Source organism: Carassius carassius, chromosome 38 (assembly GCF_963082965.1).
Source record: "Carassius carassius chromosome 38, fCarCar2.1, whole genome shotgun sequence".
NCBI lineage: Eukaryota > Metazoa > Chordata > Actinopteri > Cypriniformes > Cyprinidae > Carassius > Carassius carassius.
The window spans coordinates 20,922,056-21,182,913 of record NC_081792.1 but is presented as its reverse complement, the minus strand read 5'-3'; the positions used below and the strand labels follow the sequence as shown (position 1 = coordinate 21,182,913).

The following is a 260,858-nucleotide window of genomic DNA, read 5'->3' as shown; positions in this document are numbered from 1 at the left end:
TACAGACAAAATATCTAACAACACCTATGAGTCAGTATGAGGTAGACACTTACAGTTCTAGTATACAAGCAACAGTTCCCCCAAAAATTACATTTTGTCATCAATTACTCACTTTCATGTTGTTCCAAACCTTTCTAATTTCTGCAGAACACAAAAGAAGAAAAATAATCTCTTTAAACAAACCCATGAATAAACGAACTTATAAAAAAGAAATGAAGGCTTAGGATGAGCTCATCTTATGTCTTAAAGCCTAAACACAAGCTAAAAAGTGAGAAGGTGAAAATAAGGGATTTTGAGGGGACAACATTTGGAACAATTTGCGGCTACAATTCTCAATCAACAATTTGCAATGGATTCAATTCTCAGGGAATGCGGTGACTGATAAAATATAATTTAATGTATTTTAAGTCACTTTGGGTCAAAGCATTGTCAAATGCATAAACGTAATGCTTTGTGACCATACACCATGGTACATCCTGGGTTTACTGGTAGAGCTGCACAGACGATAATCAGACATGATGGTACTGTAGGGCTTCTCATCCTGTCAGATAATTAAATAGGGAAGTGACAAATAGACTCCAATAACCAGAATTTGCCCAATCACCGCTTAGACAGTATTCTATGAAAAGTCACTGAAGCTACAAAGTGTTCATTTAATTGGTTTAAAGATAAATAATGTTATAGAATGGAGCCTTTGAGAAGTCATGATGTCATGCATTAAAGGATATTGGACTTGTTTGGACTTTTTAAAAACAGAAACTCCATCAGATATTGACCTATTAAGCCAAAATGATGTTTGAACAACAGTTCAAAAGAAACTAAATGAAGTAAATGGCACGATGATTGAGTGTATTTTGAAACTCCCCTTAATTCAACTGACAGCACAATGGTTTCCTAACACTGCTGTAATCTTTTGGCTGTTGCTTTTTATCGGAATCAAATATAAATCTACACATGTCGGGGTGGAGCATCTGGCTCCTTTAACGAGTGCAATATTTCTGAATTTACTGCACTTAAAACGATACAAGGAAATGACTTTTGGAAAGTGTACAAATGTGTATCAAAGCAAGGACCTGTAAACTAAGAAAGAGCCCTTAAAAGAGACCTACAAGGGCCTCAGCTCTTGGCAGCTCATGCCTCCATCCATGCCTCCGAGTTGTCATGGTTTGAGTGATGAGAACTGAAGATGAAGACAGGCATGTCATTTGCTGAAGCAATGCAATACCCGCTGCATGACCCCTTTCCCCTGGCTGCCACTGCCAGGCTGGGATGAGCGTACTTGGGCTGAGGCTCACTGGAATGAAGTCTTGGAATTCACACATCTGGCTTATATCTGTGGCTTACGGTCATTTGATTTTTCCAGTAGTTCCACAAAGGCTGGATTGTTCTGAAGAATCAGGGCTTTTCTTCTCCACTCAGAGCTGGCGCCGGTGACCACAGCTGGGGCTGCTTTTTGCAGACGTAGCCTCAGTTCCACAAGGACTGGAGACAGGGAAGAGATGAGCACAACCCACTCAATGGGGACACCAAGCTCCTATAGACCCTTCCAGCAGTTACTGTCAAAAAAGACAGTAACATCAAGTTGTTTTCTGGACATCCACCCCACTTTGATTTATGATGGTTGTGATGTTTCAATAATTTAACAGATTTCATGGAGAGCAACTGTTGTGAGGGGTTAGACCAAGTACCATTGGTCTGGTACATTCAACCTTTCAGTCCCATCCTCCTGTTTTTCTACAGTGCATTGCAGGGCTGACAATTGGGTTCAACTCCAGGTCAAGCTCTTAGCTTGACAATGGGCCAGCCAGTCTTGAATCGGAGGTTAACAGGAAGTTTTCCCATAGGGTCCTCACACACTCTCGGGGGGCACCTAGCTTAGTGGCCTTTCCTGTTTCAGCTTCTCATACCAATGCAGATCTCAGCATTCCTTCTGTCTGTAGACCTTTGCAGGCTCCACTCGGCTGTGCTCTTTCTTAACAGCATTTAATATATATATATATATATATATATATATATATATATATATATATATTAACACTTTTATTCAATAAAGGTGCATAAAATTTATCAAACATTTATCAAAAGTGGTAGCAAACATATTTACACTGTTACAAAAGAACTTTCTATTCATCAAAGAATCCTGACATTTTTTTTATCACTGTTTCCACAAAAATGTTAAGCAGCACAACTGATTTTAACACTGATATATTTTTTTTTCTAAATCAACATTATATATAATAATAAATACATGTAAAAATTGGGTAACACTTTATTTTAAAGTCAGACTCTCACTAACAACTAGCTGTTTATTAGCATGCATATTATAAAGCACATATTAATGCCTTATTCTGCATGACCATACTTTAGATCCCTTAATCCACCCCATACCTAAACTTAACTGCCTTTCTATTAATAAGCAGCAAATTAAGAGTTTATAGAGGGGGAAAAATAATTAATAGTGAATAATGTTATATAATATATATATATATTATTATATATAATAATAATTATATAATTATAATAATTCCCTATTCTAAAGTGTTACCAAAAATTGTTTATTGAGCACCAAATTAGCAGTAGTAACAAAGAAAATGGTTATTTTAAATTGTAGTACTATTTCACAATATTAATGTTTTACTGTATTTTTAATCAGACAACTTTTTTCAGGAAAAAAGTGAAGAGTTTGACAGTTCTTACATATAGTAATACAGGTTGACAGTAAAAAATAAATAAATAAGAAACTTTGTTTTATAAATGGTTTGATGACATGGCTGTAGGTATTTGAATGACAGAATGTGCTGGTGCAGCCAGCAAAGGACATGGATCCTACACATTTTGTGTGTGAACTCTAGATGAACTCCTGGGTTACGGTTTCAGGCACGCTCTGACAGCCTCACCCCAATGACCCGGCTCGCGACTATGCAGTTCACCAAGAGGTCCCCTGTTCATGCACACCAGTCCGTTCAACCCCCAGCACTACCCCTTCATTATACCTTACTCTACCCTCTGCCCTGCTCTTCAGTTCCACGTCTCCCCCTTCTGTTCCCCACAGTCAAGGAGATGGAAATCTGTCTTTGTTGAGTCTTTTAAATATGGACACACATGTAAAACAATTTGTTTTGCATACCAGAAATGCTGGTAACACAAACTTGCTGGGAAAAACTGAGTTCAACAAAAGTTTAGATGTCAGTTGAAGTGCAACATTTGCATACACATTACACTTTTAGCCCAGGATGTAATTGTACAATACTGTCAACAGATTTCAAAGGCTTGTCTTGCTTTGAATGGACAGCAAAAAGAATGCTGGAATATGAATATGGGTCACCAAAAAAAGAAGCTGAACTTTTAGTACAACAGTAAATTAAGAGAGGCATTACAGCATCTGTGATTAAGAGAGGCACCACAGTTTAAATCTTTTAAAGTTAGCTTTCAGTTTTATGTGCGTATTACGTCACTCAGGTCAAATCTTGCTTTAAATCTGCAAAGGTTAAAGTATTGAATGGGATTACAATGCTGGCAATAGAAAATTTTAGAAATTAAGACAAACTCACTGTCCTATATGCATAAATGAAAATCTAGATGAAGTGAGACCCCTTTCAGCTCAACCGGTGAAGATAGAACTCCATGTAACACATAAATCGACTACAATGCCACTGCACATCTGGCTTCTACAACACTAATGGCAAATAAAACAGCAAGAAAGCTAAACCTAACCACCCACATCTTTATTGATGTCTTGTGAGTTTACACTTTATAACATCAGTACAATCTGTCTTCCACAAACACTTAACTTAAACCACAAATTAATGAATGAATTAATTAATAAATAAAAATGAATAAAAAAAAATACTAAAATTAAATTAACAAAAATTATATGAAAATTCCATCACAAATTATATTATAATCCTATAAAAAATGTCTTAATCTAACTGAAGAGCTCAAGATAACAGATACTGTAATCAAATTTCACTGTTCATCTGAAAACTTGTTTTTCTTTTTTTCAAAATATATGTTAAAAAAGACAATGGCAACTTCTACTTTAGGGTGGTGCCGAGAAAACCAGGTCTGAAAAGTCCCCCACACCTCATAAAATGTCTTTTACACTCTCTTTAATCGCAGACATCCAGTCCTAAGCCCTGGGGTTCAGTCTTTGTCAACTAACCCCTGCTCACATCAGAAACATGAGTTTCATTCGCAGTGTCACTACATTAACTCACTTCTCTGTGTAAGCCAACTCCTCATCTCATTATCTCCCAGCCAACACCCTCCATTACTGTTCTGGGCATGACATAATGGTATGGTCTACTTATTCAATCAAAAGACTCCTGTTGGGGCTGTCTGTACAAAGTGCCAGTGAAGTAAGGCCACCCCTGACTCCTGAAGCATCCAGTGACTGTGTGTCTCGTGTGTCTCCATCACCATATGGTCAAACAGACTCTGACCTGGAATCAACAACCTTTTAATATCATGTCACAGACGGTGCTTTAATGATGTGCCATAAGAAGCTGCTCGGTTCATTTGTTCTCTTTTGAGGTGAGACGGTTGGTCATTCATCTATCTAGGGATTCACTAATATTAAAATTAATTTAACATTACTGATAAATAAATAATTCTATGCAATTTCATCGAAATAAATTAAAGATAACATTTAGGCCTAAATCAAAGTTTATATATTTATTAAATATATTTATTATTTTTTGTAAATTACGCAGTGTCAACAAACAAACTATTAAACTTTATGTAATGCATATTTGTCTGTCATAAATGAAATTTATTCATGCATTCCTAAAATGCATTAATACAAATCATGGAATAGATTATTATAAATTATTTGCATCTATTAATTTTAATTTACATAATCATATTTTCAAAATGCATTTATTAAAATTGTTTGTTATCTGTTCATTGTGAAAACAAAGTGATTAAGCCCAATCAGTTTAAAATGGCACTAATGAATTCATTTCAAACATCACAATATGATGTAAAAAAATATATATAATAATAATAATAAAAAGATTTGCTAAATATAAAATTTCTCATTGTTATTAAGTCATTTGGGTTCTTGGTGATTAACTTTTTTGAACATGTAATGATGCATAATATAATCATGCACAAAAGGGAGAAATTAAAATGCGCAATTAAAATAACCAACAAATTCAAACAAAATAATATCAGCCTAAGGGGCTGTTTACACAACAACGTTTTCAGCCAAAAATGGGAAACTTTGTGTTTTGCCTGTGTTTTGGGCACTGAAAACGGGTTTTAAAGTGCAAGCTTTTGAAAATGCCACCATTATCCTTTCCGTGTAAATACCCAAAATGGGAATCTTTGAAACCGGTGAAGTCATGTGCATGCATAGTACATGCTAGGTATGTAGACATGCGCAGTATGTGACGATTTTAAAGGCAAGCGTGAACAAACGTACACAAAACAGTGGCGGAGTACATGGTGTTGCTGCTGCTCAAAAGTTTGCTAACACTTTCTTCAGCAAAGTGTGGATTTACTTCACCAATATTACAATCAACAACAGAGACACTTCATATACAACATATTATCATCACTTTATAAAGGTACTGTTTACTAAAATTACAAATGACTTGCTTCTTGTGTCAGATCAATGCTGCATCTCACTGCTAGTTTTACTTGATCTTAGTGCTGCAGGTAGCTACAGGTACAAGCTACAGGTAGTCCAAAATGCAGCAGCTAGAGTCCTTTCCAGGTCAAGAGAATATGATCATATTACCCCAATTTTACAGTCTCTGCACTCGCTACCTATTAAGTTCCGTATCAGTTACAAATTATCATTACTCACCTATAAGGCCCTTAATGGTTTAGCTCCTGCATACCTAACTAGTCTTCTACCACGTTACAATCCATCACGTTCCCTAAGGTCTCAAAACACATTTGGCTCCCAAACTCTGGAATAGCCTTCCTGATAATGTTTGGGGTTCAGACACACTCTCTCTGTTTAAATCTAGATTAAAAACACATCTCTTTCGCCAAGCATTCAAATAATGCATCTCTTAAATTGTGACTGCAGTTGCATCTGATCAAATGCGCATTCTTATTCTTTATCTTGAGTTAAACTAATTAATTTTACTTTGTTGGAACAGCAGTTATGCTAATGAAGTCTATTTGTTTCTCTGTTTTGCCACGGGATTTACATCCATAACTAGGATATACACAAGCTCCAGTCTGGATCCAGAACACCTGAGAAGAGATGATGCCAACCCCTCAGAGGACCCCAGATGATGCTAACCCTGAATCAACAAACAGAACTAACAAATATTGCTGCAAGTGTGTGTTACGGATCACTCGGGAAGCTGAGGAGTAACACAATGAAGATGTTTATTGTACACAGACACAAGCAGAGGAGCAGGTAGTGATGAGTGACAATGAGGATGGATCCATGAAGGTAGGGTGAAGACTTCTTGGAGGGACGGTGAGCCACACACACGCACACTTGGGGAACTGGGTCTTCAGAGAGAATCGCTGGAGAGAGTAGAAGAGGAGTTAGTCCTTATAGTAAGCATACAGGAATGATCTTGTCGCGAACGTGACCGGACAATGTTTGAGTGCGTGTGTGTGGCTTTTATGGTGCTGCGGTGATAGGCTGGTGATAAAGATCAGGTGGATGTGATTTAGAACTCCGGTGAGGGTGTGCATTGTGATTGTGTGGAGGTGGAACCTGGCGTGTTTGTAACAGTGTGATTGTATCATATAATAATTGCTGTTAATAATTTTCATCGTCTGGCTGACTACGTCTTGCATAAATTTTTCTGAAAAATCCTGTCATATGCACACAAACTGACAGTCACTTATAAGCTACTACTAAATATTGTAGAAACGTAACTTTCTGTAAAGTTGCTTTTTAATGATTTTTATCATAAAAAGCGCTATACAAATAAACTTGAATTGAATTGAATTGAATTGAATTGAACTAACAAGGTGACAGCGCCAACTACTGGCCTGGCATACGTAATTCAGCGTTTTTGGCCATTTTCACAGATATGTATAAACGCAACTCATTTTGAAAACGTTGTCGTGTATACGTAAAAAATTTTAAAAACACAAGAGAAAAACTTTTGCATTTTTGACTACATTGTTGTCATGCAAACGTAGCCTAAAAAGCTTCTTAAGTAGCTTTCCCAGCATTCTCTATCCAGAAGTTCTACCATTAGATTTTTACAGGGCCCTGGGGGTCTCACTTTCTAGGTCTCAAGGCCTTCACAAGCAGCCTCTTCTGCCATGCGTCGTTCCTCCCATTAGCCAGGGAAAGACCTGAACTTGAGATGACCCTGCTGAGCGAAGTCCCTTTTGGGTTCATCTACAGGCCACTGCACCGTTCCAACCTCCCGTCCTTCCCTCACTATCATTCCTTTGAATTTGCTATTTCCTTTGGTCTTGGAGTTGCATTCAATGGACATCTGCATAGAGAACAGCCCCCTCCACCCCACCACTATCACTCCAACCCCCACCAATCTAAACACTGTCACCCAATTTGCAGCCACTCCGTCTGACAGGAGGATGAGATTTAACGTGTTTACCACACCCCCATGACACCACCGATCCTCTTCCCTGACTGCAGGTCTCCAGTATTGACACATGTACACAATAGTGTTTGTTACTGTCAGTGCAGGCATGTGTGCATACAGTATATGCACATCTCACAGCAAAAAACAGTCAGTGCTGTGCATGAAAGCAAGCGTTTGCACTTCTTTAAAAGAAGGGCAATGGAAAACCAAGAATAAACTGAGAGGAACTTCTCTCTTTCAGCATTCTCTACATGTGGTTCAAGTTACCATTTTCCAAAGGTTTTTTAATCATAAAGAGAGACATCAGAGGGTTTACTCAAATAAGAACTATAAAATATTTCTCAGAAAGAAATTAGCAGGAAATGGATTCTTAAAATAATGCTTTGGGTTCATGTCTCATAACATTCATTCATATTTTAATTCTAAATAGTATTTTAATTATTCTAATGCAATTATTCAAATAATTATTGAAATCAAATACAGCAAAAACAGTAACACTGTAAAATAGTTACATTCCTAAAAAAAATTTTTTTTTGTTAAAAATGTATTTTCTGTCATTTTTAAACAAAATCAATGCATCCATGCTGAATACACCCAAAAGTCCATTATGTTGTGTTCATGACACAAGGCTTGAAAAAATATTCTGTAGTAAATTATATTATGCTAAAAATGCTGTCGATGCTATTTAACTTCTTTTGAACCAATGGACATTCCTTTAAGCATCAATTGGTGCACTCTTAATCATCTGCACGTGTCTTAAAAGAAACACTTTCTTTACTCTCTTTTAAATCGATATGAGAAATCTGTGGCAAATCATTTTGAAAGTCAACAGTATGAATCCACAACAGAGAATCCATTAGCGGAGGATGCTGCAGTAAGGGAAATCACAGCCACATTCTGCATTTATCTTGCTCAGATGAAGGTGTGTGCTGTGATGATTAAAGACAAAGACCTGGGACCTGAGACCTGGGTATGCCATTTAGAGTGCCAAGCATAATGCTAGACTTTTCCAATTAGCTCATAAATGACCATTTACAAAGCAAGGCCAGTTAGAAACAGTCCCAGAGAATGGACTTTCACAGTGGCGCAAAAAGTGGGTATGCGCCATATGCGGCGCATAGGGGCGCCGCTCCATGGGGGGCGCCAAAGCAATGGTTATTTATATATATATATATATATATATATATATATATATATATATACATATATATATATATATATATATATATATATATATATATATATATACATATATATATATACATATATATATATATATATATATATATATATTAATATATTTAAAGTTATATATATAAAAATATATATATATAAATATTAGAGGACTAACAGGCGCCTGTGCCCTCATAATATTCCATCATAGAATTTAGACCTAGAACCTCGCGAGTGGGTGGGGCGCCGTGAGCGCTGAGTAAGCAGCAGTAACGTTAGAGCGTTGTTGTTGAAACTCGAAAAAGATGAAAAAAAAAAAAAAAAAGCTCTCGGGGGCTAAAAATAGAAAATGAAAGAGGGAAAAGGAGATGGCATGTCAAGGGATGCGACAGCAGCTAAATAAGTGAATGGTGAAAGGCAACAGGTAGGATTTAAAATGTGACGTCTATGCTCGGAGAATATGTAAAATTGGAATATGAGCTGTCATTTATTCCGTCATCACCCGGATGCTGATGGCGCGCGCGCACAGATGAGACCTAAACAGCACACGTTGATATCTGTGTTTAAACTAAACTAATTTAAGCTTTGTCAGTTTAAACATTTAAGAGGCAGAGGACGCAAGCTCGCGCGCGCAGTGAGAAGATTTATGCATGCGCTCATCCGAAGCTCGCAAACCCGCGCCTCAGAACAGTCTATGCTCAGAACGCGCGCAAATATAAGCTCTCTCTGAAGCATGGGCGCCAGTGTTGCCAGATTGGAAATGTTCAAGGATCGTACCAGAAGTTCAAAATTATCGTATTTGGAAGAAAATTATCGTACATGAGTCAAAAGAGTTATTTATCTATTCTAAACCAACAACATTTTGACACGACCTACAAATTACCATAATAGATAACAAGGCTTATTGTTGGACGTAAGCAGTGAGACAAAATACTATCCCTTTATTTTCAGTAACTGTCTGTGACGCGGCGCATATTAAAACATATTAAAATGATTTTTAACACTTGCTTTGTCGTGTCCAGTGAAGAAGGAATTTAGCTGTTGCGGCGTGGTGCAGTTAACTCCACATCTGAGCCGCTGTCATTGGAATCCTGCGTGTTGCCAAATGTTGAAGGGGTTCTTGCTGTCTTGGACCGCAACAGTGCTCGTTGGCTTTAAAGAAGGGCACGCTCCTGCATTCTTAACACACCCTCAGGTGCACACGAATGCATTTAGAGTGTCTGTAATGAGCCGATTTCGTGTATGAGAAAATAAGTCCTATGACTGCAACTACCATCATTTAAATTTTCATAAAATTCTTAGATTATCGTACATTACGGGATTTTTTTCATTATTGATCGTACAGAGGTAAAAAATTATCGTACAAATACGATAATTATCGTACGTCTGGCAACACTGATGGGCGCCGTATAGGGGGGAAAAGTTAGGACAATTCCAGGGGCCCCAACAAATAGGTAAAAACTAATTTAAAAATGTTTATTATATTATACACTATAAACCATCATCATTGAATATATTTCAAATAATAATAAAATGAATGATGTCTTTGATTTTACTTATTTTGGCAATAAAAGTTAAATATCACCACTGACCAAAACATAAAACATCCATATTGACCGACCACCCCCCTGTATCTGCATGAAATGGTTTGGTCCTGTCTTAGCCCACTCATCAGTGTTTAGTTAATTGCAGTTAATCAATGCACGGCGCGCTAGAAATACAGAGACCATAGTGTTGAGTAGTAAAATAAAATCTGGTTTTCAGAAAAGGAAAGAGAGGAAAGACAAAAGAAAGTTCTATATCCCAGTTTTTCACCAAGAAAGGTGGGTAACGTTAGCCTTTAGTCTTTGAGTGGTATTAACCATAGTGAGTCCATAGTGAGATAAGCTAGCTAGCTGCAGGCTAGTGTTAGCCTACATTTCATCAACATTTAATCAGTGCAGGGTAACGTTTAGCAAGATATTCCTATTAAATCATTGCCCATGCCCCTTTTAGCAGACTTAACAACAGATGAGTCAGCAGCACCCCAGTCTCCCCATAACTGCACCCCTCCCTGTCCCAGTGAAGAAGGTGAGCAAGCAGCAATGTGTTAATGACTTAGCATCATTCCAGGGAGTTGTGTGGGGTTCTCTGTCTCTCTTGCTTTTTTTTTTTTTACCATAACAGAAAAGAAAATGAAATAGGGAAGAAGTGTGGAAGGAAAGGTAGAAGGAAAAGAAAGTTACAGTGATGATGAGAATGAGAGATGCAGGGTGGAAGAAGGCAGAAGTCATAGGCATGATGTTGACCCAGGTTTGTGGCCAGCAGATTTGACTAACAGGGACAGGGAGGCTCTTGTGAGGGCACTGTCTACCAGAGATGATGATGATGTCCTACTGCCACAGGATTCTGAGGGAAAACCATTCCCAGACTACTTATTGTACAACAAGGCAGACTTGATGAACCACTGAAATGATTTTGGAAACATTATTTTAAGGTAAAAAACTTTACATAGCGTTGCTTTAAGGACATGTTTATTGTGGCTTTTAATCATGCATCAAATAGTGAACTGCAGACTTGCATTTACAAATCACCAGCAGTAAATATTGTGCTAGTACTAGTATTGAAATACAAGAAGCAAGACAGTTGCAAGCCTTTGAGATTAGAGTTATGTAAAGCTTTTGATGGGACAGTTAGGTCCTAGAGATGTGGTGACAACAGCAGCGCAGAGGGGGCCCAATTAGATTTTTTTGTCATGGGGCCCAAAATTCCTGGCGGCGCTCCTGCTCTGAAGTATTTTACATAAATGGCCAAACTCACAAAAAAATTATGTCAAAATGCCCATCTTGGTAAGTATCCTATAGCAGACATGGCATGTCAATGGTCTTTATATTAATCGAACAGCAACAACAAAGAAATCACTCACTGCTCTTTATTAAAAAGCTTTTGTAACAGATTGTTCAGTTTCTCCTAATGTTGGCTCGAAAGGCTATAATGGTCAAATGGGTTGGTAGTGATGCCCCCTCTACTCAGATGTGGAAATCTATGATATCTGAAGTTGTAACTGAAGTTGAAAGATTGAGGTATTGTCGCAATGGTAAATCGCACCTGTTTAAAAAATGGGAGAATATTTTTAAGTGTCTAGAGATTAAACGGTCATAAACAAAAACTGGATAAAATTTAGGTACAATCATATGATGAAATGCTGTATGTAAATTGTCCACGTTCATGAATATGTTAATTATTTCCTGTGCTGTGTTTTTGTTTTAATATGTTTTTGTTTGTAATAATTAAAATGTTTAATAAAAATAATATATATAAAAATAATAATAATAAAATAAAAAAAGCTTTTGTAACTTTAATAAAGAACAATCTTTAATTTATAGTCAAATATGCAATGTTGTTTTACATTTGATTACTTTATTCAATTTCTGTACCTAAAAACTAATACTAGACCTCTTTACTCTATTGTATTTATTTTTGCTGTTACTCGTAGTTAGATTTTTTTTTTAATTATAGTTTCTCCATAAACAGCACATACCGAACTGTACTGAAATGTGACTCTTGAACCGTGTAACAAATCGAACTGTGAAAATTTGAACTGTGCCACCCCAATAATAATAATAGTAATAATATATAAATTAATATATATAAATATATATATTACACTGGATAGTTGCGCCCCTGGACTTTCATTGTGAAGAAAGAACATTCTCCAAGAGTACTTCAAAATCCGAACCCCTCGGAGAGAAGAATATAGGCAAGGAAAATTTAATTTTAGTAAACTTCAACCAGACTAAAGCAGTGTAGAGTGAATTAATACATCTTAAAATGGCCCTTATGAAAATTGGATTTCCATTAAGTACTAAAGCAAGGAATTTTAACAAGGTAAAGGCTTGTGTCTTGGCAGCAAATATGTGCTTTTCCTGCCATTAGAAATGTCTAGTGCCCATAATAGGTGCAAATTAGAGTGTTTTCACAAAATTAACCTTATGACTGTTGTTAATTTAAAGCAGATAAAATGTTGCTATTGAACATCACAGTAATGGAAAACAGTAATTACTTTTCATAGTAACACAGATTTTAAGTAACACATATGCTTAAAAAGCAGATGCTCTAACTTGTCTCATTATATGATTGCATATTTCCTAAATGAGAACTAGTGAGAACAATATGAAAAAACTGTGTGGCCAACGTTTGGGGCTTACTCGTGTAACTACAACTAAAAATGTGTCAGCTTATTTTTGACCACTTTTAACCAAAATAGTGCTCCTAAAAGAGGTTTTAAGACCGATTTAACAAAAATATAGCATATAAATAATGGAATTCAAGTGGAATTAGTTTACTTCATTAGTAATAATACTAATGTATTTATTTTATTATTTTTACATCCACTCTTTCAGCTGCTCCCGTTGGATGTCGCCCATTAATAATAATAATAAACTACAGATTTCCAAATAAAGTAAACTAGGGTGCTGCATCAGCCGAGCTAAGTGAAATTTATGAATATGCACACCAAGGAGTTCTAAAAGCTCACGGATAACTTGCTTTCTAACTTACAGTCGAGTTCTTCTGCTCATGCAGGTCACGAACCGTCTCTCGTGCACTGCTGCCACCTTGTGGTGACACTTTCGCATTCTTGCCACCCGACACTAAGCTGAATCGACGATTCGTAGAACAACAAGCGGCAACATTCTGATCTGAAAAATGAAGCCTACCCGGAAGTGCGAAAAACTGCAATACATCGAAAATCCGCCAGGGCAAGGTCCCAAAAGGGAGCAAATGTCCATAGCCCCCATGTTAAAATGTCCGTTTTCACAGCATAAATTCATGTTTTTACAAGTTGGTCCCATGGACTTTTATTGTATTTTTCGATAGCTTCCGAGTGCCTGACAACTGTGAGGGGGGTGAATTTGTTTCTAACTCGTTAGTTTAGATCGTATTTAGATATAAAATATATGACAATAAGGGTGTGGTTAACTTTGAGTGACAGCTTGATTGACAGCTGACAAGGCAGCGCCACGGAGAATGACAACAAGAAGTGCCATTTTTTTAATACAGTTGACATATAATACTACTGTTTCTGTATCATGAATTGTAGTTTTAAGAGGTTTCCAGGCGAGAATGTAGTTGTTTAGAGCTCAAATCTGTGGTTTATTTAAAGATTTATGAAAATTTTATCCAGTTGATCCAGCGATGACCGGGTGCTCGGCGTTCATGTACACCGTCTGAAGCAGTCTTTCCTCGGCTAGACCTTCTAAAGTTTGCCGCCAATGCCGCGGACTCTGGCGTCTCTGTAGTGGTTAAACATGAGATATAATTTATCTTGTGTATATCTAATGGGCGATTTTTGGTCTCGTAAATCTATAATTTTTTCCCTGGGCAATCGTTTTGGCTGAGGGGAAGTTTCATAACTTTATAAGCTTTACCGATGTATGCTTAGACTAGAGCGCTGACTTTGTATGTTTAACTGAATTGTTTGCTTTATTTGTATAGCTTCTTATACCTTTTACTTATACTTTTAATATGGCTAATATTGATAAAACTTAAATTTAACTAAAAGAGACTGGGTTGAGTTTTGTAATTTTAAATTTTAATACAACGAAGATGATCTGTAATGTTGTTTACTGCAAAATCTGTTGTTTAGTACAAATGCACATATTGCCTGGACCATAAAATGTTTAATATTTTTATATTATATTTAAAATGAAAAGAGGCAGGTTTGTGTTTTATATTTTGTTTTTTCATAAATAGGCAAACGTTATATGTAGTTGAATATAATCAATATGCGTTGCCTGAACCACATTTGTGTGGCTATAATGTTTAAGATTTCTTTTAATGAAAACGAAAATAGTTAGTATGGTGTTTTATAACATATTTCGTTGCCTAAAATATACACAGAGAGCTGAGTGAAGCGCGCTGCGTCAGAAGGTGGGCGGGGTTAGGATTTCCCAAGGTTTTCCAAGATGACGCTGCCCGTACCCCCCATAAAAGGCTTCAAACCCGTTCTTCAGAAAGTCTGTGGGTGACGTCACAGACGCTTTGTCCATATTTTTTACAGTCTATGTAGAACAATCAGAAATGTTGTCCTGTCAGCTTAAGCACCAAAGCAAGGTGATCCCACTAGCTGATAACTGTTAACTAATATTCAACTTATCTATCGATGTAAAACCAGAGATTGGAAGACGACGGACAACTGAAGTGAATGTTTTAAAATGGTTTTGGTCTTTAAACCCTGTAACGTTAACTGTTCTGACTTCACGTGCACCTGTTACACATTGGGATTCAATGTACCTTTGTGATAATTGCATAGTATTTAAAATAAGAATGGAATCACGACCTGGCAGTATTAATAAATTAAGGACAAAGAAAAAACAAGCAAAACTTACGGATCCGACGTGATGACGTAATTTTGGAGGGCTTCGTACACAGCGTGATTTATATGCAGAAACTTTTATTTATTTATTATTATTTGACCGTTTTAAAGTTTTTAACTAATTGTTTTTATGTTTAGATATGTACTATAGATTTTAATCTTTTCCCCCGTTAATATTTATGTGGCTAAACAGAAATAAATAAAAATAAATAATAATAATAATAATAATTGAATATATATGTGTTGTTGCAAACAATTTCTTTACATAATTTTAAAGTGAGCGCGTGATTGTTCACATTTGTAATATTGTATATTGCAGGTTCACGCTCACGGTGTCTGCCACAAGGTGTCATCATATGACTTCAGATAATTTGGCGCATCACACCACGAGGGGGCAGCTCAACATAAAACAATCCATTCCTGCTAATTTCACGACTAAATAATTAAATAATAATGTTAATGCACAAATGTATGAAAGAATTTTGCTGGTTGATAAAAACAAGTTAGTGCTAAAATCCCATTATTTGGACATCATAAACTAAAATCTGAAATATGTTTGAGATATTACTGTAGAGATGCACACTTTCATTCATGCTCATTCCTCACAGAATCCTCGGTTAAACCTTTAGTCTCTAAATACATTTTCTCAGAACAAGGCCGGTGTGCTGATTTCATATTGCTTCTTGCATGGCTTTTGGTGTAAGTGGATGTGATTTTTTACAAAGGCTGAGATTGCTGTGGGTTTTGAAAGACCTCAGGCTTGCTATAATAGTGTGCTCTGGCAGATGTGATTAAGCTCTCTGACATTGTCTGACTAAGCATACGTCTCTTTCTTGCACTTACACACATTCTCATTTACACCTCTGTATGCAGTGTTTTGGAATGGATTACACTTGTTTATTTGATCTCTGTATATGCTGTGCTAGCACTTATAAGTGTTGCAGGGTATATTTCAGGGGAAATTGGCCTCCTAAAAATGACATGAGAAAATAATGGGAAATAAAACATATAAAATACTACAAAATATGACATTAAACAATGTGAATGGGCTAGTTTTTAGTGACCACTCAGTTTGGATAAATTAAAGGTGCATTTCCCAGGTTTAATGAGGTGCCTGTGACCTTCATTACAGCCAAGTATTTTATTAATGATCAAATGAAGGTAGCTATTAATAATGACCAAATGTCCAGATCAGATCTGGGCCAGAGTATTTTCACTATTAAAGAAATAGTTAATTCACAAATGAAAATTTAAATACATTTTCAGGTCAGACAACATTCCAATCAAAATAAATAAAATCAAAACAATATTAAACATGTAGAAAAAATCTTTGCACTCTTAATAGCTATTCTAGTTAAAGTGTAACCCAAGTCCTACTTTGCAGCTCAACCTATTCCTGTCTCTTCCTATACTTTTCTTACACACTCATAGATACACTCAGAGGGGACATGCGACTTTGCATCATGTGCTAATTAGCTCAGACAGGCCTCTGAAGGGAGCCAGAGAATGCTGAGTGAGACAGGAGCACAGCCAAAGCCAGGCCACTCACCAATGTGGTTTTTCGCTTTTTTTGAGCAGCTTAATGGTTTTGCTGCATCATGATATCATTTAAATATTTTCACATTTACTGTAAATGAATGCATCTTTTCACATATAGTGTTAGCATTTAAAAATACCAGGAAGCCATAATTAAACTCACTTGTTTTTAGAAACATCTTTGCACATTGTCATATTCAGAACTAAATAAAAGTAAGGTGTGAGTGAATCTTGTTATGTGAGAACTAAATGTTTATTTCCTTCATCAAATAAGAGCACCTCGTTCCCGGGGCAGCTAACAGAGACCAAAGGTTGCATCCACTGAAAATCTCATCAAAGTTGCAAATTAGTCCTAATATATCCATTTGTACAGTATATATTTATTTGGTTTGTAGCCTAAGGGCTTCCAGACACGGCACATTACCTGCCATGAAGTTATTTAATTCTCGGTTAATTTGCCTGAGTTTGTTCTCCTCTTGCTCTGATGTGTGTTTGCGCCGCCCGCCCATTGTTTGTTATTATTTATATTTATTATGCATTTCGACATTATTCCTTTCCCTTGCTCCGGGGAAAAGAAGCGAGTAGCAAAGTCCTAATTACATCAAACAAAATCAAAGTTGACCTTTTGAGGTATATGCACCTCTTAACATGCTTTGTAACTTATTGTAAGGCTCAGGGGAAGAGAGTAAAGAGGAGTAGATGATATTAGATCTTCAATAGAGCAGCAAGTACTTTGTTGGGATGTCTGTCTGCACCCATTGTGAAAGCAGTTACATCTAGACACTACATTTACGGTGTAAAATATTCCTGCTGAAAAAACCAGCTGGTCTAGATCAGCCTGACCTGTAATAATATGCTTAGTATCAGATTAATGTATTTATATACTTTATGGTTTTGAAAAAAGCTGGAGTCATGTGGATTAGTTGTGGATTATTGTGATGTTTTTATAAGCAGTTTGAACTCCCATTCAGCAGCCATTCGCTTCAGAGGATCCACTGGTGAGCAAGTGATGTAATAATACCAAATCTGTTCTGATAAACAAACAAATATATCTATATTTTGGATGGCCTGAGGGTGAGTAGACTTCCTGTAAATGTTCTTTTTTGAATGAACTATTCCTTTAATAATTTTTTTTATTAGTTTGTGATCAGACCTCCTGCTGAAGACCCTTGCTGTATTATTTTAGTATTGTAATATCAACATCTGTCTTCATTATGCAGTAACTCTGTTTAATTTCTTATGACAACCTCTGTAAATGTATATACACTTATTTAAGTCTTTAATAGCACATAATTATAGTGCTGAATGATTAAATCTCAGATTACTGTAACACATTAACATGTATAGTGGTGATTAGTCTCATAGCTCATAGAGTGAGGGTAATTTCTGAAAGAAAGTCATAAGACAGAACGTAAGAACAAGAGGTTCTGACCAATTCGCAATGTTCCATTTACCTGTACTTTACTGCAGACTCAACACTTCTTCACTGAGTTTAAATAGGCCATATGGATCCATGCTCCATTTTTCAAAAGCTTTGGGAATCAAAGTTGTGTATTGCACACACTTACAAGTTTGCTTGTACTTGATAGTGTGCACACATACATAACAATGCAGAAGTGATCTGTGAGTAAGCTATGTGTATGCTGATTTTCTGAAAATAAAATTTTCTGTTTGTTTGAGCAGACCAGCTGACAACAGCAATACTGGCTCAACACCAATGGTGTGAGTTCGGGACTGGACTATCTGTTGGTTCTGACCAATAGCAGACGAGTGGAGTTTTCAGATGTAGCACTTGAGAAAAAATCACATTTTCAAAAGTCACCCCAGCTGATCTGAATCCAACGGCCGTAGCATCCTTTTATTCAATATGCTCTCTGTGACTGAGCAGAAGGCTTGTTAAAGGACATGCTTTTGATGAATGCCTAATAGATCGTCCACATTAAGAATGACAACACTCCTTGTGAAATGTGGTTTGTCTCCCTCTCTCTCTCTTCCTGTCTGTCTCCCTCCCAGTTTTCCTCCGTCCAATCAGTTTTGCCACGCTGAATTAATCTGAGAAAGACGAGCATGAGCAGACATCAATCACATTAGAGGGATGTGGCCTCGGAGGAATATCCCATTTAAGCTCATTCATTGTACAAGGCCACATCCACCATTCCCAAGCCAGACACAATATTGTCAAGCTTTGATGGATGATTACAGCAAAAACCAGACGCGGAAATTAAAATCTGACGATTACCCACAATCTGTCCATTGTTGTTTGTACAAGCTTTGCTTCCTAAACACGTGTAATATATGCACTGATTGATTCTTTCTTTTCATCCCTTCAAATGCCAGGTTTGTCAGGGGTCAAATGGCCAGGTTGTTGAAAGGTACGTGCCAAATTCTGCCCACACGCATAATTCAGGTCACATGTGGCATCATAATAAAGCTGTCGATACGCCCTCAATCTGCCAGGAGCTGCTAGACATCTGCAATCCATTTTCTCCATGCAAATGTGAGAATATCATACAATGAATGTTATGAAAGTAGACTTTAGGTCATTGTTCCCAAGGAGTCACTTTATATGTAATTCCACTGTCTTGGTTGTCAGTATGTGTGATATGTGCACAGATGGCGACTTTGGAGAGCATGTGCTCATGCATACTGCATATATTAGCCTGTCTGTCTTCATTTTCTTTTTTTTTTGCTTTTTTTTTTCTCACCAGCAGTTTCCAATTTCTGTGATATCTAATGAAAGACCCTTAAGCCTAATGTACTGGTGAGAGTTCATGATCAATATTTATTAATTCATAGCATTCCTCTACAATATTTACTTTTGAGGAGCTGTAATCTATACTTTTCTTTTTCATTTTTGTGTTTTAAAGGAACATACGCGACCATTCAAAAGTTTGGGTTGGTAAGATAAATCCAAGCCAGGGACTGTATTTGTCTGATAAATAATATACAAAACAGTAATATTTGTGAAATATTATTACAATTTAAAATATCTGTTCTCTAAGTGAATATATTTTAATATCTAATTATTCCTGTGATGTCAAAGCTGAATTTTCAGCAGCCATTCAATCCATTGTCATATGATTCTTCAGAAATCATTCTAATATGCTGATTTGGTGCTCAAGAAACATTTGATATTATTAATCTTGAAAACAGTGCTGCTTGATATTGTTGTGGAAACTGTGAAGCATTTTTTCAGGATTCTTTAATGAATAGAAAGTTCAAAAGAACCGCATTTATGTGAAATAGAAATCCTTTGTAACAAATTAATGCATCCTTGTGGAACAAAAGTATTATTCTCTTTAAAAAAAAAATCTTACTAACCCCAAACTTTTTACACGGTATGAAAAAATATTACCCTCTTCAAGCATGCTGTACTGTAAATGAGGATGGAGGTACAAGTTTAGCCCCCAGAGGCTGCAGTACAGTAACCTGAGAAACCTACTTTACCTCAAGTTTAAACTAAGATCAGCGAGACTTTGCACAGAGATGTCCATTTCTTTCTTCAGCATTCCTTGCCATTTCTCTCTCAGGGGTTTCTAGGTCATCTTGTGTTTAATTAACTTTACAATGTTTGCTGAGGGAAAACAGTTGTGCAGATATATACATACAGTACGGACCAAAAGTTTGGAAACATTACTATTTTTAATGTTTTTGTAATAACATTTTAATGTTTTTGTAGTAACACTTTTTGTTTTGACTTCAGTGTCAAAGTCAAAGTCAAAGTCATCTTTATTTATATAGCGCTTTAAACAAAATACATTGCGTCAAAGCAACTGAACAACATTCATTAGGAAAACAGTGTCAATAATGAAAAAATGATAGTTAAAGGCAGTTCATTATTGAATTCAGTTATGTCATCTCTGTTCAATTAAATAGTGTCTGTGCATTTATTTGCAATCAAGTCAACGATATCGCTGTAGATGAAGTGTCCCCAACTAAGCAAGCCAGAGGCGACAGCGGCAAGGAACCGAAACTCCATCGGTGACAGAATGGAGAAAAAAACCTTGGGAGAAACCAGGCTCAGTTGGGGGGCCAGTCCTCCTCTGACCAGACGAAACCAGTAGTTCAATTCCAGGCTGCAGCTAAGTCAGATTGTGCAGAAGAATCATCTGTTTCCTGTGGTCTTGTCCTGGTGCTCCTTTGAGACAAGGTCTTTACAGGGGATCTGTATCTGGGGCTCTAGTTGTCCTGGTCTCCGCTGTCTTTCAGGGATGTAGAGGTCCTTTCTAGGTGCTGATCCAGCATCTGGTCTGGATACATACTGGATCCGGGTGACTGCAGTGACCCTCTGATCTGGACACAGACTGGATCTGGTGGCCACGGTGACCTCGGAACAAAAGAGAAACAGACTAATATTAGCGTAGATGCCATTCTTCTAATGATGTAGCAAGTACATAGGGTGTTATGGGAAGTGTTTCCGGTTCCGGTTTACCTAATTAATGCAGCCTAAAAATCCTTTAACGGATTTGGATAATAAAAGCATATTAGTATGTTATGTGTATGCCAGGTTAAAGAGATGGGTCTTTAATCTAGATTTAAACTGCAAGAGTGTGTCTACCTCCTGAACAATGTTAGGTAGGTTATTCCAGAGTTTAGGCGCCAAATAGGAAAAGGATCTGCCGCCCGCAGTTGATTTTGATATTCTAGGGATTATCAAATTGCCTGAGTTTTGAGAACGTAGCGGACGTAGAGGATTATAATGTAAAAGGAGCTCATTCAAATATGTGATAGAACATGTGACATGTAACATGTCACATGTAACATCCAGTCTATCACATGATCATTTAGAAATCATTCTAATATTCTGATTTATTATGAGTGTTGGAAACAGTTCTGCTGTCTAATATATTTGATCAATAAAAGGTTAAAAAGAACTGCATTTATTCAAAATAAAAAAAAATTCTAATAATATATATTCTAATAATATATTTTCTTTACTATCACTTTTTATCAATTTAACACATCCTTGCTGAATAGAAGTATTTTAAAAAAAGAAAGAAAAAAAAAATTACTGACCCCAAATTACTGACCAGTAGTGTATATTGTTATTACAAAATATTTATATTTTAAAAACATAGCTTCTTTTTTTTTTTTTTACTTTTTATTCATCAAAGTATCCTAAAAAAGTATCACATGTTCTGAAGAAAATATTAAGCAGCAGAACACTTTCCAACTTTGATAATGAATCGTAATATTAGAATGATTTCTGAAGGATCATGTGATAATGATCCTAAAAATTCAGCTTTGCATCACAGAAATAAATGATCATTTAAAGTATAATACATTTAAAAACAATTATTTTAAATTGTAATAATATATCACAATATTAAATTGTTTTCTGTATTTTTTGATCAAATAAATGCAGGCTTGATGAGCAGAAGAAACTTCTTTCAAAAACATTAAAAATAGTAATGTTTCCAAACTTTTGGTCTGTACTGTACACACACACACACGATAACGGCCCACCACTAATATATATATATATATATATATATATATATATATATATATATATATTAGTGGTGGGCCGTTATCGGCGTTAACGTGCTGCGTTAATGTGAGACTCTTATCGGGCGATAAAAAAAATATCGCCGTTAATATATTCTCGAAGTTGGGTTGGGAGCTGGGTCTATAAGCAAGCTATGATGACTTTCACCTTGATATTTTATATAACCGACTGGCTGAGGTCAGCCTAAAAAGATGCTCAGGACAGTTGACGGGCCACTGCTGCGCATCGTCACGAAAGCTTATCTTTTTCATTTGTTTTTAAGCCTTTAAACATTAAAGCATCCAAACACAAGATGCGGAAAAGCTGAACAGAGTAGCTGGTTACTCGCGCGCTGTGTTCGGTGTGTCCGGACTGTGTTCGGACAGTGACACTGAACCGAGCTCTCTTCTGCAAAGTTCTCCTCGAAGTCCCTCCTGCACCTGAACGAACAAATACAAATCGCAGTTTGAACAAACAAAAAGATGTGAAAGAGCCCAATTCAGTACTCGTTCAGGGCTCAAGCAGAGAAAGGCGTCTCAAAACACTTGAACATCGAATTTGCTTATTTTTGTTCTTGTGCCGACAAATACATACAAAATATGTCAAAATATCCACCTCGGAAATTATGCTCGAAAAAACTGTCAGTTATTTATTAAGTGAAAGTAAACAGTTTAGGAAAAAAATGGGATGTGTTTTATATTAGATGCATTCATCGTCTCTTAAAGTGACCGCGCCTAATTTAGCTACTGGCTGCTGTAATGTTAATCCAAGAAAATGAAAATGAAAATCACTCACTGAATTAATTTGTAGTTTTAACAGTCAAACCAAAAATTATTCAGACACCAGATATAATTTTTGATATATATAGCAAAACTGTAATAATGTGAGAAATGTTGAAGGTGTCTGAATAAATGTAGGTTTGATTTCATTTTTACATTGAAGACTATCCAGTGCTATTTTACATTTAATTATTTGGTTTCTGTACCTTGACACCTACAAACTTGAAAAAACTTAAACATTGTGTAAATGGTACAAATTAATAAAAATAAGCGAACATACAAATTAATTTCAAACAGGGCCCACTGGTACAACCTTCACCGGGTCCCCGCTGACCCCAGCTACGGCCCTGCTCACGCCTGTTTCACACATACTCCGTCTGCAGTGCGTATGCAGTCCGTGTGCGTTACGTATGTGGTGCAGCACGGACTCGATGTGCTTTCACACAGGACGCGTTTGCAGTTCGCTACTCGGTACGTAAACGATCGCTGCGCTGCTGCTGACGCAATGATCCTGGAACGCAACTAGAATCCGTTAACATGGGTGCGTAAAAAAATATGCAACGCATACGCACTGCAGACGGAGTATGTGTGAAACAGGCGTAAGATTGTTTGCACCTTGTGCAATGTGGAATTAGTTTACAGCTTTTTCAAGCACTTTGTGATGCATTTTGGAAACAGGAGATGAGCCCCTTTTCTAATGCACCACCTAGCTTGATAAACCCCTTCTCAAAGACTTACTGTTTGTCAATTTTATTTGTGTAACACACATATTCTGAATGCCTTCGGCAAAATTCGAATGAGCCATTTTAATCTAGATTAATTTCAAGATCACAGTGAGATTAATCTACATTAAAAAAATTAATCTATTCCCACCACTAATATATATATATATATAGTGAACAGACAGTAAAATCCCTCCAAAAGGTTTAGTTTATTAATTGTTATGAAAAAAATGCTTGCTGTGCCACTGTATACAGAGAGGACCGGATTCAATCTGCGTCTCGTGTCTCTGGCTACTCTTGCACATAAAATTCTGGGAGCATTAGGCCTACATTGGTGTGAGTTTAAGCGTCAGTGTGCATTTCGGAATAATAGATGTCAGCACCATTTTAATCCGAAGAGACTTCTCTGGCATTATGTGAACCACAGCTAATGAGAGGAGACTGAGCTCCAAGCTGAAAGTGACCCTGTGAAACCCCTACCTGCTCTTTAGCACTGAATTTAGAATCAGGAGACAGGACCCGATGACACAGTCAGACACGGATTGCCCGAAAATGGCACTTCCTCTTAGTGTGAGCAGGACGGACGAGGAAGCAAGTGCAAAAGGCTGTGACTGTTCCCGCCTCTCTCTCCTAGCTCACGCTTTGGCATCCCACTGCGCAAGCCTCTGGCCCTGTAGCCATGGTAACCAAATGAAGTAAATGCTTGCAGGAGGGTTCCCTTTTCCACCCGTTCTCACCATATATTTATTTTGACAGCAAGTTTATGGAGAATGGCATTAGTGTTTCCTTTGAAAGGGTAATCACACTTGCGTCACTGTCCATTCATTACGTTTCTGTGGTTTTTGGAGTCATTAAATAGTTGTGTGGATAAAATACAAACGACTGCTTTATTATAAAACAGCTATGTGGGCAAACACGTAGGTCATATGAACTGGATGGCATTTACTCTCCACAGCTGTAATCTGTATCAAAATGCACCATTTGTGAATGCAAATACTGAAAAATGTAAGTAAGACGTTAATTCATTTGTGCATGAAAACTTTCAAGAAAAGTGTTTAAGAACTGGCTAATCAATCTTTATGTGGAAAAGTAACACTCAAACACATCTGTTTTACAGAGCTATCTATAGGAATGGTAATAAAAATTAAAAATCAAAAGAAATAAAAGCTCAAAAATAGCTTAGCGTTTAATATGATGTTGTATTTCATCAACAGTGCACTGCCATATGGAGAAGAAAAAACAAAGTACTTGATGATGTCGCCACTGGGTCATGCAAGAAAATCCCTCATTTAAATGTTTTCCCCTCATTCTTTGTACTGAAACTACATAGTAGTTGGTTTTCTAGGTAAATGTGGTGTTCAGTTCAGACGGAGAACAAATATACTCCATGTTATGATGCAACACAAATCTTTACTACATTGCTCAGTGTGACAGTTGACTCCGGAAGCTCTGGGTTCTTTTTAAACAACACATACTGAATTCAGAAACAGACAGTACAGCAATGAACCCGCTATCTTTTACTTGTTATTGTAGACAATGAAGGAAAGTACTGATTATTGAAATCGGATGCATTTTATCATTGCAAATGCCATTATTCTGCAAAATCTCACACCAAATCCATGTAAAATCAACTATTGTTCTGTTACAGGTCATTCAGTTCCCTCAGGAATTTCAAATACGTTAGCAGTTTTCGATTTATGATTTAACAATTTAAAATATAAGTTCAAATAAGATACTTAATTTATAACTGATTCTCCTTATATAGCAACTTTGCAGCTTACAGTATTTAAGCTTTAAAACACATCTTTCTTTTTGTTGCAAATTTCGCATTTGAGGTTTGACTGTGTATAATGTATGTTGTAGAATAAACATAAATGTCTAATTCATATAATTTACTCTCATCCTTATTATTACTTTTGCTATTCAAATAACCCATTCGAAATTCCAACAGGAAACCATGAGTTCTGCCTACAAATTGATGTCATGATTAAACAGCTCTATTGTCATGGCATAGTAAGTGTATACAGCATTTGTTTATAATTTAAATTTTCAACAATACCACCTCATTTTGTTTGCATGTACATATTCATAGACGTTTTGTCTTTTTTTTCTGGTTGGTTGAACAGCTATGAATAGTTGAGTACGGTATATATATGGAAAAAAATTCATAAAAAAAATGAAATCATTCAATATGACAATATTATAGCTGCAGGTTTGATTTCTGCTGATGAAACCATGCTACAGTCTAGCTTTGAAAGATTGTGCATAGGTGTCCTGACACCAGAACATTTATATGGATCTGTGCTTCCTACATCCAACACAATATGATTTCTGAGGTTGTGTGAGCAGAATAGAATTAGTTTAAAATAAGATGGTCTTTGAATCACAATGATTTCTTTTTCCATCCCCAATATTTCTGAAGGCTAGCACACTGTGTGCTTCATTTCACAGATCCAATTAATTATTCATCCACTGCAAAAATTATGCTGTGATACCTGTCTGGGAAAAAGAGCTATATTCTCGAAATAGTACATCCAGAGCATCTGTTTATGGACAGCAACCGTGGAACAGAGGATGGCGATAGACATTAGGATATTAATGAAAGTTATTCTTGAACTTGTGCAAAATACATTATCCTAATTCTGATAGAACTATTCGTAAAGGAAAACACAAACAATCAAATCTCTTTTTCTGACATTCGAAAACAGATTCCCCCACACAGTCTACTGACAAAATCATTTTTTTGGAATTGGTGGAATTGACATAATGAACAGAAATGTATGCCATTAGTTATACACTGGATTATTATAAGTTGACACAGCAATCTGAAGACAGGTGAATGTACAGTGGCCTCAAAAAACACAGACACTTAAGACACACTTAAAACGTGAACGTCATTTTGTTAGAAAAAAAAAAGTGACATCAGCAAACAAAGAGTGTGGAACCTTTTTTAGTACAAATTTCACATTTCTGAGACTTTTGTGTTGCTTTTCACCATATGGCCTCAAGGTCATTTTTCCGATTTTTAAACATCATTTAATTTAATTACTTGATTGAATTTAATTTTTTGATTATATCATATAATGAATTTTTTTTCTTTTTTTTTTTTTAACCAAACAGGCATCTATTTTTGACATGTTGTGCTTTGCTTGGTTAAGATATTTTGTTACAACATATAAGTCTGACTTTAATGCTCAAATACATTTCTGGGCCCTTTATATGCCTTTTCAAATATATTCTTTTAAGACATGAGTACCTAAATAATACAATGACATTTGTAGCATGTACTTATCTCCATCTCATAGATATTTTCTTTAGTCACATTAAGGATATTATGTATCATTATATGTGAGTAGTACCATAATTACGCTAAATAAATGTAATCTTGCTAAGATCATAAGCTTTCTTTAAAGAAAAATAAATCTATATTTTAAACACAAAACCTCAGTCCCTCAGTCAAAGCGTTCTTTGGCAGATCTGGGATGAACCAGTGCACCTGGTAGTTTGAGGGCCATTTTAAAGTGCGGTATTTGACACAACTATTCACATTAAGCTCTAGTCTAAACTTTCAGTTTCAGGTAATGCTTTCTGAAATCCCTCTAAGCTCTTCAAGTTATTGTTTCCTATCCTTATCCTATATCACATATTCTTGGCTGTATAAAGTTGCAACATTTGTCTTCTGCTTCGACTTGCGTGACTTACATAGCGATTATTCCTCATCATCGATTCTCAGTGCTTGTCTGAACCATTGCTGTCGACCTGTGTTGATTTGGCACAATCAAGAAGTAGCACAGTTATATTTTGCTAACTTTATAACGACTACATGAAGGGAAACCCTACAGACACGAGTATTCAACGACACTGAAATCTCTACTGCTGGACAAGATCTCAAAGAATTTCCTTAAACAACTTAATCCCTGGAAGTCTGTGTACTAAGGCTTGCTTTCAGACCAAATATCCTTTGATTTTGATGGTTCTGTGTCCATACTGGTCACTTTGTTAGTGACCAGGTAATTTCTGCCAAGTTCTACCTGGTGTCTGTTCAGTCATGCTGTTTGTTTGAACTCTTGTCAGGAGCTGGCAGCTCTGAATCATACTGAAGGTCATTCAGCTCTAACCTCCATCCTCATTCTTCGCTCTCCTCTTCGTCTCCTTTAGTGCCCTTGCTCCAGCGCTGAAAACAGTGGACGGTGGACGCCAGGAAGAAGCTGGCCATGATGGCGGCCACTGAGACGGAGATGCCCGAGAAAATGATGATGAAGAAATCGGTGAGGGTGAGGGTCATCTGGCACTCCCGAAAACTGTCCTGGGAGAGCTGGCTGAGAGGCACACGCCGTCCATCAGTGGGCAAAGAGCACTCCATACCCTCTATACCTGTATAAGCAGCACAAAAACAGTATAACATAACACAGTTTTTAGGTATATGGCACTATGGCATTTTTCTTTTTAAAGTAAAAAAACAGTAAAAAATCTAAAAATCTTTGCGGTCTTCTTCTGACTATACATTTTACTGCATGAGCTTTTGGGTAATAGTTTGCATTAGAGTGTGGGGCGGCAAATGGGCACACTAAGCTTCAAAATGTGGCCCTTCTGATTCATAAAATGATAAAAAGGGACAGCATATGGTTTCCAGGGTTGTGTGTTGTGATTGCCTTTTAAATTTTAATTTAGGTATAACTAAAATTCAAATAAATGTATACAAACTTTGAATTAGAAAAGCAAAAGTTTAAATGTGGCTTAATAGTCTAGTTTAAAAGCCTTAAAAATATTAATACTTTTATTCAACAAATACGTATTAAATTTATCAAAAGTGACGGTAAAGATATTTATAATGTAACAAAAGATTTATATTTTGAATAAAGGCTGTTCCTTTCTACTCAAGGACAAATCCTGAAAAAAAAATCACATCACAGTTTCCACAAAATATTAAGCAGCACAACTGTTCTAATAATGATAAAAAAAGTTTCTTGAGCAACAAATCAGCATATTAGAATGATTTCTGAAGGATCATGTGACACTGAAGACTGGAGTAATGGCTGCTGAAAATAATAATCACAGTAATAAATTAAATTAAATATATATATATATATATATATATATATATATATATATATATATATATATATATATATATATATATATATATATATATATATAATTATTATTATTTTTTTTAATTACAATTCAGGTAATTCTTTTTTTTCTGTCATTTCTATTTCCTGTGGGGTTTAACAATTGAATTCTAACTCACACTCACTGAACTGAAAGGGAGCCCATTCTTAAACTCTAAATTTTGTACAACCCTGATATAGACATGCATATCGTCTGAGTATCTCATACTAAATACACATCCGAAAAAATAATGTTATGACATTAATAGTACAGCTTTATTAGTTTACATCCAAGGACTGGACAATTGTACTGTATGACTATTCAGATCAGATTCATCTGACACAAATTGAATCCCTGGACTTGTTTCAAGAACTTTTTTAAAATTTCATATGGAAACGGAATGGCAGGGGGCTTATGAGATGGCCTAAAATAGCTCTCATGTTTATGTCACTATTTGACCAGGACAGGAGTCAGATTGTCAGCGCTCTCCCATTTAAAACAACACACACACACACACACACACACACACACACACACACATACGCTCTCAGTATGGCCCCGCTGATTCACTGCTGCGTGTTAATGAGACTGAATCAAGGGCACATAAGACTTGGGCACATCGACTGCACATAATCATGAAATCCACAGAGAGGAACATCTGACAACAGCTTTCAGCTGCACAGAGAAATATAATCAACTCTCATTATATAAATGTAAATTATATATTTGTGTATGTGAGTAGATGTTAATAAGAGTGTGATTAGAGTTTACATGGAGGAATCTAACAGATTAAAAAAAAAGCATCTTCATCGAATGAGCCGAAAATAAAAAGAAATAAGAAAGACAAGTAAATGAGTTCTGAAGATGATATCAAGACAGGCTTGTTTTCTTCTATGGCTGATTGCTTAGACGCAAGAAATAAAACAGCAGGGGCATGTCATAAGATTCAAAGATGATAAAACAAGCAATGGGCTTTTCACTCGTTTCCCTCTTGCGCAGTCGGAACGTGCAGTCTCATAGAAGAATGGGAGTGATGACATGTTCGCTCTCATCTCCTTTAACAGCCAGGTCATCTGATGCACTGGAGCGTGAGGCTCTGTGTGGGAGATGTAACTAAATCCAGAGCAAACTCACAGTTTGTGTGGGATATCTGCACAACGGCAGAACTGTGAATCTAGCTTCTCTCATTTTCCTTGCTCTGTACTAAAAATCACTGCAAACATTTTATATGGATTAACTAATATTTTACAGTAAATGACTATATTCAAAATTTTACTATGAAATCAGTGCACACAAGGTTATATTCACTCATAACATATTACAATAGGGGAATAACATAAGCCCTTGCATTTAACTTCTAAAATGATGTATATGTAATGTAAAACATTTAATAAACAATGATAGATTAACTATAATATTTAACAGAAACATACTATATTCAGAAATTTACATTGAAATCAGTTCAACAATTTGGTGGAATATACAATGTGACCGTAAGACCCTGCGCTTTACACTTTATTTTAAAATTGAATGAATCAACTGCAAGCTCTTATATAAATGCTTCCATATATGTGATCCTACACTAAAAAAAAATGTTGGTGAAAATTTTCACTCAGAAATTAATAGTGGTTCTATAATGAATAAACAATGCTGATCTAACCTTGATACTTTACAATAAAATGCTATATTCATACTTTTACAGCAAAATGCATGCTAGGTAATTTTCACTCATAACAAAACATAAAAAATGAAATAGCACGATATATAGCATGTATAGCATGGTGGGATTCCACAATGTTCAACAGTTTTGTTTTTATTTACTTTTAACCCACATTTAACCATATGGGCCAAATTAATTGAGTTGCTGACTGTCAAAAATTATTTTTGTAATTTACCATATTACTGAAATTAATTCCATTTAAATGAGATACTGTGGTTTTACAAAATATAACAGTATGATAAGTAGTAGCCAGTAATATGCGGTCACATTCACAGTAAGATGTTTTACAGTGTGAATTAAACTGATGTGTAATTTCATTTATAAAGATTTGATGTAACCATTAAAGCCTATGAAGACGTTTTAATTAAGGGCTGCCTCAGTCTCAGTCCTGACACCAGCCAGCCTTGTCCTTTTATTAAACTCATGTTTGTTTCTGGCAACTCAGTCCAGAGGAAATGTTCACAAATTACCAGTTAAAAAAAGAGGCATGTTGGCTGGTAATCATGGACAGTAAACTGATAAACTCTGCAGACCTTGAGGTTGTCAGGATGTTATTCACAGAACAATATATGTCTGATATCTGCTCTGGTGGCATTAGTCATCAGTCCTCCAGCCACGACTATTCCTGACCTGTCTCTCTCACAATCATGATGCCTGACGTGTCATCAGTCCTTTACGATAGAGCACCATCATCACAGGTCATGAGATTAACAACTTTTGCGAAGCTGTTGACAGATATTCAGCAGGGAACATTACAATGTTATTATTTCCACAGAAACTGGAGTGTATTTTTGTGTAAAATGACTAGCTTCCAAGATAAACACATTTAGAGGAATACATTTCCTGCAGGCATCAGGCATAAAATGTTGATATGATTAACTCGCAGGTGGAAGTACCGGGGGAAGCCTAGCTCAGAGCAGGTGGGTGGATGTTACTGGAGCCAAATGTAATGGAAAACCTCAAACTCTGGAGTGCTGCGTGGTTAATGTTTTAGCTTATTAAAATGCAATACACAAAACGTGCATAGTTCTACAACTAAATATAAACATAAATGTTTTCTTAATTTTATCCAAGTAATCACCTTTATCTATATATATATCATCAAATTGGTTATTAAACTATACATAATGTACAAAATATAGGCCTACATAGGTTCTACATCTAAACATTTCAGTTTTCTTCTTACTTTTCATCAGGTAATTGACTTAAATTATTAAAATAAATACATGTAATACACATATTATGTATAGTTTCTATGTCTAAATATATCTCTTAATTTTTTAAGACACCAGTAATCATCAAATGTATTATTTGAAAATAATGGTCCAAATGTATCTACATCATTTCTGTACATAAGATCTACATAATTTCAACATTTAAAATTTTTTATTCGTTTAAAATAAATAAATATTTATTTATTTATTTATGTGCCTTAGTTTTTGTCAGGTAATAATTTTACATTGATTATTAATATATACATAATATAAAAAATAGTTTCTACATCTAAATATTTTGTCTAAACATTTTGAGTAATAATTTCTAAATTATAAAAAATTATTATTTGGCAGTCTTATTTTTAAATTTTTTTTGTTTTTCTTAATTTTCTTCATATTATTAAAGTGTTTTTTTTGTGTGCGTGTGTTTATTTCCAGTTTTATTAGGGATAAAAGAAGGAAGAGGATGTGATGCAAGCCTGACTCAAACTCATATCACTTGCTTGAGTACAATGTTTGAAGTGCTGCAACATAGCACTGACTGTAAATAGTTTTACTTTGTAATTTCCCCAGTGTTCTTAAAGCATTTACCTATGAATTTTTCTCCCATTTCTAAGTATTAGTCTGTATCGGTGCATTGATTTTCATGTCAGATTTGAGAGCAAGTCTGAAATGTGAGCTTGGAGAGTCCATGTGTGTCTTAATGTCAGGATAACTCGCTGGAGGATGAAGGAGATAAATAGCCTGTATTTCGTCACACACTCATCGCTCTGCTAACTTAAGACAGTGGCCTCTGGCACTTTAAGAGGCTATTCTCTCTGATCATGTGACCCCCACCTGTCTCTTCAAGTTAATTAATGTTGCTTAAGACTTCACATATACCTGCTTTTTTCTTCTATTTTCACCCTTAGGAGATGAGTGAGAGACTTTAGGAGATTCAGAGAGAGAGAGAGAAATTAATCAATACTCAGTGTGGCAAGAAATATTCTTGACCTCAGCGCATTGTGACCTTGTAACGGTTACTAAATGATTTATTTCTGTTACAGGTTACTGTACTCAAACGGGTGGCCTGGGCAGCATGCTATATTTCGTGGAAATTAGGTTTCTGAAATTTCAATCATATTTATGTGTCCTTGGGTGCACTACATGTGCAACAGTTCAAGGAGATTTAAACACTGTTTGAGATTTATATATTGTGTTGAAAAACCTGGCAAAAGCATCATGTCCCGAAGAGCCTGTGCAAATGTCCAATGTTTGTTTTCTGAATACAAAGTAAAATTTCAAGTTTATTTAAAGGAACTGCTCTACTAAGGATACTCTGATTGATAGTGAGGTGTCAGTATGTTCCCCTACCATAAAAAAGTAAGCTGAAAAGGAACAGTGGAGCAGCTAATATTATTCAGAGCTCTTAAGGGAGAGTGTTTGATTTTTATAACATTTAAAGACTAAGACTGAGTCAGAATATTTTAAAGGCAAAGTGATTAAAATGTAAAATACTACATGTTGGTTGTTACAGAATTAGATCAAATATAAATAAATAATAGGTTTATGAATTTTATAATAATATTATAAAAAAAAAATTTTTTTAAATTGCAGTATCTTTAATATAATTTTCTTTAAATAAATGTCCGCTTAGCTTGTTGACAGTCACAAAACTGGGAAAAATGTTCAATGAAAAATGTTTTATTTATATTTATAATACATACTGTGAACTACTAATCTAAGATTTGGGTTGTAATGTTATTAAAGGGACAATAAGTAACTTTTTAGGTATTTTATTATCTAAAATCAATATTTTTATTCATAAATATGCCCTCAATGGTGTACAAATACCTATGCCAATGTTTAAACTAATCCTCGTAAATGAAGAATTTGTTATCTTTATATACATGGGACGGGTAGGTCGACGGAGGCTTCCATGTAGTCCCGCCATCTTGCAAAACTATAATAGCAGAGAGGGACAAAAAGTACCACAACGCGTTTTCGGTCAGAGCCAGAAACGCAGGTGCAGAGCAGTGAGAGGCGCTTGAAACTGCACCGGCAAGTTTAAAAGTCTGGATTGCATTCTTATTATGGACCATACATATGCCGCGCCACAGGAGAAGAAAACATCGTCGCCAAAACAAAGTGCTATTAGAAGACATCCTGTCAAAGCTTTTTGGTACATAGCGCCTACCGTAGATGCAACGCACATTTGAAAAAGCGAGGCGCTGGAGAGCAAAATTAGTTTGAATGCAAAATACAATTTCACCATTAGATGGGAGTAATTCCTACTTACAGTCCCTTTAAAAGAGACTCTATTTACCAAGACTGCATTTATTTGATAATACAGTAAAAGTGTCACATAATCCTTTAGAAATCATTTTAATATGCTTATTTTCTGCTCAAGAAGCTGGTTTTATTTTTTATCAATGTTGTGCTGTTTAATATTTTTGTGTATTATTTGATGAATCGAAAATTCTAAATGTTAGGTAAAAAAAAAGAAACAAAACCTACACTGTGTTACACATGAGGTGTTCAAAACAAAGCTCACGACGAAGTGTTCTTTTAATAATCCACAGGAGAGAATTGGCACAACCAAACACAAATCCAAACTATAGCAGACAAAAGGAACATAAGGGAACACAGACTTAAGTAATAAAAATTTAATTGGGAGAACTGAAAGGTGTGGAGCTAATTAAATCAAAAACCATGGAAAAAAAAAACAAGGCAGGAGAACGGAAACACAGAAAACTAAACCAAAACGGATCATAACCATTACAGTTTGCCCCCTCCCGGAACGACACGTCCTCGTACCGACAACAGTCCTGAGGAGGAAGGGTGGGGGTTCAGGAGGCGGGTTTGGGACAGGCAATGGAATGGGAGCATAGTCCACAGGAATAGGGTGGAGTGGATGGAAGGAAGAGCCAGGGAAGAACCTGGAGCAGGATAGCGGCCCATGGTGGAGTCAACGGCAGAAGGAGCCATGGTGGAGATATGGCTGACCCCACCAAGGGGCTGACTGATGGAGAGTGATGGAAGAGGAGCCCATGATGGAGCCGAGCAGATGGAGAGCCAGGGTGACACTGAGGATCCGGAGGGCCAAGGCAGAGCTTAAGGCTCAGGTGACCAAAGTAGAGGCGTGACTCCGGAAAACGTTGCGGAGCGACCGAGGATGGAGGCGGAGATGGAGGGAAGGAGGAGCCTGACAGAGCCAGAGGGATGGCGTGGCGAGGCAAAGCTAGAGGAGTGAGGTCCCGAGGCGGCAGATGGTCAACGACTGACCAAGGCAGAGCTGGAGGGATGAGAGAGCCCAAGGTGGAGCCGATGGGTCGGAGGACAGAGATGGAGGGAACCAGCGGAGATACAGGAGAACTGGGTAATAGTCCAAGCCAGTCTATGAAGTCCACTTTCAAACAGTCCACAAGTTCCTCATAATGTGGTCCAGTGACCAGTTGCAGCTCACCCTCAGCGGTGAGAGTGTGGGTGGGGTTTCCCTCCAAGCCCTCGATCTCCACCAAAACTCCCCCGGGAACGGACGATGTTGCTGGCTCACGCACTTGATCAAACGATGCTAGAGGTTTCGGCTCCATGGGGATGAGCGGCTCAGTCGTGGATGAGCTCAGGCTCTCAGTCTGCAGTGGGCTCAGGCAGTAACTCCATGCAGCGAGATGATGGCTGACTGGTCTCTGGTTCGTGTGTGGGGCTGGAGAAGTCTTCCTCGATGGGGCAGATGGAGAAATAAAGTCCTTTTCTCTCTAGCACCCACTCCACAAAAGCGGCGAAATCCTCCTACATGGGACCGTTCACTGGCAGGCATGCCTTACACTGTTCACTCAGGCTGGTAATGTAGAATACGCCGAGTAAGCGATGTGGGAAGTGTGTAAGGCTCGCCAGATCTAAAAAGTCCCTGGTATGGTAAAGGAATTGTTCTCCAGTGAACGGTCCTCTTGCTCAAGGCAAGCTGGGATTGCCATTCCGGAAGGAGGGGGTAAATTAAGGAATTATATCTAATTAATTATTCAATAAATCAATGTTATTGCGAATATTAATGTACTTGTTCATCCCTGTGTCAGTGTTTTATTCGCAAGAACAACAAAGTGATGAAACATGCTTTGTAGAGCAGTTTGTCTGTTTAAGGCTACTGTACAAACATGGTGGTGGCGACTTAAGGGGAACTGTGTTGTATGTAGATAGAAATTGTTCATTGTTCAAGGTAATAAAAACATAATGTTTCATTAAGTAAGGTCTTTATACACCTTTGAAAACATAGTTATGTATATTATATTGCATTTCTGTCAGTAGATCCTCCTAAATATTACACATTACACTTTTAAGTAATAGAAACTTAATTGGAAGAACTGAAACAGGTGTGGAGCTAATTAAATAAAAACCCATGGAAACAAACAAGGCAGGAGAATGGAAACACAGAAAACTAAACCAAAACTGATCATAACCATAACACACTGACCCCAAACTTTATTACAGAAGCTTATATTAAATTATTACAGCAAGTACTACACAAGTGAAAGCAACTAGTAAGATGACTTCAATACCACGACTTAGGTGCCCTTGAGCAAGGCATTGAACCCCCAACTGCTCCCCGGGCGCCGCAGCATAAATGGCTGCCCACTGCTCCGGGTGTGTGCTCACAGTGTGTGTGTGTGTTCACTGCTCTGTGTGTGTGCACTTCGGATGGGTTAAATGCAGAGCACAAATTCTGAGTATGGGTCACCATACTTGGCCGAATGTCACTTCACCTTCACCTTCACATTATTTATCCACACATTTTTTTTATGATAAAAAAGGTGAAATTTAATATTTTCACATATTTAAAAAATATTGAGAATACTATATAAAACATGCAAAATGGAATCTTTTCTTTGTTTATCCTGCCACAGATTAGTGGCTTATTAGAGGAGCTATAAAACATATAAATATGTGGATATTTAAGCTGAATGACATTTGTTATAAAATTTTACTTCAGGAACACGTTAACACTGCAAACTGTGTAAAATGGACTAGGTCTTTTCACACAATGGGCTGTGAAAGCAGAGCTGTGAACACTCAAACTGGTCAGATTCCCAGATAGCACCAAGAGGCCCAGAGGAAAACACTCGCTCGCTTTTAATGAGAAAATCTGAGACAAGCTGTGCCTAGACGGTGTCAGGCTCTCTCTTGTGAGTGTCAAAAGACACCCAACACTGTTCTGTCTAACATGCGTTCGGGATAGCTGAGATTAATCAAGCAGATTTTCTCTGACCTTTCCACCTAAATAAGTTTTTGCTACAGGGAGTAAGCCTGATTCTGTCAGTTTTAACATTTAATATGACCCTGTTATACACCTGAGCGATGCTGCTTCAAATATGATAATGCGCCACATTCAATTGTTAGTACAGCAGGCTTTAATGAGCCCACATAGAAGATCACACTGTTATTCTTTCTAAAGGACTTCTGGAGGGCCAAAATAGTTTCTTTCTTATTTTATCCGTATTTTACACTCCAAATCCATGTCTTATTGTCAATCGTGAATTGGAGGATGAACGTCACCTTCTCTGAAGCTTGAAAAATAAAAATAAAAAGTAGACTGCTACTTTGTTGTAGGCTGGTTGATTTCCAATAACATAATACACTTCCGTTAAATAGTTTGGAAAGAAATTTATATTTTTATTTAGTAAGGACACGTTAAATTATTTGAAAGTGACAGTAAAAACATTTATAATATTACAAAAGACTTCCACTTCAAAAAAATTTATTTATCAAAGTATCCTGAACATAAATATATGTATCATAGTTTCCAAAAAAAAAAAAAAAAGTATATATATATATATATATTAAACAACACAACTGTTTTCAACATTGAAAATAAATATTTCTTGAGCAACAAATCAGCGCACTACAATGATTTCTGAAGGATCGTGTGACACTAAAGAGTGAAGACAGCTTGACCATCACATTTTAACATCACATCACTTTCTATTGTAATATTTCTAATATTATTATGCATTTTCAATTAAATGAATGCAGTCTTTGTGTCCGTAAGAGACTTTTGTGATGCTAATCACACCACCTCAATGTATTACTGTTGTTTTTAATTTTAAAAATATATATATCTGGCCTGTATATCCACACTGAAATTCCTGAATTTATTGTAATTTACTTCTCCCCATCTAGGGAACTATAGTATGCAACATTCAGTATATGTTTGGAATAGTGACGAGTGAGCGATTCGAATCAGCCCAGGTATCGTCAAGGTGATGTTGGCACTTGATGGATTACATTCAAAATTAGCATCTGGTAAGAGGAATGAAGGCTGCAGTGTAACACACTGTCTTGCCAGTGATTGATTTACCTGGCCGACGTGAGCCTGATATTGGAGTTTGGCATCGTCCCCATCTCTAACTCCTTTCAGGCCATTGACTGTAGACGCATGAATAGCCAGTGTGCATTTCAGCATATTGACAACCTTGCCTGACCTCAGCTTAACTCTAGCTTTACTCTCTACCTTGTAATACACCGCACAGATATTCAAGGGCTCTCTTTGAGGGTACAAGTATGTGCTATTGATTGAGCGCATATTTGCATTTAAATACAAAATCAGTGTAAAATATGGAGCTCACAGAGAGGTCAAGGGGAGGTAGAGAATTAGCAAGCGAGAGACTCATATTATAGTAAAGAAGCTCTTGGTCCTGTGTAAGCAGGAGCCGTGTGTGACTCATTCTAATCAGGAGGGGTTTCCCTCATACGGTATCGCTCTCAACAGTGCGCTTAGACATACTTTGGATGCCATTTGCAGACCATACGGTAGATTATTTTAAGCTTACAAAAAATAGACGCTATCGCACTTACAGAAACATGCCAGCAGCTACACAGCAGACAGGAGTAGGATCAGAACATTTTTCATCCATTTGAAAACACAACTAAGTGCTGAGAATTTATTTAATCTCTATTATATAATAGGATATATGCAGAAAATACAGCATGCCAGTCATTATACATGCTTGGACATGTCAGATGGTGAGAAATTAATTCCATTAGCATGTCTTTAGGTTTGTTTGTTTGATGGTTGGCCTATTTATGTCCACCTATTTAGTTGTGTCAAATTTTGATCTTGATGTGATAAATGTCTAGACAGTTATAGTATAGACTAGACCTGATAGAAAGCTGACAAAAATAAAAGTCATGAGTCTTTTATTCAAGATGTTTGTTATACACATTGAGTGTGAACCAATAAGCCTTGGGTCATTGATTCAACCAGGGAACATACTAATATAATGTTTACCTTGACTTAAAGGTAAAATACATACATACGCTCAAAAGACATATTTAGGTTGAATGACATGTTCATCTCAAGTTAAGGTTAGTTCATAAGGTTTTGGTTAACACATCTTGGGTGGAAAGAGCTGCTTGTAAATCAGTTAAACCGAGTCCCTTCAGGCTCCTGTTACATTGGTCAGGGCAGTCTGAGGTCACAGGTGATGTTAATTATAGATGTGCTTTGTTCTGTCTTAACCATGAGCAGTGATGACAGTGGTGGATCATGTTTACACTTGTTCCCCTCGTAAAAGATTTATAGTAGAAGCTGCCTCTAGACTGCAAATATCCACTGAACACATCCTCCCCTGAGGACACTTTGTGAGCAAAGTCAATCTATTTTCTTAAAATTCTACTCATGTTTCAGAAAATTTTCCCAGGGAATTCATAAAGGGCGAAACTTAACAGGGAACTCATGTTCTTACAACCAATAAAAGCAAACAAAAGTATTTTGAGATGGGGGGGAGAATGTGGTAAATTATGACACTTTTTCCATCTAGTCAAGGAGAAATTTGAAGAAATGTTGAGGTATATGTGAATAATTATATAGTTACATGATATTAATGATAAGGAATATAATAATAAATACAATTATTATAATTATCATTATTATTATTTTATGCCTGTCGTCTATGATTGAGATTCATGTGATATGCATTTTAATCAGAGACAACAGATACTGTACATATCTGGATATTTACTTATGCTGAAAATTAATTTTGACGTACAAAAAAAATAAATAAATGCAGAGTTGGAGAGAATGGAGGGGTGGACAACACTTCTTACCCAACTATTTCACTTCACTGATCATTACTTGATTTTCATGTTGATTTTATACATATAGTTAAAAAATAAAGTTGAAGGTCAGTGTATAACACCTGCTCGCTTTTTGAACTATCTGGTAAGGCCATCCTTAAAAATATTTTGGTTTGCAGTAACAGGATTAAAAAAAAAAAAAAAGGGTCGGTAGGTCGGTCTATATTTTATTTTTTCAAGTTTCAATGTAAAAAAAAAATTTTGTGATGGTGATGACGTTGGTATGAATTTAAACAAATTAGCATATCGTGACGTCACTGACTGGGTCTTCAACCCGTGCCTTCGGGCGCATCATTGCAAACCTCATTTTGATGCAGGCTATATAGACCACAAACAAATTTAAATCTTTGTCAAAAACATGTTTATTGCATGAATTTCAGGTGAGAAAAAAATTAGGTACTGTTTTACTTGCATCCACTGCTACGTATCAATGCAACCTACAAATGAGAGAACGTTTACTTTGCTTTCTTGGGTTGTCACTTTTGTGAAAAAAATCCTGTTTGATTTGAGTGACGAGTGTTCATTGAATCAATTGTAAAATCGATTTTGCATGTCTAAAGTTTTATACAGCAAATAACACCAAATATAGGTAAATCCACGGACAACAGGCAGGAGGAATGTAAAGATTCAATATATTGGTAAAGAACAATATTTCTGATGATTTATTGGCGTATGGAAGCACATGGGTACGATATTCAATTTGGAATGTAATATGCAATATGACAATGCAATATGTAAAATGACAATGCATTACTGTATTTACATTTTCATTTTCCAATACATTTGTGCAACGTTTGATGCAAAATGAAAATGAAAATTAAATTACATAATTTTAATTTGCCATTTCATACACCAGTTTTAATATGTAAAATGAAAACTAATTTTAACGCTTTATAAGTTGCAAAATTAAAATGAAAATGTATTACAGAAATGATTAGATATGTATAACATGTTCAAGCAAAAACTGTGGCAAAATTATCATTTAAATGCTATTTTTCTTAAATGCATTAACACTCACAATCAAGACACTTACGATTGCATTTTCATTCAGTGTCCTGCAATGAATGTAGCAAAATTCAATGTGCACATTGAAAATGCATTCCGAGCTGATCACGTGTCCGCCCCCTCGCGCCATGTCAATCACTGCGTGAACAAGGCCGGGCCTTGCAGAAAGTCTGAGACTCAAATCTCAAGAAGAGGATTCAAGTGAGAGAACATGGACAAGACCGAACGCTGCTTTCATCTGATTGGTCGAATCGCTCAACCTTCAACTCTGTCTTTTCATTCTTTCAGGCAGAATTAGAAGCACCGCTCACTGTTAATTAGCATAATATTTGAATCAGATGTAGCTGGGCACATAATTCGTGCTGCTGAGAACTGCAAATTATTTCTAGGTTGTAGTATAGATACAGTCGGCATCTAGTCATAGCTGGGGGCGTGGCGAGGGCGGAGTCGGCGTGGGGGAAAACACAGCGAACATCGTGTATCTGAATGACAAAAATGCACATATTGAGCACTCATTCCCAGACACACGTAGAACAATTGTAGTCTCTTTTAACTTTAATATTCATATACACTAGTCCATATCGATATTTGATTCATTTTAGAGCCCAAATGTAGATGTATTCATTCAAAAATAGCCAAATTCCGTGACGTTCTGCTTTATACAGCAAGTTCTATTTTTGACTGGATTCCGCGATTCAATCGTTTCGCAAACACAGACGGGGTGAATTTATGAATGAAAGTGTAAAAATGCTGACACAAAACTAAGTTGTTACGTGTCCACACGCTTTTTTAAGTGGGTTTATGTTCGACATTAGGCTAACGTTACATAGTTTTGCTTCAGGTAGAATGATAAGGCTTATTATATATGCATGCCACTTACTGAAACAACCTTACACAGTTTTGATAACGTTAATAATGAACACAATGTTAACGTAGCCTGCCTGTGATGAAATGCCGACTGCACACATACACATGCTTAGTCTTGGGATTCCACAACTTCCCTTGATCATCCTCACAACTTATTGCTTGTAGCCGTTTTGTCATCCTTTCCGGTTCTGTATGTTTATTAGGAAGGATGTAGAACTTCAATTCATAATTTGTTAGTTTATTGGAGGTACAGAAAACGACACAGCAGCTCTTCGGCATGATTGCATAGCATGATTGTCCCGTGTATTTCAATTGGCGCCAAGGCAATGTTTTCATTGACATACGTCATGACGTATTTTTGGACTGATGCAACTTATAACAAAAAATACGGGTAACATTATTATTATTATTTATTATGAGAGTAACTGACACAGACTAGAACTTTAATGTTTCACCAAATTCAGCTCAGATCTTCAGACTCGTCTGACTCGTGTTGCTGTATAACTGGCCAGACTTACCTTCCCAAAAATCCTATTTAAATTTCATAAATTTAACTATATTTATTTCCACTTCACTGTTATCCAAGGAGACAGAACTATTTGCACAGTTTTTATCAGTGGGACAAAATTTATACAATACTATAACCTAGAAATAATTTAACGGGGTCTCTTGCAAGTCACAGCAGCACGAATTATGTGGCCAGCAGCATCTGATTCAAATATTATTCTAATTAACACTGGTTTCAGACATTACAGTGCTTCACTCGCACTGACTTTTAAGACCCTTTCACACCGGATGCGTAACGAAAAAGTGAATAGTTCGCGTGCGAATATTTCGCGTCAAAACCATTCACATCAGCCGTGACGCGAATTTGCGATGTCTGTGACGTTCAGAGTGCTTCAACATTCCAAAACTTTCACGCCGACAGTTGAGAAAATGGACACTTCAACATCATCATCCAGTGAAGACGAGCTTTTCATTTTCTTTAAAAGACAGAAAAGAAGGTTTTGGGTGCACCCAGTCCTAAAGAACAGAGAGTCTGAAGTGGAGTATGCCAATCTTGTACAGGAGCTAAAACTTTATCATGGCCGGTTCCGCACTTACTTTCGGATGTCTGTGGGACAATTCGAGGAGCTCCTTCAGATAGTGGCACCGCATCTGACGAGACAAACCACAAACTTCAGGGAACCAATTGATCCGGAGCAGCGTCTGGCAGTCTTTTTTGCTGTGACGTCACCTTTGTTTTCTTGTATGTGATTGGCTGAAGCCTTTTTTGTCGCCTCAAAAGTAAAATAAAATCGACATCGAAGCGAAAAAAATAAAAGTCGTTTTTTCGCCTCAGCACATTCGCGTTCGGTGTGAAAGCACTCATTACACAAACAGCTGATCAAAAAATAAAACCATCGCGCGAATTATTCGCGCGTCAAAATCGCATCCAGTGTGAAAGGACCTTTATTCTGCCTGAAAGAATGGAAAGACCGAGTTGAAGGTTGAGCGATTCGACCAATCAGATGAAAGCAGCGTTTCAGCGCCGCCCACAAGTGCGAATGTAATATTGAAGCCATAAACCGAAATGATCAAAGCGTACACAGACCAACGGTCTTGTCCATGTTCTCTCACTTGAATCCTCTTCTTGAGATTTGAGTCTCAGACTTTCTGCAAGGCCCGGCCTTGTTCACGCAGTGATTGACATGGCGCGAGGGGGCGGACACGTGATCGGCTCAGAATGCATTTTCAATGTGCACATTGAATTTTGCTACATTCATTGCGGGACACTGAATGAAAATGCAATCGTAAGTGTCTTGACTGTGAGTGTTAATGCATTTAAGAAAAATAGAATTTAAATGATAATTTTGCCACAGTTTTTGCTTGAACATGTTATACATATCTAATCATTTCTGTAATACATTTTAATTTTAATTTTGCAACTTATAAAGCGTTAAAATTAGAATTCATTTTACATATTAAAACTGGTGTATGAAATGGCAAATGAAAATTATGTAAATTTAATTTTCATTTTCAATTTGCACCAAACGTTGCACAAATGTATTGGAAAATGTAAATGTAAATACAGAAATGCATTGCCATTTTACATATTGCATTGTCATATTGCATATTACATTGCAAATTGAATATCGCTACCCATGTGCTTCCATATTGGCGTGAAGTTACGTGCAAAATGACAAACAGGAGTGCAACATTTTCGAAAAACAATAAGCAGAGTGGACTGCCATTATGCAAAACATTTACTGCAGTCTTCAACATGGCTGTTTACACGATTAAATTTCAACAACAACAAAAAAAAATCGCATAGGCGATTTTCTTAGGCTATCAAAAAAAAAATGTTTTCGAATATTCGTCGAATTTAAAATAAAAATCCACATTCGAATGCGCATATGAATTTTAGGTTAAGGAAGCTGCCTTATGAGCCCCGGTACGTGTTCCATTCCATCTCGCCGCGCGCACAGCTGTGTCTACACAACTTTCAAAGGCGGACGAGCTCGACACGCAGTATCTGCTTTCTCATCTTTCACCTCGTGTACGCGCACGAGATGCGATGACAATATATGTGTCATTGCATTATAAGGTTATGTTAGCCTATCCAGTTGAAGCCACTTAAAAAAAAAAAAAAAAAAAAAAACAATGTGGAGAAGATCTTGTTTACATCAAAACTGAAACCAAGCCGTTCACACAGAACGCATATTTCGCGTATCTCATGTTTTTAAATGAAAAAATGTATCCTGTGTGACTGGTTTTCCGCCCTTTTTATTTATTTAACAATGCATGCATACATGATGCTGTTTTGTTTATAGTTCTTTAAGCAACTTAATTAATAATAATTGGTTCATAAACATTATTTTAAATTTTTTTAATTATTTTTCACAGTCATGTATTCTAATGCTTTGAATAAACATGCAGTAATATTTTGCTCGATGCGCTATCTTGAGCCTCAGAAGAGAAGCAAAAAGCTTTTCTTCTCCCTTACTGAAATTATGCATTTAAAATTCGAATACAATTCAAATTTTGATCATATTTAAGTAAAAAATTCTAATTTAGTTTTTTCAGCTATTTTGACAGCCCTAGGCGATTCAAGCCCGATACTGTATGATACTTAATACCGGCTGAATTCACATTTCTGTTGTAAAAAGAGAAACATTGTGCAGAAGTATTATTTGCTGTTATGCGTGTTTGTCCGAAGCTGCAGTTGCTGTGTGACCCCTGTTCAAAAAAACAAACAAAAAAAACCTGGACGCGCTCCGAGAAAAGGTCGTTAAAATCATTTTCTTATTTTCGTTTTCAAAACTTGTGTTGGTTGATTCGTGCTTGATTCTCGAACATAAAGTGACAGTCGACACGGTCATGGTTTTAGACTAGAGAGGAGAAGGGATGGGAAAAGATCTGGGCACCGTTTTTCCAGAACTTTGTGCCAAGTTAAAGCGGTGTCGAGCTGTTTTAATGAATTTTTTTAGATGTATTATGGTGCCCGAACCCGTATGACTTTGAACAGTGACCGCGAACATTTAGTATACTGCAGCCATCATTACCAAGCGTGAACCGTGGACTCTGACAGTGAGTGAGAGAATGAGACGAACGCACAGGCCACAGTGTGACATCCGTGTAAACACAGATGACGTCAAGGGGTTTTTTTAATTAAAGAAGATAGCCTTCATTTGTATGTAGGCCAATGCAATTTATATATTTACAATACTTACTTTAATATAATTAATAGTAATTTTTAGCGTTTGTATTAGTTGTTTGAAGAGTAAAAAAATAATTGGTCTGTCTTAACGCAAATTTACAATCGGCAAGTCGGTCGGACTAAAAGCAAAAAAAAAAAAAAAAGAAATTGAGTCGGTGCTAATTTGACAGGGTCGGTCGGGTTACGGCAAACAAGAATATTTTTAAGGATGGCCTAAAAGACACCCCAAGTGACTAGCTCTTTGCTTTCATCCACCAGACACAGTTCAAAGGTCACAAAGAAAAGGGCTTATCCATCCATCCATTATATCATTACATCAGCCATTATCCAGTGCAGCCCCCTCTGCCAGGCTGCCTAGTCTGTGCTCAGGGTGTATGATCACATGGGCACATGGGAAATCAAAATGTGTGAAAGCAAGCACCAGCACAAACAAGCACACAGCAAGTCTGTACTGGCTACACACCAGCCACGATAAATGCAGCATAAATGACTTCAATAATAGCAAAATCATCCATCTATCTCTATCTGTGTCTCTATCTATTAAGATGATAATATATATATATTTTTATATAATGCAATATATATATATATATATATATATATATATATATATATATATATATGGGCTGTCATATGTGCATTCATTTAATTAATTAGTCACAGAAAAATAAAATGATTAATATATATATATATATATATATATATTAATTTTCATGATTTTTGCAATCAAAATTAAGATTTTGTGGTGATTTCCAAAAATTTATTATGATAGCACATTTACCATATATTTTGCATTATACTACATGCACAATAGTCATGCATGACACAAAGAACACACAAAATGCATGAAGCTTGTTTATTTTGCAAAAATAAATAAATAAAAACAAATAAGTACCCCATAAAGATACAGATAAATAGAGTGCTTAATTTATGAACTTTTTATTTTTGCTGCTGTTGCGGTTTCATTAATATTAAGGTCGCTATAGACCTACAGTAATGTGCGGATCTAGTACTGACACACATCCCAAACTGTATTTCCCCAAACAGTTTATTCACTTAAGACATAACTTAATGTGTTTAGAGTGGTCATTTTACGTGATTTCAAGTTTAATAACTTTAATTAAATTAAGAATAATCCAGTCAGTAATTATAATTTATTTTACGTTTTTTGTGAGACCTTAATTTTTGTGATTTAAAAGGGCGAATTATGCAGAAATACAAAAAAGATGTATTATTTTCTTCTTCTTTTTTTGCGTTGGATTCAGTGATTGCAGAATCGCGGAAAAACTGGAGGGACTGTCTAACATTTCATACAGTTTACTGTTGACAAACATGATGCAGCACAACAACTCACTACGAGATAGCATGTGAAATGCAGTTAGGCTATATGTCTTTAAAGTGGAAGTGAAGCAATCAGTCAAATTTACATTATTAGTTAAATTATTTTCATTTTAATTAAAGAATATATAACAAACACAAACAGCATTTCTTAACTTTATAAACACACAGATGGTATTTTACCACACAAATATTTTAATTTTCACCATAATTTGGATGAATTTTCCAAGTCAAACTGTTTATATCTTGAAGTTTTGATCGTGGTGTCCGAAATATCATTTTCATAGCGCGAGGCGCAATGTAAACAAGCTATATCGTTCATGTGGCATCTTTATTGTTATGTCAGACCTTTCAGACATATTTGCATTACACTGGCTTGTAACCATTAGTGGTATGTAACATATTTTATGTTCACCTGCTAGTACAATTAGCTTACCTGCTGTTACCAGGACGTTAAAACTGCTTCCTCAAGAAAGTTTATTATTCTCAAGGGTTTTAAGTCTCGTCAGTTTAAACATTCATGTGTTTTAAGCAATTCAAGCAAGCGCAAGACAGCGCTATTTCAATGTAGTGCTTGAAGACTTTGAAAGACCAGTTATGTGTGCACCATTGCATGCAAAAAGCTGCAGCTGGGGCAGCATTTGCGAGTACCAAACTGAGTTAGATTTTTTGTCATCTTGAGCAAATGCACAAAATATTACTTTTACACAATTTAACTGCTCGTCCCCATAGGCGTCGATTTCGGGGGGGACGTGTCCCCCCCAGATTTCGTCATGAGTCATTTTGTACCCACCACTTTTTTTTTTTTTTAAACCTCGAGTTCTGCTGCTGCGCTGGCTACACGCTTTTCTGTTCATTAAAACTGCAACAACTGTAACATTGGGATACGTTCTAGGTTGGGGGAGGGGGAGTCATCGTGTCACTGTTATTATTTTCTCTATAGACGGTTTCAACGGCAACAACATAAACAAACGTTACTGCGCATGCGCGCTTTTGCGGACCTAACTTAACTTCCGGTAGACTTAATATAATTCCAAATAGAATCAATAACATCAGCCAAGTCCCTCTAGAGTAGATATTTTTTGATAACAAACAAAATATGTTTGCTGCATGGATCAGGCGGACTTAATGAGAATGCAAATCCATTCTTTGCCAATAGGAGATGTTTTAAAGCATAGACATAAAGCGCGAGAAATGGAGGTTTCCCCAGTAACGCTGCTTTATCAGGCATATAACATGCAAGTCTTCCTTCAGAAAAACAGCGATATAAAAAACACCTGTGCCTCGTTTTGATATTTAAACATATAAATGTAAGGGATTATTATTATTAAACGTGCAGTACATAACGTTACTCATGTTTATTCAGCGAAGCCTTTTTGAAAATCGATCAGTTTTAAAATTGTGGTGAGTTTCCAAAAATAAATAAATGTATGGGAAACACATCCCGCAGCACAACCACCTGAGCCCTCAGTCTACTCATCGCCTTGACTTTAACCGCGTTTGTAGAAGGCACTGCAGCCAGACCGATATACACAACACAGACCGGAAGTTAACTTAGGTCCAGGCGCATGCGCCCGATGAAACCGTCTATATGACTATCGCGCTTCTTTTTTTTAAAGAATGTTTTTCAAATGAGTTGACAGTTTGGAATGGACAGTGAACGAGCGGGAACGAGGCTACCTAGTCTTTGCTGGGATTGGCCAGAATTTCTGGCGAATGTATCATAGACGAGCAAGTCATTTAGCCTTCATACAATATCACAAGGTTGCATCCTAGTGCCATGGACTATAACATATCAAAGTGATAACTTGTAGAACAAATGGATGTTGTTGTACACAAAGCAAGGGTCTGCAGACCATTGACACAAAGGTAAGACGTGATAACTTATGTTTATTAAGATTTGCTGGTATTATGGCTAGGTCTTGTGCATTTGCACACAAGGGATCGGCTGTTTTAATTCTTCTCTTGCAATTAATGTTACGTTAGACTTCCTTAGCCACCAACTTAATTAGCTAGTTACGGTTTGCGTTCATACAGCAAGTGTTGGGGAATATGATTGTTGAGTAGTCAGTATCTTGTTTAATTATTGCTTGAATCTATTGCTGAATTCTGAAATAGTTGTGATGATGATGATGATGATGATGAGGAATGGATCAAGTTTTAGTCAAAATGCCTGATGTAGATTGGATGGATGCATGTTGTTGTGAATTGAGAGCAGTCAGATCATGGTGTGATAGTCAATAGTGTTCATGTGCTACACGTATTTTTGCTTTTTCAATCTTGATAACATTTGTAGTGCTTAAGTTGTGTTGTGTGTAGATATGGTAAATTGTACTGGGAATTAAATCAAATTATTACATGGCTTGGTTGAATTCCACTGTAGAATGAAGTCTGTTATTTCTTGATAATAACACCGTTGCCATGAAAAACAGAGCGTTGCTATGGACGCGGCAGGATTCTAATCGTAGAGACGGAACTATTTTCTTTAGCGGAAGCAATACAATCGTGTTTAAATCAATAAACTCTTTTTTAAATCAATATTTTGTGTCAAATTATTGATTTATTTGGTGAGTAGCCATGTAATAAGCGGGATAATGTAGAGCGAGGCCCGATTTTGGGTTAGATTTTTTTCCCCGTTTTCAGTGGTTATAACAAAGCAACATGAAAGAGAAATTTGGTAATCATTGTTTAGGTACATTAAACCACGTCATGGCCATGTCATATTGTCAACATGGTACTTATATGATGATATGAAGCAGATTAGTGGGTCATATATCATATGTCTAATGCTTTGTACGGCTTTCTTCTTCATAAAACGAGTCACACATCATCACATTTTTGTATACATTTTTATTTATTTACATTAATAAGATACAGGACGTCTTTCAAAACATGACCTGCGCGAAAGAGAAAAAAAATGCATCATTGTACCCACCACTTCTGAAAATGCACTTCTGAATGCGTCTCTGTCCCCACCACATTTCAAACCAAACTGACGCCCATGCTCGTCCCCTTGCGGTATTGGCTCAAATGCATTAGCAATTGCACTTATTATGGGCTCAACAGACCTTTCAAGTTTGTCTTCCTCCATTTCAAAACAAAGATGGACAATATGACAGGAATGTCCTGACACACGCGTATAAATCTTGCCTATAATGTACTTAACAGTGGCAATTGTAAATAAATGCAACTACTTGAAGACCCACCTGACACATAACATGGGCCTTCACTGTTCCCTCTCTCTACAATTGCAATAATGGCAATGGAAAAAAGTGAGACAACACATACGGTTTTCTTTATGTTTAGTCTCTGGTCGTTAGTTAACTTGTTCCCCAATTTCTGATTAGGTGGGCATGCATGAGAAATCTTTAGACTTGTAAACAAACCATAATCCATACCCACAAAAGACAATAGTTTATTTAACCTTAACAAATAAACCGCCCAGGTTCTTCTGTCCATTGTGTGAGGAGGATTCCAACGATTGACTAGCAACTTTTTTTGCTGCAGTGAGAGCAGCTAACAGTAAACATCTTTGTTGGACAGACAAGGTGAGGTCCCAAAAGTCATTCATGAAAAAATGATGTGGAGACAAAGATGTTAGAATTATTCTCTTTTATGTTCCATTTGTTTAAGTTAGGCCGTTGTAGCCTAAATGTCTATGTGTAATACATTTTATGTTGAATAAAAGCTTTTATATTATCTGTAATATTTGCTTGATTTTTCACAATAATGGCTTTTAATTATCTTTTGGAGTTATTTTCATAGGAAAATTTGATTTGCGATAGTCTTATGCTCAAAGATAATACAATAAATCAAACAATATATTGACCTCTAAAGTTAATTTTGTCTTTTCACGCTTATATTAATCTGCCACTAACAATTACTTTGAATTACCAATAAAATGATTAACAATTTGGAAACATTTCTCAACAAATATTGAAATGTGGATTTAATCAAAGGGTTAGTTCACCCAAGTATGAAAATTCTGTCATTCATTAGTTTCAAACCCGTAAAACCTTCGTTCATCTTCGGAACACAAATTAAGATTTTTTTTAATGGAATCTGAGAGCTGTCTGACCCTGCATAGACAGCAACGCAAATGAAATGTTCCCAAGTCCAGAAACATAGCACACAGATCTGTGAATTAATCCATGGGACATCAGTGGTTCATCTGCAATTATATGAAGCTAAGAGAATGCTTTTTGTATGAAAAAAAAAAATAACAGGGTGATGCGGAGGAGAAAAACTGTTAAATAAATTTTTTCAAGATGCTGATTAGACAGCATGTTTATTGCACAGGTGTGCCTTAGGCTGGCCACAATAAAAGGCCACTCTAAAATGTGCAGTTTTATGACACCGCACAATGCCACAGATGTCGCAAATTTTGAGGGAGTGTGCAATTGGCACTAATGTCCACCAGAGCTGTTGCCCATGAATTGAATGTTCATTTATCTACCATAAGCCGTCTCCAAAGGCATTTCAGAAAATTTGAATCTGCGTGAGGCAAATGGTGGTCACATCAGATACGGACTGGTTTTCGGAGGTATTAGAACTTTTGAGATCAGCTCAAAGATAGGGGCAAAAAAAAAGTGTTGCGTTTATAATTTTTTTCAGTGTAATTTAATTACAATCTTTTGAATGTTTGCCAGTAAGAAATGAAGTAGAAATGACCCTTACTTAGTTATTGTACTATCATAATCCAAACAAGCAGATGACTTAAGAATAATGCTATAGGGAATAACTCAATTTAGTTATTTTAGCAACATCAGATAAAAACGTGAATTGCAGGATCTAACATACTGTAGCCTAGAGGAACGGTGAGAGAATAATCTACAGTAATATTTTCAGTTTCTAATCCAACAGTTTCTATCCCTTATTATTTTTCTCTTGCCACTAGAAATAGAAGAACTGATAGTTCCTGCTACTAGAAAATCCATCTTCTAATTAAGGGGATAATCCACGGTGAGCTCTGATGCTGCAGATAGGCATTCGCGTATTGCGTCTCTGACCAACACAAAGAATCTTGGGTGAGATCAGAGGTTCAGCTGAACAGTTCAAGAGGGTATTTAACCATTACTCTGATATGAGAAGAGAAGCTAATGTTTACTTGTTTTAAAACTCTGTTTTCCTAAACCTTGAGGCAGAACATACGGTTTCTCTAGAAGCTCCTATCTTTCCCTGAAGAAAATCATATCTTAGACTAGAAATGCAACTCACCAAGTATTATTTGCTGTATTCAAATCAATAACTGCAGTGGTAGCTGATTAGATCACAACACATCAGTCACTAAATCTGAATGAATTAGTGTGATACTCTCATTCATCATATCAAAGTAAGTGAAGCCCATCTCTAGACAGATAAATAGCCTGCTAGTACCTTCTGTCCATGCACAGTCCAGTCATCTGTTTATGTCCAGTCCAAAGGTCATTCTAGGCTGTTTGTAGTTATAACCAGCTGCCTCTCTGACTTCTTCGAGTCATTAGAGACCAGTGATGCAGAAATAAGTGGAAAACATGAGGTGAGGTGTGCACTCTTAACTGAATTTCAGAGTGCATCTATGGCGGGCCTGTTGGTGGGTACGCCGGAGGCTTGGCTTTGCTTTTGGCTTCAGCATCTGCTGTTGATGCTTGGCTCCCTTCTCTCGTTCAATTCATTATGACCCTCTAATGACTGCTTTGAAAGCCCATGATAAATTTATTTGTTGGAGCCACTGAGGGATGTCATATTTTACCCAGTGCACAAACTTCTTTTCAATGACCGAATCAAAATGTGCATTAGCAAATAAGAATCCAATGAAAACAACCCATTGATATGGTAATCAAGATGATTTTCTGCTTACTGTGGCTGAATCATCAACTAGAAGTTTCACGAGACTCATGAGTGCTGTCTTTTATTAGCTGTTGCGTGGTTACTCCCCACAAGCAGCTCTTAACTTCTCCTTGCACTAGTAAGGTCATGTTCGTATGTAAACAAACAGTACTAGCAGCTCAGCTAAATGACACATAATGGAGCTCTGGGGCTGCATAGTGTTTGCCCATTAGACATAATGTTTGTTCAGAGATATCTATTTTCCATTTTATCCACAGGGAAATGAAGATAAGGAGTGTATATACAGTTTCAAGTAAATCTCTCTGTCCTCTTGCGGAATAATATAGCAGATAGATAGAGGGAGATAAGATTATTTTATTCACCATCTAATTTATGGGGTTTACTGCTTGTGGGTTTGCTACATTTTTAAAACATTTATTTGAACAGAATGCAACACAATTTCAGTGGTAATGTTGTAAATCATGTATTGAGGAAAATAAACAGATGATGACTGAATGTTTGTGATCTATTTCTGTATTTTGTTTCAGCTATTTTATTTGTAAGAAATATATAAAGCACCAATTATATGTCTTTACTATTCAAAATGCTGTAAAACAAAATCTCTGTATAAGCTGATTTTCTATTGTGACCCTTCTCCTGAGAATGATGGTCTTTAACTTTCTCTCTTTCTCTCATTCTCAGTCTCACAAGATATGTTTTTATTGCTATGTCTTAGACTAGATACTATTTCTGAACATCTATCCTAGAATAAGCAGCTTTTTTATACTGAACTACCCGTTTACTATACCATGGTACAGTGAGGGTATTATTATGTTGTATCATATTATTGTTATGGTTAAAAAAAAAACACCAACCTGATAATACCATCATACACATCAGTACACAGTACTCAGATCATCATGGATTAAATAACAAAAATTAAAATTCTGTCATCATTACTCACATTTATGTTGTTCCAAACCTCTTTTTTTTCTGAGGAACATAAAATAAGATATTCTGAAGAATGTTTAACTGTTCTTGTCCATTATGGGAAAGTCAGTGGGGTCTAAAACGAGACTGGACCCCACTCACCTCCACTATCTGGATGTTAATCACTTAGACATTGTTCAAAATTCTCATTCTTTTATGCTCCATAGAGGAGAGAAAGTCATACAGGTTTGGAAAGATATGAAGTTGAGTAAATGTTGACAAGATTTATATTCTGGAGTGCACTATACCTTTAACCTCTGTGAACTCTACCACAAACTAAACACAGATCAGCATGAACCGTTATTTCCACTGTAACCCGAATGAACAGCAGAGCAGCATTGCAGTAAGAAATTTCCCATATAAATAGCACATCCATAACAAGCTGATATATCACACACAAGCACACTGACCTGGCGGGAATAAGCAGGTGTTCGGCATGCATAGCATGTATAAAGATCACAAACAACATTCCCATGCGGAATGCAAATGTGAGCTGTTTCGAGGATAAGGGCATCACTGCATATTTAGAGGGGTCGCACAATGTGTCTGCGCTGTCCTCATTTATCTGTCATTACTCTGGAAATCTCTTTTAGTCATTGTGGTGGTGTGAGAACTAATGTGAGAGCAAAATTTAGATCAGAGGAAGGGGTCCCTTGTTTAATCTGGAGTAATATAAATTTCAAAGAATCCTGTCATACAGTAACATTATGCAACAGAGAGACCAGGTTCAACAAGCTATAATAGTTTATGTCAAATTCAAAGACTTACCATTGGGAAGCTTGTGACTGTTTTCCACCAGCCAGGTGAACAGGTTTGCAAAGTTGCAGTTGCACACCCAAGGGTTGCCCTCTAACCTTACTACCCTGAGGGAGGGCAGTTGGCTCAGGGCACCCACCTGTAGCCCAGACAGGTTATTGCGTTCTAGTTCTAGTTCACGCAAGGAGGTAAGACCTATGAAAGCATCTTCGTTGACCATGCTCAAATATGGGTTGTTCCCTAAGCGCAACTTAATTAAGCTCCGTGACTCCCCAAAAGTCCCTTTGTGGATCTCAGTCAGGTTGTTGCAACCAAGGTCCAGGAAAACCAGCCTGGAGGAAGTGCTAAGTGTGCCCGGCTCAATGTGTGAAAGCGAGTTGTTGCGGAGGTCCAGGTAGACCAGGTCACTGTAGAGCACAAGGAAATCTGAAGGAATCCATGGGATCCAGTTGTCGGCCAACAGCAGCCTCCGCACATTTAAGGGGATCTCGTCTGGAAGACGGGTAAGTCCGCGCCCGCTACAGTCCACAGTGTGAGGGTCTGGGCAAAGGCAGGTTGCTGGACAGTTTTCCCCTTGAGTGAACAAAGTGAAGAAGAACAAGGCAAGGACAGGCTGGAGCCGGCAGACACATGGCAACATGGTCAAGAAAGACAGGGCAAAGAGAGTGAATGGGGTCAGGGGTAAAGGGATGAGGGTCAGAGGGCAGGAGACTAGGAAAGGGGAGGGGAAAGGGAAATCGAGAAGAGAAATAGAGGAATCAGTGCCAGCGCAGAAACATCCTGCCTTCCTGGGCAAGAAATCTTAAGGCTTGCACATGGAGTGGCTTGAGCAAGACGCGAACGTTGTTTTCCAAGAGATCATGTAGCAAGCAGCCCTGAAGTGATGAGCAGACTGCTGGCTATGAAGGCACAAGGGGAGGAGAGATAGCGAGCTGTGGGAGGGAGTGTAAAAAAATGAGAGACTGAGAGAAAGGGGTGGAGAAATCAGCAGACAGAGGTAAACAGAGACCAGAGAGGCAGAATGAGTGGAAAATCAGAGGCACGGACAGACTGGCAGTGTGGAAGAGGAGGGGTGCTCTTCCAGCCGCTCTCTCGCAATTAACCCACGTTTGATCGAAGCCTGGTGGTCTGACACAAAAGGATTCAGCATAGAGAGGCTCTGTCATGGTGAGCAAAGAGTGAAATTGTTGCATCCCTCCATTTGTCTCTCAGCTGAGCGCAGGAATGACTGCTCGACCGGCGGCTGTGAACATGACCCTTGGCACTTCGGAGCTGTTGTAACTGAGCTGTCATGGTCCTAATGAGGAGAATTCCCACAGAGAATTAGGTGCAAGGCAGCGGTGTCCTCTTCCCATCTCTCTTTTTCCTCTTATTATCTCCCTTTCGTCTGGCTGCCGCGTGCCGTGCGATGCCTAGGCACGACTGTGTGTGATGAGAGGTTGTACAGCACGGTTTTGCAGCTCTGTTGCTATGGTGAGGACATCCAAATATCCACAATGAAGTTGTCTGCATGCAGATTAGGGACAGGCGTGGGGAACGGGGGAAGTCTATCGGCATGCTGGCTCACGGACTCCACTGCTTTTGTCCAGTGTTGTCTTTGATGTTTAACATGGAGGGACGGCGACCATGCACTCAACATGTGATGTCATTTCCTTGTGAGATAAACTATCACACAATTGCAACAGATTTTAGATGTATGTATTTATGTTCTTATACTCCGTAATCAATACTGTACATCGCTTCTTCTACATTATAAAAATCTATTCTGTATGTCAAGAAATCAGAAATGCATTTGGACCCACATAAGAGATTCTAGTAATTATTTTGTCTTGACCTTCATATGGCATAAATCAATTTCAAACCAATCCCAGAGTTTTTCATAAGTGAGGTACACACAGACCCATCCTTGTTTGCATTTTACTTTGCTGATGTCAGTGCCAAAGTTAATTACGGAAGTTTCTGGAAGCAAAGGGCATGTCTTAATTCATTTAGCTATCACCTTGCCGTTCACTCAATCACTGCTGCTTAGTAAAGGACATCAGAGAGGAGCTAGACAGTGTCAGACTCTCACACAGCTCCTTCAGCATCTCCAGACAGGTAAATGGAATTAGGAAAGCATACTTTGGTCACGACACAAAGAAAACCAGGAAATTACAAAAATTTTACAGGTGAAACATGGCAGAATGGGGTCACAAAGCTATCAGACTGCAATCTAATTTGAAAGAGCTGTGACCAAGAGTGAATACTGTAATTTACAGCTCACTGCTTAGTGCACTTGTCCAGAATAAAGGCAGGCTTTAAAACATCTTGAAGAAAGATATTATCTGTGTGTGCCAGCCTCTCTTTTGAAGACAATGATCTTAGCAACTTTTTAGTTTCACATGAATTGAACCTATAAAACCCCTCCAGTGCCTTGCTGGAAATACAGACAGGATCGAAGAATCAGTGCAATGAAAGGAAAGCAAAAAAGGATCTATAACATCACTCATAACTTCATAATGGTGCACACTCCCAAAGGTAAAGTTCTCGATTGAAGGTCCATAGTTAACTTTGCATGTGTAAAATTAAGTTTTCTCGCGCTCCATCCCCACAGACCTTAGACCCGGTACAAGAATGGAAGTCTTTGAAGGATCCCACAAATTGTCTTTGGAATAAGGCCATATTACAATAAACCTGCACAATTAATACGATGCAAATAGAACACATGTAAGGGGGAATGTGTGTCTGTGACAGGGGATTGCAATCATGACTTTAATTGCATGGGAATAAACACTATACTGTACATGGGACAAACAAATGCTTAAGACAGGCCATATAAAAAATGCCTTTTGCTGGAAGGATTATATATATATAGAAACTAAAGAATTCTGTATCTCATTATTGATTCCTGTTATTGATATTTTTGCCACGTAAGGTAACCAAGTCCAATTAGTAAGTAAAGTTTTATAGTTATGTAATTATCCATTGCACAATGAACTACAGGAACAGAGACTTGCCAAACACAAAAATTGACTTCCTTTCTGTTGTATTTAATATCACAACTCATGTAATGGCTGTATAGTCACTATTAATGGAATTATGTATATTGTAATGATGTCATTTTACTCTGTTTCTTCACATACTTCCAGGGCTAAATGCACTCAGAAAACAACTGTTAATACATACATATTAAAAAATACTAAAAACAAAAGTGTGGGGTAACATTACAATGAAAAATAAAAAGAAAACATGGTAAAACTTCAAAATAAAAGCCAAATTACACATTATTAATTTGCTGAAAATGAAGAAGCATACTACTAATTTTAATAATAATTTTAATATTTTAAGGTCAAAACTGCAAAATAACTTTCTTATGGTTGACACTGTTTGCTCTATATTAAAAAATCTGCTCAGGTGTGCAGACAGCTGTTTACGTGTCCTCTGAGAATTATAAAACCAGCCCTGACCTCTCAGATTGACTGTGCTTGATTGTTTGTCCATCATACAAATTAGGCATGTTCACACTTTATATATACTATATATATTATTTAGTACTTTTTTCTTTCTTTCTTTCTTTCTTTCTTTCTTTCTTTCTTTCTTTCCTTTCTTTCCTTTCGTTGTTGTTGTACCTATTGAGAAAAACAAAACTAAAGAAAGGTAATTTCTTTGTTGGTTTTGTGTTCTCCATGGCTTTCTTCTCACAAGAGAATGGCACTTCATGAAATATAACTGCAGCCTACAACATGTGGTTCCCATCTTGCTTATGTTTTTGGCTCTGGAACTAAGGTGTTACGCTTTGTGGGTGGATTTAGCACCAGACGCTGCTAATGCAACTGAACAGCTTGATTATTAAAACTGTCAACTGTTTAAAAAGTTAATACGAAAGTTAAAAATAGGCTAGATTAAAGTCACCAGTTTATCGTCTTCAGATATTAACTAGGACATTACACTTATCCATCAACAACATTTACCCTTTGTTTGGGAAGGTTGTTTTACTGCAGGTGTTATGAAACCGTAGGTTTCGCCAAATTACTTATTAAATCAATATTATAACTCAAAACTTCTATTATGAATAATAAGAATGTTAATAATACCACAATAATACACAATATTACATAAATCTCTATAAATCAGTTGTCATCACCAGTATTCATTATTCTTTGTACCTGTGAAGTGAGTTAGTCAATCTAAATTAGCAAATTGATCTAATAATTTAAAATAAGTAATCTGACTTAAGTTAAAAAGCAGAGGGTAAATTTGTAAATCCTGGTAAAAAAAAAAATCCAATTGAGCAAAAATACAATCCAATCATTCAAATCCAATGGGGCAATCCAAGAAGCAAGAACGTGAAAACAGGCAGAATCATACACAAACAGGCATTCAGAATAATCAATGGGAAAATACTTGGTAAGGCAGGTAAACTAGCAATCCTTTGCAATGTGTGAACAAGCTGACTCTTACACGCTGCTGTTAATCAGTACCAAACAGGAAATGATTGTAGAAGCAGAGGGAGTGGTGAATATTCCGTACTCAGGTGAGGGCTCCCTCTGCTGGCGAGGCATTACAATGCTACTGCTAATTATGATTCACACTTCATTACAAGAATTACTATTAAGCTTTTTGGAGTGCTTTTCCAAAACTTGATAGACTCTATGTATGTTTTTTTCTCCTTCAAGACAAAGTATTTGTATTGTAAATGCATTGCTAAAGGGCAAGACAACCAGCACTGCCCAGTATGAGACGATGAGAGAGCTGGTTTGGGTTGGTATGAGAGAGCCAGCTGAGGAAACAGACTGAAAGCTCCCCAGATGCAATTAAAGCCTTCACATCAATAAGTAATGAATGTCAAGTGCGGCATGTTGTTTGGCTCAGCAGGGTGCTAGTGGCCTGTGGAGGCAGATGTCCAGTGCAGGATGGGCAAAAGTGTGGGGGGTAACATAGAAACAACAGGTGTTAGTGGATGTTGCCCTTGTATTCTGTTGCAAGAGCAGCTTTAAATGTTATCTCACAATTGTTACCGATAAGCATCTGGACAGAGCTAGCTGGTCCGGGAACAGAGCAAAAGGGCAAGATTTTCCCAAAGGAGGGAAACAGCGGCTTTGGAAATACTTGAAATGTCACCTCACTTTGAGCCAATCTCGCAATGTGGTGGACATTCAAAACGCTTGGGCAGCTGTCGAGATTAAAGCTGTGGACAGAGCAAAAGGATGCCAAGTTTGAGCCAAGTCAGGACTGTGATTAGTTATCAGGGATGAATGTGTTATCGCGGAGAAGAGCAGGTGACGAAAGCGAACACATGTGATCCTGAGCCCCGATAGTGTTGATTCACACAAGTGTGCCTTCTTAATGTGTATGTTATGTAACTCACTATAAACCAGAGATATATTACACAGAAAAAGTGAGAGCTTCTAAAAATTATTTTTACATTTTTGTGTGAATGAGACACAAGATGCACATCATGCAGCCTACTGAGATTAATGCACAGAGCTACATAAATGCAATCTCTTTCAATCTCTGGAAATCAATTAATGTTTTCCTTGTACTCACTGTGAATACAAAACAGCAATAACCTAATGACCTAAAGATGGCATACCAATGTCACATCAAGAGTAATATAGATAGATGATGTACTGAGTTTACTGGGGTCTTGTTCTTGAAAGCTCTCAGAAGGTCAGCTGTGCATTGAGCAAATGAGCACAGACAGAAGCAGATGCAATGAGACAACAGAACAATTCCTATTTTTGCAATGAGTTTTATCAGAATTGTCAGCAAGCCGCATCCTTAAAAGGATAGTGCACCCAAAAATAACAATTCTGTCATAATTTCTCACTCTCAGGTTGTTCCAAAATGACATTATTTATTCCATGGAGCACAATAGGAAAAAATTACTGTTCACTTGTCTCCATACAGTTAGTTTTGAAAACAACAACAACAACAACAAAAAGACACAAAAAAACATAAGTTATTCACAAACATTCAAAAGTTTGGAGTCGGTGGACTGCATTTATTGGATCGATAAAGTACAGAAATATACAATCTAATAAGTGTTTTCTATTTTAATATATTTTCAAATGTAATATATTTCAGTGATTATTCATTCATTCATTATTCCAGTCTCAGCTTTTATTATTATTATTATTATTATTACCAATATTAAAAACAGATAAATACTTTTTTTTTTTTAATACTGATACTTTTAGATTTCTGGATTTAAAAACGATAAATCTCAACGGTTTAACTTTAGGGGAGTTGGAAAATGATGCTTTAATTTTGGTTTCGCTTCCTTTTTTGAAGCTTGAAAGAATCAGTCCCCGTTAACGGCAACCAGCAGAATTCTCAATTCACATTCCAAAAAAAAAAAGAAAGACATACAGGTTCGGAACGACATGAAGGTGAGTAAATGCTGACAGGATTGACTTCTTAATTGGTTATGTCTGAAGCCAATTCATGTATTTTGTTGATTGTGAGTCTTGTTCATCATTGCTTCATCAGTAGCATCAAGCAGACAGTCTGTGGCAACGCAAAGTCAAGTCTTGTTCTGGTGTTGTACAGTGAGAGGAAATTAAAACTATAGATTGTTAGGGTACCACATCGATCCCCTCGTGGTGGGAACACACTGTCTCACTCTCTTTAAATGTGTCACGTCTCAGCAGGGGGAATGGGTGCGAATCACTCGCCTCCCTCCACCACAAGAACCCCGTGAGGCAAGAATGACACAATCTGCCTTGAGAGAAAAAGTAAAAAAAAATTAAACAAACAGGGCAAGCTGAAGGTGACATCCATTTAGTTTCTCATTCCCTCATCACGTTGCTTGCCACCTGCCCCTGTTGCCCGTCCCCTGAGCGTCCTCATCCCTCTGTCTGGCTATGGTTTTCTAGACGACAGCATTAGCATCATATTGCTCAAGGCGCATCTCAGCATCCTTTACACCCGTGCTTTTACAGGAGGTGTTTATGTGAGCGTGACAGCCAAATGATGACGTGGCTAGCAAAGTGAGCTCTATGTTTTTCTCAGCTTCAGCAGCTGTCAAGTTCTTTGGTGCCACTGCATTTTGCTTCGTAAAGAGGGATTTAAGGCCATGGATATTTTATGTCAGCATCAGTATCTGTTTTACTTTTAGTAATTTTTAAAGGTCATTTAATGAAACTTTTTAGGGAATTAAATTTTTTTTCCTCTTTCAGCTGACGAAAACAACACTGCGATGAATATTTAACTTAATTTCCAAAAGCACAACTTGATGTGCCTCACTGAAGTACCTAACGGTACCTAACACTTATATGCTAAGTGCGCTACACAAAAAATTAGACCTATGGTCGCACAACTGAACATAATTTTTAACAAACCTTGTGCGTTTTTCTTCTACATCCTTGTGATAAGTCATTACGAAATGAAGTTAATGTATTTGTCTGCTGTGAAATGTCTAAAGGGCATTATGTATCTGAAATCAACAAAGCATCATACAACATATTATGAATGTCAAGATGCCCTAACATAACAACCACTTCTTTTGTTCAGTGCTGAGCTGTAATAGCGTCTCTGCACCCTGTCATGAACAGCAAAATCTCCTTCTCTACCTAGTTCCCGATTAGTCTGCTATTAGGGCATGAAGGTGCTCCTCCCCTCTGTTAAATGTCAGCTGCAGGGGATAAATAGTATAGTATACTTCGTTATGATAGCAGTAATTTCAGCAGTTTTATTTCATATAGTCACAGATAAAAGGTCATGAAATACAGGCTTGTTTCTGTTAATAGCTGTGTGACTGAAAGCTTAAGCAACAGAGCATGAAATGGGAAAACAGACACCTTTGGATTCAGAGGATTTTGAGACGGCCGTTTAAGGTATGGAAAGCCCTTAGAGCTAACAAGTGATGGCTGCCCTAATGCGACACAACAGAGGAGATAGCAGTGAGAGTGATAGGAGCATGTGACAGCTAGTGCAATTTTCCCATGAACCTCTGCAGTAAGCCCACACTGGTCTGGGGCTTAACCTCGACAGCACTGTCTCCTGAGGCGGTAACTGAAGTAGCCGCTGATGGATATGTCAGCTCTAACTGCTAGCGTTAGCTGTTTTGCTGAGAAGGACATTATATGTGACAAAGTTAGAGGACTGTGGTATGTTTAACAAGTTTTCAAGTCAATACTTAGATGTGCCCGGAAAGAGACATTTATTACTAATGCAGCAACTACCCAGAAAACCCCTGCAGCCATCCAGAACATCCTTGCAACAACTTAGCAATTGCCCAGAGCATCCTAGCAATCTAGAACAGTGAGTGCACCCTAGAGAGTGCACAGCAACTTTAGCAACCAAACAGAACACTTTGGCAAACGCATAGCCACCCTTGCATTGTGGTTGTGAGTTTTGATGTAAGTATCACTATTATTTAGAGCTGCAATAGGAAAAAAAAAATTATATTGTGATATGGTTTACTACTATAGTCAAATCACAAAGGCTTTGATTTAATTAAATTTATATATGCACTGCCAGTTTCACTGTGTATATGCATAAGCATACTTAGTGCATTTATTTATTTGCTGGCAAACGGTGAAAATAAAATTTTGAAGTTTAGCATTCGAAGAAAAAAAATGTAAATGCTCATTTATTTTAAGAATTAGAATTGCAAATTTATGATATTATGAAATCATATTTTAATTTCCGGTCATATAGAATGGGTCAAAAACAATGAGATTTTAGCCCATGAACCCTGAAATGGAAAGGAATTATTTTAATCATAAAACAAACAAACAAAAAACGTATGGTTACTGTTTGAGTTCATTATTGCATGTTTATTTATATATCGCAGAAAATAAATTGCAATTTTCTTTTAGGGCAATGTTGTGCATCCTAACCTAACTTAAAAATTTGCTGTGCAACTCATCTCACAAGCTTAAGTTGGTCTCCCTATCTAGCCAAGCAAGTATTCAACTGGTTTCTCTGACTGACAAAGTAGTCTCTGATCAGTTAGTCTCAGCCTCAGACATCATGCCCACAGACTGTTGGCTGAACGTCTGATGCATATGGCACACAAACACAAAAGTGGAAACGCTCCAGGAATGTTGAAGTTGTCATCGGATTGGTTGAATTCTACAGGATTTTCCCACGAGACGTTCGTGTCGCGTTCTTTAACGTTCCACCGCGCCAAACCCCCTCACGAAAGAAGAAAGCCTAGTGTTTACAACTGTGACAATAAGTGCTTATCAGGATAAACTAAAAGCTGGATTTTTTAAAGTATGTGAAATATTTAAAGTTTGTGGCATAGAGTCTTTAAAATATGTCAGAGAGTTTTACACACCGATCTGTTATTGTGGTGACATTTCCACGCCTCGAAACGTGACAATGAATGAAACGAACTGTGATTGGTTGTTTGAAATGTTGGTCAAACTGCCTCATGGGCGGGCCTTGGCCAATGAAAGATGTCATGAAGGTCTGGCTACGCGAGACTACTGATTGATAGTTAACTGTGGTCACAAGTTCAGTTGAACTCTATTGGTAACAACGAAACTGGCAATCATAGCGGCTTTGGGCAAACACACCCCAGACTAGCTAAAATCAGCTAAGGCTGAAAGAACTCATTTTTTTCAGAGTTTGATGTTGGGCTCCTTTAATTTCGGCCGGTATGCAACCACCTAGCAACCACATAGCAACACACTAGAAACCACTCTGAACTATTTTGGCAGCCACCCACAGCACTCCAGTACCGTGGACGTGAATTCTGCTTAGGCAAAAACCACTCACATTTTCTTCAGGAAATGTAAAAGTCTAGTTCTAAATAATTATAGTAATTGAGCTGAGCTAGTAATGTCATAACACTGGATCATGCCACGTTTAACACATAACAACATACTGAACGCTGCAACTGCTGACAATAACGGTTAGTGCACCTCACCGCACTTCAGCTCTGTCACACAACAGCACCACATGACCTGATACACAACCTCAACCTACACACATGATCCCACACACATATCCACTCCCATCGGTGCTCCGCTTCACTTGGCTAATCGAATTTGTCTCTGTTGCAGTCCTTTTAGTTCTGGGATGTGAGGTTTTTTGCCCATGAGCGGTGTGAGTGTCCCATGACATGTCATTATTCACTTTTAGTTTTTTTACGTTTAGTTGCTCTCACTCCACCACCCCAAACTCTCTCTCTCTCCCTCCGTCTCTCCATTTTGTTCTCCTTGCTGTCTCTCTGAATTAGATGTTAGCAAACAGGCATGTAATTAGCACTGGCAAACTGTGTCCTGCTTCCTGAAGAGTAAGATTACATAGCAGATAGATGCTAACTACATGTTGAAAGCCTTTAAGTCTGTATATGCTCCATTAGAAATGCACTCACCCACTCTGTTTTTATCTGTCCACCTGTGTTGTCATTCCACATTGGGTTGTAAAACACACCTGGACATCTCGATACCACATCCTGTCAGCTTTGTAGGGACGTGGGAACACTTAAAGAAACTGCTTGAGAAAATAGTTGCTCTGGGTAAATGCAGTACTTTGATGGCAAACTTAAAGACTCGTGACAGCCTAATTCCCCATTAATGCTCACTGACTGTTGATGATGGCAACACACATCCAAAACAAAGTGTGAGTGCTGTCAGTTATTATAGCGAATTGCTATTTTGCTACTGATAAAAACATGCATCATCCACACAATATAGTGTTTGTGTGTGTGTGTGTGTGTGTGTGTGTTTGAAAGAAGGCTCGCCAAAGCTGCATTTATTTACAGTAATATTGTGAAATACTATAACAATTTAAAAATAAGTGTTTTCTATTTTAAATACATTTTAAAATGTAACTTATTTATGTGATGGCAAAGCATCCATTCAGCATCCATTAATTTAGTCTTCAGTGTCAAATGATTTTGCAGATGTCATTAAAAATTCTAATATGGTGCTCAATAATTATTTTTTATTATTAATGCTGTGCTGTGTAACATACTTTTTTATTAAAACCATCATATGTTTTTTTTCAAGGTTCTTGAATGAAAAGTAAAAAAATTGCATTTATATTTATTATAATTTAACATTTATTAATGTAAATGTTGCTACTGTCACTTTGGATAAATTTAAGGCATCCTTGATGAATAAAATAATGTGCATATACCAATTCACACACACACAACATTTTTACAATACTGTTCTCGGAACTTTACCACCCCTACAGGGAGACTTTGGTGCAGAAACTAAAAACAAAACAAAACTATTAAGTAAAAACTATAGGATCTTTTAATAAATATATAAATAGTATGATCCTTTCTTATTATGCACCAGTATGCAAAGCAGCTCAACAGACAGTGGAAAGCCGCATTTGACTTCAGAATGATTTTAATGGCAAAACTAGAGCAACTCTCAACTTGAAGCTGCTAGTGAAAAACTCCCTCTACTGCTCAAAACAAACAGCACACAGTTGAGGCAGTATCCTGAAGGCTGTTGCTCAGGCTTTATTGCCACATTTAGCATTGCTTCACTTTGCAAGCTGTTTAGATTGCACAGTACAAAATGTTTCCATAGACAGCTCCAGCAAAATGAGGCATCTGGTCACCCTAGCTCTGGATCTCAGCAGACTCAACAAGCATAGGTAACACATGGCAAGCCACAAATGGGACCATGGTGTCAGCATCTGTCTGTATTGTAAAACTGGGTACAAGTACACCATGCATGTGTTTATGATAAACTAAATATGCATTTTTTTCATCAATTACGTCGACTACAAAAATACGTTGACGTGCGTGAAATGCGTCGACGCGTCACACTGTTTACATCTTGCTTAATGGCATACTGGGAATGGAGAAAGTTGCATTCTATCACAAAAACAGAGACCACTGTTATCAAAAGTATGGGAATAGGGGTCGACCGATTATCGTCGTGGCCGATTATCGGCGCCGATATTAAACATTTTTATTGTTATCGGCATCGGCCATTTTCAAAACCGATTTGCCGATAAAACCATTTTATTTTGAAATGCGCGATCTGGCACTGATCCAGCCACCTCAGTCAGAGCACACCGCTCTGTGGCCTAGACTAAGCCCTGCCCATCGTCCGTCTGATTTGTTGGGAGTCACGAGCCTGGCCAATCAATACGGCTGGCGCGGCTGGAAAATGTTCCGCTCACACACCGAAAGCACAGGAGCTGCTTCAGTGATCATCATCACACATCAATAAGTTATCTCTCGAAGGTAAGAATGCAGTAAACGTTCCTGAAGTTGCAATAAATCACTACACTGAAGTTGCAAAACACCTAAATATAATACTGTGAATTCCCGGTCAATGTCCGTCATTGCAGTGATATGCTTTAACTGATCATCACAACAGTGCTGAGATAGTGAAACTAAAACCTACTTCTCTCACCATTCGGCCAACTTAACTTTATATTGTGAATAGATTATCAACACGAATGAATTCACTCACGTCTGCTGCGGGTTTTTTTTGTGTTGTTCACATAGCTTCACTGAACAGCGTCCGTTCCATTAGGGCTCTTAGTCAAAAAAATTGCGCATATTTGGAGAAATATTGCTTTATTCTAACATGATTGCAAAATAATTTATCATACAGATTCAGAATTACCATTATGCAATTTTGAAGAGCTGAAAGGACATCAAGCGCGAGCTCTGACGCGAGCTCCCTATTCCTGATTTAGTTATCTCCGCGGCCACGCTCTCTCATTTGACTAATAACCCTATGCTAATAACGTAAATTGTCAATAATCTCACATTGGACGTTTCTGGATGACGCTGTCCTGTATACTTCCTAGTTTGTATCGCCGTGATAAAGTCAAACAAACATTTTACACATCAAAAAAAAAAAACACTATTACAATATGGGTTGTGTGTGATTTTAATGCAATTCTGGGTTGCAAATAAAATGCTAAATATAACACACACACAAAAATTTACACACACATCCATTGATGTGCATTAGACTATTAATTGAGTGGTCACCTCTATTATTTTAGGCTATGTTTTAGTCATAAGAAAATAATTATGAGAGGTTAAGCTATTGCACATTTCTAACATGTAAATTATTGATGCCAATACTTCCCTTTCCCTAAGCTGTTTAGCTGTAGTAAAATATCCATAGGCTTAATCATGAAACATACTGTGGTCCCACTTTTAACTCTCTCTTTATCTTACCCTCATTGTAGATGCATTCACAGAAGAAGACAACCTTTAGAAGTGCAGTGTGGGAGTACTACACTCAACCAACACCAGGTCAGGCAGTGTGCAATACATGTAAAAATGTTGTCAGTATGGGTGGTGCAGTGGCAAAAAGTGCCAATACTTCAAACCTGTGGTCCCATCTTAGAATTCATCACAATGACTTGTATGAATCTGCCCAATCAAACAAAGCTGAATCTGAGCAGAGAGCAACATCCACATGTCAGCCTACAATACATGACATTTTTCAGAAACAAAAAAAATGGACAAATCTGGATGACGGATCAAAACAAATGGACAAACTGATCACAGAAATTATCATTTCTGACAACCAACCATTCACAAAGTGTCTGCAATTTATGACAAAAGAAGAAGCAGGCTCACTGGAGAGCATGCGGAGCAGCTCTGCTTCCTGCACCACAACCTGGTGCTGCTGAATTGGGACTACTAATTGTTACCCATTTTAATTTACTTTATAAAACTTCAGAGAGATTACATTTATTTTCCATTATTTGTTCATTTGTTGCTGTTTAAATTTGCTTTAAGTTTTACTTAGTTTACAGAATGCTGCTGATGAATGCTCCCAGCACTTTTTATGTTTGTTGTTATTATTAATATTAATGTTGTTATTATGAACAGTTCTCAGAATTAAAGATGTGTTAAAATAATTTAAAGAGAGTCTTTGTCAGAGGCCTTTTTATTCTTAATTTTGACATTAATTTTCATTTTTACACTAGACACATATCGGTTCAAAATATCGGTTATCGGTCTCCTTGATCTGTAATAATCGGTATCGGCCCTGAAAAATGCATATCGGTCGATCCCTAGGGAATACTTTAAACAGAGGCCAAATAAAATGGCCCTTTGTTCCCTTTGTAAAACCGATATGGTGTACCACGGCAGCACAACTACCATGCACGAGCACCTCAGAGGAAAACATCCTGGCGCTCTCCGGTGTTACGGTTTAACTGGTTACCGTGTGATCTGGCGACCAACTTCCTGGTTCAGGTCTCTGCTGCAGATGTGATGGAACAAACTGATGTAATATTAAGTGTCTAATAAACGCAGACTTGCTCATTGCATGATTCTAATATTCTTGTAAAGATTACAAGTTATTGGTATGATCACCCGTAGCGGCTGAAGTAAGGATAAAATAAAAAGTAAAGTAAGTCTGTGTTGGCGCGGGTTTCGAACACGCGTTAGGGGCCGTTCACATATCGCGCCTAAAAACACTTGGAACACGCTAGTCGCGCCGCTTTCTCCTTCTTTCCAAGGCGCTCGGGCAGTTACGCCCCTGGGGCGTCTGCCGTTGCTAAGCAACCATGACATGCTCTCTCCATGAAGACGCAGAAATTTCAGCAAAGGATAAATGGATTTGCAGCACTAAAAACCGCTTGCAGTAGCTCTGCTACTAAATTTATTTAAAAATGGCAATCCATATACAGCTATGATCAGCAGTTCCAATTCATCTTAGCTGAGCTTTCAACGTTGTGACGGGAAAGGATGAAGCTGATTGGTTAGTTCTTGTCACATGACCCGCGGTGCGCTTGCGGCATTCTGAAAAGTTGAGATGTTTTTAACTCTAACTCGATGCGGTGCGGACGCGCCTGTTTTCGCGTGCGCGTCGCGACCGCGTCACTTTCATTATGAGCGCGCATAATGCTTGCCTACATTGGAAATATAGAACTTGAGCGCGCAAAAGACGCGATATGTGAACGACCCCCTAAAAAAAAAGAGCGCGCAGCGAGACAACAGTCACAAACCACCAAGCTACCCAGAATCAGCTCCAGATCTCTGGAAACCATGCTAAACCATAGCAGAACCCTGACTACATTTTATGGTTTGTGATGCTAAAGAACATTTCATGACGTCTCAGACAACTGTAAATTTGTGGCTACTGTGGTTTAATTATAAGCGCTATCGTAAACTCATATTTAACATAATAAAATAATTTTCTTTGCCTCTTTATTTTTGTATACTGTAAAAACTTCAACCACATTGGTTCAAAATGAATAATGGTTGAAATATTATATTTGAAGTTGTACTTATATTTTTTTGTAAAGTTATCCAAAGGATTCATTAGCTAATCAAAAAAAGAACATTAGATTAATTATTTATTGTAATAAAAATAATTATTATTTATAAAATAATTAGAGTAGTTGACTAATCGAAAAAATAATCGTTAGATTAGTCGACAGAAAAAATAATTGTTAGTTGCAGCTCACACTGCTCTCCTAATGCAGGACAGAGAGCTTTCCACTCTGCCGTACAGGGCATCTCACAACACACAACATGGCTGTTTGTATCCTTTAAGGATCCAGTTCTAATTCTAGGAAGTGTTAATCCACTGATCATCTGCATGGCTTATGCAGTTTATTAACTTCATGCGGCGAAAGGCTGTTCTCACTTTAAAAACATATTAATAGTGGTCTATTACATAAGGTTAACTAATGGCACTTTCATTAAAAAAAAGTAAATTTTCATAAGTTTTAATTGAGATTTAATTCATTGTAGTGAAATGCTGTGCTTCCATAAGAACAAATAATTTAAATATATATATATTAGATGTATAATAGCCTTAAAGTAAAATTTATCTATCATATTTTATATTATTAATATAAAACAACATTATTTATGTTGTTATTTATAACAACATTTTTTAATTCAAAACTGTATTTAAACTTTTGACACAAATTTCAGAGAATTTCAAAAACTTTTACAATTCATGCAGTATTAATCTGACCTAGGAGGTGCATAATGAATCTTCTTTGACTGGCCATATCGTAAATAAGAAAGGTTTCAGGTCTATTGTTAACCCTAAGAGCTATACCCATATTCGTAGAAACCACCTCCTAAAGCAAGACCTCCATGCTTTTCATATTTTAAAATGTCACTAATACTGCTTCCTTGCTGCTGACAAGGTCAACAGGTCAGCTGAAGAGATGGCTTGAAAGAATGACATCATTAACATGCCGCCACCAGCCAAGCGGCTAGAGGGCAGGCCAGAAATAAACTAGATATGGAAATCTGCTCTTTTTCTCCTCTCTATCGTCGCTTTTCCTCTATGCCAGAGCGACTTTACTGATTTAAAGCAAATCTCTTTCAACAGCAAAAAGACAGAATCTCCAAATACCACTTACATGTATAATCTATCATAAACAACCTGGCTGACATGGATTTATTATTGCTCAAGTCTAACCAGATCATGATTTCTCCTTGCAACTAGAAAGGGCACATGTGAATTATGCGTCCATTAAATATTTCCATTTAATTCAACTGTTTTGGGATCAGTGCTAGGACACCCTGGCATGCCGGTTGCCATGGAGATAAGTCCCCCATGTGTGAGAGTGACGTAAACTGCTGCGATTTAGCATTCTGCTCCCTCCTTACATTGTAGTGAAGAATCCCTCTGTGGGAAGAGAGGCCACGTGACACGCACATCAAGACAGTCACTCTCTTTCAGAAAGGACACGCACTGACTTTTATCCACGTTATATCAAAGACATCCTCTTGTCTGAGAGAGTGACACCAGAGATGTCCATTCAGCTGGCAGACAGGCGGCGGGTGAAAGGATGGGCCATCAGTCATGGTGACTAATCTGTGGCACGCTCGATGAAAAAATTTGACATTTAAGTGGAGTAGGGTACATCTTGACCGCCCCGGGGACAGGAGCAGTGTTACCCTGCTGCAAAAAGCAATTTTAACAGGATTACTAACTACACAGTCTTGGGTGACTCTTTTCAGACATTTTCATTAAATATAAAATAATGAACAGATTGACCAGATATAGAGAAAAAGGCTCAAGATATGAGTTTTTACTATTATTTTATTCCTATTTCTTTATTTATAAGTATTACCAGTATTCAAGTTTTCCATAAGAAGAATTCAATAAATTATTAAAGGTCCAATTTTTCGCGCTTTTTTGAAGCTTTGATTGTGTTTACAGTCTGCAATATACCCATTTTTTGCGCTTTTTTGAAGCTTTGATTGTGTTTACAGTCTGCAATATAACGTGTTCATGTTTCGCGTGTAAAAAACACAGTATTTTTCACACAATTCACCTATCTGTATACCGCTGTTTTCACTGTCATAAAAACGGGCTGATGACTTCCTTGTTCTATAAAGTCCCTCCGTCAGAAATACGTAACGAGTTCTGATTGGGCCAGCGGTTCCTGTGTTGTGATTCGACACTAGCTTAGAGCAGGCTGACCTCCTGGTAACGCGATTGGACTAGTTTTGAGAAGCAAGTGGGCAGGAGCATGTGCTGGAGATGTACAATCACAGGAGCGTTTTTACTAATGAGATGCGCATGAAAATCGCATTCGTTTTTTTTGCACAGCCCTAACATCTAGTTTAACAAAGCTAAACAGCGTTGCCCTTTGTGTAATAAGTTACAGAAACTGTTAAACGCACCAACTTAAATAAAATACACTTACCGGTTGTGGTCCATAAACAACGCCTTCTCTAGACAAAGAGGGAACTGCTCCATCTTTCAAGAATAATCTTTGTGCGAATCCACCGGCATTAAACTGATTGAGATTGAGGAAGTTGCCCTCAGCAAGCTGTCCTCAGCAAAATGTGCTGCACATAGTTTTACATGTGGATTATAATTTTCGGGAACCGAGTTAAACATAATTGTAACCATTAATCTCCAAGTACAGCGTCCATGGGAAGCCCAAACAAAGTTGATTGGACTCCGAGATGAAAATAACAGCGTTTCGACAACATGGCGAAAAACACAAACGCAGCTCTTCCTTCTTCTCCGTCGGAGCCCAACAAGACCACGCCCCCTGTTTGTGAATTCATGTGGGCGGAGGTTAGTCAAAAAACTGCTTTAGTGACGTCATTCCTGCAGGAACTAGAGGGATGTAGTCCAAACGGGTCGTTTTTTGTAGGTGAATTCTGTTAAATAAAATATCTCGCTTGGCATTGAAGTTTGAGCTTTAGAATTTTACAGATATTATTTATACTCTAACAACAACATTACACACTAACTAAAGTTTAAAACATGGGATCACGAAGAACGGGACCTTTAAGTAAACAGATACTTTTTATTCAAATTTGGGGGGGGGGGGCAACAAAAGCAAGGCTCTGACTCTATCTTAGTATATATACACATATATACAGTAGAGGTGGATATTCAGCATTTCTAATACATTTGCAGATCAATAGGCCTACATCACACCAGAGCTGTTTACATAAATAAATAAATAAATAAATATTATGTTATGTATGTGTAATCAGAAACCCTCTTAATAAGTCATAAATGTCACTATAGTTCAGGAGAAAACATCAGCTTTAAATGCAGATCTACCTGTAAAAGTACGGTCTCTCCGGTGAGCTGTTTGTGTGGATTCAAGCAGCAGAAGCAGCTGTAGAAACAGGCCCTGATAGTGCGAGACATTAAAACAGCCAGTGAGGGCGAGAACTCACTGATATGTGACAGCCATTTTACTGTTGAAGTGAAGAGCACAGCTGTGTCTGTGTGCTCTCAGATAAAAGTCAAGTTAAACCGGGAGCCGCGGCAGAGGATTGCGGTGAAGCCAGAAGCCCCGAAAGCATCCTAGCACTGCTGGGAAAGCGCCGGTGTTCGAGTTCCGCTGCGGCCGAGCTCTCACCCAAGCGCGCCGCTGTTGCAGTTCCAAGAGTTGTGACTGCCTCAGTGTCTTCTGCAATGCGCAAGCCTGCACGAGTGCCCGCTTGCCTGCACACAAAAGCCGTTTTCACGGCTACCCAGATGTTTCACAAAAAGAGTGTTTTTTCTGGTGTTCCGGCCACGGCCGATGGTGCTATAAATGTTGTGACGATGCCCACTCCTCAGTGCCCATCTCCACATGTAAGCACAGCCCTACACACAGGGCCTGCGCCCATAATGTCGACTCAAGTCGGTCGTGCACACTACATAGTAAGCGTGCCCACCCCTCAGTGCCCACAATTACTATGTCACACGCGTCATGTGGTTTCTGTAAAAACGAAACCCGTGCACGCTCGTCCGGCCACGGCCGATGGTGCTTTAAATGCAGTGACGATGCCCACTACCCAGTGCCCATCCCTGCATGTAAGCACAGCCCTGCACACAGGGCTAGCGCACATAAGATCGACACAGATCGGTCGAGCGCGCCGCATAGTAAACGTGCCCACGCGGGGCTTCTGTAAAAACGAGGCCCGTGCACGTACATTCTGCACAGGCAGACGGCGAGTTGAAAGTGGTAAAAGTGAACACATGCAGCCCACGGTTACTCGCAGATATATCAAGTCCCACGGGACCCGCTCAGCCTCCCTCCAGTCGGTTAAGCGCCGGAACGGGGTCGAGGATGAGCGATCTGCCCGCTGTGATCAGCGCGCTCCCCGCCTCAGATGCGCAGCACACTCGAGCGCCGCCGTTGCCCAGTCAACAGAGCGCGTGTCGCATCCAGCCCTTAGCCATTCATGCAGATGCATGGTCAGCGCTTCCAGGGGTTTCGGATTGGGTGCTAGGCATTATAAAGAGAGGCTACTCGCTACAGTTTTCTCGACGCCCACCGCGCTTTTCAGCGCGCGTCGAAACTACGGTCAAAACAGAAGTAGCACACATACTTCGGGCCGAAATATCAAAACTGTTGAGCAAAGGGGCTGTAGAGCCTGTGTCTCAAGCTCAAAGCGAGGGGGGGCTGTACAGCAGATACTTTCTGGTGCCCAAGAGAGACGGGGGTCTCAGGCCCATACTGGATCTAAGACAGCTGAACAAGGCATTGATGAAACGCAGTTTCAAAATGCTCACGACCAGGAAGCTCCTCGCGCAGATTCGCAGAGGGGACTGGTTCATGTCAATAGATCTGAAGGACGCGTATTTTCAAATACAGATAGCGTCAAAACACAGGCGGTTTTTGAGATTCGCCTTCGAGGGCCAGGCATACCAGTTTGCAGTCCTGCCATTCGGCTAGTCCGTAGCTCCTCGTACGTTTACGAGGTGCATGGATGCAGCGCTCGCTCCTCTCAGACTCAGAGGCATACGAGTGCTGAATTATTTGGACGACTGGCTGGTTCTGGCCCGATCACGAGCGGAGCTCGTGGACCACAGGGCCGTTTTACTCGATCACCTCGAGAAGCTCGGGCTCAGTGTCAATTGGGCGAAGAGTTCGCTGAACCCCAGTCAGACGATCCTGTTTCTGGGTATAGTTCTGAACTCGTGTTCCATGACGGCGCGACTGTCACCACAGCGCATGATGGGCATTCAGCGCGCAGCGAGTTCTTTCCGCTGCGGCGCGACTGTGTCGCTCAAACACTGTCAAAAGATGCTGGGTCTCATGGCCTCAGTGAAAACATAATATTAGTGCTCCACAACATAGAGTGCTATACATTAGGTAGGTGCTATTAGCTGGTAATGATTTTTGTCTTGAAAGTCATTCCTGAGCCGCTGGCTGTGCTTCCTGGAGTGAGACAGTGCTGTAAGGTGGTCACAAATCTAGTGTTGTCCTCATAACTTCCCTGACCAATTGGCTTGCTGGTCTCTGCCAAATGACTCAGCTGTCCCTTCCATGGTCCAGCCCATCGCTCTGCCAGAATAATGCCACAGATAACGGCTCCAACAGGGGGCCATTCCTCCACAGAAGCTGCTCGTCATCATTCAAACTAGTAAAAAATGGATATAGAAAAAAATGATTTAAAAGAGAAGTGCAGATGGATTTGCCTTTCATCAACATAAAACTGATTAGTAGCTATATGACTGATTCCAGCTGTTATGGAAGCTTTTGGGATTGATGGATGAGGGGTGGATTGTGACTGAGGTAAGTAAAAGAAGAGATGTCCAAACCTCATCTCAACACAGTCCACCCTTCTGGAATCAATTGAGCTAGCCTCGATTTTATGCCCAAGCAGCAAAGTAACTGAAACACAGCATTAAAAATGAAAGAACCAAAGTATTAAACTTACAGAAACTCATAGCAAACTGTAATTGATATTTTTTATACATATATAAAATGAAAATGCAGAAAAAGCAGACTTCGGCTTTGTGTGGTATTGCTTTAAAAAAAAGCCATGAGTGATTGATAACTCTGCCATGCTTCAGAGAACAGCTCTTCTTCTGTGGATTCAATTTATTTGAAAATGTAAAGGATGGGTGTTACTGAAAGCTGGTGAGCAGGATTTACTGACAACCTTGAGTGCATGAGGATTTGTTGATTCATAAACTCACTAATATGCATTATACATTGAAGAATGAGTTTAAGTTAAAGATAATTAAAGATGAAAACGGCACCTTTTTAAACAGAAAAAAAAAAATTAAAAATCGAACAGTGAAGACAATGCTGCCATCTGCTGATCAAAGTAGCCATTGTCATTTTTGCAAATAAAGTTTGACTGCCTTTAATATGCCCTATTCACATGGTCCCTATGCAGTGTTCACTATATTTACACATTAACTAGAACATAATTTTAACATGCTGCTACTCTGTTATTAGCAGCATTTATTTATTTATTTATTTATAGAAAGTTCAAAGGAACAGCATTTATTTAAAATATAATTAAAATCTTTACAAACATTTCAGACAGATCATGTGACACTGAAGACTGGAATACTCGCTGCTGAAAGCTCAGCTGCCATCATAGGAAAACATGACATTTTAAAATATATTATTATAGTAAACAGTTATTTTCAATTTTAATAATAATCCACAATATTACTGTTTTACTGTATCAAATACGTGCAGCCTTGTTGAACACGAGAGACTTCTTTCAAAAACATTTTTAAAAAATCTGATTTATTTCTTTATTTATAAATAACTTTTGATTGGTACTGTACATTACTATACATACTATATACATTTATATTTATTTACAAAAGTAAATTACATTATGTTTTGACAAAATACTTTATCTACAAATTTCAGACATCTTCAAATTTTTCACCCCTTATAGCATTCAGAAATTTGAATAGGGTGAGCAGTTCTCATGCCTAGCATAGATATCAAGCATTAACAACTTATTCGATTATTCAAGACGTTCTTTGTCGGTTAACAACGTTTAGATAGTATATAAAAGAAACACATTTACCTACAGAATGCTAAATAAATAAACGTCCCTTTTTTCACTCTTCTTCTCTACCATGATATACTACGCACAAATTGTCACTAGATGGCGACAGTATGTGAATTTTTTTTTTTTTTCTTTTTTCTTTTTTCTTTTTGTTCCACCAACTTTTAATTTTTCTTTCAACGTGACAGATGGTATAATATAAACAATTTAATGCCAGAGAAGTCTTTAATGAAGCTGCAGGGCATGTGTGCTGTGAATGCTGGAGTTCAGAGTGTTAAGTAGGTCAGACGTCTAGAGGACCGGTCTGTCATGATGAACCTCACACTCCACAGTCCACACACAGTGTTAAATAGGTCAGTCACAGCAGGTCACACTCAACCATGTCGACCGTGGAGCAATTTGTTCTGTGAAGTTTGTAAGAGTACGTGTGCGCTGTAAATATATTAAGGTAAAGTTATTTTATGTTTTTTTTTTTTACCACAGTAGTAGCCTAGACTGAAATTTGGTTTTAGGGTTTTCAAGCTTTTAGAATCTACAACCCCCAAATTATGATCAAAAGGCAAATATATATTTTCATGAATAAAGACCGATTTAATACTTTAAAAACGGAATAAAATAGAAAACGGAATGTGCAAAATAGTTTGTTACATTATTACCTTTCCTGGGCATTTTTTTTTTTTTTGTGCTACTCAGCTTCTGTACTATTACATGTATTTATTCTTTTTTATCAAACATTATATTATTTGTTTATTCAGATTTTTATATATCTATATTTTAATTCTAACTTTTTTTTCTTTCTCTAAACCTTTCTATGGACCCCCTAGCACTCCCTTGCAGCCTCTCATTTCCTGTACAAAGACCCAATTTATATATTAAAAACTGATATTATGACAAAAATTTTTAATATATATATTAAAATTTGTATTATGATACATTATTAGGTTTTTAACCCTACTCACTAAGGTAATGTACTTTTAAATGTATTTATTATTTATAATAAATGTTTTTGTTTTAATTTATTTATATATTTCTAAACCTTGTTTTAATTTATTTTTCTTAAATCTTCTATGAATCCCTAGCACTCCTGTGCAGCCCCTCATTCCATGTGTAAAGACCCATTTTATACTGTAAAAATAATATTATTAATGTGTAAAATATCATTTGAAAAATATTTATACCATTACATTATTACGTTTTCCCCTATACTCACTAAAGTACTAGATATTTTAATGTATTTATTTATAATAAATATTTTATTTATAGAGAATTAAAGATTTAATTTATTACATTTCATCTTATTTTATATATATATATATATATATATATATATATATATATATATATATATATATATATATATATATATATATATATATATATGAATATATTTGTAAATAAATATTTATGTTTATTTAAGAATAGTTTTAAATGTATTTTGTTTTTCCTCTAAACTTTTACCCGGTCCCCTTTAGCTCTCCCTTGCAGCCTCTCATTTCCAGCATAAAATCTAATGTTATTGATTGTAATTTTAAAGTCACTGACCTCAAATTTGCTTTTATAATTATCCTTAGAAAATATATAATACGAGTCTTTATCGGTTATACACAAATCACACAGAAAGTCACTTTCTATATTGTTTAATACCAATAGACTTATTTCCATTCTTTTTAAATCCCTTAAATAATGCCTTACCTCAGTTTTTAATTTTTCACATGTGCTGAACACTGGCATCTTTTCATCCTCATAGTATATTTTCCATTCCTCTCCATTTCTGTCTTAGAAAAAAAGATAATTCCGTTATTATGAACATCATCACTGTATCTCTCTGCCTCGCTTTTCTCTCTATCTGGCAAATTGAGTGGGTCTGGGACAAATTTGCAAAGCATTCAGCTCTCTGTTTTGCATTAAGTTTCTCCACAGATCTTCAAAAGGCTCAGGTCTTTGGTTAAAGTTAGAGAGATGTGCAGATGATGTCTGGTAATTGTGGGGTGGAAGAGCTCCAGATCATCTATCTCAGAGCCCCATCAAAGATCTTTCAGGATTTAAGTGTTTAAAAATGGTGGCTCTCAAAAGGAATGTGCTTTGAAGCAGCAAGCGGCAGACCTCTTATAATACGTCTTAATTCACTCATGTGTGTATCTTAATTCTATCCACGGTGTACAGTAAAATGGAAACAAATACATTCACTATGATTTTGTTCCACATAAAGCCTGAAGGACATTTACAACTGCTGCTACTGAAATGAGAATTGACCATATACAGATCTGGTAGTCGGTTAGAATTAGCTTTTGCCTAAAACAATTACACAAATACATGCAACTGCTCAATAATTCGCTTAACTGGACCACTCAAAAATGTACATTTTGTGAATAATTTATGCTTTGAATGTTATAATTCACAAATAATGACTATGTTCTAGGCTGCTGTACTATAGTGTATTATTACAGTACAAGCATGCTTTTTACATTGAATTATATTATGACTGGAAAACCTTTTTACAAAACGATTCTCTTTCTGTAACAAGGCAGGCCTGGAAAATTCTTGCATACCGCTGAAATGTTTAATGCAAGCATTTCGATTTTTAATGGATTCTAATGACCCCCTTTTCTTGTGTATTTTAAGCAATGTTAAAATAGTATATCTAACTCTTTCACACACACACACACAATTTTGTTAATGATGATAATAATCATTATCATCATTAATTTATATAGTGGCTTTCCAAAAGTCACTGTACACACAACAACAAATAATAATAATAATAAGAAGAAGAACTATACAAATCTATATAGAAATTTGTACAAGAACAAACTGTGTCTGTTTTTAAAAAAAAAGATATACAGTAAATGTTGTATAAATTGTACATTGTGAAGAAAGAAAAAAGCAAGTGAGGAAAAAACTAAATACACTTATGTTATGAATTTACCTTATTTAGATTCAGGCAAAAAAAAAAAAAAAAGAAGACGAAGAGCTCTGTGAAAGTGAACTGTTTAAAAAGACTCATAGGTTTCAAAATATTATTACTATGTTGAAATCTTAAAATGTTTTGATGCGACACTTTTTCTCTCTCTTTACTTTTTTTTTTTTTTTTTTAGTAAGCCACCCCACAATTAGTAGAGTAGCACACCTGTTGCTGATTGTAAGAGTGTATAAAGCAGTTTGTGTCAGTATTGTTCTTGATGTCTGAAGAAATGGCTTGACTTCGGCTGAAACGTCATATGTTTTTTAACTAATAATTTGGGATTCTTTAAGAGTTGCACCCTTTCCCTTTTTACATTTTTATTATTATTATTATTATATGGTTGCACCTCCTCTTTTGTTGGTAGAGCATCTCTTTTTAATACATTTACATTTACATTACATTTAATCATTTAGCAGACGCTTTTCTCCAAAGCGACTTTCAAATGAGAACAATAGAAGCAGTTGGGTCAACAAGAGAACAACAACAGTATACAAGTGCCATGACAAGTCTCAGTTAGTCTAGTATAGAACGCATAGCCAGGTATTTTTTATTTTTATTTTTTAAATGAAAAGACAAGAAAAGGAAAAGTGCTAGTATTAGTTGGTTAAGTGCTGTCGAAAAAGATGAGTCTTTAGATGTTTCTTGAAAATGAGTAAAGACTCAGCTGTACGAATTGAGATTGGGAGGTCATTCCACCAGCTGGGCACAGTCCAGGAAAAGGTCCGTGAGAGTGATTTTGAACTTCTTTGGGATGGCCCCACAAGGCGTTGTTCACTTGCAGAGCTTTTTTACTTACTAATTTGAAATGTAAGTAAGAACAGCAGAGTAAGAAAATGTATTTTATACAGTTAACATAATCTATATAGATCATTTTATTTATTTATATAGAACATTCTATTTTTTTAAAAAAAATCCGAATTTTCAGAAATAGTAAACATCAAGTGATTCTGAAAGATTATTTTCAAAATAACATTCCAATGCAATTTTTGTTTTCAGTGCAAATAGTTTTAGTAATAATAATCCATAAAGCAAAGATACGTTGATCAGACATTCACATTTAAATGAGATAAAGAATTTAGTAAGGTTTGTTTCTTGAAACATTGCTAAAGAGAAAATAAAAGCATTTTAAGAATGTGTGTAACAACACATATGCTTAAGAAAATTATTTAAAAAGTGTTTATTTATATTTATATTTTTTATTTTATTCTCTCTCTCTCTCTCTCTCTCTCTCTCTCTCTCTCTCTCTATATATATATATATATATATATACAGTACAGACCAAAAGTTTGGACACACCTTCTCATTCAAAGAGTTTTCTTTATTTTAATGACTATGAAAATTTTAGATTCACACTGAAGGCATCAAAACTATGGATTAACACATGTGGAATTATATATGGAATTATATACATAACAAAAAAGTGTGAAACAACTGAAAATATGTCGTATTCTAGGTTCTTCAAGTAGCCACCTTTTGCTTTGATTACTGCTTTGCACACACTTGGCATTCTCTTGATGAGCTTCAAGAGGTAGTCACCTGAAATGGTCTTGAACGAGTTCCCCGAGAGAAGCTTTAAATGTTAATTCCTCCCATATTATTTTTAGTAGTTTTACGAATAGAAATATCAATATTTACATGAACTATCATTTTTACGGAATCAATGAAATCATTAAGTTTTATGAAATCAAAACCTAATGTGACATCATGGGTAAGGCTTTCCTATCAAGGCTATCATACTTCTGTTTATTTTTTCACACAGCATGATTTAACATGAATAATATTTTCCTGATGCGAAAAGCTGTAATCGTGAGCACAAGTGGTCTTTTTGAACTGCTCACACTCTCATGATTCTCTGTAATGGTTCATTTGAATGGTGTTTCTAATATTTGTACTGACAGAGTGCAAATATGAGAAATGTTAGGGATGTGGAAGTAAGACTTCCCAGCATGCGATGATTCAACTAAAATATACACGAGCCGAGCAAAGCCAGAACAAACCATTCGATGTAAACGACTTCCACTTGTGATAGATGGATATTCACAGTATGACGTGGCCATCAAAATCGGCCAAACGTTTCAGTTGTCTCTGCACTCGCCATGGACTGGAGAACTCACTTATTGAACTTTGATTTACCTAATACTCTTTTAAATATCTGCAGGTCGCATATGTGGAACAATGAACATTAGTGGCCATTTAAATAAGTGAATCACAGGGCGGCGCACATGGCCACTGTTTGCATAGATTTATAGTTTCTGTATTTCCTTAGCTTGACCACAGCATGATCTTTTAAAAATGCGATTCACAAGCAATGATGTGTGAGCGCAAACTATTCTGGTTAGCAAGCGCCTACACTGTCATGACCATGAATGAAAAAGCACAGGGCGTTTCCATTAATCTAGACATTTCACGTGGAGTCTGGTAACTTTCATGTGCATTTCCAGTGAAAGATGATCGTTAGGTTTTTGGTCTCATTCTGTTGAGGGTCTGGTGCTCGTGCTGTTCCCACTGAGCCCGTGGTGACAGTGGTTAACAGGGCGTAAAGGAGAGGGAAGCAAATGCGGTCGGGATTAGCGAGAAGAACTGTTTTGGATTGTCAGCGGGTTGCACACTGAACTCCTGAACTCCCACTTCTACTAGCAGGGGCTGCCTTTTTTCTTTCTTTTTTTGCATGCCAGTCTCAGTGAGGTCAGTGAGAGGTCATTGGGCTTTCACACATTGGCCCGTTAACGAGGTCTCCGAAGCGGGGCGAGCTGTGAGGAGACACTGGGATTCGGTCGGAGAGAACAGCAGGAGGGGGAGCACAGAACCCAAACACCCCACAGGAACATCAGCATAAAGGCCGGTCCTGTGAGGAGTGATTTGGGGCGTACAAATGCCTTTGTCGATTTTCTGCAAAGATATTTCAATTAACTCCTGTCTTCAGGGTAATTTTACATTAGTTTAGCAAGCTGGAAAGACTGTAATGACTGGGAAAATAAAACAACAGGAACATAAAACATTTAAAGCAACATTGCCGGTTCAGTGCTAGTAATTTCACAAATAATTACAAAGAAATAGTAAGCACAGTGAATTAAAGATGAAATATTTGTGGATGGAAACAAATAGAAGTTCTTTTAAAATGGACTACAGTAATCTTGGTTTTAACTCTTAAAAAAGAAATAAATAAAAAAATGAAGTTGGGTCACTGTAAGCTGGGTTATGTTGATTACCACAAAACATGAGTTCGGCTTATCTCGTTTTCTTTTAAAAAAAGATCAGTATTGAGGTGACATTGAGGCACTTACAACAGAAGTGAAAGAGGACAGTCTTTTGAAGATTCAAAAGCAATTGTTTCATAAATTACTTACATTAATTCTTCTGTTAAGTGCATTATTTGAAATGTAAAACGGTTTAAATCACTGATCTATATATTTTTATTATATATATTTTACTAAAACCATGTCAATGCACACAGACACACACACACACACACACACACACACACACACACACACATAAAGTACTCATTTCAATATTTTGTAGCCACTTTTATCTGAAGCAATTATAGTGTATTCTATCCATAGATTTTTAGTATTATGCATTCCCTGGGAATTCAGCCCATGACTTTGCTGACGCTGGTGCAATGTAACAAACACAGAGGCTAACACACACATGCACACACACACACACAAAAAAACACAGAACGCTGTATAACAGATCTCATTTCTTGTTTTAATGAGGAGAGTCAAGTTGGGCTTTTTTTTCTTTTATTTTCTTTTTAGAAAATAAACCAATAACAATATTACAAATAATAAAATTGTTACATCACAGGGTTACAGTCATATGTACATTTTATACAGCGAAACAGGACCCCCCATCTCAGTCACAGTGGTCCAGGTGGGCAGTGCTCTATTTGGACTAGCGAGAGAGAGACAGAAAGAAAGAGAGGTCTGCTGCCCTGTAATGAAAAGCAGGGCTGATGGACCTTGGGAAGAATGCACTACTGCCTTCCTAACAGCAGAGGGTGCTGCGGCCCTACAGGCACCACAGCTTTGTTCAGGGAGCCATTTTCTATCTGTGAACTTCCCACAATATTTGGAGGATGCAGGCAGAAATATGGACCAATGAGAGTGAGCCAGAGCCAGCTTGTATTTTCATTCACAATCGCAAATAATCATCATAACAACGGTTTTGCATTGGTATTATGCTTCGGCGGTAGCTGCGAGCATATGCTGTTCACAGCTTACTGTCATCCAGCTTTCAACAAAAATCTTTAAATGGTGCACGGTTCTGTGCCGATCACATTTTTGCTTGCCAGAAAGAACATTTGCAGTTTGCATGTCCACATAATGGCAGCTTATTGGCTATTTTCCCAAGCCATCTGAACAAAAAGTGTTTTGAGTTTTAAAAAATGCCTACAGTATGTACCATCATTTGTATGAAGAAAAGAACTGTGCTGTGGTAGAAGCTATGCATTTAAGGTGATAATCCATGTGGGAAAAAAACAATAAGAAGTGCTTAAATCACTCAGCGTGACATTCTTTCACACTCTTGATGCCAAGTCTCATTTGTCTGTGGTCTACGTAGTGTTCTGTTAAATGACAAATGAGAGAGGGAGATGTATGAAGTAATTAGTCCCCTACTGAGAAACAAACTTGAGTGGTTGAAGATTCGGTGGAAAAACAGAATTACACAAGACCTCCGCGATGAACTATTTCTATGTAAATACAGGTTTGTTGAAGAAAATGCGTAGTAAATGTCAAGCATGTCATAATCTTTCAACATATCAATATCTTAAAACAGAAAGGCTCATTGGTTGTTAATGTTCCTTCGGATCTCTCGATGCAAAGTGCCAGAAACTCATGTGATCATCAGCGCCAAGCTGCAAGAAAAAATTGTTTTTGCAAATAGCGCAGATCCATGAAATGGTACTTATGAAACGACAAAATGTCACTGGAAGGAAAAGAAGATGAGGATCAGGAACACAAGATATCCCTTCAACACTGGATTTTATTCAAAGCTCTGGTAATCATGTGCTGTTAGGCTGATTTAAAACATGCTGGAACTTGTGGGCAGCACCTCTAAATATTGCTGAGTTACTGCCACGAGTGTCTCAACTTCTGAATTTCTGTAGGTTTTCTAGACAGCAGTGTGGATCCTGGTATGTGTGCTGGAGCTTTGAGTGACAGTGATTGTCCTAGGAGGGTGAAGCAGAAGCAGTGTTATTCTGAGGAAGATGAGGGATTCAGAACCTTAGGCTTCACAGTGCAGCAGTGATACTGCCTAGCCATTAAATATTGAGGATATGCTGAACAGACAGGTAAAGGTGCATGGCTGCTGGCAGTTTTATGATGTGAGAACATCCTTTATTCTCAATCTGTCTCTCACCTTCCTGACTCACTCCTTGTCCCAACCAGCTGCTGAAAGCAACCAAGGTGTCACGTATGGTATACCATAAAAATGGGTGTTTTAAAGGTTTTTGCATGTATTAAAATGTATTGTATCAAATTTATTATTTAAAAATATATATTTATTTTGCTTATCTGTTATTTTAGTTTACATTCAGTTTTTAGTTGATTTTACACTATTTTATTTTACAGAACATATTGTCAATTGCTTGATATTCATTTCCATAGTATCTTGATAGCCCCGCCCACAGTGAAATCTCATTTGTCCACATACACTATGATTCTAGTTTGGGCTCATTAAATATATAAATAGATAAATTATTACTTTTATTCAGCAAGCACACATTAAATAAAAAAAAAAGTGACAGTAAAGGTTAAAGGCTTTCTATTCATCAAAGAATCCTGAAAAATGTATTTATTGTACAGTTTTTATAAAACTGACGATTCAGCTTTGCCATCACAAAAATAAATTACATTTTAAAATAAACAGAAGTTATTTTAAATTGTAATAATACTTTACAATAATGCTGTCTTTTGACCGAAAAAATGTAGCCTTGGTGAGCATAAGAGACTTTTCTTATGGACCCCAAACTTTTGAACGTTAGTGTAACCACACATAAAAAATTGGCTGTGACAGTGCTGCAATGAAATTTGCTTGCAGTGTCGATGGACAAATTAAACGTTGCTGGTAAGGACAAGGTGTTAAGTCCAGATTAATTTCCTTTCTCCCTGTATCCTCCTGCTGGTGATAAACAAGTGACCAAGAACGACTGAAAAGCTGAGAGCTAAAACTTAAGGGCCATTTAGTATATCAGACTCCAGGGAAAGTAAAATCCTACCGTCTTTCTGGACACAGAAGAAAGTAGACATCCGAATTTATGGCTATGTCTCTCAAGAATTCACACCTGGGATGGCCTGTCTACTGGAAGTTGTGTTTCATGCCCAAACACTGAACGACAGATTCTTCAGTCTAATGGAAGCATTATGTAATGGGAAGAACAGAGAATGGTCAACACCATCTGATTAGAACTTCAGCAGCACTCTGAGATTCAGCCAATGGACCTTACCTACAGTAAACGGACCTCACAGTACTGCATGTTTTTAACACAGATACATGTCAACCCTGAGGTTATGGAATAAAGCAAGCCCCTCGACGGCTGAGCGAGAAGTATATTGTTAAGCACAGTGACCTTAATGCTGGTAAGTGGACGTACCTGCTTGTGCAAACACACAAACACATTCATTCACACACATAGACACTCCAGCATGGTTGAAGATACCTCTGGCCTGTTCATCTCTACGGCTGCTTCTCATCTCTCAGCTAGTACAAAACAAAAGGCCCCAAATAAACATTGATAGCGACTCTATATTCAGTTTTACCAACGCATAAAAAATAGTAATATGTACACTCAAATTCAACACAGTTTCAAAAAAACCTCTCTCTGAGGGGGACGTTTCTGCTTCAGAATATTATATACAGAGTTTTATTGTTCTTACGCCTATCATGGAGGTTAAAAATCACAGAGAGCATTGTGGAAGTACCATACCATGGAGAACGGTAGGAATTACAGATGTGTATTTTCTGTAAAAAATAAAATAACACCTATACACACTAATTTAATTTAAATGTCCTATGAAACTCCAAATTTAAGGTTGGCCCCAATTAGTGAATGTAACCAGTTCAAAAATATCATACAATAACAATATCCTCATATAAAACTATGCTTCAAAATGGACAATCACTTCCCTGTTATGAAAATGTCCTCTAACTGCATACTTTATCAGATATTAAAACCCCTAAACACCTTATTATAAAACATCTTTTTTTATGATTTTGGTGGCAAAAAAATAAGCATATCAACACAGTGATCTGCAAAGTGTATCCAATCCAAGCTTCCTGTGAAATGATCAGTCTTGCACCACACATGCTCTGCAGCTCCACGAGGCACTTACGCAAACACGCACGCACGCACACAGCAGGGATCCAAACATAAAAGAAGAGCGTAGATGATGTGAAGACCACAGCATACATGCACTCGGGGTCCTTTTCTGTAAGCAGTTCATGTAAAGAACACGCTAAAAATGCTCCTTTATGCATCTGCGGGGGAGAATATCTTACGCCGTCTTTCAAACTAAATAATCTCAGCCCATGACTAAAAGGAGGAAGAATATAAAAGATGACACCCTCAAGTCATCTACACACATGCACATGAAAGAAAATCCATCAAATGTCAGTGTAGACCCATCTTATACTGAAACTGAAACTTAACGTTGGGCTACACCAGGCTTGTACTGATGACCTCACAACGTCAAGTGCATCTGATATGTACAGGACGAGGTACAAAGGGATGATGCTCTGTTTGGCAGGCTCTTATGAAATCTGTAAAATATTTCTTTTTTTCTCCCCCCAAGCAATGAGAAATCTGCACCACAAATTCTGTTATAACTATTTTCTTTCCCCTCCATTTGTCTGTTTGTTTATGTTGATATAGTTTAAACTACAAAAAAAACAACATCGGCTGTCAAAAGGAAGTCCCATTTCATGTTGTTCACATACTTTTCCCTCGGCTGTCAGCGAGGGGTTCCCGCAGGTTGTCCCGTGTGTATTCATTGAACAGACAGTCATTATTTCTGCTCAAGATTTCCCTAAAATATTAAAAGAAAATCTCAGAAGCATGTATTGTGGGGCGAGTTTTTTTTCTTTTAATTCCTGTTTCTTCATTGCCCTTTTAAAGGGTAGCCTTTCGATTCAGTCCACCATATTCAGTATGCAATTTTACACCAATCTATATATTTTATATAGATTTCTTGTTTTCATATCTTTACAAAAACTCTTTTAAAAAGAAGACAAAAAAAAGAAGAAAAGAAGAAAATTGGAAAGAAAATTCAAGGAAAATACGAGGTGGAGCCTATTGCTGGCAGACTGAACGGTCATCCTGTGATTGGGGGTGGCTAAAGCTAAACGATCAGGTCTTGTGACCATATTTTTCAGACGCAGCTTTCCAGAGTCGAGCCCATTAGGTTGTCTGGGGGTTAATGGGGGATTCAGATGACACAGATGGAGAACGAGAGTGTTTCAGAGAAGGGGGCAGGTGGATATCCTAGGTGGTCCAGAAGGAAAATCAGGCTTAGGGTCTGCGGTGGCCGCCCCATCCCTTCACGTTGGCCTCCACTGCCTCCTCTTGTCCTCCTCCCAGTCTAATCAGGGCACGTGGTCAAACCTCTACCGATTGGATCTGGTTCATCTGTGCCCTCATCATCTGAACGCTGTTGAGAATCTTCTTCTGATGACCCGCTAGTGTCACTCCGATCCTGAGAATGTCCCTGTGTACACACACACACACACAGAAAGAGGCAAGATTAAACACGAGCGCTCTTAAGCATACACCATAATGTTGTAGTAACACATTTTTATTCACTGGCTTCATCACATGATGCCAAAGTAAACTGAGCATGTTAATTCCAGATTGAGTAACCGGTAAATTCTTTTATCCCTATCATCCTCTGTTTGTTGCACAATCCAAGCGTCTCTAAAACAATAGCTCCTTTGTTTTCATGGCGCGTCTGGTTTGGCCAGGTAACTGCTGAAGTGAGGAGAGGAGAAGAGTCTAAGCATGCATTTCTGTGGCTTCCATTTCCACTGTGATTGACAGCCAGCAACAAAGATGAGAAAATATACCTTTATTTATTCTTTTATTTGAATCCATAAACTGTCTAATCATTGAGAGATTATTTTAGACTGCAATTTATAATTCATTCTCAAAAAAGACAAAGAGGATAATAAGAGACTGAAAAGTACAGCTACTGTACATAATCAGTCACATTGAAACTGAAATTGCTATATGGCCTTGTGCATTTATCATTATACCTCAAAAAAGACGGTCATTTAAATAAATGGTAAAACTTTACAATAAAGTTCAAGTCTTCACATTTAACAGCATTTATCAAACTAGGTTTTCTACTTTTTTCTATTTTAATGTATTTTAAAATCTCATTTATACTTGTGATGGCAAAACGGAATTTTCAGCAGCAATTATTAATCATAAAAAATTCTAATATGCTGATTAGCTACTTAAGAAACATTTAATATTATTAATGTTGAAAACAGTTATGCTGCTTAATATTTTTGTGCAAACCATGATAGACGTAAGGATTCTTTAATGAATAGAGGCAAAAAAAAGTTTTTTTTAATCTTTTGTAACATACTGTTTTGTAACATTACTTTGACTTTTGATCAATTTAATAATTTTTTTCTTTCAAAAAAAACAAAAAACTGTCTCAAGCTTTTAAACAATAGCATAATATTTATTATATTTTATACCATAGTGTGTAGCCCTAATATATAGACTGAGAAACTTAGGGCAATATAGAGCAAAACTAGGTATTGACAATCAGTGCTATTAGAGTCAAAGATCCCCTAGAGGTTCTGCTGACTCAGTGATCATAGCGTTGCTGTTTTCTGAACTGTTTTCTCTCGTAGGTATAGCACTTACTCCATGGTCATCTGGGAAACGAGGTCAAAGCTGGTGAAGTTGCCATTGGCGAAGTTGTCTTTGTACTGGCCCATCTTAATAGCGTCCAGCCAATCTTCCACAGTGTTAAAACTGGAGAAGTCAGGCACACTGCGGTCAAGCAAGGGCAAATGCACACTGGAGGGACAATGAAAAAGAGATTGAGAGACAGATCAGTCACACTGTTGTGAAAGTACGCAGTAAAAATAGCCTTTAACCACCAAGTACACACTACAAACTGGAAGTCACCAGTATATATATATATATATATATATATATATATATATATATATATATATATATATATATACACACACATATATACAGTACAGACCAAAAGTTTGGACACACCTTCTCATTCAAAGAGTTTTATTTTCATGACTATGAAAATTGTAGAGTCACACTGAAGGCATCAAGGGCTATTTGACCAAGAAGGAGAGAGATTCCACATTACTGTAGTGTATAAGCCTCCAGGCAAAAAGAGCTGGTGAGAAGCACGCAAAATCCAAGCCTCTCACCATCAGCGTGATGACAGAAGAAACTGGACACTTTACATTTGTCCACAAAAAACTGACAAGAGTTGCTTCATCTCCCAGATTTACCAATGTTTCAAGTTTATTACTGCCTAAAGCCTTTAATAATGAGTTGATCTATCAAACACCGTTGATTTTATTTACATAGTAATTCAATGCCAAAAATAAAAAAAATAAAATAAAAATAACTTCACAGCATAAATAAAGTCCACACACTGATATCAGAAGTTAAACCAAAGCATTGACCAAAAATTGAAAACAGAACAGAAATAATTTAGAATGCTTTTTAAAGGCTCTTTAAGGTCATATTCCATTTGGTTTTGTAAATATGCCTTGAAGGATGCAAGTGAGTCAGGTCTGGCAAAAGGTCAGACAGAAAATTTCCCCCTAATAAATGAACCATGCATGCAAAAAGCACACATGCACACAGACATACACTTCAGTGTAACGGTGAGACAGACTAATCTAAGTACTAAATACCTTAAAAAGGAAACTTCAAAGCAAGTAATAAAGTTGTTTTTGTAGCCACACATATATCATGTAACACGGATGGATCTGCACTTCTCTCTAAACAATACAGTATTATGTATGTGCAACGGTTAGACTGAAAACATCATTACAATCCCTTGATGCTGCCATGGCATACCATAGTGTAAAGTTTCACATCTGTGTCTAAAGCGCTTTCCAAAAAGGCAATGTGTCTCCATAAACTAACTACTGTAGAAACTTGTTTAAACATCTTTCTGCATAAATATGATTTATTGTAACGACTGTTGCACACTACTCTGCCTAAGTTAAATGTCAGATGAGTCAAAGTGTTAAATGTACACCCTGTTCCAAAGCCCAGTGATCTGCATAGCTGTCTACAGCCTTCTAGGTAGAAGCCTAAGTCAAAGGTAACCTCGAAAGCGACTGATTTGGAAATGCTCTACACCAGTGGTTCCCAACCTTTTTCACCTCGCGGCCCACACAACCAAACACATATGTTTGCGCGGCCCACTGCAAAAAAATTAACTGACCCCGCTATTGTTGGGTTAATAACTTAGTACTCAGAAGCTAGATTGTTAACTGTATTTACTGAATGAACTAGGGCTGTGCGATATGGACAAAAAAAAAATATCGCGATTTCTTTGATACATTTTGAGATTTCGATTTTAATCACAATTTTGACACACACGGATATGCTTTACAGTCATAAATGCATTCAGGATGATTTTGAAACATATTTACAAACGAAAACCAATTAGAGCTTTATGAAAAAGTTACAGTAACATCTCTAGAACAGACATAAGTCAAAATAATCAATATAGTATTTTTTTATTTTATCTCTAGCCTTTTACCGCGGGCAGTGTAAACGCTCTGATCCATTAACATGGGCTCGGAAAAAAGGCGCATCACAGACAGTGTGTGAATCTGGAGTTAGGCCTGTGTAGGGGGTAAGGGGGGTGTCTGCAGTCTTGGGTGACGGGATGGGGGGCTTATGATATTAGACTTCGTAGCCTATAATAAAAGATAATGAATTTCAAACCTTAACTAAACACATTTTTATTCAAAGATCAACCGTGTCATTACTCTTTAGTCTGCCACAAGAAACAACAACATTAAAATCATGAACTCAAATGTCATTGTAAAAAACAAAAAAAAAAAACAATGACAGTTGTAACAGTGCGTAAATCAGACCTTTCTGTAACGCTAACGCTAACAAGCTTAAACGAAAATAACGAAATAATTGTGTAGCGGAGTATTTTTTTTACACATTGCCATGAACTGTCAATCACTCCTGTACGCATGCATCACTGTCCTCCTCGCAGCTGCAGAAACTTGCGCTCTCTTCATCAAGCTTTAAAACAAAAAGGGGACAAAAAGGTCGTATTGTCTTTGTGCATATGGATTAATTCAAGTACACCCGGCTGCAGCCTGCAGATCGAGGCGGGGCTGCACTTGGGGCGGGGTTGCACGTGCAGCCCCGCCCCACACCTACTCTGATTGGTTCAATCGTCTTTCATAGACTTACATGATAGGAAATGTGTGCGTAGTTAGTGTAGGATGGAGAATGCTGTTTAAAAAGCTAAAAACACTGTACAGTTTTACAAAGCCTTTACTATAATGCAGTTTTTTATTGTTAACTTGACTCACTAAGTCTGATTTATTGAATCAAGAGATGTCAAGCTGCTGCAAGTTTACTCTTCTTGACCAGATTAATTCACAATAATTTGGACATTCTAAAAGCACGCTTAACGTGAAAGTACGTGGCTTTATGCATTAAAACAGTGTTTTAAAAAGACCAAACTCAGTAAACAAATGATTAATAAAGCATTCTATTCACAAACAAGTAGATATGAGCACAGAATACGAACACAAAGCGTTTAATTTCCACCCATAACCTGCTTGTCTGTAAATAAAATGTGTTATTAAAAATGTTTACTGAGTTTGGTCTTTTTAAAACACGTTTTAATGCATTACGCCACGGTATGCGTTTTCCTTTCAGTCTAATGGTTTTCTATGGGAGGAAAATACTTAACACGTAATTAAACACATTGCATTCTTATTCTGGACTCATCTGCCTGTCAGTGAATAGAATGCTTTATTATTAATTTGTTTACTGAGTTTGGTCTTTTAAAAACACTCTTTTAATGCATTAACCCACATTAAACGTAGAATGTCCCGAATCATTCCAGCTGATTGAAAAGAATTGGCTCAATGGTCACAAAATGGATATCGGAGAAGATACCAATTTAATATAAATAGATGATACTTTATAAAGTTTATCTCAATATTTGACAGTGGCTGTGAGACTGCACTAAAATAAGAGCACAATTATCATGAAATTGTGTTCGTTACTATAGCAACGGTTTACAGGTATGTCCTTTCAGAATCATCACTGGCCGATAGAAATAAAAGTTTATCGATTTCTTCACTTTCAAATAACGAGGAGCAGCATATTTTCCTGAAATAAAGGGGAGAAAAAGTCTATGTTTTGCATTGTAGTAAAGAAAATGTAAAGTTTAATAGAAATTGAATTGACAGACACATTAGAATATTGCAGTGTCATTTATCAACTGCATGACGGATAATTATATGTAACAATAATTGTCTTTTCATGCTATATAAATTAAAACAGTAATGATATACCCCTTTCATTTTCCTTTCTCATACTCTGATGATATGAAATAATCATATTTTCTAAAATAATTTAATTCATAATTCATTCTTCTATCTGAAGACCTGGTCGTCTTACTGTGGATAATCAATCCAATTAATTTACTATATTCGTATGTTAGCCTAAAGATCAGCTTAATTTAACAAAATAATCATTCCAGGGACATGGCGAGTTACAGGCTAATGTTTTTTTTCTTCTTTTGTGCATTATGAAGTCTTTATAAAACTGTACAGTGTTTTTAGCTTTTTAAACAGCATTCACCATCCTACACCAACTACGCACACATTTCCTATCATGTAAGTCTATGAAAGATGATTGAACCAATCAGAGTAGGTGTGGGGTGGGGCTGCACGTGCAACCCCGCCCCAGGTGCAGCCCCGCCTCGATCTGCAGGCTGCAGTCGGGTGCTTCTCGATTAATTAGATAAATGAATATCTAAATTCGTGCCTCGCCGCCTACGGTATTTTTTTAGAACTTAGAAAAAAGATGCTGCAACCAATGAGCAGCCGACGGGGGGAATTATTCTGAAATATTGATTATTACCTCATTTGTCATGTGTGGACTATATTCCATAGGGTTGCACAAATCCCTCTGCTTAGACAGTGACATCACTATTTTGGATTTACCTTTAGTACAAAGTGTGTGTGTGTGTGTGTGTGTGTGTGTGTGTGTGTGTGTGTGTGTGTGTGTAAAGCTACGTTGACTTATGTTATTCATACAATACCTACTCAAACATCAAAAACAAAGCCGGCTGCAATGAATTTCTGTGCAAAACAGCTTTTACTACAAACACTTTCACACAAGAACATTGTTATCACACAAGAACATTTTGATAGAAAACAAAAAATATTTAAAGTAGATAAAATTAGAATAAATAAAATGGAAATGTCTACATACTACATACTATTACTACTGTAAACTTTGCAAATAGGACATCAGCCCCTTCAAGTCAATGAACAATAACAAAGTGGGCTGCAATGAACATGCACAACTAATATCATCACGCTATAAAGGGTTGGCCTGCGCTGGGTGCGCCCCTCCCCCTATAACTGTTCTGTCTCGCGGAGGAGCTCATTTGTGTGCATCTGTGTGAAATACGCATAGGAAAAAAGAACGACAGAAAGAACGGCTCCCCTCCAGCCGCGACTCGGCTCCCATCGTTCATGTTTATGAGCCGTTCAAAAGAATCGGTTCGTTCGCGAACGTCACAACTCTACATTTTACACACCCTCTCCGGCCACGTTTAGATGTTGACACTGACAGTGGCAAAAGTGATGCGTGTGCGCTTTTCACTTGTAAAACTCAAGGTTATATTGGTAATATAGTCTCTGCTCTCAGTGGGACGACGAATTACGACAATTGCATTGTGAAGGGCACTCTGAAAAGCGGAAGCGCAGGCAAAAGAATAAAACCTCTATTAAAACAGATGTCCAAAGCAGCGTACCGGTACGCTAAAAGCACGTTCTGGGCGCACGGAAAGGTGGCGGTACGCTCAAGAGCTATATTTGGAAGTGGCGGTACTGAGTACCGGTGCGTTCCGGCCCAATTAAAGCACTGATTATATATATGAAATGGTGTTATTATGTTATGGCTTAGACATTTTTACATATATTAAGAATATTATTATTTATTTTAATAGTAATTGGCAGATTTTGATGTTATAAAGAAGATCTAATATGCATCAACCAACATAGCACACATATATATTTGGTAAAATATTTATATTATAATCCACATTTGGATTTTTTTTTCACTCATGTTGTTGCAATGCATTCTGGGATTGCATAGTCTAATTAATTATTTACAACATTTAATTGTACATCCTACTCAGTGCTCTCCTCCAAACAATGTGCAATCTGTAGTAAATGAAAACAAATATGGTGACTGTATCTATGTAGGTTATTTTCAATTACAGATTATTAATGTCTAACAAGAAATATTATGCTGTTACATTATTATGCGCCCTCTGTTTGATGCACATACACACACTGGTTCACTGAACTTTGCTTAACAGAAATCTGCTTGCTTTCAGGACAAGCCTTTATGCAAAATGGAAATACTTTTTAACATTTACAAATATGAACCATGCTGAAAAAAAGCATTAAATATAATATGCATCCGTCTAAGTGCATAACAAGGAAAGGCATGTTAAACCATGCTTAAGTTCGAAACACTTAATATAAAGCATCACATGTTCAGGACAAACCGTGCGTTTGTCCATATAAATGTATTATTCACAGCTGTAAAGTGATGTTTCTGACAGATATTTTCTGTGCATAGTGCACAAATTCATTGTCAATTACATACATCAGTTATTATTGATAAGTTGTTATAGCACTAGTTGATTCCTATCTTTTGCAACACCCTTCACATAAAATGCTGTCTGGGTTTTACAACCACTCACTCATTTGCTTTTGATCATCCAAACAAACTGAACTCTGTTTTCCAACTCACCCTGATGACAGTGGAGTCATGGCCTTTAGGCTGTTGGGGTTACGGATCATCTTGTCCAGGTTGTTGACAATCTGGCTGAACTTGGGCCGGTTGTTACGGTCTTTCTGCCAGCAGTCCAACATGAGCTGATGGAGGGCACTGGGGCAGTCCATGGGAGGGGGCAGCCGGTAGTCTTGCTCAATAGCATTGATGACCTGCAGAGGGAGACACAGATCTCTGAGGGTCTCGAGCTGGTTATTAAAAGGGGCGAAGAAAGATACACTAGTTGCATCCCAAGTCATCCCAAATGTCAGTGACAGGTGACAAACGATAGTGGGAAAGAGGGAGGGATGGCTTCAGGAAATGACAAGCCAGATCAGAACTTGGGCCTCCTGCATGAGTAGCACCATGCAACAAGCCTGCCTCACTATTTAAACTGTTCTACAATATAACATCTGTTATTGTTTCTCAGGCCTAATTATACTGTGGGCAACATTAATGTGTAACATTATAAGATAATCTAATGTTTAATCAGTATTAGCAGACGTTAAATTCTCGGAACTGTAACTCAAATGTTACATAATGTGTAATGCATTAGATTTAAATTAATTTAATTTAAATAAATGTAATAAATTGCCATAAACCATTGCTTTGATAGGAGCTGCCGGCATGGCATGAGGCAGGTGGCAGTAGATATGAGCCAGCGTCTGGGCAGGGGGGTTGTAACACAACAGGAGACAGAGGATTGATCTGCAGTCTTCATAAATGCACTGTGATCATTATCTGGGTCTTAGGGGGACACAAGGAAGCCATTTGTCATTGGCCACAAACACACATGATCACACACCCTTTACACTTACAAAACCACACACACACAGACAGACTATAAATAAGCACTCATAGTCAGCTGCTATCTAAATACCTCCTAAATCAGCTAATAGATCTTGATTATGAAGGTGCTGATAACAACAATTTGGCAGTACATGTGTTTCCTCTCTGATCAAATGTGAAAAAAGAGCGGTCTTAGCGTTACTAAGTTTTTTGGCAGCATATAGCAAGAGTCTGGCTCCCATCCGTTCTACTCATTTCAATTCATGCAACATCTGTCAGATTAAACATGATTAACCCATGGCCTGTAATCTACACGCTGACTAAATTGTACATTTGGAAAATGTGCTGCAAGCTGTAACAGGAAATCAAGAACGTCACTTAAATAAAACTTAAATACATCTACAGCAAATTAACTATAGCTTCACTAAATGTGCAAAAAAGGTACTGAGCATTTATCTGAACTGAGCCGACGGATGTACTGTCACATCTGAATGGAACAGGGTGCTTCAAGTGGCCTTGATGGCCAGAAAAGAAATGCATGGCCACGAAGTGGAAAGTGCGTGCAGGACCCGAGTGAGACCCGCCGTTTCCCAACTCATTATCGTAGCCATTATGGTGTACCATTCAAAGCCTCATTAATCTCATTCAAACGGCCAGCCCGATGGGAGGACCGCGACGCTATCTGGAGCTGGTAATAAGATAACTGCGGCCCCTCTTAGCGCATTAGCATTCACACTTTCAATTTGAAACTATTTTCATTATCTGGACCCATAATTTCTAGCCACCCAGAGGGATGCTAGAAAAGGGAGCTTTCTTCAAGGGCAGGGACTGTTTAACGTGGCACCGTGCTTTGCATGTGAAATAATCATTTTATTCACCAGTAAGTGAATGTGAAATACAGTTGATTTTTTGTGGTAGCCTTTGTGACAGATGCATTTGGTGAGTAAATGATAGCCTATATCAGACTTTGTACTTGCGCTCAGTTTCAGTTCGCTTCTGTACTCAGTCTGAGATAGCAAACCATCTCCCAGTTGGCTCCAAAACAGCTTGCCAATCAATGAACAGAGGACAGGCTGAGAGTCTTGACATAGATGCTAAGCGCTGAATTTCAGATTGTAATTTAGGTTAGGGAAATCGAAAACGACAGCGGACATGGAGAAACGGGATGCTATTCGCTCTGTTGTGGAGAATATTCCCGGCATTTGTCAACTGAAGCCCGAACAAGAAGAGTGTTTGTTTCACATTTTGAATGGAGGTGATGTTGTGGCCCTACTCCCGACAGATTTTGGGAAACGTTTAATTTATCAACTGTTACCAATCATCAGCGAGAAACTGGGGAGGCAAAAGTCTGGCAAGGCGATAATTGTGATTGTGTCCCCCTTGGTTGCTCTCATGCAGGATCAGGTTAAGGAGGCAGTGAAACTTGCTCGATGGGTTTGTTTTTGCAGCATACCTGTGTTTACAGTGGTAGTTTGAGGCGGCTGAGCCGGCAAATAAGACACGTTATAACCAAACGTTATGTGACTGGCTGACGGGTACACCAATGATTTAAACTTCAGACAAGCGCCCCCCCATGAGAAAGTAAACACTTGTCAATTATGCCCTTCCAGACTCTGTCTACGAAGCAAAGCGAAGTTTGGTATTACCAGTAGGGCTGTCACTTTTTATTCGATTTTCGAATATGCATTCAAACATGACGTGAAATATCCGTAATCGAACTATAAATAAAATATCCAGTTTTTAAAATGCCATGTGTAGCGCATTTTTTACAGTCTTAGACCGTTTGTTTTTTATTTTATTCTTTGCCATCTTATCCAGTAGAGAGCACTCTAGACGTATTGTACTGTAGGCCCATGACCAAATCACGTGAATAAGAGCTAGTAGCCAGGCACGTATGTGCTCTTCGAACGTGTCTTCTCCACCACGGGGAACATTGTAAATAAAAAGAGAGCCGCACTTGATCCAGATCAAGTTGATAGACTGGTGTTTCTTCCAAACAATATTAAGAAATGAATTAGGCTAGGCTATATGCCTTACTCCTGCTGCTGTAAGTTGTCACGTTATTGTTTGTGCCTGTTCTGAATCGTTTTTTTTTTATTTTTTCATTTAGCCTAATATTCAGGGATATGCATAGTGGCACTTCATGCAAGTTGATCATTAAGTAAACATTAAGTAAAAAAAATAATAATCCAGACAGTCCTGTTTATGACTCACTGTTAATACATTTGTGATTGAACCTCCATTAGGCTACGGTGTTTTTAGTTTGTTTTAGTTTTATGCGCGGGGGGGGTAGATATTTGAATATATTCGAATACATTGCATGATAGTCGATATCCGTTCGAATTTGATTTTTCTCAAAAGTGACAGCCCTAATTACCAGGCTAAGTAAATGATCCCCTTTGACACAATACAAGGACAACAGCTTGATGAGACTCTCAAAGTCACATGATGTACCCACCAAGAGCATATGTTCTCCAAAATAAACACAAATACAGTTCAAACCTCTTATTTAAACCCCAAAAATGTGATCTCTTGAAATTCTTATGTCTTCTTCTGCATTCTGAGGCCAATGTGATGTGATGATCGGTGCGGCTGTTTCTGCAAAGACTGACTACACTCATGCAGTGTTTGGGGTCTGAGGTTTGGCCTCACATACAGCAGAGTAGCACATGGGCAGATTTAAGATGTGCTCTTTCTGCTGTTTACCCTAGCCTCTGATTCAACATCAACCATTAGAAAATTGTTTTATAAGAAATTGGTAGTTTTACTTTATAAAGATAGGGGATTTACAGCTTAGAAAAGGTTATGAGGTAGGAGCACATATTGGAAGAATTGAATAAATAAAGTAAATAAGTAAAAAGAGTTATATAACTGTATAATTGTATAACCTGGAATTCAAATTTAACCATGAAACAAATCATCTAATAAATGTGCACCACCTTCAAAGATTAGGGTCGGTAAGTTTCTTTTTTTTTTTTTTTTTTCAAATTCAGCATATTAAGCAGCAAAACTGCTTTCAACATTGATCATTTTGTACTAGAAATGTTCCTTGAACACCAAATTAGCTTGTCAGAATAATTTCTGAAGGATCGTGAGACTTCGAATACTGGAGTAATGGCAGCTGAAAATCAAGCTATAAATCACATTTTACTATATTTTTGATCAAATAACTGCAGCCTCATAGAGCTCTATGGCATTGAGCCATAGAGACTTGTTTCAAAAAGAAGTGTAAGCAGTGAGATACGTACGTCTTGATTGGTCATGTCCCAATATGGCCGCTCTCCATACGACATTATTTCCCACATGACAATCCCGTAGCTCCATACGTCACTGGCGGAGGTGAACTTTCTATATTGGATGGCCTCTGGGGCTGTCCATCGAATAGGGATCTTCCCACCCTGTATAAACCCAAATCACAAACATCAATTCACCTCAAATCAAAGCACAAATCTGCATGAAAGTTTCAAATCAAATATAAAAAAAAATTCTCACCAGGGCACTAGTATAGGTGGGGTCAGATGTATCGTCCTCCAGAAAACGTGAGAGTCCAAAATCGGACACCTTGCATACAAGATTACTGTTAACTAAGATGTTGCGGGCCGCTAGGTCCCGGTGCACGTAATTCATGTCTGCAAGGTACTTCATCCCAGAGGCGATCCCTCGTAACATGCCCACCAGCTGAATCACAGTGAACTGCCCATCGTTTTGCTGTAAACAAGTACAGAACATAAATGGGTCAAGACATAAAATATTGGTAATACTGGCCTTGATGTAAATCTCCCTTTTAGTATTTAAAATATTCTTATTTTATGTTGTTTTATTTTGAGGATTCAATGTGTAAATATATTTATGAGCATATTATGCAGTACTGTAGTGTTGATAAATGTTATATCATAGTTGATAAATGCTATAGCCCTTTAAGGGTGGTGTTACATGGGAAGGTGGGTGTGGTCGGGGTGGACCAGAGTGCAGGGTTGCAGGAGTGTAAGGTAAAAGGAGAAGGAAATAAAACGAGGAACACGTTCGGTTAAATCCAGTCTGCATTGTGTCAGTTATTGACAAAACTACAAGTACAAATGTTTTTAACATTGATAATGACAAGAAATGTTTCTTTAGTATCAATTCAACATATAATAATGATTTCTGAAGGATCAAGTGACATTGAACACTGGAGTAATGAATGCTTTTTGTCACAGAAATAAATTACATTTGGAAGTATATTCAAATAGAAAATATATTTATGATTACAAGTTTGTCTCTAAATCACAATCACAATTAATCACAAAAAACATGATTAATTATATAAAATTTTATCTTGAAAATTGATTCACAGCCCTACTTCTTATAAAAGGCATTTGCAAAGGTGAAGTGTGCATAAAAAAACAATAGCATTTTGCACATTCCTAATAAGTAATTGTGTTACAGTTATCTCTGGGCAACCTATAAATCCCAAACAACAGCAATAAGGCAAGAATAGCTGTGGAAATCACGGTTAATGAGTCAAGCCTGGATTGGGTTGCAAATGCTCTGGTGAGGATTGCTAAAGTTTATGCTAAGCAATGCTAGATCAGACATTCGATGATCAATGTGGGACATTGCAAATCTTGCATCTGTTGACCATGGTGGTCAGAAAGCCCTTTGCTCATGAGGAGGTCCAGCAGTTTCTGACCCAGCTGTGCTTGCAGCTGCCTCCATCTGCAGACCCTCCGCAGACAGCCATGAGGCAAGCAACATTCAGCTTCTGATCAGAGGAGACGAGCGCAGCAGGCGTGGTGTGGACAGACACGCACGCGTCAAGTGGAGAGAGATGGAAAGCAATGGATGCTGGATGAAAGAGCTACAAGATGTCTTCATTTTGTGTCACATGCAAACCTTCCTCCTCTGAGCAGCATGTGCCACACTCAAACCCTTCCCCCACATTAAGCCGACTTGATTGAATTTCTCCTCACCCTCCACAGCAATTAAATGGCATCCATTATTCATGAAGCTGAAATCCTTCGTAAATACAGCCTGGCACTCTAATCTGCTCACAGTGTTTGCCTATAGTTTAATTGAAGGGATTCTTCACTCAAAAGTTATTTGGAGTGAAACAAACATTCTTAATATGTGAATAATTCTATCCATGCTGTTTCTTCTTAGACACGTCTTTGCTGTCGGTTTGGCTGTGCTTAACATTTCATTTTAATGCTTCTCAAATCTATCTGAAAGTTTTGGTAGCATACCTTTTTGAATTTCTCTCCCTTTTGCTCTCTTTCACTTCTTAATCAGCCACAAAACAATATTGGAAGTTGGATCAGTGCAAGGAAGACAGGTTAGTATCGAGTCTCCCTCTCAGTCGTGTCTTACAAGAACTCCATCAGACTTATATTCTAGCACTTCAGCACTAACACACAATGTTGTCTTCCGCTGTCATAGTAAGGTGCCACAACAGAGGCATGTTTTTTTTTCAAAGAAATCAGCATTCTGTTAGAAATGGATGACAGTCTTGCAGAAACAACACAATAGTACAGCTACACAAAGATCTGAGGAGTTTCAAAGCTCTCACACACCACCAAACTGACGTTATGAGAGCAAAAAAAAAAAAAAAAAATCTTTTTGAATGCTTTAATATAAAATTGTGATTTGAACACAAGAGTAAACCTGATTTATGAGGTGGTGTTGTAACATTTTCACTCCTCTACTTGTGTTATCAGAAATCAGTCATTTCTTCACTTAGTGGCACGGTGGGGCATGTGCGGTCTGTCGTAGGGTGGGCTGTGCAAGTATAAACACGAGCAAAACAACTGGCTAGTCAACAGCTCAAATAATATCAGAACCTCACAATTACAGAGGTTAGCAAGAGCTGGATCTGATTGTGGTGAGAATAAATAAATTCAGTTCAAATGTCTAACAAATGGCGGGTCGTTTGGTTCCTGTTAACTCGCCTTCGTTTAAACGGCATAACCATGAAGGTTTCTTGTTTCAGATAATTACACTTCCTGAGCCTAACACTCCGAAAAGCTATGTTTCAAGGATAAAATAAATGTTATCTCGTGACAGATCAGAGGCAAAGCCTTGCTAATGAGCAAAACAAATAATTCCTTCCCCAAAGATTACATATTTACATAAATCAAAGGCTTTTTTTGACGCAACACACAGTGAGCCCAATTACCGGCGATCAATGCATTTTATCCACATCAGCTCTAAGCTGAAATCAAATTGACGCATGTCAGTCATCAGCTGACAGCAGCATTTTCTTCTCATTCCAATGCAGATAGATACAAAGTATTTTTCTCATGCTAAGAGTTTTCAGATTAATGCACCAAGCACAATTTTTTGATCACTATGTGTGTTCTGTGATATAGGTCGGAAGCAAATATGGAGCCTCAGTTTATCAGACACCGCTCTTGTAAAGCTTGTAATGCAGAGAACGTGGTCGAGAGAGCATGACCAATGCGAAATGAGGTCATGACTAACCACAGTGCAACAATCCAACTATTTCTTTAAAGAGACCGCTTTAAAGCAAATGTTAGTGTGGCAACCCATAGAGACGAATGGAAGAGATTTGAGTTTATTACAACATTCGAACAGCTGGATTCAACACTGAGAGTATTTGTTTGTTATGGGGGGGTAGCTGGGTATTGCAGAGAGATCCTGTGGAAAATTACCTGATGGACAGCATGAGAAATTAGGAGGGAACATTTGTATGATGTTGAGCATGCTGATGCGCATACAGACCTGCTGATGAGAGATTGAACTGGAATTTGAGTCATGTTTTAGTTACTGAGCTTGTGTTAGTGTGGGAAAATCTGCATTATTTTAGTGAATCAGTTCAGTTTTAGGAATTACTTGAAAAAAAAAAACGCCTTTTTTTTTTCTTCATTAAAATACTTTGGATGCACTTATAAATCCTTTTTGTCTAATTAAATAAAAAAATAAAATGGTTTATCCAGTAATCAGCACAATATTATAATATACAGTATGAAATGTTAATATCCATACTTTACTAAATATTATATTTATTATATATATATATATAGAGAGAGATAGAGAGAGAGAGAATATCATATATCAGCCGATACAATCAAGTAAAATGTAATCTCTTCAAACTAAATTGTACATTTTACTTTTTTTTTAATTTACATTTTTTAATATAACTCTGACTGTATTCGTCTGAAAACTGAAAGTCATATACACCTAGGATGGCTTGAGGATGAGTAAATCATGGGGTAATTTTCATTTTTGGGTGAACTGTCCCTTTAATTTATCACTGATTTCAACTAGGTTATGTAGATTGCAACACAGTTATTAAATCAAGACTCTGGGCAAAAATGCTCACCCTGAGGAAAGAGTCCAATGATCCATTTTCCATAAATTCTGTGATGATCATAACAGGGCTGCTCTTGGTCACCACTCCCTCCAAATGGATCACATTGGGGTGATCAAATTGCCCCATGATGCTGGCTTCACTCAGGAAGTCTCGTCTCTGCTTTTCTGTGTAACCAGTCTTCAGTGTTTTAATGGCCACAAACATTTCCCTCTTTCCTGGGAGCTTTAGGTTACCACTGCACACCTCTCCAAACTCGCCTATGGATAGAGACAAGTGCATCGTTCTTTAAGTCAAGGCACAAGAAAAATTTCACGTTAGAACACCGTTGGACATTAAGAGGTTGGATTACCTGCTCCAATGACCTGCTCGATTTTCACACATGAGATGTCAATCTCCTTAGCAAACTCCCTCACAGCTTCATTGGGGTCTTCATACGTAAATGGATCAATGTAAATCTTCATTCCTGGTGATACTTGAAAAAATTAAAAACAGCTATAATATTTCAATTCTGCAAAAAATACTGTACATCAGAATAGTCAGTGTAAATGTGAGAAATAATTAGAGATGCGAGCCCCTGGGAATTCTGGAAATGGCTGGCTTTCCAGCAGCTTTGAATTCTGAGCATGACATTGGAAGAGCTCATGAATACAGTCAGTGGAGTGTAACAGTGTTTGCCAAGAGAAAGATTAGGCATTTTAAATGTATGTATCACCTCTGGGGAGTCATAGTGCCCAGTGGGGACCATGTATCAGCACTTTCCATTGCTGCCAATCAAATTGCTTTTGATTGCAGGTAAATTGGCTTAAAGGTGAACTTAAGTGTGTGAGGACTTAAGTAATTCCTGTTTTAAATCCGATTATCTTTCGGCTCTAAATCTATCCAAAGGTATTTTAATAGACATATTGTGTTTTCATGCAGCCTGAGAGGTTTTCTATTGGTGATCTGTCTGCTCAGACGTTTTTGGAATTGATACATGTGCTCTCGCAACAGACAAGAAGAAGATAAATAGAGTGAGAGAAGCGAATGGCATCCACTATCAAAGGATCTGTGAACGTCACACTTCAATCCATGAGGTTATAGTGTATCTGCTATGCTGGAGAAATTTCTTCTGAGCAGAGCTCTCTCTTTAAATGATAGTCTACCCAAAAATGAAAATCTGTCATCATTTACTCTCCCTCAAGTTGTCCAAAACCCATGTAACATTCTGTCCTCTGTGGAGCACAGAAGGAAACATTTAGCAGTATGTTCTTGCTGCTTTTTTGCAGTCACTGAACGTAAATATTTCCATTCCCTTTAATGATATGGACAAGAGCAGCATTCTGCCTAACATCATTTTTTTGACAGAATGGAATGATAAGAAGGTAAGCAAATGGTGACAATTTTTCCCTTAAAGATTAAGAAACTGTTTAAGACAAAGAGAGAAAGAATGAACAAGATACACGTACAATTGAGAAAATGAGAGCACTTTCTGACCTTGAGCACTAATAGATGAATTCTGACCTTTATTTTCCAGGTTATACTGAGCCCATACTGGCCCAGAAATTATTTCAAAAATACAGAATTTACAGCAGCCTTTACCATTGATTACACAGCATAAAAGCTGTTTAAATTGATAATGAAGAGCAAAGAAAAATAAAACTTGAGGAAAAGTGCCAGACCATTTTCATTCAGCAGAGTGAGCAAGAGAGAGATAAACTATAAGCCCTCAGATTGAGAGCGAGCAAGAGCAAGCAAGCGAGCTTAGCTTTAAATTATTGCCTCGAAAGAATCTTAAAGATTTATTTCTATAAATGGAACAGCACTCCGAGGCTAAGTTTGTATTTACTGAAGTATTGCTCATTTTATGATGAATCTTTGACGGATCTTACTAACTTTGAAACACCTGGCACTGAGCTTTTTTAGCATTAGCTTTGTGTACTGCTATGATGGGAAAATAAACAAGTGGTGGAAAAAGAACTGAGCGGGAGAACAAAGATGAACAACGAAATCGCTTCTAAGGGCTAAGTGGCTAATTCACTCTCTGATGGGATTTCGAGGGAAGCTGTGGGGTTAATATGTTTTACAGATTAATCAGAAACTGAGGTCCAACTTTGAGATAAAGGTGTGTTTGATGGTGAAAGAGATACAGCGGCTAAATAGAGCTGTGTGAGGGGGGAAGTGGGGGAAATTGAGGGCATTAGTATGTGTATTTATGTAACAGAATAAAGATTCAGGAAAAAACAGAATTGATTTACAGTAGTATCTGATAATGAGCATTTTTCAAAATACATTTAAAAAAAAACTTACAGTTTCTAAACATCTGAACCATAACATACATTTTAAATGTATTCATAGTGTGTGTATAGTAGTCAAGACCTAAGTACTCACTGTGGCCGCTGGTGTAGTGTTGCAGCTTGTCTGTGTATTCTGAATCTGCTCTCTCGAATCCACGTCTGCAGGCGAACAAATGCAAACAGCTCTACTTGTACTGTTTAAAAAGGTGCTAAAGCCATGGAAACAACACTCACTACTGACCACCGTCATCTTGTTAACACAACCCCATCATTAAGTGAGTTTTTACAAGCTCTGCTGCTCTGTAAATGTCCGCTAATGAAGCAAATCAGGACAAAAGCACAGGATTTTTATAAATGTTTCTGGTATAATTAGGGGAAGCTATACTAATGGTTTACATGTTAATAACACAGCAAGATGAACTCACCGGTTGCAAACAATGATGATAACCACCACCGCAATGAGGAAGACCAGACCAGCAGCCGCTGAGCCAATGATGAGAGGCAGCTTCTCTTGAATGCTAGTGTTGTACTCCTCTGTAGGCACACACACACACACAATATCCAAAAGTTAGCACTTCCTGACAAACCCCAGCAGAGTGTCTCTATATATGTTGCAGCCTGAAGCAAGTTCAAACTCCACTTAGACCCAGGAGTCCTGCTGTGAATGTCTACACAGATGAGAGACCCTCACTTCCCCACTTTCACAGTGGGGAATCTGGGACAGGAAGCCTTGTGTGAGATACCTTCAGGCAGATGGGGCCGTACACTTGGACTGCTTAGCTCCAGCAGCATATGGGCAGGCGATGGAGGAAATGTGTTGGGTGGTGTGTACTGGTGCAAGACAGACGGATTGGGATGTTGGGAAGGCCTGGGGAACTTTCTTTTCCCTTCCTCTCCTGACTAGCTTTCTCATTCTCCTCTATTCGTGTATAATTACAGACTATCCGTTCACAATGCAGACAAACCCCTGTGCTCACTCTGCAACCCTAGAGGCTAAGTACATGCTAGCATGCTACCAGACTTTACAACATTTAAACACTTGCTCCAAACTCCCAAAAGCTGAGGTAGTAAGTAAACAAAAACTTGAACTTCGTCGGGTCTCATGTGAGTTCAACTGCACTGTAACTTTCTTTTTAATCGGTTTTAAACCTCTTTGTTTAAATCACTCAATGTGAGTGCAGCCTGCTGGCATGAGACATCCATGTTTGGATCACCTGGCTGAGTTGCTGTCTCTCATCATGCCAGCGGAGAGCTCAGGAGGATAGATCAGACTAATTCTGACTCTGCACATAATAAGCGGCTTAGAGAGCGAGCAGGCATGAGTGAGGCAGCTGCCTCTGAATGAGGTGATCTGGGAAGGGCATAACAATGGGCAGCCATCCAATGACATGTTTCAGCTACCATTCTTTCTCTTCAGAATTTTTTGGAAATGGGACTGAATCAAAAAAAATAAAAAATAATATATATATATAATATTATTGTTATTATTTACAAAATATTTAGTGTAGTGCATATTTAACAAGCCTTCATATAAACATTTTCATATTTTCATTTTTGTACTGAGCTTTCATTCATGAAAGTGAAGTGACATTCAGCCAAGTATGGTGACCCATACTCAGAATTCGTGCTCTGCATTTAACCCATCCAAAGTGCACACACACAGCAGTGAACACACACACACTCTGTGGACACACACCCGGAGCAGTGGGCAGTCATTCATGCTGCGGCGCCCGGGGAGCAGTTGGGGGTTAGATGCCTTGCTCAAGGGCACCTCAGTCGTGTTATTGCTTCCCCATCATATACTGTACTTACTATAGTGTTTAAAAGTTTATGGTTAATGAAACATTACATGTTTACTGTCACTTTTTATCAGTTGATTGCACGCTTTCTGGATAAAAGTATTGACTGAAAAGTCAATTACACACAGGTTTGCTCTTATGATAAGATGTGGGAGATGTAAGAATGATTGGCAGAATCATATGCATGTCATTTATTCTCTTAAAAGACCAAATCTGAAGAGATTATGAAGATTTTTGGATAAAACAAACCATAATTTTGTCATTATTTTGATTAGATATTCACCCTCAGTCATGGTCTGGAAGTACATCTTGCCACTGTACCGTCCGAACCCTGCCACCGTACGCGCTCGGACCTGGAAGACATAGATGCCTCCGGGTTTGAGACCACGGATGACTGCGGTGTTGGTTTGACTCTTTATTATGGAAGAGTTATGCTCCGTCTGGTCCTGAAATAGAGAAATAACCAAAAAAAGGGGTAAATACATACATTTAAAAATCCAGTGGCATTTTGGTCAGTTTTTCACACTGGAGGCTCACAAGAGACTCAGAGGTGTTCATATGGCTCTCTAACAGGGCTATCTATCTCATCAAACCTCATCAGTAGAGGTGCTGGGCAGACACTTTCAGGCCAGCCACGATTCATTAGTCTGGCCTGAAAGCTGTGGCCATTGTCACATCGCTTGAGTGTCTGTTTGTGTAAGTGAAGAGAAAGAGTGATAGCGAAGGAGAAGCAGAGAATAAGTGAAGTGAAGTGAAGTGACATTCAGCCAAGTATGGTGACCCATACTCAGAATTTGTGCTCTGCGTTTAACCCATCCAAAGTGCACACACACAGAGCAGTGAACACACACACAAACTGTGAACACACACCCAGAGCAGTGGGCAGCCATTTATGCTGCGGCGCCCGGGGAGCAGTTGGGGGTTCGATGCCTTGCTCAAGGGCACCTAAGTCGTGGTATTGAAGGTGGAGAGAGAACTGTACATGCACTCCCCCCACCCACAATTCCTGCCGGCCCGGGACTCGAACTCACAACCTTTCGATTGGGAGTCCGACTCTCTAACCATTAGGCCACGACTACCCCCGAATGTAGAATGTAGGACTCTGTGTGTGTGTGTTTGTGTGTATACATGTACTACTTGAGTGTTCCGCTTTTTTCCTGTCAGCTCTATTTCTGAGCTCTGTGATGTGAGTTTTGCTGCAGTCTGAGAAGAGTGTTTTGACAGGCAGTCCTTAGCACGGTCTGAGAAAGGAATTATACTGAGGAAAAAGTTAGAACAGGAGCAGAACCCTGGAGACCGTCAGCTTGTGTATGTGTATTACAAAGAAAGAAAGAAATGCGTGTTGTATTTAAAGGTGTGGCTGTCTTATGTGTGTCAACCAGCGAAAACAAAGTGAGTGAAATGAGAGACTGAAAGAATATCGGCATAATATGTGGGCGTGAGTATTTCTCAAGTACAAGTTAGCGTGTGTGTGTTTTCTGTGGCCCGTGCTGACTGAGAGGAATCTGTTAGGGAAATATATATTTTCTTACTGCACTGAAATCTCAGTTATTTAAGCGACTGGTATCCAGTTCTAACCACAACAGTGTTTTGAGAGTAACTGTGAACAGTATGTAATAGTGCTATTCGCTTTTCACATCCAACAGCTACCAAAAGCCTCAATTAAACAGAAACTGTAAACAAACAATCATTTTCACAAGGAACTTTAATACATCAACATTAATAAAGATAATAATAATACTACTACACAAAATGGTTATTGTTTAATGCATCAATGAATTTGCTGGAATGATACCAAACTGTGTCTGAGACTGTATCTCTGCAAAGCGTTGACCGTTTGACACCAAACTTTGTTTGTGCCATTGTAACCTCACACTGACCCCTCCACATTGATTTGATAACAGCACTTCCTATTGTTATAAGTGATAAGCCATTAAATCATATTAATAGTTGATGTTTTTATGATTTTTTTTAGCCATTCTGACAAAAACCTTCTTAAAATGGCTTCAATTACTCTTTGCTACAGTTGGTCTGATGCTTGCTGCCTTGCTTGCTTCTGTAGTGCTTGGCCCCTTAATTGCTGCTTGCAGCTATATTTATTATTATTATTATTATTATTACATTAATAAAAACAGCAATTTAATTTTAACTTATGCATTTATAAATCACTCTTACAACACTGAAATTTTTAATGCATGCTTATGATAATGTCAAATGCACTGCATGCATTCTGCATTAAAAACGTGTATCATGCATTATACATTAATCAAGTGTATTAATGTGATACCTTCTCATAATACTGCAGCTCGTAGTCGAGTATGACCCCATTGGGCTGGTCTGGCTGGGACCAGGAGAGAGTGATGCTGTCAATGGTGCGACTGACCTGATGCATGATAGACACTGTAGAAGGAGCTGGAAAAAAAGAGGCATATTATATACCGTATTTAAAGAATAATGTAAATCACCCAGTGGATCAATTTACACATTAAATCTAGCAACAGTGACATTAAAGCACAGATCCTGGTGTGTGATTAAACAGATGTAAATTACACTGTGCCGAATGACATAAACAATGTGACTAATTTTGTGGTGTGCTGAAAACAAATAAAACCAGCTTTGATTTCTACTCATGGAAACCACAATTATGGTGAACACAACTGGTGTTTTGTGTCTTTTTTGTATTTGCGAATCGTAGAGTTTATTTTTCATCAGCATGCTTGGTAATTGCGGGGGAAAGAGTGTCAAACCTTATATTAGTGTCTCTTTGTGTTGGACTTGTCCAAACTAACTGCTGTAAAAAAAAAAAAAAAAAAGTTCCCCCTCGTTTATTACTGAAATAAACGTTCAGGGTGTTCCTTACAGCCATTAAGAATTAGAGCGTGGCATACCGGGTCAGAAAAACTCAATGGAGTTGCTCGAGAACGCAGTTGGAGCTGTATGGGGTTTGGAGAGGCCAGGATTTACGGCCCTTGCTTTCTCCAAGGCTCAGGCCATTTAAGACATGGGCCTCTCCTCCGGCATGCACTTCACTATGAAAAAGCCACTCTGTGGGAAAGCCCATGGCTGCTATCAGCTCGAGCTTACGGTCTCTGAGGTTGAAGGAGAGCTTAAGTGGCTTATTCATGTGCTTATTTCCTGCTCTCTAGATCACAGAATGACTTGTAAATCTTTCTCAAATGCACAGGTGATACAGGAGGTATTGGAAAACATACTTATTGGAAAACATGATACATACTTATTGGAAAACATAGGACATAATGCTGAACAAGCTGCAGTCGTGTTGTCCCAGCCAATTAATAAATATATGCCAGAGGTTAATAAATGGCTTCCCAGGACTAAGCACTACAGGAGGGATTGTGAATCCTGTCAGTATGCATCGTCGTGCTCAGTCCAGCCCAGAACTGGCAATGCAAGACAAGCGACCTGCAGCATCTTGTCAACCTTAATGTTGGTATGCAGAGGACTAATAAGGCAAGCAGTCAGGCTTTCTCAATGGGGAAGCATACAGGCATCTTATTAAACATGAATATTTATATTAAAGGGGACATCAGATTAATTTTTTTAAGCTTTTTTGCATATAGTCAGGTTTCTGGTGTATGTGCTAGAATAAAAAAGCTGAAAAGAAAACACACAGCCAGTTTGTAATGAGCTGTCTGAGACTGAAACTGTGTCATCCAGCGAGCTGTTTCAATTTACAGCCGCTTTCGTAGATAGCTAGATATTTGAATAAGACCACCTCCAAGCCATATACAAAGTCCACAATGGAAGAGAGGGGTAAGGTGAACAATAGCTCATTATCATTTAAAAAGATATGCGCAGAAATGGGACGCTGTCATTAAAACCCTAAAGATACAAACCAACTTGTGGAAAATGGGCATCTGATGTCCCCTTTAAAGGCTGACATATGCGCTTTGTGTGCTGCATTTATCACGTCCAGCCTGTCTCTGATAATCCAATCTGGGCTAATGCAAACAAAGTCAGAACATGTACAACAGCTCATTAGGGTGAACATATGCTGATTTGAGAGAGCTGAGTAGGCAGACTGTTAAGGTTTTCCAGTAACTGGGGATGTTTTCCTCATTGCGGAATGACAGCCATCCATCACTGAAGTTCCAGGGAATCACAGTTGAAATGAAAGGAAAACAGTAGAATCATGGGTAAGAAAGTGACAACTTAAAAAACCTCTTAGCTAAGAAGGTGCACTCACAGTCATGATTTTCACAGCTAGTAAAATGTCCATTGTACTTTTGCTAAATTCCAGTGTTTACACACAATTGCTCTCTGTGGTACAGTTGATGAGGACTATTTATCTGCAAGCCTAGATGCTTAATTTTTCCTGGCAGGTGGAGTGTTCAGACACATTGGAACGATCACAGTATGCGCTGCACGTGGTCTCTGAGGTGCAGAAAACATTAGCATGAGGAATAGATAACTGTTGCATATGGGCACTAAGATGGGATGGTACAGTCATGTTTAAAAGTTGGATGGAATAATAATGAGTTTATAGATACATACATATCCAAATAGTTCACTGGTTATTTAATCATCACGGTGCTGGGCATCAAAATTTATATGAGCTATTCTACTGAATCTAATATGATGACCCTTTATGACAATTATGCAATAGTTTCTGAAGCCCAATTCCTGCCTTTATGCCAGTATATCTTTACTTCAACGTCTACAAGATCTATTATAAATAATATATTGGGTTTATGGAGTTAATTCCACTCATATCAGTTTACTGGTCTTTACTGGGGCATGGTCTTGAATGTAAAAAAAAAAAAAAAAAAAAAAAAAATGATTGAGCTCTGCTCCAATTGAAGCTGGTAAATAAGTGCCTCTTAGCCATTATAACTACAGCCAGCCACGTCATGCTGGATTCTGGAGTAGTACTGCATTCTTCATATCTCCAAAGTGTCTTTAGTTATATCTGATTTATAAAAGACAGATACAGGTGCACTGCTTCTCTCCGGAAACAGTCGAGCTCCTTGAGGTGTGCCGTGGGCCACGAACATGCAAAGATTTGCATAGCGACTGACTGTGACATCGACATAAATAAACAGGAACAAAAACTTTATTGACTTAAATGAACTATGGCTAAAAAGTTCCAGCAATATTCATTCGATCCAGAATCGGAACCCCGACAACTTCCATAACCCAAATGAAGCACCGATGGGCGTGCTCTTGCTCTTGCTCTTGCTCTGGTTGTGTGGGCACAATTCTTTCTGGAGAAATGCACATGCAAGAAAACCCGCTTTTTATGAATTCATACAGGGCCATACTCGGGAAAAAAACTTTCCAAGCCTTATACGAAACCTGCAGGAGTGTCTTTGGCACAGAAATACTTTGTCATACTCCCAACTCGTTTTTTTGAGAGTTTAGTCATGTTTAGTATGAGAATCCACCTCTTACAGTGTATGCGGAATGCATGAAATTATCCCCTTTAAGTACTTTTTAACATCTGTACTTTCACTTGTAATTGAGTATTATTTCATTAATGTAACAGTACTCAGACTTGAGTACAAATTTTCAGTGAGTGAGCAAAGAATTTGTACCCAAAAGCTTGGATTAATCATCATATGAAAGTCTCTGACTGATGTGGAATGTTCTCTCAGTCCCATTGGCTCTTCATTATGGGTCTGTATAATAGGTTTGGAAGGCATGTGGATCTCATTTGGAGCTGAGTTGTGGTGTGGAAGAGAGACATAGTGATTTGGTAAGGTTGGTAGAAGTAGCCCTTGCAGGTCAGTGCTTATAAATTCCCCCCCATTGACTCCCCTAGGCCCCTTAATGGCAAAACTTCCCCAAAGTGCAAGTTTTTCCCAGAACAATCTGACAGCAGCTGCTGTTCTTCTCCTGCACGGGAACGTACACTGTGAGTATCCCCTATTTATGAGACTCATGTCAAAAGAGACCAGAAAGGAGGGGAAGAACCCACTACATTTGCATGTAACTTTTAGACCCCCCCCCCCCCCCCCCCAAAAAAATAATAAAAATAAAAAAAAGAGGTAGAGAGAAACAGTGCTTCTGGCAGGCGTCCCTATTTCCCATCTGTATTGGATTGAGGGTTTATGTCTCCACAGAGTACAGAATTTCCAGTGCCGTAAAGCAGCGCACCCCTCTTTCAGTGCTTCAAGCTTTAAACCACCTGCACTGGAAAAGATTGAAACATTAATGTACTCATATACACACCATAAGCTGATTCAAAAATAGGCACTTCAGCATCTTAAGAAGATTGCAGACACTTACAGAGAGTTTGAGTCTAATCTGAAGCCCTCTGTACAGTTTCAATGCTCTAAGAACTCTGGTGTTTAGAGAAAACCTGGGTAAGTCTGCAAATGGCAGCTGTCCAATGACGTGCATTAGAATTCCTTCTTTTATGCATATATGCATATGATGTATATCGACTGCCATCTGACAGATCTCATGATCTTCTCAGACAACCAGAGGTCTGTTGGCACGTCATATCTAAACAAAGGAACCTGTTCAACTCTTGTTCTTTCTGTTAACAGAGATAAGGACAAATTATACTGACTCCCTCGATTTTGTTATCCTGCCATGACTTATTTGGGTCAAGACATATTATATTTAAAATGGTTAATCTCAACTTGAATTTATTAATTTAATTGCATGCCATCTCTGAGCCTCATTAAACATCTGAAAATAGAACTACAAGCCACGTTTGTGTACAACTGAATTTTGTTAATACTGATTTAATTTGATTGATAACTTATTCTTCTGATTTTACTTGTTTTATTCTATTGTTTTAATAATAATAATAATAAAGCTTATAAAGTGAATTTTTTTCAATTTGACATAAAAAAACATACTTTTAATAAAGTTGCATTTGTTGCAAAATGGCATTACAAAGGTAAAAAAAAACACACATAATTCCCCTGTAGGTCATTTTAAGGAGTCAAATATCACCTCGTCATGGGAAGGCTAAATTTTTATTGATCAGAAAGAGTGCTGTACTCCTAAAAAGAAAAGTAACCGTAGATCCGCGAAAGGTTGTTTGTTGTATATTTTAAAGCCTCAGTGATTTTCAGGGTCATATCAAACAGCGGTTACACTAGAAATTACACTAGATATTTGTTTATTCTTATCTGCCTTTTTAAACATTTCAGAACATCATGAATAAATACTCCACTTCCAGCAATAAATCAATATGTCTAATTAAGCTTTGTCACTGCGGTACTTTGTTAAACCAGAATGATTACAGCAAAATACACTGTTCTTTGTGAACATTATTGGCCGTGATTAAATGAAAGTGATTTAAGCACAGAATCCATGTTATTTTTTATTTTGATGCATACACAAAATGTTTTTAAGCATCAAAGCATTAAGCAATTTCCAAGCTTTCAAATTTACAACATTGCACTTATATTATCATTTTTCCGGTACACATGCATAATGAAATGGATATTTTATGCACTGGTCACTGCATAGTCAACAGCTCCAGCAGCCTGCCCTGCATACTTAAGAAGGCCTTTTTCCCTGGCTAATGCAAATGAAACAGCCCTTGCTTTCTTCCAGTGACACCTGATGTGATTAGTATGCAACAGCATGTGACGGGACGGGAGCTGTGATACTGGACTTTGCCAGTGCTCCAGGTGTCTGATGTAGTCTCCTGACCAGCTGCCCCCTGACCCCACCTGGCACCTTCCATATGTGCCCTCTCTGCCACCTTCTGTCACAGTGCTCCCACATCGGCCACCCGCTTTATATTTGTGATGCATGGCATGAAAAGGGCAGCCTTCTCGGGGAAAGATCAATGTCTTGAAAAATAAAAAGCACAGGCTAGCTCTTCAGCATTACAGGTGGCAATCTACATCCATCTGAATGTCTTACCAAAGTACTCACAAACTGAATATTAAAATAGACGTCTTTCTCGGCATTAAGTTCAAGAAAGTAAAGTACAAGAGTGACCTTCTCAATTACTGTACATGGCAATACAATCATCTAGCGCACTATTGCCACTTTCTCCGGAGGCTGCCAGTGGCATCACTGTCTCTGGTGGCCCGACGGGAGTTCGCTAAAGCAATTCTGCAGATAATTAAGTCATAAATCTTCCACCAGCAACCGACAGCGCCCGAGCCAGATTACCAGACCCATCTCTTCATAATGTAATTCAGTCATACAATGATTCCCCCATCTGATAAGGAACCAATTAATTTACTCAGGTATTAAGCAAAGGCTGACACATGTGGTACTCCTAACCTTTGGCTAATGAAATGGATAAACAAACTGTATCTGGGGTGTATAATGCTGAATTACGCAATAGAGTAACGGAGTGAGCTGGCAGACGGGAATGGCATATGGGTTGGTCGTTTAACTTGGTGTGCCAGACTCTGACGCAGAAAGCTGCTGCCTGGGAGCTAAAGTTGCCAGGAGTTTGCCGTGATAGACAACAACTGTTACACACAAACAGCGTTAGACTGGAAACATGCTAAGCAAAAATATGACCATCTGTATATATATATATATATATATATATATATATTATTTCCATCGAATGCTGTTATAAGAGAAATGTACCACATACTGTAAATTTTACATAAACATTTAAAACAGTTCGTAAAACATTCATTAAACTTCATTAAACAATTTTTTGTATTTATCTCAGTTGCAAATACAGTGAGGCACTGAATTCAGGACATGGCAAATGAAGTAACGCTAATAAGCTAGTAATGGTTCTTAGTAAATATCGTTGACAGAATTGTTGATATTTAATTTCCATTGATCCATCTCTGCATGGGGAAGAACAGAAATATGTATAAAGTGAAACTGACTGAGCCATGTGGCTCTTTAAATGACCCCTTGAGTGGCACTTCTTAAGTACTTTCCGACTGCAGGCAAATCACAAATCGCAGGTGATCTGTCACACACTGCTCGGATAAAACTTTCAGAAGAAAGCGACATCTGGGCGGATGTTTTCTATCCTTGCCCTGATAAATGCCAGTCTCAAATGTGTGTGTGGAGTCAGTTTGGGTTCACTTGATGACTGATTAACCTTACATGCCCTGTTGATGCAGAACTGCAATGGACAAGGGAGGAAAGCCAAGTAGAAGGGAAAGATAGAAACTATCTTTGTGTCTCCAGCTGCCTGACACAGACGCGCACTATTACTATAGCTGCCCAGAGCTCAAGGCCTTCATTCCAGTTTGCCTCTGTAAAATTGGCTCAATAAAACATTGTGGCTTTCTTCAATACGGCTTTGTGAAGCCTTCTGGTGACAAATAACTAAACCAATAAAGGCAAAGCATGCAGTTTTTGTTTAGCCCTCTAAGGGACACTGATCCAGATTGCCTTTGCTGTTGATTATCATCACACTATTATGTACAAGGACACTTAATGTATGCACATCACTGTATTACAACAAATTATCAAACCAAGTGATTCAAAACCCTTAAAATGAGAGGTTGGCAGATTAAAAAAAAAAAAAAAACTGACAAAAACAAATTCCTCTGCAAGGAAAAATGGCAGAAGGAGGTGAACCAAGGAACCAAGGAAGTTTTTGCAGCTTTGCTCACTACTACATTCTGGGTCAATGCACAGAACAACACCAACCTGATACTTAGTGGGCAGTCCAGTCATAATTTATCAAGATCTGGAAAAGAACTCTCCAAGGCCGAGATCATAACACTCACTCCATAATAGCAGTGTTTATGGATTGTTCATCCCTTAAAAAGTGTGCACGAGGACAGTTTAAGCCCATAATGTATCACACATAAATATAACTCGCGACCATACAGCATACAAACCATCTTGAGTTTTGCCCCCTTTTGTCTGCTGTCCTTTTGGCCATTTGAGTTGAGCTTCAACTGTATTGTGTGTGAGATCGTGATGGACAGTGTGAAAAAGCCTTCCTGAACCTGCTGAAAACAATGCCTGAGAACAGAGAGAGAATCCTGATCGAACCGAAAATAGGAATTTCAATTCACCTGTCTACTGCAAATCCCATCATCCAGTCTAAGATCTAAAAGGGGGCCACTCACATAAGAAAACAAATACTTTTAACGCCAATCACTTCTTATTTTCTTATTTGTTTGCTTCTCTTGCAGAACATACCTCTCCTGTTCAGAAGCTAGGCTTCAAAACTTGCTTAATTAATGCTTGCAAATGGACACGGACAAAAATGTGCACACTAACTACTGCGTGTACAAAATGAGAAGGGGGAAGCTCTAAGCCACCTTTGCTAATGAGGGGTGACAAGATGTTTATGTATCCCCAAAGCCCTCCAATCCAGATGAAATTAAAGGCCCGGACAGCCTGACCCGGGCGCCTCAGTCCTAGTGCCCTGTCCCAGCGAGCTGGAGTGAGTACTTTCACAGCTCCCCCTGATGGAGGTCCTGGTCTGCTAATCCAAAGTGACAGGCGGAGTGGGGGAAGAACGTCCCAACAGCAGGGAGGGACCCCAGAACGAAGAAAGCATGGGTTAGAGCAGGGCACTATCAAATGAAAACATATGGAAACAATCTTTCTATAAAAATTATAGAAAAGCAATAGTAATTCATTATGTAAAAGGTATTAAAGGAGCCATATCGTGGAAAATTGGATATTCCTTGCTCTTTTGAAATAAAATTAAGTATTCTAAGAAGACCAAGTCTAAAATGTCAAATATAGTGGTCGAGTCAGTCCATTCACTGAAACATTATCACAGCTTAACTATTTAACATTATTTTTTATTAATTCCTGATATTTACAAACAATTTAATTAACTTACAGCTAACATTTCAAATGCACATTAATGCATGAAAGTTCACATTTACATATAAACCCATACATTCAGCAACATGGCCCGCCTTGATGTACCACTTATAGTTAAGCAAACGACAACAACAATAGTCATGATCATCATCACAATCATTTAAAAATTTAATCTTAAACCTAACTTTCTGCACACTGTATAAAATATTTTACTTGTTCCTTTAACTTTATATTTATACTGTATTTATTTACATTTTCTATTGATTCTTACATATACTTCTGTCTATAGCTATGATTTCAGTTTACATCACAGTTTCATGCAGAAGATCAATAACTAACTATGATATCCTCACTTAGACTATCAAAATCTGCATGTTTAATTCTAAGATCAAAGAGAAGGGGGAGAATTAACATGCTAACCAGATGTTTTTGATGAAAAAAAAAACTATAAATGGACTAAAAAAGGTGAAAATATAATAAATAATAAAAATGTATAATAAAAGATCAGAAATCTGGTCCGCCCAGTATGTAAGCACCGAAGTACACCACCCAGGGCTGGTACCCATTTTGCAACCAATGAGAGGAAAAAAAAAAAAAACCTTTGTATTATGAGTACATTATGTGTACCTCACATTGTGTGTTTAATTTTTTGGAATTTATACACAAAAATGACTGAAATTACCCCTTTTAAAAAATAATGGGGTTGAATAAAATGAAAAATGTAATTACAAATACTGAAATATTTAACAAAGACTTTTAACTTTTAATTGTAGTCCCAGTGTGCTTTTATGAGCAGTAATGTAACGTAAATGTAAGGTTTGGGGAAAATGGCACAAATTCTAGGCGGTACTCTAAGAAGAATATGTGGACACATAAAGCTTGGGGGAAAAAAAGTTGGCTTTCGTTTCAAAGATGCCATTCAGTTGACTCAGTTGAAGCAAATCTAAAAATCCTTCTGTTTTCAGCCGATCAGTCGTTTCTTGTTTAAAGAAACATTGAAAGCCTCATCATTCAGCTCTCATGGCAGTTTCACATACGTTCACAAGTCCCCTAAATGTCTCAAGTGCACTTACTGTAACTGTTGAGAGACTTAATGTAAAAAGTTGAAGTCTTAACAGGATCCCCCTGTCAGTTTATGAGAGTGAGTCTGAATCCGCCCTTCACGTCTGAGACCTGCTGCGCACAAGTATGTTTTCTAAGTTTCAGTAACAGTATTTAGCACACTGTCTCTACATTCACATTTCTGTGTTATTTGTAATTCTGCAGCTGACTGAATGAATGCGAGTGAACTTAGCAGGTCATGTGTGCATGTGCACTAGTTGGTTATACAAGATATGTGTGACGATGATAACACAACATATGTAGATCTACTAAATCCTCATGCTTACTCATGCTTCGGGTCAAGAGTCTCGTCAGTTGTAAACACATCTCTTCCAGCATGCTTTCTGCACAACAGATTGTTTAAAACCTCCCCTGAGTGATGCAAATGTTGGAAAATTGCTGAATTTTGAAGTTAGCGATGTGTCACAACCAATTAAAATACTGTCAAATGCTAGAAAAAAGAGCTTTACTAGGCTAAAGCAGGGATGGGTTTGATCTGTCTGTAGCCAGCAGGGATGAGGAACATAAAATAATAGCTGTCTCTGTTCAAGCCCATAAGAGCTCCCAGTTCTGATCTGGCACGATCAACCGCACATTTCATAGAGATACTTAAAAGTACAAATCAATGATGCAGCCCCTCTGAAATAATTGGAACACAGTAATCTAAACCACAATGGCATGAGTGAAAAAAAGGGAATTTCTGTTGCCTTTGCAATGGCAGTGTCTGATTGTACGATGACTCCCAGCCATGGCTCCTGATTCAGGAGGGAGAAAAAAGGTTTTAATCAGTAGCAAGAAGCTGTTCCACTATGGTTTGGGTTTGATTCAACGTGCATCACGTTCAGTTTTTGGAAATTATGTCTAATCCCATGGTGACGTGGTGGTATGCGAGCCAAAGAGTATAATCAGGATGTAAAATAAATAAAAAACTGATGGTGTGGACTTACCAGCTTGGTTAGTAATGATGTTCACTGATGCATATTGGGGTGAATAAGGGCTCTGGTCCGATACTCCATTGACAGCCTGGACTTCAAAGGTGTACTGTGTGTGGGCCAGCAGGTCACTTATGAAGACCCGGGTCTCGGTGAGTCCCAGCTGCCGTGGAACAAACTGCACGTTGTCCCCACAACGCGTGCAGCCCCCTCTGCCACCTCCACAGCTCTTGCAGATGATGTTGTAGACCACGTCATCACGACCGCCAGTCTCCCGCGGAGGATTCCACTCCAGCACTAGTGACGTCTCGTTCACACTGGAGATGACGTTTTGAGGAGCCGACGGCACAGCTAGAGAAACAAACAAGATGTACAGTACAAATTAATAATCTTCATAATAGATATATATTTTATATATATATATATATATTTTTTTTTTTTTTTTTTTTTTTTTTTTTTTTTTTTACTTAAAACTAAGAAAAAGTTAGTCTGAAAGAAAAAATTGTTTCCATCGGTAAATAATTCAAAGATTTTACATCTATATTAATGTTTAAAAGGGAAAAATATTATAAAAATATGATACATTTATTAATATATATATATATATATATATATATATATATATATATATATATATATATATATATATATACACATATATATATATATATATATATATATATATGTATATATATTGTATTTATTTATTTTTTTATAATTATTTAGAATTTTTTTTCTTAGTTTTGTTTCTTATGTATTTTTTGTCGTTCAAATGAAAAATTATTTCAGACTTGAGATACTGCTTTTCAAAATAAATATAAAATCAAACCTTTATTAAAGGGAAATTAAAGTGATAAATAAATGAAGGCAAGAAAATTATTAGGAAATATCAGTTAGATTTGAACCCCCAACACAACCCAAACCCAACGTTTGCTAACCACTAAGCCATGGCTCTGTCGACTTTGGTTTTCATCTTTGGAAGGGACTGAATAATACAATAAAAAATGTTTATTGTGTGCATTTCAATGTGTATTTTCTCATGCATTGCCATCAGACTAATTGAAATTACAATAACAATGCACAAATCATAGGCTTATTTGGGTCTAGTCAAATTGTTTCTGCTCTGTTCCTGTTTGTAAACATCATTTGTGTTCGCTCATGCACACGCACAGTATGTTGGAAAGAGAGTAAGAGCATCCCAAACAAATGCACCTCCAAGATCTTCTTCAGACTGACAGCCCAACTAAAACTAACAATAACGCTGTGTTTATCTTCAGCCGGCATGTGCTCCCAATTACTCTGGGTGTTTCTCTCGGAGCATGTGAGGTAATCAAGAAACAACCCACTGCTTTTTGCCCTTTTGAAAAAGCTACCCCAAAATAGAAGGCCCCAATTGATTTTTTTTTTTTTTTTACAGTTTTGAGCCATTAGGAGGCATCTCTGTCTTAAAACTACAGCTTTGTCGCACGCACAACTCAAAACATCCCATTCCCAGGTTGGTGGGCGGTAAAGGCTGCTGTTTCCTCAAACATTGTTTTAATCAAACCAAGGCCCACTGAGCTTCAGCTCTGCGACACGATGCTGATCTCTTATTCACAACAGCTGCTCTTCTCCCAGGGCCAGGCTTTTGCAAATGGCTTTTGTAAAGAAGCGGTCTCGTTCTTCCCTTTCTTTCTCCTTCTTCTCTGCCCCCACCTTGCCTCTTTCAGGGAGAGACAAAAACATGCCACTCACAACAGCATAAGGGAGCTGTCTGCCACTCTCTCTTCATCTTCATGGTCTCATCTGTTTCAGTAATAAGGCCACAGGTCTGTTTTTTCTCTGCCTGATCTTAAATCAGTCAGAATAAACAGAAAAGGCTGCTGTTTACATGTGGTGGAAAAAGAGGTGTGCTGTTGGCTATGCTGTTAGGATAATGACAATGAAAGTGAGCCAGAGGGGTTAGGCAATAATCAAACTTTCGAAACTTTTTCTCATATGTAGCATATGTATGTATTGCCCAGTTTTGGGAATCAGTTTATATGGATTTTTCAGTGCAATCATGTGCAAAAAGATTTTTTTATTTTTATTTTTTTTTTATAAAATATATTTAAAAAATATTTAGTTAAATGCTGCAGTCCATCAGCATGTTTGCATCTCGTTTCTACAAATTATTTTTTCTATTTAGTGTACATTTATTTAGGATTTAATCTTATTAATCTATTAATAAAAAATAATGTTGTGCAAGATATTTACTCAAAGATTAAAAATACTTTTTAAAATGAATTTTTTTCCCATTTCATTTTCACACCAATACAATTATTATACTATTTCTATTATACTGATTACAAGTATTGATTAAATTACAGGCATGAGTCACATTGAGAGTTTGGAAAATATGGTTCAAATGTATGTTTTACTTTCAGATTGAGACAAAGCAGAGAAGACGCACTTGTACAGGGCATCTCTAAGGGGTCCGAGTCTGTGCGGTAATATCCATTTCTGCAGACGCAGTTGGTGGCTCCGTTGTTGGTTGTGCGGCTGTTGATTGGACACTGCAGGCATTTCTCGTCACCTTGTGCTGTCTTGAAGAAACCTGAAGGGCATGCTGAAACAAAGATAGCAAAAGTGATGAGAAAGGAAGTGAAGAGAAGATGAAGAAAAGATAAAGAACTTTTCAATATTACATGATTGCAAGAGCCAGAGAACAAGAAGGAAGTCATGGGCCACTGCAGTCAAGTTGAAACACACTTAAAAGCATTTCTCACATATAAAAAGAAGCACTATAGTCAGTTAAACATAGCATGTTCAGTATATAGGGCTGAATTATTTAAACCCTGTGCTCTTGCATGACATGCTGAGAGCATTCCACTTGTCATCTGTTCATTGATGTCCTGGCTTTTATAATTAATAGGAATATTATACAGACAGCAAGAGGTGGTAAAAAGGGAGAATAAATGGAGTAAAAGGCCAGAAACATTCTACACAAGTACAAAACCTCAGATGAGTGTATGTTTCATGTCTTATTGACCGTAACTCATCCTTTCTTCTTTCTTTTTGCTGAATCTTGTATTTTTCACCTGTGACACCCTACATTTTGGTTGGTTCTGGAATCCCTTCCAGAATTCAATGCACATGTAGAGTGTCAAGCACTGTTTTTTAATCTGTTCTGGCTGGAACAGATGTGTAAAAGAGTTCCATCCAGGTAACACACACAATGTCTGACTATTTTCCCAGAACCCACATCTAACTGTTAAGGAAGTCTTATAATCAAAATGAAATGGCATTTACAACCATACATTTTGAGTGAAAGGGCAGGACTTGATTTCATCTATAGGGAATTGACTGAATTGTGAAAAGTAACCTCCAAAGCCAAAATGAAGCTAGAACTGATTGCAAGTTTGAGGTGGAATGCACACACTTTGAGCTGTCGAGGTCATGTTCACCCTTGAGAGCATTTCAACATAATGGTAATTTTTATTTTCAAATCTACCATTATTTTCTGCTATTGCTGCTTTTAACCTCTATTATGTTATCTAGGCATTAAAGAAGTCACTTTGTCCTTGTATTGAATTCACCCAAGTTGATTTTACCTAAATTATGTGTTTTATGTTCAGCAGAAGAGAGTTTGGAATGCCAAAGCAGCAGAGTTTTAATATTCAGGTGAACTATCCCTTTAAGACCAGGATTGTGCATTAAGAAGATAAACAGGGTCATTTTTAATTTCATGTCGACTATTTTTATGTTTGCTGTTTTAATTGCAGTTGGTTTACCAGAGAGCAGGGGTGTATTTTCATGTGCACATGCCAGAACTCCCTGGAGGCCTTTCAGACCAGGAGAGTTTTCTTATCCATACCAAACAAATAAAACACTTCCCAATGAGAGGAACAAGCACTTGACCAGGATGATCAGTACATTGCCATGGAATACGTCCCTCTACACTAACCCAACCCTGAGCAGAAGAGAAACCAGAGCCAGAAACGTAACACATCAACACACTTCTGGAAGGGAAGGCCGTCTAGGTTTGCCAAGTTTGAAAAACCCTGTCACCCCGTTCATAATGGGCGACCTTGCTTCCACGGCAAACGATTTCAACACACCTTCAATATCTGAACCGTTTTAGGGGAGCTAAAAAACAATAAAGTGCATACGCTCGGCCTCCATAGTTTAAGCTGGCAATCATAGCAAGGATTTGCGCAGCGGACCGGCCAAGGAAAATGTCTATCGACTGGTTTATTTGGAGAAATCAACTCCAGTCAGGGTTCAGCTGTGCTCTTAAACACGCAAAAATAAACCAGACTGTACATCCACTGAGGCGGTGAGATCACATTCTTGCAGCTCAATTATAGGGACCAGAGGTTAACTAGTGCACAGTGGTCATTAAAGGGTGTCTGTTATTTCAGTGAAATGTTTCAGACAGAAAGGGCGCTATTCCCCATTTCCCCTCACCTGCTCACCCCAGACCGTCTTTCTTGATCCCATTTCAACACCCTGGCAAACCATAGGACCGGCTCATCATCCAGGAACACTTTAGACTTCCATACATGGACACAAAAATACACGTTTTTACATTCCCTCTTAGCACTCAACACATCCACACTCTTTTTCTTATTCCAAAACACCCACACGCTTTCTCCCTCTTAAGAGTCTAAGCAAACTTAGTCTTTCCCACATCCAGCTGTCAGGTCTCTATAAGCCTCCATCAGGAAACCAACAGCCCAGTTTCCCAACACACACACACAAAATGCAAAATCATGGTTAAATATCCCAGAATCCCAAGTGAACAAGAATATAATAAATATTTAGAAATGGACTGGTGGAAAAAATGCTCAACATGAAAACGATAGAGCACCTCAGTTTAATATTAGATTTGGCATGTTTTTCTTTTCAAATGATTTATGGCAAAACTAGCCATGTGTAAAGTGAAATATGAGGCTTGTGTGTTCAGAGAACGTGTCATTGGATTCACAGAGACAAGCACAACTGTAAAGCTTCACGATTTAGGATGAAACTTGGATAGAAAGGTAATAAAAAATAGCCTTTGTCCTATTAATTTATTCAATATACAATAAAAATTCAATTAATACATAACAATGACTTGAATACTTGAATTCAAATTCATTTTATTATATTTCTGGTGGGCATAAGGTAAAAAATGGCAGGGTTATACTGCCTTGATATAAAAATATACTTTATGAAAATAAAACTTTTATCATTTAAACCCTCAAAAATCTATCTATATAAAACTTCAGTTAACAAAAAAAAAAAAAAAAAAAGTCATGTGGTGCAACCAACTTGCAGAAAAAAGCAAAATACAGAATATCATAAAGAGGACCCCTGCAGACCCTAATACTGTATGTGCAAAGGTCAATACATATCACAAAATGTCAGATAATATGACCTTTTATGAGATGGGTAATTCAGGTTGCACAATATCATGTGCTGTGACACGATTTTAATTTTTCATCATTGACCTATTAGCAGTTGTCTTAACACCTAATATTGTAGGTTGACATACTCTAACTAATGCTGAAAGGAAAATTGCACACCTTCCCTAAAAAAAACAACAAAAAAAACACTGAGATGGGTTCGAGCCTCCCTCTACAAACTCTGCCAGCATCCTAGAGGGAGCTAGCTTATGCCACACTGATGAAGGAATTGAGAATCTGTGCCTGACTCCACCACTTGCTGTCTGGGCATGACCTTGCATGTCTCCATACTATCTTCCAGATGGTTCCATCCAACCAATGGATATAATCAGCTGTGCTGAAATCATGGGAACTGTGCTGAATAGGGCTGTTGAAGCATACAGCTTAGCTTGCAGACCTACCCTGTATGGAGGAATGCAATTTGAGGATGAAGAGAAAAAGTCTCTGTAGCCCCAGGGATGATAGAACGCCTGATTAAAGAGCACATCAGTACTTTGATACAGCTCACATCCAGATTAGAAAATATCATGTTGTTTGATCACAATGTTTCTCTTGCAAGCTTGGCATGGATTTATATATATATATATATATATATATATACAGTACAGTACAGACCAAAAGTGTGGACACACCTTCTCATTCAAAGAGTTTTCTTTATTTTCATGACTATGAAAATTGTAGAGTCACACTGTGTGTCCAAACTTTTTTTTGGTCTGTACTGTATATATATATTTATGTTATTATTATTATTATTATATATATTTTTTTTTTTTTCAAATTTGAAATGTTTGTAAAGAAAATAACAAATAAGGACACTTTTGAGACATGCCAGACCCTTTGGTCTATATTTGATGGAAGTGATGAAGTCATTTCAAAATACTTCTCTTGCTTAAAAAATTTGCTTATTTCCAGCATTGATTTAAAACAGCCGGTCCAAGCTGACCAGCATGTTCTTTAAGCTGGTTGACAAAGATAGTCTTGATAGTTAAGCTAGAGAAGAAGGCTGGTGGTGTCACCAGCATCTTAGCAACTTATGTTGGTGACCAGATATATGTTTCTTCAAAACTGTGCACTGTCATTTCACAATTCCAAACTATTTTATTTTATTTACAATGTTATTTCCACCACCTTTCATTTCCACCAGATGCTAGAGGGAATACTAATTTTCAAAATTAAAACAGTAATATTGTGAAACATTATTACAAATTAAAGTATTTGCTTTTTATTTAAATTTATTTTAAAATGTTATTTATTCCTGTGATAAAGTTAAAGCAGCCATTACTCCAGTCTTCACTGTCACATGACACCCATTCTAATATGCTGATTTAGTATGAAGGTAAAACAACAGCAAAACTCAAGAGCTTGTTCATTTAAATGTGAGAGCTTGTCATATTAGTATTAATATTTGTAAATTTAAATTTACACTCAGCGCTCTGATGTGAAAAGCTTAATCTTTCTTTTTGCACACACAGACAATAATCAAAACAACCATTTGAAATGACACAAATGTATACAATATATTTACTTCAAATACATATACAACTGCCTTAATTCTTCGTGGCATAGACTCAGCAAGGTGTTGTAAACAGTCCTCAGAGATTTTGGTCCATATTGACATGATAGCATCACGCAGTTGCTACAGATTTGTCGGCTGCACATCCATGATGCGAATCTCCCGTTCCATCACATCCTGAAGCTGCTTTATTGGATTGAGATCTGGTGACCGTGGAGGCCGTTTGAGTAAAGTGAACTCATTGTCATGTTCAAAAAAACAGTCTGAGATGATGTGAACTTTGTGACATGGTGCATTATCCTGCTGGAAGTAGCCATCAGAAGATGGGTACACTGTAGTCAAAAAGGGATGGACATGGCCAGCAACAATACTCAGGTGGGCTATGGCGTTTATACGATGCTCAATGGGTACTAAGGTGCCCAAAGTGTGCAAAGAAAATATCTCCCACACCATTACACCACCACCCGCCTGAACCGTTGAGACAAGACAAGATGGATCCATGCTTTCATTTTGCTTTCAAATTCTGACCCTACCATCTGAATGTCGCAGCAGAAATTGAGACTAAACGTTTTTCCAATCTTCTGTTGTACAATTTTGGTGAGCCTGTGTGAATTGTAGCCTCTGTTTCCTGTGACAGGAGCAGCATCCAGTGTGGTCTTCTACAGCTGTAGCCCATCTGATGCAGGGTTCGACGTGTTGTGTGTTCAGAGATGTTATTCTGCATACCTTGGCTGTAATGAGTAGTTGCTTGAGTTACTTTGGCCTTTCTATCATCTCTAACCAGTCTGCATATTCTCCTCTGACCTCTGACATCAACCAGGCATTTTCATCCACACAACTGCTGCTAACTGGATATTTTCTCTTTTTTGGACCATTCTCTGTAAACCCTCGAGATGGTTGTACATGAAAATCCCAGTAGATCAGCAGTTTTTTGGACAACCATTCCACGTTCAAAGTCACTTAAATCCCCTTTCTTCCCCATTCTGATGCTCGGTTTGAACTTCAGTAAGTCGTCTTCACCACATCTAGATGCCAAAATGAATTGAGTTGCTGCCATGTGATTGGATGAATACCAATTTGTGTTACCAAGCAATTGAACAGGTGTAACTAATAAAGTGGCTTGTACATACACACATTTATGGGCTTTTCATGCCTTTACTGTGAGAGGACAGTTGACAGGAAAGTGTTGGATGGAGAAAGGAGAGCAGAATAGATGAATGACCACCAGGCAGAAATCAAACACAGGTTGCCATGAGCACAGTTGCACTATATGCTGAGGCACTAACCACAAGGTTTATTGGCACCTACATTAAGTATTCATTAAGTATTATTTTCAGCTTTATATCTGTAAATATTTGACAACACAGAAGCCATTAAAAAAAAAAAGTTTCACAAGAGGAACTTTTTGTGCCCTCGAGACACTATTCACATGTGAATAGTCCTATATCCTAAATTTAAAGGTTTCTTGTGTGCACATGAACGTTTATTTATTTTTTGCAAGGGTCAAAGGAAGTTATTTAATATGGTGCTAAGAATATTGTGTGAAGAAACCCAAAATTCTTATAACCTGCATTTTTTATATAATGAAAAAGTGTCATGTTTGACAATCATTGAAAAATCACCAAACATCCGCCATGAAAACACACTTCTTATATGATAAATTTATTCTCACTAAATTCTTAATTTTCTATTAGAGAAAACTAAATAGTGGCAGAAGTCTGGAAATGCAATTATTTTCCCTTACTTTTTCCCCCATACTTTTCCAGACCTCGAAATTACACAAATCAAATTCCATAGTTTTCCAAACTGCATAGATACCCTGTAAAAGTCCATAAGGCTCAAAAGTTGAAGAAACCCCATAAACTATCAATCTAATCCAGATCACATCAAAGAGGTTCAAGACCTGCCGTCGAGAACTTAGTTGCTGAATTTCAGCCTGGTGCTCTTTCAAACTTTGCCTTACTTGTGTTTATTGCCTCTAATAACATGTGCAGACCGAGGAAAAGGTAGCAGTGGCATAATGTCAGGCTTAGTGGGCTATGCGAGTAAAATCCCATTGTGAATGTATGCTCGGGTGCCAGAACGCTAGTCATGTTTTATTACAGGTAATTCGCTGGTGATTTCAAAGATTGCCAGAGCGTTTTCATCCAGCATGATTTACGTAGGTGCTAAAGTTGGCTGCATGTGTGCTGGGGCTGGTTGATAGCAGGGCAGGAATGTGTGTGTACATGTATCGGCGTATATGGCTCCTCCAGCTGCGTACACTTCAGGAGCCAGCAGTGCAAACAATGGCGAAGCTTCTCAGGCTAACATTTACATCATGGCTAACTGGGCGTTATGCGGGATTCTCTACAGCCACTGCTGGGTGTACACACTGTTTAATACAGCTAAAGACACAGTTGTTTAGAAAAAACACATAACCTGATCACTTGTGTATATGCAATGAACATTTGTGTACCCCAACCCATACACAGAGTCAGATATCCTTTCTTTTCCCAACTGAACAAAATTAATCTTCTTTGTATGGGGTGACTGTAGAAGAGAAAAACTCCACTCCCTTTTTTATGCTGCCTGTCCATTCAGCCAGTGAATAGCTGGCTCGAAAGTAATACATTTAATGTAAAGCTACATTAAAGAGAGACCTGGGACAGAGGTGTGTGTATGTGAAGAGCGATGCATAGCAAAAAAAATAAAAAAAACTTAGAAAAGTGAAGAACCAAGGGATGTTCAGTTTTGCTTGCACAGCAAAAAAATGTGCTGAAAGCAGGAAAATGGGACAGAGTCTGAGGGGTTTTGTGTATGAATGGGGGAAGTCCTATTGTGACCAAATAGAGCAGTGTGTGAAACAGTTGGGTTGTGTGTTTGTTACACATCATCTAACTGTGCTTTAGAGCAGCTTTATAAACAGTATAATCAAACCTTGAAATCCATTTCAAATGAACTGGTGGTGCTTAGAAACCTGCTTCTCAATGTATTTAAAAAAAAATAATGTGACATTAAAAGCAATGTGTGCAAAAGTATATCAAATTTAGAATTTATCTAACATCAGTGACACAGATATTTAATTGTGCATGCTATTTTCCTCTATTTTTCTATGTAAATGACCTTTGCATGTCATACATTTAATGTTGTGATGCCTACATTCACTTCTTGCATTTAAAACAATTGATTTTAATGTTTTATTATTAATTTATTTAGAGAAAACTGTAAAGTTTTAGTATCACTTATTTATTCATTATCGCTTATTACATTAAAATAATGTTTACTTACCATATTGGCCATAATTTTAATACTGGCCATAATTTGAATCCCTAGCAATAATAATCCAAAGTTCCCTTTCAGTCGGTCACTCTCGACGCCACGTCGGTGACCGACGAATATGGGATATCGCTTCGATAGACCAATCTACTTCGAGTGTAAACTAAACGAGCCAATGCACATTGGCATGCAATTATTGCATCCAGCTGCCGCTGATCACTGCGTGAGTATAAGAGGGCAGCAGGTGCAATGCATACCAGCTTTTCGCTTCGGAGCCGAGCGTTAGTATCGCTCTGCTCAACTGTGTCTGCTGTGAACTACGAGTTCAGCACGCTCTCGGAAGCTTCGTGTGTTGGCGAGACGGCGCTTCAGCGGCGGTCGTTCCTGTGTCGAGTGGATTGCACACTTCAGGCTGCATTACCCCTGTCGTGTTGCAAACGGCCAATTCCCCTGTGCGCCTCAGCACTAAAAGAGCATTTCCTAAAGAGCAAATTTCTCTAAAAGAGCTTCACGGGTGCGTCTTTGTAAAGACGACAGATCGTCCTTGTAAGGATGCCGTTTCACCCGTGCGTTTCTGGGTGCGGTCGTTACCTGGCAACGGGTGATGGTCACGATCGCTGCCTCACGTGTCTGGGCGTCGAGCACGCTGAGGTGGCTTTCGTGGATGAGTCATGTTCTCACTGCGGGAATATGACCATCTCGGAGCTGCGAACCACAAGGTCCGGTTTCTCAATGTCCCTGTGTCCCAGACCAGCCTCTTTGGCGACGCAGTCGAGAACTTGGCCCAGCAAGTCTCTGCTGCCCAGAAGCAGACTGAGGGGAACCGACACATCCTGCCCTGGCGGGCAGCTGCTGCCTCTACCCGCCCGCTGGCCGCAGTGCCCCAGCCTGCTCGTCGCCAAGGGCAGCCCCCTCTATCCGCCCCCGCTCACGCGCCGCATCTGTAGCAGCCTCCAAGTGGTGCCGTGGAGCTGGGCGCAGGCAGGCTGCCCCTCCCGTCCCGGCCCCCGTCAACTTGGCGGTGAGCAGAAGAGCAAGAGGCCCCGGGACAGGTGACCCGGAGAGAGGTAGCTGCTTTCTGGGGGATGGTGAAGGCACCTCTCCCTCCCCTGGAGGAGGGCCAGGCGGAGAATCTGGAAATCTCGACAGGAGAGCAGTTTTCTTCCTCTCTGGGTCCCAGGAGGGCACGGAGAGTTGCGGACGGCCAAGCTCCGGACCTCACTCATCCTCCTCCTTCGCCAGATGGCAGCAGCGGGCGGTTCGAGAGCGTCAACAAAGGCCCTACTCACGCACCCTCTGCCAACACGTGGAACCAGGTGAGCCCTGCACCCCACACTCGCACCACACTCCGGCCTGCTCACAAGCCGCCCGAGTTGGGTCCCTGTGTTCCACCTCGCTGCCCCACTGCGGGTACGGCTGTGGTTCCGCTGGTCCCGCTTGTACGGTTTTTAGGCGCCTGGTCAGCGCTACCCAGCCCGTCTCGCTGGCTTCTGCGAACCATCAGCCTCGGCTATGCGATTCAGATCGCCCGGCTCCCCCCCAAGCTCTGCGGTGTCCGCTCCACTACAGTGAAAGCGTCCGATGCCCCTGCCCCTGTCCTGCGGGAAGGGATCGCAGTCCTACTGGCGAAGGACGCGATAGAGCCGGTCCCTCCAGCCGATATGAGGATGGGGTTTTACAGCCCGTTCTTCATTGTACCCAAGAAAGGCGGTGGGTTACGACCGATCTTGGATCTGCGAGTTTTGAATCGGGCCCTCGATCGGCTACCATTCAAAATGTTGACACAGAAACGCATTTTCGGGTGCGTCCGTCCCCAAGATTGGTTTGCAGCGATCGTCCTGAAGGACGTGTACTTTCATTTGTCCGTCCTTCCGCGCCACAGACCTTTTCTGCGGTTTGCGTTCGAAGGACTGGCATATCAGTACAAGGTCCTGCCCTGCAGGCTGTCCCGGTTTCCCCGTGTCTTTACGAAAGTCACGGAGGCAGTTCTCGTTCCTCTCAGAGAGCAGGGTGTTTGCATTCTCGACTACTTAGACGATTGGCTGATACTAGCACAGTATCGAGATCAGTTGTGCGAGCACAGGGATGTGGTGCTCCGGCACCTGAGCCTGTTGGGCCTTCAGGTCAGCTCGGAAAAGAGCAAACTCCCGTGGAGGATCTCTTTTCTCGATATGGAGTTGGATTCGGTCGAACAGACAGCACGCCTCACAGAGGAACGTGCGCGGTCGGTGCTAGCCTGCTTGAATACGTTCAAGAGCAGGACAGCGGTCCCACTGAAACTCTTTCAGAGGCTCCTGGGGCATATGGCGGCCGAGGCGGCACTTACACCGCTCAGCCTATTACATATGAGACCGCTCCAGCACTGGCTTTATGGCCGAGTCCTGAGGTGGGCGTGGAAGCGCGGCACTCACCGGGTCCAAGTTACACCGGCCGGTCGCCAAACCCTCACTCCGTGGTCAGATCTTGCATTTCTCCGGGCAGGGGTGCCCCTAGAGCAGATCTCCAGGCATGTTGTGGTTTACACGGATGCCTCCACCACCGACTGGGGGGCCACGTACAACGGGCATGCAGTCTCAGGGGTTTGGACGGGCCCGCAGCTGCAGTGGCACATCAATTGCCTAGAGTTGCTAGCAGTACACCTTGTCTTGAACCGTCTCAAAGGTCTTTTGTGAGGCAAGCATGTGCTGGTCCAAACGGACAACACTGCGACCGTTGCGTACATCAACCGACAAGGTGGTCTGCACTTCCGTCGCATGTCGCAACTCGCTCGCCACCTCCTCCTTTGGAGTCAGAAGGTTCTGAGGGCACTTCGTGCCGTTCACATTCCAGGCCTGCTCAGTCGTACAGCCGACGAGCTGTCTCGAGCAATGCTCCCGGGAGAATGGCGACTCCATCCCCTGACTGTCCAGCTGATTTGGAGATGGTTCGGAGCCGCTCAGGTAGACCTGTTTGCTTCTCCAGAGACCTCTCACTGCCAGTTGTTCTACTCCCTGACTGAGGGAACTCCCGGCACGGACGCTCTGGCACACAGCTGGCCTCGGGACCTACGCAAGTAGGCGTTTCCCCCAGTGAGCCTTCTCGCACAGACACTGTGCAGAGTCCGGGAGGACAAGGAGCAAGTCTTGCTAGTAGCGCCATATTGGCCCATGTGGACCTGGTTCCCCGAACTAGTGCTCCTTGCGACAGCCCCTCCTTGGCCAATTCCTCTGACGAAGGATCTACTGACTCAGAGACGGGGCACCATCTGGCACCCGCGTCCAGACCTCTGGAAACTCCATGTCTGGTCCCTGGACGGGACGCGGAGGTTCTAGGTGACCTACCCCAAGAGGTAGTGAACACCATCACTTCGGCGAGAGCACCGTCTACGAGACACGCTTACGCCTTGAAGTGGAACCTGTTCGTTGAGTGGTGTTCTTCTCGTCGAGAAGACCCCCGAAGATGCCCTATTGCGGTCGTGCTATCCTTTCTGCAGCAAGGGTTGGAGCGAAGGCTGTCTCCCTCCACCCTCAAAGTCCAGTTTGCCGCTATTGCTGCGTACCATGACCCCGTGAATGGGAAGTCTCTGGGTAAGTATGACCTCATCGTCAGGTTCCTTAGAGGGGCCAGGAGGTTAAATCCTTCCCGCCCCCCCTGTATACCCTCTTGGGACCTGTCTCTAGTGCTTAAATCACTACAGCAGGGCCCTTTCGAGCCTTTGCATTCAGTTGAGCTAAAGTTTCTTTCATTGAAAACTCTGCTCCTACTTGCACTGGCCTCCATCAAGAGGGTAGGGGACCTGCATGCATTTTCGGTCGACGATTCGTGCCTACAGTTTGGGCCGGCTGACTCCCAGGTAATCCTGAGGCCCCGGCCTGGCTACGTGCCCAAGGTTCCCACTACACCCTTCAAAGACCAAGTGGTGAACCTGCAAGCGCTGCCCCTGGAGGAGGCAGACCCAGCCCTGGCTTTGCTTTGTCCCGTCCGAGCATTAAGGTGCTAGGTAGACCGGACACAAAGCTTCAGGACCTCAGACCAGCTCTTTGTCTGTTACGGAGGCCAGCAGAAGGGGAGTGCCGTCTCTAAGCAGAGGATGGCCCACTGGATTGTGGATGCCATAACCCTGGCTTATCAGGCTCAGGATGTGCCCTGCCCGTTCAGGTTGCAAGCTCACTCAACTAGAAGTGTTGCATCCTCCTGGGCGCTGGCTCGTGGCGCCTCGCTGACAGATATTTGTAGAGCTGCGGGCTGGGCGACCCCTAACACGTTCGCTAGGTTCTATAGCCTTCGTGTAGAGCCGGTATCCTCCTGTGTTCTCACCTCAAACGGGTAGTGGCACTGAGAGGCCCCGGTTAGTGTCGGCTTGCTTAAACCGCTCCAGAGTGTCCGTATTGTAGACCCTGTTGAGATCCTCCATCACCCTAAGCAGCTGGACGCAGCGGAACGTCCGGCGCCAGACCTTCATGATGAATCTGTGAGAACCATGGAAGGGTGGGTTCCATATTGAGACCTAAGCGGTACTCATATGTGTATAGTCCACGGTATAGCCTTAGAGCCCGTGTTTCCCCGGCAGACCTCTGCCTTCCCAAGAGGGTTCTAATCACCTCAAATTTCTCCGTATACTCCTAAACGGATGCTAAATGTGTATTTGCCTCCGAGACCTCCTTCAGGAAGGATGGGGCTTCCGCAGCGTCCCGGCTCCAAGCGGACCGGGTACGTTTTCCCAGTGTTATCCAATCTCACCCAGTGAGGTAGTGCTTTGACAATGGTGAGTGGAGCTACTTGTTCTGAGCCCCGACCTACACCTAATAGGGGCGCAGGCGGCTCGCACAGGGCACTGGAAGGGGCAGCACCCATGGCGCTTTGATAGGGATCCCATAATCGTCGGTCACCGACGTGGCGTCGAGAGTGACCGACTGAAAGGGAACGTCTCGGTTACGTATGGTAACCCTCGTTCCCTGAAGGAGGGAACGGAGACGCCACGTCCCGTCGCCATGGTTGCTGTACCGCCGCTGAGCTGCCGGGTCCCCGGCTCGGCTCCTCAGCGAAAAACTGGTATGCATTGCACCTGCTGCCCTCTTATACTCACGCAGTGATCAGCGGCAGCTGGATGCAATAATTGCATGCCAATGTGCATTGGCTCGTTTAGTTTACACTCGAAGTAGATTGGTCTATCGAAGCGATATCCCATATTCGTCGGTCACCGACGTGGCGTCTCCGTTCCCTCCTTCAGGGAACGAGGGTTACCATACGTAACCGAGACGTTTTTCATGATTGAGGATATTCAACAATATGCAAAATGATGCAATAACAATAAATGGGTGTGCAGAAAGTAATTTGGCCCTTAATATAATTGGATACTAGTAGAAATTACTACTAACAACAAAAAGTACTAAAATGATTCTACTTTTACTAGTAGCTTAGAACATGATCAAAATATTTAATATATGAACATGCACAAATGATGTGTAATATGAACATGCAAGAATGGTCTTTTGAATTCTGCTTTAAGATTTAAGTAAATTATTACTAGTTACTAATTACTGGTAGTAATTACCAGGCCTAGGGATGATCTACAGATTAAAAGGTAATAAAAAAGTTCAGCATTCACCATCTCCTTAAAGAGTGAGTGAGAAAGAGTTGGATAACGAGCTCAGTTCGGAAAAGCATCAGTAAGTCTTGAAATTCAATTAAGGCTCGAGCCTGACCAGCTAATTCAATCAAGACTGTGTGAAAGCAATTAGACAACTGGCATTCACCTCACCCCACCACACGGGCATAAATTACACCTTTATTTCCCTCTCTAGGTCTTTTTGTCTGATGCAATTAACATGCCAGAAACATGTTTGCCCAGCCTGTTAGTGAGGGACCAGGCTGTGGTCCAGGGAATAAAGGAGAGCATCAATGATCTTCTCAAGGTCTCTCAAAGTCAACTCTGATTCTGTCAGCACCATCAGTCAAAGTAACTGGTAACACAAAAAGGGTAGAGTTTGACATAGGTTAAGCAGTGCCATATGCTAGGCTGTCTTGCCACAGTAAGGCCAGAATAGACACAATATTTAATTTGACATGAACGAAATCAAGTACAGCCCATTCAATACGAAACTTTGAAAAGACTTTTCAATTTAAAGCGGATTAAAAACAAATGTGGAATATTATGAATAAATATTGGTCATGAATATTATATGACCTAAGCCTTAAAGACAAAAAGAATGCTACTTCTGTCCATCACAACAAGGTTTTCTTTTACATCCAATTGTATTGCTGATCTATTCTGCCTGAAATACTGCTGCAGAATTTCACAAATCAAGTTATGTTAGCTACCAAAAATGAAAAGTCTTTTGACATATATTTTTTTTTATATTTTTTGTCGATACCGGAGTACAGATAAGTTTCAGGAAAAATGATACTGTTATCGATACTTGCGTTACTTCAATGTTAACGACAAATTAGAAGATGCTGCTTGTCATTTACCTTCACTGAAATATGTGGCCGACATTTGCTCGACATGTGTGTGATATCCATGCGCATGTGCTGTGTGTGTGTGTGTGTGTGTGTGAGTGTGTGCGTAAAGGTTCGAAAGTGTGGGCTCTCGTTACAAAACTAAGCGACACCAGTGTCAGATGCAACATATGTGGTAGTGTTACAGTGAACGAAGGAGGCCACACAAGTGATATAATACATTACTAACATTTAACACAACATCTACTAACAAAACACAACATCTACCTCAAGCAATGCACTGTATTATATCTTGCTGTTCTAGCTCCAACTGCAACTAGTGAGACACATTCACATTTCGGTAAGCAGTATCGTATCAGTATCAATAAAGTGTAAATGATACCCATCCCTATGTATAGTAAATATTAATGAAACAGTAGGCAAACAAGAAAAGAAAGTAGTTCAGTAAAGTGTGTAACCAATTCATACTTTGCTATCAGACCACAGGAGCTGAGGAAATTTCAAGATTTAAAAAGCTGAAAGAAAAAAAAAAACCTTTGTATGTCTGGATATATAAACCTCATAAACCCAAGCTCACAAACTTCTCATCAGAAATTAGGGGATATATGCCCGTGTGTGTGTCCATCTCAGCCCCTCTGCAGTTGTTAGAGCTGTCTTCAGACAGGATCTGTAGCCCAAATCTGCCCAGCAGGCGCCAGCGCCACAAATTAGGAGCACTGGTGAAGAGTGTATGGAGAGAAATTAGAGGGAAATGTGTGTGACACCTGGGAAAAGAGCTCTGTGGAGCGCCTGCAACAGCTGGAATGTGCATATAAGTGCACAGGCATATGTATGCATTCGTCTTACATACATGCCTCACATTTTAGATCAATGCATGGTCCCCACATGTTGCAGTCAATAAACGCGTCCAGAGAGGAAAAGGGGAAAAACTGCTAAATATATTCCAGCTCTAAAGGAAATCATCCTCCAATATTTTCACATGGCTGAAGTGAGAAGATGTGTGTTGTAATTTGAATAGATCATAATTGAGAACCTACTGTACCATGTATGGGTTTGTCTGTTTTTCTGTTATTCTACAGAACGGATGGCCACACCAACATATGTATAAATATGTCTATATTGTGAAGAGCGACCCGAGCTCACATCAGCGTTGCCCTGAAATGGACGAGAAACACCTGCACGCACTCATCACAGGCTGATTGGTCACAGCTGAGAGTCAACAGCCCGTGGCCAGATAAGCCGCATGAGGCTCGATGGTGGGTGAGACATACTCTCCCAGAAACTGAAATCTAATGTGTTCTCTCCTTTACATTCCAGAAACCAGCACTTGACCCATTAGCCCAAACACGAGCGCCACTGAAACTCACTCATGGAGAACAGTGTTGGGAAGGTTACTTTGGAAATGTAATAGGTTACAGATTACAAGTTACCCTGTTTAAAATGTAATAGTAGTGTAACTTTTTCAATTACTTTATTAAAGTAATGTAACTAATTACTTTTGAGTACTTTTTGATTACTTTTCTAAATTTGTGAAAATTAAAGAATAATAAATAAAAGCATATACATCAACTTAAATACAGTTATCTAATAAGCATGTGACGTATTCTGTGTAATAAACTCCTGAAACATTGGTGTTTTTTTTAAACTGCTATCTCTTTGTATATGATGATAGTTTTCTCAAAATAAGTAAAAAGCACATTAAGTGACACAAAGCAGTTCTAGAAATTATGTTTATGTGCTCGTGTACTGCTATATTGAGGCAGCAGAGGTTGAAAACACTGCGAGCTTCAGTAGGCCTATGTGTAGTAAATGAAACCATGTCTTTGCCATTAATTTACAGGAGGGGCGGACTGGGAAAAAAATTCAGACTGGAAAATTCAAACTTATACAAACAAATTCATGGACAAAACTATTTTTTGTATGGAACTGACATAAAAAAGGTTTAAATCTTTAATTTGGGGACATGCTAAATAATTAAAAGTTCTCTCCTGAACTGCACCTTCACTTTGTAACGGTGGCTGCCCCAAATCAAATTTGACTTAATAAAATTTAAATTGTTCGGGCGCCAGACAAGTAAAACTTGTCAAGAAAAAAAAAAAATATATATATATATGTAATGAAGTTCAATTTCCCCGAAGATAACTCAAACCACCGTTACACAAAAAACGAAAATAAATTCCTTCAAATACCCACAATAATGTAGAATAGGGCTTAAATGAAACACAGTCAGAAATTGAAGGGTTTGGTCAAAAATATGTATATTTTAAGAAAAACATTTTTGCAAAGAAATAAAATAAAATAAACTACACAAAGTTAAATTTTCACAGAGTTTTTTTTCTTTACCTCACATGACAAATAACAAAATATTTAAGGCAAACAGTTCTTTTTTTCAAACTCAGTTTGTGTTCAATTTTCAGCCAAAATAAAGAAATGAAAGAGAAAAAAAAAAAAAAACACACAAAAAAAAACCCTTCAAACGAGTGTTTGTGTATGGGTGTGTGCGTGTACAATGAGCGTGTATGTGTGTGTGAGTGGTGGTGGCTGCGTGAAGCAGTCTGTGTAGCGGCCGCAAATCCTGGGCCGGAGAAAGAGTTTGGAGACTTGGCGAGAGTTTGGCGTGAGTTTAGAAACTCTTGGCGTGAGGTTAAAAGATGATGGACATCACCACTAGTACCTGAGGCAGGCGAACGAACCAGGCTGGATTATGTTGCACCAGGCAGGCGAACGAACCATGCAGACGCAGTAGAGCAATTTCTCCGTCACTTTGGCGATCGCACCCAGTCAGCGCATGCACAGAGATTCCAGCAAAGAATAGTACGACCTTCAGCTTCAGGTAGCGTGTGTCCCACTCCAATAATAACCTACAGGTGTGTTTTGTTTTTTACTCGCGCCCCAACTTCCGTTTCTAGCGCTCTTTTATTCTAAATTTCCTCATTGGTTTCCGCCCATCAGAAAAAATGAAAAGCTGATATGGATTTCTTCCATATCGCTACACTCTCCCTCCCTGGAGAAGACAACCTATGGTTGTGGAAATGTGAATCATAATTAAAATCCAATGAATTCCTCTTCATCAGAAGATTCATTGAATATCTGGCAGAGCCTTTTCTTCTCCTGGCATTCCAGCTCTTCAGCCGTGGGAAAGCATGGTTTCAGGTTGCACACATGCACTATGCGAACATCTTCGCCAGTGGACTCCAGCGCTATTCGATAGTTCAATGGACCCACCTGTTTTATGACATGGTAAGGGCCTTTCCATTTTTGAGCCAATTTTGCAGTGAAGTGATGTTGTGCACTAGACTGGGGAAAGGTTCTCATCCACACACGATCATTTTCCTTGTATGTGACATCTCGTCTTCTTTTATTATAATTCCGAAGCTGTCTCTTTTGTGCTTTTTTACAGCATTCCATGGCCTTGGTCTGAAGCTCAGTTAGGTGGTGGACTGTATCGTAAGATGTGCAGTCTGGAGTTAGATTCTTGCCATGTAACACCTTGTCCATGGGACTTTGCAGTTTCCTCCCCAAATGAAGCTCTGCAGGGGTCATCCCAATCGTTTCCTGGACAGCTGAATTAATAGCGAAACGGAGTTCCGGTAAGTATTGGTCCCATTTTCTGTGATTGTTGTCCACATAGGCAGAAATCATGCATTTGAGCGTACGGTTAACCCTCTCGGTCATATTTGTTTGTGGATGGTATGATGTTGTCAATTTAGGTTTGATACTCCACTTTTGACAGAGTTCTCTGAACAGTGATGACACAAATTGTGTACCTCTATCCGACAGAATGAAGTCTGGCACCCCCCAACGGGTTAGAATTTCCTTCCGAAGAAGTAACGCAACAGTCTCAGCTTTAGCATTGCGCATGGGGAAAAATTCCACCCACCGGGAGTAGTAATCTACAAAGACTAAGAGGTACTCATTTTGCTGTGTGCTGCGTGGCATTGGCCCCATAATGTCCACTCCAAGCATCTCATTGGGACGGGTGGTGGTGACTTGCTGTAGTTTGCCCACAGGTTTCTGATTTTCTCCCTTAAGAGTCTGGCATTTGACACATTTTTTGACGTGGTGTTTTATGTCAGTCCACATTCCAGGCCAGAATGCAACATCATGGATACGCTTGTAGGTCTTATAAATACCTACATGACCGCTCCAGGGATTAGAGTGGTAGTGGTGTAGAATGGACGACACAAGGCTGGTAGGAATGTAGACTCTGTAATGAACTTGATTGTTCGGCAGGTGAGTTTTGTGATAGAGTTTATCTTCCACTATCTCATACTGATCTTTAAAAGAGGAATCATTTTCTGCAAGTGCTTTAAGTGTGTTGGTGATGACAGGGTCTTTGTGCTGTTCCTCCCAGATTGTGGCTGGAGATATCGGAAACTCAGCATTCTCCTGTTGGTGTTGGTTGGTGTACAGGTTACAACTGGTGTGAATCCGAGACAGAGCATCAGGTGCCATATTTAGTTTTCCTTTGCGATATTCAATGATAAAATCAAATCTCTGTAGTCGCAAGGCCCACCGGATGAGGCGACTCGTGGTTTTTGTGGAAGACATTACCCATTGTAACGCTGAGTGGTCTGTGATGACAGTGAACAGTTTGTGCTCTAGGTAGTGCTGCCATTTTTCCAGGGCCCAAATTACAGCCAAACACTCTTTTTCAGTGGCTGTGTAATTGGTCTCTGCTTTGTTCAGGGTTCTGCTGGCATAAGCAATAACCCAAATGGCATAACATTAAACTGAAACAGTCCTGATGAAGTTGTGAAAGCTGTCTTTGGTTTACTTTCTTGATCCATGTTTACCTGCCAGTAGCCACTGTTAAGGTCAATGGTGGAAAAGATGGCCGCTCCAGATAGTGACTCCAAGATCTCAGTGATGTTGGGTAATGGGTAAGCATCATTCTCTGTAATGGCATTAACTTTTCTGTAGTCCACACAAAACCTAAGGCTTCCGTCTTTTTTAGGGACCAAGACGACAGGTGAGGCCCATCCAGAGTGTGATGGTTCTACGATGCCGGCAGTCAACATCTCTTCCAGTTGCTCTGTAATGACAGCTTGTTTGGCAGGTGTTGTGCGGTACGGTCTTTGTTTTATAGGTACTTGGTGGGTAGTATATATGTGATGCTGTGTAACTTCAGTACGTCCTGGACGAAGGGTACAAACTTGAGGGTTTGACTCGAGGATCTGCCGTAACTGTTGCTTGCCTTCCGGAGGTAAGTGGGCATCCTGTACAGCAGTGTTAATTAATGTCTTCTCATCCAGGCAGGCTGGTTGAAACATGTTAAGTTGAGGAGGAGGAACAGAAGATAGTAAGGAGAGGCTGTTGGGATTTTTATTTCCCATCTTTCCCCTTGGATGTTGGGAACTGATAACTGGTACACTGGCATTTGTTGGCTGGAAAGGATAATACTCTTTAGGATTGGACTGAAATGAATACTTTTGATCTGCCACATTGATCTGCAGCCCACTGGAGAAGATGAAGTCCAGTCCTAATACGACTGCATAGGCCAGGGCTTTGGCTGATAGAACAACAGCAGGTATGGTGAATACTTTTTGATGTAGGGTGATTGGCATGTTTATCCAACCTAAAGGAATTTCTGCTTCCCCATTTGCTAGGTAGAGCGGACCCTGGGTCCATGGATGGAGTTTTTGTGAAGTGAGCTCCTTCCAGAGATTCTCATGTAGAAGGGTGTAGCTAGCCCCAGTATCAACAATGGCTTTTCCCTTCCAGGTACCAATGCAAAGTGGTATCACTAATTGTTGTGGAACAATTGCAGCAGGTGGTGGTTTCTTACCAGTTGTTGATGAATTGTGGGGAAAGGTGGCAGACACAGAGCGATTGCCAGATGGACCAGTACCTTTAGAAGATGGAAATGTTGTCCGCTTGTTATTGGAGGAAGGGTGTTGGCTGGTGGACTGAGGTGACTGGGACTGAGAAGAGACAAAGTGAGGACAGCTGCCAGGTGAGTGATGGCCTTTACATCGCCAGCATTGCACTAAAGGCTTCTCTGCCGGGCGGTTGGGAATAGGTCTTTGAGGCATGGATAGGGGTTGCTTAGAACTCACACGTTTTTCATATTGCAGTTGTTGTTCGTAGTCTTTTTCCAGCTGTTGGCCCAATTTCACAAGCTCATCGACTGTGTTCACCCGACTGCGAATCTGGCTTGCAAGGTAAGGATTCATATTTTTCAAAATCATTTTCACCAACTCACTGTCGGTCAAGGTGGGCTTCCACCTTTTGCAGAGAGCTCTGTATGTAAATGCAAAGTCCCTAATGCTCTCTCTTTCTCCCTGTGTTCTTGTCCTTACCCTTTCAGCCAGCTCGTCTTCATAATCCTCTGAGAGGAAAGCAGAGAGGAAAGCAGCTTCAAACTCTTCCCACGTGGTTATTGAGGATCGTGCAACTTCCCACCAGTCCCGGGCAGTACCATAAAGGACAGTGCGGAAAGTGGCCAGGATGTCAGCATTAGTAAGAGGATGTAACGCCAAGAAATCCTGACATCGAGTTAGATAGAGCAAGGGGTCCAAGTCATCTGACTGTCTCCCAAAAGTAGGAAATGTAATCTTAAGATGATCACTCTTTACAACAGGAGTAGGAAACATTGGAGGTGTCACTGGTGATGTAGGTGAAACTGCAGTGGTCAGAGGCAAGGGTGAGTAATCTCTTGTCTGCAGGTCAATCATTTGTTTCTCTTGCTTTTCGAGTCTTTTCTCAAGTTCAGTTTGTAAGCTTTTTACAGTTGCACACAGGGTGTTGGTGGTTTGGGTGCACTGGGTGAGTTCTGTTGACAACTGGTCATAATTTTTTTGATGGGTTACCAGGTAGGTTTTGATGTCCTGCTGAAGCTCCACTTGAAGTTGGTCAATCATGAACCGTACTTCAGACACATATGTAGTCTTAGCTTTGTGAAGTTCATCAGACATCATGACTTTAAGTGACTTAGTGAGTTGATCAGTCTCTTCCTTCACATGCTTCTTACTTTCAGAAATGTGGGTGAGCATTTCTTGTTGGTTTTGCTTGAGTTTATCAGCAAGGTTAGAAATCAGGCTGTCGTGATGTGCAGTCATGGTTTTAAGTTCTTTGGCAAGTTCACCAATGTTTTTTTCATGGGTTTGCATATGCTGTGTCAACGTGTCCCAGTTTCCTTTAACTTGAGTGAGTTGATGCATTCCTTTTCCAGGAGTTGACAGGATGCCAGGCAAGCCCTGCTGTGCCACTGAAGATAAAGATGAAGGCCCAGGTGATGTACATATCTGCATGGAGTCGCCATTCGGTTCCTGCTCCCAGGTGAAGGGTTGAACAGGAGTACTGCCAGCTAGTGGTGAAGTTGCAAACCGCACATGGGTTCCTGGGAAGTCAGTGGTGCTGGCTTGAGTAGGAGTGAAGTGGAAAGGAGCACGAAGAGGTCCAGTTGAAGAAAGTAGAGGACGGGGGTGCTGGAGGCCAGACTGGGGTAGCAACATCTGGTGCTGGTGGTTCCATCTCCACAAAAGTGGATGGAGACAGAGGAGTGGCAGCCATGTTTGATTGTCAGTGTATGTATAGTCAGTCAGTGTAAAAATGTAGTGAAATGCAAGTTGAGTGAAAAAAAAACAATGTATAAATGTTTGAAAAAATAAATTGCAGCAGAATACTCTTAACAGTTCAGTGTGAAATGTCTGTCCAATTGTCCAATTCACCAATTCACACTTCAATTCACTTAACTTCACAAATCAATAATTAGATTTCAATAACACAAATGGGTGTTTCCACAACTTTCACATAATTGGGTCAGTTTGGCAGCAAGACAACTAAGGGGTAACACAATTATATATTTAACAACGTGCAAGTTCACAAACAAAAAGTATCTTCCCACAAAACCATTAAGTAAAGGAAAAAAACTGTTTCAATTCAGTATGTATATACACCACAATTTCACAAACACAAAAAAATATAGGCAGTGACAGCCAACCTTTAAGTAATCGTTTAGGGAAACTCAAATTCAAAGCTCAAATGACCAGTTTAAGTGGTCATGGTTTACGTGCTTAAATGTTTAAGTTTCAAGTTGTCAAGGTTTAAGGGTTTAAGTTTCAAGTCATCAAGGTTTAAGTGTTTAAGTTTCAAGTTTCATGTCTCAAGTTCCAGGGTTCAAGTCCCTGTTCGGGTGCCACTTCTGTAACGGTGGCTGCCCCAAATCAAATTTGACTTAATAAAATTTAAATTGTTCGGGCGCCAGACAAGTAAAACTTGTCAAGAAAAAAAAAAAATATATATATATGTAATGAAGTTCAATTTCCCCGAAGACAACTCAAACCACCGTTACACAAAAAACGAAAATAAATTCCTTCAAATACCCACAATAATGTAGAATAGGGCTTAAATGACACACAGTCAGAAATTGAAGGGTTTGGTCAAAAATATGTATATTTTAAGAAAAACATTTTTGCAAAGAAATAAAATAAAATAAACTACACAAAGTTAAATTTTCACAGAGTTTTTTTTTCTTTACCTCACATGACAAATAACAAAATATTTAAGGCAAACAGTTCTTTTTTTCAAACTCAGTTTGTGTTCAATTTTCAGCCAAAATAAAGAAATGAAAGAGAAAAAAAAAAAAAAAAAACACACACAAAAAAAAACCCTTCAAACGAGTGTTTGTGTATGGGTGTGTGCGTGTACAATGAGCGTGTATGTGTGTGTGTGTGGTGGTGGCTGCGTGAAGCAGTCTGTGTAGCGGCCGCAAATCCTGGGCCGGAGAAAGAGTTTGGAGACTTGGCGAGAGTTTGGCGTGAGTTTAGAAACTCTTGGCGTGAGGTTAAAAGATGATGGACATCACCACTAGTACCTGAGGCAGGCGAACGAACCAGGCTGGATTATGTTGCACCAGGCAGGCGAACGAACCATGCAGACGCAGTAGAGCAATTTCTCTGTCACTTTGGCGATCGCACCCAGTCAGCGCATGCACAGAGATTCCAGCAAAGAATAGTACGACCTTCAGCTTCAGGTAGCGTGTGTCCCACTCCAATAATAACCTACAGGTGTGTTTTGTTTTTTACTCGCGCCCCAACTTCCGTTTCTAGCGCTCTTTTATTCTAAATTTCCTCATTGGTTTCCGCCCATCAGAAAAAATGAAAAGCTGATATGGATTTCTTCCATATCGCTACAACTTCCATTTTTTTCTTCAGTCTCTTTATTTTGCCCTGTTATCCATCTCTCTCATGACTTTAATACTCAAGATTGAACAAAACTATACTTTACAATACAATACTCTACAATACTACAATATCTTTATAGAAAAATCCTAATACTGTACACATGTTTTTCCCCTTACAAAAATTAACCTTGCTTTTATTAGCCTATATAAAAGTAAAATAACCTTGTTTTGTTTTTGTTTTTTTTGCAAATGGATTTGTATTTATTTTTAAATAAATACATTTGTAAAATAATTTTACTTTTTTGGTTACCACATTTAAACAATAGTAACCATTTTCTCTGGATTTATAGTTAAATATTAAAATGTAAATTTTCGTAAGGGTTGTGTTGTTGTCTGTCGTAGCTCCCCCTAAACCTTTAAAAAAAATCAGAATTTTTTGACTGATGAGCAACGTGCTGCTGCTTGATTAAATAAATAAAAAAACAAAGACAAAAAAGCATCTTTACAGATGAAACTGACCTGAAACCCTGAACAGCAGTTCTGCTTCTCTGCTCCAGCAGTCCACTCTATTCTCTCTGTCTCTCTCTCTCTCTCTCTCTCTCGCATTGATTACTCGGAGTCTGATCCAAACTGTTTGGCGGAGGCGCGGAGAGCGCGCGAGTCATGACTAACACTTCATGACTTGTTAGAGATTTAATTATCAAATGGCGGATTCGCAAATGATAGCTTTAGTACATTCGGCAGGCAATTATACAATAATGATATTAAATAGTGGGGCAAAATCGGCTGCCAGGCCAGCGGGAATTGTCCCGGTTCTCCCGGTTTCCAGTCCGCGCCTGATTTCCACACAGACACGCAGAATGTGCAAGTCCTATAGGCTATTGCATTTTTGGGGCTTAATATTCACAGACACTAGTCCATGTCATGTTTTGATTCAAGTGTACTGACCTACTTTTGATTTAGTCATCCAAAATGTGGGATATTCCGTCCGCGTTAGGCATTTCGTTTTTATGACTGGATTCTACGAACCAGACTATATTTCCGCATCCCGGAAATTATTAGGGCGGTATGTCTCAGAATAGTCAGTGCAATTTGGGAAAGAAATCAGTTAAATCTGTATGTGGATGTGTGTAAATATTCAAATGTAATCCCCTTTGTAATCGTTAAAAATTTCATAAGTAACTGTAATTTAATTACTCATTTTTTCGCAGTAACTGTAACTAATTACAGTTACAATAATTTTGTAATTAAATTACGTAACGGCGTTACATGTAACTAGTTACTCCCCAACACTGATGGAGAAGCACCTATATACATAGATAGATAGATAGATAGATAGATAGATAGATAGATAGATAGATAGATATAGTATTTCTATATAATTTATATTACACAAACATACTTTTATTTGAGTATGTCAATACCATAATATAAAATAAATTATAAAAAATTATAATAATTTTAACTCAATGACTTTTTTGTTTAGCTTGAGATGGAGCAATTTATTAACAAACACATTATATCACATAGTATTTAAAAAAATAATAATAATAATAACCTTTCTCAAAATGGAAAAGCAACAGAATGACATTCTAAACACAGATCCATGCAGCATGTTGACCAAATAAATGTCTGTTTAGTAGGTAAAAGGACAAAGAGGGCAGGAGGAAACAGCAGAAATGCAGCCTCAGTTGCATTATAGGCCTTTACCGTAATGACAGGGAGAAACAGGACATCTGATAATGGCCCACTCTCTTAGCTCCGTTTGTTGTCCATAATTTGAAAAAAATGTCAATGGGCAAATTAGTAGTATTTTAGAGTGGAAGATGGATTCTCGCAATCATCAGATCACAAACATCTATACGTTGGAAAAAAGAAAACACACTGAGTGTAGATTTCTAAAGCTATATCTGTAGCACAATTTCCTCCCCATACTCAGCAGTCTAAATTACAGGGATTTGGAAAGCCTGCTAAGAAAGAGACAGACAAGGATCATTTGATCCAGGCGGACTGATTGACAGAGTTCACAGGAAAGGTGTCACGTAAGGTAGAAGAAAAATCCCCACACTGCCACACACACACGCACCCATTTTTTACTGCCTCCTCCTCCGGAGTCAGCTGCAGATGGTTAGAGAGGGGCAAAGTCAGTTACATTTATCTCCATTAAAAACAGATCATCAATCACAGCACAGTTCTCAACATCAACCAGACCCTTGGCTAATTTAATTTTTTAAGTTACTGAAAATGCTGAATTGATCACATTTACAACAGCCTCACACTTGTGATCATCAAGGTCAGACCAAACAATCATTGTGTAAGGAACCTTTCATTGTCTATTGCTATGACATGGCTTCACCTGACACACTGATCTGAACAAAGGATGCTGCTATTGTGTCGGCAATGTTACGACAATTTGTAACTGGAGTGGGTTCTGTCTTCGTCTGTCCTCACCTTTCCTCTCAGGAGGGAAAATGAAAGACGTGATGACTAAAGTGGTCTCAATTTTCAAGATATTTGTCCAATTTTGTGGGTCTAATCCCCCCCCCCCTACCCTGTGCCCTTAGTAACAGGTTACAATAGGCTACGCCCACTGCTTCAAGACCACATAGCTTATTTGTGTCTAACTTCTAAAAATACAACAAGCCATTCAACATGATTCAGTATCCCATTGTAGCCGTAGGCACAAAGGCCAAGCCCCTTATTAGGATGATAAACAAGCAGATGAATCATGCTATTTTGGGTCTGAAAGTTCATAATAGCTGGATTGACGTGTCAGGACTCTTTATGAGTTTTGACTGTGCCTGTCAGAACCTTGGCCCCAAAACTTAAAACGTGCCATTTCCTCAAGGATGGGGAAGTTGCCAGGGCAACCACAACTGTTGCAATAAAGGGCCCTCCCTGGTTGTGCATGCATCTAATGTACCTATCAAAGGCGTGAGATGCCCCTTTCAGAAGGGGCGAAGGAGAAAGGAGAGGGCTCTCTTAGCTGGAAACCAAGGTGTCTTTACAACAGAATCAAAATAAGATTTGAGGAAGAAGAGGAAGGAAGCGGTGTGAAGGTATACAAAGAGAATCAGTCAGGCCAATGGAAATGGGCCCAGTTTTCCTAAACACAGTTTTTGCATCGCTGCGTGTCAAGATGGTTTTGCTCTGAAAGAATGGGAGGTATTTTTGAAATTATGCTTTAAACTCAGCCAGACATAGAAAAATCAATACAAACACAAATACGTCTTCTGCTAAAAGGATGGCAGTTTGTTCCTTGGGTAAATAATAGCTGCAAAGTGGGGAGTCGGCACTTGATGAGAAGCAGAAATGAAAGAGAGAGAGTTCAGGAAATTGAGAGAGTCAAAGAGAGAGCGACAGGCAGTGAGACAGACAGGAAACGAGAGGGCTCTATTGTTGCCTGGCAGATGCAGTGTCTAATTGACAAAGACTGTCTGTGCAGCGTCCAGTGACAGTGGCGGCCCAAGGTGGGGTGCGAAATGATGGGAAAACAGAATAAAGGAGCTGTGTGTTCCCTGTCAGAGAGGACAGCAGGAGAGGCAGGAGAAGGAGGGGACGGCTATGGGGCAGAGGATCTAGAGAGAGCAGCTGGTATCCAATCCTGTTGCGATCCCTTCATACAGACATAAACATGGATGCGCTCAGATGTACCCACGCACGTAAATAAAATCGTAATGAGTCTAGCAGTGTTCATTTGATTCCCATCTTGTTTCTTTTGCAAATCCCAGGAGGGTATTTATGTAAGATTATATCAGTTCTGACCAAAAGTTTATTGAGCCTTCAGGAAGTCTGACCTATTATCTGTTCAAACTACAAAAACAACAGCTGCATAATGCCTCCAGACACACAGAACCCTATGGATAAGATATGTACTGTACAAATGTTTTTATATATCAATATCATCTACAGCAAAATCAATTAGAGTCAAAGTCCATTGTCTAGTTCCATTGGTTTGGTACGACTGTGGGTAAATTTGCACAGAAAAACAGCAGCGCTGGTAGCAAAAGAATATTATTGTACCATTAAATCTATCCTGAAGATGATGATTTAATGGAGATCCTGATTGTGTTTTAATTATATCTAAAATGTTTCTCCTAATAAATACAATTTATGAACAAACATTTTTAGTACTTCTTAACAATTCATTTAACCATTTAAATAAATTAATAGAACTACAGAACAAATGCTAGAAAGAACAACAGAACAATAACTTTTATTATCTGCTTCCCTGGTCGCCATGATTTTGCCAAGTAAGACATATTCCTGGATCAACACCTTTTGATGATCCTGGATCAACATTATTGTCCAAAAATATAATTTATTCCTAAAATCAGTGTGAAACGATAGCTGATTAACAACTGTGTAGAAACACCTAACCCTGATTGTAAGCCTAAAACAGATATTTCCTGAAAAGTTATATCTCAATTCTGATTGATTGATTGATTGATTGATTGGAATGTTGTTCCAGGATCAACAAGGATGTTGATCCAGGAACATGTTGTACTTGGTGAAATCACACTCACGTAGATGTCTACACCTGCATTTTTCTAGGCGTGTATTATTCAATGGCGATTCATCTGAAGGGTTTAATGCTGGCATTTTAGGGGAGGAATACATTATAAGTGTCAATCATCAAGGTGACGAGAGGTTGCGCTCCTTCAAGGCAAATGATTTTGTGCTGCATCAATTAATTACCCAGTAAACGATGGGTTTTAGAGAGAGAGAAAAAAACACTAGGCTGTGTTATATGCACTCCCAAAATGTCTTCCCCTCACTCCAGTCTACTTATCCCTGTTACAGAGAGTGTACCAAACAATGGAGCCTGTTAAAAGCAGACCCTGGGGGTCAGGGAAATTAAGCGGCTCTGCTTGTGTGGAGAAGGGGCCAGACCAGCACGAGGTGCACAGGGGGGATGAACAATGCTTCTCTGTTGCTATGGTGACGGGGTACCAAACTACAATTTGCAGTCTCCTCCGTATTGGCCGACTGGCCCTTTGAGAACAATGGCATCTCCATGGCATGGGGAAAGCAATATAAATGCTAGGTAGAAACATGTTTGAAAAATGTGATTTATATATTTTAAAAGGATTGCTTTGTCAAGCATGTGAGGGCAGAGTTTTTCAAACTTTTTGATGCACAGGCCCCCCAAATATGATTAACCCCTTTAGGGAACCTCTTTACGAAAATAAAGATATATATCATCCCGCATAAATGCACATATGGGATAAGTGTGATATTATGAAGATAACTGTGGAAGACTAAACCTGAAGAAATTAAAAGTATTTAAATAGATAGATAGATAGATAGATAGATAGATAGATAGATAGATAGATAGATAGAAAACAAAAGTAGTTAATTTGTAATTTAATCCTGAATTAATTTTTATTACCTTTTGCCTTTTTTATTTTCTGTATTTATTTTTATTCTTTTAACTTTTATTAACTTATTTTTTTATATATTTATTTTATTTATTTATTTATTTTTAAATGTATGTATTCATTCATTTCTTTTTTTATATTTATTTATTTCCGCATGTATTTATTTGAAGATTTATTTATTAATTTTGACTTTTCCATGTGCGGCATGGAAATGAGGGAGGCGGTCCTTGCGGAGCTCCGGTGAATCGTTGGTTAAGAGCTCACGCAGAAGCATCAGATCAAACTAAATACAGAGATCGGAGTTTGTGGGATCAACTGGAGAGTTCCAAGATATTTTCAGATTCACATTATGATGTTATTGATTGATGATTATTTTACAGCAAATGAATTCAGCTACTTTACATTACTTTTCAGATTACATGTAATGAGTCAATCCAGTTAATGGGGAAAAAAAACTATATAACCATGATTAAGTTATTTTCTAGGCCAAATCAATGGCTCCCAAAAGAACAATCATGTTGTTTTTATATTCTTTTTGGACCACACACAATGAGAGCTTGAACTGACCTCCTAAGTTCGACAGTTCACACTGCATGAAAAATATGTGACATTTTCCCACATAGGCTAATGTCTGTTTTGTTTGCTGTTGTCAGGAGACCACATCTCATCACAGAACTGCTGTAGCATTTTCGCACACACTCCACCGTGTTCCCAAAATCCCACCTGAAAACAATAATCATAATTTATAAGACCACAATATGGATTGTTTCCGGATAGATGAGTGTTCAAAAATTCATTCATACATTACTGCTGCACTAAAAACAGGTGCACATATCACGTAACATAACTGTGACAATAGCTTTCTAACTACGCAATGTGCCAAACCCCAAAATCAACACGATCCATCCCTGAAAGCACTGTAACTTCCAAAACCACTATGGAGTTGTGCATGATGAAAGCATTACCATGGGAATGGAGGCCATCTCAGAATTCAGCTGATGCTGATTAGAATGGGCCAATTATGACAGGTCTAGCTGTCAATCATCACAAACTGCAAATTCATCAAACACATGCTGAACTCACAGAGCCACAAATCAGACATCCTGAAAATGTGTACCTGTCATATTCACACAGGCCAGTGCAGAACTCAATGCCGGGCCTGTGACAGCACATTACAGTAATATGAGCTCATGGTGGTTTGTTTGCCAGAAGGTCACTTATATACTCTGTCTGAGAAAAGTGTGTTTATATATGGACTAAATACATATATTTATTTGCTCTTCATTGGACTGCCAGAAAACTTTAGCATAGGGAAGAGCAGTTGAGCAAAAACTGGGAAAATGCCAAAGAAAACATGGTTCACATGGATGTAAATGCACACTTGCTGGCGTAAATATCCATTTAAAATCTCATATTGTGACTGCAAAAGGTCACTTAGTCTAAACGAAGCGTAATGGGACTCCCAAAGGTTCAGCCCGAGAGTGAGTTAGAAACTAGCAGGATTAGACTAAGGTTTCTGGAGCTAGCAGTATTAACCCATAGGGCCTGAGAGGGCTGGTTGGATGGACACGCTTCACAACAAACATCTTTCTCCCTGGAGTGAGAAAGACATGACAGTTGGATGCTGCTGTATAAAAGTGCAAATACGGGTAGCAGAGATGTATTGCTCAGAAGACTGCTTACAGTACAGGGAGAGAAAAATAAAAAGACGCGGTAAAAAGCATGCATTCCGACATTCAAAGAACACTTAATCGCTTTCAGTAGATTGCATCAGCAAATCTTTACGAATGTGATGGAATTTAAATTCAGGGTGGATCGTTTAATCTCAGCTATGGAGTCCAGATGCATGATCGGTGTCCAAGTATGGCTCCAGCCTACTTTGTATTTTGCATATGCTATGTATAAACATAGAGGCCTCCAATCTTGCTTCATAATTCATGATGAAATCCACGCTCTTGAAGGGCTGGACCTACTTTTTAAGGTCCAGTGACACCGAGCTGAACTGCTACAATTAAGAAGGCGCCGGCTGCTGGAGGCACATTGTGTTTAAACATGAACATTTTAATTGAGTCTATTTCCAGAGAGCTTGAAGCAACCTGGGCCTCCCAAAGGGTCAAATACTTGCTTATCAGCACAACTTACAGGTCATGCCCAGACAGGCTCAATTAACCAGCACTTCAGCTTTCTATGGGGCAGCACCTGCTTTCAGCACACACTCCATATCAACAGAACCAGGGTGTCAACTGACATGCAGAACCCTACAATAGTCTGATTGTGACCTGTGCTGAAAGGCTAAAGTGGGATACTGGATGAAAGATGGATTGTAGTTATAGGAAGAGTAATTTGTTTGGATGTGACACACTTGTTGCTGATATTGCATTATGATATTGAACTTGTGATATTGTACTTCTCGATGACTTGTTTCATTTCCCTTAATTTCTCTGGCTAAAGCATCTGAAACAAAACAATGTTGGTAAGTACGTTTGAGGCCTTGTTGAAAGGCCTCAGAAATGCTTACACAACTGGTAATTTTAACTAGTCAGTGGGTCAGTGTTTACATCATGTCACATTAAGTCATTATGTCACTGAGGGTCACGAGGAAGGAGGAGCTGCCATAGCTGTATTGGGAGGGAGTGACCTCATCAGAGCCTTAGGACTTTCAGAGTCAGTTGGCACTTATTTTAATTTCATATGACTTCCAAAAATCTCAAGACTTCTGTCACTTTTGATCATGCTAAATTCCACTCGGAGAGTCAAAGTCAGCCATGTAATTTAATAATTGCATCTAATTATTTACTATTGATAGTCAATGGTGGACTGAGAGATTTTTTTTTAAAGTGTTTTATACATTTCACCGCAAGCTTATTCAAAGTTGTAAAAGAGACTACAACACACCAGCCAGTTCAAACAAGGCCTGAATGAAGGGCACACAGCATGGCTCTTTGATCGCCAGGAGCTGGTCAATAATGCAAATGTGTTGTTCTGGACCCTGCAAAGCCATTCATCAAATGGCCCTTTTGATACTGGACAGCAAAACAAATCACAGTTTACCCCAGCTGTTCCAGTAAAGCATATAAATAGAAAATTGAAATATAAGCAAATGGCTGCATATATATTGTACTGTATACACACATACACATTACACAATAATATTAAGCAGCACAACTGTTTTCAACACTGATAATAATGTTTCTTGAGCAGGAAATCAGCATATCAGAATGATTTCTGAAGGATATGACACTGAAGACTGGAGTGATGACTGCTGAAAAATCAATTGCCACCACAGGAATAGATGACATCTTAAAAATATACTAAATAAAAAAAAGAGTTCTTTTAAATTGTTATAATATTTCCCAATATTACTGTTTTACACTATTTTTGATCTTATTAATGCAGACTTGGAAAGCATAAGACAATTTTTTGTAAGTCTTACCGACCCCAACATATGGCCAGAGAGATAGAGAGACTAAGAGGAAATTAAGAAAGAAATAAGGTCAATGGCAGTCTGAGAAAGTGTTAGCAGGCAGCAAGGCCTACTTCTCACCGTGAAAAGAGCAATGTGGTCTTACAGGCATATTTATCATTGTTGGTTAGTCTCGACCAAAGCTATGATTTTCTTTTCCTTCCTTTTTTCTGGTTTCCCTTTGGTTTCACCAAAAGCCTTTGCGACAGCCTTATTTTCATACTTAGTTTGCAAAATGCCAGAGGGACAAAGAGAGTCATTAATAACAGGCTCTAATCCATTTCTGCCGGTCCTCTAAAGCTGGCCTGCTTGTCTGAATCAGGCTGCCAGTTTGGTGAGCCACTGTGGTGCCACCACACAGTTTGCTGGCATTAGCTTGAGAAAAGCGAGCTGCCTTGACAAGAAGTACGTACAGGCGCCTCCTCGCCCTGCACAAACCTCCCCACCAGTACAGTGCCAGTAGCCTTGAGTCGACAACACTGGACTAAAAAAGACCATGCATACATATACAGTTACACACATGCATGAATAAAGAGTAGCATCATACTGAATAGCTCACTTCTTGTAACAACCCTCTGAAAGTTTTTTTTTAGGTTGTTTTTATATATATATATATATAAAAAAGAAAAACGTTTTTGTGGGTTTTATATAAAGCCTATAAAAATATAAAAAATAAAGTAAATTCTAATGGAATATTAAAAAATAATAATTTTCAGAACCAATATGCAAATGATTAATAAATGGACTGTGGCTGTGGCTCTGAGGCTGAGACGAGAGCTACTGCAACCAAAAAAGTTTCCATATTGGTGAACCAACACAAATGTGTTCAACCTTCTTACCACAATCCACATTTATCTTAGAAAACATGAATCTCTTCTCTTGAATAAATACAGTTTTCGTTGAACTCAAAGTACAATATGCATCATATAGCATCATGAGAGTTATAGTCTTCTGCAGTGGACTGAAGCATTGGTACCTGTTGGATGTTTTCAAGGCGTCATTACCATCATGTGGCCTCCCTGTAGGATTCCTGTCCCATATTCTGCAGCTCTCTAAGCACCTCACAATCCACAAGGCCACTATTCATAATTGGAGATTGTCCAGGCCTCACTTACCACCCTACATTCTATTCCATCATTAGAAAACGGGTATTATCGTATTAGTCTTGGAATGTTCCTTTTCATGAGAACAGAGTTAACCATCCTCTATCCCACATGCAAGGAGAGATACTGCATATTCAAATAGGGCTCGGACTGACTGCCATCAGTCTGTTCAAAATATTAAAGATTTTAATGCATAAGAAAAGGCAGCGAATCATTGTCATCTGTTTTCTCCGTGATGTCCAACACATATGCTTTGAATTGCCAACTGCACCGAGTCTGCAAGCAAGCCAAATAATTCAATTCAGTATGTGCCCAAAATTTGCTGAGAGATTGAAAATCCAAACATAATAAAAGAAAAGACAGAAAGAGAGAGAGAGGGAAATTATTTGCTGCATTTATTTATGCACAGTGTGTTTGTTCAGCATTATTCTGGAAGGGAACTGAAAGAGGGATTACCTATTTAATGCTAGTTTACTAGGCACACAAGGCTATTCATTATGTAGGCTGCACCAGAAGAATTCACTCCAGAGACATGCTACATGGACCACACAACTCTTCATTTCAGTTTGTCCATAGATGTATTCATTATTGTTTATTCTTTTTTTTGGCTCAAACATTAGACTATTATAGTCTCTAGCAAATCTGTCTGAAAGTATATGACTAAAACAATGTTTTAAACTACAGTGTGTTACTTGAAAATGCCTTCACAAGTGTCTAACAGCATGAGGCAAAGCTAGACGTCTATGAAGGCGACAGACAGTTTGTGTGATTAAACAAGTGCTCTTCGAAAGGAAACAATCTGAATGTGCCAAATAAAATCACTGGCAAGTGAGAAACAAATTGTTGCTCAGGACGGGGTGAATTTAGTGTCCGCAGTATGTTGAACTTGGCAACAATTTGCTCAGACTATGGCATGTATTAGTTGCTGAATACTTTGCTGAAACTTTAGTCCTTATAAAATGGAGTCCAAAGGAGACTCACTTCATATTTAGATTCATACATCTTCAAACAAACAGCAGGCAAGTATGTGATGGTATCCTCTAGATGAACTCCTTTCCCTAAACAAAAGTTTAGCACAGAGGTGGTCAGAATATATCCATCTCACAGCGTGGGGCTCTAGATATGCACAGAATCTAAGAATAGCTTTTTAGATTGTGTAATTTGCATTGCAGTGCTTGGGGCAGGTAACATTTTACATTCTTAAGCTTGGTTACTGAAGAATTTGGCCGGAATTAGACAAACAATCAGCTGGTTTTTAAATATGAATTATCTATTTTAAAATCCAATTTTCAAACTACTACTGTGCTTGGTTACGACGCCTGTGATATCATAGACATCAAACGTGGTAAATATTATAAATATAATGTTCAGTCAGCACCACTCTGTTTGATTACAATTATTATAGAAGTCCTGAACATTATTTTGGTGGCAGGCTTTGCTCTGAAGGGTTCAGATTCTGAGCTGTCCACAAGCAAACCTCATGCAAGCCTAATGCAATTACCTGAATTTTTAATATGCAACCGATATAAAATTCCATGCAGAAGTGACACAGGTCTGTAAATGAGACTGGACAAGATTAAAAAACGATTAGCTGATTTCTGTGGACAAGACGGTATGTGATCATGCCTGTATGAGGACGAATAGGGGATGGAGGAGGGTAAGCACAATAGAGCCCATGAGAGTGAGGAAGGATGCTTAATTTATTATCCCCCAACAAAATATATTATAACGTTTAGCTTATGTGAAGATAGGTGCTCCTTTACTGCAGGCTATTGGCAATAACCGAAAGCCTGAGCAACAAGTATGTTCCTAAAAACAGCTTAGTCAAACCTTCCAATGATAAACATAATTCGTGATTAACACTATATGTTCCAATAATGACTTACTAACAAGCACATTGCCAATAACCTGTTAACTTTAAGTATGAGCATCAAAGGAAAACTCAGATGAATGGAGAGTGAAGTACTGTATATACCACAACTGCACACCATCACACAACTCCAACCTCTTTATTAAATTTGCGGATGACACGACAGTGGTGGATCTCATTAGCAACAGAGATGAGACAAACTACAGGAGCAAGGTGAGCTGCCTGACCAGTTGGTGCAGTGACAACAATCTCTCTCTGAACGTGCACACTCAGCATACTCATCTGACCATCAACGGTGGGACTGTGGTGAGAGTAAGCAACATCAACATTCCTGGGTGTGCTCATCACTGAGGACCTTTCCAGGACCGACAACACCACAGCACTGGCCAAGAAAGCACAGCAGCATCTCTACTTCCTCCGCAAACTTAGAAGAGCCAGATCCCTGGCCCCCATCATGTGCACCTACTACAGAGGCACCATCGAGAGCATTCTGATGAGCTGCATCACTGTGTGGTATGGCCATCTGCCATGTGCCTTGTGCTGCTTTACTTATCTTTCTTTTTACATGACCTATTTGTATATTTGTATAGTTGTACTGTATATTGTATTATTTGATTATCTATTTAATGTTCTACTGTTAGTGTTATCTGTATGCCCCAAGGGTCTGAGAGTAACGCAATTTCAATTCTCTATGTATGTATGTACTGTACATGTGGAAGAATTGACAATAAAGCAGACATGACTTTACTTGACTTGATCCAGATGTGATGAAGATGCTTTATCTTACTGATGTCACACTCCTTTATGTAAGGTGGGCTGATCTTGACTGTATTGATCTGAAGTCACTTCCAATCAGCCGCTCAAACTGGTTGATGCAGTGAATTGTGATTTCAAGATCACAAACCTGAATCTGAAGTGACATTCGGTGGGGAACAAATCTTTTCATCTTTTTTAAAGCTGTCCTGTGTAAGCGTTTGTGAGGAAGTAAAAGGCGAGTAATTGACAATTAAAATTTAGAATCCATCAGTCTGGCGCCAAACTAGAAGCAAGTGTCTGTGCGACAGACTAGTGACTGAATATACAGACTATATAGTTACTGAAAACTGACTTAACACGTCTTAATGCATCTGTCCGATTGTGTGTGTGTGTGTGTGTGTGTGTGTGTGTATATATATATATAGCAATTTGGCACAGACAAATCCAAAAACCTAGACTGTCTAAATTTTGATTGCTTGGATGAATTACAAAGTGTTATCAAACAAAGCTCTGTAGATGTGTTCTCCCACCGAACAAACAATCCCACCAAGTCCAACTAATGGCAAACATTTGTTTCTCCAGTATCATTCATGTTGTTTGGCAGAGTTAAACAGTTGAGCTCTATTCAGCTCTGAAAAGTGAACTAACACTGTTCATATCTTGTGTTTATTTTTTTAAATTCTGGCCTTTTACTTTTTGGTCCCTTGCTCCCAAAGCTTTTACACTGCACTTTTAGCAACAAAATATTGCACATTCAGGAAAATAGCTCTTTGGAGAGCACTCTACAAGAGGAGAGACTTGGATTGTCTAAAGAGTTGACAGCTGATATTAATACAGTATGTCCATTACTGATGATCCAGTCAAGGGGTGAACACATGCTCTTATCTTCTTCCCTTCACCCACTGTCTTGTTTAATTTTTAATCACCATGAGAGAGGGGACCGGAGACATCATGTAGGGAGACCTTTTGTCAGCAAAGGTTTCTTATTTTAGAATCCATTACTACTCTGCAAAATCTATCCCCATGAAGGAAAGAGACACTCCTAGAAAGACATGTGGTTTCACAACTGTATCACAAATTCACAAAAAAAAAAAAAAAAAAAACATATATATGTTTTTATAATGTAAGATCATTTTCATTAGAGTTAAGCATTTCCCAAGAAATGCAATTTTAAATAAATTTTAATATGCAAAAAAAAAAAAATTACCTTAAGTAAATACATAAAAAATGTGCTAAGAAAAATTTATTAAAATATGTAAATAAAATTAATTCTTTCTAAAATGTTTCTATACACTTAAACATTACCATACACATAAAATAATAAAAAAAAACTTTCAAGCAAGCAAAATATACCTTCAAATATGACCAATATTTCTTAAGTTTCACTTTACAAAGTAACCATTAGTCATACATCCTTCTTTCTCTCTCTCTCTCTCTCTCTCTCTCTCTCTCTTTTATTTTTTTATAAATATAGTCATTCCACCAAGACAAGTGTAGCTAATTTATTATTTTTGCTTTCACAATGAAAGAATGCAACCTTTCAAAAGTTTTCTTGAGCCACATGTGGAGCACATCACACTGAAGTAAAACCTTACAGAACCTTAACATACAGTGTAACAAGATCGTCTATGTGATCTTTGTGAGTTCATATGACGGATCAGCAAACGACACACTTTGTAGCCTATACCCTTCATTGCATAGCTGGAGGTCAACAGAGTGCGAACAACTGGAATCCTGCAGTAAGGACAGTCGCAGCGTGACACAGATAGCAGCCCTAACCTCACATCAGCATGAGAGCCATCTATCAAAATCTATTGAAAAGGCTTGAAGTGTAACAAATTCCTAACCCCACACTAACCTCAAATGTCACTCAAGGTTAAAGAATTGCAATTTATATTAGCTTGCGTGTCAATCCAATTCATCCATCACCAGTCTCTGTCATGGCGGCGCAACAGCTGTACTGCTATTTGATCCTAAATTCTTCCCCAGAATTGAATGGCATTTGCGACAAAACATGCCCTGCTTTCTGTAATCCCTTGTTCGTTATTTGCCAGTGGTTAGTGCAGACTTGTAGCTCTTTAAAAGATGCACGCCCGGTTTCTTTTCTTTCGACCCATGACAAACTGATACTGGATCCTGTCTAGGCCTTTCAGTGGTCAGAGCATGAATCAAAACATATGAAAGAGATCTTTGGCATGTTTGCGAGAGGTCCCATGTATGAAAAAAGCATCTGCATTATGACATCTAAAGGAGAAACCTCTTTTCCACCACAGCCTAGTCATGCTAGAATAAACAGTTCTATCAGCAACACCACTTAACCCTTCGGTCTTCGACTCTGAGAACTTTCTAAGGTTTCCTAAAAGAAAGGCAAGCATGACAAATCCCTCAAATGATCAGTGATGTCACAGAATAGTGATTACAGCTTCTGAAGATCATGGGACTCCAACAATTAGAATCCCAGTTAAGATGTGAGCTAATGACCTGCTGCGCTAAGATGCATGTGGAACAAGTTAACACATCATGCTTGCTGAGCTCTAGACCATTCCCAGTCATTTCAGTCTGGCATTATCACTTTCAAGATGAATTTGCTGAGAGAAAAATGACGAGTACTCTTCAGTGGAGCAAGTGTGGGTGAGTGAGTGGGGAGGATAGCTTTAGTTTTCAGAAATGTTACATCTATTCATCTTCAGAAAGGATGAAAAAAGAAGCCAGGAGAAAAAGAAAACAGCTGAACTAGCTGAAATCTCCATTACAGCTAGGCAACACGAAATAAAAGTGTATCACTACTCCCCTGGGTCTCAGTAGGTGGGTAGACAGCTCCTATGGTACTTGTGATTCTAATCCTTGGCTAGCGCAGAGGAATCTTTATTTTCTGGCCACAGGGCTGTGAGTGACGAGTCTATGGACTCGACTTGTTGGCTTTACCGTGTGTCTTCTGTCACCAAGAGCACTTTGAGCTCTTTGTCACACTTCCACTCCCGGAGTCGGGCTCTAGAGCGAACAATTCAGTATGAGAGGGTTTAATTTCACTGCTTAATGTTCTTTACTTTCCCAATTAAAGAGCAGTGTAGTTAGGAGCAAGCCATAAAAGCCTGCCATGGGTCACATGTGGATTGAAGCTGGCTGAAAATGGTTGCTAAAACGGCTGTATTGTACATACTCACTATGTGAGGGATAAGGGCAAAAAGAAAGTCAAGAGGTTTTTTATAACACTGCGGCCCTGATATTCTGAAATGTGTGCATGTGTCCATCAGCATGAGATAACCCAGGAAATTGCTTGAACAAGTGTTGAAGGGGAGATGTGGTAAAAGGCCAATTCAGTGGAACAGCACTACAATCCATGGACATGGGATTACATCAATGCTCGTGACTGAATACTCTGGGACAGATTGAGCACCAGAGCTGGGTCTAATATTGTCTTTCGATTTTAATGTCTGGGGAAAGAGTCTCTGAGGAGCCCTTCATTTAAACACGGAGGGCCGAAAGACTATGATGGGACAATTGTTTTTTTAGTTTTTTTTCATGTGCCCCTGGGATTTCAGGCTGACCACAAGCATAGCAGTGCCCCACGTTTGCTCTTAGCCTATTAGAGCTATCATTAAAAGCAGATGGGCCATGGCAAATAAAGGGAGCTACAATGGTGTCTGTGCATTTTGATGATTTCATTGCTAAACCCTTGTCTCCTGAATCCAGAGAGGACCCACTGTCCTTTACTCCTTTCCTCAACATGTATATCATCATTACATGGTTTTAGACTTAATCTTCTGCCTATGAATGTGCCATCACTCTACTGTCTCCTACTAATTCAAACCCAAAGCTGTGGTTGGAAGCAAAAGTTAGTTTGTGAATTATTCACATCATTATTATTTACGATTTGTGTTTCTCTAGTGTTGTCTGCTGTAACATTTTAGAAACAGCTTTGAGGGATTTCCCATTTATAATGTCTAAAATGTAGATACCATAAATTAAACGCAAATGTAGAAAGACCTAAGAGAAATTGTGCTGTATCAGTGCAGAGCCATAAATAAACTGTTGTGGATCTGGATTGCACAGCCACAGTCCTGAGAAACGTATGATTAATGCTCACGACTGTAAAACCTGCTCGCTCTCTTTCATCAGACTCAAGTTCATGAGAATTTCTCAACAGGTGGAGGGTCTGCACTTAATCAGCTTTAGCAAAACAAGCACTTTGTCTTTCATCGACAATGCTGTGTAGCTTAAAATACCTTCACCAAGAAGTCCCTCAGTGCCGATGCATTTGTTTGTGTTCATTTGATGTTCATGCTTATGGGTATGTGTCATATTTTTGTCTTGTTTCCCAGTTTTCCAGAAACATTTTTTAACAAAAAAAAAAAAGAAAGCTAGTATTGGAGGAAGATAAAAACATTTATATTACAGACATATTTCCTGAAAACAGCTCTTAATATCAGTATTAATATGCGGTGCTGCTTCTCAAGTGAATTTACTGTTTTAAGGTCATTTGTGGAACATTTAAAAGGAAAAAACCTCAAAACAGTCATGTTCTTGCAGTGTACAATATGTTTGCTATGTTCAGTAATATATTCCTATAGTTCACTCTTCTCTAAACCTGTATTCTATAGATTCTGTGGTTAGATTACAATTTGTGAAAAAATATGACTATTGTTTGAAGAGTTAGAGCCCCTGGCCTAACCATGAACATATCTCCTATTATGTCTTTCTGAGTATTCTGCTACCATTTCAAATGAACACGCTCTGCAAACAACACCTTGTGCATCTCTGGAGGGTCTCCCCCGTCTCACATATCTCTAAACGAAATCAGATCTGTCTTTATAAAGGGCATTTCTGCTAAAGGAACCTGGCCTGCTTTATTTACTTACAGTGCCTCCCTGGGAGGAAATTTAATATTGTTAGTAAAACGATCTCAATTCTCTGACAAGAAGCCAATGCCATCACATGCATAAACAAATTGGTATGTTGTTAATATTTTGTCAGACAGGATGTCAAAGAATCGTTATCTGGTGAAAGTGCTGCTGAAGACTTAATTAAAACATGCGTAATTACACACTCGTTTGTAGTGAGGCATCTACATAAAGTGTTAGTCGAGTTGTGAAAGTAGCTGAGAGACAGATCTTTCATCTGCAGATCTTATGACCTCCTGCAAACCAGAAATTAAGTGGATACCCAGGCATCCCAGTGAAAACATCTTTCACAAATCAATTCATTACGCCGATTCTCAGCAGTTAAAAAGCCCCTCTTTTTTGCATCAACCCATCCCCCGACCACTGACCACAGTCCTGACATTGTCTCATACAGTGGTATCAGCTTTCCCCTGCCTGAGTGATAAATGGCTGGCAGAATTAAAGGCAGACCTCGATCAAAACCGCTTATGTATATTATCGTCAAACCACTATCAATAACCTTTTTTCATCTTAAATGATTTTAAACTGTTTTCTTCTAACTTATTCATCCTAAATATAGCCTTGGGTCTCATAAATATTGAAAGTTCTCTTTAAGTGATTCAATATTTGTAACTGCATTCTAACCAGGGTTGGCCCAAATAAGAAATAAAGAATTTGCTCCCTTGCAATTATTGAGTGTAAACTTGAATTGTGAAATGGACAGATATATATCCATCAATCAATCCATCAATCTATCTTTTTGCAACAAGGTTGAAGATTGCTTAAAATAATTTTGCAGAATTTATTAATTCAGGTTAATGTAAAAAGTAAAAAGTTTAAAAAGTTTAACAAGCACCTTTTTACAGCTTGTTTGATTTGACTAGGAGCCTCTACATTACAATCACTCACAATTATATTGTTTTTAAACCCAGTGTTTATAGAGATACCTCAAGTCCAGGCAGACCATTGGGATATTACAATCTGTAGCATGCAGTAAATTACAATTAATTATTGTCAAAAACAACCAAATGTGTATAATTATGTAGGCTCTTTAATTTAGAGTAGACTGCTCCATGAAGACAGGTGCTCCTGAGGAAGGATTGTGACTGTACTCATTAACTGCCATTGAATGCATATCGGCAGAGCGCCACCCTGTTAGTGCCTGCAATGAGCGGCTATTATCACAGCTCATCCTGGCCTAGACGGGGAGCCGGTGTGGTAATTACAGCCAGGCTTACGAAGAGGCTGTGTGAGTGTGTGCGCATCTGTCTGTACGAGTGGGTGTGAAGGGGGGTGGGGGAGTCTGAAACACATGTGGGCATTTTATTGTGTCGTCTGTGTCAGCGTGGAGCCTGTCTGCAGGCTGTTGTTGCTGTGGGAACAGGACCCGCCGTCGGATGAATCAAGAGCTCCTGCTGTAGAACGAGTTGAATTACAGGTGAGGCAGGCTGAAGGAGAGGAGCGCTGGGGTTTGGATAAGAAACGATCAATACACTCACGCTGTGAAAGGGCCAGCTTACATTGATGCTGCACAGGGATACTGTAAAAGGGGAAAAAACAGCTGTACTACCCACATCAACACATTTGAGTTGCCTGGGATATCACAGTGAAACCACAACATCAACAGCACGCCATTTCTAGAGATTCAGCACTCCAGCTTGGAAGGAAATACTTATTGTAGCTTGTACAGTACGTCCTTTTTAAAATCAAATTATTATTATTTCTTTACAATACAAATATCAAAAAAATAAAAATAAATGGGCAATAAGAGATAAAACTGTTGTGCTTTGTACTCAATATCTATATGGTATTGGTATGTCAAATGGATATTTGCAATATTTATAAGAAATGCTGACACTATCTGTTCCTTGCATATACTGTATATATTTGTTTCTGGTGTTTTGAAAATGTAAAAGGCATCGAAAAAGCTGTAAAAATGATATATTTATGAAGCAAACTTGTGCAAGATGAAGAGTTGCTTTCACACAATATATCTTAACAAATCATAATATTTTTTATATTCTAATCATCATTAATTTATTATAACACAGAGCCCCGCACATGGCATGCAAGAAAAAATAAATAAATTGTGCGCACGATTTACTAATTCATTCCCTCAATGTACTAAAACGTGCACACGATTACTATTGCGTTCCCTCGATTTACTATTTCATTGCCGATTTAGCAAATCGAAGGAACAAATTTGTAAATCGTGCGCACAATTTATAAATCGTGATCAAAATAGTAAATCAAGGGAACGCAATAGTAATCGTGTGCATGTTTTAGTACATTGAGGGAACGAATTAGTAAATCGTGCACACGATTAGCCTAATATTTTTTCCTGCATGTCATGTGCCGGGCTCCGTATTGTAATAATTATGCGTTTAATTAATAATTTTTTTATCTTGAAAAAAAAAAAATCCTATACCACTTGCAATAACAGTGTTACTGTCACGGCTTACGCTGCTGGAAGGAACACGGAGCCGAAGGATAAACGAAACAAGGCTTTATTAAATCAAACATAGGCAAGGTAAGTAGTAAATAACTGGTGGCAAGTGGCAAGTGGCAAGTAACAGGTAACAAGTGGACAAGTAGACAAGTTGACACGTAACAAGTAGACGAGTAGACCCGACAAAACAGAACTAAAAAGGACAAGGCTTTTGTACAAGGGATAATTGGGAAAACACAGGTGGATGGCATGACTTAATTAACAGGGACATGGAACACATGCGGAAATGACTAGACACACCTGGGAACTAATCAAACCACATAGAGACAGAAACTGGGTCACAGGGGCAAAAAACACACAAAATGAGTCCAGGTGTGTGACAGTACTCCCCCCTCCTGGAAGGTGCGCCCTCGCACCGTAGAAACAACAAAGGGAGGCCAGCAGACAGGGACCACAGAGGAAGGAGCCAGGGAGGAGATGACGGAGGGAGGAGCCAGGGAGGAGACAGGAAGGATCTGAAGCAGGAGGCACCCAGCAGGACCCAGGCCACAGCCATAACGGCCCAAGGTGGGGCCGACGGAGGAAGGAGCCATGGAGGAGGAATGGTCACCGACTCCAGGGACTCGACCCACGGCAACGGAGCAAGTGGAGGAGGAGCTCGAGGCGGAGACGGAGAGCCGAAGAGCCAGGGTGACGGGGAGGAGCCGGAGGTCCTAGGCGGAACTGATGGCTCTGGTGACTGACGCGGCGATGTGGATCCGGAAGGCCGCGGTGAGGCCAGAGTGACCGAGGACTGAGGTGTAGCCGAGGGGATGAAGGAGCCTGACGGAGCCGGAGGGACGGAGGGATGAGGCGAAGCCGGAGGAGTGGAGTCCCGAGGCATAGGATGGACGACGCCAGACCAAGGCTGAGCCGGAGGGACGAGGGAGCCAGGCAGAGCCTGCGGACTGCCGGGCCACGGCGGAGAGGAAGGAGCTAGGAGCCATGGTGGAGCCGACGGGTCAACGGGCCGAGGCGGAGTCCAGGCCTCAGAGGCTGGAGGCGGAGGTGAGGGAGACGCCGACCAAGGCGTCGCTGGAGGATGGCGGTCCCGCTGAGCTCGCACCACACTGATGGTAGGCTGAGGGCGAGCAGAGGGGCAGCCAGACGACAGCGGAGGAGGAGGCAGGAGTGGGTGGGAGGGTGGGAATTTTGGAGGAGCAGGCATTGGAGTAAGCTCTGGGGCTGGAGCCCTTCCTGGGCTTAACGGAGGATCAGGAGCCCGTCCTGGGCTTAACGGAGGATCAGGAGCCCGTCCTGGGCTTAACGGGGGTTCAGGAGCCCGTCCTTGGCTTAAAGGAGGATCAGGAGCCCTTCCTGGGCTTAACGGGGGTTCAGGAGCCCTTCCTGGGCTTAACGGGGGTTCAGGAGCCCTTCCTGGGCTTAACGGGGGTTCAGGAGCCCTTCCTGGGCTTAACGGGGGTTCAGGAGCCCGTCCTGGGCTTAACGGGGGTTCAGGAGCCCGTCCTGGGCTTAACGGGGGTTCAGGAGCCCGTCCTGGGCTTAAAGGAGGATCAGGAGCCCGTCCTGGGCTTAACGGAAGATCAGGAGCCCTTCCTGGGCTTAATGGGGGTTCAGGAGCCCGTCCTGGGCTTAACGGGGGTTCAGGAGCCCGTCCTGGGCTTAACGGGGGTTCAGGAGCCCGTCCTGGGCTTAAAGGAGGATCAGGAGCCCGTCCTGGGCTTAAAGGAGGATCAGGAGCCCGTCCTGGGCTTAACAGAGGATCTGGCATAGGTGAATTGGAAACCCCCTCATTTTGACCCATTTGGCGCTCCACATTTTGCTCCCTCGTGGTGGGCAGTGTCGCCGGCCCTCGCACCTGGTCTGACGGGTTGCTCTCTGGCTCTCCGTCATCGGTGGGCTCGGGCTTATGCCTCGTACCGTGGGGAGATTGTAGGCTGGGCTCTGGGTCCAGAGTGGACCTGGCGAGATCCTCCATTGGGCCGACCGTGAGAGGTGACCCATTTCTCACCAGATTCCACTCTATGAATGCGGCGAAATCCTCCCGAGGACCATCTTCGGGCGACAACGCTCTGCACCTGGAGTTCAGGCTGGCGTGATAAAAGGTGCAGAGCGTGTGGTCCGGGTAGCTGGTGGCATTAGCTATCAAGAGAAACCATCTAGTATGGTCCTCGAGAGAAAGTCCCTCCTGCTCCAGCAGGAGGAGGAGGTATTCGGGGCGATAGAGGGGATCCATGACACACTACCGAAAGAAAAAGACTGTGAAAAAACGGAAAACAAAAACGGAGGGAAAACACGCAGTTTTTTTAACTTTTTGGGTCGGGTCTTCTGTCACGGCTTACGCTGCTGGAAGGAACACGGAGCCGAAGGATAAACGAAACAAGGCTTTATTAAATCAAACATAGGCAAGGTAAGTAGTAAATAACTGGTGGCAAGTGGCAAGTGGCAAGTAACAGGTAACAAGTGGACAAGTAGACAAGTTGACACGTAACAAGTAGACGAGTAGACCCGACAAAACAGAACTGAAAGGACAAGGCTTTTGTACAAGGGATAATTGGGAAAACACAGGTGGATGGCATGACTTAATTAACAGGGACATGGAACACATGCGGAAATGACTAGACACACCTGGGAACTAATCAAACCACATAGAGACAGAAACTGGGTCACAGGGGCAAAAAACACACAAAATGAGTCCAGGTGTGTGACAGTTACATTTACGCTTAAAAACTAATTAAGCCAGTGGGGTTCCAATATTTTCTCTGAGAACAAGCTTTAATATCACATGCTGTTATGCTTTAATGTATCCAGATGGTTAGATATTTTTATCACAATATTTACTACAAATATATATATATATATATATATATATATATATATATATATATATATATATATATATATTACACCATATGAGACCAGGAGTACTGAAAATACAACAGAAAACCAAAAGACACAGACAAGCAAACAAAGTCTTGTCTGCTTCTCAGTACTCAGGGACAGAAGAAGCTGCGACCTGAAAATGAAAAGTTTTGTGCAACATGACAAGACCACTACACATTAACAGAAAAGGGTGCTTACCTCTGCAAACAGTTCCATTCTCCACTACCTCATGACCTGCTTTACACATACAGCGGCCAATAGGGACCATCCACTCCCCATCTCCATTACAGTACAGTTTAATGGGAACGTCAACCTCCTCTGCATTAGGGATGCACTCTCCCCTCGCCAACACCAGTGAGGTGCTCTCTGCTCCCGAATGTGTCTCCTGAAATAAGGCTCCATTCCGAATAGTGCGAGGGCACTTCCGGTAGAACACTCGCACAGCAATTAACGACATACACCCTCCGTAGTCCTGGAAGGCTAGATAGAAACCTTTACGGGAGATGGGGCCGAAACTGCGAACCTCTGTGTTAATCTTCATCAAACGTCCGCCCAGGTCTACTTGCGAGAAACTCTCGTCTGCAGCAATGGTATCCACCTTGATCCAAGGGTTTTCCATCCATGGAGGAAAGTCTTTAGTGGCCTTGTCGGTATCTGATTCATAGTAAAAGAGGTTGAACGTTTCCTTGCAGGAACCAGGGACTCCTGGGATGCTGCTGCAGTCTCGCACTGAGAACTTCATCTCCACGTGGATGCGTTGAGCCCCTCTTCTTTGGATGTACTTGGTGCGCACCCAGTTATTTTGGTTGGCATCGAAGACATTACACACCTGATAGGTACGAATGGTGTTCATGTTCTCATCGTACCCACTTACTTCTTCCCACTATAAAGAGAGAAAATGAGAAAGCAAAACTTTAGAGATTTGTTTTATATGCAACTTTTTACTTACTTTAGCATTTAGACGAGGAGAAATTAAATAAGGGTTAAAACGATTTACATTTCAAATAAAAATACAAACTAATTATTACTCAATTTAACCCTCAGCTACCTTATTGAGGGAAATGCTTTATTTATTATAATGGTTAATCATTAATCATTAATATTCTATTTGTATAAATTATTATATATATGGTCATGTGCACAATGGTACACTGGATTTCGGTTACAGGTCATTTAGCTAGGCCTGACAGTAGAAAATATCTTATAGACATGTCTGTACTTATGCATCAGGTATCTGAAGGGCTTTACGAGCACCTGGGCCATTTTCTTTTTTTACTGAGCACAGGTGGAATGAGGTGGGAAAGATAGCAAAATTCTCCTTCTACTTTGCCAACAGGCACTGGCACTAGCCATAGAGAGGGCTGGCTTTGGCTTGGGTTTTGGCTTTGGCTTGTGGTGATTCTGGTCTCTATTTATTTTTATCTTTTACTCGCACTGTATATTAAAAAAATACTATTAATATCCACCTTATTTTTCAACGTGGAAGTAAGCCTTTTTCTGTGAATGTATGAGACTTCCGGTTCATTAGCCACTGTAGAGAAAGAACGTGAAGAATAACACAGTCCAGTAAATGGTAAAACTGCACTACAAACCAGTGTGTTCATAATTAAGATAATACGTTAAAATAATATGGTAAAAAAACAACACTTTGCAATAGCAGGCAGCAAAAGGATCTGTTATTATGCAGCTAAAAATAGCTGAAAGCAGATGAGACCAGAAGCCAGACACATTAAATTTACAAATGGCCATGCCCACTCGGAAAATAAGATGGATAGCTTACATAGAGACAAAGAAAAGGTGATACACTTTAATGTTTACACAATTATTTATTCTCTGCTGGGCTGCCTCCTTTTTTTTTCTTCAGACAGCTTAGAAATGAAGCCAGCATTAGCATAATTAAAATATTTCCCCTCACAATGAGAAAACAACCGAGCATTGTTCAGTTGTTTAAAACATTTGGTATAGTTAAACATACATTCTGATTCAAGAAAAATCATCAAAAAGCATCAAAGGCATAGTTTACCTAAAAATTCTTACCCTCATGTCAGGAGAGGAGAGGAGAGGAGAGGAGAGGAGAGGAGAGGAGAGGAGAGGAGAGGAGAGGATTTAACTTCAGTTGACTTAGGTGATCATTAGTTTAACAACTCAGAGTAACACATAAAAAAACCCTCGAAATATAACAAATGAAATATATGTATAATTTCTCCCAAAACTGTCAAAAAATACAGAAAAATTGAGGAAACCAGTCAAGCACACCAACACCATGGCCATTTAACCAACTTTTGGTGCTTTTGGCAGTGTGGGCAGGTGCCAAGTCCTGCTGGAAAATGAAATCAGCATCTACAAAAAGCTGGTCAGCAGAAGGAAGAATGAAGTGCTTCAAAATTTCTTGGTAAATGGGTGCAGTGACTTTGGTTTTCAAAAACACAATGGACCAACACCAGCAGATGACATTACACCCCAAATCATCACAGACTGTGGAAACTTAACACAGGACTTCAAGCAACTTGGGCTGTGAGCTTCTCCACCCTTCCTTCAGACTCTAGGACCTTGGTTTCCAAATGAAATACAAAACTTGCTCTCATCTGAAAAGAGGTATTTGGACCACTGGGCAACAGTCCAGTTCTTCTTCTCCTTAGCCCAGGTAAGACGCCTCTGACATTGTCTGTGATTCAGCAAATTCCTTGACACGTCTGTGTGTGGTGTCTTTTGATGCCTTGACCCCAGCCTCAGTCCATTCCTTGTGAAGTTCACTCAAATTGTCATAAGGCTGCGGTTCTCACGGTTGGTTGTGCATCTTTTTCTTCCACACTTTTTCCTTCTACTCAACTTTCTGTTAAAGAAACACTTCACCCATTTGCATTTAGCTTTGTATTGTTAGAAACCCAGTCATATATTATAATGATCATGGATTTTTCCTTTATTTTTCCCTGAGATGGGAGAAATAAGGATTTAAGTGTTTTACTTCCTGCTTATTATGACGTAAAAATCGTTATTTTGCGTCATAATAGACTACAGACACTAGCTTATTATTATTCCAGGGGGTGGGACCCACTCACCCTACAGGCCTATTACAGATCAGTGGGTGGGACTAAACTTACAGAAACGAAAATGAAAATCCGCCATCTTGTTTGGAAGCTATGTAGCTAAGCTAACAAGCGCTTATGGAGTCAGATTTACGAGAATGGCTGGAGGAACAACTCATGATATGGAAGAAGAGGATTTTCAAAGTCTGTTGCTCGAAACAGATGTTCGTGGCTATCTATACGAGCCACAATATAGCGCAGAGCAGCTGAGGCTGATGGAGGAACAGGAGGCGGCGGCTGCAGCCGAGGCCGGAGACCTGCCTGTCGCGTCCGAGGAGCCCGGGCGTGCTCTAGCTGGTGCGGACTGGTGGTGCCTGTGCTCTCGTTGTGCGCCAACGGACACAGAGCTAGAGTCCGTCTGCTGCAAGAATTTGAAAGATGCCAATTTCATCTCGAAGAAATGTCCGAGGCAGACAAGGACACGGATGTTTGCGTTGTGAACCATCCTAGTTTCGCCCCGCATATGGACAGAGGCGTCCTGGAGACATATTTCAGAATTCCGAAGGTAAACTGGAAACGCCAGCCGAAGCCTGCAGGGACAAATGGACGTCTAACTGTAAACTAAGTGTTTTTATTATTCATTTCGTGAAATGTACACAATTTCTTCAAGCATTATTATCACGAAATGATTCCCGGTTAATAAGTTACGTAACGTCAACTGTAAACTGTTTGTGCAGTACCTTTTTTAATGCACAAAAAGCTTACTGTGGCATTGTTTACTACTGTGGCACGTAAATACCATACATCGCTAACTGTGTCCTCAATGTCTTGGGTGTGGGAGTGGCTTGTGGAGCTGTGCAAATGTGTTGCATTGTGGGAGTTGTGGTTTTCCATACAAATGAGCCCTAAAGTTACTTTCTGTAATAACTCGGTCAAAAAGGCACCAAATTCACAAATTTAAATAGATTTCGACTACATATATGACCCACTTTCAATGAAGATCAATGTCCCCACGGGTGAAATGCTCCTTTAACATGCTTGGATACAGCACTCTGTGAAGACCCAGCTTCTTTGGCAATGAATGTTTGTGGCTTCTAAACTACTTCAGTCTGTTTCACAATTTGAGTTGAATTAATTGTGGGCAGCTATATATCCAGTGCCCAGGGAGCAACTGGGGGGTTCAGTACCTTGCTCAAGGGCACTTCAGCCATAGGTATTGATTGTGGAAGAGAGCGCTGTTCGTTCACTCCCCCCCACCTACAACTCCTGCCAGCACCGAGACTAAAACCTACGACCGTCGGGTTACAAGTCTAACTCTCTAACCATTAGGCCACAGCTTCCCCTGTATATACAATTGAAATTGATCAGCTACAAAGTGCTCATGTCGTTAGTCAAGAGTGCAGCTAAAACAGATTACAATTTCAGTTGACAGGGAAGATGTAAACATGTTCACAGGGAAAATACCAATATTACTGTGTCAGAGCTTAAGACACTTTGTAACAAAAACAACATTACACACACATATTAATTTACCCCTATATCTTCTGTCAAGTTGTGATGATCCACCTTTAAAATTTTACATTTTAACCCAACTGGTTGCGCTGTTATAGAAATAACACAATAAATGTATAAATAACCCAACAAAGTGGCCCGATATGTTTAATCCAGATATTGGGTACAGTAAATAACACAATGTTTTTCAGAGTGTACAGAAAGCCAATTGATAGAGTGAAAAAGACTTGTAAAATTTACAAGTATATATTGTGCACACTAAAGCATGAAGGGTACAAGGCTATATGCACCAGGGACTTCATTGCTCAGCCTAAAGTGACTCCAGATGACTCCATTGCGGTTTTCAGCCAACTTGCCTGCGATAAAGCCACAGGCTTTCAGCACTAAACAACTCAAATACCAGTCACAGAAGTCCTGACCTCGTCCAACAGGGAAAGCCCTTTTCTTCACTTTGAAACATTTTTGCACCACAGCCTCAAAGCCCAACAAGCATATGATCCCTCCCCAAATCACCCACCCTTAAAGTGTCTTACTCTTCACTTAACAGCTGACAAAAATTTTCCAAATTAGTGGCTGCTTAACAAGGATTTTGACAGAGTTTTGACAGGCTGGGGGAGAAAGTCATGCCTGCACAAGACCTCCATTCTATCAAACCATCTTGCACTAATTAAAACAGCTTTCTTTCCTCACAGCTTTTGTTCTATATTCCCAAGTCGCTGTTATTCAGCCGAGATGAACTGAAATGATTCTGGATAGGATTGTGGTCATTAACACTTGCACTGTGTTTTGTGTGTGTGTGTGGGCATGTTTTTGTGACATATCAGGACACAACTCTGTATAATGACATGGGTATGACACAGGTATTACAAGGAGAGGGTGACTTATGAGGACATAACCCATGTCCCCTTTTTTTACAGTTTTTTCTGAATGCTTAAGCGCTAATCGTGATTCTTGTAGCACAATTTCTAAAACTATTAATACGTATAGCAAAACCACTCACTGAGTTTGCAAAACTAAAAGCACAAACACTGCTTTGCACTCAGTTTGCAATTTTGTAACACACACTTCGCAAAACTGTAGGCACAATTCACTGCACAACACTCTTTTTGCAGAACTTTAAACACAACTCACTGCTTACACTCAATTACCAAATTTCCAACACACTCCTAGCAAAATTATACACATGTATGGCTATCATTAACACTATTTTGCCAACTGTCTGGCACACTTTCACATGTGAAAACTGTTTTAGATAATTAGTTCACTTTGCAATCAGCCTAAGCACTATAAATAAGCCACAGGTAAGCTGTCTGTGTGGAGTACAATGGAAAGAGCAGTAAGAGTGAGAAGAGTGAGAATCAGAGGAGGCCGAGGGAGAGGACGTGGAGGTGAGGAAGCGAGAGGGTTAGAGGAAGTTAGAGGAAGAGGACAAGGAGGAGCAAGAAGAGGATGAGGAGGGGAAAGAGGAAGGGTAAGAAGAGTAAGAAATAGAATAACTGATGACATCAGAGCTACAATAGTGGACCATGTCATCAACCATGGGATGACCCTGAGGGAAGCTGGCCAACGGGTTCAGCCTAATTTGAGCCGCTACACTGTGGCAAGCATCATTAGGACATTTCGAAATGAGAATCGGTAAGTACTTTGTAGCACTGCCATACTCTAATGAGAAACACAACAGTACCATACATGCAAAAATACTGAAATTGTTACTTTACAGAATTGCTAGACGTCCAGGTGTTGGGGGCAGAGGAAGAATGTTCACTCCAGAGCAAGAGACCCATATAGTGAACATGGTGATTGCCAATAATGCAATAAGACTGCACGAAATACAGCAGCGCATAATTGATAATGACACCATCTTTCAAAATATACACAGTGTAAGCATTTCTGCACTAAGTCGTGTACTAGCGCGCCACAGAATAAGAATGAAGCCAATTTACAGAGTTCCTTTCGAGAGAAACACAGAACGTGTAAAGCAACTGCGATATGACTATGTGCAGGTAAGCTATTGTCATTGGTTCTGAATTTGGAAGTGCATACTGTAGTGCTGTGCATGGGCCTGATGTGTTGCATTTGTTTTGTCCTGTCCAGAGAGTGATGGAACTAGAAGCAGATGCCATGGGACATGAGCTACTTTTTGTAGATGAGGCCGGTTTTAACCTCAGTAAAACCAGGAGACGTGGCAGGAACATTACTGGACACCGTGCCATCATCAATGTCCCAGGACAACGTGGTGGTAACATAACCATGTGTGCTGCTATAAGCCAAAATGGTGTTGTTCACCATCATGCAACCATAGGCCCATACAACACTGCACACATTATTGCATTCCTGGACACCTTACATGACATGCTCACTGTTCAGAGACCAGAGCATACCCGATATGTCATCATATGGGACAATGTTAGTTTCCATAGAGCTGCTTTGGTCCGCAACTGGTTTACAGACCACCCATCCTTCATGGCACTCAACCTCCCTCCATACTCTCCATTCTTAAATCCCATCGAGGAGTTCTTCTCTGCCTGGCGCTGGAAAGTGTACTACCGTCATCCTTATCAACAGTTAGCCCTTTTACAGGCAATGGAGGAGGCATGTGGAGATATTGACCATGTCAGGCCTGGATACGGAATTCAAGGAGATATTTTCCCCGGTGCCTTGGACTGGAGGATATCGCATGCGATGTTGACGAAATTTTGTGGCCGGACACAGAAAGAAGACATGATGTAGGCTGATTGTCTTTTTTTTTCTTTTTTTTGTGAAATTACTATTTTGTGTTCTGACTTTGTCTTGGTTTTGATGAGTGTGAATAAACACCAATACTTGAAGTTTGGATCCTTGTATGTTTACATGACACTATGACAAAAGTATGACCTCAAATTGACATCTGTACACAGAGAAACCAAAAGCCAGATGTGTTTTGTATTCATACCATCAGTGTGTAGTTGGCACATTGTGTGCTTAGTAGATGATGGCTTGTGTTTACTGTTTGATACGAAAACACCATTTTTACGAAGGTGTGAAGAGTTAATCTAGCTGTGTTCGCTTTTGCAAGAGAACTACAATGTTTTGATAATTGGGTGAAAGGTTTTCTTATTTGTGTGTAGAGTTTTGCAAAAATAGCCAATAGTTACAAAAAAATGTGCTTAAGCAATCAGAAAAAACTGTAAAACACTTATAAACCATACAGAATGAGTTGTTTTTTGAGAAAGTAAAAATGCACAAAGTTTCCTGTGAGGGTTACGGTTAGGTGTAGGGTTGGTGTAGGGCCATAGAATATACAGTTTGTACACTATAAAAACCATTACGTCTATGGGATGTCCCCACTTTTCACAAAAACAAACATGTTTGTGTGTGTGTGTGTGTGGTTGTGTGTGTGTGTGTGTGTGTGTGTGTGTGTGTGTGTGTGTGTGTGTGTGTGTGTGTGTGTGTGTGTGTGTGTGTGTGTGTAAAAAGAGCTTTCCTCACATCACTTTAGTTCAGTCTTTTCATGTGTCTCGGATCACTGGCTTGCCACCTTTCTTAAGGATGACACATTCTTCCATGAATCAAAATGGGGTGAGAATAAAGGGCAGTTAAACAAGAGAAGGCAGGGTGTAGCATCTTCTTGTTTGTAGTCTGTCACTCTGACTAATCAAATTAGAAAGATTTAATTAAAAAAAAAACAACGTTGCTAATGAGAGACTGAATAAGTGAGAATACTGCACAATGAGAGGAGGCGAGAAGAGGAGTGGGTTAAAGATGCTCCAAACAAACAGACTTTAAACGGAAGGCCTCCCTTTGTGCCATCAAAAAGTCTTTCATCAGAGGCAAAGAGGAGACCCAAATGAGACATAATAAGAGCCAAGCAATCAAGCGCTGAGTGTGAAATTAAAAGAAACATCTTCATTACCATAGGTTTTCTCCTGGACTTTCAGTGGGAGTGTGGCTAAAGGGTGACCATGTGTTTTAAGATATAAAAAAGGATTCCAATGCTTTTAGGGTCACAAGCAAATAAGGAGAACTGCTAGTGCAGTACCCAAGGTTTCAGTCCACTGGATGAGAACACAACCTGGGACTTATAGGGTCCACATGGTCCTGATCTGCAGTCTTTTAATCATGACAAGACAGACTAAATTGAGTCAGTGTTCCTCTCTTATTCTACAACTTTCCTGTGATAGTTCAACAAGATATTTGGTAGGGATGTGCAACAGTGATCGAGTACTCGAGTACTCGACCGCGACAGCGATGATCGATCACGTAAACGATGATCGAAATTATTATTATTATTATTTTTTTGATTGGTTATGGCAGCACGTTGGGCGGCGCCCTGAGCTCTGATTGGTTAGCTTCCCACTTGATGCCTTAAAAGACATAAGAAGACAGATAATCATGGCCTCAAAGTCACGTAGTGATGGCTGGCTTCCCTTTGAGAAGAACGATGAAAATACAGTTCAGGGTAAGCTGTGTAGCGCCAAGCTGTCACACAAATCTACAACAAATACAATGCGCTATCATCTAAAATGTGTACATAAAATATCTGGCGATAACAGAGCGGCAACTCAGACGAGCATTGAATCACTTGCCGTAAGACCTAAATGCAACGCAGGCAGAACCGAGAAGACGACAAAGCTATTCGCTGAAATTTTGGTGAAAGATTTGCTGCCCATTAGTTTCAGGGACAGAGAATGTTTACTTGTCCAGTGGTACCTGGCTGTTCCTGCAACATCTGTTCCAGCGGAGCGAATTTATTCCACTAAATGTGAACAGGCTGCGCACTCGGCTCTCATCTGAGCACGTAGACCGCCTTATCTTTTTGAATAGACATTTGAATTTTTCACCGGTCGTGGTAAATATAATATCCATTTTTTTAAAATTATTATTATTTTAGTTTTGAGTTTTAGCCATAGTTAAAATATCTAGGCTATTTGGTCTCTGTTTTATACCTTAGTTTGGTTAAACTTGGTGAACTTTTTTCTTTATCTTTTAAAAACTACGTTTCACCCCTGAATCAGCTGCTAAAGTTATACTGGAAGACAATGTTTTGTTTAAAAAAATGCAGTTGAATAAAGTAGCAAAAAAAGAAAAAGTATCTTTGTGTGTTAATTTTTAAATCACAGACAAAAAATGAAATGGTCTTTATAAGATAAAAATGCACTGGATATATTTGTAGCCTAATTACATTAAACATATTTGTAGAGAACAAAATTATTTGTTTGTCATAGTTTTTATCTTAAATATATATTTAAATCTTATTCAATTATTTAGCAATAATCAGTGATTTCCATGCTGTTAAATAATATTTTGATTGATCAGAAAGTGCAAATTGAATACAAAATATTAATTAAATATTAGAATACATAAAAAAATAACGATAGTGACACTAATGTGAATTTATTGTACTTTCGCGTTTGTAAAGCGCAATCCGAGTTACACTTTCGGTCAAGTTCACATCATATCATAGGATGTGTCATAGAATTAGCTTCCGTTTATTGGTATACTCTTCACCTCAGGCAGATATTTCTTGCTCCTTTATTAATAACATTGCTTAACCATAATCATAATCTAACCTGTCCTAATCATGTGTTCATGTTTTCATAGACAGATTTACATGTCAGATTTATTTATTTATTTTTTTCATTTTCTTAACAATCTTCAGATTTTTTTTCATTATATACATTATGGCCATGCCCCGCCCCCCGGCATAAGCCCCACCCCCGATTAATCGATTCATCGTTTTTGAAACCTATCGATGATCGAAATGAGAAATTTCCCAAAATGCCCATCCCTAATATTTGGCGTGTTAAATTAAGCCAAGCATCACTATTATTACATTTCATATAAAGTCTGAACAATCCATAGCTCAAAGAGGTATATCATTCAACCTTAAAATTCAGTATTTATAAACTTTCTAGCTAATAACTGTTACACAAATTTTTCTGTGAATTGCACTGATTTTAATGCCACTTCAATATGTTGACATTTGAATTCAAATATTTTTTCTTATTCTACTTCGATTCAAATTCATGAATTAAATCTGAATGAAAAAATGCATTCTTAATTTTAAATAGTGCACAACTCTGCAAATTATTAAAGGGGTCATGAAATGATAAATCAAATTTCCCTTGATCTTTTGACATATTACACAACAAGTTTCAAAACTTAAAACTTTCTTGTTAGTTTAACGAAAACGAATCCTTTTTGAATGTGCCACTTCAGGACGTAATAGTGTGACTAAGCATCACTTCCGCAGGAGAAGATCAATGCCTGCTTCTGCATCTCTGCCTCTTTAGCCCCGCCCACTGATACGTGTAAACACGGGGTAAAATTAGCAAAGAGCAGATCGCATCCGTGAAACACTGTTTGTTTGTTTGCTTTACTTTGCTAAGGATTAATTTTTTTAAAAGACAGTATGATGCTGGCTTTTCAGAGAGACTGAAAGTAAACGATGATGTAAAGCTGAGTCTGACTAGAGTGGATCCAACACATTGTGTGAGTAAACGTGCTTTTAACACTATTGAATTGTCTGTTCCAGATTGTTTGATACGTATATACTGAGCATGCATATGTTTTTAACCCAAATGACTCATGTTGTTTTCAGAGTCCGTCACAGCAGCATCCACCTCTTATTTTAATAAGCAAAAAAACTTTAGCCAATCATAGCAGTGGGTGTTTACTTGTGAGTCTTGAATGCAACTCGTCTATAAAAACAGACTGTTCTGCAGAGAAAATAGCCCATTACTTCTAAATTGTGATGTTTTTTTATGTAAAATCACACTAAGATTTTGTTGAGTGAACCTCAGAGAACATTATAAAAAAAGCAGTTCATGACCCCTTTAAATTGAGGCATATAAATCATCCCATGCCATTTGTGCTAAAAACATCATCCTAAAAACCTACAACATAGGTATTTATCAAGTTAAAAACTGTTCAAGTTTTGGAGACACTTGCCTTTTGCCCCTCCGTCTTGATTTTTTAAAATGCAAAAATGTGTCCTCCACGACACATCCCTAAAGGCACCCTTAATAATGTTGATAACACTTTGGCAAACAGCATGTTTCAGATATCACTAATTTAATGTAAACAGTGTCTTTGGCACAGCAAATTTACTAATCTCAATAAATCCACCCCCTCCAAAAAAAAAAAAAAAAAAAAGAAACAGTCACAACTGAACTAAATTAAACTTGTAATTTGCATTGTGAAAAGGAGACATGACACAATGTTCTTGTGGACAGAAGTTTAGAAATGTTAACTCCCCTGCCACCCAAGACGAAAGAAAGTTCACAACCGAGCTGTGATCTATAAGTCTCCCGGACAGAGGCTCTCCCGGCTAGAGAAGAGGCGTGAGTTTGTGCTGAATTATGAAAAAGTCTTGCTTGAGTGGAAGCAGAAATTGGCAGCGATCAAGGTTTTGTGTTATATTAATTGTGCCGCTATGACATGACTCCGAACTTTCATTTGGACTTCAGCATCTTTTACAAATAAACTGTCAAAACCTTATGAAGTTTACACAAAGCCAGCAATTAAAGCTCTCCCAGGGCTGTCATTTGTATTCAAGCATTTGTTGACAATGCTTGTTAACTAGTTGAGCGGTGCTGATGAGTCCTTCAGTGAAATATGCTGATTCCACATCTCACAGCAAAGAAGTCAGTGGACTCAAAGATATACATAGTAAATCTGCATAAATACATAATTCACACAGAGGGGTGAAAGGGAGCATGTACGACAGCTCCTTTGGGAAAGTTTCCCAATTTGCAGTTGTGGGAAATCTGACAGATAGAGTTGCATAGAGACATTTGTCCTAAGGGGACGTGTGGGACAAATGACATCCAGATATTTCAGCTAAAGTGCAGTGGGATTACAACCCTAAGCGAGATACTGAGCTCCCCACCATTAGAAAGATTGACAGAGGGAGAGAAAGTGATTGAGAGAGACAAAAAAATAAGGGGTGACCAGAGAAACTGAGCTGTCTTTGGCACTCAGCTTCAATTACCTCTATCCACTGGTAATGCACAACATGTGAAGACAGACAAACAAGCTCCTTATTGCTCCCTTAACCCTTGTGTCTATCTATATCATGTTTGCATATCTGATATAAATCTTGACAAAAGTGCCATGCTGCCAAAGGACTTCTTGTTTCAATTTGACAAGTGACCACACAAAGATTTGATTCCCCGTTGAGGGGAGCCCAAACAATGGTAAAATATTGTTTCATATATCAATCCTCAGTGGAACTTATTTCAGGACAATTTTTGAACCAAATGGTTTTTTTTTTTTATACTTTTTTATTATTGAAAACAGAACAAATAGTCATCATGGGTGTTATAATGTCAAATCAAAGAATATTTCCAACATCCTGATATACTGTACAATATTACACGTTCATAAATGATCTATGTACATAATCCATTTTTCCCAAAGCTTGTTACATTTTTCCAATTTGAGCCTTAATATAAATGTAAGTCTCTCCATACAGTATATTTCATTTACAATCCCTAACCATTGATCCCTTGTTGGGGGGGTCAACCTTCAACCATTTACGAGTTATGACTTTCCTAGTATTCCAAGTATTTATCCTTGTCTAAAAAAGTTACCGGTATTTTCCCTAGATATAATGTAATAAACAAATAGCTGAACTTTACTCTTATTATCTTTTCAAATTCAACTGATACTTATTGCCAAAAAAATTCTGTGTTCCTGCATATAACGCTGTTAATTTGGGAGTTATAAAAAAAACGTCCAAATTCAAATACAAATTCCCTCCAGGACCTTGAGTTTGTAGTATTTGTCTGTATTACATATAAATCTCACCAGTGTTCATCTGTTACTTTCTCCCATATTTGTTTGGTATATTGACGAATGGTTTCTAGATGCTTGTATACATTCATATAATCTTGAAACCAGCTTTTTTTTTTCTAATGGATTTGAAAATATTGTAATTCAATTTCAATATCCGTCAATATACTTTTAACTTTTCTTTTTAAATAATCTCTAACTTGCAGATATCTATAAAAGTCCTGCTTTTCTAATCCAAACGTATTTGGAATGAACTGATAACTCTGTAATTTTCCATTAGAGATGACTGAACCATAAGATTGGATACCTCTTCAAACCCATTGCTTAAATCTGTCCTCCATCCTAGCCGGCTCAAAACCTGGGTCAAATGCTAGCAAACTTATTACTCCAGCTTGTTTCACTAATTGTGACTTCTTCAATAACCTAAACCATACCCTCGATGCAAATACAGTCCAAGTATTCAATCTGTTATAGCTCCTCTCAGCTAGATTTTTATTTCCTAGTATTGACTCTATAGGTATATCTGTGAAACTTCTAGGGTTTTCCACCTTGATTCATAGCTTGGTATACACCAGCATACCAAGGGTTTCAATTGTGCAGCATAATAATAACCATGAAGACATAGTAGAGCTCTCCCTCCCTTTTCTTTTGTCAACTGCAATGTTTTAAACTTTACCCTAGGTCTTCCAGACAAACCTTGAAATCAAAACATCCCAACCAAATGATTTTCTAAGGCGGTTCTGATTTGTGGTTTGTGTCAGTTGAAACATCTTGTGCAATGCCGATCAGAAACACTGAAACTACCTTACTTTAATTAAGAACACAAAATGTTATGGTAAGTTAAAGGGATAGTTTACCCACCCTGATGTCATTCCAAACATGTATGGCTGTTTTCTTTGGAACATGATATGAGATATTCTGAAAAATGTCTCTGTGTTGTTTTGGACCTCACTGGCTTCCATTGAATGGAGGGGGGAAAAAGAGGCATTCTTCAACATTTTCCACAGAAAACAAAATCATAATCAGATTGAACTGTTGTGAGGTTTAGAAAAAAATTTTCATTTCCATTTTTGGGTGAACTATCCCTTTAACAGAGGACATTTGTCAGCATACTTCCCTTAACAGTATCACATTTCATTTCATTGTTCATTACTTCCAAAACTGACAGTAGCTGTTTATAAGCATGCAAATAGAGTCACAGATGACTAATGACAGAGCTTTGATCTGGACCTCGAGGCAGTCTAGTGAGAGCCCCATTATCACACCGATTCGTTAGACAAATGTCCTGGCATATTTTCATGTTCTGCATCAGTAAGCAACAAGTCTAGATGCATGACCAACACTGAGTTTGAAAATTTACACACATTTGTAATGTCCCCTGCAACACTGTTCTCTAACTAAGCGGGTAATGATTTAATCTGCAGCATTATGAGGATGTCCACTGCAAATAGCAGTTATAAATTAAAAAGCAGTCATTTTAAATAAAATGTATACATCCTATCGGTCTTTACATAAAATGCTCAAGTGAAATTGTATTTATATATACAATAGGTTCACGTAACGCTGTTTATTGGAGTGATCTCCAACTTAACATTTTCTCTACTACTTACTTTTTTATGTTTTTTAAGTAAAAATGAAGAATGTGTCTGATTCTATGTAGCTGCTCAAATCAATTACTGGATGCCCTGTACATGCCGAAAATCTAAGACCAAATTAAAAACTTATTAAACAATATCTGAAATGACATGCGTTTGAAAAGCTGCAATGCAGGTCCAAACAAGTCTCTATGCAGTCATGTGGAGTAATAGGTACAGTCAAACATAATAAGAGCAGAAATCACATGAAGTATGTGCTCCTCACACCTGGCTGTGATAATAGGTTGCCATAAATATTTCTTTAATGTAGGTGTTAACTTCCATAATTACACCGTTCTATACAGTATGTTTCACCTGCATGAAACATCAAAGTGTTTCGAATAAATTCAGCACACAAATGTGAACAAATGAAAGAATGAATGAGTGAACCACATCTGGATTTTTTCTCCTTGACAGTTCGGCAACAGGGGTTTGTTTTGCAAAGATATTCTGTCACGGCGAGACTGGGACTCAGTTGCAGGTGCTCAAAAGGGTCAGTTTATTAGATTGGTTTTAAATTTCAAAGGACAAAAAATTAAAAATAAAAAAGTTAACAAAAAACTATCCAGGAACAGGGCAGTCTGGAGCAGATCCAAGGAGCCTCCTGGACGAATTCCACTTGGAATTCCACTGATGCAATGCCCGGATAAGCTGACAGGGAGGCGGGGGGCGCTGTTGAGGCGGGGAACTGGTGGCGCGCTGCGGCGCGGCGAAGAAGAAGAGTGACGGCGATCGGTGATCTCTAGCACGGAAGGCTGGAGAGTAGCGCTGCCTGAAAGCAGGGGGAAGAGGGAAAAAAAAAACAAACTAGAGAATGAAAACAAAACGGGCACGATCTCTGTGCAGGCTAAACCGGAGATGTGGACAAAACTGAGACATGGACGAGAACACGACGATCCGACAACAGACAGCACACATGAGGAGACTAAATAGAGAAGGAGTGATTATCATGATGCAGAGCAGGTAATGGTGACCAATAACAAGATAATAATGAAACAAGAGGGCGGAGACGGGCACCACGGTGACACAGAAGAACATGGTAAGTGTAAACAACCCCACACACTATTGAAAAACAGACAGATCAGCCCGGGGACGTGACATTACCCCCCTCCCCAGGAGCGCCCCCTGGCGCTCCAGGGAAGGAACCACCACGCTGCCGGTTGAAGTCCTCGATCAGCGACCGATCCAGAATATCCCGAGCCGGGACCCAACTCCTCTCATCCGGACCATATCCCTCCCAGTCCACCAGATACTGAAATCCCCGACCTCGACGTCTGACATCCAGCAACCTCCTGACAGTGAAGGCTGGGGAACCATCCACTAGACGGGGAGGGGGGGTGGGGTTAGTAGCAGATGGGTTAAGGCGAGAATGAAACACAGGCTTGACCCGAGAAACATGAAAGACTGGGTGTACCCGACCAAGTATGGGAGGTAACTTGAGCTTTACCGCCACCGGACTCAATACCTTGGTGATCTGATATGGCCCCATGAACCTGGGGGCTAACTTGCGAGAAACCACCCGGAGAGGAAGGTCCTTGGTTGACAGCCATACTCTCTGACCACATACGTAACGGGGAGCAGGAGTACGGTGACGGTCAGCCGCTGCTTTGGTTCGTCTGGAAACCCGAGCCAAGGTTTCCTCAGCCCTCCTCCAGGTGCGGCGACACCTGCGGACGAAGGCTAAGGCAGACGGAACAGCAGCATCGGGCTCCTGTGAGGGGAACATAGGAGGTTGAAAAACCAATGGAGCACTGAAATGGAGACATACCTGTGGCCGCCGCTGGCAAGGAGTTATGGGCATATTCAATCCAGGATAACTGTTGGCTCCAGGAACTCGGATTATGGGACGTCAGGCAGCGGAGAGCTTGTTCCAGAACCTGGTTTGCCCGCTCGGACTGCCCATTGGTCTGAGGGTGAAAACCTGACGACAGACTCGTAGAGGCCCCGATCTGTCGACAGAACTCCTTCCAGAACCGGGAGACAAACTGTGGCCCCCTATCAGAAACCACGTCTACCGGAAGGCCATGAATCCGGAAGATGTGGTCAACCACCACTTGAGCTGTCTCCTTAGCTGAAGGCAGTTTGGGAAGGGGGATGAAATGGGCTGCTTTAGAAAAGCGATCAACCACCATCAATACTACGGTGTTACCCCTCGATGGTGGAAGACCAGTGACAAAGTCAAGGGCTATGTGTGACCAGGGGCGGGAGGGGATGGGTAATGGGTGTAGCAGACCAACAGGAGGCTGATTCGAACTCTTGTTCTGGGCGCAAATTGGGCAGGCAAACACAAACTGCCTGACGTCCTGGGCCATGGATGGCCACCAAAATCACTGGCGGATAGCAGCCAGAGATCTCCGAACCCCAGGATGACAGACTAACTTGGATGAATGCCCCCACCGGAGGACTTCAGGGCGTAGCACAGCTGGCACGAAGAGCCTACCCTCCGGGCACCCCCTTGGTACCTCTCTCTCTCGTATGGCTTCCAGCACTCTCCTCTCCACGTCCCAGGAGAGGGGCCCCATCACAATTTCTTTAGGGACAATGGTTTCAGTTGATGAACCGGTTCTCTTAATATCACTGTAAAGACAGGAGAGGGCATCAGGTTTTACATTCTTGGAGCCTGGGCGATACGAGAGAGAGAAGTTGAACCGACCAAAGAAGAGTGCCCATCGAGCCTGGCGTGAACTCACCCTCTTGGCCGAACGGATGTATTCCAAATTCTTATGGTCCGTCCAAACCAAGAAGGGCTGCGCTGACCCCTCCAACCAGTGACGCCACTCACCCAAGGCCAGTCTGACCGCCAACAGCTCCCGGTTCCCTACGTCATAATTCCGTTCTGCTGGGCTCAGGCGGTGAGAGTAGTAGGCACAGGGATGTACCTTCCCATCTCTGGGGGATCTCTGAGAAAGGACCGCACCTACTCCAATCTCAGAAGCATCCACCTCCACAATAAACAGACGTTCAGGGTCTGGAAACGAAAGAACAGGAGCAGAAATGAATCGGGACTTCAGGTCATTAAAGGCCTCCTGAGCCTTCAAATTCCTTCAAAGGTAAGAGCTGTCAAGGGTGCAGCAACCTGACTAAAGTTTCTGATGAAGCGCCTGTAGAAGTTGGCAAATCCCAGAAACCGCTGCAGTGCCTTGCGGGAGTCTGGAGGTGGCCACTCGGCTACGGCCCTTACCTTAGCGGGATCCGCTTTGATTCCCTCCGCCGAAATGATATAGCCCAGGAAGGGAACTGACTTGGAGTGGAAAATGCACTTCTCCGCTTTAACATATAGCTGGTTCTCCAGCAGCCGTTGTAGCACCTGGCGCACGTGTTGGGTGTGTACCTGAAGTGAAGGAGAAAAAATGAGAATGTCATCAAGGTACACAAAGACAAACTTGTTAACCATGTCTCGCAACACGTCATTAACCAGGGCCTGGAAGACAGCTGGGGCATTTGTCAGGCCAAAGGGTAGCACCCGGTACTCATAATGTCCCGAAGGAGTGTTGAATGCTGTCTTCCACTCATCCCCCTCTCGAATCCGAACCAGGTGATAAGCATTACGGAGGTCCAACTTACTGAAGACCTTGGCTCCCTGCAAGAGTTCAAAGGCAGACGACATTAAGGGCAGGGGGTACCTATTCTTAATGGTAATGTCATTCAAACCTCTGTAATCAATACAAGGGCGCAAGCCATCCTTCTTTTTAACAAAGAAAAATCCTGCGCCAGCAGGAGACGAGGAGGGACGGATGAGACCGGCATCAAGGGACTCACGAATATATTTGTCCATAGCCTCTCTTTCTGGACCAGACAGGGAATATAATCGACCCCTGGGCGGAGAAGTGCCTGGGAGGAGGTTGATGGCACAATCATAAGGCCGGTGAGGAGGCAGGGACACAGCCCGGGACTTGCTGAAGACCTGCTGCAGATCGCAGTACTCCTCCGGCACCCCGGACAGATCAGCATCATCCACCTGCACAACAGGAAACACAGCACCAGGAAAAGAGGCAGAACCCAAACAAGACTCAAGACAAGACTGCTTCCAAGACAAAACTGAGTTTCTGGCCCAATCCACATGAGGGCCATGCTGCACCAACCACGGGTGTCCCAGAACCACGGGAGCACTCGGGGAGTCAAGAAGGTACAGCTCGGTTATCTCATGGTGATTGCCAGAAACGATAAGACTTACAGGAGGGGTGAGGTGAGTGATGGTGGTGATAGGGGAATCATCAAGAGACCGAACAGAGATAGGAGTAGAGAGGGGAATGGCAGGAATTCCCCACTGCTTGGCCAGTGCCGTGTCCATGAAACTGCCACCAGCCCCAGAATCCACCAGGGCCGAACAGGAGTGAGTAGAACCTCCGAACTGGACACCCACGGGAAGTAGTGTGCGGGAAGAGTGGGGGAAATTAAGAGGAGATGTGCCCACCAGGATCCCCCTGGTTACTGATGGGCCCTGGCTTTTAGCGGGCATTTCCCGACGAAGTGTCCGGCCCTCCCACAGTAGAGACATAAGCCCCGGGTGAGTCTCGGGGCATATTCATATTCGGTGGCATGAAAGCCAACTGTTGATGGGGTTCTCTATATTTTGACTGACACTGATACTTTAGTTAAACCCATAAGGCTCTGCAAGGGTGTAAAACAATAACCTAAGGCCTTTCTCTCTATAAGGTTTACGGAATCCCACCTGTTTAGTGCTGCTGTGGGGGACCACCCTTCCCCTTACTGAAGCTAACACATGCTATGTCTTCCTATGACTATTCTCCATATTTCATTTACTTTAAGAAATTTGATATGCCCTTTGAAAATAATGTATATAGTGTCAGCAGAACAACTGAAAACAAAGCCAAGGGAAAGTTGGACTGATCACCAGCATTCCTCACTGAAGAATCCATGAACGAATGAGATGTTGAGGCCATTTTAGAAATCTTTGTTTCTGAACGTGTCAAAACAGAGAATACATTTGCATCTGAACCATGTGAAAGTCACTTTATATTAAGCCATTCTTTCTAGCTATTAGCTGTGGTACTGGAATAATTTGATGTTTGCAGTTGTTTTGTTAAACCTTTAGAGTTTAGATGGAAAAGATATGGTGATGCAAACCATGTGTAATTCCATTTCTTTTGTTAGAAAGGAAAAGGAGAGGTGAATCTTATTCAGTGCAGATAGAAACCAGAGCCTCAGATCCGGAGACACCGGACCTCTTTGTTCTTTTATATTGATTGCTCCAATCAGTACAAGAGAAAAAAGCTGCATGCCCCAAGGTTTGAAAAGAAGATGGTGAGCAAAACTATATCTGAAGAACTTTGAAGTTGTTTAACCACAATGTCAGCCTTCTGTCCTCTTTTCTTGCACCACTTTTTTATTCTCTCTCTCTCTCTCTCTCTCACAGTCTTCCATTTTTATTTTACTGCTTCCAGACGCATGGAATGGTATAATTTAAACCATCCCCAAAGCTGATACAGAAGCATAAATAATTATATAAAAAAGGGAGTGGTTTTTCAGAAATACACCAGCAAATTACTAGGGCCTTATAATTTCTGCGTTGTGGAAAATGTAGACAGAAACATGGAATCATAAAAAATGGAATTTACTGTATTACGCAGAATGTCAAGGAATTTGTCAAAGTCTGGGTGAATTGAACAAAAGTGGGTCATTTCACTTAAATCAAATTACAACATGGACTAGTATCTATTGAGTTAGATAGAGTTAGAGTTCTATAAATATTGAGCCGCAAAAAGAATGCTGCATGTTCTGCATGTCTCTGTGTGAATGAATGGCACAGAAGCATGGTTTCGTTTACAATATGCGTGTTTGACGCTCACGGTAATTTCAGCATCCGCCGTCTCACTAAATGAGGACATGGTTGCATAAAAACATAAACAACATCCCCAGAACTGCTCTGAGAGCATTAGCATTTCACCATTTCATTTGACAAAAACTTTCATCATATTACATGCACACAGAAACTAAACATTTCATTTCATAAGGTTATTGTAAAAATAAATGTTAATACATTAAGTTGTTTTTGTGCATTCAAATAATTTGACATGCTTAAACACAGAGATTTCACAGATACACTCATAGGGCCCTAATAATGTAATGTTTGTTAAAAAAAATTAAATTGATGTTAAATTATATGTTCACAATTTTAATCAACTAGACATATGATTAATAAAATTTAATTGAACCATTAAAAAGGTCACCCAACAACAACAACAACAAAAGAGTATTCCAGAAAAATTAAAATGGAGAAAATGGAATTTGGAAAAAAATAAAATGAATTTCATAGTGCCCTAATTTACAGGAATATATTTTTCTTCCCCAGATCCGTTTGGAAGAACATAGATCCTGGTGTGGAAGAGGAGGTGATTAATTACTCTCTGACCAGTGGGTGCTGAGCAGGCGTGAGCCTAGATAAATGAAGCCTAGTCTTTTCAGCATTATATAATAAGGATTCACATCCAATTTCTGTCACAATCATCAGACAAGTAGCATTATTCGATAATTTCATGCAAACTCAGACATCTGTCCATGTAAAGAGAACTTACACTTATACTGCTGTCACCTGTTGCCGACACTGGATATACTGTCCAACCGAGCTCTGCAGTCGCTGTGGTGGAGTCCATCAACATTTCTGGAAGGAGGAGGAAACATAAAAAGGTTAAACAGGATATGTCCAGGTCATGCTTTGTACTATGTTCAAAGTCTTTAAGTTCATGCACAGATATCAGCCAAATCTATGTGAGGGAACTTGCTACTGTTGTTTCCAGCATTTCAGAGAGGCTCCTAAATGACAAATAAACTTCAACATAAAAACAGACTAAAACAAATACAGAGCTTAAATGCATTTTAGGTCTTTGCCTAAAGAAATGCTGGGGGAGTATAATAAGCTATGAATATTTCATACATTCTCATGCATTAACATCATTCTTTTTTCAGACATTTACAGAGTCTTGTGTTACCACTTAACCAACTGCTCCATGAAATACCATCAACACATTTGACACGAATCAGCCTTAAATCTGTTTTGATTTTACAGCCGTCTCCAGTAGTAAAGATGAAAAATGCTGTCAAATCAAGAAGAGAGCAGGAAATAGTGGGTTCTGCTTCCCTGCTGTGTGATTCAGCCAAGATATTTTAGAGACAACAGCCCACTATCTCGCTTCACCACTGCAGAGGTTACACGAGGATACAGGATGTTTTGAACTCCAACTCCTTGCAGTTGGACAAGGCTGAGATAACAACTAGAGACACTTTCAATAATGATATGGCACCATACTGATACTAGGAAAAGCTAATCTTTCACAGACTTTCATATGCCACTGCAGGCGAATGTGCATGGAGATCTACAAATATGCATCTTGCATCTTTCTAGCCATATCTACTCATGAGAAAAACTAAATTTGTGTTCAGGCTGACTTCACCTATCACAGTACACAGTTTGGGTCACCAGTTATGGGCGTATATGATGTGAAATCACTTTGAAAGCCTTTATTTTCATGCCGAACAAGGCAAGTGAATTTTAAATTGGTTTGCTAATACTGTGTGCTAATTCGAAAGCTAATTTAAAACATATTCTAGTTGATTCTTCAATTATTGTGACTAAAATATAATTCTGCTGCCTCCCATAATATTTGTGGGAAATATGTGGGAAGTATGCTTGTCACTGATGCTAGACCCACACATTTTAAACAAAAATCTAATAATGTAAAAAAAAAAAAAGAGAAATCACCAAAATGGCAGTGCTGCCTCTTATCAATGTTCTGCATGAATAAAATAGTTTTTAAATCAGAGCTCCATAAATCGCCCTCTGTGTACATCAAACATTTGTTACACTCTTCTCACCTAGATAAAACAGTTCAGAAATATTAAAATATAGGGGCGTGCATTTTATGCATGTCTATCCGAATTGTAAAAAATCGACAGATTTAAGTGGCACAGCAAATGGAAGGATTGCAATCAGATGAAAGATGACCATTTGGTTCAGCAGAAATTAGTCCGACAATGATTACGTCAATTACTTATTACAGCTGCTCAACATCAGGCCAGACCTTCAAGTAACAAGATTAGCCAGCCTTTTACCAACTATTTCTGAACTAAGACTGCTAGGTTGGGAAAATAATATAGTTACTGGAGGCCAGTTACTCTACTTCTGCTGATTAGTTGGTGTTAAAGAACATCAAATTGGGGTCAAACACTTTTTGCCGTCTGGGGTCCTCAGAGGCACGGGGATGATAGTTCTCAGTTCATATTGGCCGTAAGTCATCCCATGTGAATAATTCATGTTATCACATTGATGACTTAATTAATTTCCTCTAGTAATTAGAATAAGTCTAAGTTGTTGAACTTTGGAAGTAATTGGATAAAGGAGCTTGGTAGAAACAGAGGAAGTTTGGGTTTTATCACAGTCTGATGCAGCTGTTCTGACTTTCTTTTACAAGCATCACAGTACAAAACATCTTTCAGAGGCTCAGCTTGAGGCCAACATAATTACTAGTATTAACTATTGGAAACACTTATTCATTTACAGAATTTCATTAATCTTGCATTAGGCTATTTGATCATTTTAAATGTGCTTTTGAATGCTGGTTGCAATTAAAAAGGGGCCTTGAAAAACGACAGTGATTTTGAAGGAAAACAGTAAGCGTACTGTTTGGGGCTGTGTGGAGGAATGCAGATTTTTGGGCATGTCTCTATACCTCAGATTCCCTCTGAATTTTATTCCAGGAAAAACCAAAGCATTCAATGAACAAACTACATGTGTGTCCAAGTTTATTTTACAAGGATATACTACATCTCTAAGGCACACAAATCTAAGATAAATTACATCTGACTATCACTAAGACTAAAATTTACACACGGACACATGAAACTCAGACTCTATGTAAATTCATAACCAAAAATTATAATCAGTTTTCAGTTGGTACACAGAGGTAAAATCAAAATGCACTTAAACAACGGAAATGGAAAAGTGTCAAAGTGGCAAAGTGAATTTTCTGGTCCTTCATAAAGCATCAGAGGTGGACAGTGACAAAGTGTTTTACTTAAGTAAATTTTTCAAGTGTCTGTACTTTATCGGAGTAGTTTTATATTGAGCAACTTTAATTTTTACTTCACTACATTCCAAAACATTTTGTACCTTTTACGCCACTACATTCATTATCGGTGTTCTTCATTATTTTGAATAGGAGAAATCATCACCCAGTCTGAGATGCAATAATGTTGTGTGCGATTTGTGAATAAGCTGACTTCAAAGTGAGTGACATGACATTTAGCCAAGTATGGTGACCCATACTCAGAATTCATGCTCTGCATTTAACCCATCCAAAGTGTACACATGCAAACTGTGAGCACACACACTGTGAACACACACCTGGAGCAGTGGGCAGCCATTTATGCTGCAGCACCCAGGGGGCACCTAAGTCATGGTATTGCCAGCCCGAGATTCAAACCCACAACCCTAGGGTTAGGAGTCAAACTCTCTCTGCAAATACTGCCCATGTATCTTTCCTACTTAAGCAGTTTCAATTGAGTTTCAAACCAGTATTTTTGCATAGCATTGTTAAAAATTTTCATACTTTACATCTGCTTTTACAGTATATTGTTTGTCATCTTTTTATGTATTCTTTTTTACTTGTTTGCATGCATGAAGTATCAGTAACCTTAATTTATATATTAATATATTTAATTTTTTGACTATGTACAACAAGTCCCCCTCTCCCAGGAATCTTGAGCAGTAGAATTTAATAAAATATATAATATAAAATTATTAAATATCAAAGTGTTAAATTAAATTACCAAATAAGCATTAATTGATCAGTACTTTTAACTTTTCATATTTATGTACATACATTAAAAATCAAATAAATTTTTACTTTTACTTTTAAGATTTGTGTGCGCCGTACACCACTGGTAAACATTCTTTCACTTTCATAAGCTCCTGCCTTTTACATTTTGGAAGAGTGCTGCACTGACTGTCCTCTACCGTGCAATGGATAACCCTCCCAACCAGAGGCCTCTGCTTACACAGAGCCAAGATCGAGATTTATGACTCCCTGCAGTTACGGCCGTACTTCACCACTACATCTTACTTCCAGCTCTTCATCTTCTGTGACGAGGTAAACCAGAGGGCTCTGTCGGCTCAACGGGATTCTCTTGTGGACTTTTTGAAGAGAGTGGTGGATGTGGCATGTGGCAATTGAATGTGTTTACACTCACAACATGTTTGGAGGTGACAAAACATTCAAGCCAATAAGCATGAGTCACAGTACAGTCATATCTCAGCCATTGTAAGACCCAGGAGGACACATACGTTTAAGCTTTTCAACAGGATTGATTTTTTTTAAGCTGTGTATTTCCCCAACGTAAAACTATGTAATGGCAGAAGGAGCTTTCTGGCATCTTAGTGAGAGATTGTTGCGTTGAATGATGGAGTTCAAGACCTTTTGCTCATACTTTTAGCTCATATTAGTCATTTTTTACCTGAGTTTGTGGTCCAAATTTAAAGTATTTAAAAAAAATGCTGTGTACCATAAAAGATTTGAAAAACTAATAACTCTTATGAAAAAGACATACAGCTAAACACATACAGCACAACTAGTATAATCTTTCCATAATTAAAATTATTATTTGTTTGTGAATCAGGCTTTAAGTATAATGGTTTAAGGGCACCATAGCATTTTATCTGAAGGTTAGATAGGCCAGTTGTTCACCACAAGGCTGTAAACAAAAGCAGCCTCTGAACACCAGTCCACGTTAATTGATAGGAAACAGGATCCTTTCAGACGAGGGATTACCATCGGGGAAATTGATTGGTCAGCAGCTATGCTCCAGAGCCAGAAAAAGTGGCACCTGTTAAAATTGCTACTTTTAAAAGGCCACAGAAAGTTATTTGGAGGCCACTGCCATGTAAAGTGGCTACATGGATTATTAACAGGAGGGTCTGTTTATTTAGGGAGGTGATTAGCGTTTGAGCTGTAGACCGCAGAATGCCACACACACACACTCTTGTTGCACAGGCACTGGACTCTGTGTACCCACTTCACATAGTCATAGATATACATTCAGTGACCTTGAATCTGGGCCTGTTTCCAAATCTGCATCAAGAGATGTTGACTTGGAATGATAAATAGCAAGACTTTGGATGATAATTCTGTTTCCTAAATCCCTGATATCTCTAATACCTGTGTATGTCTGCGGCTGATTTTATATAATCTCCAGAGGATGCTTCCGGAGAAACCAGCTGGGCTGACTCTAACTCAATTATGTGGGTGGTGGGTGGGCTAGTTATGACAGAAGACTAAGGTATCATTATTATTAAACTTGCAGAGGTGGATATGGAGAAACTGACTGAAATGTTTTGGCAGCAAATGCCTAAAAAACCATCCCTCGCCCTTGGATAGTGCATGGCAGTGCTTCAAACAAGCAATGGCTTCCAAATTAGGCCAAAATTCGCATAAGCACTTAGAAGCACTGGTAGAACTAATAAACAAATAAATAAAATAAAATGTTTTTGCAGGGTTTTTTTCAATCTTGGTTAATGTTAATTTATATAAACCACTGTTCTTGTTTTTAAATTAATACTTTTATTCGGCAAGGACGCATTAAATTGATCAAAAGCAGCAGTAAAGACAATTCTATTTGAAATAAAAATGCTGTACTTTTGAACTCGCAAAGAATCCTAGAAAAAAAATGTCTCATTTTCCATGAGAAATATTATGCAGCACAACTGTTTTCAACATTGATAATTAAAAAAAATGTTTCTTGAGCTGCAAATCAGCATACCAGAATGATTTCTGAACGATCATGTGACAAGGAAGACCGGAGAAATGATGCTGAAATTTCAACTTGGCCATCTCAGGAATAAATGCATTAAAATATATATATAAAAAAGAATGAAAAGCAAGATGTGTAAATCCTTTGATAGCTAAATGTTTGTGCCTGTAACCCCAGGCACATGCTCCAGCCCAGATTAGAGAAGTCATCTCTACTACACACAGTCATTTGTTCCTCATGGGCATGTAACCCTCACGCTGTTCTCTCTGAGACACACCTGAAAAATTAAAGCTAGTTGGGTACAGTATTTAGGGCATGTGACCGATAACCACATTTCTGTTGCTGCTATTCAGCACAAGCAAGTATTTTTACATATAATAATTAATAATAATAATTACTTACATTTATATAGCACTTTTCTGTCCTCTCAAAGCACTTATTTATTATTTACATATACGCCAAGAAACCACACAATGGGTAATTAAAGCAGGATCGATGTAACACCGGGATCCGGCTGCAATTTAGTGAAGGGTCCGGAGAAACCAATTTAACCGAGTGGCATGTGTATGTGATAATGACTTTTATACGTCACGTTGAAGGGCAGAGGCCCGCACATTTGGAATGATGAGTGATCTTCGCTCCGCAGCTCTGACGTGCCCCTAGCCTTCCAGAAATCTTTCAGCACAACAAAGGTCAATTAGGTGGAGCGCACATAACCACCGCATTACAGAATGGCTTTGTATAGGTAATTGAGTCTGTATGCCAGAGCATATAGCACCTAGAACGTACATTAGAGTGAGGCTTGAATCCAAGAAGGTGGCAGATACCCACACCCCACCAGCATTACTACAGGGTAGAATCGTGCAACGGGTCGGATACCCACATAAAAGTGGCTGAAACGGGTGGATTTTGACATTCCTAAAATTCACGGGCGGGGATGCGGGCGGATAGTAGCGCGGATGAAAAATATGTGCAATATTTGTATGTCTAAATTACCATTACACATATGCAACAACGATATGACATTTGACCCATCACGTCACCACCACTGCGACAGTGCAACAGTGCTGAGAGAGAGACTTTTCCACAGCTGGATTTGTAATTCAAGAATGGAGAACGCAACTTAAACCTGGGACTGTGGACGATATCCTTTTCCTGCACCGTAACCTTAAGGGAAAGTAAATGCATAGTTTGTGAGCGACAGGCTCAGGTTGTATTTTTTCTTGTTCTTTTTTTTTCATTAATAGGTCTATTTGCGTATAGTTATCAGGTTCCATAGCCTATTTAGGTGCCGATGGTAGGCTACTTGATTGGCGCAAAACAAAGCGCACTTTCGTTTCATTAGCACATTAATGACTTGATGTTGAGGGAAGTGCGAGATAAAAAATAAAGCACTTCAATTGGAATTATTTTAGCGTGTGTGAATTATCGCGGGCACGGATCGGGTAACGGGCCAAATATTAACGGGTCTGGGTGGGTGCGGATTAAATTTTTATATTATCACGGATGATGGTTCGGATCTGTTGCTGAACTTTGCAGGTACGGGCGGGCACGGGTCTCCAAAAATGGACCCGTGCAGGACTCTGCTTCAGGGGCTTGAGAAAACCAAAACAGAATCTCCTGCACTTTATACAGCTCTCTGAGATTTATAGATGCTCTGGGATTACTGTTGGGCTACTAAATGCTGAATTTAGAGGTCAGATGATGATAATGAAGATGATGCAGGGAAGTGTGGAATGATGTGTCAGGGCAGGCAGAAATAAAAGTGGACTCAGCCAACACAGAGTATCAGTGTGTTTCAGAGGAAGCTGGTGGTTGATTTTGGCAGCACGCGGTTCCTTGTGAAATATGTTACCGCACAGTCGATGGAGCGTTCCTGACTGCTTGACACAATTATGTAGCTCTAAATTCCCAGGGTTCAACATGGGACGAGCTACAGTAATTCTCCATCCTTACATAGCCGACTAGTACATCATTCAAGACGCTAAGGGATGAAAAAGAGTTATAGCAATATAGAAAGTCAGAAAAACACTGCACATTTTTTATCTCCCACTTCACACACATTAACAGACGGCCCCAGACACACATTCTCTAAACAAGTAAGATGTCCTTGGCATCCCAGCGCCTCTTTAGCAGCTTGTTTAAATGGGTTGATGCTTCTTCTGTGAAATGCTTAATTATTTACTTTGAATGTGCCTCAGAAGCAGACCCCGAAGCTGCGCTCACACTCGCTTTTTTTCTTCTTTAAGCACTTTTTCGTCTGGGTTAGGATCTGGCTTCAGTTGATTGGCTGTGTCTGACAACATGACGGAGAAAGCTGACAGACAAACTGCCTTTCCAAACGATCGCTATTTCAAAGCAGATCACAGAACAAATGCTGGACATTACATCATGCTGGATTACAAAATCCTATTCTTCCTGACAATCATTTAAGTGCTGTGGTCTTTGCATTTATCGAAATATGTTTTTTGCCGTTAAGGAAGCTAGATGGTGTGCCGTCAACTTGTGTGATGCTGAGGGCTAATGTGGTTTGGTTTTCAAAGATCACCATATATAAAAACCATTACAGCTGCTCCAATTTAAATCAAGTGTCATAGATGAATCATTCTACAGTTTAGTTACATAAATATACTAATGTGAGCAGGAAGATTTAGATTAAAAAGGACTGCACTAGGAATTTAAATAAAATTGAAATTATGATTATTAAACCGCAAAAGGCTGCAATTTTTTTTAAGAGTGAAAAAATATTGAATGTGCCAGGTCTACTTTATTTTCACAGATGCATAATTTGTATCACTTTTGTGACTACATATTAAAAATGTATTAACGTGTATTAAAACTTTTTTCCCAGCTAGACAGAAATTCCCACCAAAACCAACATCATGCCACTTGTAGAACAGATGTATGTCTTTTTGCCTTGATATCTAATAAGCAGCAATACGAGATGTTACATGTTTGTCTTATCACAGTTCAAATCATAATCACACTATTTGTAAAATGATTTTTGTTCCAAAACTGGCAGCCCTACTTTTAACAGAAAGCTGAAATTTCCAGGAATAGACAGCATCCTCATTTGCAAGATCAACTCCTACTAACTGTCTTGCATCACAACAAAAATACCTGTAAGGGAAACAAGCATGAAACATCTCTGCATCAAGCTGACAGGTTCAGAAACATCATCACACTTCCAATTGATGAAAATGACAATTGCACACATCCTACTCCTTGCCCACAGGCCATAGAAGCAATGACTATTAAAAATGTGTACATTGTGCAAGCATGAACGCAGAGGAAGCCAATTTGTCACGGTTGTGTGGTTTGGAAGTCTGCAATACATGCTGATGCCTTTCTTCTGGCTGAGCGTGGTAGGGATATGCCTCTCCTGAGCTGCTTATACAGCGTGGGCACTCTGAACAAGGGATATATGCTCTAGACTCAGTGACTAGTGACCAGAGATGCATAGTTTTCTGACTTAATCTACATTGAGACAGCAGAATAGATATACTGTACTACTGATTCAAAGAGTTACACATGGGGACCTTTTTTCAGGTTGACCTCTGAGCAATGTTATGTATTCTAATGTATCTTGTGTTACGAGTTGCATGCACTTTGAATAACCTCAACAGGAAGCACATAAATATAATGCATCCAATAGCTTTTTTCTTCAGTGTTCTGCAATGAAAACCAAACATGACCACAATGATTGTTGTCCAAATGACCATCACCAAATAAACTCTCTCTTTGCACATACATTAACCAGTCAATTCCGCTTGGTCCTCAACCTGCCAAAACATCTGTTTATTACCCATTTTATGAGCTAAAAGACCCTTTAAAACAATCAGTAAAATTTGCTAACAGTCAGCGTAATTCTGTGCCGGGATCTTCTCACTGAGATGGGATTCCCAGGAACCTTTATGAGTCCTCCATGCAAGCCAAAAAAGCTTTCTTGGAGGAGGAAGGCACATATGGGTTGCTCGCGAACTGTCAGAAACAAACACTGCTCTGCAACACCCTGTTATATTCCAGAACCAACTGCAGACGGATAAATATTCATAAGGAGACGTGTGGCTAAAGGTTTCCTCTCTCTGATATCCTTCTGAATATTTAAATCTGGCCATAAGGGACCCTAGACTTTCCTAGACTCGTGGAGTTAACCTCAAACAGGTTTGATCTCCTTCTGCTAGCTTTGGACAAGAGTTACACTGTTACGCATTTACATTAATGCATTTGGCAGATGCTTTTATACAAAGTGACTCTCAGTGCATTCAATACATTTAACCAGGGATCTGAACCCCTGACCTAGGTGTTGCTAGCGCCATGCTCTACCAGTTGAACAATTACTGAGGCTGCAAAGAACTCATAAATGTCAACGCATTTGGGATCATGTTAAATTATTGCTATATAACAATTTTCAATTACTTCAATAGCATAATAAACTATATACTATAAAAATCTAAAATGAGTAGACTGGGATCTATAATAACAAAAAAGCGGACAGAAGCAGGCTTGTATTAATATAAAGAGGATAGAGGTCAAATATTGATGCTTCTCTTGCCTACACTGCATTTTAGCGGTGTCGTTAAACACTAATGAGAGTGAACACTTCATGTCATGCAGAATAGGGCCTCTGGCCATCTAACACCCCAGAAGACACTCCACTCCGACAGAAAGGGAAAACAGCACCATTCAAACCTGGAGGATACAACACAGATGAAAATATACATAAATATAGCTATGAAAGAATTAGTAATTATTATAGTATATATAGTAATTATATAGTATATAGTATGTATATTGTAGAATTAAATATAGAACGCAAAATAATGTGCATGAAAGTAAACTGTAGTCTTAAATATTAAGATACACAGGGATGTACAATGTGCATATGTGCATTATACTGTAGTCTTAAATATTAAGATTAAGACACAGGAATGTACAAGAGGAAAATGTGCAAACAGGTTGACACTGTCAGTGTGTCAATGTGAGGTAGTGAATAAAGAATATCTTACTGATAAAGTGAACATTAAGTGGAGACATGAAGATGTTAAGAGGCTGGTTTTGAGTTTAGGAGCCTGATGGCCTGGGGAAAGAAACTCCTCCTGAGTCTTTTTTTGCCATCAGGCTACGGAAGTGCTTACCAGATGGCAGCAATGTGAAAAGATGGTTACTGGGGTGGATAGAGTCCTTGATGATTTTAACAGCTCTGCTTTTGCAGCGTTTGAGGTAGATGTCCTGCAGAGAGGGGAAAGCAGACCCAGAGATGCGCTCAGCTAAGCGCACAACTCTCTGCAGGGCTTTGCAGTCTTGACTGGAGCTGTTCCCATACCACACTGAGATACACTGAGTTGACTTGAATGCCTTGTTGCTTGATTTTAATGTTCTGATTTTTTTTATGATTGACTTTGTACCTTCATAAATATATATTTTTACAATTATTCTTTAAAAAATTATCTTAAAATAAACAAGATTTTTTTTCTTTCTTTTATTTTTTTTATTTTTTTATAAAACATGATGTGAGCTTAATGGAAACAAGGGTGTGCTTAAAGGGTAAAAACATGTACCCTTTAATCACAGCCAGACTTTTTTCATTTAATGATGTATATCATAATGTATATCTTAATTTAAATGTTTTTGTCATTTAAAATAAAATGAAATATTTTTGTGTGAGAGATTAATATTTTATTTTAATATAACTTTTTGTACTGAAACCAATATCTTGTGCACTAAAAATGTCTCAGTGTAGATTTTGGTGAGCTTAATAGGTACGTTTACCCTATACAATTGACCTTTCACATTAGAAAATGAACAGTAAACAAAAAAGGGGAATTAAATATCAAAATAATTTTATTTTTATTTTTATGAAATTCAATGACATTCAATCTCTTTATGAATAAATATGTGATGCGAATATTTAATACTCTGATTCAAAATCCATCCCAAATCCTCAACAGATTGACATTTGGAACAGGATTTAAATTTTAGGGCAATTAGTGCTCACAGTAAGAACATGATCTCGGCTCTGTGCTGATGGGGCGACAAATATGAAGTTTTAAATGTTTCATGAATGCCAACTAAATAACTAATTTCTTCATATGCAGTAGTCTCACATATCTGAGTGCCTTCAGTGAAATTCACATTATGAAACTGGCTGGACACTGAGCATGCTTGACCACTCTCTACTGCGTTAATTGATTTAATATGAAACGATTTCTGAGATAAGTCAATATCTTGCAGGCTTTCTTTTTAGCAACCAAGTTCATAAGAAATAATGTTTGTGGAGGGGACATAACCAGTGTTGTGTGTAATGCGTTACTAAGTAACTATTTGACACAAAGACATGAGAAATACGTCTATAGAAAGCCTGTGTCTACTTTTTAATGAATTCAAATCAAAAACAAATATTCTCTGATTATGTAATCCGTATGAAACTAAAGCGAGGTACAATCTTTCCCATATCTGAGCTTTAAGTGTCTAATTTTAAATGAACAAATTCAAATCGAAAAAGAATATTATCTGATTATGTAATCCAAATGAAACTAAAGCAAGGTCATAGGCAGAGTGTGTACCAACTCCAGGGTAACTCTAACAGCAGCCAAATGTATTAAACATCATAAAAACATTTCTTTAGGCAACGGCCAGACATGGGTGTCATGTAGTCTAATAAAAATATGTTTAATGGGACTGAATTTGTATAAAATATTTAAATAACATTATTATAATTGGGCTCAATAACGTTTCCTTTCCATGGTTAGTCAAACAGCGAATAAATTATGTCTATCGTTATATAGAAATGAACTGATATTATCACTAACTTCAGAGTCATCATGTTCATTCAAATTGAGGGGAGATGTGCCCCATCAGATTTCTGACCTTGGATTTTTAATTAATGCATCTTCCAAAATACAAAAATAGCCGAATAATATTTTTTTTATATTTGATACAATCACACCAGTGTGATTAGATCATTCAGTGCAGCACAGCATCAGCTGCTAAATTTAAATCTACGTTCACGCTTTGGCTGGCACTGAGACAGAGAAAGAATCACAAATCACACATGAATCTGTTGAGCTTATGAATGCAATGGCCATTTATGTAATTTATTCTTACCTACTTTAGTTAAAGTGTTATTTTTTACATAAACCTGTATGGATTTCACTAGTTGGGCTTTTCTTGCTAAACTGAAATGTTTAACTTTTCTTAAGATTTTTTGTTGTTCAGATATGTTGTTATTCAGAGTATTTCTATTTGTTAACCAAAGAAAGCTACATTTTTATAAAAATGTTTAAGTATTACAGTTGTTTTAAAGCTAAAAGGCTCAATTATTCTATGTTTGACCCAAATTGAAAGAATAAAGAGTTTAATTTATATTAAGGTTTACAGGGATTTTAAGTTGTACCTAATTAACTTAACTATTTGAATAATTTATTTATTTATTAGTTACTCAATAAATTAATTAATTATTCAAATAGTTAAGTTAATAGAAGTTACTTTTCAGACAGAGTAATTAGTAAATTAATTTAAATACAATATTGATGATGTAATTAGTAATAGTAATTAATTACTTTTTGAAATAAACTTACCCATCATTGGACACAACTCATTACCTTTCTCTCTTGTTCACATTAAAACCAGTGACTTGAACACAACATGAATGCATGATGCTCCAAAGAGTTTTGCAATATAATAGTTTCAAAAGAACACACAAAATGGAACTAATGTGAGTCAGATTTTATTTTCCATTACTCATGGAATACACTTATGTTTTGCATTAAACACAGAAAATCACTGATGGTTGACTGAAAAAATCCTTTTAAACAATCTAAAATTCTAACTGTTAATTATTAGGATGCAAAATACTACCAAAATTTTCAGGGGCACAAACTAGACTCAGCTATCGAACAGAATCTACAAAGCAACCTTAAATATGAATTGAGTTTAGTCCAATGACATTCTGTTGTTGAATGCAAAAAAAAAAAAAAAAACATAAAAACAAAATTAGCACAACATACCACAAAGTAGAGATGATTAAGAAGTCACACACTGATTATTTTGAACATCCAGTGTGTGCTTGGATGGAGTCAGTGGCATCTGTTTTCATATAAAAAGGGTCATCACCACTAACTTTGGAGTAAAAAGAACCAAAGCCAAGCATCAAACAAACAATAAGGCTTGAGTCTTAAAATAGGAATCAGGAAAAACATCCTGCTAGCATATGTTCAGTTTACAGAGACATCACAGTTAACATTAACACCTAGCATAATTGCTGCATGCTAATCACCACTGCGAATCAGCAAAGGCATGATGAGAAGCCATTTACAGCAACAGCTTTTACACCCGATAAAGAAAAATTAAAAGTACTGACCTGCTGGGCTGGATCACACCTTAAAATTTCCCCCCTGAGTAATTCATAACCATCTACCAAGTGTAAATTATTCCATCTGCTACAGTACGGAGTGTACTGCTGATACTCAATATGTTCATAATGCCATGGCTTCATTACAAAAGGCTATCTTTATTACCTGCAGCTGCAGTTATGAACTTTTCCTTGTTACTGTCGATTCTCAGGTTTGATAATAGGTAATGGTTTCTTTCGACCGAGAGTGAGACCCATGAAAGACACCAGGGTAGATTTTCTTGTCGATACATTGAGGAGGGACACACACAATGGCATTAAAAGAGAGTTTTAAGGGGTCTGACATGACGAGACGATCTCCTGCCAGTCGATGGAGTGCTGTCTGCCAAAAACACACTTCATTGATATTTGTCAGCAGGGTTAGGCCAGGGTTTCAATGTATAATCAATGCAAAGCATCTCCTTTCCATCCGTAGTAGTCTCTATTAAACCATAAATCAACATTAATAGAGAAAAAAATTGCATTATTACTGTGACGAGGTGGCAAAATAAATGGTGGTGGGGCTATATGTGTATAGAAACAGTGTTACAGATAAGAATGATAGCATGGAACAATTATTCTTGAGGGCTGACAGAAGCAGTGCCTTAAACTGTTATCCAGACCACAGACTGATGTTTTTATCTCTTCGGGACTTTTTATGGGTGGAACATATCAGTTGGTGCTCTATCATGTTTCCTGACCTGGGGAGAAAAGAAGCGTTACTCTTCAGACCCATGACCCTCCCACCAAGAGGTTGCATGTTAAAGGGAAAACCGGGAATGAATGGAAAGAAAAAGTGCAGACTTGCTGCAGATTCCAGGCCCATGAGTTTGCTCATCATCCCGAGATGAATTATGGCTCCCTGTGGTCCTCTGGGACCTATAAACAAGAGCCTCTGGGGCGGCCTCCACTGCAGGCCACATGCACTGGACCATTATGCGTCTGCTAGCCTGCTGCACCACCCAAACTTCACAAGCCAAACCTAAACAAAGTTCTAGAAAATGACAGACAAAAAGTGCTTCAGGTCATTAGATTGACCTGTTATGCCACTCTGGATAGAAACTAGCTTTAGATTTACATAGATACTTGAGCCAAATTACAGAGTTGAAAACTGTTGAGGGTTTTTATATGTCTAGCACTAATTCAATGCTTGTGGAACAGAGGTGAAGAAAGAGGCCCATGATTGTGCAGGATTTCTGGGATGGATCTCAGTGCAGCTGCGGAGAGGGAAGCATAATATATAGGGCAGCAAATTTATCAGACACTTTCCTTGAAAGCCCTTATAACTGATGAGTTTTAGTCTGTAAACTCACTTAGACGGAATTACTAACAGCTGAGGTGCACAACACCCATGTGAAATTTGAACTGTTTCAATATCACAGAAGCACCATCCAACACAAACCATGCTTGTATTTCTTTAATTACTTTGGTCTTGGGACATAATGAATTGGGAACAAAGAAAAAAATATTCTAGATGAAGATAATGCCGCTTGATCTTCAAATCCCAGACAGTTAAAAGACATCAGTGAATCTAATCAGTCATACAACTGATGGGCCTCATTTCTTATCTAATGGTATGAATCAAGAGTTAAGCCCTCAAACAGATCTTGCACAGAGACACCTCCATAATTCAGGATCCTTGCTGGACGACTTTGTGGGCTGGAGCTCCTGTGATGAAAGGGTCAGTCAAGTGAACTTTTGGTGCTTCTAAGCGGTTGAGTTGATGGAGGCTTTCAGAACGGAGCTCACTCCCTCTACTCCTGGAGGAGCACAGCTCAGCAGCTCATTCAGACGACAGATGTGAGACTAAGCAACCTTGATAGTGGTATAATATTGCAAGCCTGCAAACAAAACAGGGGCTCAAAATACTTGGGAAATTGATCGCCAGGAAGGGCAAGGGTAAGAAGTTACCCCTGAGCAGAAACAGGCACAAGTCTGTCTGACAAGTCACCTTAAATTATCCAATAAAAGAGTTAGCAAAGAACAGATTTAGTATTCAACTTTAAACACATTTGCTTAAGACCTGTGTAATGTGCAGACAGATTGCTTGTTTAAAGTCTGGAGTCTATGTTCTTGCATGTCAAATGGCCCCTCGTTCACATTCCTCAATCTTTGCTGTCGGTCAATTACAGTCACTTAAGGTGATTTAGAGGTTTGGTTTGCTTATCTAGCAAAAAAACATTAAAAGATCGGTGTTTTGAACAGTAAATAGACCTTAAGGTGCATCATTTTAACGGTTAACATTAATGCTTTAAGCGCTTAAGCACTGTAAAGACAAAACAAGTAACCTAATGTCTAACTATTAAATCTTGCTATAACTTTAAAGACTATCATGGAAATTATAAAAACTTGCCAAAAAACATTGATTAAGCAATAGAACATTTTGCATATTTATTGAGCAGTGTATTTCTTTTTACACCCTCTTCTGCTAATGAAAGATGGACTATAATAAAAGTGTCAGTAAAGTCTGCTAATAAAAAATGGTTAGTAGAGTCATTCAGCATTGTTTTGGCAAAGCAAAGTAGCACCATCAAATAAGGTGCTTTATCATAGACAAAGCACAGTCTTTCTGGGTACACAGTCTGCTACAATTGCCAAGTTGAAGAAAGAGATACCATTTTAAAATCTGTCATCAGTCGATCAACGTGCATATGCACATAAATACAATATCACACACCTGACTGAAAGTCTGATTATGCAGCTCATTATGTAGGCTAGGGCTGTGGCGGTTGCCGTGACAACCGCGTCACCGCGGTGGTCGGTTGCTATCGTGGTTGTCTACTGCCACCGGCGGTAGTGCACATGACGTCACAAACTCTATAGCAAGCATAATACAAAGTTTTGTATAAGTGTAATAACTGTAATAGTGGTGTGATATTACCACCAATTACCACATCGCCGATCTGGAGTCATCTGCATTCATGTCACCCATCAGCGTTTGCACAAGTTCTCGTGTTCGCAAACACTGGCTTGGCTCAGGTTTGTTGAGGCTTTCTCCAAACTGGCCAAATACAAACGAGACAGGGATAAATAAAAGATGGTAAAAATAAATATGGCAACGATTCCTATTTCAAAGAGAGCACATGCAGATGAGGAGTTAATGAGCTCGCTTGGTGGCGGAAAAGTAAACCGGACGCAACACAACCGCTTTGCGACAGGTTTAGTCTGTGTCTATACAGGACGTTTGAACTCTGTGTCAGTATCTCACAGACCGGATGGGATTTATCATGTCTTGTCATGCAGCATCCAGTGTAGCATCACTGATTGTAATGAGTATTTTGTCACTCTGCGTCGCTCGCGTCCGTTAGAGTGCTTATTTAGGCTACTTTCTTGTTTAACTGTATTGTTTCTTTGATATTTATTTTAGTGTTTTGCAGGTGGCGTTCACTGACAGAAGTGCTCAAATAAACACGAACTGACGAGTTAAATAGGATGTGTAAGATGAGTGAGAATGAGAATGAGACAGTGCTGGTCTGATTTCATAGACGTGCATATATATAAATATATCCTGTATATAATATATATAAAATGTATTACATGCATGCACAGTTTAAGTCAGCTTTAATCACCTTTTTTAGTAATTCCATGAATTAACTGACCACAACACTGCTTGCACATAGTTTATTTCGCAGTTTGATATGAAAGGATACGCACAAAGGAAGCGCGCACCGGTGCCTTTGAGCACAGGACCGTTTCCGCGCTCGCTTAACTCGCACCTGATAATAGAGTGAAGTGGAGCACGTGTCTGAAACGTCTCCTGTTCAGTCATTCTGCGACTGAATAAATTCACTTCTTGTCATGAGAAAAAGTGACAGAAGGTTGCTGGTCCATGACTACCGTGGGGTCAAAAATCCACCAACGTCACAGCCCTAATGCAGGCCTTTGTCTTCTCAGATGTAAATCACACTAATATTCATGGTCAATCACACCTACTCGCATATGCCCTTTCGAAACAATAAGTTTCTTAGAAAATTTAAATCAATCTATTTTTTTCTGTGAGTAAAAAAGATGATTTTCACATCATTTTGAAGCAAAAACATTTAGTCTACAAGCTCCAGGTTTGACAGTCTTGTGAACAAATGTTGTGTATGTGTTTTATGACCTTATTTCAGTGACTTCAAAATTTTTGTTTTTCACTAACCACGCATAAACGTTGTTTTCTCATAAACACAATCATGTACATTAATGCTATTTACATATTATTGTAGCCCAGTTTGTACTGAATACAGTGTTTTCAGACTGTTAGCCATGTATATGTTTATAAGCAACTGAAAAAAGCACAAAAGTCAGGGCATGTCAAAACTTCTTCAGGACCCCAAAACCCCCTAGACTTAACTAAATTCCACAAACAATACAGCCATTAAGAGATTAAGAGAAAAACAAAATAAAAAAGTTTTGTACATTCAAAACAAAACTAACCATGACAGCCTATCCACAATTGTGATATATAATTTATCTTTATGCTTTCCTCCTCCAACCTAGAATTTTATTGTACTGTTTGAAATAAAGGAGTGTTTATCACAGTCACAATCAAATGTGCTGCAGATGGATTATACTGAATAAAGTGCGGCTTTAAAACCAAGGTGATCGTATAGTAAATTTATAGGTAACCACTCTACTGCCAAAACAAATTTACAGTTAATGTTTATGACAATTGGATATTTCTGCCAACATGTGAATAGGGTACTGAGCATTTCAATTTAATTCAAATTAAATAAAAAATATGTGTATGTGTATTCATATTAAACTAAACGAAACTAAACTAAAATACTAACTTAAGTACATGCTAGGCACCTGGAAAAGGGAGCAATTTTTCCTCTGACTTCTCAATACTTGTCTTTTCAATACGTGTCAAGCTCCACCTGAGAGGCAAATCTAGTAGAAAAGACTATTGTTCTACATTGTGGCACATTCCTATATCCATAGAGCACCAGACAATACCACACAAGTGGAGGAGCATTCTCTAAGATTCTAAAGGACACAGGGTTATGGCTCTGCAGTCTTTAAAAGACATAGACATTCTTTAAGAAAGTCTTCAATGCCAACTTTCATTGAAAGAGACAGAGACAGGAAGCAAGCAAAAAAAAAAAGGAATTCAATTTGTGTGTGTTTGTGTGTGTGAACAGTGGAGTGTAAAGATCACTCTTATTTAAAATGTGCAATCTGCTTCCATGTTTTCCTTTAGTTTCTGGCCATCTCTAAATAATATGACAATCAACAGGTGCCTTAAAAAAACAGAGATGATGCCATTTTTATTTGCCTACACGTGTGCATGCATGCTAAGAAAATACCAGAGCACCAGCTCCATCTACGACTCTAAACAAAGCTGATGAGTGATTTATGATCCTCCAGTGATCATAATGAAGCTCAAAGGAAAAAAAAAAGTAGAAAAATAAGAAAACAAGCACAGAGCAGAAACATATCACGCCCAGGTGCACATGGTCAGCTGGACAGACAGGGAGAGAGAGAGAGAGAAAAAGAAAGAAAGAAGGGAGAGATAGGGACAGAGCGTTTAATTCACTGGCTTGGCTAAGCAGTGGGCTGGGAAAAGCTATGGGTGGGGGAGGGGTGGATTGGCATGCAAATCAGGTCTGCATGTGGACGCACGGAGCTGAGTGGGACTTTTAGGAGAACCAGCGTTCACCTCCCATTAATATCACACACTGTTAATGAGGAGCTGGGAGATTGTGGCAGAACAGGTGCTGGAGCAGCTACAGAATGGGAATAAAGAGGGCAAAAGCAGTGATCCGAGAGGAATGCCTATGTGTGCTGGGACTGGTGGGGCGGGGGCAACTGCAATGTTCCTGGCCAGAAGGGGGATACGGCTTGCCCACAGGAAGTTTAAAGTTTGAATGCATCCGATTTGAGTGCATGTAAATATTCATATGCAACTGCGTTTCCTACCATTCAACAGTTAGTCTTCAGTGTCACATGATCCTTCAGAAATCATTTAAATATGCTGATTTGAGGTTCAAGTAACATTTCTCATTATTATCAATGCTGAAAACATTTGTGTTGCTTAATATTGGAATAAAATGTTACTTAATAATGAAAAAAAAAAACAGCACTTATTTGAAATAGAAATCTTTTGTAACATTATAAATGTTTTTACTGTCACTTTATCAATTTAATGCATCCTTGCAGAATTTTTGCTAATTTACAGGTTTGTTTTTATTCTTCAGTTTAACAGACTGAAAGAAAGCTGTGATATAGCTGGTCATGTGATGTGTTTCTCAAAGATGAAAGTGTGACCGACCATCTTTGGGATGAACGCTAACACACCGGAAACAGCACATGGGTCTTTTACAGCACTGCTATTTACTATTTGAAAAAGTGAGTGAATTACTATAATAAAGCACTATGCAACATCCTTGTGCAGCCAAGGAGGAAATGTGGCCATCTGAGGTTTACGTCCACAATAAAGGCACAATGAAAAGGGAAAATGTTTATTCAATTTTAGAATATCTCCATCAAGGTATTCCGTGTTGTTTTACTGGGTTTACAATCAAATGCTTGACAATTTACAGTCTCTACTGTGCTGCTAACTAGACCACAGTCCATAAAGTATGCTGTAAATCCAAAATAACAATACAAAACTGCAACATAAAACTTGAAATGGGACTGCCAGACTTAGACACACTAATTTGATATCCCCTATAACAAGCATCCTTGGTCTGTCGCCCAGTCCCTCACATTCCTTTCGTGACAGTGTGCACACGGCTGGAATACAAGATGAGGATTTTGGTGCCAATTTCAGGACAAGATACTTAAAGAGACAGGATAACAAGTTGAGAACCTGAAACATAAGGAAACTGACAGGGAAGAGCATTCCAGCCTCAGCTGAATGTTACTAATGATTGACTGCCTGAATCAATAAGTAACTATTGAAAAAAGTAGGAAACTGCAGAATCCAAAACAACCAAATAAGTTTTAGAGGGATATATTGGCATTATCATCACCACATATGCATGTCCTGACCACTATGATGGTCACAAAGTCGTGGCCTAGTGGTTAGAGAGTATGACTCCTAACCCTAGGGTTGTGGGTTAGAGTCTCGTGCTGGCAATACCACGACTGAATTGCCCTTGAGCAAGGCACTGAACCCCCAACTGCTCCCCGGGCGCTGCAGCATAAATGGCTGCCCACTGCTCTGGGTGTGTGTTCACTGCTGTGTGTTTGTACTTGGATGAATTCGGAGTATGGGTCACCATACTTGGCTGTTATGTCCAATTATTGTAAATAAATAGAAGCGCTATGAAGAAAATAAGTTATTTTTAATAGGCAACTTTCAAAACACTCAAGGATACCTTACAAACTTAAGCACAACAATACAAGACAAACTATATTTATAAAAGTTATTATAATAAACAACTTCAGTATAATCCTAGTATTACAAAGAATCAGCACGGTTGCATTAACAATAGGGCTAGGTGGGGCTAAAGCCCCGGGGCCCGAGCAAGGAGGGGGACTGTGATTGGCTGTGGAGCGGATTGACTACTACTAGCCTTCTGATTGCCAAAGACTTACCACGCCCCCCACAAATTAGCCCTGTTATTTAGTGCCACTTTGCCGTATATTCCATGCATTGTCATGGAATCATTTTCATTTATATTATAGTGACCGTTCACAAAGTCACGCACATTATGTTCTCACTCACGCAGTGAAAAATACATCACGGGGCAAAGACTAATGTTACACTGAGTGATTACACACCAACATACAAGAGAGAGCTCAGAGCAGCTTACTGCTGATATGAAACAAAGTCTCAACTTTCAAATATTGTCATTTAAGTAATTTAAACAATACCGTTTTTTAAGTTCAAGTCCACCGACGTTAATCTACTGACTGCTTTGTTGTCGGACAAAATTGCGGAATCAGCGTGATTGGTCAGGTCGCCTGTCAATCAAACCCCCGTGGGCAAGCAGGGCATGGTGAATTGAATGTCACGTTTTAATTTGATATACCAATCAAAAGCATTTATTCTATATTTAACTTGTGCACGACTGACCTGCTGCTGCACGTAGGCCTATCAGAGGATGGCTGCCTGCACGTTATTAGAATATACGCATCAATCGACTCCAATCTTCACTTAATTCTAGACTATTCTTAAAATTGTCATGCATTATCTTTGTCTTCGATAGCATAACTAAAAATGTCATCTTTAAAAAAAAACATGTGCGAGTGGGGCTCAAAAAAGGAATTTATAAAAAGCTAAACAGCAGAGGAAACATGCTGCACAGTGAAATCCCCAAGCTATCGGGTTATTTTACTAAAGCTGATGATCACAGAGAAGTTGTAGAACAGCAAGTGGGTCGGGCACATGTTGGAGCAGATAAAGACACAGTGTCATCATCGACCCCACAAATTTTCGGTAAGTTTGATTATTAACTTGATGGATGTATGATATTGCTTATTGTGTTGGCTGGCGATAATATATCCGGTAGAAATATGTCAATTGTGCTGCGCCATCATGATGAATTTAAACGCATTTTTAAGCATTCGTGGTTTAGATACAAATGATTTAAAACTGCTCAGTCACAGTAAGCAGTGGGAGAGAATTCATTTTGTAAATGCTCGTTTTGAGACCATGGAGAACTTGAGACGGTTTTCCACAGGGCACTTGACTTGAGTTCAGACCCTGAGGTCTTAAAGTGACAGAAGCTGCTAATAAAGCTGCTGTCGCCATTTGTGTCAATAATGTTAATCAAACATCAGAAAGAAAGTAATTTACTGCCCTTGACTGAATCACTTTTGTAAAATAAATAAGAATGAATGTTGAATTTATAGTGAAAACTATGTATTGTATATTTGATTACTTTATAGAATATAATATTATTCAGTGCTTTAAGTTTTTCAAGTAGGCCGATTTCTTATGTGCCTTTTTTCTATTGTTATTTGTGACTCTTGTCATCAGTAAGCTTGAGATTTTTTTCTTAAGCTACTATTATTTTTGTGATATTGAAATTGTTAACAAGAATTATGAAATTTTAGTGCCATTAAATTTTGATATGATAAAAATCTTATTAAAAGTAATATAACTTGACTTTAAAGGTAAGCTATTTTCTTAATTGTATATTGTAAAGGAATTGGCAACTGTTATTCTGAATGATTCTAGATTATATTTATGTAAAACAACTTCAGCAGTGTTTTAGAAAAATTCTGTTTTTTTTCTCTCTCTCTATAGTTGGTGACCTAAAGTAGTTGGGGGGGGGGGGGGGGGGTGGGGGCTGCAGTAACTCATAGCCCCGGGGCCCAGTGAGCTCTTAATGCGGCCCTGAGAATCAGCATAAGTCAACTTTACGTATGCATATAAATAAATCTAATATAAATATGAATATATAATACAGACCTCCTCTGGAGGGAAATTAGTTCAGTCCAAACAGGGCTTGGGCCTGTTTTTATTGCTTGGTTGATTAATATTGTGTATGTTTGTGCATGTCTGCATATGAAAACAAATAAACAATTTAAGGATATGATGAAACAAGCCACAGCTCCTGTATGACATATGTGTCTAGACACTGTCACCATTCAGTTGGAAAAAAATGCTGTCTTGTTTATTTTCACTGTCTGCATTTTTGTTAGATGATACAGTGGAACAAACTCTAGTGTAAATTTTGACCCTCATGCATGCAAAGAACATCTGAATAATCAGTCTTGAGTCCCCAGTATTTCAAACCGACACACAAACAACCAGAAAATCTGCATTCTTGCACGTCTTCCTCCTTCAAAAATTAACTTGACTACATCATTTTGGGTCCTTGACAATCAAGTAACACCCCATCATAAAAGCCCAGTGAACCAGAAAATCAGCATGTGGTTAGTTAGGTCCAGAGCATGAGAGGGAGACGGTTGGTTTGGTTTTATGTAACATTTGTCATCACACCATGTGCTGTGCCCTTCTCCCTGGTGACCAAAGAAGGTGTCAGTACTGAATAACCACTGACAAGGCCAGGATTGAGATGAAGGCTGGGAGGTTAATTGAGTCTCTGTGCTGTGCTTTCCTCTGTGTAATTTACTGTGATTAATGAAGCAAGGTTACTGTCAGACTCATTTTTACAAATCGAACAAAGCACAGTAATTAACTACAGTTCTGCAAAGGGGCTGCAAATACTGTATGGATTCACCAAAACATATTATTTTATATAATTTAAAAAGAGACACTTCAATGGTGTTACTGTTCCACATGTGATGTATTGAGGCAAGCTGAAATGCATAAATACATATTAAATAATTATGAAGAGCATTGTACAAGCTTTTCAAAAATATGAACATATAGATGTTTCTGGAGAGCTTGTACTATACACCCAAAAATTACTTGAAGATCTACTGTCACACAAATAATGCAATAATGCATCACATATTACTTAGATATAAACAAGCTACAGCCAGAGTATCTCCTGAGAAGTGGGTTGCTGAGGAAAGACAGACATGCATTTCTACATGTACTTTAGTTACTTCACAGTAGTTAGGGATAGTTCACCCAAAAATGAAAACTACCCCATGATTTACTCACACTTAAGCCATCCTAAGTGTATATGGCTTTCTTCTTTCGAATGAATACAAAAAAAAAGTTATATTAAAACATGTACTGGCTCTTCCAAGCTTTGAATGGGTGATATTCAATAGTCCAATAAAATTCCAATAAACTCCAGTGAGAAGACTCTTTTTTTCACTTCTAATTCTTGACTGGTGTTTCGTTTTGCTCTCTCCTCTGCACTTCTGAGTTTGTCACTTCTCATTGGAGCTTACGCTATGCAATTGGAAATTAAAGTGCACAATTATAGTAGTTTATTCTATTAGATTCAAGTTGCAGTTGGAATAAAAATGGCTTTGCATGGATTTTTCTGCTTATTATTAGTGAGAGAGAGTGAAAACATTTTGCTAATTAAAGCATCGTCGGATGCTGACTTCTGTTCTGTTTTATTACTGTAATTTTAATCACACACCTGTACTAGCTGCATTTTGTATGTGCATGCTTCACATGATGTGCCAACCACAGCTACAGTAAAACAAGCAAGTCTTAAAAGAGGTAATTGAGAATGGCATTATTAGTTAAGACTTCAGGTACAATTTTTGAGATGGAAGCAGGAAGAAGCTGGAGCCTGAAAATATTTCTCAGATCTGTGAAGCTAAATGCAAATAACATGAGACAAAAATATGTAGGAGGTTTAAGAGGTAATGCTGGAGGGGCGGCAGCAACCTTACCATAACCCGACTAAGACAGCAGCGCATGAAACTTTCAACTAGAACTTTCTCTGGCAGCTCAAACTTTACTTCAATGAAAATCTCCAAAGGCACACAGATCATAGAAGTCTCATCAAATAGGCCTTCCTGCCCAACAATGCGATTTCCAGAGAGAATGTTTCATGTTTCATGTCTTCTCCTGTCTGCGTCTTGTCAACATTTCTCTTAGCAGCTTCTGCACCTTGTCAGAAGTAACATAATGAATACTAGACAGGGAAATACTGTGGAAATAAAATACCTTTTTCTTTGTTTTTTCAAAGGCACCTGTTTAAGTTTTCAAAGCTAAAATACCAGTTCAAATTCAATTCTGTGACTTCCAAACCCATACACTCCTATCATTATCTTTCCCTGATAAATACATAAAGAGAGAAATGATAAATGTGTCTCATGGCTGAATAAGTAATGCGTTCTGCAGCTGACTTTAATTTAAAAGTCAAGGTGACAAAATGGAAAAAAATCTGTCCTGCGACCAGCTTGCCTGTGTATGTATTCTTTTATTATATGGACGGCTGTATTTATTTGTCAATAATTTCACTGGGCTTATCGTTGGGATTGCCTGCATAAGATTTGCGCATTTGCCAGCATGCACATTATAACCTTGTTGTGTCCAAATCTGTGTGTGTTCACTCCCAACCTCATTATTTAATTTTTTTATTCATTAATTGGCATACTTTTATATTAAAGTACAACTGGTTCCTCCATTTTTTTCTTCTTCTTTGGTACAGGAAGAAGATCTTGGCAGTGTTAAATGCAGGATTTCTTTCCTAGAGAAATGGAAACCAGACAAAACAAACAGGAATCTGCTCAGATTTCCCTCATTGTGACGCTGACCTCGTTTCTCTCATTTGGACAATCTAAGAGGCTACGGACGAGGGAACAGACTAGCCAAAGATAGAAACTGAATTTCTAGCCAGACATGCAAAAGTTTCTCTTCTGTTGAAAAAAAGTGAGTAACATGAGTGGCTCGTTCTCACACTAGATTAACTTTAAATCTTTGTAACTTGATGTGAGCGCTTCAGACGGCATTTATCATTAACACCTGTTAACCAGATTAGCTATTCAGAGTGGAGCGGGTTTGTTTAACAAGGCTATAGTTGCATGTCCTCAATTTCAAATTAATTATTCACTTGTGACAAGTGTGACTGAAAAGTTTACTCTAATCAAATGTTGTGACAAAACATACAGTGAAATCTGACTTTGTTCTGACGAAGACTTTGTTCACCTGAGCTTTCTACAGGTTGAAACATTGAAATATTTTGCTTACAGCTGGCAGAGACCTTCTCATAGTCAAATAAGAATTCATATTATGAGATATTTACTAGTGCTTTCTAAGGCAACCTAACACATTCCAAGAGGTTCAGTGATGAGAACAAGCCAAATAAACAAATACACCACAGAAACCACATAGAATGCACTAAATCTATTGAGTTCAAGCAACCACATAGTAATGCCCTGGTAACTACACAGAACACCTGAACCACGCCCTGGGGTAAATATCTAGAGCAAACCAAAACCACATAAAATGCATTAAAACTACTTTCCCCTGCTACTAGCAACACGCAAGAACTCAGAAAACCTCACAAATTATTCAGAACTTCTTAGCAACTGCACAGAAACACAATGGCAATGACCCTAACATAGTGTTGATGACTTTTGCATGGGCAAGCACTTCTAATGTATCACTAAAGATTGTGGGGAAAAAAAAACAATGACATTTTTAGCAAACTCATTTACATGCTGAATGAATGGAAGGGAGGGTATCTACTTCTGCAGTCCTGCCAAAGCTCTGGGCTCAGTGCTGTAGACTAGAGTATGCAGCCAACTGCACTGTGTTCAGCTCTTGAGGGAAAAGGAAGGAGAATTGTTGTTCCTAATTAATTATGATGAATTTACTGCTAGATTACGCCAGATAATGCCCATGTCATTATGACATTACTGCCATTAGAGATTTGAATTACAGATACTTTGGAGTTTAATGTGTTCTTGTTTTTGGTTTGGAGGTGTGGAGCTGTGTATGTGTGCATGAATATGAATGGCTTGTTTTGACCCTAGGGACTGTGAGTGAAGGGGAAATGTGGGTTAATTAAACAATTAGATGTAAATACATGGGCAGGTGGTCTACTGTAAAATGGAACAAAATGGAAAATCCAATCAAATACGATAACAGCTCCTTAATCCATAGCCTGGCATGTGCCATCAAAAGGCAGAAACACTTCAGCCTGTTTTCCTGTCTCATTTGCCCTGATGCAGTCCACTTATTCATGGCTGGCCAAAAAGCCTATTTGGTTTCAAAAGCACTAAACTACCTGTGAGTGGGTTACCTTGCAGTTTGTGCACACAAAAGCAGTAGTTAATTTTTTTCTGTGGAGTGCAGGGTCCCTGATGCATTTTAGAGCAACTAAAACCCTGGGTTGGTGTTCCATTATTAGGGTTCAATTGTTTGCCCTTTAATGCTCCCGATGAAATGCGGCACATGGCATGCGTTCCAGCCCTGTCGACTCCAAAAAGTGGACAAATGTTTGCTGTGTGACGAGCCACTAAGCCTGTAGGGAATGACACCTCTTTCTTCAGCACCTCAATCTCTCACTCGCTCGCTCTTTCCATCAAACTCCCTCTCTATCCATCTGGACAAAAGCTATGAAAATGCAAAATGCTTGACCATTCCACTAGCGTTCTTCTTCTGTTCAGACTTGCCCCTTTTGTCTGATTAATACCTTCATGTCTTTCAGAGTGTCTCCCTTCCCCCTTTGCCCACTTTAACCTGAGCTCCAGCCTCCCACCCCTAGACAAGCCATGCTCCTCATTATACTGCCTGCTTCCACTCTAGTTCCCAAGATTAGGCAAATGAGCTGCTCAACACACTCTATAGACTCAAATTGCTAACTCTTTTCAAAAAGTCTAAACAAAAAAAAATGGGAAGGACTGAATAATAACTACTCTCCTGTTTGTCCAGCTGAGTCACAAATGCAAGGTTCTTCTTTCAGCCTGACACAGAAACCGTTAAATCTTACGAAAATGGTGACTGTGGCAGCAGTGATGAATAATGAAAACAACTTAAAACTCCAGAGCACACTCTTAATCACACAAAAATTCTGAGAATCCTTTATTTTTATTTTTGCACCTAAAACCCCCTATGAAATCACTGGATGAGTGCTCCTTTCTTTCCAGTGTGACATATTTCCATATTGCCAGGATGACTCCAGGATGAGCCATCAATATTTTTTGTCTTTTTTTAAGAAGACATTTAAATAAGAATATCACCCCTGTGAATATTTCAGAGTGAAAACATTTCAGAGTATATTAGCATATAGATCACCTAAAAGCTTATACACAAAGACTAAAAGCCTATAAGCAAACTCTAATGTTGATTTCACAGGGGTCTGTTTCTGAGACTTCAGGCATTTGCCCTACAGTACTTACTAGGGTTGTGACGATAGATGATAGTATCATGTATCGACCATAGTCAGAGATATCGACGATAGCAGATGTCTCTGTCGATAGTCAAGATGATATTAGGCTCATTCTCCTATTAATGTGCTGCCTGTAGTCTACACTAAGCAGCATAGAGCGCCCTCTCGCGGCTGTAGACGGTAATGTTTTCTCTTGGTTCTTGGTTCTAAATAAATGCGACTTATAGTCTGGTGCGACTTATATATGTTTTTTTCTCATCATGACGTATTTTTGGACTGATGCGACTTATAGTCCGAAAAATACGGTATTAAATTTTAATAATAATAACTATTATTATTTTAATTTTTATTAGGCGGCCTATTATAATTCAGCTATCAAACTGCCCAGCTATTTCACTTCAACACTGCATTTTACACACACACACACACACACACGCGCGTAAATGAGGATAAGATCCTGTAGCTGGTGAAGAAGTCTCCATCCACAAACAGACATACATTGTCTGAAGATATAAGGTATTTCATTGCAATTTAACAAGTAATCTGAACGGTCTATATGTGTGCAATATTTTAAACGAGCCCTCACTAACTGAGTTTAATGCCACAGTTATGTTAGAATGCATCTCATTCATGTTTCTGTGGTGGTGCGTCGGCTCGTCATGGGACGCATGGTCCGGAGCACTGTATGACTAAAGCCTCTGCTTATACTTTCCGCGTCTGCGAGTCCGCTATGGACCGCTAGGTAGGCGTGACGTAAAAATCATCATCGGAGAGTGTGCACGGAGGCTCTGAGCGGACGACCGCGTGCCTTCCATTTTTTAATGACCGCGCAGTCAGTAGGCTTCAAAAGCGCAACTGCACATGTGCAGGCAGTGTGAAGAAGCCCATTGCTATTCGAACCTGTGCAATCCGTCAAAAAAGAATATAAAAACAGCCAGCATAAGGAAGTATTAATGGAAGAAGTACGCGTCCGTGTGCAAGTCCAGATAGCTCAGGCGGAAAATATAACACAGGCTTAATGCATCAGTTCAATTGAACTCCAAATATATGAACTTACTTGTTTTGAGTACTTTATATTTAACGTGTTCGTTTATGTCCAATATTAGTGTTAAACTGTTGGACTTTAAATTAAATCTACTATTGATTTTCACCGTTGACTGATTTTGCTGAACATTTAGACTTATAACTTCCGTGCGCAGATGTGGCAAATTTGTCACAGAACGCGCGATATGACAGTTATCTGACTAGTCTGAACTAGCTGTTTTAAATATAGTATTCTTATATTTAACCTTAGTTTATTAGTATGTCTGAAAGTATATTTTTTAGATTATTGGTGATTCCATAGGCTCTCTTCTATTTGCGGTGTTGTGGTGTTTGGGGACCGGGGAAGGGAGTGGGGGGGATTAAGTTAAATTATATATATATATATTGTGATGGGAGGAGCACAAGACAGACACAGTGGGCGTGGCGTCAGGCCTCGGAGAGGCTTTTATTAACAGAAAATCAAATAAAACAGGTGATAAAGGTGGCCAAAGGGGAAGAGTGTCCAAAATAAACAGGGAATCTGGTGTCCTCGTCGTGCTGCGGGGTTCGTGTGGGTCGGGCAGTGTTCATGGAGGAAGGGTCCAGGTAAGGGGCGGAGTCCGGTGGCCGCACGCGCTCCCCTTTTCGGTCCGGGGCGCGAGGGGCTAGTCGTGCATGCCTCCGTTGTCAGTTTGTGAGCGGGAGGGTGCAAGCAGCGCGCAGCTCTACAATAAAATACAATTGTACCCATATTAAATATTTTAAAAATCTGAATCAATCCGTGGCGGTCAGCGTTGATATTGTGGCGGGCCGCCTGCTATGACAAGATCCCATGCATGATAATATTGTGTATCGTCGATCTCATGGACTGACGATATGACGATTTGAAAAATGGCCATATCACCCAACACTGGTACTTATATTTTTAGGGATGCACTAATATGGATACTGGTTAATTATCCAATTACTTAAAAAATTACATTTCAGAAAATATGTTCATTGCCATTACAAGATTTATGTATAACTAGTGGTTCCCTGGATTATTACAGGAAAACGTCTTGTGATTGCAGTACTGAGCTGCTGCAATGGAGCAGCTTTAATGCACAATTAAATTCAAGAAGAAATACCACAGAGCAATAAAACGAAGAGTGAAGTAAAAAAAGCTTGTAAAGGGAATAATTAAAATGTGAAAATGAAATCAGCTAACATGATTCTTTTTATTTATTTATTTTTTTTTTTCTATACCCAATATATTTTGATTTGTAGAATTTTTATATAAAAAATGACTTGTTATGTCAAAAGTGTTATCACGAGAAAACACTCAGAGATATGCTTTGATTCACAAGATTACATTTTTTTTTTTAAAGCACCTCTTCCAACCCTGTTCAGCTATAAGGCATCTCTTTTTTCCACTCTCTCCCTTTATCTCTCTCTGTTTCTTATTTCCAGATTGGTTCTCAACTGACAAGGTTGTAGGTCAGTAAGCAGCGGTGTGAGTGCATGTCTGTGTCATGGTGCCTCAGGCTGCGATCAGAGTTGCAGTGGGCAGTATGGATGAATGCAGCACAGAAGGCACGCAGGAAAATCCTGACATGCAAGGACAGAAGAACTGGAGCCTTTCACTGTAATGAACACAATCTGCTGATGGGATAGTGGGCTCACAGAAAATGTCACTTGCCCTCAGTGTGTGGCAGGGATCACTGATTATATAACAGAAAATAAAATTAAAAGTCATACTTCACTGAAAAAAATCCTGTCATTATATATGATCATGTGTTTTTAAACTTGTATGAATGACTTTCTTCTGCTGAACACAAACGAAGATGTTTTGACTATTTTCCCTAGAATAAAAGCAGTAACCAGCTGCCAAAGCACAATAAAAGTATCATAAGATTGGCCCATATGATTTGCACACTATGAAGTCCTTGTCTTCAGAGACACTTATTATCTAGAGATGAATAATCAAAAATTAAATTTTGCAATAATACTCTACAGTCCACAGTAGTGGCGTCTATGGCTTGAATATAGTAAGATAATTCTGGATTTCACATACATTATATTTTACCCAGAGTAAAATGTCAAGTATCTTGAGTGCCTCTCAGACACAAGCTGCCATCTTTGGTGTAAACAACACAAATCTCACCCTGTTCTCTGATACTCTCTACAGTCTGGTATCCTCTTTAAATGCAAGAACAGCCATTGAGAAGGTGACAATAGGCAAAGCATGATGAAACGTCCTCCTCTTCAGTGTTCAGTTTTACGAGGATTAATCAGTTGAAAGCTCTCAGCAAACTTCCACAAATGCCGGACCTGATGGTTGAGAGGCATTACTGCTCTTTAGCATGAAGGATGTGCATTAAGAGGGAAGGAGAGAGGAAAAGAGCAGGAGAGAGAGAGATGTGAATAAGAGATGAGAGAGTGTGGTGATATGTTCCCCACTAAGGTGATAGATGCATTTTTGAGGCAGACCGCATGTCAGATTACATTATGTTGGACTGAAAAGCATGCTCGTACAGGTGAATAGTGATCAGCGCCATAAGGAAGGGAGGATGAGAAAGGCAGTGTGAGATGAAACAGTGTAGCTAAAAGGGTGAACCCTATTTATCACACTCAGCTGAACACCATTTTTGCCTGAATCCAGGCTGGAATGGCATCAACACACCACTCATATAAAACTGGGAGACAGAGAGCGAAGACACTCTTCTATTTTGTGTGCACGGTTGTGGATGTGGCACATTATGCTGTGAACTGGCAACAAAAAGGGGATATAGTAGACTGCATCAGTATTTTGTCGAGTACGTAATTTCCTCAGGGGTGATGTATCAAGCCTAGGTGGCATGCCATGGAGTGGGAAAAAACTATAGCACACTGCTTAGTCATCGCTCAGGTTCATGGACATCATTGAGGGCCACTATATTTCACATTGCCCAGAAAAAAAGACCGGGCTTTAGCACCCATTTCTCTCTTACTTTCACTTTAGACATAATAAACTGTGTTTATATCTAAACCTTGTGTGTTTTTGACCGTATTAGCACAATCAGAGGATAACTAATATAACTTAGTAATCAGGTGCTGTTTGACCAGCATTTTAGTGTATGGATTATATTTTGGGTGGACGGACTCTGAAAGCACATGTTAGAACATGAGCGAATAAAACGTTTTACCGGCAAGACCTTAAAGCACACGCAAATATTGTACTTTTGTGATTGTAAATAAGTGCAGTGTCTTGTTTAACTCTACAAATGAATTGACATTTGATGTGAATGTGTCTAGCAAATTGCAATTGGAGCTACAGCCACTAGACATAATACAGCACATTCCTTGAGGTAGATGTTGGGTTTTAATAGTAAATGTTTCATTATATTACTAGTGTTGCCTTAGTAGTAGTTTTTCTGCAAAAGCAATTAAAAAGAAGAGCACATTGCAATCCTGCTGTGCTTCCATTGGCACTTAGCACACACACCTCTCTTGCTTTGACCATCATGCCTATTTTTAGACTACCGGTATTGTTATTGTATAGCAGCCCTGCCACATCTCTAGCCGTGTGAAAGATGGCTTTAGAGCCAACATAGGACTTTACCTGGTGAATCCCTCACACAGTACAATTACAGCCAAAGAAATTATTCTGACATTTGCATTTAATTAGCACTGTTTTTTAAGGCAAGCATCACTATGTTATAGCACATTCATAAAGTCAGGGATTTGAGCACACCCCAACCTTAAATATTAATTTTCAGCATTTAACTCATCATGAATGATAAATCATGTGGCTTGTTCAAGAGAAGTGTGCTTCCACTTTTTTAAGCCATTTAAAACATGATTTTCACCTGGTGAATAATACAATAAAAAAATGTTTCCATAGACTTATTACTGTGGATTCACACTGTCGCCGGCGAGAACATCAAAAATCGCTGTGCCCACCCTGGCAACAACGCTGTAGAAATATTTTTGGATGCTCTGATGTAGATTGAATGCTTATCTTTTATTTAAAGGGGCCAAAAAGCAAACAAGCTTGTTGATCTTGTGCAGACTTACCAGAAGGAGGGTAACGTTAAAAGTTAACTCATTAAATAATGTTGTGGACGAAGTATTGAGATCCTTTAACTAATAATGTATAAAGTACTAATACCACACTGTAAAAATACTCGGATATAAGTAAAAGTCCTGCATTAAAAATGAAAACTTAAGTACGGATAATCAGGTATAAACATTACTTAATGCAACTACAATCAGGAAATTTGATTTAAAGGTTTAAAAGTGAACTGGGACTATTATACTATTATTATATTATTCGTTTTTGGGAATCCCGCCACAGCAATAATCAACCCCTCCTCCATTTTGCTTGGGAACTAATGTGTTCGGAACCAAAGTTTACAGGACTGCATCCTCTGGAATCCTCTCAAGCAGTGGACTTCTACGTTCTGGCTGGTTGCCTGCGGACCGTGTCATAGCTCATTAGCATAAAGCTGACCTGATTGACGCCTCAACGCTGCTCGACGCCGGCTCACATTGAAAATGAATGACTTCAGGACACTTTGACGCTCTCGACGGCGACAGTGTGAACGCACGGTTAGCCATATGTAGGGTTCAAGATATCAAAGACTTGGGGATGGTCTCTTTTAACTTAATAAAACCTACCTAGCAACAATTTAGAACACACTTGCAACCACACTTAGTGTTAAAACAACTCAGACCAACCTTAACATAGCAGGAACCCACAAGATCCAAACATCATATTTTCTTTTTAGGCAATGTAAAAAATCTGTTTTCTCAACAACCTGTCCACTTCCACTTCAAACTTTGCTGTAAACAAGTATGGTAAAGCAAAAAAAAGGAAAAAAAGAAAAAGGAAACAAGCTCAAGGATGACAATGCAAACTCTATTTGATACCTTTGAAGAGTAGATCACAGCCTTCTCAGATCACTTTGAGAGGTGTTAAGATCAGAAAGAAGCAATGAGGTTTGGGGGAAATTTTCTGACTGAATAGAGTCACTCAATAAGTCCAGCTGTGTCTTTCTGTGGCACTCAAATTACTGTAGGTCACTTCTCTTAGATAACACATTTAACATCGGCACTGACCCAAAATCAATGAGTGTTGGCTTGCCTCGCTTTAGAATGCAGCCCACTGCCATGTCAATAATCTTACAATTTACAGAGTAATCCTCCTGCAGCTGCTGTTCACTTTTCATTTGAGCGAGTCCCATATAGATTATGTTCCATTGTGACCAGAATGGGTTTTGAGTCATAAAATGCAATTCTGTCCTGCTAAAGCTATAAAAAGCATTTTGTGAATGACCGTTTGCAACCCATTATACTTCCATAATTTGATATATTTATTGGGGAAACTGGACATTCAGTGTAAAAAATGTAGACTTAAATTTTATTCATCAAGAATTAACTGGATCATGAAAAGTGTTTGTTATACAGCACAATATGGCTTATGAATTTAAAATTGTATTTGATTTTATTTAAAAAATATCTGAATAGCTATTTGGCTATTGGACAGCATTTGTCCAATAGTCTGCATGACTTACAGTGAGAGACATCAGCAGAATTAAAAAAAACACTAACAGTAGCTAACTACACCCTGGAGTTGTTTGGGTGATATTTCCAAACACTAATGATGAAATAATGAATAATAATAATAATAATAATAATAATGAGAAGAGTGTTTATTAGATAAACTTTATAAATTATAGCAAAATAGCAAAAAAAATATTTCTGTGTATGGCCGAATAAGAAAAAAAGGCTGAATAATATTAGGGGGGTCGCGATATACTGGTATTGGAGATAACCATGATATTCAAAGAAACAATTATCGATATCATGTTAATTTAGTTTGTGACGATATACCAGTATTAGCGATAAGCACAATATTTCAAATGAACAGTTCTCTTATGATAACACCACATGTAAATACTCCAGCGGCAGTTCCTGGTTAAGTTCTGAGGTGTCAGTATTGTGCAGTGGCAGTACTCCGAGAAGAGCCGTGTTCATCAGAGTAAGTTTCCATTATTTTACTAGTCATAGAATAGGAAACGTTATATTAACCTGTTAACAGTGATTTTCTGTTTTCATATATTGAAGTAAAGAGTGATTATTTTCATAAGTACCGCGCTTTCTTTACTCATCTTGTTTTTGTATTTGCAATCAATACCGCTTGTGGATAGTAACACTTTATTTCTTTGTTCAAATCTATTAACAGTTACACGATTAAAACTAATCTTGAAAAACTGAGAGACCACATTGCTACATTAAATTCTGTAAAAATGTTAAGTTGGTCGCGGTGCCATGGATTTAATGCCTCATCTGTGGTCATTCTTCAGTAAGGTTCATTAGTTAACATTAGTTAGTTACATTAGTTAACTTAATAACATAAATTATAATGAACAATATTTCTACAGAATTTATTAATCTTAGTTCATGTTAATTTCAGCATTTACTTATGCATTATTAAAATCACAAGTTGTGTTTGTAAACATTAATGCCCTGTGAAATAACATGAACAATGAATGACTCTATTTTTATTAACATTAACAAAGATTAATAAATTGTGTAATAAATGTATTGTTCATTGTTTGTTCACGTTAGTTAATACATCAATGTTAACAAATTATATCTTATTGTAAAGTTTAACCATTTATATTAATTCAACATACTGTTGAACTTGACAGTATTTTCGCTCTTGTTATTTTATTGGAGCTGCAAAGAAGACAGAGAAAGCCAGAGTCTTGTGCCCTGCATTTATCAGTAAGTATCCTTATGTTCATTGGATGAAAAACAAAAACTCAAAAGTACAAAGTACGGTTCAAAGTCCAAAGTATGAGAAAAAAATGTGCTGAACTTATTACCCATCAGTTGCTTAGTAACGTTTTTGTGAATTGTTTAAAGGCATGCGACAATGTGATACTTGCAACAAACATCTTCACAAATCTTCACTGTTGTCAACAAAAAGAAGCACTGAAATCTTCCTGTGGGTTTCTGCATTTTGTCGTTCTGTTAAATAAAATAAAAAAGACAATAAAAATTATAATAATAATTACCCTACAACAGCTTTTCTGCAAGCCCAAGACTCAAACTCACAACCTTTGGATAATGAGTCCAACGATCTAACCATTAGGCCACAACTTCCTCGTGGTGAGGAAGTCTATTCTAATGTTTTAAAATAAGTATTTTCTGCTCAGCAAGACTGTCTTTATTTACATAAAAAAAATACATGCCTGATTCAAGTCTCAAAAATGGGCAAAAAATATTATTCTACTAACTTATTATTCATTTCAAGTTTGGTATAATGTCTGCTAGAATGTAAAAAAAAAATGTTCAGTAAATTAAATAGAATTGTATTGTATTGTAAATTGTTGTTTTGTAATTATATATATATATATATATATATATATGTATATATATATATATATTTATATAAGGGTGACAGCATTAGATTACTACAAGTAAGAATACTGTTTTACCATCTGAACAAACTGATTCACTAAAGTTAAATGGTTCACTAAGATGAATCGGTTTGTTGAAAAGAATCTGTATGTTTGAATGGGTTATTTAACAGATATGACTTTTTTTCAAAACATATCTGATGATTAGTTAATTCTGCAGTGATAAATGCAGAATACAATAAGATTAGCAATGTAGCATTTTTTTAAAGAGCTTATGTCACTCTGCAAAATAGCATCAGTACTTTGAGTAAGCTACTCCCCAAAGGGTGATCCAATAGCACAACGGATAAAAAAAAAAAAAAAAACTCCTCCAATCTCCATCCCAAAAGACCCTTACAATAGTGTTCATTTCATCAGACGAGAAGAGATGAAATATGTTCGTCATCGACCTTTTTTTTCATGACTAAGACGAGACCACTGACAAGACTGCACCACTGACGAGATGACAAGACTGCACCACTGTCCAAAAACGCTGACTAAGACTAAATTAACATGCATTATTGGCAGTCTAGGCAGGCTTTTTGTGTTAAATTATATTTCCTGTCGCTGCACAGGCTCTTTTATTGTACATGACAGCTTATGTCCCGAAGACCTGTCTTTGCATTACGATTAAAAGCAGTATCAATAAAGTAAAAAAAAAATGTGATCAGGTTAATCATTTGTGAATGTGTCTCATAAATCAGAAATTGAAAACCAGACACATTTAACATTTGCATTCAACAACAAAAATCATTCAACAAGTGTATTTTGTCAGGTAATGACATTTAACCAATGTTGAGATATGTGAAACACTTTTTTTACTGAAATGTTTATCAGTAATAATCTCAGTAATAATATGTTATTTAAAAAAAAAAAGACTAAATTGTTTTGACTAAAACTAGACTAAAATGACGAGACTTTTAGTCGACTAAAACTTGACTAACGAAAAAAGATATGTAATGACCAAATATGACTAAAACTAACAAGGACATTTGGCACAAGACTAAGACTAAATTAAAAATAGGTGACGAAATTAACACTACTTTACAAACAGTAAAAAAAAGTCACAAACAACATGAATTCTGTCAATTCATTTCTGACCATCACACCCACTCTTTATTATTTAATTTTCACAACTTTCCCAAGATCTGATACAAGTTATGTTCGAAATCAGCATGAAGCAAGACCATACTTTGTCTTAATGAGGAAAAAAATGCAGCAAAGTCTGAACTCTTTCCAGCTACACTGGAAACTCTTTGCTTTTTCTATCAAAACTAAGAGCAGGAGGCATTCCTCAGGCGAGCTGTGCCAATCAGTGCTAAAGTGAGGCCAAGTGTCACTTCCCCACCCATTCCTCATCGGCCGGTGTTTATGTCACAGCTTTGAATGTAATTCTGTTGGGACAGAATATGAAATTGGGTTTGACTGAGTGTGAGTATTATGTATCTGTCTCTAAATCACTGATGATTAGGCGTTTGTTTGATGTGTGAACATAAGGTTTCACTTAAGACAGTGAGTCCTTGACAAAATTCAAGGACTAGATTTATGTGAAAACACAGGCCCATCCTAGTGTGATTTTGCAGATGATGGTACAATCACTGGGAGTGAAGTATGGGGACAGGGTTAATCAAGGCTGGTATTATTTGAAGTGTGCTGAATTTAAAAGTGGCTTTGGGCTTGTCTGCGACTCACAGCTTCCAAGGAAATAGCAAGAGCCAACCTGACATCTAAAAGAAAAAAATATATATTTGGAGATATGATTTAAAAACTATGAAACAGTCATCTAGTATGCTACAGACCCTACCAGGAATTTTGTTAGAAATCCAGACTAAAATGGACAAATATATATATAATGTTATTTCTATAATTATTTCTATTTCTATATTAACTTTGGACAGGACAAATTTGAACCTCTCTCACTCAACTGAGCTCTCCAACATGTCTGGAGCATGTGTGTTACCCGCTCAGCCAAGGCCAAGATGTGATGTTCCGTCTTCATCAATCACTGCTGTGCATAATACACCATACTAAGGACAATCTGGGAATGGCAAGAGAGAGCTACATCTTCCAGACAACCATCTACAGCTTCTAGCAGTTTGACAGAACTGACAGCCTTGAGGCTAGTCCAGGGCAGATGGACCACACTGTCAGGGTGCAGATGAGTCACGGCAAGACATCAGAGAGGGAGCTAGTCAAGCAGAAAGTCCAATCTACTGAGCAGGCAAAGATCCAGCTGTAGCCTGACTTAAACTGCATAACAACATCCAATCCATTTAGCCATTGGAGCCATCAGTGTCCAAAACGGGTATAATGACTTGAAAAGAGCAGATTAAAAATCAAATTTTCTTTCCAGAGTGTGTCTTACTGCCTTAATTCATGTTTGTACACAAAATGGGGCTAAAATGATCCAGCAACTCCACGGCCGATCAGTTTAGAATGCTGACGTGAGCCTCACCATTCTCGAAAAATGAGGCCATCGTTCACCTTAATCATGATTTTAAGCAAAACACTCTAAGTAAATAATCTTTCAGGACAGACAAAAGAAGAATCCCTGGCTTGGTTTTTACATCTATTTCTGCACTATGACTAACACTACTAAACACTATGAATAGCACCCTAAGCTCTCGCTCTCTCCTCACAATCAATGGGGAAACAGTTCATTGCAACAACAAGGCTGACACATATATCTTTGTAGGCTAGTATGCCATAGAGCACTGGTGCTGGATTTGATCCAGTAGAAACATTACCAGCGCCTTAGGCGAAGAGTCAAGTAAGTATATAACTCTCTGTCCTGACTGAACTCACTTCATGGTCTCCATTCCACTTTTTCTCTATAGTACTTTTTGTGCCAGCTTAGGTGTTGAGTGCCAACTAAAGTAAGTTGCCAAAGTTCTAAAAATCGCAAAACACCAGAACAATGGGCATCATATTCCTTCAAACCAGCTTGAAAGATTAAAGCTCAACAGTGATAGGAACAGGTGAAGGTGTGTGATTGGAAAGTGTGCACAAGCGCCCTTCCACCATGAGTGAGAAGTTGTTAATTCATAAAAATAGGATGGTCCTTTATGAATTAAAAAAAACAACACATCTGGTATCAGTTCTCTTGGCTTACCTAATGCGAAGGAAAAAAAAGGTTGGCTATCACAACAGTCCATCACTGCTTCTGTCATCCGTCATCAGGCACCGTGGGGAAAGGTTCAAAGAGTATCAGATGCATTCCAACTCCAGTCTTAATTAGAAAACTAGAAATGATTTTTCTGCACACAGCTAATGCTCTGAACTCTTTCGATCAGTGTAATGTATTGCCCTGCTCCGATATGCCAAGACAGACCTGAGTAATGAGCATATTAAATGCACTGCTGACAGAGAAAGCAGTTCTGTGTGCTTGTGTAAACTTGTTGCTTTCCAACAAAAATATTTGATTATTGTTTGCAGAGAGTCCCACCAGCCTCCCAGACCTGAGCACTGCATATACAATCTATCTCGATTCGAACAGCTGCCTCCGAACCCACAAAATGAGAAAGGCAGGGGTCGACATGAAATCGTCACGGACTGGGAGATTGACCGCCTGAAATGTCTCTCATAAATACATTACATTAAAACATTTATAAGTATTCTGTCTTTCTGCACAGCATAAAAATTTCTGTTTGTTTAAAGTAAATAATTAATGCATCAACATTGATACATAAATAACTTCTTTGCTCTATTTATTTTATTTAAAATGTGCAAAATATCTGGAGCCTACATGTTATAGCAATTGAAGGAGATTAGTGTAATCAATTAAATATATTATAGTATTAATATAATTTATTATTCTGAAGAAAGGCTAATGTAAAAAAATTTGTTTTGTCCTTTGGCTCGGTTGTTGCAAAATTTAGCTGCCAAGATTTTTAATTTTGGTGCATTACTAAATAATATGCATGAGGATTTGCTGAAAGAAAAATTGATAAAAATTAAAACATCCATTTTGGCTTGTACTCACTGTACATTGCAAAAGCACCCACAGCTGCAGATAAAAACAGCTGAGGATGGATATAACCTGCTGACTGATAATCTACTGGTTGTAACCCTTCTGCCACATGTGCCATTAGGGTTCTTTTTGTACAAGTGTTAAAATTCTGCAATGCAAAGAAGAGAGTGCAAAACACATAGTTTTGTCCTTCAATAATGTGAAATATGAGAACATACCACATCATGTTAGCACAAACACCTGAACAATAACTCGAGCTGCCTGAGCAAAAGCAATTTTCTTTGCAACATGCACAAAATAACAGCAAACTAAAATGTGTCATGTTAACAAAATGCTGTCATCAAGGTCTTACATTAAACACGAGAGGAATTTGTTAGCAAATGATTTCAAAGGCTTTTTTTTATTTTATTTTTTTTATGAATTAGACAATGAGTGACATGGACAAATGTTAACCTCTCAAAAAGGTGAAACAAATGGGCTAACTTTATTCTTTTGCCAAAACGCATTAGTTGTAAGTTTTAAAATGCTTATCCTCTCACTGAAAAATAACGAAAAGCTTTTAGCAAAGATCTAACAAATGAAAACCACAGCCACACATGGAGAAGGCTCTCAATTACTCTTTACAATGGGAGGTGTTTTATTCTGGACAAGAACCAAAAAGCTGTGAGCATTGTGTTCTAAGAAATGAATCGAGATGACAATCTCCTTTCTGTGCTGAGTTGTATGAATGAGTCAGGGGCTCTCATGCAGTATTCATATCCTCTACAAAAGATTTCCTTGGCTGATAAATCTATTGCTATCTGGACATGGACAGGGTAATGTCTGTGTCTCATTTTCAACGGACAGAAGGGCAAAAGGGAGTCGAGGGTGAGAGAGGAACCTGTTGATTCTGTTTTATGTTCTTTTCCTCCTTCGTGTCAAAGGCAGTGAGCCTTAAACAGAAACCAGACGCTATATGTTTGCCCATCACAGACTGACAAAAATTAGACTGCTTTCTGTGCATATACTGCACAAAATCACCATGGCTGAGAAAAGTAAACATATTTTATGCATACAATTCTTCTGAGATAGGTCAATGATAGTTTTTCTAGATTTTTTTAGATCGTGTTGGTCTAAAAATGTAGAATATGTTTAATATATATATATATATGTGTGTGTGTGTGTGTGTGTGTGTGTGTGTGTGTGTGTGTGTGTGTAAAATGTTAGAAGAAATATTCTTTGACTTTATTCTTTGGATTTGGGCTACTAAGCAGCAACCTAGTAACCACCCTGAACAACCACATATTAACAAATGATGCAATAACTGTTTGTATAAATTACTTAAAATAATGCTGTAGTGATTTACTTCTGATAGAAGACTGAATATAAAACACAAAAAGACAAATAGCCCTGTCTGCCCAGACTAACTGTGAATTCTCATTTTTTTCCATTGAACACAACAAAAACATCTGAAAAAAATGAAAATGAAAATATGTAATTCGGTGATAAAGTGCTAGAGCCCTCCAACAAATCATAAACAGGAGGACTACACTACACAGGCGGAAAAATCCTTTGGGCAGTTTCCTCTGGAGATCACGGATGCCTCTGCATTATCTGACATAATGTGGGTTCTTTTGTTCCCCAGAGGAATGGACAAACACTATTATGAGTATAGCAGTTGAAAAACGTGTTGAATAATGCATGGCGAGTTAATTAATTCACAGGGTGCTTTGATCAAACAGTGCATGTTCTTACCACCCTTCCCTTGAGGAGGATTTCAACCCTGTGTCTTAACCTTTCTCGGCAGGGAGGCCCTCCACTGTTTTTCCTGATACACACACACACACACACACACACACCAGGAGAGCAGACAGGTTTGCTGCTGAGCCTGGATGATTGTCATTCTCCACCTGTAATCCTTCCTGACGCATGCACAAACACAATTCTCTACAGCCACAACCGCCCCATAGGACGGACAGGGCCTGCCTTTTTCCCTTTCTTTCTTTCTTTTGGTCTCTTCCTCTTTTCTACTTCTCACTCTCTTTCCTTTGTTTTGTGCAATTGGCTTACTAGTTCATTGACCTGTCTGGCAGCTTTGACACATAGAAGGTGAGAGGAAACCTGAAGCACTAAGGCTCCCACATCTGGCCCCGGTCCTCAAAGAGAACACATGTTCCTCCATAGCCCTGAGCAAAATTGTGTTTTACCGATGTCTTGAGCTAAAGCTCTTAAATCTTTTGCCATTGATGAGGTCTTAATACAAAGCAGATTGACAAGTTATGCTTCCTCTACATTAATCCAGCCACATCGCCCTAATACTGTTAATATTTTATTCTTTACATTAACAGAAAAAAAAGAAAAAAAGAAACAGTAGCAATGAAGCAGTTTCACTTAGATCTGTCTCCTCTTTCTCCTCCCTAGAAGATTGTATGTGAAAGAAACAGAAAGAGAGGGCAGAAGAGAGCTCGATTTCCAAAGAACAGAGAGTGGTTAGAGACCAAACAATGGAGATTGAGGTGGCAGCTGAGTGCCCATCTTGGAGTGTAGTGGATTGTGTTGTCTAAGAGGTCACTGAGCATTGCCCTCCAGCTACACAGCTCAAGTGAGGCAGCTTAAGACACTTCTCTTCTCTTGGTTTCAAGGATTAGAAGATGCCATCTAGAGGGTGCCAGCAGCAAACCAAAATAGTCCATAAAAAATCTTATAAGTAGACTCTTTGTTTTCACACCTGAAGCAGTTTTCACCTCTCGAGTGGTGTGTAAACTAGACCATTAAACAATAGTTCGCTCCTTGAATTTAGAAAACACCAACCTTATGCTAGTTTCCCTAGGCTGCCAGCTTCCCATCGGAATGTTATGTTAAAGTGTTTTGAACTTGCCAAAGGATAAAAAGGTTAAACGTGGATCTATTGGGAGAAGCAGGGGTGCTGCCAACCAAGGTCTCCATCATTATTCATAAAACATAGCCTTCTCAATGCAAACATTATTTATGACATGCAGCAGATCTATGCCAACCACATGTGCTTATCATCAAGTTCTGTAACAACCAGAGGGTGATCTAAATCACATGATGCTGCACAAGTTTAAAGAAAAACAATCTGTATTTTGTGTATGCATGTACATGCACGAGTCTCTGACCTAGCTGTGCTTTAGGAAGAAATGGTCCAAGAAGCTGTATTGGTAAAAACAAACTAATGTCATCTAATGTCCTTAAAAAAGAGGCTATAAAGAGAATTTATAAAGAGGCTAAATAACATTTTTATTTACTTATTAAAATGGCAAATTGTTTTTAAGTCTAGGGTTACTCTATTGTAAACAAGATTATTGAGCAACCGATATATCGGCTGATATTCGGCATTTTTCAGATATCGGCATCACCCGATAAGTTTTTCTGCTTGGCTGATGTGTTTGAGACAGGACTTTTATTTTGACGGCTCTGAGAAAGGCAGAACCTGAGCACACAGTGCTCACATTAGTCTTCATTAACAGTTCTGTCTAATTTGGATAGAAGTCTGCCTAATAATCAGAACTGTTAAACAAAGGAATTAATGTAAACAAAAAGTATTATACCAATTGCTTTTATATTATTAGTAATAAAAAGCCAAACATTATAATATTTTCTCGTTTGCCATCAGCATTAAGCAAATACGCATTTACATCATTTAAACAAATCTCTGAATGGATAATGAACATTTAATTTCACAAACCTTGCAAACTTAGTCAAATCCAACTGTGAAATCTTATGAAGTGTGCATTTTTATCCATCATGATCGCGTGTTCTCTGTGTGATGGTCGATCCGTGTGGATTGAATGCTTTCAACTTTAAACTTGTGATTTTAAATTATGCTGCACTTTATGCATTTATTCACTGTCATAATAATGTAATTTTCTCTATGTGCTTTATGTAAAATACAGGGGTTAAAGTGGAAAAAATTCGTGAGCCTGAACTTTTTGGGGGGGGGGGGGGTGTTTGGAGAGAATCTCCACAGACAGACTTAATTCAAATATTGACGATAATAACAAGAGCTTAAGTGCTTAAAAAAAATTAAAAAAAAGAATGAGATAGACATGAATCTCTTCAATGATTATGTTTGGCACCATTTATTTAAAAGTACTATGTCAAATAAAGTGTTTTCTTCTAAACAATAACAAGTGCTTAAAGTGCTTAAATAATTAAGTGCTCAACGTGCTTAAAGAACTGAACTGCTAAACTGAAGATTAGAAGTAAAATCAAGGCTATTATCACATTTTTTCTGGGATGTAACTCGCATGTTCATTTGAAACCAACAGGCTAGTTAACGCTTTTTTTGTCTTCTGCCAGTTTTCTACACAGGGTGACCAGTGGCTGCGAAATTCTGAATGGCAAATCATGTTCTGGTATAAATGTGCACAAACGTATTTTTTAAATCGCAGACATGGTCAGTCATAGACAACGGTGTGTCAGCTAATAGTTGCTCCCGGCTAGAGACCTGCTCTCCCCCGGGAGTACCGTGGGACCCAGCGCCACCGAATGCAGCGCGGGACAATATTTGATGGGTGAATGCGGACGCGGGCGGCTAGATATTATTGTGTGCGGGTTGCGGGAAAATAAAATTATTTGCGGGACTCCCGCAAAGTGGAAATATCTAACAAAATAAAATAACTAGAAACAAATAGACCTTTATTTATAATATGATACCATAGACAGCGACGTGTAATTCGATACCGAAATAGCGAGATATTTAAGGGTCAAATTGGCTGGATTAGAAGCACGTAGACCGGATGATGTCCTCCAGTGGTGGAAAAGACAAATTTTCGAGATTAAGCAAACACGCCGTCGCCATGTATTTTGCATTCCAGCTAGCGCAGGGCTTTCAGTATTTGCGGTCGCATACTGGAGCAGAAAAGGATTAAACTGAAGCTCTCAACAGTGAACGACATGATATTCCTGCATGGGCACAAGTAGTCGTACAGTTTTTTTTTTGTTTTTTTTTGTAAATTCAGTTTTTTTTTTTTATTTAGCTAAATATTTAAAATTGGTCTATTTTGTTATTGAGGAATAAGGATATTTTTTGTTAAATGTTTGAAGGAATTGCGCAGGCCCCATACACTACTTTTCCTTTGAACATGAAATAAATCCAGGTTTATTATTATTATATAATTTATTAGGTATATATTTTCTATTTACATTTCTTTTTTACTGTATTTCTATGTTCTAAGTTCCTTGTTCATGTTCATACTTTTAATTAAATGCAAATAAAACGAAACATTTGTTTATTTTCCGTTTCTTTTTTACATTTATATTCAACAGGGGAGCAAGTGAAAAAAATAAAAGAGTAGCAGGCAGAATATAAAAGTGAAAAAAAAAAAGTGCAATGTATAAAAAAAGAAAACTGCTATACGTTTACCCGCGGGATTTTTCGGGCGGGAGCGGGAGAAAATAACAAATTTTTTGCGGGAGCGGGACTGAAAAATCCCTCCCGCGCAGGTCTCTCCTCCCGGCAACGTCGTGGTAAGTTTAAGTGCACGGGCAGCGGCTCTATGACCGGAGTCTGGTGCTGCATTCCAGGCAGGTTTTTGAGCTCGTAAGTCACTATTTCAAACCACGACTAACGACTTTGTACCGTTCCAGGCAAGTCACGCCAAACTTTCTGAGCGCAAGGAAATTTAGCTAGATTATTAATTTCATTGCAACGTTACTGTGACGAGTGGGGCGGGGCCGAGGGACATGGGAGCGAGGCCGGTGGAGTGATTGGAGATGAGCTACACCTGTTCGACCCACCGGTCTCGAGGCCCACGGAGGAGATGGAAGGATATAAAACTGGAGCGACGACAGTGAAGGACGAGAGAGGACCAGGCCTGGGCTTTTAGTTGTGTTTTGGTTTTTATTTGTGCGCACCAGTCGTCCGTGAGGGGCTGGTGCGCTGTTTTGTGTTTGTTTTGTACTTAAAGTTTCATTTTGATTGTCCGCCGGTTCCCGCCTCCTTCTTCCCGACGATTAGGAAGTTTAATTTATTACAGTGGTGCCGAAACCCGGGAGAAGGAGGGACGCGCTGCTGAAGATCCCTCGCCGCTGTGGTGAATCCGCGGTGCCAACGAGCAGGCGAGGAGTGTGCCGCCATGGACGCTCGAGGCGGTGGGCTGGAGCGAGTTGCCGGGGACGGGCGAGCTCGCTACCCGCCGCCCACGATAGGGAGGGGCGGCTGCCGTCCGTGAGGGAGCGGAGGAGTCTGCGCCGTTCGCCAGGTGGCCGGAGCCTGCTGCCATCCGCCGGAACGGGGAGGAGCAGGGAACGGGGGACTCCTGCCGGCTGCCCAAAACCGGAGGAGCCGTCGCCGTCCACCGGGCGGCGGAGGAGTGTCATGCCGTCCGCCGAGGGCCGTCCAGTGCCACCGCCAGGCACCGCGGAGGAGATCGCCCAGCTGGTGGAGGGCCGAGCAGCGGTGCGTCTGGGAACCAGATTTTTTTTTTTTTTTTTTCTCCTCTCTCCCCTCTCTCGTCTCTGTCGCTCCTCCTTCCATCTCCTTTTCTCTCGCCTTGCCGGTCCTACCCCCAGGTTCCCGCAGGTCCCTGTGAGCGGTCCCCCCCGGAGGGAGGGGGGGGGAGTAGAGCGCAGTTTCGGGAGTACCCCCCGGCCTGCGAGGGGCGATGGGGGTATGTGACGAGTGGGCGGGGCCGAGGGACATGGGAGCGAGGCCGGTGGAGTGATTGGAGATGAGCTACACCTGTTCGACCCACCGGTCTCGAGGCCCACGGAGGAGATGGAAGGATATAAAACTGGAGCGACGACAGTGAAGGACGAGAGAGGACCAGGCCTGGGCTTTTAGTTGTGTTTTGGTTTTTATTTGTGCGCACCAGTCGTCCGTGAGGGGCTGGTGCGCTGTTTTGTGTTTGTTTTGTAATTAAAGTTTCATTTTGATTGTCCGCCGGTTCCCGCCTCCTTCTTCCCGACGATTAGGACGTTTAATTTATTACAGTTACATTGTCCTAAAATCTATTTTTAACGCGTACCACGTGCATAAACACTTCATCCGTAGGCAGTGTTATCCGTAGGGGCTGTCACTGTTGTTTCGCGTGCTGTGTGACGTCAGAACTCGGAGTACATCGATCTATTCCAGTGCACTTTCACGGGTTTAAGGTTGGAAAAACAAGGGTTACGGGTTGCCTGGAACGCAACATAAATCATAGCCAGCAAGCACTTTCTTACCGCTGCTGGCATACAGAAGCTTCCTCGAGCAAATCATGCAGAAACAAGCCCAGTGCTGTCTGTTTCTTGCACCAACTGCCAAAAAGCGCCATTTATTTTTGAGTCCTTTATCTATTGCTAGGAGTCTAGGACCATAGATATCTATGTCTAGGACATCATCCCCAGGCTTCATAAATCTGCGCTCCATTTTTTTTCTCCGACAACGCTAACGTGACATTGACGTATGGGCGTCAATCAAACAGTGTTGCAAGGACACGCCCTTCTCTGCTTATGATAGGCTTGTAACGTTAGTTAAAGCTGCGTTCCTCTCATATGATTGGTAGAAGAAATAAATTGGCTGGAAAATATTAAACTGCATGCGCAGGCTCTCAAATATAAATATATTTTTTTTTTTTCCTCACGGCCACACGCCGGAGATCCGGCACGGTGCCGGAATACTTTAAGCCCTGAAAATAAGTGTTACCCTGGATTTATTCGAAAAATATGATTCCCAATGCACACAAACTCCCAGAATACTGAGTGCCCTGTTGGTTACAGTGTTTACTTCCTTTTAATAAGTATGTTTATTTTACACATTTATGTTTCAATCCATTGTCAAATGATTTAAAATTTCTTAAAAATTAGTTAAAATTATAAATATTTACTTTATATCGGCTATAGACCCCGCTGCTTTCCATGATATCGGCATCAGCTGTCAAAAATAAAAAAATAAAAAAATAAAAAAATATCGGTCCACCACTATCATGACTAGTTAAATAAATCAATAAAACAAGAGCATATGTGTGTATCTTTCACACAAGATACTTTGACTCAAGATACTAGACTTCTACAAGTGTTAAATTACTTTTTTCTTAATTTGGGTCTGTAATGATCAGATCATTCTGGAATGTGTGGCTCATTTTCTAGTAGACTTAAAAAAAATAAATTATAGAAATGTTTCGAAAGTTTTTTTTTTTTACCAGTCAACAACGTGAATCAATCGCTTTGATCTGTACAGAGAATTTTGTGAACAAACGTTTGTCTAAATGCAATTTACTGTTGGCATGTAACAAGTGGTTGATAAAAATTGAAAATTACTTTCCTTCTAAATATGCTTTTTATAGAGCATTGCATCTTGGAAACAGTCTTGAGTACACAAACAGGGTACCCTGGTGCAGTGAAGCACATGATTGTTTTTAAAATATGAACGAGAAGGGCTCATTGACCGTATTTTAGACACAGTCAAGGTGTTGCTGTGTAATTCAAAGGCTAGCCATGCCCTTGACCCGATGTTCACACCTCACAAACTAATCCAACTTTAGGCCTCTCATTTCCATGCGCTCAGGCGAGACGTGGTCTCCCGGTCCGATCCTGCAGGTGCTCCAACAGCCATATATCACCACGCAACAGCCTGACCATATGGTCCCCACATAAACAGCTTCACATGGCATGTTTCAGAAGAAGCGTGGGCCTATTCTTCATCCTCGACAAGTTTTTTTTTTTTTTGAATAAGTGGCTCTTCCATCCCCATCACTCAAAAGACCCTTGCACCGTGTAGAGGAGAGGGACATTTGGGTAAAAACCCTGAAATGTTCTGTGGCCAAACTGTGTAATCAAAACCATGTTTTTCTAATCACTCTATGAGGCAGGCCCCTCTGACGAGAAAGAGTCCTTCGAGGGACTCGTATGGTTACCGCATGCATGCAATACGTCTGCTACATACCACCGCAGGCCACAGAGAGAGCGAATGTATCAAGAGGCAGGCCTGCAGTGGGAAGACGCCTTCATGTCACCAGCTCCACACAGTGTGTTGAGTTTTGGGCAGCTCTTAATAATTCACTCTAAGCCCACCAGAAACATTCAATACAGATTATGTTCTCACTTAATCACCGGCTACTGTTTAATTAAGCTAATAATAAAAAATACCCCCAGACTGATTGAAATAATGCATAGCTACTTTGCCAAATGGGAGCACAAAGAAAAGCTCTGTTTCATATAAATGACTTACTTGGACTAGTAAAATAGCACATGGCAAGAAATCAAAGGAAGGAGTTTTAAAGGGTGAGAATAATCTTAATAATGAGAGCCAAGGCTTAAAAGATCTAAACATACGACAGTCGAGCCAGCGAAAGTCTCGTTCATCAAAAGCAGAGCTGTGTTTTCCCAAAGTATGACTCTGACGGGTTTCGAACAAAAGAGAAATCAGGTCGCTCAATGCTGTAATTGATATGCTGGGCCACTCCTATGAGGACGTGGAATCATAAACAAGGGAAATTGGCTGGGTGGTATTATTTATTTCCCTAGAGTGATTAGGCAGACTTGGCTTGTGATGAATAGTGCAGGTGGCAGAGATGTCTATGAATGAAAATGAAAACATGTCAATAAAAACACATAAAATCCACACTGAATCAATCCAATTTACAGTTTATTCTATTGGTCCCAAGCGTAAAAATCATTGCCCTCCAATGATTTTACACAGCCACTGTGGTTGATGCTGATGTATTGTGGGTAATGTTTGGAATCAGGGGTGCTCCGATTGATCGGCTACCGATCACTATCAGCCGATAATCACATTGGGATGATTGATCGGCGGTCTCTAAAAAAGGCAGATCTAAAAAAAAATGATCTCAAGCTGACAGCACATGGTTGCAGTGGTTGCAGTGATCTGCAGTGATTCTGCACAGAGTCTATTGCTGCACTGCAAGCACTGAATTAAAGTAACAGCGAATTGTTTTCAGTTAATATGAACATGGATTGACACAGATTTAATAATTAGACCATAAATGCATCTTAGTAAAGTCTACTGTGATTCACAGTCAACCCATATGGCTTTTTGGCTAGGTTTAAAGGGAAAGAGCACTTTTAGATTAACAAGGCGATAAGATGGCACTCATGGAGGTAGAAAAACAAAGCTATTTATGAATGGCAGGATTTCTTGTAAGATATTTAAATAAAAAAGAAAAGGCAGTAGAGCTGACTGTTTCTGTCAATGGTAAGTTTGTGATAACGTAAGAAAAGTAGTTTGAAAAAATTTAATTCAGGCCCTGAATAAATGTCTAAAAATCCTGATTGGAGTATCACTATATATAGTTATAAATGATAAAAAAGGCTTTTAAAGGTCCCCTTCTTCGTGATCCCATGTTTTAAACTTTAGTTAGTGTGTAATGTTGTTGTTAGAGTATAAATAATATCTGTAAAATTCTAAAGCTCAAAGTTCAATGCCAAGCTAGATATTTTATTTAACAGAATTCGCCTACAAAAAACAAAAAGGGGGCGTGGTCTTGTTGCGCTCCGACGGAGAAGAAGGAAGAGCTGCGTATGTGTTTCCCATGTCGTTGAAACGCTGTTATTTTCATCTCGGAGTCCAATCATCTTTGTTTGGGCTTCCCAGGGACGCTGTACTTGGAGATTACAATCTATGTTTAACTCGGTTCCCGAAAATTATAATCCGCATGTAAAACTATATGCAGCACATTTTGCTGAGGACAGCTTGCTAAAGACAACTTCCTCAATCTCAATCAGTTTAATGCCGGATTCGCAAAAAGATTATTCTTGAAAGATGGAGCAGTTCCCTCTTTGTCTGGAGAAGGCGTTGTTTATGGACCACAACCGGTAAGTGTATTTTATTATTTAAGCTGGTGCGTTTAACAGTTTCTGTAACTTATTACACAAAGGGCAACGCTGTTTAGCTTTGTTAAACTAGATGTTAGGGCTGTGCAAAAAAACGAATGCGATTTTCATGCGCATCTCGTCAGTAAAAACGCTCCTGTGATTGTACATCTCCAGCACATGCTCCTGCCCACTTGCTTCTCAAAACTAGTCCAATCGCGTTACCAGGAGGTCAGCCTGCTCTAAGCTGCTGTCGAATCACAACACAGGAACCGCTGGCCCAATCAGAACTCGTTACGTATTTCTGAAGGAGGGACTTTATAAAACAAGGAAGTCATCAGCCGTTTTTATGACAGTGAAAACAGCGGTATACAGATAGGTGAATTGTGTGAAAAATACTGTGTTTTTTTTTACACGCGAACCATGAACACATGTTATATTGCACACTGTAAACACAATCAAAGCTTCAAAAAAGAGCGAAAAACGGGACCTCTAAAAGATCTCTATCAGTGATCAGAATCAACAGATACTGCTTTCTGTGATCGGCGATCGGCCTCAAAAATCCTGATCCCCTACTTGGGGTGACAGTCCAGCTAACCCATGCACATGACATATTGTGTAAGTGTCAGATAAAAACGGCATTCAACATATGCAACGTGAAAAATAACATTCTGAACATTAACTCCATCACATGGTTTATTCATTTTCATAGAACTGCCTCAGTCACATCCTCCTCTTCACATTTATTCCCTCGGGAGGCTGTGTAGATTTTCCAGCTGCCTGCCTGGATGATCCATGGTGATTATTATCTGAAAGGTAGAGCTGGTGGAAGGTATGGAAAATAGTCATCACTCTTTGGTATATTGCGCTCCTGTTTCAGTGAGCAGTGTTACTTCATGGCTACAGTGGTTCCACACATTGTTTAACCAATCCCAGCGGATGCATATCTCAATAACTTGACTAAAAAGAAAAATATTTCTTGAATGGACACACTTCAAATATTGACAATGATAATAATAAAATAGGCAATGTATTTTCAATTCAATTCAAGTTTCAATTCAAGTTTATTTGTATAGCGCTTTTTACAATACAAATCGTTACAAAGCAACTTTACAGAAAATTATGTTTCTACAATATTTAGTAGTAGCTAGTAGTTTGTGCACGTTTGACAGGATTTTAGAAAAATAAAAATAATAATACAAGACGTAGTCAGCTAGATGATGAACTATCAATATTATTAATTAATAGTAATTATAGGATGCAGTCACACATGTAGCAATAATTGTTAGTTCTGTTTGTTGATTCAAGGTTAGCATCATCTGGGGTCCTCTGAGGGTCAGCATCATCTCTTCTCAGGTGTTCTGGATCCAGACTGGAGCTTGTGTAAATCCTAGTTACCACGGGATGTAAATCCCAATGTATTTGGTTTGTCCTTTTCTTTTAGTAGATTCCAGTTGCTACTTTCCTATTAAATGTGCCTGCATTTGACAATAGAAACAAAACTACCTCTCATTACTGAGGCTCCATATTTCCCACTGATTATTGCTGCTGCACACTAATTGATGGGTTGAAGCTCAAATAATGAATTTCTTATCATTCTAAAGACATCTTTTATCCTTAAATTCTTGAAACGTCAAATTATCGTCTCTTAATTAATGAAAGCTGATGAGGATCCAAAATTAACTTTTAGCCACCCCAGTCAGTAAATGGGTGAATTGAGAAAACGCACTGCCATATATATTTTTAAGTATGCCGTGAAACTGTATAGCATTATTTCACTACAACACAGATCAACACATCAGTTACAAAATTATAAAAAAAAAGATCAGCCACTTTCTGTCTGTCATAAAACTGCACCTGTCACACAAAAACATGAAGGCAAGTGATTCTATTTATTTATTTTTTTCACTTGGTTTAATGCAAGGAATAGTCAGCATGCGTGTCACCAGTTTAGGAAGAGAAAACATTAGGCATACTATTTCATATAGAATATTCTAAAAAGTATGACATTTCTAAGAAGGTTAATAGCCAACTTGCAAGTTTTATTTATTAAATAAATAACTCCCTTTTTCTTTTTCTTTTTTGTATTTGGTGCTTGGCAAATGTTAGATTTGAACCCTGACTGCAGGCATCCTTATGACTACACATAAGACAATATTTGGAAGTTGACCAAAAGAGGGTTTCAATGTCTAGACATATTTAAAAAAAAAAAAAAAAAAAAAGGCTCACTAATTGTATTGACCATCACACCCACCTGCTGCCCCTTGCTAAGCTCGACCCAACCACGGCACTTGGAGATAATTCAGACAACGGGTGAGACAGTCCACCATAGGTCAGTCTCAACTAATTGGACTGCAGCTGCTTAACCCCTAATACAACATAACACTACCCTTCTGTTGCAGTGACCCCTGACACTTTCTTTATCCCCTCACCTTAAATTCCAGCTTGAAATGTACTATATACTGCTACTTTCTAGTGGCTGATGTGCGGCTTATAGTAATTGCTGTAAGGAAACATTCAATTATACACAAATAATTAACAATTCATAAACATATAATTATGCCATCTATTATGACGCAGTTATCTCAACTTCAGTTCAGAACAACAAAAGATCACAGACTTTCTGAAGGGTTCATAGTACTTCTGAATTAATAGGAATACAACAGAGTATGACCTCATCCGCCCTTTCCGAGTGCAGTCAAGTCACAACTATGAGCCAAATCACTACCTCAGTGACAAGCTAATGCAATAATATGCAAACATATAGCTCCATGGTAACTCTTTTTCTCTGTGGCGCACTTTGCTTTTCAACGACAGGTAATTTTGATTAGATCGGCCTGTCAAAAACAGCCTGGACTTTCTAAACACAAGCGGAGGGAAGTCAAATACCTGTATTTAATTTCAAATCATAGTTTGCCATAGCAAAGTGGCAATTGGACCCCAAACATATTATTTCAACACAATTCTGTCACCAAATGGACTGTAGTATGCAAACATAGATTAGCCATGAAAAAGTCACAGGTGGCCTGGGAATGGAGTCCGGCTGTTAATCCTGTATGGAGGAGGCTTATACATAGCCCAAAACTGTGTTTGTTCCAGCTCACATTGCATTGCCGAACCAGTCTGATTCTTGCGGAAAACAACCAAGTGAGAACTGTAATTCAGCACTAGTGTGGAAGGAAAAGGCATCAAAGCAAAAACACTGTGGTAGTAATCAATGAATGTTTATACTTAGCAAATTAACCCAACTTGGCTGCTTATTCTCCTGCCTACAGTTCGACTGACCGGAATGCAGAGAATTCCGTTTTTTAATTACAAAAATAGAGGGAATTCACTTCTCAAGTACAGTACTCTGAGGGACATACTGTAGACTGCAAGGCATCCATCACAGCATTTGGGAGTCTAAACACAATGAAACAACAAAAAGGCATCATATGGCTAAAAGAGACCCTTGAACTCCTTCCTGGAAAGAGGAAGCTTTCTGTGTGCGAGTGCATGTCGTGACCCAGCCTTGTGCAATGGAAGAGTCAGCATCATAGTGGTCTGAGACAGTTTTTGTGTTTGCCATCAACAGGGATGAAAACAATAACATCAGGCCGAGTTATAACAGAACCCGGGGTCACAACCTCAAGGAGCAAGTATAAGTCAAGCCGTCAGCCCCTTGCAGCCAGAAATAAAGGGTAAATACCAGGAGACATCAAGTGTGTGTAGGGTAACAGCAGTTCAGGTGAATGCAGCCTCCCTTTGGGATGGCAGATGAGGATGCAATCAACCTGCCTTTATCTCTGAAGACAGACTGTACTCTGGCAGATACAGAGCAGCGCTGTGCCAGTTCAGAGGAATTGTGTTTGTCGAACGCCTTGATGGAAGGTAGATGTTTAATAGTGTGGTCTGACCTCTGTTTTTAACTTCAGCTCAAGAAGATTGTTCTTAAAGGGACAGTTCACCCAATGAAAACTTTCATCATTAACTCACTCTAATGTCATGTCGTTCCAAACCTTTTTCTTAAGCAGAACTCAAAACCATATTTAGAAGAACTACTGTGTATAAAGTATAAAAAACATGGGAATGTACAACCATCAAACCACTCAGGAAGGAGACAGATTCCCAGTCGCAGAGAGAAACGTTTTTTGGTGCAAAAGGTGCGAATCAACCCCAGGACAACAGCAAAAGACCTTGTGAAGATGCTGGCTGAAACTGGTAAGACAGTGTCATTATCCACAGTAAAACGAGTCCTGTACCACCATGAGCTGAAAGGTTACTCTGGGAGGAGAAAGCCATTACTTCAAAACCACCATAAAAAAGCGAGACTACAGTTTGCAACTGCCCATGGGGACAAAAATCTTGTCCTGTGGTCTGATGAAACAAAAAATTTAACTGTTCGGCCAAAATGATAAACTGTATATTTGGAGGAAAAAGGGCGAAGCTTTGAAGCCTCAGAACACCGTCCCAACTGTGGTAGTATAATGTTGTGGGGCTGCTTTACTGCAGAAAGGACTGGTGCACTTCACAAACTAGATGGCATCATGAGAAAAGAAAAGTATGTGGATATATTGAAGCAACATCTGAAGACATCAGTCAGGAAGTTAAAGCTTGGGTGCAAATGGGTCTTCCAATTGGACAATGACCCGAAGCATACCTCCAAATTAGTTACAAAGTGGCTTAAGTACAACAAAGTCAAGGTATTGTTGTCGCCATCAAAAAGCCCTGATCTCAATCCCATAGAAAATTTGTGGGCAGCACTGAAAAGACTAGTATGAGCAAGAAGGTCTATAAACCTGACCCAGAGACACCAGTTCTGTCAAGAGGAGTGGGCCAAAATTTCAGCAAACTATTGTAGAAAGCTTGTGGAAGGATACCCAAAACGTTTGGCCCAAGTGAAACAGTTTCGGGGCAAATTACTACCAAATACCATAGCTGTCAACATTGAATAAGGGAGATTTCTCGGAATCCATCCCCAAAATAAGGGATTTTTTTTTTTTACACGATTCTTATCCACAAACTTAAAAAAAGCACTAATCATCAACAGTCTAAAGAGTTTATAACTACACAATATATATTAAAGAATGAAAGACCAATTGATATGTTAAAAGTGATTTATTTATGAACAAGGTAATATTAATAATAATTTAATATTAATAATAATTTCATGCTGCGAAACGTCGTTTTTCCTGACAACGGCAAATTTTGCAGTAGGCATAATTTGGACCTACATGGCCTCTTGTCAGGTAGGGGAAGGTGGACTCCCATTTACTCAAATATCGGCATAATTCGGCGTCCTGATCCATCATCGCACATCACACTCATCTACTCTACTCTCGAAGTTCACTTCCCGCTACTTTTTCCCTCTTCCTCCCGCCCGCTGGCGCCGCTGCAACTGTCTTCTTCTTCGATGGTAGCCTAAGCTACTGTATACTGTCACCTGCTTTACTGGAGGTCTAGCAACCCAAGTGCAAGCCACTTCAAAGACACAGATAGTTGCGTGTTCTGAGTTAACACAGAGTGTAAAAATACGGGATATTTTATGGGAAAATACTAAAACGGGAAGACAGTGGGAAAAGAGCTAAAATATGTGAGAAACCCGGAAAAAACGGGAGGGTTGACAGCTATGCCAAATACTAAGGAAGTGCATGTATACTTCTGACTTTGATGAAAGTGAATAAAAAAAATACATTAAATTATTCCTCGCTTGATTCTGAAATTTAACAAATGCAAAAAATATGTTATTATTTATTGATCTAAAACAGAAAAAGTTTACTCTGATTTAATGTATGACAGTAAAGAAATAAAAGTTTTTGTGTTTTTTTTCTGAAGTGTATGTAAATATCTGGTTTCAACTGTATCATTTGCATTTCATAACAGGTGAAGGCAGGATGATTCATTTGTTTGTTTGTTTGTTCTCTCGCCCTAATTTTATAATTTGGCTACTTGCATGCATGTGACACTGATCCAATATTACAGTATCAACTGTATGTGGATACTGAATTTGTCAAAAAGTTTTGTGATTCCTGTAAATACCAATGGTCCTGGAAAAGTGATTAAGGTGGCCTTGCCTGCACAAGACAAGGTCTGGTTTATGCAATTAGACTCCTTTAATTAGCCCCTTAAGACAACCAGCCAACTGAAACTTAATTAGCTAAACTGCTCCCAGTGCCACAAGCTTAGTGTACAGTAAAAATCACATTCAGGAGTCTATATGTACTGATCAAAGATCAATACTCCAACATCATAAATGTAACGTCCAACACACTCCTGGTGGTGTTACAACATGTTTGAGGTCAATTGCAGTGTGACTTGTATGACAGATGTTCATCCCCTAAGACCACCTTTTAACTGGGCGTATCATTATGGCTACACAAACAAAGCATGAGTTCACATATGCATGAGTAATCACGTTGCTCACAGCTCTAAGGAATAAAGAACAGCCTGCATATTTCATTTTAAGTGTGTTTTGCACAATGCTTAGTAAATTGCAGGAGACAGTTTTCTCTGCATCTGGTTACAGTAAAGATAAATGTTCTCACAAACTGGGCCAATGGGAATGAGAGATAGCTATTCTGATCCACCAGTAAGCACTCAGACGTGATTAAATAGACTGATTAGGGTACATTAATCTATGCATGAACAGATTAAATGATCTAACCATCCGTGATTTAAATATGTTTTATGTAAAGTCTCACTAGCTCTGTCCGAACCTCGGCCTGAGCCTCGTCTTGTACTGCAGACTGAAACAATTATCACCTCAAGGTAGAAAAACACAACTATCATTTAGCTGTTTAAAAAAATCCCACATGACCTTTAACCACACACTCAAGCGATCCTCTGTAACAGTATAGTATTCTGTAGCATACAAACCCTCATTTATCCTTTCTCTACACTATCACTAGAGACAGCCATGCTCAGGTAATGGTCAAACTGCCATGTTATTTTTAAGAAAAGGATATGGCCCTTCAGCTTTGAGACACTGTGTAAATAAGCACAGAAATAGCTAATCAAACAGATGACAGACATGACAGAATCAAACAGATCTCGTTCCCCATTGACTTCCATAGTAGGAAAAAATATATACTATGGTAGTCAATGGGGGCCGAGATCTGTTTGGTTACAAACATTCTTCCAAATACCTTCCTTTTGTGTTCAGCAGAACAAAGAAACTCATACAGGTTTGGAACAACTTGAGGGTGAGTAAACGATGATAGAATTTTCATTTTTGGGTGAACTATCCCTTTAAAGACATTGCTATTGCTACATTGCTATGCCATTGCTACACTTTCTATGCTGTGACTGCTCCACAGACTTCTTTTTGCAAATTTTGCTCACACACAAACCTGGACCTGGAGATGGACACACTCAAACTCACAAACTTACTGACACACTCAAACTCACAAACTTACTGACACACTCAAACACAGGCTCGCACACTCAAAGATTCAAAAAGACTCACACACACACAGACTCAGACACACACAGACTCAGACACACACAGACACCAAACTGGACCTGGAGGTGGACACACACAGACTCTGACACACACACACACACAAACCTGGAGATTGAGGTGGACAAAAACCAACACACACCAACCTGAACCTGGAGATAATAATAATATAATGTCTAGTCTGGTGGCTGTGATATATATAAACCTACCAACGTCCTTTGCCATGATTTTTGGAATGACTGATCGCGAGAGGGAAAAAATGACGTTTTAGTCGCATAACATAGATTAATGGAAACGCCGTCATTTCGCAATAGTTGTTTATCGATATTTAGAAAAAAAACCACAAAAGTTTTGCGCGAATCTGTTATGGAAACGCGACAGCGCTTAACATAGACTAACTTCTCAGAGTTATGTTGAGCAACAGTTAGGGTGACCACCTGCTAATAAGCCCAAGGGGGGAAAAGGGGTATGTTTCTGAGGGACAATGTGGGACACTGCCTTGTGCGGCGGTGCCCCCACCCCATGGGCAGACTCACTGATAGTGGTTTACCCATTTCTAGCACATACCACCTTACATGGTATATTAATAATGCCCTATTCCCCTAAACATGTGTAATTGCTGATGTATGCTCATGACAGAATTGACAGATGCACTTCCACTTACGATTTACTTTAGCTATTTTATTTATTTTTACAATTACAATTTATTCACTTTAAATAAATTATAATATAAAATTATATGATTAAGATGAATTGTAGTTGCTCAACACCACAGGAACAGTTAAAAAAAAAAGTCTAAACTCACAACTCCAGAGGTTCACGGAATGAGAATGGGGAGAAAGGATGGTGAACTTGCATGTTAGTAAAGGCAGGCGCATGGAAAAAAAACAGTTTGAAACAGGACACACCTTCTCTTTTTTAATTGATGATGGCGGTGCCTCACTTTCTCCATTTTTCGAATTGGAAAGCGTGCATCTAAAAGTTCCTTCCCAGTGTATCTGGTATGCACGTGCGTGCGCTGTCATGACAACAACGAAAAAGTTGACAACAACCTAGTGAGCAGTTCAACTGAGGGGTGGGTGTGGCAAAAGTAGCGTGCTGAACTGTCAAGTAATGTTCGTTTGGCTGCCTGGGGCTCGAGGATATAGAGCGACCAACTTTTTTTGAGCATGCATTCATTATGCGTGACACAGTCTCAATTTGTGGGACGCATGAATTGGGCTTCAAACGCTGTGCGCGCACATGCTACGCGGGACGGGTGGTCACCCTAGCAACAGTGTTCATTACTAACCATTCAACTCCGGATTGATTCATGTTTTGATTCAGATCTTGTTCGAAGAGGAGGGACTAGTCATGCGTGCCTCCATTGTCAGTTTGTGAGAGGGAGGGAGCAAGCAGCGCGCAGCTCTACAATAAAATACAATTGTACCCATATTAAATAGTTTAAAAATCTGAATCAATCCGTGGCGGTCAGCGTTGATATTGTGGCGGGCCGCCACAAATTAAGGAATGTATGGGAAACCCTGCATCAACAACCCAGTCTAAATTTCTGTAAAAGAATACAAAATATATATATTTCAATTTAAATGCAAAATATCTGATACCTAGTCATTAAACATAGGTTTCACTACTCATATATGATTGTCATTATATTTGGGAATGTTTTACATTGTAATAAGACAGACACTTAGATATGGTCTAAAAAAACTTGGTAAGGTTACAGAATAAAGAATAAATTTGAACTTCTACACTGCATGTCTAAATAATGGTGGGTAGTAATGGGAACCAAGATGAAGTTATGTTAAAGAACAAACACTAGCCAGAAACCTAAAAAAAAAAAAGGTAAAGAAAGAAATACAATTATTCAGTAGCTTTCATGTAAAACATGTAATTATGTTTCAGCCTAGTGTAGATGAGTTTAACACTAACAAGCATGTTTTATTAAAAGACTGACTTGACTTAAACAAAAGTGAACTTCCTTGATAGGGTGACTGTCAACAGATTGTGGATTCTTAAATTGCTGAGTGCAAAGGCACTCTCCAAACACAAGAATCTGCTAAAAATACACAGCAAGTGCAGAATTAACACACTCATGAAACAAAAACCTCCAGGGCCAACACTGTCAAAGATAGAATTCTGGGTCAAAAGCTGCATGATTTCTACAAAAAAAAAAAAACATTTGTCTCTCTGCTATTACAGACTTTCTGCTTGTTCAAGGTAGCCCTCGTACATTCCCTTGAAACGTGACACCCATCTCACTAGAGAAACAACTGGTACTAGCACTAATTGAAATTGTGCATGCAAAGTGACAATAGCCGGGCCCTGGGCAGCATGGATTAGACCCTGAATGGAGGCGGATTCTTTGGGAACGCCACTGTGGAGGCTGGCGTGCAGATGAGCTCCCTGCATCTGCTCATTCAGCGAACTGAGAAAACACAGGATTGGGACCAGCCACTCACTTTACCTTTATCTAATCCTGTTTCTGAACCTCTATCACCACCTCTCCACCCCATGCTCTGCCTTTTGTTACCCATCCGAATAACTGTAATGTTATGTGTCGGCTTAATCTAGTGACCCACACTCGGTGTATAGCAGGAAACGGATGGGATGCATTTACAACTGAAAGCAGATTATACAAACTTGGCAGGCATTTCAAAGTTGAAGTGTTGATATGAGGGCTAAAATGGCAATGTTAACAAACAATAGCTTTAATTATCCCTCTGTCTGTAGAGTTTTTATGGAAATAGATTTGCTTGGCTGAAACCAACTTTGCACTTGTACAAAATGCTGAGCAAAAAAAAGAAAAATTCAGACACACACGTAACTTCAGAAATTCTGTATGCAGGGCTCGAAAGCAGGGACGTGCACAGACATTTTGAGGGGCAGGGGCTCAAGTGAAATAAAGGGCACTTCTCATAATTAGGTTTTTTTTTTTTTTTTAAACAAAAAAGTATATATGTATATATATATTATTACCGCAACTCTGACTTCCTTTTAAAAAAAAATAATTTACAAAGTTAATTAATTTTATCTTCCTCAAACTCACGCAATTGTTTCATTTTCAAAAGATGTCTACAAAATAATCAGTTCACAGAAACCATGGTTTCCTTAGTATTCACTAGGTTTATAGAGCAGCAAAGGAAACCATTCCACAATGTGCATGTTTTGAAAACATTTTCTATGCTTCTAGTTTCAAGCAGGGCCAGATTAACACTTTGTTGTACCCTGGGCAACAATATTCAAGGGCCCCATCATCACGACCCCGGGATCACCATAATATGGTCATATACAGAATATATTACTGTAATACACAGTAAATATACTCAATACTTCAAATTCTAACTGTCATCAGGTGTATTTTGATTTACAAATATTTAAATGCTCATAGAACTACAAATGCACTACCATGGCCCCCATCAAAGACATTCACTCACATATAATGCTATGAAAACAAAACACATCAGCATCTGTATAATCTGGTAAAATTGACCCACTACATTGAGAGGGAGGGAAATATCCTCCATTTTCACAAAAATGAATAAATAAGCAACCACTTTCAAACCATTGTTTATTTAACAACATTTATTCCCAATATAAATGTATTGAATTGATAGAGCTATAACAGAAGACACAGACAACACATCAAGAAACATTTTGGTCCTCAGCTCATTTTAAGCAGAAATCACCCTGACAGGGTGACCCTGTCTCCTCAGAATTCAACAAGGCAATCAAGTTATTAGTCCAACACAAACAATTTGAAATCTGCCAGTTATCCCTCCACAACAATATACAGCATTTTAATAAAGCTGACACCTCAAGGAAAAAATAAATAAATAAAATGCAGTATCACTATTATCTGCTCATAAACATTTTTATCCTAAGCTCATTTTAACTTGTTTTAAAATAGAACAACAACATATCACGGCACAATTAACCAGTTAAACATTTTAGTGCTACATAAACATTTAGAAATCTGTCAATTTCTCTGAAGAAGACAAGACAGAAATAAATGCTACATAATCTGGTAAAACACACAATTTTAGTCCTAAATAATGAGGAAGTGCATGTTTGAATTTGAAATGCCTTCATTTGGCAAACACATCTTACAATGGCTTTTTTCTGGACTTTGACTGTGCAAACTGGTGTATAACATCTTCCAAATCAAGGCCACTAACAAGTTCATGTCCAATAGCTAAAATAGAAAGATAAAAATAAATACTTCAAAACCTGGCAAAACACACAATTTTAATCCTAAATAATGAGGAAGTGCATGTTTGCTTTCATTTGGCATCTTGAAGAAAAGTCCTGGCTAGCTGAGTTGTCCTCGTCGTTAAACGGAAGTTGACTTAACAGAACTGTCGGCAACATTAACAGGAGTGAAGAAATGACCTATTTTAGGTATATACTTAAAATTTTCTGCGTTTCTGATGTCCTTTTCCTTTTTTAATTTCCGCTTCGCGCTCCCACTTAGCTTCTCCATGTCAGATTTTTATCTGTTGTAGCAACGCCTGACGTAACCCGCTCGGCGTAACATTTGACACACCTCATGCGGACTGACCAATGAGGAGAGGGTCTTAACTTGAGGCCCTCTCTTCATTGGTCATTCCGCATGAGACTGACTCTCAACCGCTCTCAACTCACGCTCAAAGTCATAGGCAGCGCAGCGTCTCTCTGTGCAGCGCAAAAGCCCGTGTTGACAGTTTGTTTAATATAAAGCGGGAGATTACCAGATACAGTATTTTGCTCGTGCCCTTGCTTCCCTGGGCCCTTTAGAGGTCTTGGGCCCCTGGGCAATTGCCCAGTTGCCCTTATGGTTAATCCGGCCCTGGTTTCAAGTATATATGAAGAGTTCAGATGCAAAAGCCTCTAAGTGCCATCTGAAATTTTCTTATGAGCTTTTTTTTTCAAGCTCGTATTTAAGTTCAGTAATTTAACTTAAATGACAATTAATAGGTAATTTTCATTGCCAGTAATGTGAAATAAGTGAACATAAACATACAAGCTTGATAAAAATGATCATTATTGAAGGAAATTTCAGATGGCACTTAGAGGATTTTTCATCTGAACTCTTCATATTTAGAATAACCTAAATAACTGCATCAAACAGAGGGGCGTGTTTTACTAATAATTTGTTTATTTTTGCACAAGGCACTACATCGTTTTAATTATTTTGGTGTTATCAGAATACATAACACTTTAAAATTAAACTTACCAAAATAATTGATTAAAAATTCAATAAAAGCCAATGGCATGTATGTATTTGTGGTGGTTTGGAATACTATTTTATAAAGGTTTCGAGGAAATAAAAAAAGTTAAATTACTTAAATAGTTAATTTATAAATAATGTTATTTTTAAAGCTTAATGTTAACTTATTTCTACTCAGTTTTATTAATGTACCAGATGCAGTTACTCAGATTTACTACATTTTTTAGAGTGTATCCTCCATCTGTTTGCATCTGTAGATTTCTTCTAAATTCACCAATTTAGATTTCTAAATTTCAGGGGGAAAGACTCTTGATGTAAGTCAATAACTGGGGACGTTCTGTCTACAAATTAGGCGTCAGCTAGTTAAAATGCGCACATTTGCATCTAATTGACAGGGAAATGCAGGTAAATAGGATAAACAAAATAACTAAAGCACATCACCTGGTGGTGATATATGCTTATTTTATTAACTTATTTTATTACATGGCTTGGTTGAATTCCAATGTAGAATGCGGCCTGTTATAACCAACAGACCGCTGTGCGGAGTATAACAGACCGTTGCCATGAAAAACAGAGCGTTGCTATGGACTCACAGGATTCTAACCGTAGAGACGGAGCGGACTATTTTCTTTAGCGGAAGCAATACAATCGGGTTTAACAATCGGGGGAGAGGGAGAGGGAGCGCTTCAGAACTCCTGACCTGATATTTAGATACTATATTTCAATAAATATATTTGTTTGACAGGGAAGCTGTGTGCAAACAGAAATATATATTATTTTTCAAAAATAAAAAAAAGCATCCCAGAAAAAAGGGCACTTTCTCTCCAGGAATAAAAAGGGCAGGTGCTCAAGCCCCCTTTCATGTCTATGTGTGCACGTGCCTGCTCGACAGTGCAAGCATTTCACTCGCATTTGTGACTAAAAATAGATGTGTACAAACTGAAAAATTGATTTAAGAGCATGAGTGTGAATTAAACATCCTAACGTACATGGCAGCCTATAACAAATTTATTAATTTCTTCAATTTATTTATGGAAAAACAGCGATACAGCCTCTTATGATTACTGAATTTTAATGCGCTTTAGTCTTCACAATAAATACAATAATTAACACTTAAAGACTTAATAAGCTATTTATTTAGTTTGAATCAAACCTAAACATGGCCTACTTATATATTGACTGAATCAGTATTATTGTTTGTAACACTTAACAGCTTCCATTAACATTAGTCAAATACATGAGTTAACATGAATTAACAATAATGCATTTATTAATCTTAGTTCATATTAATTTTAACTTTTATTAAAGTTTTTATTTTAGTAAAATATCTTAAATTAAGTTATTTAAACTTTTATGAGGACAGCACTGTTTTTTACTCACTAAATTATATATTGTGATAAACTCATATACAGTACCATGATAAAAGCTTCAATGACTATTGTGAAAATTTTATACTGTCACATACAATTTAATAGGACAAAAGTAGTTACATAATTAGCCATTAAATTTAATTATTCATTTATTAATTATTCAATTCAAAATTATTTAAAAACCTTGTGTACTTTCTGTATTCTGATAAATTAGATAATTGTGTTTGTCTCCTTATATCCTCTTATTAAGCTAAAACACATCATTTGAAAAATTTGCATTGTCCCCCTAATTTTCTTTTTTTTATGCGCTCCTTGTTGAAAAAGGTAAGCGTCAAGTCCTGGTATGATCAAATTGAATATTTTAACAACTTTACAGTGATAAAATGACCAAATTTTTTTTTAATAAATAAAATGCAAAAAAGCAGAAAAAAAACCCAGAAAATATTCATATATATATATATATATATATATATACACACACACACACACAAGTCGTGAAAATAGAATTGTGGTACTAGATTATCATCAAAGCTCTTATTTAAACCACTGTACAAACTATTTTTACCCTTGAACAACACAAGGATAGATATTATCTGCAAAAGACAAACTTCTGAACATTTCCATCACTCAATATATAATCAGCGTTAAGATATTTGTATACAGTATGGGAAAAGACACAGCTGCATATGGGACGTTTCAAGATGAGAGAAAAGTCACATTGTATCATGACATTATGACAGCAAAGTGGAATGCATGCTGGGAATATTGAAATAGCGAGGAATCTTTTGAACGACTGGTGTCCTACTTACAATAGATGCCAACTGTGACATCATAGATAAAATGCAGCTCGGTCATGGCCTTTTGGCCTCGGTCATCAAACATTTAATTGTGATTCGTAAATCACAATGCAAATCCAGCAGATATAGTAAAATTTAATTATATAAGTGTAATAGTTTAAAATCCTATGCATCACATTGTATGATTAACCAACCGATGCAAAGTGGAACAGCTAAAAGAGAACAAAAAAAGGAAAAGAAAATCAGACAACTTTGAAACAGAGAAGTGAAACATCGCTGAGGAGCCACAGGCACAAGAACTAATTTTAAAATTACACTGTAATTTCAAACCACTGCATAATGAAATCTGACATACCAAGGAAAAGTCCCTTGACTGGCAGCATCATTTGATTTAAAAATGCAATGAAGAGCTGAACCATATTCAGTGGTCACCAAGTGGGAAAACCTGTCTAAATTCACAAATGCAAATCCTGCTTGTCCTTAAAAAAAGCACATGATGCACTTTATTCTTACACTAAAGGAGACTCAGACTTAAAAGAATCTTATATCTTGAGTGTCACTATGATGGTCGTACAACTAATTTTAATTATACCAATGATTTTTCACACAGACAAGTACAACAGCAAGAGTTACCATATCACAACTGAAATAAAACAACTAGAAAATTACTTGAGAATTTATACACTTAGCGAGGAGAATAAAAATTCTATTATAAGGCTTTAAGATTATGTCAGATCTCACCAACCCATCTCCTCTACTGCTCGCCATCACTTTGTTTTTAAGGTCTAGAAAGCATTGACCTCTTTTTCAACTCTCTTAATTTTTTTTTTTTGTTTTTTTTCAGCGCGATATGCTTTAACACCATTGGCTGAAAAACTATGGTGATAGTCAGAGGAAGAATGTGTAACGAGTTTGTGATTAAGTGATCCTTAAGGAAAATGGGAAAAAAAGCATTACAACTAATATTACGACTAATATTACATACATATACCAATAAATATTATATATGTGTGTGTGTGTGTGTGTGTGTGTGTGTGTATATATATATAGCCTATATATAGCCTATATATATAAAAGACAAAAATATTGTAATGCAAATGTATACATTTATATTGTAAAAAAAGAAGGTCAAACAGCTTTCCATGATCATAAGGATTGTATATATTTTTAATTACTTTAGTTGCTTCATTAAAAGCTCCAGCTTAATATTTGAATTACAATTACTGTCCATATTACATATTATTAAAAAAACCTGCCATATTTAAATGTAAATTAATTATTAGGCATGTAAATATTTCAACATTTTAGGCAAGTCTGTGGAAAACAATACAATAAAAAATAGCCCCTTTATTCAAGTGACATAATTAATATATATATATATATATATATATATATATATATATATATATATTAAAAACTATCTGAAATGTAAATGTCAGTACAACTTAAATGTAAAAAAAAAAATAATAATAATAATAAAAATGTTTTGATAATATGGTTTATGTTGCTCCATAATTTTTTTTTATACAGTTTTGCCAAAGTAAAAATGTGTAAATTGTATTGTACATTTTAATTATTATAAGTACATCGCACTGTTAGAACTGCCTTACTGTGTTTTGTACTAAATACCCTATAAAACCTTAATCCAAACTACGCAAATAAATAAAATCACCTGCTTTTAGAATTTCCAGGCCAAATGTACAGGTTTGTGTATCCCTATATTAATCCATTACATGACAATACACCCAAGTATCATTAAACTTGAGAACTAAAGCCACAAGAGGTTCCTGTAATTACCAGTAATGCCTTCTTAAAATCCATTGAGCATAATTCACTGGACACAGACACTTCAAACGGGGTCTGAAAGTGTAGTCAGCGAATGATGATAAAGAACACTATTTGGTTGTTTTGTAATTGTATGCTCACTGAAAACCGCTTTCATTGTCCAACATGCTGAGTCCAGCATCACCATTTTAGCTCTGAATACCCGCCGCACACCAGCTTAAAACAACACGTGAATGTGTTAAAGACGAAATATTAATAGAGAAAATAAGATTTGTATATCTATAGAAGGGGTTTCGGTGTAATATTTCACCTCTGAAATGACTGTACAAATAAGGGGCGCGAATCTCATGCATGGCTCGCGCAAGCACAGATATCAGCGCGTGGGATAAAAATAACCGTTTTAATGCTCCTGTTGTATACTTAAAGATTATAAATATATTATTTCTCCAACCTGTAAAGTAATTAATCAGATGCTCACCAAATAAATCACCAAATAAATTCGTTTTTAAGCCACCTGTGAAGATTTTACAATATAGTTTGCCTGGCAGAACAATCCCTATCAAAGGAATAGGCTACGTTCCTGTCAGGGATAATGTAAATTAACCGTTAAAAAAAGTCACACTTTTCCGAGTATCGTTCTGCATTCATTAATCGGGGAAAATGGTTTTGTATCTTATTTCTTGGATGACATTCAAAACTAACGTTCCGTGACCATAAACTCTCTGTTTGTCGGCAAAGATGCTGGACTCGCTAAACAAGGGGAGAAACGTCTTACCTTCAATAGCAAGGACCGAGGGTAGTGTCCATAAAATCCATAGGATATCCATAATTGGTTTCTTAGGGATGAAATTATATAAAGTCCAGACATTCAAATAAAATGAGCCCTGAAAGCCATTTATATAAGACGCTGGCGTAGACTGGCAGACTTCTGCCTTCCGTTGAATGAATACGATGCCATAAACACACTAAAATCCTAAGCGAGTTTGGACGAGACCAAAGGAGTCAGACGAGGGGGGACGGTGGTTAGGAGCGCCGCTTGAGATCAGCTAGAGAATCAATGTGTATAAGAAAAGTCGCTTTATAAATTAGAAACAGACTTTTAAAGATTATTTCATTCATAAGAATTGACCCGAGTCGATTCCCGTCGGACAGACTATAAAGGCGTGAAGCCAACCAACCCGAAAGCACAAATGTATTCCGTCCCACCTGTCAATCAATGCAAGAGCGTAACTATTCAGCCTTATCAGCGGATGCTCGGTAGAAAATTGTGACAATTGGGAATACAGGGTAGGTGTGAATTTAGACTGACTGTTATGTGATGTATAAAGATTTATAAAGAATAACTGAAAAGTATGTTTGTTGCAACTGCTTTAATGGTAAAGGAATAGTCTGTCGCCTTCGTTTTTTTTCTGTTTACCACATTCTTCATTAGAAAGGAAAGGTAAGATGGCTTTTAAAATTACTGTCAAACGATGGGGATAAGTAATTAAAATGCCAGGAAGCGTATAAAGTCATTATATGCGTTTTGAATAATAGTTTCTAGCGTATTTACTTTATTAAATTGCTTAAAAAATGTATGGGAAAAAAAATATATATATATATATATACATTTTTAAATATAGAAACAACTTTTAATGTACAAAAATAATTGTCTGGCAAGATGGGCATTTGGACCTTAGTTTTAGGGACACAGATGTTTTATGTGTAAATCAATGAGAGCAGATACAATGAGATACAATGTGTCTGCCAGCTGTGACAGACTCACTAGGCCTCATTTGCAATTTTAACAATGTGTGTGTCCAACAGTATTTCCAGTGTGTTTGTGTATGTGCCTATAACAACTAAAGTGCAGTGTAAAAGGTCAGTCAGACTAAGCTGATAAAAGTACAGCAGAAAAGAAAAATGTATTTTTTAAATCCAAAAATACTAGCCTACATGTTTGTAAACTAGTTCTACAATATAATATAATAAATATAATAATGTAAATTAATTTGTCCCTTAAAAGGATAAAAACACAGACTTTAGACATTGTAGTGCACATATTTGTTCAAACAAGACATTTTTAGCATGAATTTAAATCTTCCTCCAGTGAACACTAACCTTGTGATGGAAGAATCATGTTATTTTGCAATCACTTATTTCAGACAAAACAGTGTTCTGGCAAGATATGGAGGTAATATTTGTTATGTGAATAAAACAATCACGGCATCTGTTCATACTTTTCTACTCGCTTCACTAAATTCATTTGCAATTTAATAATATAGTATACTGTAACACAATAGCAGATTTTGTGTAGAAAGAAAGAAAGAAAGAAAGAAAGAAGAAAAAGACCTGTGCTCTCTGGTATGTAAGGCTTTTTTTTTCTTCCCTACAGCTCAGTTGACTCTTGAAAATCTCTCAAAAATCTGGAGGTAGAGTTATCTGATCCCAGCTGGTTGTACTACACATAGCGGTGTGCTGTTACACATCTTCAAATCACTATACAGAATGCCCGGCTTAAATAAGTAGTTTGTCGA

The 260,858-nt window shown here is 38.8% G+C and overlaps 2 protein-coding genes across 3 annotated transcripts; both read right to left on the bottom strand.

The window, feature by feature from the left end:
• Positions 1 to 26,476: 26,476 nt before the first annotated feature.
• On the bottom strand, positions 26,477 to 55,808 carry LOC132119550 (leucine-rich repeat-containing protein 38-like). Its single transcript, XM_059529613.1, has 2 exons — positions 54,220 to 55,808; positions 26,477 to 27,962 (listed from the first exon to the last, which is right to left on the bottom strand). The coding sequence occupies exons 1-2, from the start codon at positions 54,845 to 54,847 to the stop codon at positions 27,715 to 27,717; spliced, it is 876 nt and encodes a 291-aa protein (XP_059385596.1). The 5' UTR covers positions 54,848 to 55,808; the 3' UTR covers positions 26,477 to 27,714.
• A 31,552-nt stretch (positions 55,809 to 87,360) lies between these two features.
• Positions 87,361 to 259,286, bottom strand: LOC132119553 (ephrin type-B receptor 2-like). 2 transcript variants are annotated; one of them, XM_059529616.1, is made up of 16 exons: positions 259,118 to 259,286; positions 190,302 to 190,387; positions 169,017 to 169,701; positions 122,721 to 122,876; positions 120,305 to 120,640; positions 109,834 to 109,958; positions 107,830 to 107,992; positions 106,173 to 106,281; positions 105,842 to 105,906; positions 103,824 to 103,946; positions 103,484 to 103,731; positions 99,658 to 99,873; positions 99,414 to 99,563; positions 95,356 to 95,549; positions 89,191 to 89,346; positions 87,361 to 88,021 (listed from the first exon to the last, which is right to left on the bottom strand). In XM_059529616.1, exons 1-16 carry the CDS (start codon positions 259,167 to 259,169, stop codon positions 87,913 to 87,915), a joined length of 2,973 nt encoding a protein of 990 aa, XP_059385599.1. In that variant the 5' UTR covers positions 259,170 to 259,286; the 3' UTR covers positions 87,361 to 87,912. The 2 variants fall into 2 exon arrangements, with proteins under 2 accessions (XP_059385599.1, XP_059385600.1); XM_059529617.1 differs by having other exon boundaries at positions 103,824 to 103,937.
• Between the last annotated feature and the right edge of the window lie 1,572 nt (positions 259,287 to 260,858).

Coding starts and splice junctions, on each gene's coding strand:
- LOC132119553 (XM_059529616.1), bottom strand. CDS start 259,169: ATGGATATCCTATGGATTTTATGGACACTACCCTCGGTCCTTGCTATT. Junction 99,874..103,483: donor CATTGGACTCTTTCCTCAGG/GTGAGCATTTTT, acceptor ACTTGTTTACAG/CAAAACGATGGGCAGTTCAC. Junction 95,550..99,413: donor GGGACATGACCAATCAAGAC/GTACGTATCTCA, acceptor CTCCCTCTGCAG/GTCATCAATGCTATTGAGCA.
- LOC132119550 (XM_059529613.1), bottom strand. CDS start 54,847: ATGTTGCCATGTGTCTGCCGGCTCCAGCCTGTCCTTGCCTTGTTCTTC. Junction 27,963..54,219: donor CAGTCACAAGCTTCCCAATG/GTAAGTCTTTGA, acceptor CTGCTTATACAG/GTATAGAGGGTATGGAGTGC.